General features: G+C 46.0%; 7 protein-coding genes across 11 annotated transcripts; 3 read left to right on the top strand and 4 right to left on the bottom strand.

The window, feature by feature from the left end:
* Window positions 1–2,283: 2,283 nt before the first annotated feature.
* Window positions 2,284–9,946, bottom strand: HOPX (HOP homeobox). 5 transcript variants are annotated; one of them, XM_032186708.1, is made up of 3 exons: window positions 9,651–9,946; window positions 5,540–5,709; window positions 2,284–2,906 (listed from the first exon to the last, which is right to left on the bottom strand). In XM_032186708.1, the coding sequence occupies exons 2-3, from the start codon at window positions 5,681–5,683 to the stop codon at window positions 2,829–2,831; spliced, it is 222 nt and encodes a 73-aa protein (XP_032042599.1). In that variant the 5' UTR covers window positions 5,684–5,709; window positions 9,651–9,946; the 3' UTR covers window positions 2,284–2,828. The 5 variants fall into 5 exon arrangements, with proteins under 5 accessions (XP_032042599.1, XP_032042596.1, XP_032042600.1 ...); XM_032186705.1 differs by lacking the exon at window positions 9,651–9,946 and adding an exon at window positions 5,893–6,040; XM_032186709.1 differs by lacking the exon at window positions 9,651–9,946 and adding an exon at window positions 5,945–6,036.
* An 11,361-nt stretch (window positions 9,947–21,307) lies between these two features.
* Window positions 21,308–25,885, bottom strand: SPINK2 (serine peptidase inhibitor Kazal type 2). The gene is made up of 4 exons (XM_032187135.1): window positions 25,827–25,885; window positions 25,478–25,515; window positions 24,574–24,683; window positions 21,308–21,562 (listed from the first exon to the last, which is right to left on the bottom strand). Exons 1-4 carry the CDS (start codon window positions 25,873–25,875, stop codon window positions 21,517–21,519), a joined length of 243 nt encoding a protein of 80 aa, XP_032043026.1. The 5' UTR covers window positions 25,876–25,885; the 3' UTR covers window positions 21,308–21,516.
* A 72,991-nt stretch (window positions 25,886–98,876) lies between these two features.
* On the top strand, window positions 98,877–103,780 carry DUSP4 (dual specificity phosphatase 4). Its single transcript, XM_032187065.1, has 4 exons — window positions 98,877–99,324; window positions 102,313–102,449; window positions 102,600–102,819; window positions 102,936–103,780. The coding sequence occupies exons 1-4, from the start codon at window positions 98,877–98,879 to the stop codon at window positions 103,319–103,321; spliced, it is 1,191 nt and encodes a 396-aa protein (XP_032042956.1). The 3' UTR covers window positions 103,322–103,780.
* A 5,414-nt stretch (window positions 103,781–109,194) lies between these two features.
* TNKS (tankyrase) lies at window positions 109,195–207,091 on the bottom strand. Its single transcript, XM_032187242.1, has 27 exons — window positions 206,563–207,091; window positions 201,597–201,821; window positions 189,511–189,606; window positions 158,076–158,112; window positions 157,119–157,194; window positions 138,947–139,041; window positions 136,640–136,706; window positions 135,978–136,164; window positions 134,328–134,449; window positions 133,346–133,437; window positions 133,181–133,259; window positions 129,752–129,923; window positions 128,616–128,695; window positions 127,446–127,591; window positions 126,612–126,777; window positions 123,663–123,882; window positions 123,335–123,444; window positions 120,712–120,900; window positions 119,076–119,313; window positions 118,320–118,402; window positions 116,201–116,321; window positions 115,469–115,566; window positions 113,964–114,038; window positions 112,626–112,731; window positions 111,595–111,781; window positions 110,740–110,896; window positions 109,195–109,687 (listed from the first exon to the last, which is right to left on the bottom strand). Exons 1-27 carry the CDS (start codon window positions 207,089–207,091, stop codon window positions 109,601–109,603), a joined length of 3,840 nt encoding a protein of 1,279 aa, XP_032043133.1. The 3' UTR covers window positions 109,195–109,600.
* Window positions 207,092–208,230: 1,139 nt separating this feature from the next.
* Window positions 208,231–227,935, top strand: MFHAS1 (malignant fibrous histiocytoma amplified sequence 1). Its single transcript, XM_032186213.1, has 4 exons — window positions 208,231–211,351; window positions 224,792–224,918; window positions 226,043–226,475; window positions 227,111–227,935. The coding sequence occupies exons 1-3, from the start codon at window positions 208,231–208,233 to the stop codon at window positions 226,044–226,046; spliced, it is 3,252 nt and encodes a 1,083-aa protein (XP_032042104.1). The 3' UTR covers window positions 226,047–226,475; window positions 227,111–227,935.
* A 2,476-nt stretch (window positions 227,936–230,411) lies between these two features.
* On the top strand, window positions 230,412–238,302 carry ERI1 (exoribonuclease 1). Its single transcript, XM_032187287.1, has 7 exons — window positions 230,412–230,517; window positions 230,801–230,976; window positions 233,278–233,488; window positions 234,594–234,677; window positions 235,419–235,528; window positions 236,665–236,779; window positions 237,929–238,302. The coding sequence occupies exons 1-7, from the start codon at window positions 230,428–230,430 to the stop codon at window positions 238,169–238,171; spliced, it is 1,029 nt and encodes a 342-aa protein (XP_032043178.1). The 5' UTR covers window positions 230,412–230,427; the 3' UTR covers window positions 238,172–238,302.
* A 31,029-nt stretch (window positions 238,303–269,331) lies between these two features.
* PPP1R3B (protein phosphatase 1 regulatory subunit 3B) lies at window positions 269,332–270,213 on the bottom strand. Its single transcript, XM_032187237.1, has one exon. It carries the CDS (start codon window positions 270,190–270,192, stop codon window positions 269,332–269,334), a length of 861 nt encoding a protein of 286 aa, XP_032043128.1. The 5' UTR covers window positions 270,193–270,213.
* Between the last annotated feature and the right edge of the window lie 15,811 nt (window positions 270,214–286,024).

Below are 286,024 nucleotides of genomic sequence, written 5' to 3'. Positions count from 1 at the left end.
CGCTGTGCTGGCAATTGGAGCAGGGGCTGTCTGCAGCAGGGAAGAAAGTGCTACGGGAACATAGCCACCCTGAGTGCTCGACTTCCAAAATGAAGAGGCACTGAAGAGTTGCTAAGTTTTGGTGCCCTTATTATTTCCTCTTCCTGGTTGAGGAAAGGGCTTCTGCAGCATGGGGTGGTTGCTGGTTTGACTAGAGCTGGGGGTTTGGGTGGGCTGTACCAGTAGTGAGCCTTGAGCTCAGTTTCCAAGCATGTGGGGGCATTTTCCGCTGCTGTAACCCACTCCCCCCAAAAAACAAAAACACCTCTGTGGGGCACGAGCCAGTAGCTCTCTTCATAGCAGCCCTGGATGTTTTGCTGTCTGTGGGGCTGATGTAGTCACTTCTTGGGCAGCAGAGTGGGACAGGAGGACAGGTTGGGGGACTGCTTAGGCAGTAGGTTCTTCTTCTGCAGCTTGTCTGGTGTCAGATAGCTGTGGATGGGACCATGTCCCACCTGTGCGTGACCAGTCGCTGTGAACCCGGGTACACTGAGCTGCAGGTTGGTTGTTCTTGGATGCTAGAAGTACCTGTGAGGTGCTTCCTGGGGAAGCTGTGAGGACCTTCCTCCCCATTCTCCCACAGGTTTCCAAGTTCGCTCTGCAGGCCGTTGCGAGCCCTCGGACCCTAGAGCTGGCTCGGGCAAAAAGACTGCACCCTGACTACATGCCCCCATGGGATGCTCAGTGGCCAGTGTCAAAGGCTGCGAAACAGGCAGTGGCCACACCAAGGCTTGTAGAACTGGCCCAGCCTCGTAAAAGGTAGGCACTGCTCCCCTGCCGTGGGCAAGGCTCGGTTGTCAGCCCCTTTAGTGCTGTGGCGCCTTGTTGGGTTGGGTTTGACACACGTAATTGAGCCCCGTTTGTCAGCTCCCCAAAGGCCTGGGTTTTACATGGTTGGATGTGTCAGTGCTGCAGGAATTCTAGTTTCAAAAGCATCTTTGAGGTTGAAGGAGAACTAAAAAAGAAGGAATAAGAACTTCACAATACTAGTAGGAATTACCGGTTGTAACATCTCAATTATTAATTGCAATTAAAAAAAAAAAAAATCAACCATCTGACACACGGTGAAGTGCAGCACCTTCCTTTTGCCCAGCATGGTGTAGCTGGCCTCAGCCCAGGCCGTAGGAAATCCTGGGTGGGATGTTTCACAGAGGGTGAGGGCACGCTTGGCAGCTGTGATAGCTTCAGTGGGAAAAGGGGTTCCTTCTCTCACTAGTGTCCTGATGACAGCAGTGGAGGCAACGCTGCTTTTTTCCTCCTTTGATAGGGACAGGCAAGACCTGGGTGGAGATGTCAGCAGGAAGCTCTGAGAGCCTGGTGTGACCTGCTCTCTCCTCACTCCCTCAGGCCTCCTATGGACTTGACTCATTTCAACCCCGATGCGTTCACGGTGAAGGAGAGTGCGAAGAAGGCAACTTGTTCTGCTCGGATCCAAGAGCTGGCTCGTCCCATTAAGCGCTAAGCTTCCTCAGAAACACGCTGCTGCTCTTGCTGCCTGCCCCCACCACCCCTTGGAAGATCACCTGCTTTGGGTTTTGCTGCAGCTGGAAAACCTCACGGACATGCAGTGCAGAGGCAGCACCCAGCAAGAGTGCTTTCTGACAAGCAGCTCCCTTTTACCGGGGTAACTTGGGCAGTTAAATAAAATAATCGTGCCTTAAGAATAAAATGCTTACTGGGGAAAAGAGCAGAATTTGACCTAATGTGGGAAGCCTCTTCCCTTAGGGAGGATTGTGTCTGGGGTTTATCACTCTCGTTTTGCCCTAAAAGTCAAAGAAGTAATGAAATAATGGTTGGGGGAGGCCAGCATAGGAACTGTTCCTTCCCATAAGTGTAGCAAACTAAGGCTGACGCTGTGCAGGGTGATGCAACGCAGCTCCTGACCTTGGGTTTCAGAATGTTTGCTAAAGTTTACAGATCTTAGTGGCACTCAAAGTTATGTGATTGTGACAGAAACAGGGTCACTGGGTAATGGTGTGAGTTATTTTTTCGCCCATGTACTGTCCTGCACTACTCATTATCACCAGCCTCTGCCCCCCAGGGCCTGGGCTGTGTGTGGAACTGTGTGGGCTGCTGTGGGTGCCCTAGAAGAGGAGCTTGCCCGCCTCTTCAGGCTCTCCCTGTGGCAACAGGGAAAACCCAGGGTGGCTGCTTGAGGCTGCCCTAGCGAAGTGTTGTCATCCCAGCTGGGTTTGTCTTCTATTACTGGGGCAGGGAGCACAGACATGGACATAACACAGCTCCTTTCACCAAAAGTCTTTGGTTTTTATTTACACATTGGACAAAGAAAAGACCAGTTCTCTCCCTTTGGTGTCCTGTAACAAAAATACATTCATTGTGTCTTGATCTGATTATGATGTGGATACTTGGTTTGGCAATATCCAAACATCTTGGGCATCTTAAGCTCACCAAGACCCCACAAACAACACATCACATTTTCCAATTGCCCTCCTCTCAGGATGTTCTGTACACTAAATCATAAAGAAAATAAATCTGTCTTCCTGCCTCCTGTACTTGAACCTTTCATAGCAGCTGACAAGGGCATGAGATGGCCTGGCCTGTGCAGCTCTGTTAATGGATAAGAATCATTGAACTGGTTATGCAACCACCAGAAGCTGTATACACATATACATATATATTTTATATATATAGCTTTTTTTTTCTATAAATAAACATTACGTTAAATACCAGGGCATTATTTTGCATCTCAAAACTTTCTGCAACAGGAAACCCACTCTGAACATTGTCTCCATCATTTACAGCAGGCACGGAGACCGGAGCAGCATCCTCTAGTCCCTGACAGAGCCACTTTCTGAGGGCAGCCCTTCAGACTTCCTCCACTGTGCCAGGCGCTGCTTGAACCATTTCTGGAGGGAAAAAAAAGAACAAAATGCAACTGAGAGCACTGGGCTGAGTGCTCCTGGGTGGGTCAGAGGCAGCAGGACAGCCCTGTGCTCTGCTCTGGTGAGGCCGCACCTCGAGCACTGTGTTCAGCTTTGGGCCCCTCACTACCAGAAGGACATCGAGGCCCTGGAGCATGTCCAGAGCAGGGCTACGAAGCTGGTGAAGGGCCTGGAGCACAAGGCCTGTGAGGAGCAGCTGAGGGAGCTGGGGGTGTTCGGTCTGGAGAAGGGGAGGCTCAGGGGAGACCTTATTGCTCCCTTCCTGAAAGGAAGGTGTGGGGAGCTGGGGGTCTGCCTCTTCTCACAGGTAACTAGTGATAGGACTAGAGGGAAGGGCCTCAAGTTACCCCAGAGGAAGTTCAGGTTGGAAATGAGGAGACATTTCTTCTCAGAAAGAGCAGTCAGGCATTGGGACGGGTTGCCCAGGGAGGTGGTGGAGTCACCGTCCCTGGGGGTGTTCAAGGAAAGGTTGGATGTGGTGCTTGGGGACACGGTTTAGTGGGTGACAGTGGTGGTAGGGGGATGGTTGGAACAGATGATCTTGTAGGTCTTTTCCAACCTTTATGATTCTATGATTCTCTCCTGACCAAATGGTCTATCACCTATGTGTGCACTTCTTTTAAGCCTTGCTCATTCCAGACCTTGGCAACCTGGATGAGTTCTCATTTTATTGCTGTGAGTCCAGATTTTTCTTGCAAACAGAGTAAGAGATTGGCTAAGCAGGATGGCATCTGTTTAAGTGGCTGGAACATTGAAGCAATCACCACAGGTCCAAAAATGACAGAACCAGAAGGTAACCTGCTTCAGAAAGGATGAGAGGGAAACATAGTGGCTCTCTGCAGACTTAAGGACAAATAGATTTTTTAAATGGGCTAAAAGTTATCTTATTCTTCAAGTAATATGAATGGTTATGTTATTCTATAGTGACTTGGCATCCCTAAGCCAAGATCTGCTGATGCCACTTCGACACAGCTGCAATTTGAAATGCTCGATGCAATGGGGGTAGATAAAGAAAGCCACGCTAGCTCCATAAGAAGAGAGGCATAACTCGCGTGTGCTGGAAGCACAGCTTGGGCTTGTCACTGGGATTGTGCCTATGACTTCTACAACTTGCTTTGTTGCTGCTCGTTTTGTTGCTATATTTGTTCATGGCTATTTCTGAAGCTGTTACAGTCACTAATGATACAACTGTGGTGCACGGGAGAAGTGTCCCTCTTGCACTGGTGCTGCCTTGGACCACATCCAGCTAGATGATTGCCCATCTGATCTCCTCCCAAGAATTTCACTTCCTGCCCTAAACCACCGTGTCCTGTTGACTCCGTACCTCTCTGCATTTCATTTTTACTGGTATTAAAGTGGTTGCTATATCTGGCTGGCAAAGCACTCCAGATGCCAGGAGGGGTGATTCTGTGTCATACGCAATGCAGGCACTTTGCAGCTCACCACCCCGGTCTTCATCCTGTCCCTACCATGACCTTTATCTCCAGATATCCAGGGGCACTCTGGATTTATGGAAGAAGAAAGGCTGATTTTAAGATATCTTCAGAGGGGTTCTGGGCATATGTGGCCTGAGTTTACAACCTGCTCTAGGGGGAATAAAATGCAATGACATTTCTAAGGTGTTTCAGGGCTGCTGCCTCGAAACATCTGTACACCTGGTGCTAGACAAAAATATCTGCCAGTAGAGGAAGGTATCTCCTTTTTCATTCCACCTGGGATGATCAGTTACACCTAGCATCTTTCCCAGCAACAGATTAAATGCTGGCATTGTCTGCTTGACTCTCATATTCATGGGCTTTGCTAAGGGAGAGCCAGACTTGGCAGCTTGCTCCAAAATGCTGCGAACATTTTTTTCTGTTTGATTTCTTTTCGATAACCCTGAAACACACCATGGGGCTAGGAATTTATTCAACATCTGCATCAAAACCAGAGCTGCACTGCAATCTGCAGGCTGCAAGGAGCTGTTCTCCTTTGGCTCCCAGCACAGCCTGCAGGTAGCCAGATGCAAGTCCCCGGCAGTGGCAGCCTGTCTGTGTGAATGAACACTTCAAGGCCTCTGTGTCTCCTGGAGAGGCTGACAGACCTGCCCAAGATGTGTGCTCAGGGATGATGAACTAATGAATGATGGGAAGCGTGCACAGCCTGAGTGTGTCCCACAGCACATCCTGCAGGCGTTGCATCTCTCCTGCACCTGTTTTAAAACGAGTGTAGTTTCTTCCAGCTATGAAGCCAGTCGTGTGGGCACTTGGGACTGTCAGAAACGGGCTGGATGGAAAGGACAACATGCACAGGTGTAAATTAACGGCCCTAGAGGCAGTGACACACGACAGATGACCTTACTCTGGCTACAGGGAGCACTAGCTTGGCCTCCTGGTCCGGGCTGGCGCTGGGGCTCGGGGGCAAAGGGACCACAAGGAACCCAGTGGGGCACCAGGCTGCTATGTGGAAAGCCGTGGCTGTGGGCCAAAGGGGCTGTAATTACAGGGGAAGGGGCTTTGGAGATGCAGGGGCAGAGTAGGCAGGAGGTTTGTGGGGCACAGAGACATGCAAGGGAAGCAGAACCGGTGTTAAGGTGGGGGCGAGGGGTGCACACTCACCAGGGTCTGCTCCTCGGAAAGCCCAGTTTCAGCTGCAATGAGGCACAGCGTGGTGGGGTCAGGATGCTTGTTCACCTTGCAGAAGTTGTACTCCAGGATCTCCAGCTGCTCCTCGGTGGGAGTCACCGGCTTTTCGGCGTCCATTTCCTTCTGGGCTATGGGGCCAGGCACTGTAGAGAGAGGCCAGGATTACTGCCAAGACCAAGTGGACACGAGGTCTGTACTCGCTGAGCTCCAGGCATCCCAGTCACCACCAGCTCCCTCTTCCCCAGCGGCCTCTGGCTGTGGCAGGGCACAACTCCCTTCCCAAAGGTGGAAGCAGGGCTGGGAGCCCTGTCCCCTGCCAGCAGCACCTGCCTCACTTTCCTGGCTGTGGCAGCAACACTCCCAGCCGAGCCGCCTCACCATCCCTAGCTGGCAGGAACTGCAGCCTCTCCTCTGCCGAGCAACCTCTGCTGGCTGCTGTATTTATAGCCCGCCTGACTCCCGCGGAGATGATTCCTGTTTACGGCCGTATTTAGGCTTGGGCGTCACTCGGGGCTGATGTCACAGCAGCGAGCATGTTGGGGGTGTGTGTGTGTTACTTTCAAGTCAGTAGTTTAAAAAAAAAAAAACAAACACCAAAGAACCCTTATTTATCTTTTTATCTTTTGGGACGGTGTCTGGCATCCAGCCCAGCGATTTTGTTTTTTCTTTTCTCCCCAGCCAGCAGGCAAAATTGTGCAGGGGAAACACAAGGCAAAGGATGCAGGACCTGTTAGGAGCACGGGCACAGCAATCACTCTGTTTTACCTCCCATTCCTCTTCCCAGCAGCATGGCCAGACAAAACTGGAGACGAGCTGCTTTGTTTTTACTAATATTTAATGCTATCGTGCATGGGGATATACAGTTAGTCCCGTTGTTCCTCAGTATCACCAGACTGTTTGTTTTTCAGTATTCAAGTAAGGGGTCAGTCTTTGGAGTCACACAATTTGCCAAGCTTTGCACAAATTTCTGGCAGGCTGGGCACAAAAGCACAAGCAAATGAGTCATGTCCCGGGTAAGTCTCACACCCCTCTTCTGCAGGCCTCCAGGTTTGCTCCCAGGTGGCAGAGGGTCAAGCCTGCCAATTCGGTCAACTAAAACGAGAGGACAGATAAGCCTCTTGACAGTGAACTGCCTCGGTGTTTCCGAAACCAAACCATGGGTGGTGGCAGGGGAGGAGCTGGATTCAGAAATGTGGCTTTTCTTGATCTGTTCTGCTTCCTGAGCCACTCAGCCTGTGTTTGTCGGGTGGGCTGGCTGGTGTCGCTGGCTCCCCACTGCTGCCAGGAGCCCTTGGCTTGCTGTGGGTCTCCTCTGGACCACCCGCCTCTATGTCACAATCCAGCTTCTCCTTCTCTTTCTCCCTGGGGATGTAGCCTAAATGCCTCCACTGTCCTGCACCCCTACTGTGCAGCATTGCACCTGCCTGTTACCCCAGCTGACGGGTTGCCATAACCCACCCTGTAGCCTGGGGTGTACCGAATGCCTCAGGGCTCTCACCTTCTGGCAGCACCACTGGGATAGGGCTAAGGTCCAAAACTGCTTTGCAGCTTGCAGGGAGCCAGCTGTCCTGTTCACAAGGGGCTGGGGAGATCCCTGAGCTTTACCCCGAAAACTAAATGCTCTGCTGAGCCTTATCTGCAAGAAGTTGCATTGACTAATAACAGGATCTGCTGGCATTCACACAGGGTTAAAAAGACCAGAGCTGCTCATGAAACAGCCCACTCTTCTTCTCAAGTCGCTTGGTAAATACTGACTGTAACACAGTGGTTGCATAAGGTCAGAGCTCCTTTCAGGGCGATGGAGAGTGATGGAAAACAGCATCGTTCACCACCAGGAAGAGACCAGGACAAGATCACCCCCAGCACCCAGGCACCACAGGCTGAGCTCTGTGGGGTACTGCAGCCACTGGACACGGTTCAGAGGTGTCCGCACGGGGAGAGGTCAGGCCTCAGGCACCGAGCCTGGGCTCCCAGCAGCAGCAGGGCCCGGTGGTTCACAAATCATCGTCTGCAGCCTGCTCAGTTAGTGTGCATTAATGCGTCTGCATGGATTTGCATAGGAAACGCGTGCCTCGTAACTCTCCTGTTTCATCTTTGTGGCTGCTTCTGTTTCTGATAATCCCCAATTTCCTGAGGCGTTTTCCCATAGGGCACAGATCTTCCACCTGCTGGCAGCTTGGGGTGCCCTGGCATACGGAATAGGATACCTGATTTTTTTTTTTTCTTATCCTCTCTCTACCCTTGCTCTGGAGGGAGAACGTTTGCTGCTTCTTGAGGCTGTGAGATGGCTTTCAGGACCAGGTCAACCTCCTGCATGTCCTGGAGGGCTCTGCGGGTCTTCTCACATGGCTCCCCTGGGGCCCAGAGGTTTTCAGAGGCCACATGCCACATGTGGCACCCTGCACAGCACCTTTTAGTTGCTAAAAACAGGCAGTATGTGACAAGACTGGAGTACACTAAGAGTTCCTAAATATCCTTGTTGGCCTCACCTGGACCCCTAAACCCATTTAAGCCCAGGCCCTGGCTTGAAGCCTAGCCTTCAGGCTGTACAGGACCATTCCCTTGTTCAGGAAAGATGTTTTTCTTGCTTACATTTCTTAAAACCTGGCAGAAATATGGAGAATTGAGACTGTTTTGCTCATCTGCTGAAAAGCACCATGCTAGCTTTTTTTTTTTTTTTTTTTTTTTTTTTTCTGCCTAATTTTTTACAGGCGTTGGAAAAAAATTGCTTTTTCTAGCATGAAGCATGCAAGCTACGTATGCAGCTCTCAGAAAAGCTGGGGTGCTGTGGTGTTTGCTGAGCTCTGTGAACAGCCCCATGCCTAACATTGCCTTTCCTCAGCAGCACAGGCTTGAGTTTGGTGGCGGGGGGTGACACACCCAGGCAGAAGTGGTGGTTCCAGAAGCGCAGTGAAACCACAGCACCAGAGCAAAAAGTGTCTGCAGCTACAGAACCCTGGGGAAGTCACACTTCATTCTGATCATCTCGGTTTTAGGAAGGGCAGTGTGACAGCAGCCACCAGCTGAAGCTTGCAAGGGTTCTGCGGTTGCAGATGGCTATAACCAGCACTGCTGTGTGCATTGGGACCGTGCAGGGAGCACCTGGTTGTCTTAGCATGGCTGGTGGGTTATTTGAACGTCCCTCCACATCCACCTGGGAACTGACAACAAGCAATGGCCACAGGTTGCAGCAGGGGAAAATGTTAGTACACCCTGGGGGTACTGGCTGGGAACCCAGCTCTGGCCTGAGATAGGGGAGGGCATCAACCCTCTGCCTCCCAGGGGGGCAGCTCAACACTGCTGGTGCTTCTCAGCACCTACTGTCCTGGCAGAAAGCAGCTGTTTTTCCAGAAAAGAGATGATCTCTGTTTGCTCAGCTTTGCTTTTTTTTTTGGAAAGACATACACAATAGCTGCCTGGCTGCACAGATTTCCAACCATTTACTGCTCCTGAAGCCCCTGGAAAACTCTCTGGTCAGAAGCTCCTGCACAGCTGATGGGCCCCCGTGGCCCCTTCCCCAGCGCCCTCCCCACCGTTAGGGCTGAGAAGGGACTGGAAGCATCTGTTTTTAGCTTGTGACTATTTCCTGCCACTGCAGGGATCAAAACAGCGAGCCGTCCTCAACGCAAACAGGCTGTCCTGTCCTCCCTCGCTCTGCAAAGCTGTGTCCTGTCCTGAGCTTTGCTCTGCCTCCTGCTGAGCCGGGGCACGGTGGTGGATAACATCAGCCAGCACGGCACACAGGATGAGGTGGGGCTGAGGCTTTAAAAATAAACCAGACCCCACCATAAGGAAAAAAACACCTGTCATGCATCCTGTAAGCCTCCCATGCAGCCTTGTCGAAGATAATATCGGATAGGAACAGCACGAACAGTGCAGCAGCTGCTGTAGCTGAAAGAAGTCCCCGTGGTACATCTAGCTTGGGCTCTCTGTCTGCCTGCGTGCCCGTCCGGTGCCCCAGCCACAGGGCTTTCCCGTTACAGCCCTCTGGGTGCTGCTCCAACCTCCCCAGCAAGTTGCTCACCCCGTCCCCCAGCCCGTCCCCGAGTCGCCCCAGCACCCTCAGCTCAAAGCTCACACTTACCTGGAGCTGGCAGGCACCAAAAGCGCGTGAAAGAAAAATAAAATAAAATAAAAATAAAGCCCGCAAGTCCTTGGGTGACTGCTTAAGTAGCTGCGTGTGCGTGTGACAGGCGGGGGCCTGAAAAACCTGCCGCAAATCGCAGGAGCTCCTAGGATCCGCAGCTACTCTCTGGGCTGGTAATTCAGGTTTGGCATCTGCTCTCCTTGGCAGAGCTCAACGCGTGGTTATGTGTGCTCCGGGGCTCTGGGGATGGGTGGCACAGGGAGGCGTCCAGGCTTGTCACCGCCGTGCTGGGGGACTGTGCCCTGCAGCGGCTGCTGGGACCTCGTGCCCAGGGGCTGCTTCCTGCGGGGTTCGGGGAAGGGTGAACGCACGCTGCAGCAGCGGAAACGGTGCTCAGAAGTTCATCTGTTTCAGCTGCTCCTGCTTGCCTCCGCGGGTCCTGCACGACTGTACCCTTGGGCAGGCTGTGCCCAGCTCCCCGCTGTGGGCAGCCCCGCTTCTGGCTTTGCTGATGGAGCATGGCAGCAGAGTCACTGCCACGCAGGGTTTTATTCTCATCTTACTTTAGTTCCCCGCAAATGGTTTGTCCAGGCTTGATGTTCCTGGCTGTAGTATGTGCTGTGATTCTGCCAGGCTGGGGAGGGGCTGGATCAGGTCCTGCATCAGGTCCTGGGTCAGATCCTGGATCTAAGCTGCTGCCGCAGCCCAGGTGCCCCTGTGGGCACAGGGCAGGGGTCTGGCTGGGGATGGGAAGGGACAGGGCACCCCCTTGTCCCAGGGAACTGTCCTTTTCCTGATGGAAGGTCAGGGGGGAAAAGAAAAATCTTGGTGCTTGGGGAGGAGTTGATTTTCTCTCAGCTCACAGACAGCTGGAAGTGGATGCTGGAAAATCAGAGAGGAGGGAGAAAGGACTGACAAGAATCCCAGTGAAACACAAATATGTGTTTCAGTGGCTGAGCTTATCTGACAGAGCAAAGGAAGACTGGCACTGCATGCAGAAAGCTGTCTGTCTGTCTGGAGCCTGGGGCAGAGCGGCAGGGCTATTTTGGACAAACCCAGGCAAAACCACCACCAACAACAAAGCAACTGTCATATGTTTAGCAATGAGTCAAAACTGTCCTGAACTTTGAGTGGTTTTGTAGTGTGAGGGGACACGTGGGCCACGGCATGGGTATTGCAAAGGCATGGGTATTGCAGAGAGATCTGTGCCAAAGGGCAGGAAGACCAGCGCCAGTTTTCCTAGTGGGATGATGCTGACCAAGCAAGAGTGCTTTTGCTGCAGTTACACTGTCTGATAAACCAAGCGATGCTGTTCGGTTGCTGCTAGAGGAGGTTTTGGGGAGAAGACTTGATCCTGCATGCCTTGGGCAGGCACCCAGCCAAGGGGATGTGTGGTGTGTGTCTGTGGTGCTAAGCAACAGCAGCACGGCTTGCGATGGGTGGAGGCAAGCAGGTTGGAAGAAATGTCTGGTGTGACACCTGGGTGGCTGGAGGAATGGGGATGTGGTCAGGTTGCAGGCCCCTGCTGCAAGGTACAGCCCTAAAGTTTGGCCCCAGTGTGCGAGGTGCAGGCAGAGACCTCACAAGGTGTGATGCCACGTGCTTGCAGCAGCTGTGGTGGGTATCGCTACCTGCCTCTGCTCGGCCCTGCCACCTGCTCTTGGGCACTTTTGGCAACAGGACAGCTGGGAAGATAGCCCAACCCAGAGAGGTTTGCTCATGTTTTTATGCTGTCTGTTATTTTCTTCCACACATGTGCCTCAAACATTGCCAAATAGGAGTACCTGGTCCTTGGGAACAGGAAGGACTCCTCTCTTCCCTCGTTTATTACTGTCAACAGAGAGAATATCTCTAATGTGGAAAAAGAACCCACAACAACAACAAACAAACAAACAAACAAAAAACCCACACCATTTTACTTAGCCTCTGAATCCAGCCCGGACTTGCACAAGGAGTGCTGGTAGCAAAGTGTTTCAGGCTGAGACAAGCTGCCGAAATGCTGGGAGTCCTGCAGCGACAGCGTGAAAGTCACATCCCGATTCTGTCTGTGTCCGAATGGCAAATGCTAATGCCTTTCTGATCCTGAAATCTTTAAGGATTTCTCTTCCTGGCAGGAGATCAGAGTTCTGCTGGGGATTGTGCCTGACCTGTTAAGAAGATATCTTGGCTCCAGAGGAAGTCCCTTTGGCAGGAGAGTAAGAGGAACAATATGCAGGGTGCCTCTAGGCCCATGGTGGAGTCTCCCTTCCTTCAGGGGAAAAAGGCAGCTAGTGCGATGCACACTTGACAATTGTGCATGACGCTGTGGCATTGCAGGGAGGATTTGGCATTTGCAGCATATGTTTGGCATCCCACTCATCTGGACTCAGCTCACAGAGGCTTGGGTATCAGCCAGGCACTCGCACTACGGCAGCACGTTGGCTGGAGACACTTTGTTGGGGCAATTATACACGTAGCTCATGGCTGTCCTGGCCCAAATGTCCCTCTAAAGTAGTGAGGAGGCAGGATGGAAAGAAGATTAAGAGGAGAGAGGAGAAGTGACCTGTCAATCCGTCAGGAGAAGAAAGGGGTATAATTCAGGTTTCCTGAATGTCTGACTTGCCTCTTTGGCATGCACATGTCTTTCCTGAATTTTGTCACGTTTTCTTTCTTGCAAATGAGGGTTAGTACCAGTATCTCTTTTCTGGGCATTGAGCAGAGATTTTTTTTTTTCTTTTTTTCTAAGCATACAGGTTAAAAAATGTGTGCTTTCTAGAAACTCCCTCCACCCCCCTGAAAACCAACCATAAGAAAAAGACCAAAACCTTCCCTTTTCCCTGTAACATACCAATGCCCAGGGAAGCTGCAAAAGGCATCTTCTGTTTTCTTTTCCTCTTGTTTTGTTTTGTTATTATTGTGTTGAGGTTTTCTGGCTACACAGCTTTACAGACTTTGTTTGCTTCCCTTCAGTTATAGCAGAATTTCCTAACCAGCCAGTTCTGACTCAAAGGATACCTCTTGCAGTTGGTGAGCTGCTCTGTAGGGAGCTGCTAACAATTGCCTTTGCTCAAAACACAAGAACTTCACTGAATCATTGATCTTTTGATCACAAAGCTGGCAAAACAGCAGCAAGAGAAGCACAGAATGACCGTACTGAAAAAACCTTTCCCAAGAGAAAGGATGTTTATAAGGCAATGCTGTGTCCCTGCGGCTGTGCCTTCCAGGCTGTCTCCTTGCTATAGCTCTGAAGTACACTGGTCAGCTCACTGTACAATTCCACCCCGACCAAAGAGGGGCTTCGCAGGAGCTTTTGGCTCAGATGTAAAGTGCTCAAAGCTGAGCTGGCTTGCCTCTTTAGTGCATTTTCCTTTTTGTTTTAGTAGGCAAGGTTCAGCCCTTCTCTCCTCAGCATCAGAACTGATTCAGGCCAGACAGACACAAATCAGGTGTGACTTCCAGTGGAATCAGTGCCTTTTCTTTGTCCACTGGCTACAGCCACGCAGATGGAAACTGGGATGTTTTATTGTTCCTCTAGTTGAGCCAATAATTCTCAGAGAACAGTGTCATCTCATTGGCATTTCCATCTGCAATCTCTGCCTGGGGTACAGTCTTTCTCCATCCTGTCCTCCCTCTTACTAACCAGATTGTTTTGAAGTGACTAAAATAGGCTCTGATACTTGCAGTTCCTTGCCAGGAGGCTTTTCAACAGCCCTGCCATTGCTTGTAGGCAGAGCATGCCCTAGCATGCAGAGAGCCAGCTGGGCATCACATGTGTGAGCTGTCTCTTGTACCCAGCCCAGGAAAACACTGGCTACAGTACTGGTGATTATAAAAGCAGGGAAGAGGCAGGAGGAGACAAGCAGATCTGCTCTTTACTCCTGGAGTGCCAGAGGAATGTGAAGAGTAGCGAGCACCCTTCCAGAGGTTCAGATGGCTGTACATTTTTTAGGAAAGAAGTCAGGGAACTGGGAGGCCTGCAGAAACCTGTCCTAGTCAGAACCTCAAGGCCAAAGCTGTCAGGTTTCCAAAGTCCCAACTCACTTAAATACAGGACGATGAAAGGACTTTATTTCTCACTGGAGCAGGGTCATGAAGGGCTGGAGGAGTGCCCCTCACTATGGGTGTTTGCTTCAGGGCTGTGGCAGCTGCCTGGCCTCCTTGTTCTCCTTGTGATGCCAGTGACAAGGATGGCCCTGCTCTCAGGGTCCCACAGTCCCACTGTCCCCTTCCCTTCTGCCAGGGCACTTGCGTGGTGTCAGCTCAGGCTCTGCCCAGCCAGGCCTCAAGGAGAGACTGCTCCATCTGCTCACTTGTGGGCTGGGGACTCTGTGGGGCCAAAATGATGGTGTGTCCAACCCCAGCACCAGCTCTGTGGAGCTGCAGAGAAACAAGAACTTTGGTGAAAAAGAGGATATGTCCCTGCTGGGGACACTGAGCTGTTTTTCTTTCCCTGCTCTGGAGGGCCACCTCAGACACAGGTGAGCAGCTGCTGAGAGCTGCTTGCTGCCTCTCCCTGCTCTGCACCTCAAGGCTGAATGTGCAGGTATTAACTCCACGCAGCTTTCTCTCCAACAAACACATTTCTAGAGGGCAGTTCTTGGGAGCCATGGCTCAAGGCTCAGCTCCCCACTGCAGTGGTCAGGCACAGCTCTCCTGGTCTTGGCCACTGCCCTGCCTCAGCTTCAGTGATGTCTCTGAAGGTGGATCCCACCTCCTAAACCCTCTTCAGCTAGTGCCAACGTGCTGTAATCTATGAAAAAGCAACATTATTCATGCACCTCGTCAGCAGCAGCTTCTTTATGCTTCCTCAGCTACAAAGTGTAGGACATACAAGAGCTTCTCACTATTCATGCCTCTAACCTCTATTTTTAACCATTACTTCCAAGGGCTAATGCTTTTTAAAAACAATGACAGAGTAAATCTCAGGCCAAAGATCCTAATTTTGTCCATTTTTCCTTTATATCTGTGCTGATTTTAGAGACTGGAATGTGGTCCTACCAAAAAAAAAAAAAAAAAAAATTTTTTTTTTTTTCTGAATCTGTTCAGTCTCTTTTAAGTCCTGAGCAACTTTTCACCAGTATCTTTTCAGCTGGGGGCTGCGGAGTTAGTTTCACCTTCACAGGTGCTCCACTGACCCCGCTGCCCAGGCCTCTCACTGCCATCTGCTGTACAGCACTGTGTATGTCCCACAGTTTCTCCATCAAGTGACCAAAGACACGCTTAAGGGACTTCCTTTTCTTTACTGCTGGGTTTTTGTTAGCTACAATAAAGCAAAATGTCCATTAGCGTGAGGATATACACCAGTCCCAATACAGCATTTCAACAGCAACATGCTTAGACTCCAGATAAGAATATGGGGCTTATTGCAGTTTCTCCCAATGAGATCATATCCCATGTCACCTGTGTAAACCAGGAGTCCTTATGGAAGAATTTAGGCACACATATAACACAGCAGGATTCATTTGCCTCGCATCACCATGTTTATTTAACAAGAAGTTTATGCTACTGCCAAAAGTGCTGATGGCTACAGAGGACAGACTTTGTCACCCTGCCTCTGTCCTTAAGGTCTGTAGCTCTGAACTGTAAGTCTACATGAATGAAACGGTCTGAAAGGAAATCAGCAAGTGGTTCTGCTGCCTTGGGCATTAGCATCAATTAGTGGAAAATGACTCCTCTACATGAGAAACATCCTTCCCCTCAGCACTCTGTGCACTCTGTATCAGCAAGAGTGCAACCACAGAAATAAAGGAGAAGATTCTTCCCATCTATTGGGCCTGGGTGAGACCAAATCTGGGTATGTGTCCAATTTAGGCTCCTCAGAAAGACATTAACAATGGAGTGAGTTCAGTGCAGGGCCTCTGAGATGCTTGAGGTACCAAAGCACAGGATAAACAAGGTAAGGCTGAGCGACCTGGATGTAACAGTGTACTGGGTCTGGCTGGGATGTTAACTTTCCCTGCAGCAGCCCATACAGTGCTGTGCTCTGCACTTGTAGCTAGAACAGCAGTGTTATCACACCAGTGCTGTGTCTGTTGCTGAGCAGTGCTGGCACAGCATCAGGACTCTCTCTAACCCTCCTAGGGGGTGGGCAAAAAAGTGAGAAAAGAAACATCACCAGGGCAGCTGACCTAAACCAACTAAAGGGATATTCTGTACCAAATGATGTCACACTCAGCAATAAAAGGTGGAAACAGGAAGAACACCTATGTGAAAGAAGGTGGTAGCAAGGTGGGTGTTGTACTCTTTTCTCAGGTGACAAGTGGTAGGATGCAAGGAAATGGCTTCAAGCTGTGCCAAGGGGAAGTTTAGATCAGATATTAGGAATAATTTCTTCATGTTGGTTAAGCATTGGATCAGGCTGCACAGGGAAGTGGTGGATTCTCCATCCCTGAAAGTATTTAAAAGACACGTGGACATGGCATTTAGGGACATGGTTTAGTGGTAGAATTAGTAGTGTTATGTTTTTGGTTGTAATTGATCTTAAGGGTCTTTTCCAACCTAAACAGTTCTATGATTCTATGACTGCCATCTGAAATGACTGTCTTCAGTCGCAGAGGCACAGGAAAGGCTCTAGATCAGAAACCGCAGGCCTGAAACTGAGCTGACAGAACCCACCCAGGATGCTGTGAGCAGTCTGTGACTCACACAGGGTTTCTCCAGGCAAGGCACATGGCCACCTGTGTGTGCCCACCCTCAGGTCACACAGACTGATAGGGTGACATAAGGCAGGGCACGGATAGCAGAGATGGTCCCTTAGTCCTGAGCGCCCCAAATGGCCTCCTCCTGTTAGGTCTCCTCACAGAGAGCACTGGTCTTTCCATGTACCTCCTCCCAAGACTTGGACTCCTAGGGAGGATTGCCAGCCAGCATGTGCATAAGGGACATGCTGCTGGACACTTACTGTCACTAGTTGAGAGGGTAGCAAACAAGGATCAATATATAAACAAATAAAAATATGAATTTCCCTGTCTTTCCTAAAGCTGTGAGGCAGCGATAGGACAAGAGGGAATGGACTCAAATTGCACCAGGTTGGAAATTAGGAAATTGCACCAGGTTGGAAATTAGGAGAAATTATGAACAGAAAAAAAAAATCTGTAATTTACAGGTGACTCAAACACATCTTGCTGTAGGAGTTAGACATATGCCTGGGCAGCACACATATTTTGCCCTAGGATTTTATGGCTTGTCCCTTTCCCTGATCCCAAGTCAGCAATTGATCAGATATGTCCTGGGGAAGCCTGTGGCCATGCTTCAAACCAGCAAGCAGTTAAAACGCAGAATCCAGTATTGCAACCTATATTATCCTTCCCTCATTGCCTTTCCTCCACAGCGTTGCTGCGTTTCATTGTCATCACTACGAAGCAGTAAATACACCAGTGACGTTACGCGAATAATGCAACCTTTGGCTGCTGTGCAGTGCGTGTGGCAAGCCAGCATTCCTCAAGAAAGCAAGTCCTCCTCCCTGTGTCTTGTCTTGTTTCTTACCCTACTTGGCCAACAAAAGGCCTCGTGTGACCTCGCAGACAACTGAAGGAGGGAATTGATTACTCTTAAAAAAGACCCAGATCTTTTCCCTTAGCTGCGCTATCCCAGGGAAAGACCCATTCACCCAGCTGGCTCACTAGACAGCTGACAGATGCTGGCACTAGCACGTGGAGGTTGGGGTAAATGCTTTAGGGCTAAATGTGATTCAGTTGGCTTGGGACTTCTGTTTTTCAGCTGGGTATTTTTAAAGCTTCTGTCACAGCCTAGCTAGCTACAGCATGAGTGATCCCGGGTACTTCTTCTGCATAAAGTGAACCACTTCACTGCAGAGCAAAGAGGACAACAAAATGAAACAATGCTGAACTCTTCATTTGGCATGTAGGCAAAAATCCTGGCCGGGCCAAAGTACAAGTTCCTACCCTTTCATTATTGCCTTTGGTTCAGTGTCTATCTACCTCCACTCTTACATCCTCATGGCCCACAAAAAAAATAAATAATCAAATCGAGTGTCTGTATGTCAGAATTGGCAGATTCTCTGCTAACAGCTGCACAGTGCATCAGCAGAGCAGTGGCGGTGGGAAAAAATCTCAGGAATGTGCTTAAGACTATTTTTCATTGCTTCTTTCAGTGCCCGGAGATCAAACATACTCAGAGTAGCAGAATGGAGAGGAGCCCAGAGCTGTGAGAATGCACATTCACTGGATTGTTGAGTGGACAAAAAAAAATCAGTGTTCCTGAAAGACTGAGATCATCCCCTCTCCGTGTTTTTCTTCTGCATCACTGAGTATCTCTTTGGTTTTCTATTTCGATCCTTTCAACCTTAACAGGACAAGAGAATGAAATATGCACATATGTATGGATTTCCTGCTTTTTTTTTTTTTATTTTATTTTAACTATATTTTCAGTTTTGGACCACTTTTCTTCCAACTGTTCATTTGCACTACCTGACAGTAAACCTTCAGTGAGAGAGATTTCTAGATCAGGGAATTAACACATGGTGAAAAGGAGGAAGGAAATCCCTTCTTTCTCACAGCCCAAAGACTGACTGCCAGCTAATTACCAGAAAAGCAACTCTGGTAACAGTCCCCTGGCTACTTGATACAGGAACATCTCATCTGCTTGTAAGGTAAAAATCAATTCTTTTCATGACTGAAATTGTATACAAGAACCACAAGAACCGTGTTCTGGCACATTATTCCATAAATGTGTCTTCTGGCTCACTGGTGCATTGCAGAGTCTAAAAGCAGTGTCAAGAGATGATGTAACTTAATATAGTTAAATGTGAAGAGTAGGCAAATATTTGTTTCCCTCCTCATGAGCCCAAACACCTGGTTTTAATTTCAGAGTTAAAAAAAAAAACCTTTTTTTTTTTTTTTTTTTTTTTTTTTTTTTTTTTTTTTTTTTTTAAGGACACCTTAAGGGTATCCTTCTTCCTCTGTGTAGAAACGAAGGCATTCCCAACATGATGCAGCTTTTCCCCCCTTTGGGCTCAACCAGATCATCATAAAAGAAAAGATGCTACTAAGAGTTTACAGACCCTTATAGTACAAACTTAGGAAATCTTTACCTTGGCTAACCCAGACAGATGAGTTGCTTTGCTGTCTTCTCCTATTTGACTCTGACATGAGTATTATCTAGCTCTCAACTGATGACAATACATGTAGTTGTTTTAAACTTTGATTACAGTTGCAAAGCTACCTAACTTCCAAACACAGAAATTGTCATATTGTCCCGAGAGCTCTTAGATAAACTTAGCCACTGAACTGACTCCCCATTCACAATCATATCACTACCACTTCATATTTTCTAGCTGTGTTTATGTCTCCTAGCTTAAGCTTAGGGAAGGCAGGCACATTGTAGGGCAAGCATATTGATAAATTTACAGAACACCAACTTTTGCATTTAAAAAATCCCCAGGAGAGTTCTGACGCCCATGTAAGTTCAAAGCTGATTTTCCTTTATTCACAAAGAGAAAAAAAAAAAAAAAGATATTTGGAATTTCCCAAAGATTACTGGAAGATAAGACAGTGCATGCGGATAGCTATCACAGAGCAGCCCCAAAGGTTTATAAAGGATCCACTCCTCACTTGGACAGATGACTTCCAATTACAGATGAAGGGTGAAGGCTCAGTTCCGCTTCCCCTTTAAGGACATCTGCAGCTTCCCAAGTATCCAAAATATCTGAAGCTAGGAATAGAAGATAAGATAAAGGATTTCCAGGAAAGCCAGACCCTTCCAGGGCACAGTTTGAGGCTTGCTGGAATATTCCACAGGACCCATAAGGACACCAGACAATTACAAGACAAGTTTAACATCTCAGTCTGCTCTAGAAAGCATCACAGGAGGATTTTTCAGTACCTTTGCCTCTCTTACTGGTAAACAGGAACAGATTAAAGTAAGTAGGTACAGTTTTGGGTCAACTTTAAACGCTTCTGTATATAACATCAAGGAAAAAAAAAAACAACAAACAAACATCTGTGTAAATGTTAAAATAAAACAAGTGTACCAGAATCTTACAAAATTTATAACCAATAGATAAAAAAGCACTTCAAAAAGAGTAATTTTTTCTTAATGTAAAGGTGAGACAGTTTCAGAGCAAAATGACTTTTTCTAAGGTTATCTAATTAAGAATGCTTTAACCAGAAACCTACGCTGCTTCCATAAATGTTTTGAAAATGCAACTTTCAAAAATTGCTATGTGACCAGCAACAAAAGTCATGAAGCTAAGACAGAACTCAGTGCAATCATAACCATGTCAGTGAATGCCACTGTTATCTGCCCACCGAATAGCGTTATTACAAAATACTACACTGTAGTCTCTTGCAGCAAACATCCTTGGATTCGATGATCAGGAAAAAAAAACACAACACAAGTTTATTCTGCCAAGTACAATGAGTTTGACTACTTACCAGGACTGTAATGACACTAATAATACAGATGAAAATAAACAGCTCCTAACAAAATATTTATGTGTACAAACGAAAGTCATTAACAGACTCCTGCTACACCTCTACCAAGAACGTAAAATAAAATGAGATTTGAAAGAAAAAAAAATGCTGCCACCTAGTGAGCAATATCAAAACCCACAAGTTCATGCCTTTCACTGACTAGTTTCCCACGGGATTCAGGCTGTGGTTCTCGCCCTTCAGCTCTTGTTCATCGTCCAGTGCAACCGAGGACAAACATAATGAATATTTAGTAGTACAGGCTAACAAAATACTGGTAACGAGAGGGAAAAGAGACTATCTGACATTTCTCTGGAGTCAGGCATGTTCCTTCATGGTCTACTTCCATCAGGCTTTGAATCAGATCACTGATCTGAGGAAAAAAATCAAGATACTCAAACACTTTATTAAAATATTTTATTTTAACGTGCAGAATATGAAAAACAGATGTCAGGGGCAGATTTGGTGAGTTCACATACTCTTGCACTGCTGAATTATCTCTTTTAATGCAGAAAATTAGGAAGATTTAAAAACACCTCTAAGGTTTTATCTTGAAGCATTCCTATGCTGGAAGCAGTGCTCTAATGTAATTATAACTGTCAGCCTAACATGCTATTTTTTGTTTGGATTTGTTGTGTTTTGTGGTGTTTGTTTTTGTCTGAGTTTTGCCAAAAAAATGCAATGCTATACACGTTTTCTTCAAATACTGAAGGGACATTTCTACAGCTAAGAGGATTGGGGTTGTTAAAGTTCCTTTGCAAGCACAGTTATTTATCAAATAACCGTCACACCATGAGTGAGATCACTCTGACAGCGACTGTTTTTTGCACTGACGGAATGAAGACAGGCATGTGCTGTCATGTAAGGCTGGGTCTGGCCCTTCGAAAGGAATGCAGGACGATAGCATTGCTGTTGTCAAAGCACAAGTCACCAGGCTGTGACCCCTCAGCAGGCAGGAGGCACGCCGTGCACCTCTGCCCCGTGAAGTCTGACAAAGGCCTTGGCTGGAAGCAGGACAACAGCAGGCCTTGAGCAGAGGTAGAGGGACTGCTGAACAACCCAAATGCCATCTGCTCAGCTTCGGAGGTGCATAGCAGAGAGGCAGGGAGCTCCATGTGCTCGTTTGCACGACAAGGGGTCTGTGGCTGAACTGAACCCTAGCGTCTGTCCTGCAGGCAGCGGGAGGCCTGCCAGACCCGCTTCATGCCGCACCCTTTTACACCAGTCTTCATGTTCCCCTGCAATTTTCGCTGTCACTTCTACTGCAGGAAGTGACTCCAGTTCAGGCTATAAACACACTGTGTCTATGAGGTTTAAATACACTAACAGTACTTTGTTTGAACAGGCAAAGTTATTTATTAAGACAGACTACATAGGAGGTACATTCAAAGTATTGTTTCTATTTGAACTGGCTTTGTCCCTCCCATTTTCTTCATGAGGTGCCATCTGACATATCAGCATGGTCCCCTCTTGTAAATTTGGACGTCCTTTTTATTTTCACTGCAAGCAAAACAAAATTATTTTAGAGGAGAAGCACTGTAACAGAGACATTTTATAGACTCTCCCATATGCCCAGTTAAATGTAGTGATGGTTTTAATTGAATCACTTATAGCAAACCTTACTGCAGAGTAACTGATGAAAAGATTTATGAATCAGACACACAGAACAAATAACTTACCAGAGACAGCCTCACTTCAGGCTAATAAGAAGGCCTATAAGAACATAGTAAATCCAACTTCAAGTCTGAGATGCATCAAACCACCTGACAAAGCTTGCCATGAGGTCTGAAGTGTCCATTAAAAAGCAGTAATGCAAGTCAAATTCACAGTGCTCGAAGTGGGAACCAGGTCTATTACTGACAGAAGGTATCCCTTGCATTTGGGAGTTCAGTGCACACCCTGGTGCATTTCTGCAGCCCACACTCACTAAATGTTGCATGTCTGGTTCTTGGAATGATGGAACCTTCTTAAAGGAAATTTTAGCAAAGTCTCTGTTAGTCTGGGAACATTTTTTATTTATTTTTAACAAGTCCAATAAATGGTAGTTTGCAGTGCTCCAATTTCAAATCTCAGTTTACCAAGTAAGTGTGGATGCAAGAAGAAAGTAATATAATGCAGACTGCCCTAGATCTTCAGTTTGTCTCTCTATCTTAATAGAATCAAGCTATTTTACTCCTCTTGAAATTCAAGCGGTTGTGATTACCCAAAGGTCAGGAAAATCTGTACTAATTAGAGATCTTTTAACCAGAAGGTAGAGGAGCAACTTGGGAATATAAAAGAAAAAAAAAAAAATCAAGCCCAGGAGATGCTAAACCTCTCCTGCAGTACTGTAATGCTTTTCAGGACCTGGGGCTCTCCAGGTGCTCACATAGTCTTGCTAAAAAAGCCCATGGGTGGCACTGCCTTGGCCATCAGGGAAGTAACTCCTTCAATGGACTTGAACAGGGGCTGGAAATCACCTGCCAGATGACTGCTAAGAATTACCTAAGTTAATTTAGAGCTGAGTGTTTGTAAGTCACTATGCGATATGCCCATGTATCTATTTCTACATCACCAGATTATTCTATTTATCTTGGCAGCTACTGGTCATGCCACTTGCTCAGAAGAGCAGAAAGACCTCTTTGTTCTCCCCTCTTGAGTTACGGACTGTACTCTACACTCCTTGAAGTGAAATGACCATTGCTTATGACCAAGAACCATTTTTCAAAGCTGAAATAATTCCAGTAAGACAAAGTGTTCTCTCCTTGTGCTCATGCCACGTAAAACACTTCAAAACAAAGCTCTCCAGGCTGCACTAGAAAGACAATGAGTAGGCCAACTACTGAATTATTGAAGAAAAAAAAAAATCAAGATAGTATCTGACCACCTTGTGTCCCTTTAGATGAAAATACTTTTCTGAATAAGCCAGCCAAAGAGATGGCTAAGACAAAACCCATGTTGTGTAAGCATCTGAAATCCTATGTTGCATATTTCACACAAAACATGTGCATTTGTTGTAAGACATAAGCCCCATCAACAACTACTTAAGGAATGGAGTGGAAACAAGTAGCAAATTTGCCTAGAGATCCCTTTGTGCTGTGTGCAGCGCTGTATTCAGGAATTCAGCATGCACCCCCCTGGAGCTGAGGGATCATGCCTAAAAAAAACAGTATCCTAGAAATGGATAAAAAAAGACTGGATTTCAAAATCCATCATTCTATTCTGAAAAAGGATCGAATATGCTTTATCAGCTCAGATAGCTGCTTTTCTGACATGCTCTTAAAAATGTCCTGCAAAGGACTGCAAAGTTTATTAATAAATATGCTCGACAACTTAAATTTTCCTTATGTCTAGACTTCCTTTCCATCTACTTAACTGTTTTGCAAATTAACTCAGTAACAACCCATCCCAGCACGTGGTGACCACCACACAGTGGTCAGCTGCAATTGGTCTCCTTGCCAGCCTTGTGGGCTCTGTTTTCATTTGTCCATGGCATGCTGTTCTTCCTTATGTATTGAATTTTTGGCATTTCTGATGCTTTCCTCCTGACCCCTGGGAATTCTGATACTGCCCTGCACAGTTTATTGTATCCCATCTAATTTTGAAAATTTTTATTGTCTTTATTTTATTTTCCAATTCATTATTAAACACATATTGTGTACTGCAGCTAAAGGAAATCCCATTTAATAGCACTTTCCAGCTTGATTACTGCTGTTAAACTCCAGCATTTCAAACTGCTCTCTCTTCATCCTTTAATTTTGGTTGAAAAACTATTTGTCTTCTTATGTGAATGTCAAGTGGAGCTATGTAAAATGCCTTGTTAATGTCAAGGAGTAGCACTTCTGGTTTCTTCTACTCTGCTAGGCCAGTTATCTTGCCAAAAATCCTAAATCTTATGGATTTGATTGGATTATTTCTGACAAATCTGTATCAGATTTGCTTACACTTTTTTTTTTTTTTTTTTTTTTTTTTTTCCCTCTGACTATCTACATGTCAATCACTTATTAACTTACTCCGTTATCATTTTAGGTAGCAACGATGAGCAGGTTCTTAACAATGTGACATGACAGCACCTTTTTTCTCCCCTTTTCACAGGTAACACTATGTCTGCCCTTTGATTTGCTGGGGTTTCCAAACTTCTCCCAAATTGTAGGTTTAACAACTGGTTTGCCAATTTTCTTTCAATTTTGCCATTTGCTTGGGTAGTGTGTGAAGTACCCTAGTGAAAATGTTACTGACATAAACATGGTATTTAATGGCAATGTTGCACTGGGTGAATGCTACAGGCAACATCCCTCCCCATCTCCCCCTCTCCCATGATGCCCCTCCTTAAGAATTACAAAAAACAATATTCAGTACTCCCAGATGATGCAATCCAAGCATTTCATGGTTACTGACATTTGAGAAAATGCTAAAATTGCAATTAACAGACAGTGAATGACTCAAAGCCACTAACTGTTCAGTTAATTGGGATGTGAGGGTGCATGTTTTACTTGTAAAGGAAGCCGATGTGAAAGGAAGGTTGGAATTACCTGTTTGAAAGGCAGAGCACACACTCATTTGAGTAGGTCTCTCCATCGGTCCCACAAACCGGATTGTAGTCCTTTGGACATCCAGGCACACCATACACGTCGCATACAGGCTGGAGAATACAGATACACAGCAAGTCATACACCAGCTGAAATGAGTTTCTCCAGTCCTCCCAGTTTAGCAGGAGAACTTCTGAGAGCTTCCAAAGGATACTGGCATATTCACGCACAGAAACGAGAGCTCAACAAGGGGTGGCACAGCGTTATAAAGTGCCACATTATCTGTTGTGCTTGCATGGGAAATTATCACTTGGCTTCTGCTGCCTAGTACAGATTGATCTGCAGCAGCGTGTGGCTGTGTCAGGACATGTTGACAAGTCGGTGGTGTGCTACAAAATGCAGCTCCTTTCGATGTCTTGTGTCAGAAGCGGGCAGTGGACATCCCAGGAAGGATGTCTACAGACCTAGCTGATAGGAGATGGGAATTAAGGAGTGATCTCCCCATGGCAGGCGTGCTGCAGTCCTGCAACAGGCAGACTGGCTGGTGCAGGTGCCTCGGGGTGCTCTGCGGAGCATCTCCTGCGGTCACAGCCCCTGACAGGCACAGCCCCTCTGCAAGGAGGTCCTGAGTGGGGGTGCGGGAGGGGTGGCCTGGCTTGGCAGGGTGCTGAGGCTTCCCCCTCAGTGCCTGGGATTTAGGGGGAGCGGCTGCAGTGCCCCAGCAGGCACACGGAGGTCTGCGGGGTCTCCCTTCCCAGCGGTTAGGGTTTAGGGTTTAGGGTTAGGGTTAGGGTTTAGGGTTTAGGGTTAGGGTTTAGGATTGGGGTTAGGGTTAGGGTTATGGGGACCGGGGGGGGGTCTCTGGGTCCTCGCCCGCGGTGCCCAGCACGGAGCAGGCTGCACCCACCGGCACACTCGCAGCGGCACCGGGACGCGACAGGAGCCCTGCGGAGAGAGAAGCCGCCGTTAACGGCGCCCGGGTCCCGCCGAGATTCCTCCCGTCCCGGATCCCCCCCCAGAGGCTGGGACAAGCCGGTCCGTTCCCCAAACCCCCGGACCAGCCGCTGCCTGCCCCACACCCAGCCCGGTACCGCCCGGTTCCACCCGCAGCATCCCCCCGGTACCGGCTTCTGCCCGCTGCCCGCTGCCCGGTACCGGCTCGGGCTTTCCCTTTCCCTGCCTCCGGTCATCGTGCGGGTCCCTCCCCTCTCCCACGTCCCCGAAACCCAGAGCTCGCCGCCGGCCCGTGTCGGTACCGGCGAGGAGAGCCGGCAGCAGGACGAGCACGGGCAGCGCCGCCGCCATCTCCGCCAACGCCAACGCCAACGGCAACGGAACGGAACGGGGGCGCGGCGGGGCGGGGACGCGCTGCGGGGCACCCGCAGGGACCGGGGGGGCACTGGGGAACAGACGGGGCCGGGGGAGCACGGGGTGTCGCGGCAGGGCCGGGAGTATCGTGGGGCAGGTGGGGATAACGTGGACGGGCTCTGCCAAACCCAATGGTTGCCGCCACGTAGCATCAAGGGCTCCGGTAGCGTAAAGGTGGGTGGTGTGCGGTTTCTGAAGGGCTGGGCTGCTTGTGAAAGGGGCTGTGAGGGTGTGTGTACGAGCTGGGGCACGGAACCCAGTGGTAGTTCATGAGCCCGATCATATTTGGTTTATAGAGAACCCAATAACCCAATAATACTTGATGAACCCAATAATATTTGACGAACCTGATACTATTTGATTTATACAGAACCCAATAATATTTGATGAACTCGATAACGTGATGAACTTAATAATATCTGACTCATATAGAACCCCAATAATATCTGATGAACCCGGTAATATTTGATTTATATAGAACCCAGTAATATTTGATGAACTCAATAATATTTGATGAATCCTATAATATTTGATTTATGTAGAACCCAATAATATTTGATGAACCCAATAATATTTGATTTATATAGAACCCAATAATATTTGATGAACCCAATAATATTTGATTTATATAGAACCCAATAATATTTGATGAACCCAATAATATTTGATTTATATAGAACCCAATGATATTTGATGAACCCAATAATATTTGATGACCCAATAATATTTGATTTATATAGAACCCAATAATATTTGATGAACCCAATAGTATTTGATGAACCCAATAGTATTTGGTTTATATAGAATCCAATAATATTTGATGAACGCAATAATATTTGATGAACCCAATAATATTTAATTTATATATAACCCAATAATATTCTCTGTGTCTCATATGGGTACATACCACGCTTCACACATCCTTCCCGTCCCTGTGTTGGCCTCCAAGATATCCCAACCATGGCTTTTCTTTACCTGTGTGCCCCCACAGGGCATCATAGTGAGATTATGTTGTTATCTGACGAATATGTTGTTATTCCTGCAGGTGACTTCTGCAAGCTGATTGAGGTATGTGATTTGTCAGAACACACCTTTGGCATTCATACCTGACACAAGGGATGTTTGTTGCCAAATCAACTTTTAGCTTGGCTATTTTAAGCAAGATGCCTAACCAGAATGTTTCACAGCTGGTGGAGCATTTAATGGGGTATTTCTCTATGCTTGTCTCCTTCCCCAGCCCTGCCCAAGCTTTTGCCCCAGCTTTGCCTGCTAAGCTGTTTGAGAAGGGAGCATCATTCTGTTACTGTTTTATTTTCTGGATAGTTGCTGAATTTGCCTTCCCTGGGGAATCTTTAACTCCTGGAAAGGTTTTACGTGGGAGAAGTGTAGTCCCAAAGCTGGGAAAAAATATGAGCATCAGGGAGTTTAATACCAGAAAGTTTAGGCTTGGGTGGGTTGCCTTGCTTCTTGAAGGTGTGTTTTTAAAGGAAAAGGTACTAGCAGAATGAAATAAAAACAAGGGGATTGTCTAGGTAGGAGTCCATTAATATCTTAAGATATTAATTTCTTAGGTGTGTGTCACTGAACAGGTAAGTACAAAATTCTTGGGGAGAAATGTTTTTGGGACAAGATCCTACTGAAAGCATTCAAGTTAGTGTATTAACATCTACTTTGGGCATCTCCCAGTGCCTCCAGAGAGTACGACCGTTGAGCCTACTAAGAAGATACATTATTTCATGAATGTGGGACAAGTGGAGAGCTATTTTGGACCCTTGTTTAGTGAAATCAGGTCTCTGCTCACAGGGAGTCAGTCTGCCCGAGGACATGATTATCGACTTTGCTCGAGGGTGTGAGCAGCATGGGCTTAGGTGTCAGTGCAAGGTAAGTAGTGGCTAGGTGGCACCAGTTCTCAGTGTAAAATTATTTCACAATTTTGAAATAAGCAAATCTACCGCCCCATCCACTTAAAACAGATATAGGGAGAGGTCTTAGCCTGCTATGGTTCCAGAAGGGCTGGGACTAAGGCATCAGGTTTCCTGCTACCTTAGACTGGAAAATTCAGCTCTGTGGTGTGGAATATGCTCTTTGCCACAAGTGGTGGTAAATGGTAAAAATGGTAAATGGTAAAAAACGGTATGTGAGTCTCTTGCCACAAGTACAGGAGCATGCCTATCCCTCTGAGTAAATACAGGGGTAAAAACAAACAACAACCTTGAAGTAGCATAGCACAACACAAGGGAAAGTGCTGAAAGCCTCTTCCCTGAGTCACTAGAGGGCCCATGCTCTTGGTGAGATTAGGAACACCCTGGAAATAACTTGGTGCTGGTTAGTTGACCATTTCTGCCAGCTTAAACCTGGCACAGAAGCAGGACGGAGAAGAACACAGGGGTGAGAGCTGAGTTTTCTGACCATTTTAGTCTCCCTGACAAGCGTTCTGATAACCTTTTGGTGTAAGCCTGTGTTTGTGGTGCAGAGGGGACTAATGCCAGCTGACAAGCTAACTCCCTGCTTAGGTCCAGAGTGCTAGCTGTGGCATCATGTCTAATTTTGGCAGATTGTTCCAGGCTGTTCTCTTAAGGGCTGTGCTCAAAGATTTACAGAAGGATGTAGATGAAGCCCCTCATCTCATCAAATTCCCTCACCATACTGTTAGTGGCATTCCTACCTCCAAGCTCATAAAATATTGCTCTGGGGGTCCTGTCTGTCATGCGCACACCATGAATCATTCAGTTCAGCTGTGCTTCTGCATTCGCAGTCCCATGTAGCTTGAAAACAGGATCCAGGCCTCAGGGATTCAATTATGTGCTTGCCACTCAGTCTCTCATTCCTTGATCCCTCTATGCCCATTCATTTCACTCTGTCCTGTGCTGCTCTTTGCTGTATCAGTCCCAGATGGGCAATTTATTCTCTCCTTTTTCCCATGTGAACCCCATCTATCACCTGCCTGCCTTTGAAATTAATTTACTGGCTGGCCAGCTGCCCACGTTGTGTCCCTGGCTCCCTCTCATCTGTGTGTAACATGGTGGGATGCTGCCCAGAGGGGAGTGAGCTCCTTGTGGTGTCTGCATTTACTGCCTCACACCACGGCCCCAAGGAGTGTTTCCCTCCTGGGGGCAGTGCTGCTGGATAAGAGCTCTGCAGATGTTGCAGGATGGGAGGGAAGGACCAAATTAATTGATCAGGCAGAGACATCAAGATTTGGCTACAGCTGTCTAAAGAGGCCAGGGCTGTTTGGAGGTGTGAGGTCGGTTTTCCCCACTCCTGTTCTGGATTTGTCCTTGTACCATGTGGTGGCAGTCTTGCCCACAGTACATCCTCCTGCTTGCACGATTGTTTCTGTTTGCAGCAGGGAAAAGCTCAATGGACCATATATGCTATCAGCTGGATAATATCCTACTGTAATGTACTGTGTTCATCCCCACAGCATCAGCAATGCACAACTGCTTCCTTTCCTTGCCATGCTGTAGACATTTATAATTCAGTAGGAAAAAACCCATTCCACTGGCCTGGGTGCTCCAACATATATAGTCAGGGCAGCACAAGTGACAGAGGGGAGGATGTGACAATGGGGCACGTGGCACATCACCTGGCCTTTCAGACCTCTTCCTGGCAATCTCAGGGGTGCTAGAAGGTGTGAGAGGGGCTTGGTGGCAGGTAGCAAGTGGCATTGCTTGCAGATTCCCTCCTCTTTCCCCCCTCTAATTCATGCAGGGCTTATTTATGTGCCTCTCTCTGAGCCCCATTTTGAAGATCTGGGATCTCTTCTTCTCTGGTTACGGGTTTTACTGTGCTGGTGGTGGTGTGGAGGAAGGAGATAGGCAGTGTTTATTTTGATGAAGCTGCAGTGTTGTGTTTGGTGGGGCTTTCCAGCAGCAATGGCTTAGCAGGTTGTGTGCAGTGAGTCACCAAGCACCAGTAACAGCAGGAAATAGGGGCAGAGAAATGCTCCAGAGATTGTTCAGCTTCTCCTGTTGGGAACCAGGCACAGGGATATGGTTTACTGTAGTGGTAGGAAGTATCTAAACTGGAAGGTTACCTGACACGGTCTGGGGACATGGCTCATTTATGGTTTCTGTCTTGAATCCTCAAGCATTGCTGTCGCCAGCTGAGGTGGAGACTTCATGACAGATGCATATGATGCTGAAAGGAGAACTTTTTACTTGTCAATTTGTCTATTCAGCAAGAATAAAGCTTGAATTTCTTGCTGGTAAGTGAGACCATGCAAGCTCTTTACCCTGCTACATCCATCCATGGGAGATGCTCACTGTTTTCCTGTGGTTCCCGATCATTTCACAGAATCACAGAATCACAGAATTTCTAGGTTGGAAGAGACCTCAAGATCATCGAGTCCAACCTCTGACCTAACACTAACAAGTCCTCTTGCACATTTCTTGCACATTGCTTTGGTTATCCACCAGACCCTGGAATTTAACCCTAATTTTGAGGGAGAAACAGGACATGGCCAAGGGTTACCTCTGAAAGTGGCAATGAAAAGGCATCAGGGACACATTCCAACCAACTCAGCTCTGCTTTCCTCTGATTGCTCCTAGCTCTAAGCCTGAGCAAGTGGTGACCAGGGGCTGCAAGGTCTCATACACCATGTGAAGGGAGCCGAGAAGGTCTGGGGACATCTTCAAGCTCTGCGATCCTCCCAGGACTGTTTGGGAAAGAAATACTTCCTGTAATCAGAGTAATCTGACTACAAGAAAGTTGAAATGATGCAATGTAAGCACAGTGGGAATTTGGGCCTAGGACTGCTGTTCAGAGCAGCTTAGACACTGATTTGAGTAACTCAAAATGCAGTGAGAGCTAGAAGGGCTCTTGCTCTATGCTCTTTCACCTCCAGATCTGGAGCACCCAACTAACCCAGAGCACTGCTGAGAATTAGAGCTTTGTCTAGAAGTTTTGGAGAAATTCAAAATTTCGTCTCTGAGACAAAGTGAAGCTGCAGCTTTGTGTCATTCCGGTGTAGCAGGACAGTAGATACCTACTCAGTTGCAGGTCTGCTCAACCTGGGGAACATGAAGAAAGGTAGGGTTCGTATCAAAATACATTCTCCCCAAGGAAATAAAGTGATGTGAGTCAACTGTGTCTGCTCCTTGGTTATATTATCCTCTTAGAAAAATGAGTAAGCAAATCATGAATGTTTGCAGCAGTGGATGAAACAGATTCTGTATGGTGTGGGCAGGGAGGTGGACAGGAAGGCCAAGCAGCAGATAATTTGTCTAAGGGGCAAGGAGAAACAAGGGAGTTACTCACTATTTATACAGTCACTGCAAGCTAATTAATAGATTGAAGTAATTCTGCAAACTTCTGAATACTTCATGGAAAAGCAGCTAATTAATTAACAGTGCAAATCATAATCATTAAGGAATTAATCTTTCATGAACTTAATTGGGAATGGTGAGTGTACATGGGAGGATGACTTGTGGAGTATGAATTACAGTTGTTTCTTTCCAACTCACTGCTAGTTAATGACGAAAGAGAGCAATATTCTGAGCAAACAATGCAGAGGGGAACACGGGCTGTGTAACGATCACAGCTACGAGTGGTAATTGATTTGTGTGTTGGTGAGGCTCACAAATTGGAGTGGTATTTGCTGTGATGGTTAATGAAGGGTTACATTGTCCTTGAGCTGGACCACGAGACTTCCCTATCTGGGACTACCCTAAGGGGCATGTTCTTGCTAAATCTAGATTTTAAAACTCCAAGTGATGTTTCCCAGGGTTTTTGGATACACTTGTGGCTTTCCAGACTATTACAAGCGTATCTTTCATTTTATGCCTGTGTTTGGAATCCAGTTCCCACTGGCTGACCCCCTTCTCCTCCCCTTTGCCATACAGAGGTCGTTTCTGCACCAGGACAGTGTGAGTGTGTCAGGGTGCTCCCAGGACAGAAATCCCTGGTTGTGCTTTGGAGAGCTTTATGCCTTAGATAATCGTCTCTCTTTCATCTAAATTCTAGCTTGGGGGTCTTGCCTTTAGACTGTGTGCTGCTGATAATTGTTCTTAAACCAGGCAGTCACACAGACTGCGAATTGGGTAAGCCTAAAGACGTGTTCAGGGCGGGGGGAGAGGCAGATCTTACTGAGATTTACCCTGGGTAGCACATGCCAGTGGAGTCACACTAATGAGAAAATGTGGGAACATTTTTTATATATAAAAATATATTTTTATTATATATAAGAATATATATTATCATATAAAATTATACTACTATATAAAAATATATTTTTTTATTTCTGGCTAGGGAGTCTGACATAAGGGTCCTCCACAGGCCAGGAAGCTACAAATTGGAGCAAAAGCTATTTAACAACCTCCCTTATTGAAACATGACTTAAACTGTATAGCTAGATACCCATTGCTATGATAACACAGCTCTTCTAGGAGCAACTGGTAGATTCATTGCTCATTAAAGTCTTTAACAATCTTATTCTCCTTGATTATTTATTTTTTAGTGAATTTAAAGTGTTTTATTTATTTTTATTTTTATTTTTATTTTTATTTTTATTTTTATTTTTATTTTTATTTTTATTTTTATTTTTATTTTTATTTTTATTTTTATTTTTATTTTTATTTTTATGTTCTGGACATAGATAACAGCCTATATCAGAAGCTAACACAGTCTAAGAATAAAGGATGCTTGCAAATATCACTCTCCCCTGAAAACATTTCCTTCCTGGTGCTATGCACCTGGAGTTAGGCTGTACGTCTGCACAGACATCTGTTTGCATTCTCCCCTTCCAGCAGAGTAGGCAGTGTGTCTTTCAGGTGGAATTGCTAGGAGGCACAAGATATTTTCACACTTTGCTCTTCCAGGCTTTCTTTGACATTCCCAGTCCCTTCTGTGAGTTCCAGTAAACAACAGCCTAGCCAGTCCTCTTTGCTATGCAGGCACGTGGTTCTTGCACAGTGCAGTAAGGAAGGCAGCAGTGGAGGCGGTGGAATCAACCTTTTGTACAACGGGTGGCAAAATGGAAAGAAAACAAGCTAGTCATGGACCTTGCTTACCAGATTTGGTGCAGAATGTCCAGCACAAACCAAAGGATGTGGTCTTAGGAATTATGAATTAGAGTCCTTTCAGACTGAGTGTTTTACTTTGCTTTGATAAAGGGCACATCTATAAAGTTCAGACTTCCTTCTGGCATGAGTGCTTGGACTGTTTCAATGTTTCCCCACAAAACTTGTGCCTTTTTTAGGGTTCCATGTGACTGTGGAAAGCATGCCCTGCATGATGACTGGGAACCAGACAAATGCCAACTCAACTGTTCTTCAAGCAGGAGACCCATGCAGAATGAAGCCAAGTAGCTTTAAAATAAATAAATAAATCTCCTATATACATATTTCATACTATATACATATATACATATATATTCATATATATACACATACACATCTCATATTTCTCATACATGAGAGCAGGTTTTATTAATATGGGCTTTAGGCTCCAAAATGCCTTTGTGAATTTGGGCTTCAGACATTAGGGAGAACCAAATGTTCATGGCTTGATGGAGTAAACCAGTCCCATGCATTCTTTATGGATTTTACTGAAAGAAATAAGTGAGCAAGTATGTGCTTATCAAGAACATTGCTAGGCTAATTTATTACAGCTTCATGAAACTAATTAAAGAGGAACAAGACAAGGATGAAAATGAGGTCACAATTAAGGCTGAAACAATAAATCACTGCATTCAGCAATGTAATATAGAAAAAACACTCACACACACACACACACAAACACACTGAGCTGAATTATGAGTCTGGCACCAGAAAGAACTAAATCTTTGTGTAAATTCTGTTCAGAAGAACATAACATAGATTAAGCTCTGTTTGAGCCAAAAAGTACAACTCATTTCCTTGTGGATTAGTGCATTGGGCTTCGCTGATGCATCATGAGCACAAGTCTCCGTAGGATCCAGGCACCAGGTCTGGTTTTAGCCCGTTGCTGGTTGGTGTTGCTTGGTGTAGCATCTCTCTGCCCAGTGTTCTTCCCATAATGAAGGAAACAACATGACTGCTCAGAGCTGCTCCCTTTTAACATGCTCTCCTTGAGCATCTCTGTGCTTACATGGTTTAAGTTGGTCCTTATTTCCCTCTTTCAGGTATGTACAAATATGAAAAGTTTATTATTTTTTCCTTTTCTTTTTTTTTTTTTTTTTTTCCACCACACCCTTCAAACAAAGGCAATTGCCAAACCAAGCTAAACAGAAGTTTTAAGTAATAGTCTTTTTAATAGCCTACATTTACTGACAAGCTGGGATATGCACATGCTCAAGAATAAGAAATCGGACCTGCCAGGGTCTTTTCATTAAAGCAAAGGAGAAGATAGACATGCTTTATCTCTGGGGTTCCTTCCCCTGTGCTGTGATCAGATGGAGAAGCTCTGAACTAGGGCAGTCCTAGGACAACTTCTCCAAACGAAACAAACCTTTCTTTTCTCTTTCTCTGAACAGCTTGCCTGAGGAAGGGAGAGACATGCAAATTCAGATGTTGACCGAGCTTTTGCCTTTGCATAGTTTCACATTTACCTGGCAGCCTCCAAATTTAGTCATATATGAACAGCTAATGAAATTGCAATGTTTTAATCCTGCCTTTTCTCCATCATGTGTAGAATTTACCTTTATTTCTGCTGTAAATTCTATTTACATTTTAAATAGGCAGTGAGAAGGTGGACAATGGAGCAAAGGAGCAGACCACAAAAATTAGAAGGAAATGAAAGAGAAAAGTGATCCTGCATGGTGTGGAAGAGCAGATTTTTTTACTATTCGGTGTACTGCCTGCTGCATAATAACAAACCAGGTCACCACTCTTGTGAAGCAAAATTGACTTTTCACATAGAACAACACATGGAGGGATGACTTCTGTGCTGAATGCAAAGGCTACCTTCAGAGAGCTTTCTCCAGCCTCCCCATACCACTTCCTGCTCTCCTCTAATCAAAAATTTATTGCACTACTTAGAAAAACAAATAAGCAACAACAACAAAACTCTTAAACAGTGTAGAAATAAAGATGTCTCTGTGGTACACATGATTGCACCCTACTGTAGGCAAGGCAGAGACGTTACTTAAAGCACTGCAGCCCATGCTGTTATGGTGGAGTGTTGCACTGAATTCTGCTACATCCTTTTCTATTTTTTTGGGCTCTGTTAAGGCTCCTCCAGCCCCTGGGGATGTGCCTCTTCCAGGCATGCATAGATCTGGCTTGACCAAGTAGAGTTGGCTTGGACCCTTCTGATTCAATTGTTTTCCTAGGCTTTGAGTCGACTTGCTGGGATTGCTCCAGCTCCATTGTGATCCTGGGAGCCTCCCATACAAACCTACTTCTGAATGTCCCCATGAAGAACTGATGGAGGAGCAGACTTCTTCCCTCCCTTTCACAGCTGGTATTTTTTGCTGAGGGGTGTCTGCATGTGTTTGCGTGTGGTGGCTGCCTCATCTCCTGAAATAGAATAATAAATGTGTCAGTCCATAGATGGAGACAAGCAGGGAATAGCCCTGCTGCCGTCTCTTTGTCCTATTTAATTAATGCTCGCTGCATTAATTAAACTTCATGCAGGAAAAATAACGTGTTAACAGTACTAAAACAGCACTAATAGATGATCTGGCCAATTCCTTAAATAGCAAAGTATAAATTTTAAGTGTTTCTCTTCATTAAGAGATCTTTAAGACTGCAATGCTGTAGATTGCTGTTCCAGGACACTTGAGATTATGCCCTAACAGCAGATTTCACACTGAAATGAGTGACAATTTAGTACTTACATGAACTTGCAACTTTAAATGGTTATGTACTACATATAGTGACTAGCTACTGCTCTTGCTTCATCATTCCCAGGCTGACACTATAATGGCAGGCTGTCATTTTCCCGGCTGTTGGCAGCAGGATAGAGTGCTTAGGAGTGTGCCTTTGTGGTGCTGACAGCTGTGAAGCACAGGAAAAAGGCTAAAAACAAACCACATTTGAACTGTAACCATGCTGTACCTAACAGAACTGGAAACTTGGTTTTCTTCAGCAATGTTTGCAGCTGACTCACCTTCAAATGTGATTTTTGTTCAGCCAGAAACCCAGCTATTTCCTGAATTTTAAGCTGAAATATCTACATGGTATCATAGAAGAGAATTAGTCTGACATCACTAAATTCCAAACCCAAGCACACCTTTAAAGATGTGAAATTGCCGGAGAAAATGCAAAACTTTTTCTAAAACATTTGCAGTTAATTGTCTCTTACTGTTGGAACATCTCAGACTTTTTTTCTAATGCTCTTGAGATTGAAATGGGGGAAAAAAAAAAAAAAAGAAACAAATGAAAATGAAAGCTCCAAGGTTTGGTGCTTTAAGAAAAATGTCACTCTTGGGTGAAATTGCAAGTGTCAGCAAAACTGTCAAGGACTGGTGGAATCCATAACATCCATAATTAGTGTTGCATTAAGTGGATGCTGATCTCAGCTCCAGTCCTTAAAGTGAAAGTAACTCCTTTGATTTCAGTAGAGTTACTGAAGATAATATTAACTATAAATGAGATCATACTCATGGAGAAGCAGTAATATTTGTCACTTATATATCTTATTAGAATGAGAGAGATCTCTGAAATAACATTGCCCAGAAGAAAAACCATCCAGGCGTTTGTTCCCATTTATTCATCCTCTGAAGGCAAATGTACAGACAAGACAGAAACAAAGACAGTGAATGAACTGCAAGAAAGCATCAGAGCATAATCTCAGGAATTTTTATCCTAGGGGATTCCCAAATAGAGGTACATCTTAAAGAGCTGTGATTCTTGCAGTTCTTGCAGCTGGCATGATTTTTAAACTACTTCTCTTGCTCTGCTGGCCGCTCATCTAATGTAGGCCAGGAGGGGGTTTGCTTTATTTGCAATGAAAGCACACTGCCAATTTATCACCCCGGGGCCTTTCCAGTCAGGGCTGCTGGTGGTAGGAGAGCTCAAAGCTTCTAGTTCACTGCTCTAACCCCTCCACTGGGCTCAGCTGCCCTGGACTTTTGGCCAACAGCTTTCCAAGGAGATCTCTGCTGATTTGCATGGGGCTCATCTTGTCAGCTCATCAGCATTAAGCTGATCTCCACACTCAAACCCTTGCCCTGTGGGAATCACCCTGAAGATCACAGACATCAGGGAAAGTGATGTCTTCTTTTTTTTTATTTTTTTTTTCTAAAAAGAAAATTGACCTTTTCTAAGGGAAAATTTTGAGGCTTCTTTTTAAAACTGTATATAGAATAAGCCTTGGAGCTGGAAAAATGTTTCTCTTGCCTTTTTTTTTTTTATTTCTTTTTTCTTTTTTCTTTCACTGCAGATATTAAGACTGATTCAGTGGTGTCAGAATAGGGCCAGGGTCACTGAGTTGTTTGCAACACATACTAAAATCTAAGGTAGTTGAATTTAATTTTTAATGTATCCGAGCAATGTTGTAATGAGACTCCCATGTAAGAAATGTCAGCGTGCAACATTAAAAGGTGAGAAAAACCCTGGTATACACACTTTTAGCATTCTTCTCTACCCAGACCTTTCAGGACATCAACTAGAAGAGTACCTTGTGTTCAGGTGTGGATCTCATCTTGAATGCTCAGATTTGGCAGCAGTAGGGCAATCAGGCTGTGTTTGCAGTTGAGTTAAATGCCAGTGTGGTGAGATTTTGGATGCTGAGGGTAGATATATAGCACTTTGTTTCCACCTAAGCATTGCAGTAGATGCCTAAATCCATTGTTCAGGGTAACTGTTACTGTCTTTTGCAGGGTTCATCTGTCCAGATCGAGATTTGTGGTACCATGGTGTTTCTGTGCTGGCAGGAGCTGAGAGCACATCACAGTGCAGAGCAGTGGTGTGACATGTTTTCAGCACTTGCATTATCACGCAGCATCTTCTTGTCTGAGGAGGACAGGTAATTCAGGTGACCTGATGCTCACCTCTAGCTGCAATTTTACTTTATGTATCTCACCTATGGCATCTTCTATTTATCTTCCTTACAGACGGAATAACCCTTGGAGCACATGGCACATACCCACCTCCCTAAGACCTCTTTGTGCTTATCAGGAACTCTCTTTCCCCTTGAGATCCCCACACAGCTGTTACACTGCTGTCTTCTGGTGTGAAAAGAGAAATCCTCCAGGAGGAGAAGCAAATCACCTGCTCACTTGCTTCTTTTCTGTATCATCTCCTGGAGGCTGAAGGCGTAGCAGGGAGGAGGGCAACTAGCTCTGCAGGCTGCTTATGAGTGCTGCCTGTTCTTGTGGCACGAGGCCAGCTGGGCTGCCCTTTGGTGGTGTGGGACTGCAAAATGGATCGGATGGCGTGTGGTCTCCATGCTCGAGTGCTCAGGGTGCTGGCTCAGAAGAGTAATGGAGCACTCTCTGAGACACGTGCTGTCCTCCCATTGATTCAGCAGGCTGTTCTCTTCTGTCTGCCTGAGCTTGCGGGCTTTTTGAGGCCAAGGCAGGATGAATGAACCTCTGGTAATTACTACAACATGAATTCAGGAGGATCCTATTGGTAGGGTTCATCAGCAACTCATTAATTAAACTGTTGCCATGGTGCCAGTTGCCCTGGTAGCATGAAATCCTTTCTCCTCCCTTTCCCCTCCTCCTCTGCAGTTCACGGGCTTCTCATTCATATTCTTGTGCTTAACATGAATGAAGCCAGAGAGCACGGGGCTAGGGAAAGAGCTACTAGAGGAGAGAAGATGCCTTTTCCCCCACTGTGACTACCCCCTCATGGGCCTGAATAAGCACTCAGCTCTTCCTCTGTGTTTTTCTTTCCTTGGAAACACGAATTCTGCCTCATACACGTCCTGTCTTTTTTTTTTTTTTTCTCCTATGGTTGCTTACAGCTCAAATCCCAATTACCCTGAGCACCTGTGTTATTCTGGGTTCTTGGAATGAGTTCCTATGATTGACAGTGATGCAAGCAAAGGGCTGGGCACTTTATCTGCAGCCTAATTGCAGAGGCTTGGCAGTTTTCTAGAGGTAAGCCTTTGCCTGTGTAGGTTTTCTCTGCCTGATTAAATCACAATATTTCCTCTGTCTCTGAAGCCAGAAAGGACCATTAACTCTTCCAGGCTGTCCACCTTTGTAGGACACAGCAGTGACTCCCCCCATGTCTTCTGCTTTGTGCCTGAAAGCTTCTGGCTGAGCTGTGATTTCCTTGCTAGAAGATGCCTCATCTTTGTATAAATGTTGATAATGATGGAGAACACTGCGCCCTGTGGCAACCTGTCCATCTAGGTGTCTAACCACTCCTTGTTGCCAAGAATCAGCCCCCTCCCCCCCCCCAGCATGCACGGTAGGTCTTGTATGACATTACTTTTCTTTTTCACGTTTTTTTTTTTTTCTTCTTTTTTTTTTTTTTTTTAATTATTATTATTATTTTTATTTTATTTATTCATTTTTTTTTTCCTGCGGGTGCTTTCTCACAGAATCTAGCAGCTCCCTTCTTCAGAGATGAAATCCCATCTCACCCTTGTGGATGTAGATGGATGGTTGATGATTTGCCCTCAGCCCACCATTCTGGCCATGTCTGGCTGTAAATATTTGCAGAAGAAATGCATCCATAGGAAGAATCGGTTGTATTCATTTTGTAAGGGTGTTTTTCTGGTTCCAAGTGTTTGAAGTAATAATGATAGGGCTGTGTTTCAGCATCTAAGAGCAATGTTTTCATAGCACAAAGCTGAGAGGGTATGGTACGTATGAGTGTGAGGAAGTACAGCCAGCTGGGATGGTGTCAGAGGAACACACATGGTGAAAGAGTCAAACCTGACCTTGTCCTTATAGCTGCTGGGAGTGATCACTGGTGTGTGCTGTCCTTTGAGCTCTGTTCTGGGGAAAGACGCAGTTGTTATGGGCCAAAATCACACCTGTTGTGCAAGAACAACTAGGTATTTTGGACGACTAGGGCTCTGAGGTCCATCTTTCTCCCTGGCTCTGTTTTATTTAACAGTCTAGACATTGCATTAGAAGTAGGGATGAAATTTATCCCATGGGCTAGATTATTCCCTGTCTGACTGCTACGAGGTGTCACCCAGCTTCGTCCAAAGTCTCTGGCAATGGCAATGCTTCGAAGGAGGGCAGTGGAGCAGGTGGGGCTAGGGTCTAAGCAAAAATGAAAATTCAAAGGTCCCTGATTTGGCCCTACCTAGAAATGTGAAAAAGTGCTAAGTCTGTAATATCAGCTCTGCTTTCTCCAGGCATTGTATGTTCTGCTTCGCTCCCTGCCCATTCAGATGAATGTAAAACCCTTGTGAAAGTGCCATGAAAGCTGGAACCCCTGGCAGAGGACAGCACCTTCTTCCCTGGTAGCTCAGAGCCAGCACGTGTGACTGCACTGGTGTTACTGTGGAGCTTCTTCATCACAAATACACAGCCAAATAGAGACAGACCAACTGCCCGTTGCGGTCTGTTGCCAAAATAATTCCAGCCCATCTGAGAATAAAGCAAGAAGGATCCCACTTGTCTCATTGCCTCTAAATTACTATGTGAGTAAGAAATGCTTGTATCTGTGGGGAAGAGCTGCCTGTCCTAGAGATGAGAAACCTGGTACAGCCTGGCCTACCTCTTTGTGGGCTGTTACTTGGTTTCTCACTGTGGTTTTCCTTCCCCTCAAGTTTTCTGCACTAATTTTGTAATAACAGTTAGTGCTGGGTTTCATAAACAGACATGCAACATGCAATTAGAGTTTGCTTTGTGTGAAATAAAGTAGCTGTGAGTCATATCCAGACAAGTGAATTATCTGTGATTATTCAGCCAAGAAGGGAGACAGTGGTGTGCAGAGGAATGTGCTATGTATCCTTATTAACATTTTGCTATATACCATGGCAGGGCTGGCTCCTTGGGATGCCTGCATACAAACACCAACACGACTGATTCCTCACAGGCCATACTCCTCTGCTACTAAGACTTGTGCATCATGGCATTAACATTGCTTGGTCTTTCTCTGTTCCTAAAAAGAATAAAAGGGGAGTTACCTGGTAGACACAAGCGTCTTTAGGAGTCTGAAGTTAAATGAAGCAAATCGTGTATGTGGGGAGGAGCATGTAGGAAAGAAGTCCCTTGAGGGAAGATAGCAAAAAATAGGTTTTCAGCAGTGCCCTCGGTTGATGTGCCTGATGAATCTATTCCTTTTTGTCCTCTGGGAAGGAAAAGATGTCCCAGGAAGAGGCCTCGGGGTGCAGAAGGAACTGGGAAGCCTTTTGGGGTGAGAAGTTGCAAGCTCAGTGAACCAAGGTGTTTTCTGCAGGGACATCACAGCACATTTCTTATTTATTGCCAGGTAGAAAACATACAGGCTGTGACTCTGCAGTGAGGGAAGCACAGACACACAAGCCGTTTCCTGATGGCAGCCGGGGAGAGAGAGTGACGAGGTGTGGGCAGTGTGGGCAGGGAGCATGCAGGCTGCCTGCTTCACACAGTTGCATACTTGTGACAGGAGGGGTGATTTTGAAACCAAAATGTGCTTCTTCAAGGCCAGGGTCACTTACAGGGAGGGGGGAGATAGGAGTTGCTAAACAGCATCTTCCCAGTCCCCAGCGCGTAGCTTCAGCTGCCCAAGGAAGCTTCTTTGCCATCCATTTCAGGAATCTGTTGACCCTTCCTCATCCAGTTGCAAACGCCTTCATCTATACAATGACAAGGAGAAATGCTTAATCCTCCACGATGAATCTAACAGCTGCTTCTCCCAGGAAATGAACTAAAGGTTGCAGCTTTGCTTGAGTGATTGTGAGTCAGGTATGAGTCATTCCTCCCTTGAAGGGCATATGGATGTGCTTTGCTGATAAACACACAAAGAGCACAGAGCCTGGGGTGAAAGGTTATCACAGGAAGAAGGAACTAAAACCAAAAAGAAACACAAACAAATACATAAAAAAACAAAACAACACAAAAACTCCCCTCTGAGATCGTATCAGTATACTCCGAACTGTCTGTTGACAGCACAGTGCATTAGCTGGGGGTTTTAAAGATATTGCCTCTTCCCTCTGCACTTCCACTGCGTAGTGACTTGTAAAAAGTGGACAGGAACTTTCTGTTTGAATGGTATTTGGATATTTCTACCTTACAGATAGTTTATATTGAATCTGATCACTGCAAGATGCCTTGAGCCCAGGGAAGTGGCAGTTGTGGATAAAGGACATCTGCAGCTGTTTTTGCACGCCAGAGCCAGGTGGTCTGAGTATAGATTAACAAACCACTGAATGTGACAGCACAGAGTACTTGAAACCCCGGTAATTAATCTGTGTTAAAAAAAAAAAAAAAAAAGTCATTTGCAGGGGATAACTTTGTATTGGATGGCTTTCCAATTAGCAGTGAGCATAAATGAATGAAATCAGTACAGAAATTGTTGGCCAAAATTACCTAGCTTTGTGCTATGCCAATAAGAAGAAGGGTTTGCAATAGTTGTGTTGGGTGTAAAACTGGTTCCTGGAGCAGACTGCAACTGTTTTCAGATGATCCCGTTAGCTCAGTGATAATCCCTGATCCCACAGGACATCAGAGGCTGGAAAGCTGGCTGCAGCAGCAACAAATTAGCATTAATTGTGCTTCATCTGATGGAGCAAATCCTACCCGAGTGCATCCAGACACCAATTTTCATATGCAGCCATTCTGACCATTTTACTGTCAAGCTGTTTCTTAATGATGTACATTTATTTATGGCAAAGTGCCTATGAAAAGCAGTCTAGCATGCTACCTTAGGAGGCCAGTGGAGTGTGATCTGTAGGAACAGCTCAAATCTTTTACTAGGCTGACTGCAAGGAGAGGACAGATGTGCTTGTAAGCACACAAGTCCATTCCCAGGCTACAAATGGAAGCTGCTGCTTCCAGATAGAAGCAGCTCAGGACCAATTCCTCTGGGTTCAACTTAATTATGCTAATTATGCAAGCAATTAGAGGGATAAGAGTGAGTGACTCGAAGGACTGAAGAAATAGCTACCCTTTTTGGGAAAGAAAGAGTAACTTGTAATTAATGTGAATGGAAAACTGAGAGTTTAATTTGGGCAGAGAGAGGACAAGGTGGTGGGGAAGATTAAAACTAAAATCTCTGACTCAAGTCTGTGGTGTTAGATGTCTGGGAAAGTTATGATTTTTCAATTTTGGGCTCATAAAGAGCTTACACTTTGCCATGTGGTAGGAAAATCCAAGGAGATGCTGTTTCTCCTGGCTGCTGACTGTTCCAAACTGTTGCTGGTGGATGCTTGGAGTACCAGTGTTCCTTTCATGTATGTATTTGTATTGCAGGAGACCCCCTCCTTGTCCCAAGTCTGAGATACAAAAGTCTGGGACCAGCCAGACTGTATTATTTTTGCATGGATATGTAAAACAGAGCTAATTTTTTCACATTTGTCGTCACAACAATCAGGGGAATGACAGATTTGGACCATCTCATAGCCAAAGTGTTGGGCGCACCCTTGGCTTACACAATTCCTCCTGTATCAGCGGTTCAGAAAGTGCCTTTCACCCACTTAACAGCATTTTGTGCCTAGCATAGCTAATGGGTCCAAACCTCCAGAAAATGAGAGTCAGCTCAGAAAGTTACCACTGCTGGAAGGTTAGCCCTGTTGTCCTGCTCCGTGGAGGAGGTGGGAGATGCTTTTGGGGGTTTCAAATCTGCATGGCCATGACATTGGTATGAAGGAATAACACAGAGAAGAACCTGTTCTGGCTCAAGTATCTCTTCCAGGAATGGTGGCTCTGTTGGATAAGTCTTAACTCGAAGAGCCGAACCATTTACTGTGTCCCTTGAAAGTCATCTTACTATGTCAATGACCTTGGCTGGTTTTTCCTAAAGGGCAGGGGAGAGCACATCCTTCTTAGAGCAATGGCTGTTGCTGGATAAATGACATGGTTTTGGTTCTTCCTCAGGTCTGCAATAGAATCAGCAGACTTTAAAGGTAAGTCCTTTAAAGTAAATTAAAATCCACTTAATGTTTAATTACTTTTGTATCAGTGAGGTCATCTCTGAAAGAAAAAGGTATTTGATATCTGTGAAATAGAGGATGGAAGAAAGAGTGGAATGAGGTATTTCTGAAGGGAGCAAGACTTCAGCGTGTCCTTCTGATGAAGAGGGCTTTAGTGACTGCAGCTTTCCCTGCCTGGGAGGGAAAAACGTCAGTAGGCCAGGACCGGAGGCATAATGTGTTGGCCTGCTTTGCTTTCTCCTCCAAACTTTGCTGTCATGGAATGGCTTTGACAAAACGGCAGCAAGGCATACTGGAAATCTTCCTCAGCAATAGAAGAGTCAAGTTGCATTCCAGTCAAAAAACAGCTTCCCAAGGCTGGTGACGTACTTCAAGATAGTGAATAAGTGACCCAACAACAAGATCTGCTTTTCCCTCTGGCAGGCTTCAGCACCTTGGGAGATGGCTCTGCTGAGTCATTCAGAAAGCAGTTTTCAAAATGTGGCTTCTTGGCTTGGATCTAGACAACTTCTTTGTGAATTTTGGCCCAGTTTCACTGATCAACAAAGGCAGGGTAGGAAACCTGCCCTTCTCCTGCTGCACTGCTCTCACCTGGAAGCCAGCTCAGATCTCTTGGCAAAGGCATCCCCTGCTCCTTAGTGTCCAATTAATTCTGAAAAGTCCAACAATTGCTAAAAAAAAAAAAAAAAAAAAAAAAAAGGATCTGATTTTTGCAAGTCTCTCTAATGGGATCTTCATCTCCTGTGCTCTACAGTAGCAAGCCATGTAAGATAGTTAATAAATACAAACATGAAACAGAGATTGCTGGTTTAGGTCTTTTCCATTAAATATTTTGTTTTCAATATATGAAGGTTGGAGCACAGTGCAATGCAAATACAGCATCATGTTTTAAATATGAAAGTTCTGTCCTAGGATGGGCCCTAAGTTACCTGGCAAGACGTGACAGGTAAGAGGTGTCTCTGTGCTTGTCTGGTTATAGGGAGGCAAGGTGCTGGCAGCATGGCACCTTGCATGACCTTTTTTGTGCAGGTGAAGTAGGAGTCCTATATCTAATTTCAAGCCAGAAGATATTCTAGTATCTTTCTTGCAGGTGCTAAGATTTTTTTATTATTTATTTATTTATTTTTTTTTTTCTTGAGCATAGCTCAGGCAAAGCCACTGGGGATGTTAGAGCAGTGAGAGGACTGTCAGAGGACAGCCAGAGCAGGACCACCTTTCCTCTGAGAGCTCACTTTGGAGCCAGGACTCTCAGTCTGTGTGAGACGTTTAGTACTGGCACCACTGCAATCTCCCCCACAACCTGTGATGGGGAAAAAAACACCTGAGTGGGGGAAAAAAAAAGAGAATTTTATTTGCACAGCTCTGGGCAGGGCTTGCTCTGCCCTGAAGTAGAGATCTGTGCTGGAGGGAGCATCCAGCTCCTTGAGGTTGTCCCCATGAATTGCTATCACTTTGGCATGGTTGGTGAAGCAGAGAGGAAACAGGAGAGCCCCTGTGGGAGCTGTTGAGGTTGAAAGGGGTGTACTGCTACTGCTTCCCATCTGATCTGTAGTGGCAGAAGCAGGCTCTTGAGCCTCAGTATGAACCAATATGTGAAGCATTTCATTCATTGCCAGCTTCCCAGGAAGTCAATTGTTCTTCCTCCCTTTACATGCAGCCTTTACAACCAAGGGACTGGGGAGCAGATAGGAGTTGGGGCCTGGGCACCTGTTTCACAGGACATTGGGTCAGATCTGCGAGGCTGGCTACTGGCTCATCTCTGCTCCTGGCTGATGACAGCTGACAGCTGTGGAAGACAGAGTGAGAAAGGAGGAGACAGGCTTGATGTGAAAAAAAAAAAAAAAAAAAGGAATTGGGACTGTAAAAACACACTGATGATGTTCTGCTAGTAAAATTCCAATTCCAAACCCACATGCGATGAATCGGTGTTTAGCAAACCCCACTTGCCAGGCCAAATTAGCAGCCTCATTTGTTGCTAGTAGCGGCTCTTTAAAACTCTTAAAGAGGGGCTCCTTTTAAAATGTGGCATAAATAGGATGTTTTTTCAACAGTAGCATTTCCTTGCTTGAGTGCTGCAGTAATTTTTTTACCCTTTGGTCTCCCACAGCTGGTATACCAAAAGAAAATGATAGCACGAAACCCAGCCAAGCTCCTTGGAAATGTAAATAGACCGGAAACACTGATGTCCTCTTAACACAGCATCAATCACTGCTGGGTGCTGGAAGTGGCAGCACATTCATTATGGTCTACGTAACCAACACAGGCAGCAGATGGAGCAGGTTTAAGACCTAACAGTGGAGTTTTGGAGGTATGCATGATTCTCTGCAGAAAATGGAGCACAGATGGAATCTGTCTTGACCTACTCACTCAGTAACTGCAAATTCCTTATGTTTTCAGAGCAGCTCTCTATTTATCAACAGGCTTTGTGATGAGGTTTGGACACCATGCATGTACTCCCTACTCATGCTGGTCTCTATCGACTGTTAGCTGAGTGTCCTGTGCATTTGCAGTGAAGTAGCAGACAGTAAACTAAGGCAGGCTGTTAACTTCCGCTGTTTTTTTTTTTCAAGAAAAATTAACCCATTTCCCTTATTTAATCAGGCTGTTTCAAAAAATAGCAGGCTTTGGAGACACTTCTGTAGGTAAACGATTGCTTCTGGTGCTCAGCACCACATTCTTCAGCCACAAGAAAAGAATCAGATCAATCCACACTGGAAAATTCCTATACCACAGAGCTTTCTCCCAGAATATAGAGGAAACTTAGAAAGCATGATGGGCAGTGCTAGGGCCTCTGTTTGAATGATGGTGGTGTGAGATGCTTTGACCTGGTGATGATGTGTAGGGTGGCTTTTAGCTATTGTATGTTCTGACCAATAAATACTGTCCCCACCAACGAAAGAGTAAGATGAACTCTGCTTCTAGCTGCAAGGCAAAGGGAGCAATTGTTTTAAAGAAAAAGCTGACAAATAGAAGGAATATAATAAATATTGTGCTGTACTGCTTGTTTCAGTTATGGGCTTTGCAGTGTGGTTCTTATTAGGAGACATTTGCAGATGTAATTTTTTGGGTGTGCCATCTTTGTCTGAAGGGAACAAGCAACAGTCACTCTCCAGTGGATGGACCTTTTTCAGAGGTCTCCCTCTTGAGGAGCTGTCTCTTACCACCTCCTCTTCCCCACTGACTATCACGGCAGCCTGTGAGAACACGTAAAAGAAATGCCTGTGTTGTAGCTGTCTAAAGGAATGCAAGATAAATCCCACTTGCAGAGTTCTGATGGGACCTTGTCATGTATCCAAGCCTAGTGGGCTTCGTGTGTCTTCAGCTCTAAATAAATGAGAACAAAACGAGCCACTTCTTTCATTTCTCCTTGTGTACTCGGACTTCAGTGAGGTCTCTGGTGGACGTGTACCAGAAAGACATGATCAATAGAGGCCATTAACTCAATCAACACATTGATTCATACATCAGCAAATCTCTTTTTTTTTTTTTTTTTTTTCCCAGTAGTGCATCACCAGTCTATATAGACATTTGGGCAGAACATCTTTCTTCATTCTTCTTGAGTCCTGATTGTTATGTCTGTATGGGCAGCTCTGGTAAGTATTTCCCGGGAGACACCAAGATCTTTAATTCTGGGTTTGTCTTGTCCATGTCTACATGGCACATGCCTGACTGCATTTCTCTGTTGATCAGTGATGTAATATGTGATCCTAATGGACACAGGAGGCCAGAAGACTGTGTTGAAGGTTATATTACGGCTGTAGTCATACCAGCAACACTGTTTTCAGAGCTTGTTTTGCTGAACAACTCTAGGGATGAAGTTCAGCCTATGCTCAGAGGAATTTAACACATTGTTATATTATCCTGACTGCCTGATGTAGGAACATGCCAATTCTTTGATGGCCTTGTGGGATGTTTGTTTCTCGGCCAATTGCTATGGGAAAGGACTTGCTTTTTCCAAGTACACCAGGTGGTTATGCGAGTCATTGCTTTTCAGGTTACTGTCTTTTCCATGCAAAGGGGTATGCGATACAGCTGCCCAGAGGAACTGCCAAGGAGTCACTGTCACTGAGGGTTCTTACATGGTAGAATTGATTAATAGCTGTGCTGGCAGTAAAACGACTGAAGAATCAATCCAGCCTGTGTAGAACCACAGCGTAGAGTAGTGAAAGACATCTTGCCAGCGTAGGAGGATATTCATGCCACCTTTGTCTTTTAAGATACGTATCCCACCCAGGAAGGGTGGTTAGGAGCTGTTATCTATCCTTTTCTTCTTTTACAGAGCTGAGGGGTCTCTAACTTAGGGAATAGTTTGACAAGTCTTGCCACCAGAAACGTTATTGGCTTCTTTTCCCCTGAGAATGTCCTCCTCTTCCTCTCTATCTCCCTTCAAATCACTGTAGTCTGGGAAACTGATTCCACTTAAAATTAACCTTTTTTCCTCCCCTGCTATTTCACTTCCCTGAACCTGCTCTTTGAATGATCACACAAATATCAGGGTAGGTGCAATGAAAGTGGTCATCAGAACTAGGTGGCAGAGCAGTGGCCTCAGTTCCCCCCAAAAAACAGGAGTTGAGCTAGGCCATAAAACCCCAAATGTTACAAGATGAGACAGGTTAGAAAGGATGGAGACAAGGAGACCCTTGCCCCCAAAATGAAGAAGGATGATAGGAAAAAGAAGGGCATGCCTGCAGTATTCAGTGTTGGGTGGAAGTGCAAAAGGATCTTCAGCCAAGTACGTAGTCAAGGATGGCAGTTGCTCTACACCAGCATGTGGCATCACATTAACAGCAGGCTGATGTGAGCCCTGTGGGGTTCTGGCATGTCTTATGCAGCTTTACAACTTTCCTACCATCACCAGCATGCACACATGGGGTGAATGCTTCTTGTGCAAGGATAAATAACCTCCACCCCAACTAAGAAACAATCTCAGTTGAAATTTAGACGAGGTGAGAGCATTCCCCACTTTGTGTTGTGCAAGATGGTCCCCAGGGAGACATGCCTTCAGTGTCCATCCTATGGCTCCTGTGTGTGGGAATCTGGCTGCACTGGCAGGCATCCAACAGCACTGGGGAGGCTGTTTACTTCCATCCGGCCTAGTTTCTGTGTAAAATCCAGTGACAATTTAGGAAAAAACAAGACATCCTTTATGATAGATAATGTAATTCCATGAGCACAGTGTAGGAGGGAAGTTAACAGCTGTGTTCAGGACTCCATACCTGCAATTGAGTTAGTAGGACAAAGGGTGACACCACCACCAAGGGAAACAGACACGTCTTTATGGATTTTCCTGTCACATGGACTAATCCATCCTACCTTGGATGTAGATACAATTAGTTACAGAGGTTGTAAAACAAGCAGCACTATTCAGTTTCTGTCCAGAGTGGAAAATACACCCTCTAAACTTCACCTTTCCACGCAGTGTTGCAGTCAAGGCTATTGTATTTGTTATTATTATTTTCCTCCTGGTTGTTAGAAGACATGATTTCATTGTTGTTATATTTAATCTGCTAGTTCTGAAGCTTTAGGATGCTACCTGCCGACCCTCTATTTCAATTCAAATCATACATTTTTCCTGGTATCATTCATATCACAGCAAGAAGCCTGCTTCTGAGAACAACAATGGTGTATTATGCATACTTTGACTTCTTGGCTGATGCGAGATAAAAAAGAGGGGAAGGTGAATCATCTTCTCTGAAGCACTGATGAATACACACGAGGTTTTCAGATCACAGCTCTGTGTGGTACGATGAGTGAGCAGGGAAAGGGAAATAATAAGAGATTCAGGCAAATCAAGAAAAGCAAAGTGACTGTATATGCTGGTAAAAGGGTGTCTTTTTCCACTCTCTTGCTGGACTGTCCTGGTAGTACTGGAGCATTGTCATAGTGTTTTTTTCTTTTTTTTTTTTTTTTCCTTTCTTTTTCTTTTCGTCTTTTTTTTTTTTTAAATTTATTTTTTAATCCTGTCTCATAGTGGATTCAGTGAAAAAAGGGGATTGGTGTGGTGCAAAGACGGAGGCCCTTGTCTAACCAAGTGGTCACTCACTGAGGTTGTGCTCACTGCACAACAAAATGGGTGAATGCATGGAGAGGATCAAGAAAGAACTTTGAGAAAAGAGTTCCTGAATATACCACAGCATTTACAGCTTGGGGGACAGCTTGAAATATCAGTTTCATATTGTTATTTTAAAATACATAAGAATTTTCTTTCCTTAAATGTTAAAGAAACGGGGAAGATCCTCTTTTATTTAGTTAGTTTTTTCTTTATCCACTCTTTACTTTGCTTTTCTCACCTCAAACCTCAGGGAAATGTGCTTGGAGACTTTTACTAAGCCCAAAAAACTGAGAGGGTGGAAAACTCTCTATTTCTTTATTTTCCTTCATTTGTAGGGCCCATAAAGACAAAAGAAGGTAGTGCTTCAATTTATTTATTTATTTTATTTATTTTTAATGTTGCTGTCCTGCAAGACATTTTCTTCAAGCCTGAGAGAAAGCTTATTTGAAATTTTATGGAGGAAATAGAGCATTCAGAAAACAAATCTACACTTCTCTGAGTGCCAGACCATATGTCTGAGGCAAGAATCCTGAAAGACATGAGGAACGTCTTTAGCACTAATATGGTGCCAAATCTGCCCATTTTAGTGAGAAATCCAGAAACTGACACGAGCATGGTGTCTCCATGTGCTGTCAGGGTGAGACAATACATGCCAGAAAGTTTCTTCAGCTAACAGGGGCATGTCCAATGAAAAACAGACATTGAAAAATTATGATAGGAAATAAAGTCTGCATGCTATATAATAATGTGGGTAGTGAACCACTGCCATGAGAAGAGAGGGAGACATCTTTCTGGTCTAATTTGTCTCATCTCAGCTTCCTCAGATTTTTATTACACAGTATGAAGCAGGTTATTTTTAGGGAGAGGGGGAATGGCCAATGACTTTATATGACATCAGATTTCACTGCATGGCTGTTGAAGCACTTGCTGTGGAAGAAATGTAACAGGTCCTCAGCCAATGTGGAGACTAAACTATTTGTTTATGCGTACATAAATAAAACATTGTGAAAGCACTGGATGCACCAGAATAAATTCTTCTGTCATTTGCAGCACTGTAAAGACAATGGACGTGAGTGATCTTTCTCCCGACATAAAAAGCGCGGAAGAAGGTGTGAAGCTCTTACCCTCGCCACTGAAACAAGTCCCAGAAGAACTGATCTCATTTTATTTGGAACAGCTGCTATCTGCCCGTGCTGTGTGGAGAGCCATATTTCGGCTGAGTCACCAAGGCCCACCACACCCTGCTCTCGAGCACTTGCTCTCCATAGCGATTTAATAACTCACATTTACTGCAGAACTGTTATTCATATCTCATTAGATTTTGTGGGAGCTTCAGCAGTAAGCAACGTACATTGTCATGGTTCACAAAGCTGTTGTGATACTTGCCAACCAAGAGGAAATTGCATTTTCCCCTGCTGTAAAGCAGCTACGGAGATGGAAGCTATGAAATTAGTCAGCCTCAACATGCATTAATCAAGGAAGGGAAGCTGAAGATGCCCTTGGAGAAAGATGGGCTGAGGGGCTGGGCCTAGATACTGGGCCTGTCTTGGGTATGAGCAGTAGGCAAGAGACTAAGTGGGCAGTCTGGAGAGACTATGTTGTCATGAGAGCAGATGAAACCAGGAGAATGATGAGGACAGCACCATTAGGAGCAGCAGGAGAGGGAAATTTGGAAATAGCAGGTCTAACAGAGGCTGTCCTGAGCCACCTGGGATTTCAGACTTTGTCTTGTGCTCTGTGGGACAGGTAGAATATGAGTGCTGGAAGGGACACATCTGGCTCTGCACATTCACTGCTCCAACTTTGTCCCTGTAAATGTGGCAGGTGACTGGTCTGCATGGCTTGTGCTCCCTTTAAGTGTGGGTCTGCAGGTGCCAGGCTACAGGCAAACCTCCTTTGCACAGGAAGATGCTACAGCCTCCTTCTGTGCAAGTAATGTTGTGCTTTCTTATGGGGTAGCTCTGACACTAAGACACAGAGACTTTCTACATCTGTCATTGTGCTGGAAGAAAGAAGAACCAGGAGAGAAAAGCTTGTGTATGCTTCCTCTGGGAAAAGGCCAGACTGGCCTGAGGTTTAGTACTGCTGTGTTTGGAAGAAGAGGCACACAAAGGAATCACAAGCCAGCATGTGGACTGCCAGGAGCACTGGACTCCAAGCGTGGCAAGAAAGAAGTTATTTCCTGTAACTTTCCTGTAAAAAAACAAACAAACAAAACAACAAAAACACACCACCACCACCAAAAAATGAAACAAAACAAAACACAACAATAAAAAAACAGCTTCATCCTTTCCAGCTTTTTTTGTTCAATTTGTTATTCAGCCCTTACCCCCCTAATCCTCACTCCAGCTTATAGTTAGAGTTGTGATATTTCTTCTCCTGTGTATTAAGATCCCTGTGTGGAAGATGATTGTCTCTGGTGCTGCATACAGCTTCTGGGGGTTGATACAAGACTGATTCCATTCACGAAACTTGAAGTGACTTTGCTCTAGCAATATGAAATGGGAGTACAGCTCACCTTGCAGATGGTTGCCTAAAATATTAAACAGTGATTCACCATTACTCACTGTCTCATCAGCTCATAAATTTAAAATAACTCGCCTTTCCTTTCTTTTTATTTAAGGAAAAATAAAAGAAGTAAAGGTGTATTATGCATAACTCTGCAAAATTGATCCTACAGAAAGGACTGCTTGATAAACTTTTTACTGACTTCTGCCTCTTGACATTAGTTGAGAACTGAAGCAGTGGGAGGGGAAAGATTTAAACACGTTTATCTATTTATAGAGAAAATAAGGATGGTGACATCTCTGACAAAATAAGGGAGTGGAAATGTCCAGTGGAATTGTCCATTATACTACTTTGGAGGATAAAAATAACAGCTGGACACTGTAATCATAGGCAAAAGAAAATAAGGAAGTGCTGTTTCTTTTCTTCCTTTTTTTTTTTCTTTCTTTCTTTCTTTCTTTCTTTTTTTTTTTTCTTTTTTTTTCCTCAGGGGTCCCTATTAGCTATCATTACACATTGCCCAGGTAACAATTCATAACTACTAGAATACTCACAGACTTCTGCCTGTAAGCCAAGCAGGTTCTTTTTTCCTACAGCAAGCCTCTTTCCCCTAGGGTGGACACTACTTACTACCTCTCTGGGCAACACGAGAGCTCCAGCCTGTAGGCACTAGTCCCACAAGTTTCCTCCCCCTTTTCTTTCCTTTGAATGTTCAGTATTCTGCTTGCAAGCCCTGTTTCTTAAGTAGGCTGGGCTCTGAGTGGGAAAGTAGGGGTGACTCAGGATGCACAGTCTTGGTCCCTTCTTTCTTCTTATATTGATTTAACTAACTCTGAAGGCTTGTCCTCCTTAGGGAAATGGTGAATTTGATCCAAAAACTCTGGAGAGACAAAGCCAAAAGGAAAGAGAGCCCCCAGCTTGTGCCCACTTTAGTGTCTTCATGATGCTGGTTTCTGTCTCGTGTAGGAATGAAGCCAGAGCTCATTCGGAGAACACGCTCTGGTCCACTAGGCTTCTCATGAGTAAAGAAATTATGCCACTATGTAGTTGTCTTCGTCACATTATGTTTCAGTTGCTGTCTTGTGGCTTGCCAGTAAATCAAGTCTTTAATGATAGAGTCTCAAATTCGACTGCTATATCATCATACCAGCAAGCTCATTCTTCAGCAGGGGGTGGGCTTGTCAGGTGCCTTGGCAAAGGAGGGAGGAAACTGGTCCCCTGGAAGCCCTGTGAGCAGGATTTGACTCACACTGCAGAGTCTTCGTTGTGCAGCCTGGGCCTCACAAATAAACATGATGTGTAGGCATTGAAGAGCTAGAAAAACACCACAGTGCCAAAGCTCAGACTCTCCAGGGCCTCTTTTCTAGCTTTGCAGCTGGCTGTGGTCTTTAATATCACTTGTCTCTACCCCTAGCTCCTCTCTGCAAGCCATTACTGTGCTGTGTTGGGCTTGTTTGGGTGAGTAAGCACTGCCATAAATTTCCAGAGGAGCTGTCATGCTGTTGTGCTCACATTAGCTGAATCTTTCCTGTGGTGCCTCTCACTGGTTGAGGTGCTGGTGACTTGCAAGGTGCCTAAGCTTGTCACAATCACACAGCCAAGGAGTTTAGGCACAGATCAGGGGCAGAAGAAGGCAGCCAGTGGTAGCACAAAGCTGCCTACTTCTGCCTTGCCCCTGGTTCTTGCTACCTGTAATTTGGCATGGATACAAATTTGGGAACCACTGTAGGAGTTGCCTGAGGAAAAACTGCCTGGAGAGTGGTGTATTTGTATTTGGGTGGTTGATGCTGAGTATGGCAGGAAAGGCAGATGGTCCTTCCCTTCTTTGTGCTCTCACCTCTGCCCTTAGACACTGTGGCAGCGCCAGAACAGCCTGTCTTTATTTTGGTGACTTGGCCTCTGTTGTCCTGATGAAGATTGAGTCCTGTTTGATTCTTTCTGTCCCTTCAGGGTTCCTGTGAAGATTTCCTGCTTTGTCCCATTAAGGGGGCCAAAATGCTTAAGGATATGGCTGTTTCCCAGACAACTGCACTCAACGATTTCATCAATTAATCAAGAGGAAACTAAGGAAGAGAATGAGAAGCAGATGCTCTGAACAGGACAGGGCTATGAATGATTGATGCCATTTAAGAGACAGGGAGGATTTACTCCAAGAGAGACCCCAGCCTGGGGCTGAAGTGATTTCCTGTGTGAGAGCTGGTTACTGCAAAATGATGGCAGGGAGCCAGGAACGGCTCCCAAATGGATGTCCAGTCCAGCCTTTAGAAAATCACAAGACATGTTGCAAAAGTATAACCAGGTTGACTAACAAGGGCACAGAAAGACTCAAGGAGAGGTGGAGCAGGATTAATATGCTGGTTTGCCCTACCACATGTGGCAGTTCTCCCATTGAACCAAAGAAAAATAGATTTCTGATGCTCCCCAGCCAAAGTTAAGGGTAGGTGTGATCTTTTCAAGATGTTCATTTCCTTCTGCATTTATGTCATGACTCTTCATATGCCTATATCTTGCAGTCCAAGCAGATACATCAAAAAACCAGTATTGCTTTAAAGTACTGTCTGCATGTGCAACCCAGCAAAGGGAGAGACTAGAATTCTTCTGCAGATTCATAGTCAAATTAAAGGCTATAGAGATATTAAAGTATATCAGTGCTTTGTTCATCATTGAATCATTTGGGTTGGAAATGACCTTCATCAAGTCCAACCATCAACCTGACCTTCTGAGTCCCATAACTAAACCATGTCCCTTAGTGCCACATCCACACATCTCTTAAATACCTTCAGGGACTCCACCACTTCCCTTGCAGCCTGTTCCAATGCTTGACCACCATCTCTGTGAAGAAATTCTTCCTAATATCCGATCTAAACCTTCCCTGGCACAATGTAAAGAAGAGGAAATCAAGTAAAGATTCTCCAGGTGTAAGCATTTTCTCACAACTCAATTAGAATAAAAATGAAAAAATCCTGCAGAATCTCTCCAGACAGCAAAGTCAAAACTGTCTTGGCTTGATAGAAGTTTGTTTTAGTAACTTTGAATCCATTTTTTTTCCTTTGCTTTTAAAACAATTTTGTATTTCAGTTTTTTTTTTTTTTTTTTTCTTCATGGATTTTTTCTTTATAACTTTTTATTTCTTCCATTTCCCTTCACATTTAATAATCCACCTTTTGTCTCTGGTAGGTGCAATTAACTGGAAGACAGCAGTATAAGAATCCTTTTTTCTCTCTATATATATATATTTATTTTTTTTTCTGTATGTATTCAAATGAAACTCTATTCTTCCCTTGGCACTTTTATTTAAGTGAGTGCTGCAACAGTTTATTTATAAATCAGCAAGGGAAAAAAAATCTCTTACTGTAATAATTAGTTTCTTTTACCTTGATAATATATTCTTCCTGGGTATGACTAGCTGATGTAATTTTTCTGTAGCTCCTTGTAATGAACATTGAGGTAATACATTTCACGTCTGGAGTACATCTTTTGGTTAGAACAGACCTCAGGTGCCTGTTTGTAAAAGCAAATGAAAAGATTCTCTCAATAGCAAAGCTGAAATGGGTATTAATTGCATTAGAAAAATCAGTAAGTAAAAGAACAAGAATCAGACAAAGTGTTCATAAGGAGAAAAGCTAATCAGAACTGTCAGAGCCAGATGACATCTGTCGTCTTTACTGGGATGGATTTGCTGGCTGAATGATATCAGCCACTCTTCCTTTCTGGCTTCTTCCTTTCTGAAGTACTCAAAAAACATCGAATGCACTTTCCAGCTTGCGTTATGGGTACCTGAAATATAAGACGTTTCAGTCTCAGCTTTCTTACAGTTAATTCATTTTAGGCATTTCCTTTCTTAAGGAGTGGGAAATGGTATTTCGCACCAAACAAATTGGATTTAACAGCCCTTCCAAAACAAAGGAAGACCTGTTGGTCCTTCCAGATGCAATTTTCCCTTGAACTTGCTCAGAAGACACATAAGTGATTATTCCAGGTTTCTAGGATTAGCAGGGAACGCATACTTCTCCATCTGTTGTGTCAAGGTGGTGGTCCATGATGGTTGAACATTGCAGGTGTCTCAAGTCCCACGAATTCCCACCTCTGCTGCAGCTGTACAAAGAAACATTTTTCCTAGTTGCAAAATTATCATTGTCCCTTTTGCAGGAAATAAAATGTTTCTGTATTTATTTATTTATTTGTTTGTTTGTTTGTTTGTTTATTTTGGGCCTAATATGAAAAACTCATGAGAAACTAGTAGCTGGAGCAATGGAAATGGGCCCAAAGTCTGCAATTCTGTGCTAAGAAGAAAAAAAAAAAAAAAAAAAAAAAAAGAAGAAGAATCTAAGCACTCAATTTACCCATCCCAAAGCAAATGTAAACCGGAGTCCCCCAGGGATGAGAATGAAACAGGGTCCAAGTGCCTTCCTTGGAGGAACATTGCATGGAGGGACACTGCAGAAAATTGGCGTGCGTACTTTTGCTCTGTGATGCTTAACATGATTAGATTGTCAGAGGAAACTCTTGTCATCTCAGCATAAATCTGAAGCACCTCCCAGCCAGCAGTGGACTCGCTTGGATTAATCCTGGTATAATCAAGGTCAGAAATAGATCAGAGGAATGTGTCTGTGAACACACAGGTACCTACCATTCGTATGACTAGAAATACTTCCAGAAAGCTGCCAAATTGCTGAATTAAATAAACTTCAAGATATCTTTGATTTCCCAATAAAAGTGATGTGATGTCTCTTATTTTATTATTTTATTTTATTTTATTTTATTTTATTTTATTTTATTTTATTTTATTTTATTTTATTTTATTTTATTTATTTATTTTTCTTTACTATGTGTTCCTTAAAAATATGGATCCGGTTGTTGTTGTCAGACACTAAATGGCTTTTTAATTTTTTTAATCACAGGGCCTTGCCCTTGAGGTATGCTAGGTGGTACTTGTGAAAAGCCAGGAAGAGCAAGGCTGAGGGAGTGATTACAGAGGCTGCATTTTGAACACTTGGGTGTGCACTGTCACCTGGGGAAGCCTTTTGCTGTGGTTCTGCACAGTGCTGATGAGCTGGGTAGCAGTGTTTCTTCCCCCTGAAAGAGTGGTAGTAGCCCAGGTGCAGAAAGGTGCACAGAGATTTCTTTGACACTTTAATTTAAAGGACCTTGTCTGCAGGATTAAGCTAAAAGCAAAGCATTATTCACTCATGCAACAATGTCCTTGGTGTCTGCATGGCTCAGGCTTTACCTTTTGTGGAAAGCTGCAGCTCAGGTGAGTTGCCTTTTTGCAGGAAGAGGTGAGGCAAATGTTGCTTTAAAAAAAATTCTGACATCTTCAGGACTGCTCCTGTTTTTAAGCAGAATCTGACAATTGGTAGAAGGAAGTCAGCCCAGGGGCTGGCTTTCCTAGCTCTAGCTAGAGGTTGCATTGACCAAAGCTTTATTTTTTGTAGTCAAAACCTCCTGCTGTAAATACATCAAGTTAGTCTGAAAGCAAGGAACTCCTCTGCTTAGCTCAGGTTCCAGTTGCCCCTATGTTTTGGTAGAAAGAGCATCTTGATTTTAAATGTTTCAGGAAAAGTAAGGAACAAGAGGAACTGAAGCACTGCTAGTGGTCATGGACACACAATTGGTCTTGGAACTGCTGTCACTAGTTCGGAGGAGCAATTTTCCCCTGACTCATGCTGAAAGGGAGTGACAGCTGGGGCAGATACTTCACCAGTCATGGTCTACATTTTTTCCTTTCCAGGCACTGGTGGGCAGAGAGGTGGGCTAAGCCTGTTTCGCTGCCTGACACCAGTTTGAGTAGGCAGTTATCTGCTAGTATGATTATGCTTCAGGGACAGAAAAGGGAAATCCCTGTTCTCTGGTACTTAGGTCCTGGTAATGAAGGTCTGCTGCTGTCTTCTTGGGAAATGTGCCTGTTTATATTTTGCAAGCTTTCTCTTCTTTTCCATGGAGAATCCTCTCATTCAGCTGTGCCTTCAGCAAGTAGAAAAGTAGAGTGATTTTGTCTGTGTAGGAGATACTTGTTAGGTGGGCAATTGGTGCTTACAAGAGTGGGACCGGCTTAGGAAGGTAGTTCAATATCAGTGCTTTTCAGCTTGGCTTTCCTAGTTAGATCTGCTCCACATTGTGTGCTCAGTTGTGAGACAATCCCCATCCTGGCTGTGGTTCTGACTGCCCCATCCTGCAGCAGTGCTTAGCCATGGTTCACGTGAAACAACAGAGCAGGGAGCTCTCCCAGGATGTATTGAAAGAGTAGAGAGTTTAGTTATATGGATATAAGCTCTACTGTGCTGCTTGCCCTCTAGGCCTGACAGTGAGCCTTTGCACAGGTTATCCAGCAGCCTGGATAAAGCTCCTGGGACTTCAGCCCACTGTTGGGACCTGTTGGAGATGAGATGCCTTTGAGTCACACCGCAGAGTCAGCACAGCATCGCCTCCTCCATCACGAGAGCACAAGCGACATTTCCAGCATGCTGCAGGTTTTGTGGAGGGATCTCTTTCAGCTGGCAAGTGGAGAGTTGTGAGTGCTAGTGAGAAGGGTCCCTCCCATGTGCTGTCCTCCAGCAGCCCACCTTGGTGTTTGAGTCAGAATGACTTTTCTCTTTTTCTTTCTGAGTCACTGCCACAGCCTATTTCTGGTGTCTGCTTTAGAAGGAGAGTGGGTTGATGGGTGTGCATTAGGGAGGCCATAGCTGACACTGAGGGGTACACACCAGGATGCTTTCTGTAACTGGATTAGTTCCACTGAGCTGTAGGTGGTGACACTTTTGTATACTTTGCTCAGAATCAGGCTGAAGCCAAAGTCCAACACTGCTTAGATTCACTGGGCCCAGAGAGTCGGGTGGGAGCTGAGATTGCCACCAGTGGTAATGGGGTTTCAGGTCCTTGGTGGGATGAGTTCTTCCCTCCTGCAGGTGCCTGGCTGTATTGAGCTTACATGGCAAGGTTTTGGTAGTGAGGGATTGCAGGGGTGACCTCTGTGAGAAGATTCCAGGAGCTGCCCCATGTTAGATAAGGGTTAGTTTCATTCAGCTCTGAAGGGACCCTCTGCTGCCCAGAGCTGAGCCAATAAGTGATGTTGGTTTGTGCATGTGTTAAAGCAGATTTAAGAATGGGGAAAAAAAAAAAAAAAAAAAAAAAGCTATGCATTTTTTTTTAGGAGGGACCCAACACTGAAGCAAGGGCAGAGAGTGACCACGAAGGAGCGGCAGAGATGAAGTGCTGTGGACTGACCGCAGCCCCCATTCCCTTGAGCCGCTTGGGTGGGAGGACATAGAAGACGATGGGTGGGGGGAAGTGGTTTTTAGATTGTCTTTAGTTTCTCACTGTTCTAGTCTGTTAGTGATAGGCAATAAATTATATTAATCTCCCTATGGTGAGTCTGCTTTGCCCATGACGATAATTGGTGAGTAAGCTTCCTGTCCTTATCTCAACCCTTGAGCCCTTTCCATCATATTTTCTCCCCTTTTTTCTTTGAGGAGGGGGGGTGAGAGAGCAGTGTGGTGGAGTTCAGCTGTACAGCAGGGTAAAAAACACCCTCAGCTCCCCCTTCGTGAGGAAGCTGTAGACCACAATGAGGTCTCGCCTCAGTCTCCTCTTCTGTTGGCTGAAAAAAAAAAAGGACTTTGGCCACTCCTCATACATCTTGCCCCCTTCACTATCTTTGTAGCCCTCCTTTGGACACATTCTAATAATTTAATGTCCTTCTTATATTGTGGCACCCAAAACTTCACATGGTACTTGAGGTGACGCTGTACCAGCCCTGACTAGAGCGGGACAATCCCTTCCCTTGACCAATTAGCAACACTGTGCTTAATGCACCCCAGGGTACAGTTGGCCCATTTGACTGCCAAGGTACACTGTTGACCCATCTTTGTCTTCCCATCAACCAAAACCATGGCCACCAGTCTGATATACCTCCATGTACTATAACCCTTTGAGCTCCCCCCATCAGCCAATTGTTCACCCATTGTAGTTGATAGGACAAGGAGTAATGGTTTTAAGCTAAATGAGGGTAGGTTTAGATTAGATATTAGGAAGAAATTCTTCACTATGAGGGTGTTGAGGCCCTGGCACAGGTTGCCCAGAGAAGCTGTGGCTGCCCCATCCCTGGAAGTGTTCAAGGCCAGGCTGGATGGGGCTTTGAGCAACCTGGTCTGGTGGGAGGTGTCCCTGCCCATGTGAGGGGGGTTGTCATTAGATAATCTTTAAAGACCCTTTCAACCCAAACCACTTTATGATTCTATGATTCTACGCATTTGTCCAGAGGGGTACTGTGAGAGAAAGTATTGAAAGCTTTGCTAAAATCCAAAATAATTGGGCCATAAGGAAGAAGGAAATCATGCATGTTCAATGTCAAAGGCATGCAATAGAAATGCAGCATGCCACAGTAAAAGCTCCATCCCCCTGTGCAAAATATTTCCCCTCATAATTAAATCTCCTGCAGCCTACAAGCTCCATATAGTCCCAGCAGTTAGCTTCAGATGATGTATGAGATGAGCCATACCAACCCACATCTCTGCTTGCTCTGTGCTGGTGGGCTGCTCCAGATAATAGCACAGCCAGATGCAGTGAGAAAAACAAGGAATTGGTCCTACCACTGTTAAATTAATTATTTACACAATTATTTTTTGACATCTGCTCCCTCTCTTTCCCTTTGTGTTTCGTAAATGTGGGAAAGATTTCTCAGTCCACCTGGGTACTACTGTGTTGGAAAATGGTGCCTTGAAGAAGATGTGTGTCTCACAACTCATTCCAGGAAAGGAGAGCCAGGTCATGAGCTAAGGGTCTGGAAATGGTGTCTGAACCAGCCATTCACCTTCCCTTTCAGAGCTTCTTATCTTTGCAAGAGACCAAGGCCTTCACCTGCCAGTTACCTTGCATTTTGGAGCACCAAATGCATACCACAGTGCATGCAAGGCCAGATAATCTGTCCTGACTTTGGGAAGCAAGTAAAAAGTTTCAAGAGGACAAAAAGAGTATCCTAAGGGGAAAGAGGTACTGCATGCTGCTCTCAGTGTTAGGAAAACAGTACTGAGTCACACAAATAGTTTTAGATGCTTCTAAAAACACTGTGTTCTCTGCTTTCAGTCTTTCCAGATATAATCTTGCCTGCTGCCCCTAATTCTGTGCACGTGGTATACTTCATTTCCTTCCTTGTTACTAAGAGAAACTCTGTCACTCACATGAGACGCACATGTAAGTGAGCGATATCACCTTGATAATGCACAAAACCATTCCAACACAGAGGCTTCAACTGCAGGCACTTTTCAGAAAATAAAAACTAAAGAGTACATTCATTTTTACAATATTAACTAAAGAGAGTGGAGGGGGACAGAGTTGTTTCTAGTCCTGTTCTGTGAGCTGGTCTTTTCCTTTTTCTGCTTGATTCAGGGAGCTCTAGGAAGCTGTTGCATGCTGGTAATTAAAAAGAAAGTAATTTCTACTTGATTGAATCTGATGCACAAGTCTCAAAGAGAAGGAAGAAGCTGTAATGCACAGGGAGCTTCCTGTAGAATGCCCTTCTTCTAAGTGTTGCAGGAATCATTGTCATATATTGTCACAGCACAGACGAGACTCTTGTTAAAGATAAACGTGTCAAAAAATAAAAATAAAAAGAGAGAGAGAGAGAAGAAAGAGGGTAGTTATCAGTGGTTTGCTGTCAAATGATAAGGGCTTTACAGATACACCTGCAGGAAATGCATCCCAGTACAGTTGCCATTTGACATTTCTGTTAATGATCTGAATAAAGGACTGGGAGGAATGCTATTTAATTTGCAGTGGCAGAACACTAATGCTGTGACAGGAAGGATTAGAAGTTTGGCATGATCTGACAAACTGTAGAGAAGGTCTGAAATCAACAGGATAAAATCTGATAAAAGACAGGTGTAGCACTTTTCACTACAGAAAAATAAGTCAAATTCTCAATGCCAAGCTAGGTGGATGGATTTAAAGACCTTGTGAGAGTGCTGTCTACGATTTTTTAAATGGAAAATAATTGTCTGAACAGTACTGCAGAAACGCATCTGGGGGTTGTAGAGGAAAAAAGACCAAATATAAGCTGTCAGAGTGATCTTACAAAAATCAAGGCAGGACTTGGAAATGCACTGACAGCATTGCTGACTGTCTTATAGCTGGTGTTTCTGAACAGGCAGAAGAAGAAGAAACAGTGATTCAGGAGGAAGAATTTTCTCCTCCTGAGATTATAGGATGATGGGATTTCTTTGGCTAACAGGGGTTGGACTAAATAAAATCAGGATGTCGTCATGTCTCCAATCCTGTGAAATAAAATCTTATAAAATCCAATGAAGTAAATCTATATTTCTGTGAGTTATTAGAAAATAAATGCAAACCTGCATCTTTGACAGCACATGTAATTAATTATTCACAGGAACTACATGCCAGTATATTTTGAAGGAGTCTTTCCAGTGGACTGTTTGAGTCAAGACCAAGCAGTCCTTATCAGAGGAAGTGTTCCAGCTCAAGATTCTAGTCCACTTGCAGGAATTTATGTCCCATGCAAAAGTTCATGCTAACTGAATTAAAGTGCACCCTCTTCTAATCAGAACCTAGAGCAGGGGTAAAAACTGCATTCACCTTTCTTGGCAGACCAAACTCTTCTGTTGAGAAGAAAGACAGTTTCGTGGTACTTGAGCTGCAAGGGTGTTTTTTTTTTTTTTGATCATGTAGCCTTTTCCTGTATCATTGTGCTAAAGAAAATGTTTCCAAACAAACACCATTAGCTGTTGGCATTGCACAGATAGAACGATGAGAAGGATCAGGAATTGCTGTAACATCCTGATTTGTGCATTTTGTGCAAAAGATGTATTACAAACCTGCTACTTTCTGATTTATTTACCTGGCCATGGAGAACTTGCCATTTCTGATGGCAGTGTTAAACATTGAAAAAAATAAAATAAAAACAACATAAAGCCCCACAAACTTCCTTTGCATAAGCTGCAAAACAGCAAGATGAAAACCCTATGTTCTGCAGAGGCTGAGCACTATGAACTGACACCTTCCTTGAGAGTCAGATCTGAGAGGCCTTTAGGGGTAGTGTAGGAGCAGTAAGATGAGATTAGAGACACCAGCTCTTCCACTGTTTGTTTGTTTGTTTGTTTGTTTTAATTATTAGTTTTTTTTGAAAGCAAGTTTCTAGAAGCCAAGTGACTAAGAAAGCACATACTTACTTTAGGGCTCTCCTTGCCTGTTCTAAGATGTGATTGTATTGAGCTAGTGACACTGATATTTTTCAAGAAATGGTGTCTTGTTTAAATTAGAAACTCTATATTGAAATGCCACCATTTTTCATTAAGGTCTTGTCATCAAAAACATTGCAGCATTGTCCTAACAAGACCACCTTTCAGAAGTGTAGAGAAATGCTGTGGAGTCCATCCCTGTGTTTCTTTGGTGGTTTGGTATAAGCCAGTTTCTTTGGTGGTGTAAATTCCTTCCCACTGAGACATTCCCACAAAGTATCCTGATATTGAAAAGCCCTTTGGACAAGGTCCTGGGAAAGTGGCTGTAAGCAGTGCTGCTTGAGCAGGGGTTTGGACAAGAAAAATCCCAGAGATCCCTTCCTACTTCAACCATTCTGTGACTCTGTGATCCTAAAGAGATCTTAACAAGTGCCACATGGCTTGATTTAAGGTATGGTTTTGAGGGTCTGATGAGGCCTTTATGCATATGTACTTACCCCCTTACATCTTTGGATTTTCCCTTTTGGTGCTGGTACTATCTTGAGATTAATTTTGCCAGATTTTTGGCGTAGTTTAAATAGCTGGTTTTATATCTGAACTACACAGGCCAGCTCTAAATTCAGTCCTTGGTGTGCTATTGCGGCAAGGCAAAACCCATACGGGGCACCTCCCATCTTCCTCTTGCATTTCAGGGAGGTGAGGGCATTTTATGTGGCTCTCCCTGATTGCCACAAGAGGGCTCTGGGAGAGCAGCCCAGCTGCCCTCAAGAATTAGACGTGCCCTCCAGTTTGGACCTTTAAGTCAGACCTTTCAGTTACACAATCACAAAACTCTGTAGAAAGGCAGCTGGGACTAGGCTGGCCTGGACCAATATGTTGTTAAGGGTCTTGAACAGCTCACCAGTTCTAAACCTGCTACATGTCCCCACAGATGTTGGTTTTTAAGACAGTAGTAGAATTAGAATTGAGATGTATGGGGAGTTCAACAGCATTGTTAGTGTCTGCAAGCACACAAAACCTAGCAGAGACCACCCAGAATGAATACTGCCTTTCTAGGGCTTACGCTTTTTGTTCTACAGCAGTTTCCATGCAGATCCTCATTTCCATACTTTGGGCATGGATTGGGAATTTTCTTGAAGTTCACAACCTGGACAGCAACACCACTGCTGGATTTTGAATGTTTTGATGTATTTTCTGCTTGAAGCTGATTTCACAGAACAGCCAGGAACTTAAGCAAATGGCTGGGAAATTACGTGCTCTTTGCTGCACACCATGTTGTGATGAATTCATTCAGCATTTTCTTAAATGTGACAGATGGTTGCAAACGCGGGCCCAGAATGAGGCATACTCAGTACCGATGTAGGCTGGAGGGGAGATTCCCCTCACAGTGGAAGTTTCTCTTTGCTCTGTGGACTTAAATTATTCTTGGACCTTTTAAACAGATGTATTTGGGGGAAATACCAATCAAATAGGATGTGGATGCACAGTTGCATAATAAAAGCTCTACTGTCATGTCATATGTGTAAAGCTATGAGGTAGAAAAAGGGAACAAGTCTTGCACACAAGACATACTATAGTTTGGATCTGGGTTTTCAGATATCAGCGGAGGTACATATCATGTCTTAGGAAAGACTGGCATCTCAACAAGATCAGCAACAGAAAGAAGCCTGTTTTAGTTGCCGCAGAAGGCTGATGGGAGGCTTTCCGTTGAGTAACCCTGCTTGTTTTTGTTGCCTATTGATTAAAACTTGAAAGATGGAAGGGAGCCAGATTCATGACTCAGAAAACTAACCACAAAAACACCATCTCTCCTGGAGCTGGGACCTTCCTCTTCAGAGGGATGGCCTCTGGAATGCCTTGTTAAGGCACAGGTTGATGAGAAGAAGGGACAGGTTTGACTCTTCAGCATTTCAGTATCCTGTGTCATTCTGAATGCTGTGTTAAATTGCTCCCTTCTCTCTCTTCAGAGGTTTTCCTGTGGCTAATTAATTACAGAGAGCATTCAGAGGTCTTTGTGGGTAGTTTGTCAACTCTGCTCTATGAGTCAAGAGGAGCACAACTAAGCGAGGCCTGGAATTTGGGCTGGGCTCCGTGAGGCATTCCCAAATTTGGTAGCTTAGCTGGGTTTGTCCAGGATATCTTTCATTCTCTCTGTATGGCTAGTCTATTTTGCTTTCAAGGCAGTGCATGGCATGGAGCGTGCAGGAAGCAAAGAGAGTGGTAACAGCCATCATAGAGTCCCAGAGACTTTGAGTTGTTTCCATATGCAACGAATGGATGCAATATTGCTATATTTTTCCTCTGATTTGCTCTTGATGAGGTAGAGAGGAGCAATGCACAGAGAGAGGAAGATGTACGAGGAGCAGCTGAGGTCCCTGGGTTTGTTCAGCCCCGAGCAGAGCAGGATGAGGGGAGGCCTCATGGTGGCCTGCAGCTCCCTCACGAGGGGAGCGGAGGGGCAGGCGCTGAGCTCTGCTCTCTGGGGACAGCGACAGGACCTGAGGGGACGGCATGGAGCTGCGTCCACTTCAGAGCCCACTTCTCCAAGGAGGGTTTCTTCCTGCTTCTGTATACTATCCTGGTTCAGGCTCATGGCATTACTAATGTGGAAATTCAAAACAGTGTTTGGCTTGCTGAGGTTTGTTCATAGCTTGCCAAGTGTCCCCTGGGGACAGGTTGTCTTATGTGGAGAGCCTCGGGTCTGTCGGCAGGCGCAGGTAGTTTCAACAGAAACCGGTCTTATTTGTGGTTTGTTATTATGCAGTGAGCTGGAAGAAATGATGGGTGACTTTGGTGACCAGTCAAACAGCCTAAATAAGAAATGCACCAACACTCAGATGAAGCTGAGGGTCCACTGGCTGATACACACATAGCAAATACTGAGCTGGACACAAAGGTTTGTAAGCAATTTACAAGCAGTAAATTGGTGAAATTATGCCAGAACGAATTCAACAAACCCCATTCTATGTCTCCCTGATTACTTGAACTGTACAGGCTGTTATGTGGAATTGTTTTCTAACCCTGCTTATACTACTGTGTAAATCCACCAATGTAAAATAGTTTTAAAAAAGGAAAGGTAAAGATTCATAAGAAATCCAGAAGAAATAGCCCATCTATGAAGGCAGAAGGACTTCTACCTTGAGAATGCAAATGTAGTGGTCACAAGGGGAAGATGAGCATGAGACTTAACAGCAAGGGCTGGTGGCACTGGTTCACATGGGTTGGTGGCTGTTATTTGACTGTACAACAACAGAAGCTCATGTCTGAACCATGAACCTGCCACCGAATTTCCTTTCAAGGGTGATTTTCAAAAGCCTTTGTATTGAATGACATTGTCACATTGTCAGAGGGATATTCCATCAATGGCCTCATACTTTTAGATGCTTTTCCTAAGCTGACAAGAACACTGAATGGCAACTTCAACTTCGAAAACCCATATGTTAAGGGAAGGTTGTGAACAAGTGTTGGGCTTACTTTTCCTGGGGCATAATTATTACAGATACTTAAGTAGCAGAGTGGTTGCACAATAGCTTAATTATTATGTTTGGATGAAGCTCGTTCATTGTAAGAGTCATATTCTGTGGCTCTACTTTCTCTTCAAGGTGTAATTTGAACAGTCATTGCTGAGATGCATGGGGGGGGGTCAACATGCATTAATGTTTCCTATCTGGTCCAAGTGGTTTATAAACAGATATTATTCACCCTCCCTTTCAAGGTAGAGTGCTTTGTGAACTCCGGGCCTATGGAAACAGTCTGTTGTGTAAAAAGTGTCAATTCTTTGAAGTAGAAAGAATGCAGACTAAGGTACATGTGCAGTGGAGATGTGGTGATTCCTCTTACAGGCACTTTTTTTTTTTTGCTTCCTCTTTGGATCTGAAACATACGTGCATCTGCACTACCAAAGCTGATTGGCATCAAAATTGTTAGGGGGTCAAGAGGAAATTTTCAGACGATTCTGAGCAAGATTTTGTGACAGTGTGCTGCATGTGGTACCCAGTGGTACCCCTGAGTCCACAAAGTCCTTTTTTAATTTTTTTTCCTTTTCTTTGAAAGCCTGAAAGAAAATGATGGAAAGATAAAAATAAGAGAGCGAGAGAGAAAGAAAAGAGGTGGCTTCAGTTTCACATAAACCCCATGATGCAGATATAGGAGTCATTCTATCTGGCTTCAGAGGTCTGCTGTCTAAGGCTGTTGCTTGTCACCAACATAACTAATGGTGAGAAGGGGGCATTGTAGGAAGTGGTGTCTAAGATTAACTCCCTCTGTCAGTGGGCTTGCCTCACCCCAAGGGCAAACCAGAGAGGGGAGATCAAGGGGACCCCATCAAGGGGAGGATCTTTACAGTCCTTGTCCTTTCTCATCATGGTGTTTGGTAAAATGAAATATATAAACCAAGGATCCTCACTCCCTTTTCAATCCCTGAAGTGAGCACTAGGGGTGAAGCAGCATCTGAGGATTCTGGAAGAGGATATCTGAAAAAAAGAAGACTGTCAGGAGGTTTCTCATTCAACCATTCATTTGTGGAGAGCAACTAGCCAGAAATATGTCATGGGAGATAAAAAATTTGGGGAAAGAGAAAAGAGAATGCAAATGAGTTGTGGCCAACGCTGCCTAATACAGGTACCCATGGCTGGGATGCTTATATTGGACCTCAGGGACTTATTCCAGGTTCCCTCAGTCACGTCAGTTCTGTCAGCCATAAACAGACTCCTTCAGCCATCTCCACGGATCATTCAAAATAGTTTTATACCTACAGGTTTTGTTGTTTCCTCTGGAGTCTACCCATGCTTAGTATCCCAAAATGGTCCATTTCTTAAGACTAGAGATAGGAGTGCTTCCTTCTGGGGTCCCCTCACTGGTAACATGTTTTCTGGATTCTTCTGCATGGCATAGGCCTGAATCAAATGTTATTGTCTCACCTCCTCATCTCATTCTGTAAGCTTGGCTGGCTCTTCTCCAGATATTTTTTTTTTCTGGCTCAATGAATAAACAAAGCCACCCAGTTTAAATGGCAGTGTTACAATTTTTATCTGAGCAAGAGAACATTTCCCAGTAGGTACAGCCACGTGCACAAGAATAAGGACCAGTGGAGATTAACAAGTGCGAGGAGAGAATACTGGGTCATGTTGAGGCAGGTTTTTCATTAATTGTATAGGGGTAACAATTAGAAGAGGCAGGAGACTCATTAGGTACACTAATCCCCCAGAGTAGGCAGTGGATTGCAGAACAGCCATCCAGTCCAAATGATTGCTCATAGCTCATGGTGTGCCTGAAATACAGGTGAAAAGACCTCACCCTCCTCTGAGTGGCAGTTCATACGGGTGAATGTCAGCAATGGGACGGGGAGAAGCACTGTGGGTTCTCCACCTCTTCCAGTCATAACCCTTAGCTTCTGCAAAGCGAAGGGATCCTGATGCAGACTGCTCTCAGTGCTTTGGTGGTGATTCGTTTCCCTTCCCTCTTCTCCTAGACCCCAGCTCTTTGTTCTGTGGTGGCATGCACAAATGCAGGGCTAGCAAATCTCACAAGCACAGCACATGCAGTCAGCTGAGGAGAAGCACAAAATGTAGCAGGAGATGCTGTGGGATTTGGGTGTGCTTAACATGGGGACAAGAAAGGTGTGTGTAGGGGTTGAATCCAGCTGCTGTCTGCCTTTACTAAACAGGGGAGTTACAATGAAGATAGCCTGACTCTCCTCCACAATGAACAAGCATCGTTCCTTCAGCCTCTATCCTCATAAGCCATGTGCCCTTGACCTTCTTGGTGTCCTCTGATGGACTTGTTCCAGGTTACTGATACCTCTCTGCACTGGATGATCTCAAAACTGGACACAGCCCTCCTGATGCACCCTTCTCAATGTGAAGCAGAGAGGCATAACCATTTCTCTCATTCTGCTGGCTGTGCTTTTGCTAATCCAAGCCATGATATGCTTGGGCTTCATCATCTTGAAGGCACAGTGCCAACTGCTGTCCAACTTGTCTACCAGGGCCCTCACATCTTTTTCTGCAGAGCTGCTCCCAGTCAGCCAGCCTCCAATCAGTCTGCCCTGGTACGTGGGATTGCTTCATCCCAGCTGCAAGGAGTCTGCACTTGGTGAAACTTCTTGAGACTCCTCCTGGCACAGCACCCCAGCCCACTGCAGTCCCTATAAATAACAGCCCTGCCAGCCAGTGTACCTGCTGCTTCCCCCGGTTTGGTGCAAACCGTGACATTGGTGAGGATGTGCTCTGTTTCATAACCTAGCTGACGAACCACGTGGCTCATGTATTTCCAGCCTTCACAAGATCTAGAAGAGTTAATAAATGCCTTTAGAACAGACAAGGTTTTCCACATAGAAGGAAATAACTTTCTATCTTCTGGAGGTATTTTAAATAAAATAATAGCTTTTCTCAGAGCCACAGAATCCTGGGACCTCAGTGTTTCAGGGGTTAAAGTGAATACCTTGAGACCTCATTACATGTTAATACTTAGGCTTATGGTTTAACAACATGCTTTTTGGTGTTTTTTAACTTTGTAGTCACTTGTTCTTTGTGGGATCACTATATATCCCTAATACATTGAGCATAGGCTACAGGCACGTGCAGTAGGGTTACAGGAAGGTGAAAGCTGTTTACTGTGACTCTGCCCTTCCCAGAACTGGTTCCTGTAATTTTCACAGGACAATCTGTTTTTTTGTTCTTCATGGAAGAGCTCTCTGGGAAGTCAGTGCGCTGTTTTGAAGCTTCAGTTGTCTGGAATCTTCGATCTATTTTTGTCCTGAATGGAGGCTGATACCCCAAACGGGCATGTTCATATCCCGTAAGGTGTTCATATCTTGCAAGAGCAAGAGGTTGGCTCATCATGTAGCCAGTGAGGTGTGTGCCCCTCATTGCCCCTACCAAGGACAATCTGAAAGGAAACACTTTTGCATGTATTGAGATAGACTATCAGTGGCTGAGGCAGTGGCTGTGATTAGGATTGACACATGAAAAAGGTAAACAGAACTAGTGCTTTAAAGAAACTTGTGAAACACCATGCTTGAATGTTGGATTGACCACAGCTAAGTATGGAGGATGGTGCTGTACTTATAGGTGTTAGCAAACTCTCCAAGTACCTAACTGGTATGTCTTGCCCTGATTTAGACCATCACATCTGGAGTCAGGAAAGAACTTCAAATCAAATTGGCTAACAAAATCAAGGTTGGGCTAGTTGCTGTTTTGCCTTCTATAGTAGGAATGTGATCTCTTTTCTAGGCACACATGGAAATTTCTCTCACTGAATCCATTTCCTTTGCAGGCACCAAGGACATCGGTAACAACCTCGAGCTCTCTTGCTGTCTTCCTAGAGCAATTTTTTTGTTGTTTTGCAATAATACCAATTATTATTGGTAGAACTGCCTATGTTAAGCTGACTATAGAACATTAGGGTGCTATAGAACATGGAGTGCACAGCTCATGTCCCTCTCAGGACTGAACACCTACTGGATGGCTGCATCTGACTGCAGGAGGCTGGACTAGGCGACCTGAGAGCTCCTGCTGCATGTTATACATCAACCAAGCAGAGCATGTAATTGTAATGGATGAGTGCTGCTCTTCTGAACAGTTTCATCAGGAAAAGTGTCTTAGGGAGTCCTCAGGACCAAGCTACCAAGATCCACTGACCAGTCCTTGCTGAGCTGCTGTAATAGGAACAAGAAGTGCAGTTTGTCCTCTTTTTATAAACACATAACCTGTTAGCAAAGTTTTGTCTTAGGCTCTAGGCTGTTTCCTGGCTGTTTGCTGCCGTGATGACTGGAATGAAAACATGAATGGCCGTCAGAACAGATTTTCTCACAGATTTGATCCAGTTGGAAAAATAAATAAATAAAATGCTGGCACGTGTGTAAGTTCCCTGTGCATCAGAAACAGAAACACCACCAAGCTCTGAGACCAACTTCTCCCAGGCTGTCTGCACATTCTCACTGCCACAGAAAAAGCATGGATGCTTCTCTGAAAGGTAAGCAGGCATACAGCAGACTCTTTGTGTAATACCTAATAGAAAGTCTGAGCCACCTCCCAAAGCATGAGTGTCATGTCTCCCCACCTTTGATAAAACACTGTTGACAAATAGCAGGTTTGCCATAATTAGAAGCATAATAACTAGGAAGTGCAACTCAGAACCAATTCAGACATCTAACTCTCTCCAGCTGCTATTATAGCTGATGTCTCAGGCAATCAGTTGCAAACAGGTATTATTTTCTAATTGAATCCACAGCTCCCTACATGTGAGATATGAATGAATGAGGTAAACACACGTGCAGCCAGCAAAACACAGCTGGCTGTCATCCCTTCAGTGCCTCTAACACAGCCCTCATTCATCCTGGAAGCTGTGAGGACCTTGCTACAGTTTTCCAGAGGCCTCAGGGTCCAACACAGATAGAGAAATTGCATCTGCTTTGCTTGTGACATTTTGATTAAGGGCCTACTTAATGCTGCTTAGATATTGTGCAGGTGCAGGGGACTTTCTAACATACACCCAGAGAGATTTACTGGGGCAATATCTGCAAGCTATGCAAAAGAGCCAAGCTAGAAAATATGAAATAGCTATTCCAGCAAAATAAATCACTCTATCTGCTTTATCTGGTCTTGTCTGCAGCTGTGATTCTGGTGGAGGCTGCCCTGTCTTGCCAGACCCTGTCCAAAAGGAGCTTGCATGAGACGTGACAGTGTGAGAGTCTGAGACCAACTCCTTTGGAGAGATTGGGAGCACCAGACTGACCTTTCTCAGAGTGCCCTGGATGTATCCCACAGGATTATGGCAGTGCATTCTGTGCATGTGAACAGATAGAAGTGATTTATTAGATCCTGGTAGACTTGTGATGCTTGTATGGAGGCAGGGCTGTAGGGTTAGTGTTCCCTGACCCTCAAGTAGCTCATCCCTTCTGGGAGTGGTTCAGAGCAAAGGTGCTATGTCCCTGGTACCCATCTGCAGAATACAGTGATGTCTGACCACAACAGAAGGAAGGACTGGCCAGAAGATGGGGAAGGATGGAGATTACATTGGAAGCACATGGTAGGGCTGCTCCTTAGAATATTTCATGTATCATGTGCTTTTCTTCTGACAAGTACTTTGAGATATTAAATGATGGAGGGCTCTCCATACTCCCCAGCTATTCCACTACCTTGTTTAGAAAAAGTTTAACTTTGCTTATAGTCTACATTTCTCTGGTGTCCATATCCAACCTCTAGATCCTGTTTTGTGTTTGCCTACAAATCAGAAAACTGTCAGGAGCCTTCTGTCCATATGGATGCAGGTAGAAGCATGAGGTCTTTTTCTAAGGTAAACAGAAGAGACTCCTCCACCTCCCAGTGGGAGACAGGCTATCCAGAATGCATCCCACTGCTCTTGCCACTTTCCACCTGAATGCCTTCTGTGAGTCAGCAAGCAGTCTGACTCAATGTAAGTATACACAGGGCGAAGCAGCCATGAACTAAATTCAGTGCTTGCTAAAGAATGTGCAGGTGTTATTCTGGGGATCAACAAACCTTCTAATGATGATAGGGGATGGATTCTGTCCAGAAAGGTGTGCTGTGCTGAAGGGGCGTGGGAGGAGGGCTTGGGAGCAGTGCAGCAGGATTTTCAAAGAAGTGATGCCATGGAGGGACAACTTCACAGGACTGAGAGCAGAGGAAGAGATAGCTACTAGAGGAGGATGTGAGCCCGTGGGGAACACTAACTGGAATAGCTGCGTGCTGTGGAGGCAACAAGCAGTACAGTAACTTGCCCCTCCGAGCTGTCCTCTCCAGTTCAGATGCGAGGTGCTGCCATTGCTCTGAAACAGTCAGAGACACCTAGAGGCAGACCAGCTCCCATGGTAGGATAGGGCCTGGCAGGGTATTTTGTTTGTTTGTTTTTTGAAGTCAGAGCACAAGGTCCCCCATGAACAGGAAGCAGGGCCAGACAAATCCAAAGGAGAGCCCTCTTCGTTTTAAGAGAAGCAGTTCAGGGTAGAGAAAGATGTACTGAAATGTCTGGGACGGTGAGATACTGATGCGAAGGGCCTGATGCAATCACTTCAGCACAGTTCCTGTTCCTTCTGGCTTGTGCAAGTGTTTCCTCAATGCATGAGACACTCATTCAGAGGGCGACACCACTCCTTTCTCTACCCTTCCCATGCCCAGGAGCACTTCTGACCGTGAGAAAGTTCTGACATGCAAAGGCTCCTGTAGCAACGCCTTGCTTGCTGTCAGCTGAAAGCAAGTGACACCCTTTCTAATGACTAGTTTCAGAAAGAAAGCAAATACACATGGATGCGTTCACCTGTCCCAGGTGATCATTGCTGTCTTCCACAGGTGGTATTACTGGGGCTATTCAGCATATGCTTTATCACCAAGATGACCCCAACCGGGAAATCAGATGGGTCTTAGGATCACTTATTCTGGCAGGTGCTGTTCTGGATATTGTGCATCCGGGTACTGCTTGCCCGGTTAGGAGTGCAGGAGTACTTCCTGGAGACTTTCTGCTCATGGGTACTTCACACACACATTTAGGTGCACAGTCCCTCCAAGATCCAGTGGGGATTCATTCACCAAAAGGGTGAAGCAAAAGTAGTTCCAAACTTTCCTTTGTTCATACTTTTGTAGGTTGTTGCCCCACAAACGAGAACCAACGCACTGGCTGAAGACACTATTGCTGCCTTTGTTTCCTCTCTCCTGCTATAAATGCTCTCTCCATGGTAGACTTTGCCTGGCAGGAGGTTACAGGGAGACGTGTTGAACACCTGAAGGTGGTTTGGGAGCCTGGCTTGCAGCACTCAGAGGGAGTGTCTGCCACCACTGATAGCATTTCCAAACAAGGGAGCAAAAAGCCACCCACATGGGTCACGGAGACTACACCGCATACCCTCCCTTTTGCCCAGCCCTAGCAGGGCCCTGTGGTTCCTCACATGTCACCCTTCGTGCTGAGAAGGCTGACAGGACCTGCCAGGCTATGAGGACCAAGCAACACTTGCCAGATCTCCTAAAGGATCTCCTTCCTCCTCTCCAGGCCTCTCTGCTTACTCAGTCCCTGCCAGCAAGACCACCAGCCTCAGGGCCGGGGTGGGGAGGTGTGTGTGGGGGGCAAGCAAGTCTCCATTTCATCCCATCACTTCATTTCCATCCCGAGGGGCTTGGGCATGTCTGAATGGACTGCCACGGTGCCAGACACTGTGACAGCAGAGACCACCACAAGGATATTTGGCATAGCCACAGCTGGGCCAGCTTAGGCCCTCCTACTGCTTAGGAGCTGGTTGCTAGTGGGCTGGCAGCGTGGGCAGCTGTTGGACAGGACTTTGTCTTTTGGGCTCTTGTAGGGCTGGGCTCTTGGCTTCCTTGGCATGGGGGATATTGCTGGCCCAGCTGCATCAAGAGCTTGGCTAACAGCGACCCTTGGAAGCTTGTCTCACAGGTGACAGGCAGGAATAGAGGAGGATAACAGCAGGGTGAACAGCTGAGGGTGTGAAGAGGATTGGAGAGAGCATTTCCTCGGTCTTTTTCATCCAGGGAAAGCCAAGTGCCTGGCTCTGCTGCTTCCCCCATTTCCAGTGCCATGCTGTCATGTTAACCGGGAGTGGTTTCTGAAGGCTGGGAGACAGCAAGTGCCACTCCTGTCTTCGGGAAGAGCAAGAAGGAAGATATGGGGAGCGACAGGCTGGGCAGCCTCACCTCAATTAATCCTAAACTAAAAATGGAAATCGACACAATAGACACATGGACAGGAGGGTGATTGTAAGTAGTCACCGTGGATTTCTGAAGGGGAAATCATGTTTAACTGACTCAAGAGGCTTCTAATGAAGTGCAGGCACAGCACGGTGCCATACCAGCCATGCCATACGATTTATGCATCCTTGGGTGGCAGGCTGGACCCACCAGGGTCTGTAGTGCTAGGAGATCAAGGGATGAAGTCTGAGAAGATGGGATCCCGTGGATCCAGCCTCCTTGATCACAAGAGGTTGAGCCTTTCTGGTGTCCTGGGCGTCTGTAAAATCCTGCCATGTGCATGAAGAGTTCGGGGGAAATTTACAGGAAAACTTTTAGGAGCCAAATTGCTGGCTCTGTGCTGCCCTGCCAACAGCATGGTGACACCGACTACTGCTTGCCTGCAGATCCAAGGGATGTAAATGGCATAGTTTTTGATTTTCTGGCTTTCAGTGCCTGAATCTAGTCAGAACAAGGATACTGTCACCCATCCTGAATATTGCACTGGCAAGGCGTGATAGCCACACAGACATGTTACCTCTCTGCTTCCTCCAGAGAACGTGCACATCACCCCAAGGGCAGAGATGTGGCCGTGACTGCCAAGGAGTACGATCATGTGGTAGCCCATTTTGGAGATTTGACGAAACTTCCGTGAACTAAAAATATTTCAGATTTCTCAGTGAATACACGTTTTTCAAAGAAAATGAGTTGTCCTCTACAGATACCTGTGGTGTCGTCAGCACACACAAACACAGCCATGCACACAGGTAGTGAATGGGTATTCATCAGAGAGACACAATTTTAGACTCACAGGGGTATATTTAAGCACTGGAAAATAAAATAAATGACTATTAAGAGCAACTTCCTATAGCCCTATTAACTCTGCAGGAAATATCTGTCCTTTCTGACAGAATTATGCTTTTATTTTAGTGCTCAAACCAGCTTGCTAACACAATCATTTTGTTTCCACTGCTCATTTCCATGATAATTTTAGGGCTGGAGGTTTGCTGCTTAGAGTTAATCTTCCGTCCCATTCAAGTGGAAGCTTCCTCATCCTTTGGGGAAGGAGATACTACCATATCTCTGGATCCTGATTCAGGGCTGCCCTGCTCTCCTGGGGCAGATTTTTTTCCTCCTATCCCACCAGCGTGTGCCTTACTTCTTGCCTCTGCCCAGTTCTCAGCTGACTTTTTTTTCTGGAAAAAGGAGAGACAAGCAAGAGCAGGCAGACCACCACTGAAATCTGGTCAGCAGTGTGAAGAGCTGAACCTCAGACACATTAAATCCTGTGCTTGTATCTGGGCATGCTGCATTTTTCCCATTTGGACAGCTCTGTATGTAGGCTGATTTTTCTAATATGTGAATCATCTAGGCATGCTCATTAAAAATGAGGTCATTTAATTGAAATGCTAAATACGGCCTCAGATTCATTTTCTATTTTTACCGCATCTGTGTTTAGGACAAATAGCATTTTTCGCTCTCTTGAAAGTGAGCAGAAGGCTGCTCAGGGCAGGTACTGCATGGGAATTTTTCTATCACTTAACAGAGTGAGTGCTGATGGAAAATTCATCACTCAGGTTTTGTGTAACCTCTCCACTATATAGTGCTCTTTTTTTTTCAACACTTCAAGTCTGGGTTTCACTTTTGGCTGTAGAAAAAAACAAATTATATTAAAACAAACAAACAAACAAAGAGGAGAGCATCTCAAGCCACCTACAATTTTGTACACTCGAGCCTGCCTGTTCCAGTGGCCAGGACATATCTGGCACTTACACCAGAGGAAATGGCAACCAAGGAGTCTGCAAAACTCATGTCAGGAAAGGAAGTTGGGGACTGAAAACACAGTGTCTTCTGTGTGTAGAGAATCTGCTCTGCCATCAGAAATGGGTGTACGCTGCTCATGTTGTACTCTAGGCACAGCAGAAGGTGCCGTGGACCCCAGAGGTGCTGTCCAGCTGGGCAGATGGGCTCTGCTCCCAGGCAGCTTCTCTGGAGGAGTGGATCAAAGCTACATCAGACTCAGGCATGCTTGTTGGCTGGGTGGGACGAGTGTCTGTTGACTCTGGAGAAAGAACAAAGAGAAGACTGATAAAAGCAATGGGCATCTAATCCAGTGTGAGATTAATGGGGATAAAAGCATCCTGTTGGACTGAAAATTTGAAGACCAGATCCTCAGCATTTCATTTAGACCTCTTAGAGGCTCTGTCTAGGTCACTGTCGGGATCAAGACTCTCTCATATCAGCTACTGAGCAGGAAAGACCAAAACTACTCTCTGGGAGAAGATGGTAAAGTGGGTCTTGATGTCTTCAAATATAAAGAGACCTTGCCTCCAACAGCAGGAGAGCCTGGAAGATCAAACCCAGACAGCTCACCTGGGCAATGATATTGGAGGAATCACAAGCCAAATGTTGAAGGTGTTCTTGCATGCGACTTAGTGCCCAGAGCAGGTACAACTTTCTCCTCCTTCTGAAACCAAACCAAGCTCTGTTGCTCAGATGAAACCTGAGCATCTCATCAATATGCTTCTGTGTGACAGAGTGCAGATGGGAAATGGAGGGGGATGAGGGAATGTGCACTTCTTTCTGGGCCTGCAGGTTTCTTCCCTTTAACAAGGCTAGTTCCTTCTGCTCCTCTCAACAGAGATCTCTTGGACAAAGGTGTTTAAGAGAAGAAGTTAAGTAAAGAGCTCCCTTGAACAGGTAGAAATGCCAAAGTGTTGTAGGTGTCTTTCCAGGTCTTAGAAGCAATGTATGGACAAAAGCCTTTGTCATACCATACCTGAAATCTTGTGCAGAGGCCACGATGAGCCTTCTTTTTTGAAAAGAAGAGCCACTAAAACTTTAGATCCTGATGCATGTCTTTTCCTTGTCCCCTGCTCTATGCATATTTGCCTTATATGTGTGTACCCTATATATAAATCCTGCTGCTGTGATCACAAGTGTCTGCAAGTGTGCAGTTGCAGATGAACAGCAAATCCAGCCCTGCTGCAGGTAACAAGGATTTCCACCCCAGCAACAGCAGCGTTATTAATTCCTCAGATCAGATTGGCTCAGGATTAATTACACAACCATGATAACATGCACAGCTCTATAAAATTGTTAGTGATTCATTTGCATTTTAGCTTCTGGGGAGAAAACGTCAACAGGAGGTAGGGATGGTGTCTTCAAATCAGAGGGGCAGTTCAGGCAAAGCGGCATACATCTCTTCTCTGCCTCCTCACATTAGCAATAGATGTTGCTGCTGAGGACTCTTCTGTAGGGCTCACAGATACGCCCCAAGATAAAAAGTGTTTTTTTTTTTTTTTTTTCTTTCTTGATTCTCTTCTGGATCCAATCTTACATTTCTATGTCTGGGAAGAACAATATATTTTCAAGGCAATTGATCAGTTTGGGTGGTTTGGAGCTGAACATCCCTGTGGGCCTGATTCAGACAAATGCTATGAGTGTGCATAGCTCTGTTTCTAAAAGGTTTCCTTTTGTGGTCCTATTGTCTAAGTCAGATTTTGCGGCAGCAATTAGCTTGTGGAATGAGGGTATCCAGCATTTGATCACCAAAATATTTGTAGATATAAGAAGGGACAGTCTTTGAGCTATGAAGCCAATCAAATAACTATGAAACGCTTTATCAAGAGTGATCTATTTGGAGGGAAGCCTGACTGCTGGACCACATGTCTGGGACCATACAGAGGATCTTAGTAGGCCACTACACTTGCAGCCTCTTTAGCCGTAGCCATAACATCAGTCAAAGTCCTCACATCCAATGTTTTCTGATGGCAGATTGAAAAGATGCATGGTAAGTGGTCTGAAATCAGTGGCAAAGATTATTACTAAATCTTCTTTTTGAAGGCTAAACCTCACACCTTGTTGGTGCCATCAGCTATAAACAAACCCTGGACAGTGACTGCAATGCACTGCATGGTGTTAATGTGCTAAGTGCAAGGCTGAGCTGCTGCAATACTTTGTCCTGTTCTGATGAGGTTACGAGTAGTATGAGGTAAAGAAACATCTACCTCAGAAGAAGGTTTGTCAATACGACTAAATGCCTACCCACCTTGGAAAGGTGTTTTTTTGGTGTATCTTTTTAAGATCAGCCTGGCTGAAGGTGTTCTCTTTCTCTCTCTTAGTGGTAATGGTTTAGTGGAGGACTGGTTAGTGTTAGGTCAGAGATTAGACTAGGTGATCTTGGAGGTCTCTTCCAACCTAGATGATTCCTTCCTTCCTTCCTTCCTTCCTTCCTTCCTTCCTTCCTTCCTTCCTTCCTTCCTTCCTTCCTTCCTTCCTTCCTTCCTTCCTTCCTTCCTTCCTTCCTTCCTTCCTTCCTTCCTTCCTCCCTCCCTCTCTTTCTCTCTTTCTCTCTCTTTCTTTCTTTCTTTCTTTCTTTCTTTCTTTCTTTCTTTCTTTCTTTCTTTCTTTCTTTCTTTCTTTCTTTCTTTCTTTCTTTCTTTCTTTCTTTCTTTCTTTCTTTCTTTCTTTCTTTCTTTCTTTCTTTCTTTCTTTCTTTCTTTCTTTCTTTTTGGTTTTAATGATTCAGTTGTTTACCCAGTCAGTTTGCAAATGTCATGCTGACTAAGCTGTGTCACAGGTGGGATGAGCTATGCAAAGGAGAATGGGAGAAGTTTAATTTTGGTATTTTCTCTTCCTGTTCCCTGGCTAGGTCAGTGTGCTCATCTTGTCCTGAACTCCCACTTATCTTTTACAGAAGTTTAAAAGCAGAGCTTTGGAAAGTGCTCTCACTCATTGGAGTGAGAGTGAGTGAAAATTCTCACATGAGAACAACCCTCAGCCTCTACCTTTCCTGAGGCTGGAGCAGTTACTGGAGAGATGAGGAAAGTCAGGTGAAAAGAAACAGTCTGACTTACCTGAAACCACCCAGCAAGCCAGAGAGCTTGTCCTCAAACAAGCCAGGTCTTATCATTTCATCCAGCCCTGGTTATTTGTATTGGTGTCTGAGCCAGAGTAATGTAGGCCAGTGGTAAAGATAGCCCAGGTGCAGCGAGGGAGGCCAATTTAATTGCATTAATAAGAAACCTTCAAATAAATGCTTTCTATTGGTCTGTAGAATGCTAAATTAGCCATCTTGGCTCATCTTCCCTGGCAGGTCAATGGAGCTTGTCACTTGAGTAACGCTTCCAGCCTGGGTTGTGTCCATATACTCTGACTGCATTGTGGTGGTGCTTAATTGTGATGTGCTAAAGGCTGTCCTCCTCCATCATCAAAAGTCCTTGTCCCAGCCTCAAAGGCTCAAATACCTTACACTGATGTGAAGTTCTCTGGGAAACATCAAGTCCCAGTGGCTCCATGGATGCTCATCAAATCTCAACCTGATCTAAAAGTCTAGATTTGCTACAGCTCTCACATCAGATGGGTAATACCAAACATTCAATGTCTCAAAGCAGGACAGCTGGGCTCCTGTTGTGGCTGATGTAGGGGAGCAGATATCTCCACCAGAAGGGATGATGGTGATTCATCTGAACTGTCTTAGAGAGGAGGAATCACTGTCTGGCAGTGGCTGGGTCTCTTCACCCACTCCTGCCACTGGTCTCCTGGGACAGAGGCTGAACTGTGTGCTTTGCTGCCCTGGGAGACAGCAGCAGCCTGCATCTCCCAGCCCTGACTTATTTACGAGTGCTACCTAGAGATCTCTGACCTTGCTGAGTTTTCAATCTTAGAATATAGGATAGCACATCCCAGGGTTTGAAGTGGAGGCAGGATAAAATCAGAGAGGAACTGATCCCTACATCAGCTGCTCATGAGATGGAGTCTCTATCATGCAGAACCCTTACCAGAGCCTGAACATCTCTACACAGGTCTAGCTGTCCCTCCATCACATGTCAGTGATTTCTCTGCCTCACTGGGGAACAGGAGGGGTCCTGAGCTCTCTGAACAAAGGACATCCTTCTCAAAATACTGGTTATTTGCCAGTGATAGGTATTGTCTAGCAACATTTGACATTTAATGTCAAGGTTGAGCCACTGCCTGCTTAGGGAGCAAGGAGCTGAGCCACCTGCCCCACTATCTCATCATGAGGTTCTTTTGTGGTCTTTTATAGCCTCAACCAGATTAAAGAGAAACAGCCCCATCATTTTGATGAACAATGTTCCAGTGACTGGCATGCCAAATACATCTATCACTACCATTTGATTATTTTCCCTTGGGCAGGAATAAATCTGGCAGCAAAGACCTCTGAAAGGTTGGTTTCCTCATTTCCGTGCATACAGGCACACCAGAGCCCAGCAGTCTGCATATAGGCCTGGCACTGGTGTGTTCAAAGAGTTGTGGGTATATACCCACAGCCATGTGTGCTGCAATGTCTCAGAGTGGCTGAAATCTCCGGTGCTTTCTGAAGGCCACGATGAGGCAAAGCCAAAGGAAAATTAAACTTTGATATCATACAGAGGGTCAGCAGCACGGGGAGAAGGAACACAAGGAAAAAGAGAGTCTAGATTGCTGACAGAAAACAAACTAAATGTTATGGCATTCAGAAAAGAGTGCTTATTTCATATATTAGGTGACTCTTTAATAACATTACCAGCAAACCAACGCAATAAGAAAACTAGAAGCCACATCCAAGGACTGGTGATGTGTTTGTATCATCTCTTGATTGTGGTGCGGAGCAGGGTGCTGCAGCTTTCTGTAAGCCCAGGTTCCCTCCAACTTTCTCTTGATTTACCTCTGCTCCATTGCCTTGGGGTGAATTCTTTGGAAGGACAATTTGACCTGCACTATTTTTCTGCATGCAAAAAGTACATCTATCTCCTCAGGTCAGAACAGACCCTTGCATGTCAAGGAGTAAGATTTTGAGGTTACAAAGACACCTCGTGCATTGAGATTAAAATAGTGCAGGATGGTTCTGTCAGGCTTCAAATTAGGGTTTGCTTTTAAAGGGAGGAGTTTACACGGGATACTTCATCCTTTGAGGAGTGCAGTACACAAGGCCACAGCATCATGCAGGAGTATGAGTGCCATTTAGATCTTCTCAATTCTCCCCTCTTCCCAGAACCTTTAAATTGCTTGCACATATCAATTAAGTACACCTCACACACCCTGTGAGGCAACTAAGAGCTATTTTACTTATTTTATTATGGATGGGGAAACAAGCATGTAGAAAGGCCTAAAGACACGTGGCTTCAAAGCCTGTTGCAGAACACAGGGTTCACCTGTAATTTTGGTGTTCTCTGAATCGCATTACTCAGCTGTTGCTTCTCCGGGTGAGATCGCTCATTCCAGGACCTTCCTACTGCAAAACTGGCTGTCTCCGGGGAGTGCTCTAGGTCTTTTTTACTTGGCTTTGGCTGAGCTAAGAAAGAGCTCTGCAGGGTCTCGGTCACCCACACAGCGTCTGCTTTTCTCTTTCAGACTGCAAACACTGGCCAAGCTTTCTCTTTCAAGGGGGTCGAATGAACCAGTGTTGTAAGTAGGGGCAGAATAATCAATGATACCGATTAATTCTGGGTCTAGAGGGGGTTGCGTATTAGCAATAAACTGGAAATGCCAATTAGGCTGTGTTCTAGCTCGGTTGATGTGGAATGATTTAATTAACCCAGGCCTACAGTTGAGCATTGACCATTAGCATCTAGTATTAAAAACTCTCTGGACTGTATGGGCTCTAGCAGCCACCTTAAGGAAGTAATTCAGTGTCTGTTCAGGAGATTTAATTGTGCCATTATTGTGCCTGTGTATGGGGTTGAGTGCCATTTAACCATTGACCATGCTAGTTATTAATTGCTAGGCCCAAGTGAATAAGTGTGAAAGCTCACTACCTTGCTCCCCATGGCTGAATACCACATTGAAGCCCAATGCAAACCTGATTAAGGCATGCAATGGATAAGCTGGGATCTGCAGGCAAAACTTGTTTTTTTACTGGAGAGGCAGAAAGTATTAAGAACTGGCATGAGCCAGACAGGAGCGGTGCATGAGGTAACCCAAGAAGCTTTCCAGCCCAAGGGCATTTTGGAGAAAGAGGCTAGCACTTAAAATAGCTAATGCATATGAATTTCAACACCAACACAGACTATCCACAGGGAGAGGGCAGCAGCCAGAGCACCCCTGCTGAATAAAGTGGTGAAGCTCAGGTTGTGGCATGGGCTGGGGGTAACAGGGGGGAAAGGGGTGCATCTCCTTGGGGCTGCTGGAGATGCTGGGTTGTGGAGGGGCAGTGGTGACTGAGAGCCTCCCAGCTTGGGGCTCTGACCCAGCAGGTAATGGAGAAGCACGAGCTGGAGCAGGTTTGTATATGAGAGAAGGCTTGTGCTTAGCAGGCTCCTGCAAAAACAGGTATATTCACATGTGCTCCTGCAAAAACAGGTATATTCACATATGCCTCTGCTGGCCTGGACATCTTCCACATGAATACAAGGTTCTTCCCCAGATAATGTTACCTCTCTTTTGATTTTGCTGGAAGGAAGCAGATGGCGACTTGGCAGTTCTCTCTCTGAGCCCCAGCAACCTGTTTCCAGCTGTGTTTTGGTCAGGTTTTTATATTCGTTACCGTGTTTCCTGGGGGAGGGCAGTTCTTGTGCATGCAGGCACACCACTCACATCTCACTCACAGGATGCTCACTGCACTGCCAGCAACTCAGGGCTGCTAAATCTCTCTTTAAAAAAAGTCTTGGGTCTCCCTTAGGCTTGTGTTTGTGATCACATCCTTGCTGCAATCAGGGTCACAGTGAGTGGAGGGTTTCAGCCTGAACTACTAAAGTATAAAGGGAGAGAAATGTGGGAAGCAGGGAAATAAGGCACAGTGAAAAATTATGACCATATTTTCAGGTGAACCTTATTGTCTCATGGCAGATCCATATATCACTGAATGCACTGATTCCCTTTCATTGCAATTCCAGCAGTGATATTTATTGGTGGAGCTAAAAGTCATCTCTAAAGGGAGATTCAGGGGCTTGACGTGATACCCAAAATGAAGACCAGGTAAAAGCATACTGCTTGCTCACTTAATTGACTTTTGGTAGAAATTTTCATTCCTCACCACTGAAAAAAACACACACAATCTTTCTTTAACACCTATTACATTTGTGTAGGATTTCCTTGACTCCTTTCTTGTTTTAAAGCCTGAATTTTGTTCTCCTTCATGCTGATGTAAATCCAGACCAGCTTCATTAATGCTCTTAGACTTGGCCGAATGCAGCACCTTGTATGTCCCTGACTCTGGACATGCCTGCACTCTCCTGCAAATACTTTGCTACGTACTTTCAGGGTCTGAAGTGAGGAACAGGTTTTATCTTTGCAGGTTGCCTGAGGAGTACACTTGTTTCCTAGATGCAAACCTCAGCAGCAGGGTACGGTGTTAGTCTGCAGCTGGAAGGGAGACCCAGTCAGCAGCTTGGATGTCCTACTCTGGAGCACAAGGAAGCTTAATAGGATGGCTGTGACCTGACTCTGCAACAGACTGCTCTTGGGAAGAGAAAAGGACCTGAAAAGACCTGGCGCTGCTTATTTTACTAGGCTATGAGTAGCTGCAATGTGTGCTCAGATGACCAAATGAAGGTGTATGTGAGAAAAAATGTGTTTGAAGCTGTAGCTCCCATTAAAAAAAATAATAATAAAAAAAAAAAAAAGAAGAAGAAGAAAAACTGCACTAAACAGCTTGCAACTTGTCAGGAGAGCTCATGGGAAGAGCTGAATAAACAAGCCCCCGACTTCCACACAAACACCATCTCCCACTTTTTTCCAGGGTGGACCGAATAGCTGTCACGCCGCCCCAAATCGTGGCGCAGGGCCAGGGCCCTGGCAAGTGCCAAATATTGTAAGCATTTGTGGAGGAGTGAGGGCAGCGTGGCTGGGAGAATCACCTCCTTGCATGGGAGCCGGGGTGCGGCCGATGCTGGCATGGCCGCAGCCAGGAGGGACAGGCCTCTGCCCTCCCTCACTCAGCGTGAGACCCTCCCAGGTGAAGCTCCTGCACCCGAAATGTGCCCAAAAGCCAGGAGGTGACCCTTGGGAGGGTTCCCCAGCTCCTTGCTGTGTTGGGTGGTGCTCACGGCAGAGGCTGGGTGCCTGTCACGTGTGGGACACGGGCACCCCAACCTCCAGCCGCCCCCTGCCAGCACTGGGCTGGGCACCCAGCCTCACCTCCCGGCCTGCCTGCAGAGCACGGATTAGCGCACAGGCACCAGTAATTAGGGCCATGTGCACCGAGAACACAAACAGGCCGTTTCATCAGCTCCCAGCACCTAGCCCCCAGCCTGCGCCGCGGCCAGATGCCCTGCAAGCTGTTTACGGAGGCGCCTGGCCTCCTTCTGCCACATTTCGCAGCCTGTGGGCAGGAGCTGTGTGGCTTGTTTGCTGCTGCTGATCGCTCCCAGTGTCTGTCAGGCACGGAGGAAGGCAGAAAGGCAGTGGCACTGTCCTGCTGCAGGGGGCTGTGTGTGTATTTGGGGTGCACAACCAGCTGGGTGTGTACATGGATCTCCTGCAGTCATCAGCACCCGATGAGGGGAGGTTTTAAAGCACACCACCAAATCGCCTCCGTTTAGCACAAGTGGAGCTGGAGCTCTAAATAATCCTCGCACCCTTAGGATCTGAATAAGCCCAGCCTTCCCCTTTAGCTGCAGTTACTGCCCTCAGGGAAAGATGCCCTGAGAGGAAGCTGCAAAACGAGGCTGGAGGCTGAGATAGCTGGGCCCAGCGGGGAGTGCAGAGGGCCCTTGGGCATAGCCCGTGTCAGGACCAGCCTGAGGAAGGAGCTGAAAGACCTCTGGGACTCAAACACCGGAGACACAGCTGGTCTTGTAGCCTCAGACTGGCCCTTGTGGGAACTGCCCCACTTCAGTGAGTTTCTCCTAAGGATTCCTCTGTGCCTTCAACCAGGGACTGGCTGTGGCTGGCAGAGCCAAGGCTTGGGCTTTTTTGGCAACTGAGATACTGCACCAGGAGCCAAACAGAGCCAGACAGTTATAGTGGGAGGTAGAAGAGCCACCCCTGCCTTACGGAGCAGAAATCAGAGGTGAAAGCAAGTCCTGATCTGGTTTCAAGGCAAGTCCCCTGCTTTTGCATCCCCCCTTTGAGATGTAATAGCTAGGAAAATAGGAAATACAATGCCTTGGACATGGAAAGTGCAAACTGGATGGACAGTTAACTGCCAGGAATTTTTCTTGGGTGGTGGAAAAAGATCCCTACACCACCATGCACAAAGCAGAGCGAGCACAAGTCTATTTATGCTGCTGCCCAGGGCTGTTTCTGTGCCTGGGATGCCATTTCTGCTTTCTGCCACTATTCTGTGTTTCTCAGCTCCTTGGTTTGGAAAAGGAGAGGCTGTATTGGACAGAGCAGCGAGGAGGTGAGCAGACAGCCGGTGGGCACGGCCCTCTGAGCATCTCTGAGATATGCTTGTCCTTCAGGCTGCACAAATGTCCTGACTCACGACAGCACCTTGCCACGGACAGGAGCGATGCAAATTAGGAGCAGCCTGCTGAAACCCATTAGCAGGCAAGCAGAAGAGGCAGCCCCATCTGCTGTTTATTCCTTTCGACTTCCCGGGGGGGAAACCTAACCGTGGAGTAACAGTTTCACAGCCCCAGACCTCGGGCTTATCTCGGAGCTGCTGGGTGTCCAACCTCTCTGCGGCAGCGAGGAGATGGGGCAGGGGCCCCCAGGACCTCCTCACTGCAGCCTGGAGAGGGCTGATGTTGATGGTGGCCCAGGCACTGACGTTGTTTTCTGCCTTCAAGGGAAGCCCAGGGCTGAAAAGCTGCTTCCCTCTTCCCAGGTTATTCCAAGCAGGTGGAGCCCAAAGCATTGCAGCTCCACGGCTCTGCATCCGCGTATCCTAGAATCAGCAGCTCTGCAGTCAGCCCTGGCAAGACAAAAGTGGGTCAGGTGGAAATGCAGGAGACCAGTGACTCATCCTTTGGTTGACTGAGCGATTTGTGGGGGGAAAATATTTTTCCGCCTCTAGGAAATGTGGCCGCCTCCAGGAAATGGAGAACATTTCCAGCCCTTTCTTTTCTCTGACCCTAGCCTTAACATCTCTTCCACCGACAAAATGGTAATGGAAGAGACCCACCCCTCAATGCCAAAGAGAAGCAGCCCTTGGAGCATCAGAGGGTCCAAATAAACCAGCACGGCTGAATGTTTGTTTGAGCTGACACTGGACTCTGTGAGCAGGTGTCTGGGCTTAAGTACATGTGTGTCTGCACCATCTCCCTGCTTGGGACACTGGGGGACTGAAGAGGCCATGCAACAGGGACAATAAATGGCTTGTCCTGGAGGTCTCAGGGCTAAGAGAAGGCAGAGAGGGGTCACGCTGGGCTGGCACTGCCCTGGAGAGCATTTCATGAGCTGCAGGCACGCAGGGCATCGGAGGGAGATGCTGCTCTGACACCCTGACATCTGCCTCTGTGCATGGAGAGGGGGAGGGCCCAAAGCCAAGAGACTGCAGCCTCTTGTTAATGATATTTGCTCGTTACGTTGTGCAATTCATGAGCCTGGGCAGCCTTCCCTGCCGGGGCTTTGTTTCTCCCAGCCGGTGACCACAGCAGCTAGCCAGCATCCCCACCAGCACCTGTTATCAGCACAAAACTTCCTGCTGAGTGACGGGTGATGCAAGGTGGCACAGCTTCAAGGAAAAAAAAAAAAAAAATAAGGACAAAGGAGATTTTCCTGCTAAGGTTTAAGCTAAGGCAGGGATCCCCTCAGAAGGCAGGACTGCAGCCGGCATTGCTGGGCAGTGAAGAAGCAGGAAGGTGTTGTGGTGCTTAGGTGAGGCTGAAGAGGGTTTGCTGCAGGCAGCACTGCCCCTTGGCTTTGTGATGGTGGTTGAAAGACAAGTCTGACGTGCTTCAAACAGAGGCAGTGCTGTAGTGGGCCTCCTCTGCTCCCCCCTATCAGCCCTGGGCCCCCCCTTTGCTGGGGGGCAGCCTTCAGAGAAAGGGATGTGGCCACCACCCACTTCTTCCTTTCTAAGTGGGTAGGAAATAGCACTAATGCAAGATGCATTTCTTCTGTGTCAGAGAAAGGGAAATGGGCTAACACGAAGCCCATCTGTGCTGGCTGAGCGTGCCTTCGCTCACCAGCCACCAGCGATGCTGAGACGTGTGTGCCCCAAAACACCCTCACCACAAATCAGTGAGACTGTCACGCACACACACAAAAATATAAAAATCATGTGCATTACCAATTCATACATATAACTAAAAATTCGTGTAAAATAGCAATACCAGTTCCTTTTCCCACGAGAGCACAGCCATGCACACACGTCCATCAGTGTTTGCTGTATGCCCTGGCTGCACTTCCCCGGAGAGGAAGGATACTCTTCCCTGATAGTATTGTTGTTTCCAGGCTCCTCGCAGTCCCTAGTTCTTTCTCATAGCTATTTTTTTTCCCCTACAGGCTCTATCAAGGCAATTCAGAAAAACAGAGAGTGCTTTAAGTGGACTCTTCCTCCGTTGCACATTCGTGATGGACAGGACAGGACAGGACAAGGCGGGACTCAGTGACACAGGGTGGGTTTCCTTAGCTGACAGGGACGTGTGTAACACCCAGGGAAGGGGAAAAAATCATCACAGTGGATTTAATGAGAATTGGAAAGCTCAGCTTTTCCCTCAGACCTGTGTTGTTTTTCACAAGCATACGGAAACGGGGCAGCCAGCACCCACATCAGGAAGCAAAAACATGTTCTTGCCAATTATTTACTCTCCAAATAAAAGGCAGGCAGGTTGTCCCGTGGCCCAGCAGGTCTGCAGGAGGTGCATGTGGATCTCAACATTATTCTGTAAAGCTGTCACATGGCCACATTTACAGAAACCTTCCCTGGGGGTGAAGTGACCTGCTGCAAACCCAAACAAATGCCACCTCTGCCAGGATGGACAGCTCTGAACAGCCCTTCCGCCAGGGATTTCCCTTTCCTCTTTTATCTTATACCATGCTCCTAACCCCAGGAGGAGTCTCGAGTGGAACAGAAGCCAGCACACCACATGGGGAGGGCGCAGGGACCCACAGTGGGTTGCAGTCACCCTGATGGCTTTGCCATCAGTGGGGGATCCCAAGGACTAATCCTGATTAATGAGGTTCCCTTAGCGTGGCGGTAACTCAGCTGAGGTCCCTGCTTCTGGGTAAATTGTTTCGGCTTCCCTTCTTCAAACGAAGCCTCCTGGTGGCATCACTGATGCTGGCAGATGGCCCTGCCCCTCCCTCGGGAAGATCCTGCGAGCCCCTGTTTCCATCGTGGTGGTCTCAGGGCTACCTCTGTGAAAAATTGCTGGGCCGTTGTCTTAAGGCATCGTTTGAGAGCAGCGCTGCTGTGGCTTAACCCTGCAGGCAGCTCAGCACCACGCAGCACACCCCAATCCCCTTTGGATGAGGGAAAGAATTGGAGAGAAAATTCCTGTCCTGGCTCTGTCCCCTCCCAGCTCCTCACCGGCAGGGTGGTACGAAAGGCAGAAAAGTCCTCGGCTTAGTGTAAGCACTGCTCTGCAGCAACTAAACATCAGCATTGTCCTCATCCCAAACCCAAAACACAGCACCACACCAGCTGCTGGGAGGGAAACTAACTCCATCTCAGCCAACACCAGGACAAATGCACTGAGGATGTGGTTTTCCACACCTTTCCCGGGGGGCTGGTGGTTCCTCCTTTCTTTTCCTTCCTCTTTCCTGCACTTTGCCACCATTGCCCTGACCTTTGGCGAGCCCCTAGGGCCCTGCTGTTGGCCTCCCTTCCTCTTCCCCTTCGCATTTCCCCGTGTTAGGGTTTCCTTGTGCTCAGCATCACTGCTCACTGCGCTTTCCCTCAGCCACTGAGTAGTAGTTGCACCAAGGATGCTGAAAGAGTTAGAGGAAATGTTTCATTTTTTAAAATAAAACAAGAAAAAAAAATATCCTACCCAGGGAAAGTCCCCCCAGGAGGACCAGGTTGGACAGCTCTCCTGTAGCTTCTCCCTGCTGAAATGAAAATGTGGGGTGAAAGTGGATGTTTCTGAGGATTTCTCCTGCCCTGGGACCACGCTGCCTGGCAGCAGAGAAGGGTTTTGGTGTAGGGCTGGGGGAGCGTGGTGCCTTGGTGCCCACCCTCGCAGTGCCTCCTCCTGGCTTTCATCTGGCGTGGCTGAAGTCGCCTTCCCGAGTAAGTCTGGCAGGACCTGGTGCCGAGGGAGGCAGGCTGCTCGCGCTGGCCTCTGCTATCTGCCAGCTGTCCTGGCTAAACAGATGGCTGGGGCTGCGTCGCCGGAGCCGTGCGCTGGGGGTGTGTGGCAGTGATGCTGAAAACAGGCAAGAACACACCCAAGGACTGACATTTGCAATGCATACACGTCTGTGTGTGCACATGGCTTGACTCACACGTTTATTTTGCTTCATGTAAGCTTGAAATGATACGTAAAGCTTGCTAGAGACCTCCTATTCATTCCTTTTTCCATTTGGAGGTGATCATTTTGTCACTTCTCCCTTTACTACCATCATCCACCAGCGAATGTGTGTTGGCAGCACACATCCACCAGCACAGACGTGCACAGGTTATGTCTTAGGTCTTACAAGCCATGAGCTCACCAGGCTGGAGCTCAGAATGGCAGGGTTTGAAGAATTATCAACCTGGAGAGTGCTCACACATCACGGGAGGACTTCCAGAAATTGCTTCCATCCCTTGAGAAGAGAGTGGTGCTACCCAGCGTCTTTCTCAGAAGATGATGTGCCGACAGAATTATTAGGTGATATTTTACATTAATTAGTGAGCAGCACTCTCTGGAAGCTGAGTAGAGACCTGTTTATGCATCCTTTGTGTGATAACGCAAACAGGCTGCAAAAAAAGGGGCAATATTTTTCTGAACCAACTTGGCAAAATTAACCCTTGTTCTGGTCAGTTAATTCAGGGCAAGTTTCCCAAAGAAAGCAGCAAGCAAAATGCTATTTTTCTGCTCCCACGGCTGGAGGGAGGGAGGCACGAAATGCCCTTCTCTTCCAGGCCAGAAGCACGGAGGAGCAGCAAAGCAAGGAAGTGGTGAGTTCAAAGCCAGCCCGAGGAGGTGGCTCTTGCCCCAGGAAGCGGAGGAACTCCTTGCTGCAGGATGCTGCGGACGCCGAGCATTTGCATGAGTTCAAAAAGCACCTCGGTCTACTCATGGAGGAAACATCTACGGAAGGTTGCTGGGGACAGAGATCCCAGTGCCGGCTCAGGAAGTCCCCTGGGCACAAATTGCCTGAGACCAGAGGAGTCACCTGGGAAGCGCTGGCTCGCCTGCCCTGGTCTGTGCTGTTTGCAAGGCGCATTTGCAACCAGGTCATCAGTGTAGGTGGACGTTTTGTACCCCTACATTATGGTTGGAGCTCAAGCATCCCTTCAGGGCTCCCAGTGCTGTTGGGTTGGCCAGGACATGTACTGAAGCCACCTGATTAGCAGAAAATCCTACTGTATCTGCCGTTCCTGTTCCAAAACAAGGGGCGGAAGGAGAATGCTTCTCAAGGAGATTTTTGGGGTCTTAAGCTCTTGCCAGCCACGCTTTGGCAGGAGATGCAAATCACAGGAGTCTGAGAGAGCTGTCGAGCCTGGCTTTACATTCCTCTGCAGGGACAGACCCTTGCCAGCAAAGGTTTCCCATCCCCGTGCCCTCCTGGAGAAGGCCCAGCTTCGACGTCCAGCGGGGGTGCTGGGGGCAAAGCCCGTGAAGCCCTCCGCAGACAGGAGGATCTGACGCATTTTGTGGGTGACTCAGTGCCTGATGTGCTCCGACAGGAGGTGAATCAGCCACGGGGCTCTGCTGGGGGCGCAGAGGAAATCTCCACAGCAGCTGCGGTCACATCTGAGCCCCCGGGCCATCCGTGCTTGACCCTACGGCTGCTTCATCTCTGGTGGGGACCAGCGGGGCATGACAGGCCAGGGCCACGTGTCCCCTCTGGATTTCTGTGGAAAGCTCAGCGGGAGCTGAAAGCATCTGTGAGGCAGGGAAGGGAGATGAGCCAAGAGCACAAAGGAGGCCCACAGAGTTTCTCCTCTTGCCATGGCCTCCCATGAATGGCTGGGATGCTCAGGTGTCCGTGGGTGCCAGCAGAGCTGCCCTGAGGGATCTTGGCAGAAGCAGTGGTCTCCAATTGCTTGCAGAGCCGAGGCTGGAAGGTGATGGAGAAAATAAACAACCTGCCTTTAAACTGGAACCTGATTTGGGATTTTGTCTGGTCGCAATTATAATGACTGCTTCTTTGTGCCTCAGGAGTCATTTCTGGGTTTGAAACCACTTTTTATATATGGCTGTAATTATCTCGAGGGGGATCCCAGGCAAGGATCGGGCCATGCCCACCAGGTGAGACCCACACAGACATGTCTATGCTAGCTTTGCTTTGGCCATTTTGACCCAAGACAACTTGACAGCAACTTGACAATTAATTGAGCATTAATATTAGGGAGGAACATACAGAAACAGGGCCAGTGCATGCCATTTGGATTCGGGGTGCTCTTGCATCCTCTGAACATTTCTGGCTCGGCAGTCTCCCTGTGTCTAACAACACTTAATCAGCTTTGCTTCAAGGCATTTATCCTACTGGTGTTGAACCTCTCTAGGCATGCACGGGATCCTGCAGCCAGGCATTCCTCTGGTGAACGCCGTGCATGATCTGGCACTTTGGGGATCAGAAGTGGGTGCAAGGGATGAGCCACGTGCACCCAGTGTGCCTCTATGAGGCACAAAAATCACCCGTCCCTCAGTATAGTTTGAAGGGGAGTCCCACCTGCTGCTGACATACAACGATGTGCCTTTTCACTGCTGCTCCAAAGCTCAGCTCTGGTCCACTGTTATATTCGTAGGAATTAGTGCGAGATTTGTCATTCATGGTCTGCCTGTACGAGTCTGACACGATGTATAAATAGGCTGCAGCCACGCTTATATAACAGCGTCTTATTTCTGATCCTAAGCCAACGGGAAAAAATGTCTCTTCTCCAACTCCTTCTTCCCAGCAACAAGCATTACCCAAAGCCCAGCTTCAGCCCTGTCGTAGAGGCCCAAATCTCACCCAAACACCGGGAGATTTAAGGGAGGTGTTTCTCTTGCCATTTGCAAACAGTGATGGCCCTAAAGGAGGCCTCTGCTGGGATCTGCAGGCCTGTGATTGAACACTGAACTGGGGCCAGCCAGCTTTCGGGAGTGAGCTCTGGCTTCACACGTGATCGATCCAACGGGCGTTAGAGGCAGAAAGTCACAGGTTGTGTTAAAGATTAAGTGCTGCCACATGCCTTACTGGTTTCCACCACAATAATTTCCAAGGCTGGTCCCTTGCACTGAATCTGTCTTGCAGCACACCGAGAGGAGGGGATCAGCTTGCTCTTCTGTGGCTCTGCTGCGATGCCAAATTCTGCGGCCGAAAATATCGGTTTAATCCCCGAGGGAAGCCCTTGAAATTTTGGGATTTTCCCTTATGCTTGTTTTATACACCTCGCTTCTCCAGCTGTTTGATAACCCATGGGCATCATACCATGAATACAGACCGTGTGCAGCCTGATGTCAGGAACGTGACCGGCGTCGGGGCTTTTGGAGAAGGCAGGAGAGCAGAAGGAGGTGGGCACAGGGCACTGATGGGTCCTGGCAGCTGGCACAGCACGAAGGATGCATCAGAAAATGACTAAAAGTCAAGGCCAGCTTGTGCCAGCTCCTGTGTCAGGAGGTAGCTTACTGGTGTGGATTGGCCTTGTCCACCAGGACTGTAGAAATGTTCAGCAGTGAGCATTATTTCATTTCCAGCAGTGAACATTTTGTTTCCAGCCCAACCAGAGCTGGAGTGACATGTTAGATCCGCCGGCCCTCACCCACTGCCTGGTCCTTGGAAATGCCCCCAGCAGCCAGCCCCTAAACACCGCAGCGTGTGTCCCCCTGCACCTTTCCACCAAACTAAGCAGACCCTAAACAAAGGGCATGGGCATTTTGAGGAGGCAATTACAGCAATTAAGCCTGATGTGGAGCTCCCCACCCCCATGCAGCCCGAATTAAGAGCCTCAGCTAATCACCTAGCAGTAGCTATATCCTCCTAAAATCCTACTCCTGTTCATTGACTCTGCTGGATTAGAGCTCTTATTTTTCACCCGATGTGGTTTGAGTCGCTTTGACTTTTGCAGGAAGGGAGGAGGCGGTGGCAAAAGACAAGGTAGAGGGGGAGTGATCCAAACCAGAAGCAGAAGGTGGTTTGGACCACTTTGCATCTGGCTAATTTGAGTGTCCTGCCCCAATCAGCTTTGCATAGGCAAAAACCAGCTGCAGCCATGTGAGCGTACGGAGCACCCATGGCTCTTCTGAGAAAGGGCTCCTTTGCCTTCAGCAGCTCCTTTGCCTTCCTTTTCCATCCCCTCACCTATACAGATTAGGAGCCCAGTTATTAGTCTCCTGCCTGGCTGATTTACAGCTGATTTCTCCACGAATATAAACCCTCACTCTTTCACCTACTGCAGGGCAGGAGCAAGAACACTGCTTCGTGAGATAAAATCTGTAGGGCGGTTCACCGGAGGAGGGATTATGAACACAGGCAGAGAGCAGAGAAAGCAGACTTGGCAGGGCTTCTTGCATTTTTTGCGTGCTGTCAGAGGCTTTTGGGTTGTTGTTCAGGGCTTTGCAGTTTAAGTTTTCCTCCTAATATCTAACCTAAATCTCCCCTCCTTCAATTTAAAACCACTCCGCCTTGTCCTGTCATTATCTGCCCGAGCAAAAAGTTGCACTCCATCCTTTTTATAAGCCCCCTTTAAGTACTGAAAAGCTGCAATGGGGTCACCCTGGAGCCTTCTCTTCCTCAGGCTGGACATCCCCAGATCTCCCAGCCTTTCTGCTTTGTGGCATTGGGTTTAAAATAAAAGCATGTCCAGGGTGACTTGAAGCATGCATGTCACGGGCTTAGCAAGCCCACGGGAAGGCAGTGCAGGTGGGGCCAAGTCACGACCTGCGTCCAGGTACTCCCCTCACTTCCAGGTTGTCTCATGCTCGGCCAGAGGGAGCTGAGGGAGAGGAGAACCCTGGAAGTGAGCACGATCCCCTCCTCCACCATCTCATCCGACATTGCATAATTTTCCCTTTAGCCTCCCTAGACAGGTTCATTGCAATTCCCCTGCATTAATATGCAAGCATGCCCTAAAGAAAAAGAGAGCATGAATGTATTAACGTGACTCTGTTAACTCTTCCACTGCTGCACTGCCCTTCACGGAGGGGGAGATGCAAAAATAGTGAGAGAGATGCCGAGAAGAGCACAGCGAGGTGCTGCACGGGGACAAAAGGGAGCAATGACCCCGCTGCACTCCAGCAGGGCTAGGTGTTGTGGGTGAGCACAGCCCTGCGAGCTGTAGGACCTCAATTCCTCCTTTCTTTTGTGGCACAGACTTTCTGGGCACAACGGGACGAATCACGCAGCCCTTCAGCTAACAGCTGGGAGCTGCTGAGGGGCGATGGCAGCTTCCTTACGCTGCAGCTTCTGCCACACGCCTGTGCCGCGAAGCAGGCGCACAGCTCCGTGCTTCCTCCATACAGCTGGCAGATTGTCTGACCAGGAGGAAGGAGGGAGCCAGGCTCTCGGGAAAACTGCATCTTGACGAAATACCAGCCTGTCTTCAAGCCCAGGTGGCTCCAAGGCAGGCGCATCTGCTGGGGAGCTGAGACACAGGGAGTGGAGCAGCGTGCCAGCACCCCACACGTGTGCAGTGGGGCCAGGAGCCAGGGGAGGAGAGCCAGGAAAGCCAGGAGGAGCCCAGGGGGCTTGCTGGACTCAGCAGCTGCCCCCAGCAGCCCTTGGCCACCTGGGGGAATCGTGTTTCAACGTTTCCCTGGGCATTTAGATAGCCAAGCAAATTGGTATCTATTGGCTGGCAAATTTACAGCCTGGCTCTAATTTGGTTTTCACTTCCACAGTGAGACGAAGTGTAAATTCCTTTTCCTTAATTCAAGGTACACGCTGACATTTAATCATCCAAATATGTGCCTCTCTGACAATTCATTTCCCTCCAGCCTCCTTCCACAATTGCCTCTCCTGGCCAGGGCACTATAAAAGATGATTCTTTGAATCCGTTGTGAAGGAAATGAATGCCTCTCGTGCTCCCTCCTCGTCCCTCTCCCTCCTCCCCCACCCCACCCCTTCTCTCTTGTTGTTTGTTTTCCAGCAGGATATATTTCAGGTTGCATTACAGAGATGCCATTTGCCAGGAACTTTAACTTTCGCACTTCCCCAAGACTGCAAAGTCAGGAAATGAAGCTGTGTGGCCTTCTCTCTCCCCCAACACCTCCCTTTCCTCACGTAATCGCATTGCCTCTTTTGCCTTGTGGTTTCTGCCGTGCAAGCTTTTCTGATGGCTCGTGGTTGTCCCGTTGAGCCGATTGTGGCAAGGGAGAGCCCTACAGAGGTAGATCCTGGCTGGGTGACATCAGCTTGGTATGGTTTTGACGCTCTACCTTTGGGTGCACTACCATAGCATCAGTGCCATACATGGCCAACAAGGAGAACGGCTGTGAGGACGCCTGGTGTAGGTGCACGATGGCATTCCCAGCAGCCTGGCCGGGTGCATTTTATCTTCCACTAAGTCCAAGCTGGAAACCCGCCACCTCCTTAAAGACATAAAGAGATGAACAGCTGGGAGTGGAACAAAAACACGTGGAAGCACTTGGAAGTCATCAGAGGCATGGGCACATGCATGTATATCCACACTCCATCCTGAAATAATATCTTCCATCAGTGCTCATGAAAACAGCCAGGGACAGGTAGCCAAATTTCTTCCTTCTTCTTCTACCAATGTCAGTGTTCGCTCCCTTTCCCACCTCAGACCAGTTTGGTCCACATAGGAAAAACTAGGATGTCAGGCCCTGGCTTCAAGGACATATTGCCGGCCCTTGGTCAGGCAATTTTAGTATCAAAGCAGGAGCTAATAGTGCAGAAGGCACTGAAGACAGCAGTCTAGCTTATCGCATGGGGGTGGTTGACATCTCCCCAAGAGGAACAAAGAAAAAGGCACATCTGGGCATTAGCTCTCGAGTAAAATGTCCTGAGACACATTCACCAGTCCAACTTGAGTTCAGGTCACATTGGTATGAGAGTGTGATTTTGAATTAGGTTGAAATCACATTCTCATTTTGAGCGTTTTGATCTTATTGATAGCTGTACTTGAAGGAAGAAAGCATATCCCTGGCCTCTCGCTGGCAAGTCAGTGTCTGGCTTACATCAGTAGAAACGGGTTTCTTCTTTCCTTGTGTCTGATTCATGTCGGAGTAGAGCAAACCAAGCTTCCATCCCTGCTGTGTTAGGCAACAGGTTCAAATACGTTCATGGAGGGGGTGTATCACATAAAGGGCACCTATGCGTGCCCCACAGCCAGCCTGGTTTGGCTCTCCTGGAGAAGGGTTGGCACGGCACAGGAAAGCCACGAGTGCAAGGAGCAGGCTGACACATGCAGGGGAGAACCTGGCAGCGGTCAGAGAACAGGCTGTAAGGGAGAGGCAGATCCAGGCCACAGGACTGGCACCAGCTTTAGGTCTTCAACGCGCACGGTAGGCTGGATCCCTCCCAGGAAGGCACACACAGCAAGGTGTTGCCTCTCCTTACCCAAATAAAGAGCTAATGTGCGCGCAGAGGAGGGGAATTGAGCCCGCCTGTTCAAATGCTGCCCTCTGTGGAAAGCAATGACTGGGGCAGATGGGCTTGGATAAACCCTTAACCTTTCTGTCGCTATGTCCAGGTCCATGTAGTGGTAGACGGGCACCTTCTGGCGCTCTCTGAAGCAGACATTAGGGACTGGTAGTGCCTGTTTTCAGGAAATGACCCAGGCACTGCTACTGACATTTTTTTGCAGGGTTTTGCAGCAAAGCTTTGCTTTGAAAGCAGCCCCACAGAGGAATTCAGGATTAAATGACCGGCGGTGTTTGGGTGCTGGTTACGGGAAGGTCCTCCGGGCAGCACTTCGGGGCTGCGAATTCACTTCTGTATTTTAGCCTGGTATGGGGCTCCTCCGCGTAGGGAATGGAAACAGAGAGCCTTCCAGGGGGCCGAGGGCTTTGGTGTTGTGCTCTGACAAAGGAAAAGCGTGGCGGCGGCGGGCGTTTTGTCAGAGGGACTAAACTCCTGCGGAGCTTTGGGGAAGGGTTGGTGCCGCCTGCATTGCAGGCTGGTCAGGCATGAAGGAGAGCCACGGGACAAAGAAGCGTGTGCGTGTGTGTACATGTGTGTACATGTGTGTGCATGTGTGTGTGTGCGTGTGTGTGTGTGCGTGTGTGTGCTGTGTGCGCGCACGTGTGAGCCCACGTGCCCGCGGGGTGTGCGCGTAAAGGGGGGGGCACAAAGCAGGGGGCGAGCCCCCTGGGGGGTCCCCACGGGGGATGGCGGTGTCCACGCGGGGCTCCCGTGGAGCCGCCCCCTGCCCTCTCCCCTCCCGCCGCCCTTCCCCATTCACAAAAAAAGCCCCCGGGCGGGAAGATGGCCGGCGCGCGGAGCCGCCTTGTCGTGGGTTTCTTTTTTTTTATGAATGGAGGCGGTGACGTCAGCACCTCCCGCCCCTTCCCGCGCGCCCCGTCCATTCATGCGGCCGGCGCCGCACGGCGGGGCGGGGCGGGCAGGGGGGGTAGTAAAGGGACGGAGGCGCCGGGGGGGCGCGGGGACGGGGATAGGGACGGGGACAGGGACAGGGACAGGGCCACCGCCGCCAGCATGGTGGCCACCGAGGGGCTGCGGGAGATGGAGGGCAGCGCGCTGCGGCGCCTGGTGGGCCGCGACGAGGCGAGCCCCGGGCCCGGCGGAGGTGGCCCCGGGGGCTCCTCCGGTGGCCCCGGGGGCTCCTCCGGTGGCCCCGGGCGGTGCCTGGTGCTGGACTGCCGCCCCTTCCTGGCGCACAGCGCCGGCCACATCCGCGGGGCGCTCAACGTGCGCTGCAACACGATCGTGCGGCGGAGGGCCAAGGGGGCCGTGAGCCTGGAGCAGATCCTGCCGGCCGAGGGCGAGGTGCGGGCGCGGCTGCGGGCCGGGCTGTACGCCGCCGTGGTGGTCTACGACGAGCGCAGCCCCCGCGCCGAGGCCCTGCGCGACGACAGCACCGTGGCGCTGGTGGTGCGCGCCCTCCGTCGCGACTCGGCGCGCGCCGACATCCGCCTGCTCGCAGGTACCGGGGGAAGGGGGGAGAAAGGGGGGGTCCCGCCGCTCAGCCCCCCCGAGCTTCTCAGCCTCCTGACCCCCGCCTGTCCCCGGGGCGAGCCCCCGCTCCCCGAGGTGCCCGGACCGCGGGGGTGGCGGCTGGGGGGCACAGCCGTGGGGTGGGGGGCTCCCGGGGGGCGCAGGGGGAGGCAGCAGGGCTGAGCGAGCCCCTCGGCGCTGCCCAGGGCTGATTGCTCTCGGTCCTGGGGGCGAGGGGCAAAATCCGTGGGCCCAAGGTGCAGCAAGTGGAAGAGGGAGGATCGCCCCCTCTTTGTGCGAGTTCATCCCCGGCTTGGTGGTACAGAGAAGGGACTTGCGCCTACACGCACAAAAACCCACCCAAAATCATAACCCTGCTGGCATGCCAGTGCCCCCCTGCAGTGGGGAGACCCCCGGTATCGCCTCTGTGCTCCTTTCACCACTACAGCAGCAACCGGGGCTTCTCCCCCCTCTTCCTCAATGCTCTCAGCATCAGCATGTGTTAAACGAGGCGCTGCAAACAGTTGGAGTTGCTGGTCCTGAGGGTTGCCATAAGATTATTTAGGGGAGGAGGGTGCTCAGCTGGGTTCCTGGATGAGCTCTGTGTTTTTTTATTTTATTTTATTTTATTTTATTTTATTTTATTTTATTTTATTTTATTTTATTTTATTTTATTTTATTTTATTTTATTTTATTTTATTTTATTTTATTTTATTTTATTTATCACAACCTGAGAGTGAGTTTATTCCCCGGTTTACTTACAGCAGGGGTGAGCACGGAGCAGCAGATCCATTAAGGGGGTTGATGATAGATGGAGGAGCTAACGCTTCTGTCGTGCCAGCTACAGTAAAAACAGCAGGAGCTGTGCTGAGGCTGCGATACGGTGCCCTGCTGAGGGAGGGCTCGCACAGCGAGTGCTCGCGGGGGGAAAGCACTGCTGGGTGCTCTGCCGTGAGCTGTCACAGCGCTGGGAGCTGTGCGTGTGGCAGGAAATGCCGTTCTTCACCAATGGCCTGGGTCAGTTGAGGGCTTCTGATGCTTCCATTGTTCTCGAGTGAGGTTGTTTGGGGTTACTGATCCTGTATTTCTAAGGAAAAAGCAAACAAAAATGTTGTTTTGAGGAACAGGCTCTTAGAAGCTGTCCCAGCACTTGAAACCTCTTGCTCGTGTGGAACTACTCGAATGATCCAGCTTGCTCTGCTTTTGTATTACCCATGTTAACCTAGCACTGTGTGTGTCTAAATGCAAATTTATTGGGTTCAGGGCACAGAAGACCCAGACCTGTTGTATTTAAGCCAGGTTTCTGCTGGGCTCCCTGTTAAACAGCCCAGCCAGGTGTTTGATGATGGACACGTGTACAGTGTGGTCCCTGGGCAAGGAATCCTGCAGGGGCCTGCAGACCCTTTTGCATGTACAGCCGGGCATCTCGTGGTCAGAGGTGATAACGGGGAACAGCCCAAAGGGAACTGCACAGCGCTGGATGGAGCTGCTGAACGTGGTGCCTCACTAATCGGGCTTTAGGTCCGATGAGAAACGTTCAGGAGAAACCCTTGACTTGTTGAAGGGGTCACGTTGCCTATCCAAGGAGGAAACTCATTTTCCCACACAACCACCTTGGGATGGTGTGATGGCCACGAGAGGGGGATCTGGTAGATCCAGGAGAAGGTGTCTGTAATGGACACTTGTTTTTTGGGTGCTCCTCCAAGTCTGACCAACAGGACTGCCAAGCACTGTCAGTTTCTGGAAAGGCAGCCACCACAAACTGCCCTGCTCACAGGAGTGGGTCAGTGCACGTTTAGTGGTGTATATGCATTTTGCTGCTTTAAGGGACCAAAATCCTTCCTGGTGGAGGGGAAGGAAGCCACAAAGGACACCGAGGTGCTGGACTGGTCTCTAGCTGCCAGAGGATTCCTGGGTGGCTTTGCTGGATCCGCTTGCATCCAGCTGGGAGCTCATATTCTCGTTCCTGCTGGTCTTTGGAGCACCCAGCCTTGCTCAGTGCAGTCTTAGAGCGAAGGTGTGGCAGGGACTATGTGTCCTGCTACGCGTGCTCTGACAGGCTCAAATCTGCAAGCCCAGACCCCACAGCTGGGGGTGTCTGCAGCATCCATCCTGGAGCACGGGGCTTTGTCCAGCTAGATCCCTGCGGTGACAGTACAACACCCAATTTCTTGTTTTTTAGGCTCAAGATCAGACTCTCCAAGGATGTCAGGGTTGTTGATCTGATTTGAATGAACGCAGGATATTTCCCCCGAGGTGTTTATCTGCGGCCACTACCGCAGTTTCCCTGTCCCAGGAAGCCCACAGGTGGCAGCTCTGGTTTGCCTGCCCATTAGGGAGAGATCAGGGGTCACCCCTGCTCATCTCCCTGGCGGTGGGTCGGGGCAGCAAGCTGTCCTTTCACTGGCACTCCTCAGGAGGCAGTGGACATCTCTCTCTGGAGAGCAGCTGTGCTGTGGTGGTAGCGCTGCCATACCCAGACAGTGCCCGTGATCCCCTAGCCTGTTGCTCTGCTGGCTCTGGGATGGAGGGTTCGGCTGGGACAGCGGAAAACCTTGATTTTGGGAGGGTTTTGTGGCAGAACTACCACGTCTGAGAAAGCCGAAAATTGAACGGTCTGTGGTGTGGAAAGCCACTGAGGTCGGGATGCTGGCAGCAAGTCCTCTCTCCATTGCCTTCGAGAGCACTGTCCCTGGTGAGAGGATTAGGATGCCTGTCTGTAGGGGGCTAAACCCTATAAACCCTAATTTGGGCAGCCAGGAGCGTTGAAGAGCCATGGCCCAGGGGAATAGCTGGGCTTCAGGGATTCCCCCCTACCTGCCAGGAGCCCGGCTGCCCACCCTGGGGCAGGAGGCCACGATTCATTGCTGCAGCATCATCTGGTGGCGAGGGGAGCGCTGAGGTGCCTCAGCTCCAGCTCTGCCGCTCTGCCCTGCTGTGAGCGCGGCTCTAACACCTCTGGTCTCTCTTCCTGCAGGGGGTTATGAGCGCTTCGCCTCGGAGTATCCTGAGTTCTGTGCCAAAACCAAGACCCTGAGCAGTATTTCACCCCTCAGCAGCGCCGAGCCCCTGGATTTGGGCTTCAGTTCCTGCGGGACTCCCCTTCACGACCAGGTGGGTCCAGAAACCCCACGTGCAGCGGGTTTGCCCGCTCCCTGCTTGCCTTCCCTCATTGCAGTCGGGTCCTGCTTCAGCCTCCCGGCCCTTCCCCAGCCGGCGTTGTGTCCTGCCCCGTGCTCACCAGCCGTTTTTCCTCTCCACCAGGGTGGCCCCGTGGAAATCCTTCCCTTCCTCTACCTGGGCAGCGCCCACCACGCCGCGCGGCGGGACACGCTGGACGCGCTGGGCATCACGGCGCTGCTCAACGTCTCCTCCGACTGCCCCAACCACTTCGAGGGGCACTACCAGTACAAGTGCATCCCCGTGGAGGACAACCACAAAGCCGACATCAGCTCCTGGTTCATGGAGGCCATCGAGTACATCGGTGAGTGCCTGCTCGGAGCTGCTGCGCCCGTGTTTTCCGTGTTTTTTCACCTATTTGGGTCAGGGGCTGGGCTCGTTGGAGGGGTGCCCGCCTCACGTCTCCCTCTTGCCCTGCAGACTCGGTGAAGGAGTGCTGCGGCCGGGTCCTCGTCCACTGCCAGGCTGGCATCTCCCGCTCGGCCACCATCTGCCTGGCCTACCTGATGATGAAGAAGCGCGTCAAGCTGGAGGAGGCCTTCGAATTCGTCAAGCAGCGCCGCAGCATCATCTCCCCCAACTTCAGCTTCATGGGGCAGCTGCTGCAGTTCGAGTCTCAGGTGTTGGCCACCTCCTGCGCCGTGGAAGCCGCCAGCCCCTCGGGGACATTGCGGGAGCGGGGCAAGGCCGCCTCCACCCCCAACTCCCAGTTTGTCTTCAGCTTCCCCGTCTCCGTGGGCGTCCACGCCGCCCCCAGCAGCCTCCCGTACCTGCACAGCCCCATCACGATGTCCCCCAGCTGTTAGCTCAGGGTCCGAGGCCAGCCAGGCAGATGGGGGCGGCGTGGGGAGGGCGGGCGAGCAGGGAGCCCTGTAAGGTTAAGCAATAGTGCTGGACACTGCCACTCACCCCGGACTCGATGTCTTTTTTTTTCATAGAGAAATTTCTTACCTCATCTCATCTTTTATTGCTTTTTATGTCCTGAAAGCATGGAAGTCGTGAGAGCCACAAACCCTGACATTGGCCAGGCGCGGTTTTGGGGGAGGAAAAAAAAAAAAAAAGTACACTGGGTTTCCTGAAGTGCCTGGTCTTCATCTCTTTCCATCCCGATTCTGCTGTATTACAAACACACCTCCCTTCCCATCCCATTGCTACCCCTACCTTATTTGGCTTTTCCCTCTGGGTTGAAAAGGGAGCACAGATTATTTTTATTGCCCGGGACTCTTCTTGCATGGAGACGCAGGTGCATGGGGTAGGTGCTGCTTACCTGAGCTGGAGCAACAGGCGCTGCTGCTGCAGGCAGGGCTTCGGGGCCAGCAGGAGCAGTGAGAGCAGAGTGCCTGCGGTCAGCCTCACCTCTGACAGCGCCTGAAGAGGCACTGCAAGAGCTAGCAGGCAACCCGAGTCGTTGTCTGAGCCCATTCCTGGGGGAAGAGCAGCCTCTGCGGCCAGGAGTCCAGAGTCTTCCGAGAGAGCATGGAAGGGGAGATGCAGTGCTAAGTGATGCGTGGTTTTTGTTTTTTTTTTTTTTTGGCCACTGTGGGTCTCTGGTTCCCATACAAATTCTGCCAAGCCTCCTGTAGTTTAAACAAGAGAAAGAAGGGGTAAGGGCAGCAACCCAGGCTGTTGATTCCTCTGACTGCTGTCCTCCAGCTGTTGTTTTCGAGATTTTCCCACTCCGTGACCAGTGCATGCCACAGGCCAGGCTCCTTGCACAGCACTCATCCACCTGAGCTGGGCTGTAGGGTCTCAGTCACCCGTGCACCTCTGCTTGTGGCCCAAGCCCAGAAAATGCCTCGTCTTCAACCCACATGTGTAGCCTTACCTCTTTCCCCCTCAGCCCAATCCAACGTAAGCTGCCTGTGTGGCTGGTGTACATATGTATGGTTTTGTTCCTTTTATTTTGTAATTATTATTTTTTTTTTGTAGAAATCAACTTTTTATTTATTGCCTGAGGGAGGGAGAAAACAAAACTGTTTGGAGAAAATAATAAAATGGTTTTCAACAGCTGTGTCCGGAGCGGGTTTGTCTGAAGGCCACGGGGAGCGTCTCCTCCCTGAGCAGCAGTTTGTGCAAACACTCAGCTTTTACAGAGCAACTGTTAAAAATGTATTTATTGAGTTTTAAACTATTACAAGTATTGCAGATCAGACATTTAGCCAAGCACATTTATAATTCAAACTCAGTTGTTACAACGATGTTACCTACGGTCCACCATGTAGATAGGCTGAGAACCTGCCCGTTGTCTTCTTTTAGAGAGGGTAAAGGAGGAAATAAATAAATGATATCCCAGCTCCAGGTAATTGGCAACCAAGAGAGGAAAAAAAAAAAAAAAAAGGCTAGTTATGAAGACAAGTTATATAAAAAAGTCTAAAAGCTCAACCCCCAGGTACACTGCCGTTGGGGTTGGCAGAAGGAGCGATGAAGATGCGTAAGCTCACAGGACTGGCAAGGGAAGAACAAAGAAAACACTTCAATTTCCCAAGCTGAAGCACGTAGTGTGGCTGTTAAGAAGAAACAGTGTCAAAATTACCTTGTAATAGAGATCTCTAATCAAGCTACATGAGTAACCACCTCAATGGAAGCAGCACTAGGAATTGCCACCAAGAGGTCCAGTGAGACAAGGAGATCTGTCCCAGCCAGTTGGGTAATATGCCACCAGGGTCTGCGTTAACAGGACTACCGGTGTTTCTTGTTTCCTGCCAACTCGAGGGCTCATTTACCTGCCTCCAGGAGTTTCAAGCAGCATATGCTGTCCTCTGATTCTCTAGGTTTTGTATCTGGTATGTGTTCAGGTTGGTGGGGACACTGCCACGCTGTGCTCTGAAAGATGAGGAGAGCATGCTCCTAACTACCCAAAGACCATCAGAGGGTTCAAGTCTACCGAGGTTCCCGAGTCCCTCGCCACCTGGGAGTGAACTGAATTCACACTTTGCCATCTCTTACCCAGGAGGGTTGCAGCATAACCTAAAATGACCAAAACATGCCTGGGATACACATCCTTCTAGATATCTGAGCTAGTTTTTCTGAGCAGCTTGGAAAGGGAGAATCATAGAATCCCACTGAAAATAAATTCACACACTTCCTGACCTGCAGCTGCTGAGAATGATTAACAATGTTAAAACTAATTGGCCTATTTTGAGGTTGGGACCCATCCTTTTTTCACATCTTTTGGAAAAATCTGTCCCTGGGTAATTTCTCTTTGTAGGCCCTCATGGCAATTCTAGGTGGTGCACGTACAGGAGGTGCTCCTTCACGGCAGGGATGCAGGAGACTTTCTGAGAGGATTTGGTGCTATCTAAGCAGCCAGGCTGTGCGGTGGCACAGCGTGTCAGCATCCCTCAGCACTTCACATGTTCACGGGGAGCAGGCATCTCCTCTGCTTATGGCTTCAACAAGCAGTTAGAGCAGGCTGGTTTCCAGAGCCAAAGCGCCCTTCTCGAGAAGCTGTTCAGATTCACACACAACACCTATCCTGTGCCCACTGCCCACCAAAGGCAGCAACGCAGAACATTTTGGGAGGCTCTCCTATTGTTTCAGTGTAAAACTTTGCTTTGGGGTATGCCATTACCAAAGTACAGAATTGTGCAGGCAACAGAAATTCCTGCTGCATAACGGAGTGGAATTTGATCACGTCACACGCAAACATTCAAAACACAAGAGGTCAAAAAAAAAACCAAAACAATTCTCATTCCTTGGACTAGAGAACAATAGTGGCTGCAAAACTATGACACTAGTACAATAGAGATTCACGGAGCTGGGATCACAATAAGATTGGCATATGGATGGGAGGATGAGAAAATAAGATACCATTTACTAAGGTATGATATTCTGTTTTTAATTCCAACAGCCTTTTTATCGACAGCATTCAGACTGCAATGTCCCTGCACCAGGTACCCAATGCCTCTGTCTCATGGAAACAGTTTCAGCAATGGAGAGCAAGAACCTCCTGTCCTCGCTACATGGTGAAGTGTTTTTCTGTTTTGCCTACAGAAGTCCTGCCACAAACTGCACAGACGTCTCAAAGCATTTCCCCAGCAGGACATGGACAGATCAACTGGACAACTGTCTCCTTCCCTAGCATACACCAGGCGATGTCCCATGGGTAACAGCTCCTCCTGGAGTCAGAGGGAGGTGCCCAGCCTCCCAAGCCTACGAGATGGCTCAGCCCAGTGTGTTCTTGCATCCTCAGTTCCTACTCTGACCCTCCACTGGTGAGCCGGTGCTGCAAAGGAGCATCCCTGTTATCAGTGGACTGCCCTTCCCAGGAAGGGACGGGGCAACCTGCCACATCCCATTCTCTAGAAGAAGGAGGCTTCAAGTTAATTCCCTTGGCTAAAGCAGCAGCAGCAACATCTGCACTGTAGAAGTCTGCCAGCTGCAGCTCTACCATCAAAACCACAATCAGGTTTTTCATGGGGAACTCTAATACCGACAGGCAGATCCTCACTGTGTTTGGAACTACAAGGAGGTACACGTACACCAGCAGAGGCACACGCTGCTCCTGCGCAGTCTTCTATGACACACAGTCTCATCAGGCCTGGTTTTCCTCTGTGTCTGGCCACAAACAGAAAGGAGATCACGCCATTACAAAACAAAAGCCACTGCAAAATGATTTCCTCACGCAGCACCTTTACTCTGCACAGAACACCAGATACGTAACACTGGCAGTTCAAAAATACTGAACAGCATATTTGTATCCTCTAGAAGCTGAAGGCTCCTGAAGAAACCCAGATGAAGTTCAATTAGCACACAGGAAGCAACAAACAAGAACAAAGTCCGGGACGAGCACGGTGGGTTTTTTGTTTCCAGGTTTGTTCTTGTTTTTCAAAGATGTAAAGCTTTGAACTTCCACACCCACATTAACTGTTTTGCTCACTTAAGCAGCACAATTTTTTTACCATTTAAACCTATGTCTAATGGGGATGGTGAGCAACACGCACTCACACCACTATCTGAAACCCTAGCGTAGATAGGCACATCCCCCCACTCCATTATTAACTAAATTAAAAACAAACCCCAAACTTAAATGATGAATACAAATCTTCAAAGCCTAGTGGTGATCTTTCCAACCCTAACACTATTAAACAAGTAGCCAAAATACAAGCATCCGATTTTACCAATGATATTTGATTTAAAAGGACATCTAGGCTAGAGCCTGGCTTGGACTTCAAAGCTACATATTTCATCAGGTCACAAAATGAAGTGGAAACCATAAATCCAGTGCCAGCTCAAGAAAAATAAAATCCAAAGCTCAAGATCTGCTAGTGTATTGCTATTTCTAAGGTTTTCTTTATAGATATTACAAACAGACAATGTGCAGGTAGCCAGACTGCATCTGATGACTAATTTTACAGTGGGTGAAATTCCTCTATGAGGATAACTTGCTGCAACATTAATGTCTTAATGCTAAAAATGAAAACTTTGTGTCTTAAAGCTGAAAGTGAAAAGCTCTTCAGGTTTAAGTCTGTTTTGTCCGAACACGTCAGCAAATCCCACTTGCAGGGAGCACGTTTTTGTAAACTAAAAGCACACGATTCTGTCATTTCCTTGCTTAAGGGGCGATAAAGCCTGGATGCATGAACTGGATCATCAGTTATTCAGCAGTGCTGGTTGACAGGGAAATGTACAGCCTGTTCACAGGAACATTTTATCTCCAGTCCTTATGTGCTCAACACTGAAACACATGACATTGGTTGTTTAAAACAACAACAACAAAACAACCAAAAAACAAACGAACATGGCTTGATTTTCAACCTTCTCTGAAGTTGTAAAAACAACTCAAAAAAAGAAATTGATCTCCACTTTTGGTAAATCTATATCCTTCACGAGGGAGACTTACGAAGTTTTTTGGTGTTCTGCTATGATTAAAAATAACTTTCTCCTACCCAACAAAATAAACCTGGGAACTTGCATGGAAGGGGATTAGGGTGAATACATCCTAGCTTTGCTCTCTGGTACACCTGTAAACAAATCCACTTGCTAACTTATTATTATTATTATTTTTTAAGTACGTTCTCATCAAAATGTAAAAGCCATGTTTTAAAAAAAATGTAAATCACTTGAGCTGTTCAACTCTGATGTCACCCAGATGTGACACTAAACTGCTGTAATGCTCTCCCTTACTAGTCTGAAACCCAGTTACTAGGTCTCAGTAAAGAGAGGAATGAGACCCAGACCCGTTCTTGTACATGCAACCTTCTGACTTTTCACCCGTCTTCCAGCGACACCATATGCCACTGTAACTGGGGAACATTTCACAAACCGCACGTACTTAATAGCAGCCTTGTGAAATGTTCTTTTAGAGATACCAGGGGAGGGCACTGACCCGCTACATGAAGTTCTTTCAAGTACAAGAGCTGTTTTTTTACACTTCCAAACACTTCCTATGGGTCGCCCCAGGAAATTTACACAAAGCAGCAAATTGACACGATTTGTTTCCATTCCAAAGTTCCACTCACTCATTAGTACTGTTTGCTCAGAGATGTGCAAAAAACCCCTATATTGAAGAACTGGACCTAGCCCCTTCTCAGATGAAATTCATATTACATTTTTAATGGTTTTCGTCAACTTGACTTTGTGCAAAATATCTTTAAGAAGGTTCTGGCTCAACTTCAGAATACAAAAGGAAAATAAATAGTTGACTAACATCTCTTGAAAACATAAAATGAGTGCTGCATGCTGAAAAGAAAATTACGGGCTTAATGCAACTTATCTGCAAATAAAATAACCCAAACAGTAGTGTCTGAAATTTTAACATGTGAGATGGCTGTGAAAAAGATTTCTGTTTGCACAATGTTTCCAAAGTCTAGATCAAAACAACGTTATTTTACACGTGGTAACTGCAGAGACTAGGAGCCTGAGATATATTATTAAAAGGCAGTCTCTTGTAAACCTTCCTCAAAAGGAACAGTAGCAGTCGAGTATGCAAGAGTTACTCATACCATATTCATCAAGACAGCAATGCTTTATAAAAGACATACAGCTTATTTGCAGGTTAAGAATTCTATGATACTGATATTGTGAAACACACATCCACCCAGTCCAAGATTGAACTCATATCCTTCTTCAGCGATCTGTAGCTACTAGGTCTTTTGCTCTGCTGCTGTTGCTGTCTGTGAGGGAGCTTCTGGTTTCACAATCTGGTACGTAATAAGATATTCCGGGTATGCCTGAAAATAAGTCAAGAAAAAAAATATTGTTTATGCAAGGGTACACTCAGCAGCTTCACATTTTGGATTTCATTAAACAATGACCTACGTGGAAGAACAATGCAAGGATCAGCTCTATGTTCAAAGAGCACAAAAGAAAAAGGTGATTTCACAGCCAGACAGCACTTAGTGCTGAGAACAGTGGGAACTGCTTGATGCAGTTAACACCATAGTTAATGTGCTACTAGAAATAAAGATTTAAATATTTCAGAAGCTTCATGAAATGCAGCAAGGGCAAATGTGAAGTCTTGGACCTGGGATGGACTGAGCTCAGGGAGCACCTTCAGTTGCTTGTGAAAAAAATAAACGTTATTATAAAATAAAATAAAGCCCAGAGAGGGGGCTGGGATTGCCTTAACTCTGTCCTTCAGGATTCTCTCTACTGGTAATGGCTTTAAACTAAAAGAGGGTAGATCTAGATAAGATATAAGGAAGCAATTCTTTACTCTGAGGGTGATGAGATCGCCCAGAGAAGTTATGGATGTTCCACCCCTGGAAGTGTTTAAGGCCAGGCTGGATGGGGCTTTGAGCAATCTGGTCTAGTGGAAGGTGTCCCTGCCCATGGCAGGAGGGTTGGAATGATATGATCTTTAAGGTCCTTTCAAACAAACCACTCTATGATTCTATGATCTTATGATCTACAGGTAACAAGCCCAGAATACTCACTATCTGTAAGAGCCCCAGAAACGCACATGTTCTTGCTACTGCATAAAATGCCAGTTTAATACAATGGAAGACTCAGTGCCCACTGAAGAAAATTCTCTCTCTTAACAGAATCTATCAGTGCTGCAGAGGAGGAATTAGGCCATTCTACCAGATGTAAATCGGAGCAGCTCAGTGGAAAGGCGTAGCAACTGCTTCGATGCAGTTCACCGCTTACTTTTTGCATTTAAGTGAAAAAATCCAATCAATCAAATTAACACAACTCATCCAGCATAGAAATAAATCACATCCCTTCTCCAACCTGAAGATCTTTGCGCTTTCACAAACCCAGTCCTTGCTAACTCACCTACCTGTTCTCCTCTATAGATAACGTATTCAGCATATGCAAGTCCATTCACACTTGGCCTGCCAATAACAGAATGGTGCCCTGGAGGGGCATGAGCCATCTTCATCGTACTGAACTGAAGGAAGGATTTCCCAAGGGTCACTCTACAGAAGAGCATTTGTCTAAAAAGAAACAAGAAAACACTGCGTTAAAATATCTTCCTGCGAGATGTATGCTTCCAGAGTGATTTCAGACTTTTATTTTGTTGCAATTAATTTCTCAAGTGCTTTTGTAGAAACTATTTCAGAAGCCAGTTCTAAGGCTGTACCATAAACATTATTTCTTGACATGCAGAAAGGAAAACACACACTTTGTCTAATCGCTGTATGAGGCTTGCTCTCGTTCATTTTCTATACAGCTGTAGCAAGAAGCTGAAATTCTGTGTTCAAAGCAGTAGGATGAGGACAAGTGTGTCAAAGAGCATATTGATCTACTTCAGTACAAAATAAAACAAAGCTGTGATTAAGTCCTGGTCACCACCTCCAAAATTATCTGATCCACTTTGCACTGCTTTTTTCTTCTGAGAGTGCCTGGACTTTAATTGCTCTTTTTGCCTGAGTCTTCATTTCCAAAATTGATATTTCAAGCCTCTTTCCTGAGCCGCAATTCACTTTGATTTACACTCACTTTGACCTTTCTGTGGGACTTGCTGCATTTACATCTTTCTTTTCTTTCCCTGGCCTTGACAAATGGAAAGCTGTATTTTTCCTGCCATGACCTAGCTCAAGTAGCTATTTTTTTCCTGCAAATCATCCTGTGTCAGGATCATAAAGAACAGGACAGCCAGAGTTACCTATAGGGAACCCTGCTGGAGACATACCTGTGGCAGATGTAACAGGACCTGTCTTTGTGTGTGGGACAGCCTGTGCCTCCCCCTATCCCGTACACGTATTGGTTGCTTTTTGAGGAGTTCTCTGCAAAGTAAATCCCAGCTCCAAACATTCCTCCGATGTATGCATGTCTTTCATCAAATCCTTTGTGAATTATTGCATTAATAAAAGGAGACCCTAGAATACACAAAAGGATGTGTTATCACTCAATATTTGTTAAGTAGTAATACTGGACTCTATGTCAAGAGGAGCTTTTTCTGCCTCAAATAGACCATTAAATACCGGAAAGTGTACCCAGTCAGCTGGAAGGAGGCGATACCCAGCAGGATGCAGTGATGTGTGGGATTTACTGTTATATACCAAAATACCACGTGTGACTCATGTCTTACTCATTTTACAGACCTCATTAAGTGACTTCCCCCCCCACCTCAAATTTCAGCACCATTTATCTTGCCAGTGCACATCTTCTCCATCAGTCAGTACTCACTAAGATGGGGCAGGTTTATCAGGACAATCACACACAAAAACAGTTTCCTGCACAGAATTAGAGAAGGATCTAGGGCAGGAGGACTCTCAGGCAGCTGTCATTTGCAGGCACTCTAGATGGTTCTAGAGAACACATTGCTCAAACTCATGGTTAGTTTTGATTCCTTTCCCAAACAACGGCCTGAAATGCCAGGGTAAAATGTATTTTACTGTGTGGTGCTTCTCTCTTTTAGATGATACTGTCTTTCTCCCAGCAATGTATCATCCTCCCAGTAGTTACCAGCAGCTTTAATGGAAATGACTGAGATACTGCTTTTGAATTATTTTTTTTGTGTGTGTGTGTGTGCCTTTTGGGATTGCAGTAATCACACAGACTGCCTCTACCACCCCTCACCCTTGCATTATGAATGTAGCAATACAATTACTGTACAGGATGGTGAACAGCTGCATCAACATTGCCAGTTGGTTCTTGTATGGTTCTACCTTTTTTTTTTCTTTTAATACCAGCACGTACAAATAGATATCACTTCATTACCATGAAACAACATGCGCTCGTTGTGGTGGTTGTGATTCTCTTCTGAGACCTCCTTCTGTCTGTGACAGAATCTCTCCCGCAGCTTCTTGTTCACGACTTTTTGAATCTGCAGTGGTACAACAGGTCTAAGCATACGATTGAAATGAAACGAAGTACAGTTTCACAGAGTTTGCAGAAATTCTACAGGGAAACTCTCAGTAAGATACATAAACGGTATGAAAAAAAAACAACATCTGTTCTGCATATAAGGCTAAAATTTTAAAACCAAGTCAGCAACGCATGCTCGGATGTTCAATCTATTGTGAATTGCAGCTTAAGTTGTCAGGTTTAAGGAAGGCTTTCGGGCTTCACCCCTCAGAGCATGTAATACCACCAAGAACTACAGAACGCCTGCAATTCTTCCCTCCCTGCGTTAGCCTCTGTTGAACTGAGATAGCTTTTTGAGGCTGGCTGGCTGGTTTAGGTTTAATGTTCATGAAATGACAACTCTTGAGGAAAGGAGAAGTGTGAATATTGGAAACTATATTTCAAGATGTTCAATTTATCTTGAAATATAGTTTCAGCCATATGCTCTAATATCACTGTGTTTTTTGTAAAGGACTGGGAGCAGGGTGGACAGAGCTTGTTTCAAAGTCAGGATGTATGATCTCCTGTGCTAAGTTGCAAAAGCTCTGTACAAGCTCACTTTTCAAACAGCTATGTAGCAAGGATTTCCTGGAGCTTGGGAGCTTTCTGTTCTGATTTCCCCTCACTTCCCCCCAGAGCACAGCAAAAAGGAAAAAAAAAAAAAAAGAAAAAAGGAATCCAAGAGTGTACTTTCCCCTTCGAACGCTTACACTCCGTTTTCTGAGATACCAGTGCTTGCAAACAGGTATTTTTCTAGTTGGAAGGGGCAAGGAAGGATGTGCTGAGATCCAAAGTAACACAAGGGTGATAGGAACTCTTAGTAAAAAGTCATATTCATCCTTTCTCCCTACCCCAAAACATACTTTAAAAAGGAAGTAAAAGATAGCCTGGGAAAAGATCCGTGCTGCAAAGTCAAATACAGGAGTGATAGACTAAAATTAAATCGGGCTGTGAAACGTAAGTTAGGTTCTTCAGCGTTTTTATCTTCAATATCATTTCGTCAGGCTCCTTTAACAGCACGAGGACGCTTCTTCCTCACTCCATGTGCCAAGCACACAATCAGTCATTTAAGTACTTGGTGCTTGCTTTAGCTCTTTATCTGAATATTATATTAACAAAGAACTTCAAATATAAAAGGCTGATCCGATTCTGTGTGCCTGCATAAGTTCCAACTTATTTTACTAAATAGAATTAGGAGGCTTCCAAACTTACCCTGATGACATTGTACCTGTTGAAGATCCCGCCAGCATTTCCACCATCCCTGTGCTCCCGGATTGTGCTTTGCATCTACATAAATAAGCATAACTGAATGTTTGGCACACAACGCTTGCCAGCAAGGCAAGATATTCATGCAGTAACTTAATATGTTACTGGCAGCAACAGACTATCTTGGTTGAAAATGAGATAAATGGTGTCAAAAAAAGACATCAATTCTAAACTGAGATACTCCCTTATTTCTCAGGCAGTCAACACACTACACAATTCCACAATATTGTCTGAGAAGTTGGATGTTTCTGTTAAAAAGATTGTATAATTGTAATCTAGATAGGAAAGAGAAGAATATTGGCACTTCCTATCAAAATCAGATACAAATGGAAACCTAATCTAAACCTCCTTTAGATTAGAAGAAAATTAGAAAGTAATGCACATACAAGATGATCATTTTGAAGTAATATCAAATGTTTCTACTGCACAGTGTCTAGTGTTTATGTTCTAGGGTTAATATTCATTGCTACTAGCGTAGTCTCTATTTCTTAGTGGTAGGAAAAGGCTTGCACTGTAAATTTTCTGATGTCAATAGCAGCTCCCGAGAATTTCAACAGTTTTAATTTTTTTTTTTCCAGAAGTATTTATAGTTACAGCAACAACCTTTAGTAACAACTCAAATAAACATCGCAATTTACTCTGGTAAACACATGACACTTTCTGTCAGACACGTTTACACTGAAAATCTGCACAGACTCCAGACTGCAGAGTTACTAATGAAAAATATCCCATGGTAAGATGGTAGCAACCCTGAGCATCCAGACTTTTTAAAAAAACTCCAAACGTTTCCATGTTACAATGTAGGAACACTACACATAAACAATGAATGTACAATAAAACGTTTCCTTCAAACACAACTCTTCAGAAATTCTCTTTTCTGTTATGCTTTTTCTTTCAAAATGGTAGCTGCTTTTACTTAAATAAAAGTGTGCAGGGGGGTGGATAAAATTATAGTCAACTCTCAATTACCCAAGAGATGTTTATCTGTGTTACAGGTTAAGTAAACCACTGAGACCAGAAAAAAAAAAAGCTTGTTCAGTCTGTCTGCAGACAGAGCCTGAGCACAGAGAATTCCTAGAAGCTTGTGAAGCCTTCATCTCCCACAGTCTTCACCCACAGCCTGCCTTTCTCTGGTGAACTGTGGACACCTTAGCTATGAGATGACACCCAAAACACAACATGAACAAAGCAAAATTATGATAGCAGTAAGTGAGCAACCACACCGCTTATTAAAAAAAAAATAAAGAAAGAAAGAAAAAGGCAAGAAACAGCAAAAAAAAAAATCCACAATCGGTATAAATTAAAACAAACAAACAAAAATGCTCTAAACTCCATGCCAGATCTATGCAATTCACCAAAACATATTTTATCACTTTCAACATGTGTTGCATGCTTTAGCTCTAAGGATTAGGTGAAGAGAAAAATGCCACTAAGAAAGATATTTGCAATACCTCCTCTTCAACGGACTGATACTCCTTATCATCAGGAGCAAGGTCAAGGAGAATGGTCCCCTGACTCACGCAGTGGAAAGTTAAATAAGGATTGGTGCCTACAAAGAGAAGAAATTAAAGGAGTAAAAATCATCAGGAGAAAACAATACTAGACTTTTTTCTATCCAGCATCATCATTTTTCTGCTTATATAACCCCAATATAGCAGGAAATGCAAAATAAGCACAAAGCAGAAACATAACCCTGAAAAGATAAAGCACTTTTGCTAGCAGCAAAAAAAAAAAGTCTTAAAACAGAGAAGAAAAATGCATGTCTGACAACTGGATTTTCCTCTGTGCTTTCGAGAGAAGCATCTGAGAAGTATGGGGCAGCAAAGAAATCCATCAAGCCCGTGCTTCAGGATACAGCCAGTCTGTGGGTAGGTATGTAGGGCAATTCAACCCAAAAGTTCCCTCCTTGGTCAAACAGGGTCCCTGCAAATGGTCACAGCTTCCACAGCTCCCTCAGGGGTGTCCATTCTCTGGGAAGGCAAGCAGTCACTCCATCCTTTATCAACTCAATATACTCTTTATCTGTCACAAGCCACCAAACCATCAGGCTTATCAGCAAGTATATTTTTCCCAAACCCAGATTCTTTCAGTTCCTGGTACTGAAGCCTCCATTTACAGAAGATGACTGCTGGAAGCCTGTTCTATGCTACAACTAGACTAACAAGTGAAAGCATCATATTTACCTTGCTGGCCTCCTAGAAGTCTCTCCACACCTTTAATCAATTTGTGGCGGTGTCCATAGGCATTAATCCCTATTTCTTTAAGCTCCTCGTGTCCCATGTCTGCCAACACATCCAGGGTTATCTGAAAAGGTGAAAGACCACAAAAATCACAAATCACCTGCCTGATTCCCAAGGCTAAAGATACATCATTTCAGAAAACAGAGTGTATACATGCTTCAACCAAGACAGTGTGTATATACATGTATATATATATATATATATATATATGTATATATATATATATTATGTTTTACTGCTCTCCTTATTGCTGCCACCTTCTGGCAAGCCTCTCCCTATCACAAGACCATACAAAGCAGCTACAGCCCAAATTTTTGTAGAACTTTTATTTCTCTTACAGCAATTAACAGGAGATAGTTTTCACAGGAACTTGTTAAAAGAATTTTTGCTTATGTAGAAACAGGATGCATGGAGGTGCTAGGACAAGTCAAATCACGAGAATATTTCTGAAGCATTCAAGGTCTCACCTTCTCGTGTAGTTCAAAATTTTCACTACACAAACAGAAACAAGTATTCTATATGTTTACTGATAAATGTTAAACGTGTTTCACATCAGTGTGCTATGGTGTACGCTGTTACTGTGTGTATGTATACCCACATGTGCATTAAGCCAGAGAGTCAGCCATGCCAAGTCATGCTCAAGTATTCCACTACTCTGGGAAGTAGTGTTGTGAGGACAGGCATGACTATTCTGTTGTAATATACACGGTGTTAAAGGTCAAGGTCATGGAGATTACTGATGGAAGCAGAAAGGTAATAAAATGTGCTGTCAGATAAACTTTTTTTTTTTTAAGTCAAAAAGAGCAGGAAATAATCACTAGGTGAAATACACGTTTTTATTGCTAAAAAGCAATTCTGTGCCAAGGTGATTCTGTGAAACATGAAAAGATTTAACGTGAAGGAGATAACTGTATAAAGTCTACTTCCAAATTTACACATTAAACTGGGATTGGAAGCTCAGCAGATAATGGGAACCCATACAACTTGGTTCAAAAGCAGGTAGATTGTTAGCACAACTGGACTTGCAGACATCAACACTACAAACTGAGTATCACTAATCCAAAGGAAAGCAATTCAAGCAAGGAATTACAGCTACCCTAAGCATCTGTCCAACTGAGCAGAAACACCTCTAATGAGATTGCTGTGGAAAAGCCTCTGAAGACATTCATCACATGCAGAACATTAAAAAAAATACAGAAAACACACAGGTGTTAGACAGCACCAGCACAGACACAATATGGATGTTAGGCTAGAGCCAAGTTGAGGTGTACATGAAGGTAGTGCAGTGCTTGGGATGATAAGCTTACTTTCACCAGAAAGAAAAACCTACAAGAGGAGCTAAACAGTTTCAAAATGATGAATCTGATTGCATTATTAAATCTTACTAGCAGGGCAAGATCTTAAAAACAGGTTAGGAGTAAAGGAAACAAAAGTAGGACAAAAGCAGCATGGCAAGAGAAATGTGTGAAAAATAACAAAACGAGTAGAATACAGTTGTTTTGAGGTTGGTTTGTTTCTTAAAATATGCAGTTCTAAGTTGCAGCGTAGGTCCTTTTATTTAAGTATAAGAAAAAAGTATTATAACAACACGTTCACTTAGGGGAGATACCTCTGTAAGATCTCATGGGAACATTTGGAGATTTTTCTGTAAGCAACACATTACATTTCAAATATTTGTTTCCTGACCCATCATGAAAGATTAGCAGCAGAGGCCTGAGAAAAAACACACCATCAAATCCAGTCTGCTGCACTTGTACCTTTCACTTCCACCAGTGTCCGTCCATCTTGTTCACACAAAAAATCTACTGAACTGTAACACATCAAATCTAAGAAACAGCACATAAGAATAGGCCTCAAATACCTTAAAGCAATGTAACCTTGAGAAACTGGCAGTCATCTTTTTTTTAAGAAAGTGAAAACCGCTGATACCTGAATCAAACAGCCTCAGAGATTTTCATCTCTACTTCATTGAAAAGCATTTGCCAATTCTTTTTAAATTAGGGATAAGGTTTATTTATTAGCTTAGTCTATCTTTAAAACACAAAAAACACTCGCCACTTACCTGTTCTGTCTCAAAGATGTCCCGAAGGTGTTCAAGACCCAGGCTTTTCAGGAACTGGGTGATGTTCATGTCAAGACCAGAAACTGTAATAAGAAAAACAAGTCATTTTATCCCAACCGCCTGAATTCAAATAAACAAACAAATAAACCATCACTTTTTCTTAAAATTCCAGTCTGATTTTTTGTGCAATTAACTTTTCTGTGTCAGTAAGAAATAGATCGCTTCCACTGGGTGAAACATCTGGGCAAAGCTCATCACTATTCCCTCCCTCAGAATGAAATATTAAAAAGCACAAATGATCTGTGGCAGAGGTACATATTGCAAGGAGAAGGAAAGGAAGACTGGGTGTATTTTTGCTATATGTAATCAGCCAGATCACGTATTCTAGATTACTAATCAGAAGGTTTAAAAAAGCCCTAATGAAATCCCCCAGCTTTCACAATCATAATTCTGTCATTAAATTAATTTTCCTTGGATTTTCTGGATGAAATCAACAACATACATCTGGGGACCTAATAAGACCTGCCTTTGTACTCAGACCTAACCACCAATAGCAAACAGATGAATAGCCAACAACGTTCCTGACAGAGCACACGAAAACAGAACAAGCATCAGACACTTTACAACGTGGACAACAGTTCAGGCGGTGAAGTATTTTCTGGCTAATCAGAAATACTTTTCAGATAGAGCAAGAGCTGTTGTGAATCTAAACTACTGTACTTCTGGCAATGCAAAGTTGTCCAGCAGCAAATGCACCTTCTCCCTCCTTCCTTTCAGTTCCTGCCGCTCCATCGCCAGCATTTGATGGCCCTCCTACTGCTAGTTCTGCCAGTGGCCCAGTGAGGTTATCTATACTGCTGGCAGCAGAGAGGCAGGATGGTGTAGATGCCGGTGAGATCAGGGAGGCACTAACAACAGTAGCTTGAGGCTTAAAGCACGTAGGCAAAGCTTCTGGAGGCATCGCATCTATCAGCAAAGCTCGGATATCATCAGCCTGAAAAACACAAAATCATTCAACGTGAGGTGCTGTTATACCACAGGTCACTGACCTCTGCAAAGAGTTTTTTCTTCTTCTTCTTTTTTTTTTTTTATTTTTTTTAAATTGATCACTCTGTTCCCCCAGTTAAAAATAAAATTGCCAATTTTTGTAACATGCGAATTGATGGCTGCAAGAACATTCTGATTCATTGCTCAGACATGTGAATTGCGTTCTCCATTTCTAAATCTGAGTAAGAAAGTTCATCTAATTTCCCTTCTGGCAGAGTGACTTCACAGGTGTTAAAGCCAGGAATAGCAATGCAGCAACTTCATCGGAAATCCTCTGCAACCTAGGCCGTGCAACGCCACCTCAATTTCTCTGTTGGTCTCAATTACTGGTCGAGCATTTTGCACTGGCTCAAAATTTCCATGGAAAAACTCCACTGCTCCCATAGAATATTATAGCAATGTATTATTTGCTACAATAACCTCTTCCAGTGTTTAAACAAACAAACAAACAAAAAAAGACAGGGGCTACAGGACAAGTATAAACTTGGCTAAAATTGGATTGCAGAATGTCTTTGTTGACTACATTAAGCCGGACCCTCATTCTTCAGGAATTTCCTCTCTGCAGGTCCTCACAGCACATGATTAAGAATACCTTCACTTTCCCACAGAGAAATCAAATAGGTTTCCTGTATCTCTCATCACAAAGCAAATTTCCCAGAGCTCAGATTATTCTGGAGGATTTACCTTGAACTCCACCTAAATGAATCAACATCCTTTAAAAGATTCTTGCACATGAACTGGCCACAGCATCCAATTTGGTTGCAGCATCGATTCCATTAATAATGTTTATGCTGGGACATACAAATTCACACAACCTTACTAGGCTTTCTAACCAGCTGCCACTGCCACCACTAACAAGAAAATTTTGGGTGCCAGTTTTAGGAAAGGTTTGACAGCCACCCACAAATCTTAGGATGTTGTTTTGGAGTTCTTTAAAAAAAAAGAACGGAGGTAATATGCAGGCACTGAACATAATCATCCTCTAAATGACCCCAGTCTGCCTCATCTCATTTTCCTTCTGGGTTCAAAGAAATTATTACAAACAGTACACAGACTGACTATCACTGGGGACATTTCAGATAGCTTTACTTCTAGCAACGAGAAAAGAGATCCCAGGAGTGAACCTTAAGTCTCAAACCATGTTAAAGGCTCAGCTAAAGAAAACAGACTGGACCTGTGGGTAAAAGAAATCACAAACACACACATCCTGGCAATGTTCATTCCCTTCTACCTCAACACAGTGAAAACTGAGGAGCACTGATGCCGTGGAGGCACAGAAATCCATTTAATCTGCAGAGCAAATCAGCCAGAGTAGTCTGCAGCCAGCACTCCAAGGAGAACTTACTGTAGCCAGGTCTAGTGGTGTCTGACCCTCTTGGTTCTTCATGGTTGGATCTGCTCCATGAGCTAACAGCAGAGCACAGAGCTGCGTCCTTCCTTTTTGGGCTGCTTCATGCAGTGGTGTGAACGCCCACTTATCTGTTGCATTTACACACGTATTGTATTTGATCAACAACGCTGCAATATCCACATGCTAGAAAACACAAGAGCACCTTAATCAACACGACACTGATAAAACATACGGGATCAAGCAGAGGCACAGAATTACATTTGTGCTGAATCACCCAAAGTACATGCTAAGCAGGACGTGCCAGCTGCAGGATCAGACCCGATACATTACCCAGCATAACAACTATAGACTTAGCTTTCAAAACGTTTGTAGAGATTTGAACTGGAAACACAAATTTATGGTGCTGCAACATTTGTGATACAACTCTAGAAGCTCTAAACACCAATGTGGGATACTGCTGAGCCACCACTTAGATGTTTGCATGCAGAGCTTTATTGAACTGTCTTTCTTGCAGGACCTTGAACCCATCCAAGGCAACACAAACTTGTCATTTCTCAAATCATATTTTGTGAGAGAAATGTAATTGATAAAACTCAGTATGTTGTAAGGGGACAGCTGTTTTACAGAGGCTATAAAAGTAATGATCTTACAACCTCACTCTTCCTTCAATATCCATCTCTGAAGTTTCCTGTGTTGGAATAAGTAAACAGAAAAATGAAGAATATTGTTTTTCTCTCTTTGACCACTAAAATTACTTGTGGAATATAGCTTAGAAAAAAAAAAAAAAAGCAGGTAGTCAGAGCGAGTGGGTAGGAGCATGAAACATGCAACTTGTATGCAGAAGCACAAATACTTTTGCCAATGGATTTAATTCTCCCTCTCAACAGCAATTAAGTGACTCTCAGCAGCTCCAGGAAAAAGCTTGCTCTCTGAATAACTGTGGTTTGAAAAGACTGCTGACGTTATTTTTCCTGTCTTCCAGACTTTTAAAGCAATCGCCGTTCCTGTGTCTTCTCTGCCACATGACATGAAACCCTATTGAAGGACGTGCTGAATGAAGCACCAGGTGGGAGAACTGAAGAGAAAATACTTGATGAGGAAAAGGTTTAGTCTGTGAAACCTGCCAGCAACGAACGTCTGAAACCAGCACTCTTCTCCTCTCTACCTCCCATGAAAGAGATCTGAATGGGCTGATGACAGCTCAGAAGTGTGGGGCACCACAGGAAAATCACACAGAAGAGCATCAAAACAGCCTCATTCGCTTTTCCTACAAAAAGCAAGGCAACCAAATGAGATGGGCATTATGGTTTTTTGTATGATTGTCAGCTTGAATCAATCTAATATTGCCATGTGCCAGTAAGGAACATTTTGCCTTCACTTAGGACATGTGCTTTGGTTTGCTGTGCCCTAAAAGAGCACCATCTTCGCATCAGAATGTATCTCTACATCTAAGCAATGTCCTGGGCATTTAGTACTAAGGGTAGATGCTGATGTACAATATTGCTTGGTTTTAGGTCCCGGAAGTATAAAAGCATTCTGTATGGCATTTCTAAACCAGTATTTGGAACTTTTTGTTTTTTAGGACACTGGAAGCCCAGACTGACATAGAGAATCAATGCAAATGATGCAGGCTGTATTTTATTGATACATTATCTGCTTAGAAACAAGGTGAACACTGCACTTCTTTTTCTTTTTTCCATGTGGCTCTCCAAAGAAAGTGAATTGTGGATCCATTAACATCACCTCTACAACATTTTGCTCTTCTTGTGCCACAGTCATGAAGAAATGGACAAAGCATATCATCAGACCATCAAAACCACTGGTTTTTGAGCTTCGTGTCCTCTCTCTAACCGTAAGCATGCTCCTGGGATCTTCTCATGCACCATCTCTGTACAACTGCTCACAATATGTTTCTTTCTCACCTCACCACAATTAACATATGTTTACAAGCAATCTATCAGGCACCTGTGCAAGTGGTAGATGCACAGATGGAGAAAAGGGGGCCTGCCTCATCCAGAATGGTTTAAATCACCTATTGCAGCCCCACTGTAGCAGATATGTCCCAGGGCAACACTAATACTGCAAACTTGGTAGCATTAACATTGTCTATTTTGGAAGCTGACCCTCCTTCTACCATAGATTGATAGCACCCTTGGGTTGTGCTACACGGCAGCTTCCAAGCCATAGACTCCTAGCCTGTCCTGCTTGGCAGCAGCTCCCTGCCAGAGCCCAGCTGTAACAGACTTTTACTTCCTTGCCATCACCTGGATATGATCCTCTCTTCCTTTCATACAAGTCTTTCAGCACCAACTTGAGATCTTGCCTGTTTCAGCAGTCACCCCAAATTTAATACTTTTCAATGCTTTACATCCGCTTGCTTGCATAAAGGTTACCTTCTAGTGATCTTTCCAAACTGCTAAACCTGAATCTGTACTGTTTAGTTCGATCTATAGGATTGCAAACAGGGTTCGCAATAGCAGCTTAGCCCAACAAGTATTTGATGCCATCAGAGGCTGAATTTGTTCACAGCAAAACAACTGCAAAATAACCAGCTTTGAATATGTTTTTTTATGAGTTCTCTGGTGGTCTGCTCACAAGCAAGAGTACCTGTACCTACCCCATAGGATGCTGCATTATGTAGGGGTATTAATCCTCCTTTGTCCTGGGCATTAACGTCAGCACCGTGCTCAAGAAGGTATTCAGCTACTTCCAAATTGTTGTAACCAGCTGTAGAAAGGGCACAAGAAAAGAAACTGAGTATTAGGAGAGCTAAACCAAACTAAAATCTCCCTCCTTGGAGATCTTCAAAAGCCACCTGGACATGCTCCTGGACAACCTGCTGTAGGTGTTCCTGATTAAACAGGGGGGGTTGAGCAGATCACTTCCAGAGGTCCCTTCCAATCTTAATCATTCTCTGATGCTGTGAAAGCTGGTAAGTCACCCACCTGCAAGATGTAGCGGAGTTGAATTTCTTCCCTGGGTGTCTCTGCAATTGATATTTTCCTGAGTACACAGCTTCTGCACTCGTGCCAGGCACCCTTTCTTGGCAGCGTCGAGCAAAGCAGCATCTCCTCGCAGTAAGTCCTGGATATCTGTGTCTCCTTCTTTCACCAAATCTAGAGGAGTGTTCCCGTCTCGATTCTTTTTGGTTGGATCAGCTCCATGCTGCAAAGAGCAAAGTGGAATACTACTGTCACAGCCATGAGCAGGACATGTAAGCGTATCGTTATTTTGTGGCACCGGATAGGAAGTGAAGGATTTTGCCAATCTGTCATCATAAAGTAGCAACTGCTTATGTTCGGATGTATACAGTTGTATACAATAAATTCAGGAGCTAAAGCCTAATGTGTTGGTCTGCAGCACACCTGTATGAATCTTGGGTCCACAGGCAGGAACGGGAGTGCTCTGTGAGAGCTGCCAACGTCCTTCTTGCAACTGAAGCAGCTTCAGGAACACACCCTGCATATAGTCGTATCCCAATGCCACGGAAGATGCTAAAGAAAAGCTTCACATTGCAAATACCCGTTGGTATTCGCCCTGCTGGTAATACCTGCTGGTATTTTGCCTGTTGGTATCAGCCCTACCCTACTCCTTCAAACTGGTTTGCACACCTGTTTCCTCAGTGGGCCATCCTCAGCTTGTGAAGTCAGGCCATGTCACTAAACACCACGCTGCTATCAAAAGGCACTTGTTTGAGATAGTAAATAGAAAAATACTCATTTCTACACTTTCTGTTATGTAACAGCAAGGTCTTAAGCAGTTTACAGGTCCTGCAAAGCAGTAGAGAAAGTGGATTTGGAAGACTGTTGCAGCATACCTGTGCTAGTAAAATATGCAGACCAGTCACTGATAGTCACACAGTATTGGGACATGGGGTAAGGAGGGGAACAAACATCTACAGCATATGGTGTGAGTCATGTCTACGTGCAATTTTGTGGGAGGACAGCTCTCTTCTCTTTCACTGCCAGCAGCAGTGGGAAAAACAAATACAGCTAAGGCACAGGCAGCTGCTGGTGTTGTAGTTCTCTGGCTGGCTCCTTCAGAATAATCAAGCACCGTGGTCTAACCCCCACCAGCAAGTCTACCCTGTCATTTCTCACTGGTGATGCTGGCAAAGACGTGCTAATACGGCCCACAGAGAATGACTGTGGATGGGGAGAGCAGAAGGAATTAACTGCCTTGTACTTACAAGGATTACAGCAACGTTCAGGGTGAAAAGGGTAAGCAGCAAGGGACAGAAAGAGACAGTACTGATTATGCACAACTCCACATTTCTAGTGCTTTTGGCAAATGAACTTTTTTTTTTTGCACAAAGCCTTTAAAAAATTGCTATAACTTCTCCCAAATTCAAACTTAGATCCCTTAATTTTAAATATATAAAGAATGAAAGTATTCAGATACTTCCCAGAATAAATACCTAAGTGAAGAGGTAATATCTTCTCAGACTCCTTCAAAGACAAGGATGCAAACAAAGGCATCATTTTAAAGCAAGGTGTTGAAAAGAAAGTCTCTCCAGAAATGTCTGTATGTTACTGTTTCATTTTTTAAGCAGAACAGGACAGAAAGAGCACAAGTCAGGAGAAGTCGGCCTGAACATCCACAGCTCAGCAGAACTGCCAGCACCGCCAGCTGGCCTGAGACACACAGCAGTAGGAGCCCTGAGTAAACTGCAGTGTAAGCATGTATCCATGAACACCCAGGGCCTTTACAAAACGGTGTCATCTTAAGGGCACATTAGTTCTCGTGAGTGATTTCTAAAAGAAAGATTTCATCATTTCTGTATTTCCTGTGGTACATCCATTCAAGACCCTTCAAGTTGAACATAAAAGATGGCCATGTTCCCAATGAAATGGTAAGAAAGCTCCAGAGACCTCCAGTGCCTATGAAGCAACACTATGCTTGGCAGGTTATGAATGCTCCTATAGCTTGAGCTGACTTTGGTGTTCAGGTGGTACTACCAGGGCCATCACTGTGCCTACTCCACAGGTATTTCTGAATACCGTCTGGTTTCCACTGCAGATGTGTTTCACGCTGATATGCTATCCCTCCAAATGCTTTTTGGGTAATCAAATGAAATAGTTGATGAGATAGGTGAGAAACAGTGGGGCTTTGCAGCAGTAAAAGAAAAAGCAGTGCAAGGGGAAGAACCTTTTAGGACTTTATATTCTTATTCATATTTTAAATGCTGAACTTCTGAGAGACATGAAATCACAGGGCTAAACCAGGTAAGAGCATTGGTAAGAAAACCCACTCTAGAACCCTCTTTTACCATCCCAAGATAGGTTACGACCGTATGTTAAAAAATTTCTCAAATTCATGGAAACATGTTGGCATTATCTCATGTGTTTTACAGCTTCTGCTGATTACAACAAATCCACAGTACATTAATCTTCATTTCCTCCAGAAGCTTGACAGATTATACATTAACAATTTAAAATCTTTTATATGTCAAGGACCATGTAAAACCCACCTTCATTTATTGCTACGTAACACACTCTTGCATAACTATTTACAAAATTTCAATTAACTGCACAAACTGTCCCAGAAAGGGATGAATAGGGTAAGGGTTTGTGTATTTTTTTTAAACAAATTCATTTTTTCCAGTTTGAGAGTCTCGTCACACTTTGTTAATAGTAGCAGCTAGCCATGCCAGAGCAAGTTAACAAATCTACTAGAAAAAGTAACTATGCTGATGATTCTTTGTAAGTGAACAGACAGTGCACAAACTATCTGACAACTGTACAATGAAAATACTGAAAGAACCATAAGGAACTCACTGGATGCAATTAACTTTGATTCTGATCTCCAGAAAAAACAAACAAACAAACAAAAAAAAAACAACAACAAAATACACACACATTTGAAGACATACTTGAGAACTCTGGATCACATACTTTTAATAGCAGTTTGCAGATTTCATATTTTCCTTTTGCAGCTGCTTCATGTAGAGGAGTGAATTTCCACAGGTCTGCTACATTGACAGAAGCACCATGCCTCACTAAGAGTTCAGCCACTTCGTAGTGTCCATAAGAACAGGCATTATGCAGGGGTACTAAGCCACTAATCAAAGAGAAAGTTTTTTTAAGAGCTACAGACAATAAAATGCAACATGCAATCATACAGAATTCCAATAGATAAAATACCCACTCCCACTGGACAGCAATCTGCATCTTTCAGTCTCCAATTTTCATGGCTTTATTTCCTTGTTATTAAAATATCAATGAAATGAACATAATCATCCTTCTTCACATCCCATACAGGAGACTTCTAAATGCTTAACAAGCACCGATGTTGCTAGCGTTACAAGCAACTTCAATGCAAAAATAACCAGTTAATAATAAAAGCTAACTAACAGAATTAGAGAAACAACACTGGTATTTTATCTCAGGCAATTCAAAACTAATTTATCGCCTGAAATAACTGAGAGGCTGCTTTTAAGCACAGCAGAAGTCTCTGAAATGGACAAAAGGGGGAAGAGAAGGATCAAGGATTACATTGGCCACATACGTGCTTGACTGTGGCTTTGCCAGAAAGTTAAATGGAACTTTAATAGTCTACGGTCTCCCTATAACGAACATCAGGAACAATGAAGAATAAGAAGAAAAAAAGAAAACTTCTCAAGAGAAAAAAATATGATGGTTGCTGAAATCTGAACCCAAATGAACAGAGCGGGTAGAAATCTCACACTAACAGAAAACACTGGAGCACATAATGGAATGAAAATGTACCCTTTATCTTTGGCATGCACATCTGCCCCATGGTGCAACAGATACTCCACCACTGATACACGGTTATATCCTGCAGCAAAGTGCAGTGGTGTCGAATGACGGCCTTCCAAATCTCTACAATTCACATTCTGAGGGCTGCAAAGTTGCTGGAAGACAAAAGAAGAAACCAACATCTACTACTGAACTAAAAATGAAACAAAACCAAAAAAACAAAAACAAACAAACAAACAAAAAAACAAAACACACACACAAAAAAACCCACAAAGTAACTAGAAAATACACAAAAAGAACTAGCCCCTATCAAATACCCTAACAGAAAATTTGGTCCATTTATTTGCATATACCATTTTTTAGAAGTTAAGTTTTGGGAAATTTCTTTCCATATGAACAGAATCAAAAATAGAGCTTCTCTAAATGTATGGCTGAAAGTACTTTTCTAACAAATAGGTCTTAAACGATGGAAGCAGTATGAAGACATTCATAACATATTAAAAGGGTAAAAATGAATTATCAAGCGCCAGGTAGGTTTCTCCAGACAAGCCATGTAAGCCCATGTAAGTTTCTCCAGACAAGTGACCATTTCCATCTCATGCTGTCTTCATAAAACTAGAAATATTGAATTTGGCAGTCAAAAGAGCTGCTGGTGCACAAAACAGGTGCAGTTTGGATATTAATGTGTATTAATATTGATGTGTTGAAGTTCAAGGTGAGACGGTGTGCAGAATGGTCTATCTGCAGGCTGTTTTGCCCACTGATCAAGTATGAAAGATAAGATCAAACCTTCCTGTGACGCTGGCGTCCCATAGCATGACTGTTAATTTTCTTCTGATATGGATGGCTTAAAACATTAAGTCTGTTACCTGCTAACTTGTTTGCTTGCCTCCTGATTGAATCACACACCTAAGGCTTGTTTCTACTAATCCGTGATTCTCAGGCTCACAGGAGTTATGCCTGTATGAGCGGTAATTCTCAGAGAATTCACAAGTCAGAGAAACACCTCAGCACATCTCAATGCCCAGCTTATCAGAAAAAAATATTAAGAGATCTTCCTTCACATTTTTTATGATTTATCATCCACTGGGCATTACGTCCACAACCCTTGTAGCAGAGGCTTTGATGAGCCTTGCACAACAATAAAATGAAAAATTAATAGGAGTTGCTCAAACCTACCTTCACAGTTTCCAAATCTCCAGCTTTGGATGCTTCTAACAACCGATAATCCACATCAGAAGTACGCACAGGTGTACTTTCTACATACAGAAAAAGATGTTTTAGGGTTATTAAGTTATATTAACTCGTGCTCAATTTGTTCCAAACTAGGAAGACGTCTGCTGGCATTTGTAAAAATACCACAGGAGTAGTGAAGTTCAAGTTCATATTGCCAAAATAGCTGCATAAGGAGCCTTAGTTTCAGTGTAAACCAGTCAGATTTAGGCTCTAGAGCTGACATCATTCTGCCGTATGGAATTTCAATGTGTTGCTAATCCCACATATGGTAAGAATGACATTTATGCATTCAAAAAACCTGCGTGTTCATTTGGACGGATTCAAAGTTTTGATGAAGTTCAAAAGCAGCTTCTCATCTACTTCAGCAAACTGCAAGAGGCCCCACTGCACACCCAGCATTAAACACACTAATTTCAGCACCTGAATTAATACCTTTGCACTCTGTACTTGCTACAAAGCTGGTGAGGGGCCTGGAACCAACGACCTGAAATTCTCTTTAGGAAGTGGTTACGCTGCTAGAAAAAATCCCCAAACTGTTAACCCTGGGATCTTTTATAAGAGAACCATAAGCATCATACCCTCTAAATACTGAATGCATAAATACTTAGGTTATTTTTATATCTGATGCAAGTGCCTTTATCTCACAGGACTCTGTTGCCACTCTGTAGAACACAAATAACAGTCTGCTTTTGACTGCTAAAGTATGGAGTACCCAAAGGGTAGCTGATGAGAGGAAAAAGGATTCTCATGTTTGTCAATATTTTAGTTTTCTTGGAACTTGTTATTAAAAAAAAAAAAAAAAAGGCCTGACTTCCTTTAATATTCCCCTAGAGCAGCATGATATAAATCTACAAGATATTTTATCTCCATTTTGCACAAAATCTCTGAATTGAGCAGCTGTGAGTTTGTTTCCTAAAAAAGCATCACACAGAGCAATGTAGATGTGTGCCCATAATGGCAGAAGGGAGGGATGAACAAACTATATTAAGTCTCTTGCGTTGAAAAAGAAATAAGATCCTCAGCTTTAAAAGAAAGGGAGAAGCTGAAGTTCAAATACCCAAGCCTTAATTTTTACCTACCGCTTAGTATCTGTTGCACTGCTTCATTTCCCATCTGTGCTGCTGTGAAGCCTTGTAAAGAGATGATGGAGGGATCAGAGCCATAATTCAGCAGGAGCCGGCAGGTTTGCAAGTGACCTGCTAAAGCAGCCCTGTGCAATGCTGTTTGACCAAGTGTGTCCAGTGCATTCATCTGAAAAATCAGCAGCAATATCAAACATTATTAGAATTAAAAGCCTGCACCTGTCCATGCCCTTAATAAGAACAGTAACAGGAACTTCTTGGCATACAAGTTTATCTGTGCTGCAACTAAATGCAACCAAATGACAAAATATATGAACACTCCAATGCAAAAACAATTTTCTGCAGATGCTTTCTTGTCTTAAAAAAAACAGGTTATTTGTTTGCACGGCTATTACAAAACACAGGATACCCAAAACCATACCTGAAATAGCGATCAAGCTCTTGACAAATTTGACAAAGATTAACCTTGTGCAAAAACAACTCTCACAGAAGAAGAGAAAGAGGTAAATAATTAAGTAAACAATTCAGAGATCTTCTACCTTTAAAGATATTATCCTCTGTCATCCTCAGAAGAGGAATTAACACTCACTACCAAGAATTAAAACAAAGATGTCAAATTAAGAATTCTAAGGGTGTGGGGGAGAGGGGTGGTGAAAGAAGATGTATACACAGTCAATGGTTTGTAATTTTACAGAAATATTAAGTTAAAGTGGATAGAAATCTATCCAAGATAGGAGTATATAAGCAGACAAAATGGAGTAATAATAATGGAAACCTATCTATCAAGATCTAACAGAGAATCTTAATAACTGGCAGCATTGCCATGGGCTCAGTATCAGAGAAAGGAAGAGAATAATAATTTTAAGAAAAAGGGGAAAAAATATAGAAAACCTTTCAAGAAGATACTTTGTACCTAGCAACCATTCATGACAAACTTAAATGCAGATGTCCAGCAGCTTTTTTTTCCTTTTTTTTTTTTTTTTTAATGGCTATGAAATATAGAACTACTCTGTATTCTCTGCAGTAACTGAGAACCTGTTATCTGTTTCCAAGCCTACAGACTGCAGGCTGTGAACTGCATGCATAATAGACTCTGTTACTGTAAAAAACAATGTTTTTACCTTTTACCTTCTCAAAATCTTTGTGATGGCAGCAGTCAAAGGTTTTTCTAGGTTTTCTCACCTAAAATGCAGCCTGCAAATTCTACTACATTCCATGAAAACCAGTGAAAAAACATTCTGGCTAAGACTGTATTTCCATGAAATTAAATCTGGAGGGAGGTAACTACATAGCCAGTATCTATTACCTGAGAGGGTTAACAATATATAAATACCTGCAATACAGCAATATCAAGCCACAGGAAATAACAAAGAGCTACCACATAAATAAAGTGGACTGTGATTTGATATTGTCTGAAAATCTTTTATACCTCTGAACAATTCTACAGGCTGGTGAGGTAGGAGTTTCTTGGATCACAAACCCCTCTGACAGTGAGATTGATTAGGAGAACAGTTCTGCTTTCTTCTGCCCGTGCTCAGCTCATGACACTCTCATGGGATTCCCCTAAAAGTTTTGTTTTAAATAACTCTTTGCTTTCATAAGTATTAAATGGATGCTGAATGTCCCAAATTCACATTTTGTTCAGATGATGACACTCATCTGTTTTAGGACACCAGATACCTTTCATTACTGGTAAGGGCACGGAGAAGAGCAGGGCAGGATGAAATGAGAATTGTGAATTGTGGAAGTAGATCATAGCATAGACCAAGAAAGAGAAACATAATTAAAATTTTATGTGATGCTGTATTCCTGCATTAAAAATTCCCATGCTGAACAAACTGTTGAAGAACAGCAGCAAGACACCCACACCATACCAACTGTGACCTGGGAAACTGTTAATATTGTCTTACGCAGGTCTCCTTTCACCTCCAAATAATTATCTTTGCCAACAATCAACTCTTGGGGCAGAAAAACTGCAGCCATTTGAAGACATGCCTGTTCACTTCTGGGACAAAGAGGGCTGCAGCTGACCAAGAGGAAGGCAGACACCAAACGAAGCTGTTCTTTCCCTGAGGAAAGAGAATTAGACTTTGCAGGGCAATTTCAATGGTAGCACCTCCACTTTGAAGCAGATCTGCTCTCACCAATCATGCAGCACTTGTCTAAAATGAACCCAAGAATGTATTGCACTAAGGCTGAATGCAGCAGGATTTATTTCCAAATGAAAATCACTTTGCATATTTAAGGCAACCTGACAATGAGAAGATGCCAATATAAATCTAATTCCTGAAAGAAATACAAATAGAGATCAAACTCTCCTTCCAAACTGAATAGAACCAGTGCTGTTTAATACTTCTGTCAATGACATAGACAGTGGGATTGAATGCACCCTCAGCAAGTTTGAAATCTTGTAAGGAAATCATGGAATAATTTACATTGGAAGAGACCCTTAAGACCATCAGGTCCAACCACCAAATTAATACTACCAAGTCTACCACTGAACTACGTCCCTGAGCAGCACGTTCACAATTATATTATACAGTGATATTATTCAAAAGCATTTGATTCTGTTGCACGGGTCTACGTAGAGGACAAGTATTTCCAGAGTCAGGGTCTGGAAATTTGCTACTCCAACACACAGAAATAATCATATTATGTAAAGATCCATAAAGCTAGATCCTTCTAGCAGAGCAGAACGAAGCCATTTCTGCTACCAACATGAAGACAGACTCTACCTTCTGTCATGCAAACATAACTTTGGAGCAGCTTGTTCTCCTTTGCAGTAGAATGGTTTCAACGGTATCCTTTAGAAATACAATAAACCAAATAGCATCCATGACATTTCTACATTTGCCCAAGATACTAATGAACTTGCATTATTGCAGGTCCTTTTTTTTAATATTATTTTTTATTTTTACAACAATCATTCTGGTTTAGAAGACTTTAATCCTTGTTTTCTGTACCACTAGAAAGCCCAATGTCTTTCTGAACATATTAATTTTCCCATGTATCTGTAAGTTCAGGCAAGGAGCTAGCTATAAGATATACTCAACCATCCAGCAATACAACAAAACAGGATGGAAGCCACTTTTTCATTAGTTTGCCACCTTAAATCTTTTTTTTTTTTTTTAAACAAAACACCACCTTCAAAGATACTGTCATGGCACTTGAAGAGTCATTAAAAATGAGTAATCTAAACACCTAAAGCCTATATTCAGTTACTTGGAGAGAAGAGTTAATTTTTAAATGGGGTTCCTGAATATCCTGTACTGATTTAGGATAAACACCCTTCATGGTTAACATGGGAAGCATGAGACATACAAGAAGAAAACGCAACAACTATCACAAAAACTAGAACTGTATTTAACCGATATAACATTCCCTCTTGCCTTCTGCCATAAATTACATGCATTTAAGCATATTTACCTTTGCTCCATGTTTATGCAGAACTTCCATGACATCGTTATGGGCTTTCTCAGCTGCAACATGCAAAGGTGTCATGAAACTAGACAAAAAAAAAAAAAGATATTAGTTTTTTGCTCCTAGTATGACTGAGTCTTTTGGAAAAAGTTGAAAATTTCAGAAACTTACTCTTTGTTTTTCTCATTAACATTCGCTCCTTTCCTGAGCAATAATTCTGTAACTTGCTTCCGCTTGGGATGCACAGCAGCCACAGCACAGTGCTGCAAAAAAAGTAAATAAAAAGTACTATTTCAACTACACAGATGAAAAAGAGCTTTGAGATCAAAGACTTCATCTCTTAATTATTCTGCTAAACATCAGACTACAGAATTTACAAACAAAACACATCATATTTCTTCCTGAACATTTAACATACCAAATAAAATATGAGCAAGTGAATAATGCTAAATTATTCCCATCAGAAAAAAAAAAAAAAAAAAAAAAAAAAAACAATTTTCATTTTACTGCTATTTGTCACCAAAAAAGCAGTAAATTCCCAAATGCATTAACAAGATATCAGGACAAGTATAGCATGCAATGCCCAAAGGAGGTTAAGGGAAAGGGCTTTAAACATCGTAGCCTTCTTCAGAGGGATACCAAAGGGTTCCATTAAGATTCTATTGCTTTATTTTATCAAGCCTATGAAAATTGTTTCTTCTTCCATTTCAGCGTGTACTGAAAATACTCAACCTAAGAGCAAGACTGTTATGCAGCCAGTTACAAATTATGTAACAAATATGCAATAAAGCTCTTGGAATAGTTTTTTTTCCCCTGCTACAAGAAAGATGTATGTTCCATATAGAGCTTTTCAACCCCAGCAAAATAGACTAATGGGGGGAAAAAAGCAGAAGAGAAGTGAAACATCTGGCCAGAAGGTTTGCTCTGGCCAGAAGGTTTCTGTGATCTACTAGGAAAAAAAAAAAAAAAAAGTGCTAAAAATTATATGGTGTTATTTCTGTAATGGTGAAATATTTTTAATATATAAAGTGTTTGATGGCAAATCCTCCATCTCAGATGATGAATACATTTTCATAATGTAGAAATAAACCCACTCAACTAGCACTACCATCACATTTATCATAAAAGACTAGGATTGTCTCTGTAATCTCACCAGTGCAGTCTCATGTGACTGTGGCTGCTTAAAATTGATGATCTCCAAAGCAAGTGTCTTTTTCACTTTGGCTAGATCTGCCTCTCTTGCTGCTTGCAGTAAAGAATGTCCTTTGAATTCATCTATTGGGGAAAGAGATGAATTGAATATTCAGTAACAGGTTACCTTTACAGATGTTACTTGAGAAAGAAACCCAAAGCCAATTAAGAGGTAATAAGAATATTTCTGTACATCTTCAGATAGTGACTTACCTGGCATGCATAGTAACATGAAAAGAACATGGTTTCCTGAAACCAAAAGGGTATTCCAAAGAAGCAGTGCAGTGATTCCCTGAGTAAAATTCTTAGTTTGTCTCCCTCTTATCCCCCACCCACTTCATATTAAATGTATATGTGACCTCTCAATTATCTATGTATGTGTTCAAGCAAGTGCACAGCTACTGCAGGCTTTTTTTCTGCAGAAAAAAATAAAAGCATTACAGTTGGTTTTCCAAAATGTTACTGTATCTACAATTATAAGTAAGTCAAGGTAAAGACTGAACGTATTGTTTCAATACAACCGTTAAACTACTGGTGTTAAAGAAAGTTAGCCAGCTAAGCATTTGAAGCCAGTCTGCTCCGAAGATTTTGATAGTAGTTATAGCTTTGCAAATGCAGAGAGGTAATTTTGTTATTTTCTGTGCCACACCTTAATCATTTCAGGAACTACTCCATTTTAGTTAAAAAGCATTTTCAACTTGAAAAAGATGAAAAGTGTTTACCATAAAATGTACAAAGGTGAGATAGGCTATCAAGGATGAGGTCTGAACTTGGGAATGAGAAACAAGATGGATAAGCCCACCCCCATCCAGAAACTAAAAATACAGAAATAAAACAAAGTTTAAATATATTTTTGCTTTTTAGTTTAAAAATGGTAAATTAACTTGCTTAAAGCCAGAAGCACAATGTCCTAAGCCAGCCTGGAACAGAGTAGAGAAGTAGCTGGAAAATATTAACCCCTTCCTCTTCTGTCCTAGAGGAAAGCTTTCTGCTGCACGTTTTCATTTCTGTGTTACCACCTTCACAGAATAGTGCCAAACAACAACCTGTGATTTTGAGCAGTGCAAGATCACATTCTTAGTCTGCCAGGGGATTCTGCTATATTCAACAGACAAAACCAAAAGCATACAATTGAAGCGATGTATAATCGAGTTCAGAATTTATACTTTGGGAAGACGTTTTCTGCAACTTCATTATGTTTTGTTTCTGTACTTGTCTCATTGAATTATCTTTACAGTTTATAACAACGAGAAAACAAACCCCCAAAAGAGGGCAAATAAAGGCAGACAAATTTCAATTGGATCTGAAGCATTTTTTTTGTACACAGCATTAGGATTGCAAACACTACAAAAAAATGGTGCTGGAATTTCCATCTCTTCAATCTTGCACATCAAAGCTATATGTCTCCTAGAAGTCACTCTAACTGTTCACAGATTCCTATAAGCCTGTTCACGTAGAGGCTCCTATGTGACTTGATTAGACTTTTAGCATAAAAATCAGCCACAGTTACTGATTCAGCAGCGCCTCCTTGCCTTACACATTTTAAATCTGAAAAAAAAAAAGTAGACATCATCATGAATGGCCTAAGTCTTTTAAGTCTGAAAACACTCACAGGTCAGCCTCTCCCTCAGTTCAGGTGTTGGAGCCATGTCGACTGCACTCTTGCCGTGGCAGTTGACTAATGTGGGATCCGCACCATGACTCAGCAAGAGGGAACAGACTTCTACACGGTTCTTGGAAGCAGCCTCATGCAAGGGTGTGAATTGCCAGAGGTCCATAGCATTAACACAGGCACCATGCTAGAACAGGAAAAAAAAAGCCTTTTATTAGTAGGAAATCACCCTCAACAACAACAAAAAAGCACATGAATCGTCATTTCATTATAAAAACCAGTTTTGTTCTTTCACATATGAATGCACACACAAAAAAGAATTATAAAAATACCTATACGTATTTAAAAAAAAAAAAAGAAACATGAATCCTCAACAAAATGAGAATTTCTATACCAACTAATTTTTAAGTACAGCGGATTTTTCCGGGGGGGGGGGAATAAATTAAAAAAAAAAAAAAAAAAAAAAAAGAAACTCTTCTATCTCTCTAAAGAAATTAGGTAGGGAAATAACACATCGATCTGAAGTCGTAGGCTTCTGAAATTACATACAGGATGTTTGAAATCTGATACTAAAGAAAAGAGTCTTCCTTTTCAACTCTGGTATGAACAGTCCACCTAACACATCTGAATTTAAAGTAATTACTTTCCATCCTTCTGCTTACCTTAAGTAGCAGCTCTGTAACCTCGTAGTGTCCATATGAGCATGCATTGTGAAGAGGCACAAGACCACTGTATGAAAGAAGGCAAGTGACAAATTTATTCAAGCAGCATTGCTGATTATTTTTGCTTTACTGGGAGGTGAACAGAAAACAAAAGAAAACCTAATCATTAACATCTTTAAAAATTAAGATTCAAAAACTACCAGAAAAATCTTGCATTCCCAAACAACACATTATTTGTGAGTCGCATTAAAGCATTTTTTCCTAGCAGGCCACAGATGTTTAATCTAGCAATAAGATTAGCATTAATTGCCTTTGAAATGATCTTTCTTGAAGCCACTAAGGGGGGAAAAACTCCCATTCCACATTCAATTTGCTTAGTGGAAGTCAGTGCTCTATTTCTGCCTAAATGTGCACTCCTGTTTATATAAAATGCTGTGTGGAAGTCAGAACCCTTCAGATAATACTAACCTAACTCCTGGGTATATTATGAAAATGTACAAATATCTGTAGACAGCAGACAAATTGCTGCTCCAAACTGTGCGATGACCTGATTTCACTGCATTTTTTCCAGTCAAATTATAAGATGATCTATGTATTTTTTATAGTTACACTGCAGGAGGTCATACTCAAAAATGATACTAGTGAAGAAAATGACAAGGATGACGTTACAAGCACAAGATATATAATAAAAGAGACACATACTTGAAACGAAGATGCAAAGGGGACAATTATTACAGAGAACTAAATAATTTTAATTCAAGCCAAATGAGCTAGGCTAGTTACGGCTTAAAAAATCAGAATGTTTAATACACTGAAAACAATAATTAACCCTCCACCATTTATGAAAAATGTTGTGTATGTTCCCCAGAATGGCAAAATTAGCAAAAAGAGCAGTGGAAAAGCGCGTACTAGACTAATTTGCTTACTTATAAATTTTGAAAGCAAAAAAATGAGCTAAACCAAACCAAACCAACAACCAAAAAAAAAAAAAAAAGAAAAAAACACCAAATCATGTGATGCCACTGAAAAGGAGAAAGAGCGAGCTCACTGGGCTGTTACACAAACCTTAGAGTGTTTGAATTGTTTACACGTTCAATACAAAGTACGTGTACAGTTTTTCTTTTCTTTCCCTTTATTCCTCTCCCCTACTTGAGCTCTACCTATTTTTCACACAGCAATACTTTCCAAGTAGATCATTCCAACCACATTAAAACACCTACACTGGAATTTTCTACCAAGTGACACTTAGATTTCTTAACGTGTGAAATGCCTAAAACTCGCTGAACAATTTTGGATTGTATTCCATGCAGCTTTGCTGTGGTTTTGTGACTTACGTAATGTGTTATGATGTATGTCACAATTCTGATCAAAAAAAGCCACTAAGGGTGAATGTACAGTCAACAGTGCTACAATCAGTACTTCAGTCTTCAAGAGTTTAAGTATGCTTATCACTGACTGGTTTGGGGAAAAAAAAAAAAGGAAAAAAAAAAAAGCTAAGATCTTAATTTAAAATATCCTTTAAAACTAGAAAACTAGAAAAGGAAAAGCCTCAAGTCTGTTGATGGCTAGAGAGCACTGCCATTAATATCTCACCTCTATAAACTCTGATATGCATATCTTTAACCAGGAGCCCGATGTCTACAAGGTTAGAAGCTTTCCTATGAGACCATTTTAAGAATTCACCTTAGAATACAGAAATGTGCAGCTAACAATGTGTAACACATAGTTTGAGATTTCTGAATGCTGCACAATTTTTGTTGTAATCTACTTAACTAACGTGCTGGCTGCAAAAAAATGCAATAGTTTAGCTTCTACTATATCTTTTTTTTTTTTTTTGGCTATGTCAATCAAGGCAGGTCTCCAAGGGCCTCTAGTTGTGAGCCTCTGAGCTTGATGTTATTGCAATTACATCCATACACATGCACTAAGGTAACAAGATTATAGAGAAATTTTACAATGCACTTTTCATTAACCTCATGCATCTTTTCCCTACCCCCTCTCCTAAAATAATGGTGGAATTCCATGATTTCACAGGGAAGACTGTGCATGGAAACAACGAAAGGATTGGAAAAAAATTAAAGGTGTAGAAGAAAACTTAAAACAAGTGCAGTCATGATTAAGCTGTTACTGGGACTGTAACAAAAGTTTACTTATCATTAAACACATTCATATTATTGATGCAGATGTCACATTCTTAACCAACTATTTGAGATTATGCTGCAACATCGAGCAAAGAAATAATTTCTCATCTTGATTAACAGAAAAGCAGTGCTGCAAACAGATAATAAATCAATTCATTTTACATACCCTTTGTCCTTTGCATGAACATCTGCACCGTGCTGAAGCAGCAGTTGGACTATTCGTACTCTGTTGTAGCCTGCTGCTAGGTGTAAAGGCGTCGACTGCAAAGGAAAACAAAACAAGATGAAGAATGGGAGACACAAATATTTCTGCACTTCACTTCCTACCATTTCATATTCTGTTTCTCTTACATATTTGATCAGGGTTGGTTACACTTTCCTTTTGCAATTAGCCATGTCAAGAAATACAAAGCACACGCACACTCCTCCTGTTGTCAAACCAAACCCCTTCCTGGAGGTGGGGAAGAATCTATGGATTGCTTAAGACAATAGCAAATTTACCAGATGAAGTTATTTAAAATGACTGCCCAGCTTTGCTTTTTTTTTTTTTTTTCTTTAATCCTATGTGTTTGGTTTCTATTATTTTTCAATGCTATAAGTTATTTATACATTTTTTTCAAACAGTTTCACAAACAAATTTATGCAGTTCAGGCTGCATCCTCACAGGTTACAAAACCGCCTGTATGCAAGTCTTGTTGCAGTAAGCGCACAAGAATCAGACTGCAGAACAAAACTAATGCCCTTACGCCCTAGCAGGAATGTTTGTCTTCAGCTCTGCACCACGCAAGTGTTGGTACATTGTTGGTGTTCTGTGCTATGCCATAATAAGACACACACAGAGCAAACTGCATGCAGTTTGCAGTTTCCTGCAGAACACATCCTCAGCGGTAATGCCCTAATGGCAGACCTAGTGACAAAAGAATAATAAATAGCGCCTTTCTCCATAGCTAATTAGTATTAGCAACAGTAATAAAAATGACAAGGAAATTTCCCCTCAAAGTTCAGTTATTTTAAAAACGAAGAAAATTATATATTTATAACGAAGAAAATTTTGTGTGCTGTCTCCCTCTGAAGGAACTTATTTCTTCCATGAATGGCTGATAGTTTGCTCCTTCCCAGGGCTGAGAAGCAGAGGAGTTTCAAGGGATCTGTGTTGCTATTTATTCTGTGCCACACAACAAACCATGCGCTGCTATCCCAGTAAAACCCCGTACCTAAAAAAGCTTGAACACACAGCAAGACTTATGTACCTCACAGTATCAAGCCAAGTACAGCTTTACTGCAGTCATTAGGACCTCATTATACAGTACTGCAGGTGAGACATCACATTCTTGCTATTATTAAGGTTAAAAAAAAATAATCAAGACAAACAGTCTCATCTGTAAGCAGTAAGTGTTATATATTCATAAATGGAATAGATTTCCAGAAATTAATACCCATTTATTAAGGCCATTACTAGGAATAGACTGAATCATGTTTCACTGGAGTCTCAACACCCAGTTTATTATTATAGTCTGGAGCTACTTTGCCCCAGAAACACTACCTACGTGGGCACCTACCAGCTGTCCTGCGTGCAAAGCGATGACACGGGCTGCACTGTCAGCAAGGACTGCACAGGGTGTCTCCAAGAAAGATGTCCAGGTAACTCAGCTTATTTGAGAAAGCAGGTCTGCGATTTCCTATGAGACCCCCCTTCCGAATTGCCCACACCCTCTGCTTGCTACAAATGGACATCAGAATAAGCAGCTCTAACGTTCTTCACCTCTTTGAAGTGTCTCCACAGTTTAAAAAGCCACCCCCAGCCAAACTAGCCAAATCTTTAAGTCAATTTGTATTTGTTAGGATCTATTATTCTCTTCCAGAAAGGCTTCTATTACTGCATTAACAATTTGGGATGGTCCAAAAGGTATTAAATTCTTTCAAATCTGCCCCTGTTATAAAACAGCTGGCTCCTGCACATCATAAATACCAATGAAAACGTGGATAAAGGTTACGCCACTGTCGACATTAGAAAAATACTTCAGGTGTTATTTATTTTGACAATTGCCTTGGTTTGGCTACTAAGTCTGGTTTGTCAACTGAATTAATAACTCAGAAAATCTGAAAACGATCTGAAATGGACTGCTGAGAAGTCAGTCTCTTGAAAGGTCTGATTGCCAAAAGAAACCAGAGAAAATGCTAAATCTTGGAACGAGATGCAGACCACTGCAGGATCTTTTAACTTCACCAGGATTAAAGTAGCTGCATCCAGTCTTATCTGCACACTACTTCTGAAACAACGCTGGCAGACCTGCAAGATGCTGCGTTACTCGTATTGAGCGTTATTAACAAGGATGTTCTCAATGAGGATGCGTCAGCCCCGGTATCTTGTTGAGTGATTAAAATTTAAAGATAAAACATGACTGAAGCTGGAAGCGTGCATTTTGTATTTCTAGGATCATTAGACCTACTTTTGCAAAATAACTTCCTTAGAGAAAAACACCAGAACATTTTTAGCTTGTAGCTGTAAGACTAACAACGCAAGCAAAGCAAAGCAATGACATCCCAAATCTTCTGACAGCTTACACCCCTGCCTTTCCGAAACGCAAGCTACTTCCTTCTCCCCGAGCAACGTCACACAGGCACCACGGTCTCATCAATAAACCATGTCTCCCCCAGCACACCAGGAATGATTTAGCTGCAGCCAAACTCCTGGTGTTTGGCTTGCTTGCCTTCCATGAAGCCGTGTGCCATGCTGCAGCCGCCTCTACAACAAAGAGCTAACTACCACTCCCTTCACTCTTAACCGGAGGTGGGGCTGAAATCTCTTCCAGTCAATTTAAGAAACACTGTTGAAGTCAGCGCTGTAGTCAGGTCTAGCAGATCAAAATCCACAAGCCTCTCTTGACAGTTGCTCTTTAGGTTGGTTTGCAGGCTCGTAAAAACGTTGCACTTCCATAGGCTTCAGGAAGGAGGATGCACCTACCTTAGTCATTTTTAAGGACTTTTCCTTTCTCATGAGAAAGAACATTCATTGATATCACATTTAATATATATTATGTTTAATAAAGATTTAGTAATTTAAAATACGAATCCAGTGCTACCAGCTTGCTTATTTAACCACGGGAATTGAGTACCTAAAACCTACCATCATGCTATGTGAACTAGGCATCAGACGGGGATCACTCGTCCTCCCCACCCCAAAAGTGAATGACGTTCATAAAGAGACTGCTGTTTAAAAGCAGTGCACTTTTTCTAGAGCACTAGAAAAGTAGGAACTAGTTATCACTACCAGTATTACTGTATACTGCCCCTGTAAGGTGTATCAACCCAATCATTTAATATTAAGGAAAGAGATTTAATTGAGCTATCAATTAACCCCTCCTCCCATGCCTTGCAGTGCTTGGCAAGAGACTTCCCAACAAGAATCCCTAGCGGGCATTTACCTTCTAAGACTCATGTTCACAATTACCAAGCCAATCACATTGTCTTGTAATTAAAAAGAGAGCAAATCTACTTTTATCAAGCAAAATAAGACTCTCATGTAAGATGCTCACATTATTTGAATTTTTTATGGCATCTGTAATTGAGTGCAGGTACTGTGCATTTCAAATAAGATCCCTGTACGCAAAATAGCAAACACAGTCAGCCTGTATACCTACAACTTATATTAAAGCTTTTTTTTTTTTTTTTTTTTTTTTTTTTTTTCCCTGCAGGCTTTTTGAACACGTGTTGTAAAGGCACTTTTAGATTTGAGCAACGTACATACAACAGTTTGCTATTCTCATTGAGCCTTCGGTGTTTTCACACCGTTTTGTTGCCAACAGCCGATTTAAGGGCCTTATGTTCAAGGTCAGCTGCCTTTGGACTTGTTGTCCCCCCTGTATCAAACAAAAGGGACACCAAGTGACTGTCAGATCTGCAGGCTGCTGAGTTATTTCTACTACAATCAGGACGTTGGTTTCAACAAATCATCCGCAGGCAACCTGGGAGCGCTGGCTCTAAGCCACCCATATCCCTACCTGTCATGCTAAGGAGTCTTCAGGAGCTCTTAGAGATGGCAACGTGCCCACAGCCTCAGAACAAAACACGCATTTTCAGCTTCAGAGTAATTTTGGATTGCCAATTTTATGGGTAACTTAAAGCTGAAGGATTTTACGTAAGGTTCTTACATCATGTATTACCTGCTTGTTCAATAACAGCTGCCAGAGCTGCTGTAAGAGCTCATAATGCCTGTTCCTGCTCTCTGCCACTGGAATCTCTACATTACGTTACCTGATAACAATCTTAATTAGTGTGTTCCTCTCATTCCCAAGTTGTCATCCTGAAGGCTATTAAAATCAACAAACAAGAATCTGCTTACATACGTCTCGCCCTGCATCTGATTTCCAATAAGATGGAGTGATTTAAAATTATCATCGCTTAATTTCATCTTCTATGAGAAAAGCGTTTTCACTATAAAAAGGCAATACCATCTATCAGATGTCCCCAAGACCAGCTCTGCTCTTGGCATATAATGGCTGTACCCATGTTCAGAAGGTCCCCAAATGGGTGTTCACCAGTAAGGGTGGTTCTGGACAGACAAACAAGCATAACTTTGGTGATATACCCTCCGATTAGATACCTAAGGACAACCATGTGTTTACTGACAACTCTTTTATAACACCCTCCTGATGAAAGGCATCCAAAAAAAAAAGAGAAGAGGGGGAAGGAGGAATCAAATAGTGATCACCATAAGCTTTATAGGACTTTCTTACCTTGTCTCTAATCTACCTTCAGGTTTAGTAACTTGGAAAAGGCAGGCGTGTAGCAAATCCCCATTTCACTTCTATCAAACACAACGCCGCTATTCAGATCAGACTGCGTGGCCAGCAGAGAAGAGTAGCAATACAAATAATATTTCTAGCTTTTGCAGTTTGTCTTACGAGCTCCCTCAAAATGGTGCTTCACCTCCTCTGAACTGGGAGATGGGTAGAAAGGTTTCTAATCGCAGGCTGCACCTTTGTTTCACAGTCTGCATAAAGCTGACTGCTCTGAAAGATGCCCCGAGGCCTGGCAGGATGACTGCCTGAATCAGGCACACTTAAGCAAAAACCTTCGTGGCAGGCAAACAAGTCTCTCTCTTCGCTGGGTTAGAATTTACCATGCATCCTTTCTTTAAAGTCACCACAGTCGGCATCTGCTTCATGCTAGTATCTCAGAGACTTCTCTGAAATGAACTGCATCAATCACGGGTGTGCATCAGGAACATATTCTGGATGCAAGCGAAATACCGCCTGTCACTAATTTACAATCTGATTAATGGGATGAGAAAACAAGTTGCAACAACATCACACTCTAGAAGAGACGTTCCTGAGCTTTTCCAGGATGGCAATGATCGGGGTTTTCCCTCCCTGCTTAGATACCCCCTTGCAAAGTATGTCCTCCATTTTAATATTGCACAGTGTGCCCATCTGCAGTCATTTTATGCAGCTGGACTACACCACCACTGCTTTTTCCCCCTCTTTCTTAGATCTGCTCCCACAGAGGCACAAACTTCACCACTCACTGGCTCGGCTCTGGGCAGCAGCAGGTCCCTTATCTGAAACTGGCCTTTATCTAACATGGGGCAGCTTCGGGGCTTTTCTCACTGAGGCCACCCCAGCAGCCCCCTGCTACCAAACCCTTGCCACGTTAACCCAACACATCATCTTAGCCTTTCATTTTCAGGCTTGGTTGTAAGCTTTCTTGTGAAAATATCTCACTGATGTTTGTTTGTGTGGCATGGAAACTGGAATTATTATCACATACAAACAAGTCCCTCCCTTCTACAAACACGTATTTTGAAACAACTATTTAATATTTATGTTAAAACGCTCTTCCACACTAGGTACTATGGGAATAAAAAGTCCTTAACCTCAGCAAGAGAACGATGCTCTTGTTGAGCAAGGAAGGATGTGTGCTTCTGTTTACCAGCCACGTGGCATGTGAGCTTCAGCCATCCAACGTGTCAAATTGTGCAGCTTCCCTGGTCGTTTTACGGTGGTACCATGTTCCTCAACGTCGTGGCTGACAGTTAAGTCCTTAAGGACATACATAGAGATGCTGCTCTGGGAAAACAAGTTATGTCAGCCTGCCAACTACAGATAAGCTAGCTACAATGAGTTTAAACTCTGGAGATAAGAAAGCACAAAAATGAAGAAATTAAACTACTTTTATGGTTGTTTTTTTTTTTTTTTTTTTTTTTTAAAGGATTAAGGAAGACATTTCTCACTCAACTGTGTTTCCAGTGGTAATTTAACTGCTTCATCTTCACAACACAAACACTAGTACTAGACTGTTGAACAGAACGGATTTCATAGAGTAAAATTCAGAATACCATTATGTTGAAAATTGTACAAGACCACACGAAAATGAACTGAATGGCTCATCAGTTCAGAACCTGCAAGTCCCATACTATCTTAATTTAACTCTCCCTTTCTGGCATCTAATTTTCTCTTTGAAAAACAGTGATCCACCACTTTGAGCCGACAGAGGAAGAACAAAGAAAGACGTCCACATTATAAAGAGCTTATTTTCTGAAACAATACCTTCAGAAACGTATTCAGGTATGTACCACTTGGGCTGGGGTACAAAGCCCAGAGGAGGACAGGTATGATGAATGGCATGCCTTGTACAGTGCGTATCAGCTACAAAGCACTGCTTTGTGGATCACAGATTCAGAAAACATTCCTCTACATACTCCGGAATGTTATTTTCAGATTAGTGCTGGACACTTCCAGGCCACGTAAGTATTGATAAAGTGGATTAAGAAATAACACGCAACAAAAGTGCAACAGAAATATTTTTTATTAATCTCTAGTGAGTATTTAAGTATGCTCCTATTTAACTATGTTCCTTCTCAGAGGGCTGTAACCTCCAAACTACCAATTCCTAAATGTTTCTGTAGTAGATCTGACCTTGGAGGGACAATACAACAAGTTTCTGTCCGTATCTCTGAACTTTGTGGCTTTGTGACAAGACTTGGCATTAGTTCTATGCAGTAACATGGAGGCACTGTTGTACTGCAGGTTTGGAAAAGTACTGACAAGTAAGGGGCATATTTAAGAGCTTTTTCAATCACAGATTCCTGGGGCTGAGAAGAACCGAAAAGATGAGAAGCGTCATAGTGCACAGGGGTAAACACAAGAAATAACAAGAGTTTCTCTGCCTCTTAGAGGTCGACAGAAAGAAGAAATGGATGCTTTCACCTCACTGGTAAGGAACTCCAGCTAGCATTGAAACAGCACCACCAAAGAGAAGGCTGGAAGTTGAGGCAAGCGAGGTATTACTTCAGAGAAAAACAATCAAAATCAAACCTCAAAGAGCATCATTACCTACACGAAAGATACCAGGACTAAATGAGAGGCCAGAAGAAAATGAGATAGCATGAGACACAAGGCAGCAATCATGTTCAGAATGAACTTAAAAGCTTACTCAGATCCACAAGTAGCCATAAAGACATGGATCTCAGCTTCCCAAAGTTTAATTAAGAATCTTCCCTAACACCTCCATACTAAGCTGGTGCCACTACTTTCAGAGTGAGCATTCAAAGATCTGACCTAAAAGCAGAGAGCAAGCGGGTAATGGTAAAGGGCTGGGAAAAACACTTAAATCTTTGCATGGGATCTACCACCCCGACCTCTGATCATCTGGTTTCACAAACAGCAGGTCCCATAAAAGGTGCACTAGTGATCCTCATATCATCATGAATAAGAATTAAAAAGCAAAAGCCCGCAGCTCCTGAAACTGTCCTGTATTTCCATGTATCTGAACCAACCATGCATTTGCTAAACCAGGATGTGTCAGAAAAGCTGAGCAACATTCATCATAAACCCGCAGCATTCTCAGAAAACTGTTCCTTAGGAGAATCTGTTCTGTTTCTACATGCAAATGAAGGTTTAGCTGGGAACGGAACTGCATTACAAAAAATAAATTCAGAAGCATCTACAGTGAATCAGCATTTGCAGTTTTCCCAGATCCAGAAGCTCAGCATATATCTCTGGCAGCACCCAGTGACAAAAAACAGCAAAACATGCAGAGAGGATTTTGCAACGGATTATCCCAGAAGTAGAGGAGCATACAGCATACATTTTTTTCTTCTGTGGTAGATGCTGGTAGCTGAGGAAATAGTGGCTTGCTGAGCTACAGAAGGATGAAACAACAGTAAAGAACCACTCTCTTCTCCTAAAGGAACACTGCTAATGTTATTTAAGGCTGAAGAGAGATGTAAACTCCCAAAGACATGGCAGAATTCTGCCTGGGAATTACTTAAAGCATCACTGTATCCAGGATGGCCATTTTTGTTGCTTCTTTTCATCATATAGAATCTGTTAGAAATGTAAGTCAAAAAGGGATAACTCTGAGGTGATGTGCTGAGGCGTGACTGGCTACTGCCAAGGTAGAGATAAAAAGAAACTGCCCCTGCAATGTTACTGACTGGAGTCTTTAGAGATTATTCAGACATCTAGTACTCGAAGGAGCAGCTAGGGAACAAACTCATCCGGGTTGGTGGACCAAACACAAAGGCATGAAGAATTCTGTCATGGCAACAGCTGGAACTTTCTTGTAAATCACACCCTGGAAGATGTGATTTAAGTTTAGTGCACAGGGAAGAACAGGTGCTATTACTTCTGGCCTGAGTTACAGGGCAAGGAGAGCCAAGTTTCTGCGGAGATTTTGGAAGTCTCCCAGTGCCAGTCAGCACAGTTCACAGCCTCAGTCTTCCGCTGGTTTTACTTGGGTGGGCAGCCAAGCTCCACCACAACCGCTCTCTCACTCCACCTCCTCAAATAGAAAGGGGGAGAAAATATGATGAAAAGGGCTCAAGGGCTGAGATAAGGATGGGGAGATCATCATGACGGGCAAAACAGACTCAGGGTAGGGAGATCAGAGAAATTTATTGCCTATCACTAACAAGCTAGAGAAGTGAGAAACACAGGAAAGAAACCAAAAACACCTTTCCCCCATCCACCCTCTTCCACCTTGTGATTACAAACATTTTAGCCTTAAGTTTAAAATATTTTCTGGATTACTAAGAAAGAAAAAACTCTCTGAATGTTACCTTGACTGCTCTCTCTGCTAACATGACATTCAAGCCAGCACTTTGCTCATCTTTATTGAATGTGGGGCGAGAACAAACTCTGTTAAGAACAATACATGCAAGTTAATTGCATTTCACTTCCACTTCTCAGAGTTTGAAAAAAACCCTCACATTTTGGAATCAAATTAAAATAAGAAGTCTAAAATAATTCACAAAATTAGGTACAAAAAATGTTCTTTTTTTTTGCATTAGTGATTATTCACAAGTTTTTATAATCCAGTCAAGTAGATTTCATTTTTCCTTTGCAGAACTAATACAGCCTTCCAAAATACAGAAAAAAGAGAATATCTTGTACTTCCTAATATGCTTTGAAATTGAGAAGTTATGGCTATTAGAAATAGAATATTCGAAAGAATTCCATCTGTAAGAAGTATCTTTTATAAGTAGAAGTACATTACATTAATTAGAGGAGACTAAGCAAATAACCTCAATTTTCTTGTCCATCACTGACACATTCCCCATAAATTACAGTGCCTTATTTTGGCATATTTCTTCCCTTTTATTGTTCATCTCCTACCTGCTTCATCAACTGACATAACCATTTCTAAAACCACTGTGTAAATACAACTCTCCTTGCACGTCCGTGTTTGAAGTTCTGTTCATTTAGCATTAAACCCATCACTCTAAATCCATTTAACCTGTGAAGTCAGTGATGGGGTTGTATTAGCTACTGAGAACTGATGTGCTGAGAGAAAACAGTGAGGCAGCAAGAGCAGCCAACACAAGGGCTTCGGGTAACTTCAATTAGTGCCATGTAGATCAGGCCAGTATCACACATAAATATGCAACAGAGATGAAATGTTTGCAGGTTATCAGTGACTGCTTTACCAAGGTGGCTGTTTCACTCAGATGGCTAGGACAGCCATCATACAGGGGAAAGGATTGATAAAAATAATGGAGCATGACCACACTAACCTTCAGAAAGGGAAGCTATGAAAAATTAGGAAGTTTGGTAAATATCAACTAAAAGCCATCACTAAGAGAATCAAGTCTTTACAAACAGCAAGAAGACCACTCACAGAAACCATACCAGAAACGGTGCTAATGCAGCTTCTGTTGGGAAGTGCTTGACAAAGCGAAAGAAGCCAGTGTGATTAAACAGCAAATCAAAAGAGATTACTAGAATTAAGAAGGCATTATTCAAAAAGCTGAATTCAGAAGCTAAAGAAAAATCAGAAGGATCACAAAATCCAGCAGATTATAGGTAAAAATACAATTAGGCAGGCAAAGATGATTTGAGCAACAACTAGTGAAAGGAATTCAAACTATTGTTAGTTTGAATTCTTCTTCGAAAAAAACTTCTTCCGACCCACCAGAAGCACAAAAACCTCCAGACAGTCCGGTGGGGGCAAGATGATACTAGGCTGAGAAATGAGAGATCCTACAGGCAGGTTATTGTGGAGGAACTAAAGGAATTCTGCATGGCATATGTCTTAGAAGAAACATAGGCGACTGTCACACCAGAGCCCTGGTGAGTAAGCAAGTGCGTATTTGGGAGCATGGTGAAGCTTGGAAAAGGATTGATCTGAAACTGAATTAAGGATAAAAGAGGTAACAATACCCATGATGAAAAAAAAAATCAACAAATTGCTCGGATGGGACTGCATTCACCCAGGAGAGCACTGAAGAATTAAATGGGTGAATTACTAGTGGCACACAACCTTCACTTAAAATTGTCTTGGTACATAAAGTTGTAAAAAAGTTGTAAAAAAAGTTGTAAAGTTTTTGGGGAACTACAGCCTGTAACAACACTGGCACCTGTACCACAAAAAATATAGTAACAGCTAGAATTAGTGGACAGATGGATAGACATGATAAAAAGAGTCAACACAAAAACTGTTAATGGAAGTTCTACCTGATAGATCTCTCTGGAGTTTTCTGAAGTGGTCAATAAGCGTCTGCATGCAGATAAACAAACCGATACAGCCCACTTGGGCACTCAACAGGGTTTTAACACAATCCTCACTGATGGTTTTAAGGAAGATGGTGACAGGCCCTGGGACAGATGCCTGACAACGTGCAGAGATGGGAAACGAGGATAAAAGTAAGTGGTAGGTCTGACAACAGAGGAAGACACAACGTATTGCAATATCATGTTCAAAAGAGAACAATGAGAAAGCAGAATGATTTACTTCTCAGTAACTCTCAAGATCAAGTACCTCTCAAGAGGGAATTGACACCAAGAATAGAAATGGCATCTACAGCATTCACTACAGTCAACCACATACAGAAATCAAATGCATACAGTCCACAGACCGAACCTCCAAATTTCAACTCAAACATTACCTTCAGCAGGCTCTTGGAAGGGAAGGACTCAACTCTCAAACTCCTAACAGAAGAAACATGATCGCTATGCAATTTCTGGATGCTTGTGAGCAGACAGAGCCAAATCCAGATTGAAGCATTTAGTTAAGGCACATAAAATATTAAATGGCTCTTTCCAAATCTGCCTATCCGACTTGTTTTCTCTAAACAGTAGGAGAATAATAGCAGAAGGCAAGAAGCTGTCCCTTGTGGGAAGCTAATCATCAAGGGGAAATAGTTCAGGAATAAAAAAGAGCACAGCTAATAAATTTGGAGGTTTCCTGAAGAGCACATTGGTTAAGACCTAACAAATGAGATTTCCTGGTTTACAGAGACCAATACATGGAGAATGACTATGGAGTAAGCATTCTCCTTCCAGTTGTCCAGTGTGGAAGTTCTCTTCCTGGACATGATGGACTATACTTTTGATAATATCTGAAGAACACAAGAAGGGATACTCACTGAAATATCTAAAATAATTAAGAAAATATTTAAGATCTTGTAACAGCAACTTCGAGTAGATAAATCAGTTTTACATGTTACGCAGAAGATATCATCTTAGGCTAAGCAGGGTATTAAGCAGCACCAGGGATAGAAATGAAGCCAAGTCATTTCTACTTTTACAAATTTAGGGGAGGGATTCTTGTGCTATCCACTTTGAGCATACTTGACTGATTAAGTAATCTGGGATCACACATAAAAGAGGGTATAGGAGCATGTGAATATTTCTGACATACATGGCATTTTTCTTCAACCCCCCAGCTCCTAGAGACAACTTCATTACAAGAGAATCTCAACTGCTGTTAAAGTTTCTGGGCGTAATAACTACAAAGTAAAAGCATGTGAAAACATAGACTGACTGACTTAGAATCGGAAAGCAAACTAATTTGCTTTTGAACTGCAGATTTTTTCCTGAAAAAGGTTGAGAACAGGACGAACTCTGAAACATGGGTTGGCAAATCCACTCACCAACAGCAGATTGGAGATCCCCTGGTAAGAGGAGAGGTAACTCACCTAGTTTTCATATAATTCATTTTCTGTCTTTAATCAGCCTTTAGTTTACAGGCTGATCAAGCTGACTGTACATACAGAGCAGGAAGCAGAGGAGGCAAGAGAAGGAACCTGTTCCTCCATCCAACAGAGAGTTAGCCCTTACCAGAGAGGTCCCACGGCAGGATCTGAGGGGACATTGTGCTCAATCCTCTCCACTAAATGCACACACACAGGGTCTTGAGCAGGGGATGCTTCAGACCAAGGCTGCTGGTGCACAGCTCTGCACTGCACACTTCCTTACAGGTGGATTTCTTACATCTGCTACTCCTTATCCATAAACATGGACAGGGCAGTGCATACAAAACCTGAAATCCTTTATGACATGAAGGAAAGGGCTAAAGCCTCCAACGTACAAAAAAAAAGTCTTCTATGCATCAAAAGCACTCATGCAAAGCCCTGCTACTGGTGTTCTGTGTAGGGCCACATACACTTTAAAAACAATTTTTATTAAATAAATGCAGATGTTGTTTCCCCATGGGCTCATTGTCCATAGGCTCCCTCACTCACTTGGAGAAATTTCTGAAATTCTAGTTTCAAAGGAATTGGGCAGGGAGAGAAGCTGCAGGAATTAAAACGATGTAGGTGGGGGGGACTTACGTTCTGTGCTGCTTTTTGGTAATGATTTCTGCCTCACGCCCAACAAGTTTGTGAGACAAGCTGTTCACACGTAACACCATGGTAGTCTCTTTTTTTTCAAGTGGTTCATACCAAATGTAAACACGAAAAGTCGCTGCAGAGATCAATGCAAATAATACTTTTAAAACATGAAGGATATAGCCTATTTTACAGGAAAATATTTGTCTTGTGCTCAAAAGAGCACAAAATCTCAGATATATGCCCTAGTTGTAAAACAGATGAGCTTTCAGATAAAGAGCAAGACTGACTGCTTTTAGAGCAACTCCTGAGCACATGAGTTGGGTTCCCCTATGTGAAGAAGTTTTTATTTAACTTTGATTACAAAATATGAGCATGTATAAGGTTACGAAGAGGCATGTTCTGAAGGCAGCAATACACAATGAAGCAACATTAGTCAGAGCTGCATACTCAGATCCACGTGGAGGAGGATGGATCACCAAGCAGAACGTTTAGGGCATGTGGACAGCTCCTACATGATCATGAATCACAGCCACCACCACAACAAACTGACATCAAGCCGAGGGTAGGAACACCAGCACTTATTCCTCAAACTCTACATTCAAGCGTTCTCCTTGACCTTACAGCAGTGTACTTAGAGGAAAACACAAAGGTACCAAGGCACAGGAAAACCACATATTCAAATTGCAGACGTATTTGTGGAAACAAGCCCTAGTGACTGACACACAGGTATTTTAGTGCCAGTGTGACCGCAGTATGCATAATGGAGAACAGGAGCAGGGCATTACATGCCAGCAAAAATCCAGCTTAAAATAAATAAATCTATCCTTCCGTTACTAATAGCTACCGTGTCAGCTGGATACAGTTCATGTTGGGAAGCTGTTAAGAAATGATGTGAGAAGTCTGCACTGTAGAGAAAATTTCTAATCTGAATTGCTAAAACCAGTGTGCCTTTACTAGCTCAGACAGTTCGGTATTATTTTTTTTAAAAAGGATGCAATATCAATTTCTTCATGAGACATCTTTCAAGGGTTCACAACAGCTTCCCAAAGGAAACGAGCAGTCTGAGAGATAGCTTAATTCAACACAACAACCATGATACATTTCATTTTAAGCCTTTCTCTTGACACTACCTATGAGTTCAGGTATGCTGCGACTGTTGTAACATATCAGAAATATTGCTCGCATGGCAAAAAAACATAGCTTCAGCTTCCAGTAGCAGGTAGGAACCTGTTGTTTTAAAATATTCAATATTTAACATTTCTGGAAAATTCACCACAAGGTTGGATCAATGGGCAGAGGCCAATGGGATGAGGTTCAACAAGGCCAAGTGTCAGGGCCTGCACTTTGGCCACAACAACCCCATGCAGCACTACAGGCTTGGGGCAGAGTGGCTAGGAGGCTGTGAAGAGAAAAGGGACCTGGGAGAGGCAATGGCCTCAAGTTGTGCCAGGGGAGGTTCTGGTTGGCAATGAGGAGACATTTCTTCTCAGAAAGAGCAGTCAGGCACTGGGACGGGTTGACCAGGGAGGTGGTGGAGTCACCGTCCCTGGGGGTGCTCAAGGAAAGGTTGGACGTGGTGCTTGGGGACATGGTTTAGTGGGTGACAGTGGTGGTAGGGGGATGGTTGGACCAGATGATCTTGGAGGGCTTTTCCATGAAGTTCAATACTTCAGATGGTCTTCTACAAGTCTTTACATCTACATACCACACAAACAAAGTTTAGCAGAGCTCAGAGGAGGGACACAGAAAAATTTCAGACCCATCAGGAATATGCATGTGCTCATGAGAATTTTGTGTGAACAAGTTCCATTTTGACAGAGCAAATACTTTACAAAACACTGTAAATAGAAATGATGTAAAATGCAAATTTTACGTTAAACATAACACTCCACCCTAACATTTTTTCCCACTCTCCTCTTGAAAAACTCAAAACAAGACTAAATGATGTAAAATAACTATTTTAACTAAAATTAACTATTGTAATTTAGCTCAAGCACTGCTTTTTAAAAAGCAAATTGGACTGGTTGAAAGAAAACAAACATTTCTTTTGACATTTCACCCTTGCATAACACTTTCATTTGCATACACTGCACTGTATAGCTCAAAAAAGGGCAGTATTATTTGTGCCCTCATTCACCATGTACACAAGCCAATACTTACTCAAAATCAGTTTCCTAGCTCAATTAAATAATTGCTTCTCTGAGATATTATTGGTTATTTTTCTTGGTCATCAAATCAAAACAAAACTCCATAAATTACATTGATCCTTGGTATGCAGTAATGTTTTAGCTGACACATAAAAATTGCTCTCTCTTTGCACACACTCCTCCTTCATTTTTCACTCCAGAAAATAATTGCAAGAGTAGCAACAGAGTGAATTCTCTCTTCAGACAACAGATGAAGAGCTTCAGTAATGTGAGCATCTCCACAGTGCTCATGTCATCTGTCCAAACTTCCTCTTGGAGGGGAAGAAGAAACATTGGATTCCACTCCTAATCCAGTATTGACCTCTGTGCTAAATTAACGGATGGATCAATGGCTATCAGCACCAGCTGTAACTGTTTTAGCAGCACGGACTCCTGTCCACTAGGAATCACTCTGCCTATCAATACATTTCAATAAGGCTGCAAGAAGCACACACGATGCAATAAATCTTTGTTACTTTTAACCCAAGCTGGTTTCAGACCAGCAAGCTACAGTCCTGGTTTTCCACTCCTTTCATCTGTTCTACGAAGCATGCTATCCCAGCAGACGTGGAGTTTAGGAAATTCAGTTGCTGAACTTCCTAAAATGCAGACAGCAATAAAGTAGACAATACCATGACCAACAATTTACTGACCGTGCTGCTATTTTGTCAGCAGTTGCAGCTGTTGGACAACAACTTCTAGAAATTCAAGCCTTCAAGTCTGAATAATGCTGCCAGGTTCTCTTATACAGAAAAAAAATCACAACTGGGACTCAATTTTCTCACCTACAAAACTAAAGTGGTCCCTTAGCAAAATAGTGCTGGATGTCTCAGAAATGTGCAAGCCTGAGGAACGTAAAAGTAGAAGAAACAAACAGGAGTTTCTGTGTATGTCTACACTGCAGAGTAAACATGGTGTAGAGATGTTCAGACCACTTCATGGAGGCTGCGCTTCCTCACTCTGACACTGTGCTACATCTGTGGTAAGTCTGAGGCTTGAAACCAAGGGATCTGCAAAAAATAACTATGAAAAACAATCATATTTGGAATGGAGGGCTCTGTGTCTCCATCAGAAAAAATCATGTTATGTGAGTTTAAAAAATAATAATATTGAATCACATCAAGGAATACAAAAAACAACTTCCAAAACAGACATATTCTCAGCAAGTGCAAATCAGGGTCAGTTGGAGGCAGCTACATCAGCAGACCTTCATTGACAAGAATGTCGAGATGTAGGCTGCAAAGGGCCCTGCTTCTTAGGACATGGCCAAACATCACTTACTGATGGGAAGTAGAGAATTTTCTTTCCTCTGTGCTTCTGTGCAGTCTTTGCTGGTTTCGACATCCCCCCTCCCCCCTCCTTTCTTTTCTCTTTAATTAAATTATCCTTACCTCAGCCTATGAGCTTTTTTTTTTCTTTTTCTTTTTTTTTTTTTTAATTCTTCTTCTTTCCAGCGTGCTTTCTTCTCCCCCTCTTCTTTTGAGGAGGGAGAGCAAGAAAGAGGTTGTGATGGAGTTTGGCTACCCAGGTGGCTAAACTCACCAGCACAACCAAACACACAAATTATTGAAGTGCCTACATTGATTAGCTTTAACAGCAATACGCTTGCTGAGCTTTGGGCATAAATTTTGAAACTAATTCAGAGGCCACAATAATACACATATAATTTCCCCTAGCTTAATAAGATTTTTTAAGGCCTTTTGTTTTCTTTTTAGAGTGAATTATTCTTGATGACATATCGGCAAGGCCTGCTTCCTCTCCCTATCAACAGAAGTCACAACTCTGCCTTTGGCCTTAGATCAGAAATTATAGGGGCTCAATTACACAGCAATCCATTGCTGTATACCACAGTGCTTAATTATTCTAGCACAGTGCACTATTAATAACCAAATGCATTCTCATTTGAACAGAAAATTCTTTTAAAAAGAAAAAGGAAGCCAAGAACTATAGGCAATATGTTTAATCTTAAAATATTGGAAGTATTCCATCAGCTCCAACACAGATACACTAAATAAAGCCCTTCTTCATTTGATTGCCCCCACACATGAAAAAATTAATTGCTTTAAAAACCTGGAAGATTCAGAAACTTTTGATCAGCCATTAACATAAACAAGTTAAAAACTGATGAGGTTTTCTTCCACATAGTGGGTATTACAGGTATCGCACCTGATAAAACATTTCATATTACAAGTCAGACTATTTTCACAAATACATCCTTACAATCTGCAACGTGTCTTTTAATGAAAAGGCAGCATCAACTGGTTTCAGCTCCCCTCATCAGTGGCACTGTGCTATTCCCCAACAGCTCCAAAATGGGCAGAGGTTCATACTATGCTCCAACACCCTTCACAGAAAATAAAAAGCTGTGCAGGAAAACACTCCCATTTCTCTCTGAGAGTGAGGTGTATTGTTATGCATGAGAGACCTTTTTAACAGACACCGATTAGGAACATTCTGGCACACTTAGAAATAAATAATAAATAAATAAAAACAACGTCTGTAAATTTACCAGTCTAGACAGTCCAGCATATTGATGTCTCAAACATCACAAATCATAGGATCTACTTCATACTGCATGTGTTCTTTCCTCCTCCAGTTTCAGCCTAATTCTTAATTTAACTCATTTAAATGTCCCTGACAGAGAAAGTCAAAACAATAATGTAAAATTTAAGAAAATGCAGAAGGTGTTAACCATATCGACACACTGCTAGTCTATGTGCCAGCACATTAGGTGCTAAGCTGAATAAGAATCACCTCACCCAGACAATATTCGAACACAAATAACTTCCCTCTTTTAGCTATTTTATTCATCTGCAACCGCAGATATTGGTTTTGTTACAAAAGATCCTGTGGTTGCACTTTACATGTAAGCTGGGGTCTGACATTTAGAAGAAAAGACACACTTAAAATCCATGTCTGCTGACTGTTGGTTTGTCACAGCTGCCAATGTCTAGTACACCAGCATTTAATTTCATGGTGAAAAGACAGCACTTAGGGTTCACCCACCTACACAGTCTGGGTTTATACATCTCTGTTTCCCAATATGGTTAAATTGGCGTTTCTCAAAAAATGGAAATAAAAAACAGGAATTAACTTACCTTGCGCCCATCACTCGCATGGCAGTTCACATTTAAAGGTGTCAATAAAGCCATCAGTTTTTCTTCATTACCACTCCTGTAAATGGAGAGGAGGGAATTAGGAAAAGGGGAGAAGAGACAGTGTTCTGCAAAATATTTGCTAAAGAGCTGGACATCAGAGTATCATATACTGAAATCTGTACTCTGCCAGGGAGAATGTCAAATGGATTTTCTGCACCTTTCAAGACCCAGCATAATTATAGGAAATAGTACTGTAATAGATTATAAAAAAAAAAAAAACAACTCTTATTTTATTTCCTTAATCTCATCCTATATTTCCTTCATCTAATTTTACAGATCCTCTGAAAGCCATTTGCTGAACTGCTTGTTCTGAATTAAATACATTCTCATTGTATGCAACCCATAACGTTCCAAATAACTATAAGCCAATATCCTGATTTTTTTTTTATAAGGGTAAACAGCCTGTAAATATGGTCTTGTGCTGTCAGAAGGAAGCTTGAAAGCATCTTTGGAATATAAGGCTGAACTTTACACCTTTTGTATAGGCTTCCGTATGTTCTGTTCTGGTAAAGCTTATTTTCAAAATATATCCTAAGGTAGCAGTAAAAAAAAAAAAAAAAAAAAAAAAAAACACACAGAAGAAAAGATAATGGCTAATTTTATTTAATTTGCCCCTAAAAAGAACAGTCACAAAATGATAGAGAGGAGTATTTAAACAGCTTACAGCAAAAACTCAGTATTAACCTTATAACCACCATGGGGGGGGGATTTCAATTACATAAACGGGCTTTTCCATTTGTAGCAGACTATAAAGTCCAAAGAGATTTCTGCTAATGAGGTGGCTTATTTGCATCATTCCATGGGAAAGCAGTGACAAAACATCACTGTTTCAAAAAATCTCGTTTCCTTTCCTGCTTCTACCCCCAAAATATGCTCTGTATTGTAAGCAGCACTCACCTAGCAGCTTCCAGGAGTTCGTCCTTCTTGTATTCACCTAAATGATTGCAAAATATCATGCTGTTAGCATTTGGCGGAAGACAGATTAAGAAATGCAGTAGGAAGCAAATACAGAATTAAAACAGAGGAGAGGAGAAAAAAAGCCCACACCCCGCTGGGTGATGGAGCTGTGACGTTAGCCAGCTTGTGGAGGCAGCATCACCAGTACCTTGGAGACGGGCAGCAAACTGACGCATCTTCTGGTCCAATCCTCAAATGGAAAGGCTTTCTTCGGACAACCAATGACTGCAAAATCTTACGTCCAGGAACACGGTCCCGCTGATAGCAGTGTGTCAGCTGAAGACAATGTCCCCACCCCCTGCCCTATTCAGTCTGTCACATTCTACTTGGGAAGCATAATAAATTCTGAGACAAAAGCAAGGCGGCGCGGCTGGCTAAAAGGTACAAATTACCCGTCTCCGAACCTCCCGTTCGAACGGCGATATTCAACTTCACCAACTTCTTCCGGAGAGCAACGATTATTTAGAAAAATCACCAATATCGCATCGGCTGCCGCTTCCCACGAAAGCGTGCATTAGAAATAAAAGGCGCAGACAAAAGGGGATGAACTCTCCAAGAGGCTGTTACGTGACTCTGAGATGAGAGATAACCACGAGCAATACCAAAAGCAACGTTTGCATGTGAAATTTTGAGCTACAACAGACAGCTCAGGAAGGTTGCTGCTCCCACAACAAGAATTAAATATCTTAAAAAGGTTTCTTAAACGTAAATAGCTTGAAAAGAGCATGTGGAAATGAACCTGTGGAAATAATTCAGTATTTGACCAAGCTGAAATATGATGGCACGCAATAAGAATTGAAATTTAAGAATTTAAATTTGGGATTTGGAAAAACAGCTCCTGAAAAAGTAGCTTCATAAAATCACAGAGCAGAGGCTGTCCTAGTAGCCAAAACATGGAGGGCTTGAGAAGCATACCCTATTAACACCTGCCAGAGAACTGAAGCTGCTAATCACAATGCTGTAAGAACAACAGGAAGATGAGGCTGTCCTGTAAGAAAGGTGATAAAATAAACCCTTTGTGTTGCCTCTTATGTGTATTTGTAATAAGAATCCAGTGTGGCATGCGTTACAGGCAGGGAAGGCAGTCAGGCCATGGGACTCTAGGTAACCAGGAAAGCCCCTCTGATAAAATATTCCTCAGTAAAGCTTTGTAGGCTGCAGGAGGAGGGTCAGAGCCTTCCTTCATTGGGACTCCCCCCAGCACAGCTCCAGTTATCACCAGGAGAGAAAACCCACACCGAAAGCAGCCCTCCTGAGGGCCTCGAGCAGCCCTGTTTCGTTCAGCATCCTGCCTTCACCCCAGGGTAAGGGGAACGGGTGTGTGCACCCGGTGATGCACCTCCCAGCCCCTCTGCCCCTGAGGAGTTCTCAGACAAAGGCAGTGCCTGCAGCCAGCAGCACCGATGGATTGTACCATTTAATTGCTTTCTGCAGCAAATTCAGCGCTGGGAATTCAGGACGACACGCAGCAAGGAGTTCCACCCTGCCAGGCTGCGTGCGAGGGCTGTCTTCACGGAGCGGTTACACGCTGCTGAACCCCAGCAGCGCAGCACACGAAGGTGAAAAACTGGAGCTGGCACTGCAAGTGCAGGCCGTGATGAGCTTTTGGAAGAATTTATATGTATTTCTGAGGGAAGGCTGGATGATGCAAGAGGTCAAATTACCCCAAAATGTGTCAGGTGTTAGTCTTAGCGCTTCTCTCCAGCTTCCTCAGGGGGGTTCCTGCCCACCACAGGTAGCTGCCTGTTCGAGCCCCTCTGTGTGTGTTCCTCTTTTTTATTTTAATGAAGATAAAATACAGGGCACAGCTGTGTATGTTTCAAATCAATGCTGAATGAAAAGCTCCGGCCAGCATGCGACTAAGGGAAAAAAAAAAAGACGTTTTATTACTACTGCATTACTCGTGCAACAATCTTAAACAGCTGGATTTCCTGCAGGAGAGTTATTGGCCTATATTATATCAACACTTCAGGGACCTAATCGGATTAAAAGGGCTGTTTACAGATTCGGGTTTGGCAGTGCATTTAGCAGTTCTAACCAGGCTTTTGAATACTACTGTATTAGACAAGTATAATACCATTTTTCCTCCCTGCTCAATAAGGTGCTACACAAAAGCCCTTTCCTCAAAGACCCTGCTTGTTGAAAGCGTTACTGACCGAAAGAAATGGAAGGCTGTGCTTCTTGGCTCCAAAACGTCCCGCTGCATGCCTAAGTAAATCGGTCACTTTTACTTCGAGGTGGAAAAAGAAGTATTTACAGATACTATTGAAATTCATACAAATGGATGCTGAAATCCATCAGAGCTCTCCTACACTGATCCGGATTAGGAAAACATTATCTTGTAATTGGCCAACTTTGTTACCCTCTAAGAGCTGTCAGCATTTTGCAGAGCAACACCTAAAATGATACAGGCACTCGTACCTCAGGTTGCACCACCAATTTGATAAAAAATCCGCAGGGCTCTGCATTTCTGAAGCTGCTGGCCAGGAGCTGGATGAAGGGGAAGCCCCTGGCCACTTTGCAAACAGCTGGTGGGATGCCACCAAGCAGAGAGAAGGCTGGTTAGTGGCATTTGGGAGATGTGGGTGGCTCTGCCTGCAAAACCAGCTTCTCCTGGCACAGGCTGTGCTCCCACCAGAGGGCTCTGCCAACACGGCTACAGTCACTTAGCGATGAAGCCTATCAAAGGCCATCCTGCAGCATTTGGCCACAGCTACCTAATAAAACATTCATTTTCAAAGCATTTGAAAACAAACCATGCGTGGTTATGGCTGAGATGAATTTCTAAGTTGGAGCTAAGTACACGAATACAGACTATCATCCTCAAGCAGTACTTCTGCTCAAAGAATGTCAAACTGCTTGACTCGAACCGAAGTAATAACATCTCTTACCGAGCTCCTTTCTGCAGGTTAGGGTTTGTCGATTTGTTAAAGGGCATCTTCAGAACAAAGCGCAGGTACCAGCCTGAACTCCGCTTTCAAATCTCTTAGTAATTGCTAACTTGATTGAGAGAGTAACAGAGAGAAAAACATCCCCGCAGTCACAGCGTTAATACAGAGGATTTTGGGCAGCGGTATTTGGGATGGCACAAATATTGTCTGCCAGAGGTGTGAAAGTTAATGTTGTTTAGACCCTGCCATAGAAAACCAAAACCGCAATTCATCAAATACAATGCAAACAATTCTCACCTATTTCCTATCTGGCCCTTCCACCACAGCACAAATCAGCGTTTCCTTTATGTGTGTGGTGGTAAGCCCAAGGACATCCTGCCAAACATGTACTCCATATGCCATGCTGTGCAGGTGAGAAGTTGCCTGGCCTGCCTTCCCTCTGGGTCTGAAAGAACCCAGAGCAGAAATCCAGAAGGGTTGCGGCTTAGCCTGGCAGCCCACAAGAAGAGCGCTGGTCCTGTTCACCTCCTCTCGCTGGGTAGCCCACAGATGGTCGCTCTGTCAGTCTCTGAAGGGGCATAAAATGGGGAGCAGACAGAGCTGCTCATCGTCTTCACAGAATCACACAATGGCCAAGGTTGGAAGGGACCTCTGAAGATCATCAAGTCCAACCTCCCTGCCAAGCAGGGTCACCTTGAGCACACTGCGTAGCATGGCATCCAGGTGGGTCTTGAATATCTCCAGAGAAGGAGACTCCACAACCTCTCTGGGCAACAATCTCATCAGGCAAAAGCTGGTAAATCCTCACTGTCTGCTGTTCACAGCACCTGATCGAGCTCATTCCTTACAGCTTGCTCAGCATCCTTTAAACCCAGGAGCAAGTCATCAGCTTGCTCCTAGCTCCAGATCGAACCACGGCTCTGCTGATGCTGGAACCAGGAGGCCACCGCAGGTAACCACAGCCAGCCAGTTGTGGTGGTTTCACTCAGCTGGGCAGCTCCGATGTGGGTTCCCCATGGGCGGCAGATCCCAACAGATCCCCTGCTCCACCAGGGGCTCCTCCACCCATGGGGGGGCTGCAGCGTGGAGATCTGCTCCATGTGGGACCCATGGGCTGCAGGGGGACAGCCTGCTCCACCAGGGGCCTCTCCCTGCACAGCCCGCAGGGGAACTGCTGCTGCCTGCCTGCAGCACCTCGTCCCTCCTGCTGCATTCACCTGGGGGCTGCAGGGCTGCTGCTCACTCCTCGCTCTCCCAGCTGCTGCTGTGCCACATTTTTTCCCCGTTCTTAAATATACTCTCTCAGAACAGTGTTGCTCATTGGCTCAGCCCTGGCCAGCAGTGGATCCCTTTGCAGCAGTCTGAAACCAGCCCTTACCTAACATGAGGTAGCTTCTAGACTCTTCTCTAGACAGCCGTGTATCAACAGTGACAGGCTGAAAGCTTTATGGGCTCCTTAGATATTTCCTCAGGTATTTCTTTTGTGTTTGTCAGTTTAGTGATAGCAGTTGCAGCCAGGGAAGCACAAGCAGCCTTTTGCAGCTAGACTCCACGAGCCCTCCTCTGCTACCAACCTGCTCCTCCTGCCTCCCATCTTAGAGATCACATCTTCCTGCCTAACCATGTGGCAACTGGTGCCACTCGGTCATCACAGCTGGGCCACACTGACAATCTCGATACAGCACAAACGACTTCAGTGCTGAAGAGCTGCAAGGAATAAGCTACTCCCAGCTTTAATTCTCTAGAAGCCTTTACAATTTAAACTTACCAGATGAGTCTGAGATGTCACAGTCATGTATGCACATTTGAGAAAGGCAAATCCCGAATTCTGGAAAAGCCTAACATAGCAGATCAGTCCTGAAGCAGACTAGAGACTCTGCTTTAACTCTCTGCCAGAAGTGCTGAAATTTCACCTGATTACTGCAAACTGCAGAAGCAATCCGAATGGCACTCACTGCCAGTGCTTTTCACAACGCTCCTACGCCAAGGAACAAGGTAAGGGAGCTCTCTCTGTTCCTCCCCTCCAACACGTCAGCTAACACAGAAACCAACAGGAGCTGAAACAGCCTGGACAAAGCAGCTTTTGCTTTATCATGCTACCGTGTGTTTTCCACAGTGAGGACGACTCCCTAAAAATGAATGTCACACGTTAAATAAAGCCACCAGTATCCAACACTACACCAAAAAAAACAACAGTGAGAAATCGATGAAAAGATTTTTAATCAAACTGAAAAACTAGATAGGATAAACAATTTGCATGCAATATAGAATCACAATTGCACGCGTAAATCCTCAGGGTACTGGTAAACAGTGAAAACACCAGCTAATGGCACCCTGCCTTTGAGACCTGTGCCAGAAGGACCTGGGACAGATGAATGTGCAACTGGCCACAGCCTGCATAAAGATGATCTGTGAATACTACAGAGTTGCAGAATGGTTGAGATTGGGAGGGACTTTTGGAGGTCTTCTGGTCAACCTCTGTTACTTCCCATTTGCTTAGGGTTAATGTTTGTACTGTGTTTCCTTAGCAAGGTCTTGGTACCAGGGGGCTGCAGGGGTGGTCTCTGTGAGAAGAGTCCCGAAGCTGCCCCCCATTAGAGAAGGGCCAGTTTCAGCTGGCTCCAAAGGGACCTGCTGCTGGCCAGAGCTGAGCCAAAAAGTGATGTTGTTTGTACCTCTGTGAGAACATATTTAAGACAGAGAAAAAAACTGATGCACAACAACAGCTGGAAGAATAAGGAGCGAGAAGCAGCCCTGCAGCCCCCAGGTGAGTGCAGCAGGAGGGCAGGAGGTGCTGCAGGCAGGCAGCAGCAGTTCCCCTGCGGGCTGTGCAGGGAGAGGCCCCTGGTGGAGCAGGCTGTCCCCCTGCAGCCCATGGGTCCCACATGGAGCAGATCTCCACGCTGCAGCCCCCCCATGGGTGGAGGAGCCCCCGGTGGAGCTCCTTAAGGAGGGGGACTGAGAGAGCAGCTATGGTGCAGTTCAGCTGCCCAGCAGGGTAAAACCAGCACAGCATTGCAACTTCTCATAGGTTTTATCTGCAAATGCTGAAGATAATTATTTTAAGAGTTTGTTTTCAAATGTTGCAGTATCTTCAGGGAATTAGATGAGAACTCTCCTGAGTGTTCTGGAAATTGTTGGTCTAATTAGTCAGTAAATCTTGTCTTTTCCTGGATCTTTTTTTCTCTTGAAATCATGTTGAGCTTTGCAGGAAAACCCATTCCTGATCATTGGCAGGAAAAAGGTAGTTTTGTCTCAAGAGTTCTCCTGCTTTTGTGCGTCCCCACAACAAGATGGTAGATGAATGTTTCCCTCTTGAAGAGCTAGCAGGTCAGGGGGAAAAAATAATTTCTGGCTTACGTACATTATGTGCATTGTCATTCCTTACCATACGTGGCCTTACCTTACCACTCTGTCTTTGCTTTTTCTCTCTTTGCTAGGGTTAGGAGCAGTATCTTGCAGGTGAGAAAAAAGGGAAGGAAAGGACAGGTATGACTTTGCTGAGCCCCTGCTACTTAATTGTTGGCCAGGCATCCCTCCCTAAAACCTGGAAGCACCGTATGTCCGAGGGTGGTTCAGGTTGTCAGATGTCACCACTGATACTTAGAGGGGAATTTTATCGTGCAGCACCATCTGTGCATCCAGGGATGCTGAGTACTTCCACACCTAAGCACAGTCTTCTATTTGGGCCAAAATGGCAAATGGAAGAACTGCATCAACAAAAACAAAGTCCAACTGCCTTTACGCTGCTTGATGACTCCTACACAGTCCCCTGCCAGGGCTGACAACTATCGGTATGATTGTTACACAGAGGAAGGGAAAACAAAACCTGCTAGTACTCACTCCCTTTGAATATTTCCTTGCCTTGCTTGTGTCCTTTACCCAAATGCAGAAACATTTCAAGTGTACTAAAGCCTCTTATGCTAGAAGCATATGCTAGAACTGTTGCAATGGCACGATTTTATGTTTGAACACGGGCTGCGATCCAACGACAATGACCTCTCTCTGGCAGTTTCCATTGCCGAAACCTGTGAAGATAGACACAGTTCTTTTATAACCTGTCTTTGCTCTGCTTTGCTGAGATATGCTCAGAGGATGGGAAAAAAAAAAAAGGAAATTTCTCAGTTACTACATAAGCAAGAGACCTAAGCTGGTGGTGGTGAAGATATAATGTTATTTCTTCTTGATGGTGAATGCTCTCTGGAAGGAGTAGGAATGCTGAGTTAGCTCTTACTAAAAAAATACACTAGGCCACAACAGAGAAAACCTGCGTTAACTCTTGCATGGATTTTTTTATATATATATATTTTATATATTTTACAGTCCAAGAGCAATTGGTGGATTGCTCTTCCCCTATCCACCCATGCTGTAACTGTGTCGTAGTCTTCCAGCCACTGCAAATTTCACTGGACTGCCATGACTTCTCAAATGTGATGGATGGTGGCTTGGCAACTTCATCCACCAGTTCCTTCAGGACCTGTGGATGTGTTTCATCGTGTCCTGTGGACTTGTGCACCTTCAGGTTAGATGGTCTTAAACCTGATCTTCTCATCCAGTGGATGGTTCTTCATTCTCCTAGTCCCTGCCTTTGGATTTTGCAACTCGATTGGTATGGCTAGAGCACTTGCTAGTGAATACTGAGGGACAAAAAGTCACCAAGTACCTTCTCCATGTCAGTTGTAGCCAGGTCTCCTCTTTCACACATTTCGGGAGTACAGATACTTTTATCTTCCTTTGTTGTCCTACATACTTACACAAAACTTCTGCTATTTTTTTTTTTTTTTTAATATCCGAAGCCAAGTTTGAGTTCCTTGGCCTTCCTGATCCCCTCCCTGCAGTCATGGGTCATGTCCCTATAACCTTCTCAGGAGGAATACTCCTGTCTTCACTGCATGTGCATTTTGGTTTTGTGCCTTAGTTTGCCTGAAAGGTCTCAACTTAGCCAAGCTGGTCTTCTGCTTCCCCTGCCCAACTTCTTGCGTGTCAACCGATCCCATATCCCAGGTCCTATTCTGCAAACACTATTCCAGTCCCTCCAGAAGAGTTTGCACCCACCAGCTGCAGCTCTCCAGTTGGTGACCCATCCCACCAGGTTTCTGCATTGGCGATCAGCTCATGGTTTTGCAGCTGGACGGCGATTACAGGTTTCTCGTGTTTGTGCTGCTTCCTCCTCTCTCCTCCAAACTGTACCTGGCTGTCCCTTATTTTCCAACTGTCTTTTGGCTCAAATTAGGAAATAATAGCATGTTAACACAGGGAAAATTTTTATTTTGGAGAATATGCATATTTTTTAAAAAATTTGAAATGAACTGTTGGCACGTTACTTTCCTGTTCGGTATGACAAAATTGTTCTCCGTAGCAAACTCTGTTATTTCTGTCTCAACATTCTTTTGGTAAGAATTTACTTGCTGTACTTTGCTGAAATATAACATAAAAGTAAGTTGACTTTTTTTTTTCTCCTTTTAATGATACCTGTGTGCTTTTGGTAATGAAGATAACATTGTACTGTAGTTTTCTTTAGCTTCCCAAATACAGATGAGTTCATTGCTGTGTGAGAGACTGGTTTGCCTTGTGTTTCCTCTATTTACAAAGAATTACGTCTTTCTAGAGTTCGACTAGGTTGCCACTGAAATTTTTCTCTGGAGAGTTGAAGATGCACAAGTGGGGTTGGTGGTGACTGCAGAGATGCACAAGAGAGACCGGGCTGAGGAGTCTCTGGCAGAAGCAGCTGGCACAGAGGCAGCAGAGCGATCGTGGTCATCGGTTTGTTGGGGGTTGTGCTGATTCACTTGCTGCTTATCCTTGGTAACGCTGCCAGCAGAGGTGGCACAGCTCCTCTCACTTGTCTTTTTCCTGCCTTCTGCTTGCTACTCTGTGGGCTAGAGATGCTGGAAGTGCTTTGTGTTTTTCTCTGGGAGGTACAGAAAAGATTTAACTAGGACTGAATTCCCTCCAGAGTAAATGCCACAGGACAAGTGTGGTGACAGAAGTGAATTTGTAGGAGGTGGAAGGTTTTGTTTTCTCAAGCTTGTCATATACGTTTAGGTATGAGGTTACAGAGGAATGACTGCATTGTTCAGACATTTAAAATTAATAAAAACACAGGTTGGCACATACATGCCACATGTCTTGTATTAATGTACTAGGAAAAAGAAGTACCTTTAAAGCTGTGCAAAATTCATTATGTTTTCTGTATATGAGCACATAGATTTCTTTTTTTTTTTTGTTAAGATAAATGCTCATGTTTTGAATCAATCTATAGATTTTCAGGTGCCGTACCCCCAGGTAGCTGGCATGTTTTACTTACCATGGGAAAATCAGAGTTTGCAAAATGTAGTCTGCTCATGTTGACTGCAGAGTTCTCCTCAAAGAACGACTGGATGGTGAAGCATGTATTTTTGGAGCTTGCTTTCATACAACATAGTTTTGCTGAGGTTATGTATTCTTCTTGCTAGTTTTCTCTCATGGTTTGTGTCAATAGTAAACAGGCATTTATATGATTTTTCTTTAAAGACTCTTAGGGGGGAATCAAATAATTTCCCTGTTTGAGGTTGTTTGGAAGGACAGGGGAGAGAGCTAGCTCTTGAACAAGATGCACTATGAAAACAGCTTATTTCTTCTGCTGCGTTCTCTTCAAGCACTGCTCCCACACTTCTCTGTACCACAGGGTCCATCCCCCAGGAACAAACTGCTCCAGCACGGGTCCCCCACAGGTGGGCGGCAGCTCCCCCCAGACCCCTGCTCCTGCGTGGGCTCCTCTCCACGGGCTGCAGCTCCAGCCTGGGGGCTCTCCATGGGCCGCAGCCTCCTCCAGGCCACATCCACCTGCTCCACCGGGGGCTCCTCCACCCATGGGGGGGCTGCAGCGTGGAGATCTGCTCCATGAGGGACCCATGGGCTGCAGGGGGACAGCCTGCTCCACCAGGGGCCTCTCCCTGCACAGCCCGCAGGGGAACTGCTGCTGCCTGCCTGGAGCACCTCATCCCTCCTGCTGCACTCACCTGGGGGCTGCAGGGCTGCTGCTCACCCCTCACTCTTTCAGCAGCTGTTGCTCAGCAATTTTTTCCCTTTTTTCCCTTCTGGTCTGACCATCCCCATACTACCACTGTCACCCACTAACCCATGTCCCCAAGCACCACGTCCAACCTTTCCTTGAACACCCCCAGGGACGGTGACTCCACCACCTCCCTGGGCAACCCGTCCCAGTGCCTGACTGCTCTTTCTGAGAGGAAATGTCTCCTCTTTTCTAAGGACAAGGGACTAACATTAAAGCCTATAGGAAATAGTATATCACTGAGAAAATAACATCTTGCTGGGGCTGTTTTGAGCCGTAGTATTTCAAATGCATAGCTACTACGAAAAACTAAGTTTCTCTACCACTTCAAAACAGACACACATTTTTTTTGTGTGGTTCAGCTAACCAGCAGTCTCTCAGCACCAGATTACCCATTCAATTTCAGCACAGACTTGTCTTCACTAGGTGCAATTTATCCTTCAGGCAAAGGAAAGCTGAAATCCTGACTCCTTGCACTCATTTCTGCAATAGCCTGGCCACGGAAGGAAGTCCGTCCCAAAAGAGGTCAACTCAAAGTGGCCATGCTTTGAAACGAGGCCGCTCCTGCCTGGTCTGTGGAACAGCAGATGTCAAACTGAGATGCCACGGCAGCCTATACAGTGCCTTACATCTGGGACAAAACACTACAGATCCTAAAATTAGCAAGAGGAGTTGGGAGCAGAATGCACGCCAATCTGCATATGACTTTGGGCATGTCATTGACTGCAGAAGAAAGTAGTATTTAACTGGAGGAGTGATGGTGCTTAATCCTCTAAGCAGCGTCTGTTAGAGTAGTAATTACTGTTATTACTACAATGAAGTAGCAGGAGTAATATGGCCATCAAGAAATGGCTTTTATAAAAATATTATTATAGGCTGGAATTTATTAAAAAAGAATAGATTGAAACAGAATCAGCTCTCGGCTGTTCGCTGGGGAGGTCTCAAGACTCTGCCTCCCTTCTCTCCTGCTGGCAGGAACTGAACTAAAGCAAAGTGTGTGTTTGACGGAGTCCAGCTCTCTGCATAAATCCCTCCAAAAGCTTGTCAGAAGCAAATAGCCTGATTTCCCCAGATTTAATGCCATCCTGTGTTTGGATTTTGTTACTTACTCCCCCTCCCACATTACTGTACCACCAGCAAAAGCAGACTGTCCATAGAAATTGGAGAATTTGGCACCGAGTCAGCCATTTGTCATGGAAGCAGCTGTTTCATGGCTGACGGTGGCAGACATGAGGATCCAAGAGGCATTCAAAAGTACTGATACGCATCGTAGGTTTTTACTGCTCTCTTTACAACACTCATATTGACAAGCTTCCCTATCTACAGTCAGAGTAGGCACATCCACAGAACAGCTGGCAGCCTCGTCGGCCACTTGTGTCAGCTGGCTTGGCTTACGTAAAACACACAAGCACAGAAGGAGGCGATGATTTTGTTGAAGACAGCAGTCAGTTAAAAGCTGCTAGCGATGCTAGAACACCCCGAGTCCGCTCCTTGTGTAAGGGCAGAGCTGCTTCCCTGCCCAAATTGAAAACCAAATAAACTGAGTTCTGAATGTCTGCCAAAACATTCTTGCAATTGCGCAAAATAAAAGTTCAAACAAATAGTAAGAAGATTGTACTCTTAAAAGAGAAGCGAAAAGAAACTTGCAGAGCACAGGAGGAGGTGAACCATGATGCTCTATTGCCAATAAATATCCAAATGAGCTCAAAGGCTGTAAATGTTACTGAAACAGCAAAAAATACAGAAGGTTTAATTTCAAAACAGAAGGGAATGCCCTCAAAAGAATAAATGCTCACTTCTTAAGTGACCAGAGGAAAATACAGATCTTTAGAAAGGAAATTGGCCATCCAAAAACCTCCGCCCTTATAGAATAGGTCACTATTTCAAAATACATTAGTAGGAAAACCTTTCAAAATGTATGCTTGAAAATGCTCCAGCTTCAGCCTTGTCCTCTCACTGCAGTGCAGTACTGGGTTTTATGTAACTTCTATTCACAGAACAGATACCTGGCAAAAAGAAACAGTACCCATGAACAACAACCTCCTGGATTTATCTTTTAAAAGCATTTGCAAATGCTTTTAAATGGTCCTTAAATATTGAGGCACTTTGTTACCAGTCCCTCTTCCCCCCAGCATCCAGAAAGCCTCGAAGCACTGCTTGTACTCAGAGTAAAATTCCAGGATTGTTTTTCCCCAACACCTGAAAAAACAACGCTGCTCTCTCTGGAGTACGGCAGCTTTCTCCAAAGAAGGAAGTCATCAAACACCAGTTGTCTTTTTCAGCTTCCCTTGGCTCATTCAGCTACTCTAGATTGGCACCTCATAATGTTAATTCTGCTTCTGAAAGATGCTTCATCTGCGATGTACTGCAGACATTTCATTGCTAAAGACAACTAACTTCCTTTTAAGAAAGGGGAGATTGATTCAAACGACTTTAGATGCACACGCTTGACCTCAACATCAAGTGCAGGTTGAAAACAATTCTCAAGGAAAGATGACAGACACGCTAGGTGACAACATCAGAAAGGTAAATTACCCCCAAACCAATCTTTGATGCAGTTACTGATGGTTAAAAGAAGGAAAGCACCACATCCATGGAGATACATGGGGAAATCTTAGTTCAGATGGCGATCAGTACAGGTGTTGTAGCAACAGTAAAGAGCCTGAAGGGAAAATAAAACAAGTTGTCCTTGAAAGGTAAACCACGAGGCTCAAAAGAGGGAATCAACTGATTTATTCCTAACACCTTCAGTTCAGTGGAATAAACTTCAGTTCAAACAGTGACCTGTCATTACCGTAGCCACAGTAGTGCCTATAGTGCCAAAGCTACCACTACATCGTTCATTTTTCCTCCAACAGTGCAGCATTTCCTCCAACCACAGCGTTGCCCAGGCAGCTTCAATTCTGACATTTCTAAGCATTTTCATGCCTTCCTGTTCAGCTTTCAGGTGTTTCACGACCCCCATCCCCATATGCACTTCCCTAAGATTTTGAGTTTGGTTTAATTAAGCCAAAGGTACGTGCAAACAAGCAAATTGTGAATCGTGTCCTTTCTAACTAGCAGTTCACCCATTTTGCAGAGCGCAGGTATAACAAGAACCAGCAGTCTTGGGTAAGTATTACTAAATCCTATGATTGACCAAATGTTATTTGCAACAACTGGTGTGTTTCTTGATGACTGGAGAAACCAAGAAACAGCAAGAATTTCTCAGATACAGTATTTTAAGGGCAAAGCCCTAGCTGATGTGAGAGAAGAAATGCAAAGCAAATGCAACTAAAACCCCGAGCCTACACAGAACGTGAAACAGTAATTTCAAGTTAATTGCTTCCTTTATTTCAATTGAATGCAATTCTATAAAAATCATCCTTGTTAATTCTTTTATTGCTCCAAGCACTTCACTAAAGATTGCTTAACTCTGGATATCGTGTTTACAATGAGTGACTGCTTGTGTTGAATCGGTCTTTAACAACTCACAGCCGGGCTGAAGCATTCCAATGTCACCCGCTTTCAAAATTTTGTTAAATACTATTTACATTTATACTATTTAGACTTCGAGCTTGTGGGTATGTGCTTGTATGGTGTCCTCAATCTACCACCATTCCCCTGCCCGGTAGCATATTCTGGTGCATGAGCAGGATGCTTCCTTAAGGTAGCATGCTGGAACAAATACTTCCTACAGCAATGAAGTAGCCAATTTTCAGCAGTAAAGCGATAATAGAACCAACAGAAGCAATTTGAAGGTTCTGCAAATGGAAATTTTCCAGAAACGTATAATTTAGTCCAGCTGGGGTGGACTACCGTAGGGACAGCTGAAAGCACACCTCTGAATGCAGCGTGAACATGTGCCAGATTTGAGGAGTCTGCTCTGACAACTCTAATACCAAAACAACTCGACAAAAATACATGGTTTCAGACACTGAGAAAACAGCTTGTTCTTACCCTGTCCTTGCTACATCTTTTCCACTGCAACTTGGGAAAAAAAAAGAAAATTGAAAAAAAATCCCCCTGCAGCAGAATGTAATCTGGGAATTTTAGTGGGAGCTAAAGCTAACAGCGTCAAAGCTGCAGCAATCAGGAGTTTTGCTTTAGTTTCTTCAGAAAACCATTAGTGCACCTCAACAATCTTTTCATGTTTTTCAGAGCTCCTTACCTTGCAATCAGCAGAAGAAAATCGCATTGTACAAACCTCCCCTCTGCCCCAAATGCAGATTTCTTCTTACTGCTTGATTTTGTAGCGATCTAACATTAATTTGTGTACCCAGACTGCCATTAAGAACAGGGCAATCCCTTCAGAAACTAAAGGTACAATCAGAGCGTCCATCAACGAGACACCATTGGGCGGCATTTCATTTTGGAAGGCCACAGTCTCTTTCCCCCCTGTCTCCCTAGCAGAGTACTTAGGAGAGGCTCCTGTCAAGTAGAGAAAGCAATTACCAACTCCCCCTTCAAAAAAGAAAGAAAGAAGACCCAGGGAACTGTAGACCAGTGACCCTCACTCCCGTCCTGTGGAAAGGTATTTAGCAAATAACTCTGGAAGCAATTTCTAGACACGTGAAAGACGAGAAGGTGATCAGGAGTTGTCAGCATGGAGTTACGAGAATCACGCCTGAGGCAGCCGATAACCTTTTACAATAAGATGATTGGCTTTATGGATGACAGGACAGCATCGCATACTGTTTATCTTGACTTCAGTAAGGCTTCTGACCCTGTCTCCCACAACATCCTCACAAATTGATTAAGTACAGGCTAGACAAGTGGATAGTGAGATGGACTGAAAATTGGATAAAATGCTAGACTCAAAGAGCTGCGATCAACAGCTTGAAACCCACAGGCATGTCAGTCACTACTGGATTACCCTGGGAGTCAGTATTAGGATCCATATTATTTAATATCTTCATTTATGACCTAGGCAATAGGGCAGAGGGCAAGTTTGTAGACGATACAAAATCATGAGGAATGGTTGATAAACCACGTGGTTGTGCCATCATTCAGATCCTGGATCTGGAAAAGAATCCGTTTTCAGCAGTCAGTAGTCTTGATCGTACCTGAACTTTAGAGTAAAACTTGCTTCTGCAGTCAGGATGCTACGTGGTACTCTGCTAACTGCAGGAACTGTTCCCATTTCAACTGCAAATACTGTCTCCTGCAATGGGATTGTCTTCTTGCACCAGAAGCAGCCACATCTGCTTGCTTTCTCCACATGTTATTAAGGGAAATGATCTGTGGAAGGCAAGTTCCAATTTTTGGAAGCACCTTGTCTGGAAACGAGGTGCGCAAAGTAGAAATGCAAAAGGGAATAAGAAGAAATGTAGGGAACAGCCTGCCATTTCTAAGAAACTTAAATCCGTGAAAAAAATAAATATAAAAAGGCACCGTGAGGAGAATGCAGACGTGGTGACATGAGCTTTGCTACTTACACAGAGCCAACCACCTCTGCCTTCTAAGGTACGAGCTCTGCTATTATGAACAAATGCTGGCAAGTTTAATTACTATGGGTGTAACCTTTTAGTAACTACTGACAAAGGAGAGCTTCGTAGAAACTTGTTCAAAATATTGAATTAATAAAATGTAATAGATGGTGACTGACTTCAGGTTTTAATGAGGAAATACACTGATTTGTTCAGGTGGACCATTACACCTCTGGGTTAACTAAATCCCAATGGCATTTTATTTTTACTTCTAAAGACTTCATCTAGACTTAATACAAATTAGTTGTGCTACGTTCTGGAAAGCTTAGGATATCTCTTTTCATGCACCCAAGTTATCCTAAATATCTCAGCCACAGCCGGTTTTCCTTTTGACACAGAAAATTGTGGGTTTTTTTTTTCCTTTTTTTTTTTTTTTCCAAAGGCATAAGCCTGAGAATATGAAAACACTTCCCCAGTGAACTGCTAAAAAGAGGTAGTTAAAAACAGCCTAATCATTTGCTTGATTGTTGCTTGGTTTGTTTTATCTTAAAAAAATACCAGAACCCACCAAAAACCACCTTTCTTTTCCCCTGAGATGGCTTGCTTTCCACTGCTAATCTACGCCCTACAACTAACTGCCAGTGATCAACCCTCAAAGACCAACCCTAGCTGACCTTGTCACAGCACTTCCACTGCAGCAAATCCTCCCCCAAGTTAATTAAAAGGACTAACACATACAACAACGAAAAGAACATGAGTCATATAGGCCCTAATAAGATCTTAAAATTAGGAAAGTGCTTTTATTACCCAACGTAGCAGGATCTGTGGAGTCTGGAGCAGAGCAGCAGAGAACTAAGCTTATTATCTGTAAAGAGGAAAGCCTAATCTTACCGTATTTCAGATGAATGTGTTATCAGCACAGAGCCTGCTTCTATCAAGAAAACGAAATGATTAGACTATGTCGATCACAGAGAATATAGCCTCTTTTGTCTAAATTTTGGGTCTGTAAGCACTTCCAGGGAAAACTAAAATGACAGCAGCATCTACACATTATATCTACACATCTAGAGACAAGGCTCTAAGTCACCACTGAAAGCTCTTGTTCTATTTGAACAAAAATACAGCTAGCCCTGTGGGGCAAGAATAAAAAAGCATCACAGAAAACAAAGGTTTCTGATACAAAGACAATCAACAGCAAAATGAACATATATTCATATGTCATGGTTTACTGTTTTTTGTTGTTGTTGTTTGGTTTTTTATTTTATTTTATTATTTTTTTTAATTCTAGTTCTCTAAGAGTTGCAACATAATTGAGTATGATTTTGGAAATGCATTTCCAAAGTACCAAACGTGTTGCTTAATTTTTTTTAAATCTTGCCAGATGCATGAAAATTTTCCATTAATAATGTGGTAACAATTTAAAATTCTGTTCCCTGGTGTAAGACCAACAGCAGATTAACTATTACATTAAAATTAGAAACTGCTCAACATGTCACACCAAGGAAAGCACTTAATTATATCGTTCTTTTAAGCACAGGAGCAGCCCCATCACACTACAAGAAAGAATTATGTATTTGTACCACATTAGGTACAAATCACATAGTAAGCCTTAATTTCAAAAAAAACAAAAACAAAAAACAATCCCTAAAGCACACTGAAAACAAGCAGGTCTGTGAAACACAGAAAGATGAATCTGTATTGCCAGAGCTTCTTCTTCATGTATGAAAGAAGTAATGATAAAGAAAATCCTCAGCTAACGCATTTTCAAAGGCATGGATGATTTCTTACCTCCCAATGAAAGCATACCTTTTAAAATTACCTGCCAAATGAACACACAGCCTAAGTCTTAACATAAAGTTAACATTGGCTGTATTATGGATTGAACTTTCATGGCAGTTTGATGAGGAGCCATGTACAAATTATAAATTCAATCTAATTTCAGGGAAAATCATAGTTCTTTAAGGGTATCAACATAGAAAATGCACAAGAGGTTGATAGCAGCCCTAATACACAGTATCTTTTTCCTCCCCTACCCTCAGAAGAGCAGTTGAGAACAGACGAAAACAAGCAGCAATCACCCTCACCAGCTGGGCTTTGGGTGAACAGAGAACATGGGAAGAAAGAGTCCACCACCTAGAGGAACCAACTGTAGCCATGAGATCAGAAGAAAAAAGCTGTCAAACTGTGGAAAAAAAAAAAAGCCAATATAAACATAAAACAAATTATGTGTTTAAAGCATATTTTATAAAATCTGGGAAAAGGTTTTTATCTCTTCACAAGATGCAGACGACAGCCACTGCCCTCAGAAGTTACCTGCAGCACCCCGCGAGACCTTCATTGTGATGACCCCAGCTTTGTCCCAAGAGAGGGCAAACTCTGTAGCAGTGCTCCCATAAGCAACCTTGAACTGCCTAAATAAAGCCCCCATTCAACCCCAGATCTTTCCTGGATCACAACTGGAGTGCTCAGCATCTGGCAGGACAGAGCCCTAAGGACAAACGCAAGGAGAAATTAGGAATTTCAATTTATATGCTAATACTTGCTCTTACAGGAAAAATTGAAGTATAACAAGTGATTTCTCGTTGCACAGAAACAGCCTTGATTGTTATTTAATGATCACAACGGATAGCAAGAAAGCATGAAATGAAGCTAATAAATCTGTTGAGCCTGAAATGTTCAACAAATACAACTAGTCAAAGTTTTCCAAGACTACTAGAAGCCTCATTTGCACATCCGACTCCTAAGAGGTCTGCAATCCAGTAGCTCTTATCAGCTACTCCAGAAACAAACATCTCTCCAACTCAAATATAAATCTTACTTCATCTTAAAGCTTTAAATATTCTGCAAATTTATTTTCTTGACTCAAGGACGTTGAACTGTATCAAAATACATCGAACTTTCTCCACTCAGTGGAAAGCACTAAAACTATTCTACAGGGTAATACAACACATCAATTTGGGAGCTTTTTAATATCTTTAAATTAAGTTTGGAAAGTACGCTCTAAATTTTTTCAAGAAAATGCAGCTTAATTGTCATACTTCAAAAGAGAACATTAGGAAGGACTTTACCGAAAGGGTTGTGAGGCATTGGGATGGGCTGCCCAGGGAAGTGGTTGAGTCACCATCCCTGGAGGTCTTTAAAATACGTTTAGATGTAGAGCGGAGTGATATGGTTTAGTGGAGGACTGGCTAGTGTTAGGTCAGAGGTTGGACTCTGTGATCTTAGAGGTCTCTTCCAACCTAGATGATTCTGTGATTTGAAAGGCAAACTTCAGTAGAACATTTTCACAGGAGTTCTTGACCATATTCATTCAGATATTGGATAATTTTAGGTGACAAGACATAAAACAAAATCATAATGAAAAGGTAATGATAAGGAGGCCTTTTCACAGCATATGTGATTCACATCTATGTGAATTCCTATTTATATTTATTAATTACATAGATGTGAAATATCGTATTACACTTCTATGTAATTAAAAAGATTGTCTTTATTCTAATTTAATTCAGGATTTAAATAAAAGCTATAATCACTGGAATTGAAGAAAAAGATTGCAAGTTGACAGACTATGTATTACTATATGGACATACATTTAAGAACTATTAAGAACACAATTTTCACTGAAAAAAACAACCTTGAAACCCAATGCAAACATAGTAAGGATTGCAGATCTCTTGTATTATCATGAAAAAAGTATCTGTACAATGCCAGTTATGTCTACTGCATGGCTTACTCTGTAGTACTCATCTTTATTGAACCTGTACCCTTAATAAATAGTAAGACTACAAGCACTGGTTTACTAACCCAATCAAGATTACAACTGAAAGCAGCAGGTAATTTTATATTAATTAGAATTTTACACTGACTTAAAGATGAATCACAATACCAAAATGTTTAAATAATTGACCATCATTACAGAAACAAACAAAACAAATCAAGAACAGCAACAAGGTAACTTCATAGCCCTAAAATTATTAATTTAAGATTATTAAATTAATAATCTACTCCAGATTTTTTTCAAATCAATAAAGGAATTTCAGTCATCTAGAAGTACGCTATTGTTCTATGCTATTAAAAGATCAAGAAGGCTTGCTCCTTGCTCACTTGCTTTAGTTTTGAGACTTGAGTCTCTTGGCCCTGAGACAGTAATCCTTATTGTAAATTTTTAACTGAAGTTTACGCAGTACTGCCGTATGATTACAACTGCAATGTGGTACCAAAGCTTAACACACAAAAAAAATCAGCTACATGCCTCTAGCGGTTTACATAGCACTACTACATAGGAATATTTTGTCCGAAGAAGCCTACTCCAAACATTAGTATACATAATAATGTAAATAGAAGCCAACAAAAAAAAAATAATCATAGCCTTTCGTTTTCATTGACCCAGTGCTGAGATGTCTCCACCTGCAGCTCTGACAAACTCCTCAAGTTCCTAGAGAACTTACGGCCTCAGTTAACTGCTTCAATTTGTAGTCCCTCCACTGTTAGGATGGCACAGGATACATAACTGTCTGAGAAAACAGATGGTTTTAGAAGACTGACTGGGTCACAAATCAAGTGCAAGAAAGCTTTTCCATCATGGTCAACTGAAAGTGTATTGGAGTCTCAGCAAGGCTCCAAAAACTCACCACTTCTTTCAAACTCTCATGCTTCGAAACCAACATACAAATAGCACCTGCAAAATTCTGTGAGTTCTGTAAAATTCCTCCACGTTTGCTCTCTCATACTGAACACCCATGGCGGTACAAAGGGCAGAAATATCCATTTTCATTGCCATGTTCTTCTTGTCATGCACACACCTCAAATCAGATATTGCAAAGGCACGTAAGAGTACTATCACAATTACATAAAATTTCAGAGATATGAAAGGAGGTTGAGAGGCCACAAAATGATTTTAGCATTTGTTTATCTGTCACCAGAACAATTTGATGAGTAACAGGACCGCTGCACGATGAAAAACTGGATCCTGCCAGATCAAGTTGAGACAAAGATCTTCCAGTGAGTATCAAGTACTGAGTAACAACTTCCAGGCACAAAGCTCAACTTAGACTGAAAATGTAAGCAAGTCTCCAGTCTCCATAGGCTAGTAAAAATCTTCAGAAAGAAGCAGGAGTTCAGACCAATTGTTCTTCATCTTAAACTAAATTTTCCATATTCTTCAACCACAGATCAGCATACTGGCACCACATGGCAAATGCAAGATAAACTGAAATGCCTAGTAACTTCAGAGTTCTTCAATAAGGTATTTAAGTTCTACCTAGACTAGCTAAAATATACCATTTTCTATGAAATTCACGTTTGTGCATAAGGTGTTCGTCACACCAGCCTGCTTTTAAGTGATAAATTAAGAAATAAGGCAAACATTACATGAGTAGTTTTTCTCCTTTCTTATTTCAGCCTTCTGGGAGGATAAAAGGATGGCCTTTTTAAATGAAAAATTAAAATCACACACACAAAGAAAATGGTATCAAAGTTGTGTTTTTTTTTTTTTTTTTTTCCTCCCTGGAAAAGGCAAAACAAACACAAGCTCATGAGACTAAAACCTGGAGCTTCTGAATCTTGGTTAATCATAGTAAATACTTTTGGTATTTGTGATAGTTTAAATGAATTTTCCTTACTCAATCCATTTTTTTAAGCAAATTATCGTTCCATTACAAAATATTCAGTAAATCCACTACTCCCAGCTGCGTGACTTGACAGGAGGCTTTCAATTACACCTTATATTACTGAGCAATGTAATTGTATTGCATCCAGTGTGAATAGTATTGCAAAGTTGACTTGTAAGATGTTCTTACTACAGTGTTTTAATACACCTAATTAGTCACCACTGAGATGGCTACTGGATTAGTTTACTTCAGTAAACTAAAACAGTAAAACGTTCATTCACTGAGAAGCATCAATTCTGGAAGTCACCTCTTAAACTAACAGAAAAAATGCTTCTGACAAGCCTTGGCTACGTAACAAATATGCTGTTGTTACTTAGTACGTAAAAGAATTATTATTTTTTTTAAAATGTAATGTAAAAGTGTGTGTGTGTGTACTTCAGAATTAAAATGCTCCCCACACCACACCGGCCCGGAGTTAAGGCATGAAAGATACCAATTCTGGTAGCTCCCACAAAACTTAAGGTTACTTAACATTTGTGATTTAAGAACTGGTTTCCATTGTAATTCTGCCAAGTTTGAAACCTTCAGGCTGAAATTCTAATTGCACCTCTCAATCTAAATTTTAAAATTACAGAAGAAGAATTGCACCACATCTACAGGACAAAGAATGCTTGTGCTGTCCACACAACTCACACACATTTTGTATTTTAACAAAATGGAAAACTTCCTTAAATCCCTTTGAAAAGAAACGTTAACATCTGGATATCTCAGAATAGGAACCTTAAAAAAGGATAGAACATTTGGGTCATCCAAAGTTAGAAGAAACATCTACCGTGCTCAACTTGAAAAGTCCAATCTCATTTGTCTGAACTGTACGTTGCTGAAAACCACAGCTTGGATTTGACAGGTCAGGGGAAAGGGAGAAGACAGCCAGACAAATTATGGTCAAGATTAAAGAAGAATTTTGAACAAAGTCTGAAAAATGTGCTAATACTCGCTGGGGTCTATTTACAGCAAAATGTGCTCCCCTCTGATGTCTGGAGGACTTCTTGTGCACATTGAATTGAACTTGCACATACATGCTAGGATCATACCACGCTTTCCTGCCTACAAGATCCCTGACTCACTCACTCTGCAAAGGATGGCCAGCATTCAGTATATGAATGAGGAAATGTGCAACAAACTAAATCTTACTGCTGGACACCTGCCTTATTTACTCTATAAACCAGAAAGCACATCAAGAACTGGTGGAAGCAGCAAATGCTTCAGCATAGTCCAGTTCAGTTTACGATCCAGCACCCCATGGTGAAATGGGCTACCTGAGACAGATGCGTATATACTGTGCTTCAAACCCTGCCCAGAGAATGGCAGCATCAGCAAAAGGGCAGGAGCACTGAAGTTTCAAAGAGCTGCAGATAAACCTAAAGAAGCCTGTCACAGCCGTAAGTAGAAACTGTCTGATCTAAGGCAGAATTCTCAATCATATTGTTAAAAGTGGATTTCCTACTACGTGAGAGCAACTACAATCTCAAATCCTAGGTTAATGAAGCCACGGCGACTTGAGTTGGCACAATAGTTTGCAGAGAGAAGAGTCACACAAGCAGTAGGTGAAGACATTTTAAAATAAATTTGAACAGAAGTTATTTTAGACATTTAAAGCCTCATAAGAAAACAATGGAATCAAAAAGCAATTTTCTCTCTCCTTTGCACTAAAAACACTTGATCTTTTACATTAAAAAAAAAAATGTAACTCAGGAGCCCAATTCCCTTTAAATGTCAGGAGTATTAACTACCTTTTGAAGGTCTTCTCCTTGAATTTAAATCATTTCTACCATACTTAGAGTAAAATTAAAAGGAAAAAATATTCTAAGCAAGCCAGGTGCCCCACCATGGACAGGAACTGGAGCACAACCCCATGCTCTGTGAGCCAGGCAGCCGGAGCACTTCACAGCTAGCAAGAACGAGCACACTGGTCAGAACAAAAACTGTACAAAAAGAGCCCAGCACAGCCCCAGTGCTGAGCAGCAATGTGACCAGACCAAGAGCTTTTGTAAGGACCTACTTTCATCTCTTTCACTTTCAAAGAACTGGAAGAAACACATTCGTCTAGGTTGTCCATCTCCCTACCAACCAGAACAATTTATGGATTTATTTTTAGTGGAATTATTAAATTAGGTATCTATTCATAGCAAATCTTCCTTAAACGTATATTTCTGAGTTTGACAAAGCTTCTTACCAGAAGACCTCAGCTGACTACAGGCTTGGAAGTAGGACATCAGAACAATGCTTCCTACGGAGATTATTCTAACAGGACCTTTCCAGGCACAGCCAGCCTACATGGGTTAATTGCTTTCAAAGAGAAAGGAATTATTTTAATGGATTTAAGTTTGCATTCTCCTCCAAATTCAAACAACTCTCGTGAAAGCGGAATATGGAAAGCTAAAAAGTGACTGGCATAGAAGAGGGAGGTTGGACAGCTACAACTAAGCAGTCTGAAACATGACAATATCTATACAGTATGAAATCATTTTAGTATCTCGCCACTTATTCAACACTTGTAAAGGAGTTATTTTGCTAGCTCAAAAAAAGAAGAATGAAGTCATACCAAAAACTGGGAACAAGTAGGTGAGGAGAAAGAGAGAAGAAAGGGATAAAGAGTCAGAAGGCTAGCTGGACAGAGAAGCTGAAGAGATCACACAGATCACAAAGTTTATAAGGCAACCAGGATTAGAGGAAGATTCAGGAAAGACACAACAGGCCTAGTGAGAGGCATAGTAAAGGAGGGAGACCCCAAGTACGAGATGCACGTGTTTGCAGGGAAGTGGGGACCAAGACAAGAAGCTTAAGGAGAACAACTATGGGTCCTGGAACTGGTACCAGAGGTTGGTTAGGATATGATAAAGGCTGAAGAGCTAGATAAAGACTACTCTGAAAACCAGCCACGTAAGCAGATACCGCTAAGTTTAGGAAGAACCGCTGCTGCCATGTTCTACCTTTTCTACCAGCACCTGCTTGGCTGGAAGGCAGCTAAACAACACACGATTCACTTCAAAGTTAGATGCTTTAAAGCAGGATGAAATTAATCTTTAAATCTGTTGAGAAGAGATGAACTAGAACAACAAACAGTTTGTTCTTCAGCACATCGGAAGGAAATTTCAAATCACAAAGAAATATTGGTCAGTGACGCTGACACAAAATTACCTAGGAACCTTCGCAGCACAATCAAAAAGAAAACCCTAAATCCAACGAAAATATTGAGCTGCTTTAACCATATATTCAAGAACTTTTTCCCCCGTCTTGCACCATTCACTCGTGCTTTCAACTTCTGCAGCAAATGAAACAGAAGCCATATGGACAACATTTTGCTTCTCCGTGAAGTCCTGATTCCTCCCCAGAGCACAGCCATCCTTATCCTTCCTGGAGAATGAGGCATTGGGGAACAGTAAGCAGTCCTGTAAGCAAAGTCTGTGTCCTAATAAGTGTATAAAAGGTAAAATTAGATCGTCTGCCTCTCCCACTTCCTAGTCAGAATATTTTCCTTACACAACATTACCGTTCTTTCAGATTCACCCGTCCAGCCTAGAAAAAAAAAAGGTCTAAATGTTATACACATTCAGACTCCACGACTGCAGTTGTGAGTGCTCAGCACTTTCCAAGTTTTAATGTGGCTCTACTTTCAGAGAAAAAGTACAAATACACGACTGCTGTTGAAGTTACAACAGGAAAAACAAAAGTGGTGGGAGCATCTGTTTGTAGGAATAATACAGTTAGCTCAAAAACCCACTGTGATACTTCCATGATTGCTTAAAGCAATCAGAGGCAACACAAAAAAATCCATCAAAAGAGTTGGAACTACAGGATGGCCATCCTGCTTATGAGCAGAACTAGACAACATAAGTCCTACCATACAACCTCCTTCACCAATTCATGTTTTAACACTGTACTCTGGCATATTATCCCATACAGTACGTTATACAGTGTAAAAAGGCCACTTTGAGACAACAATCCTAAGAGTTATTCATGGACAATGGAAAAGTGTAGTAGACAAAGCAGTATGTGGTTTGAGGATTGCTGGAAGGCACTACTAACAAGCTGAAATGCACAACATTGACTGTGCTAAAAACCAACAAACATCTGACTCAAAAGGAACAAAAAGGAACCTAGACTGAACAAATGAAATTATCCAATCAATATTTACTGAAATTTCTTTCTTCTCCTCTAACATGCAAGATTGGTCATTGCTCAAGGCAAAACAAAACAAAACAAGCCAATGCTCTGATATACTACAGAAACTGAAACGCTCTTTATACATTTCTGCAATTATCTTCCCTAGGGTATGGAAAATACATTTGGGGCTCTTTATTTACAAGTTTTAGAGATCTTACTTGTTATTCTGTCCATCTGAGTAACAACAAATTTGAGGAAGGAAAGCTTCTTTTGAGGTTGATATTGTTAAGATTTACTATGTACAGTGGACCACATAAATTTGCATACATCAGATTTCTGAAAGCTTTCAAAGCATCCAAAGTCTGTGCAAACTGCAGGGCTAAGAGTCAGGTAACTGAAAGACTGCACTCAGGTGCTTCATAAAAGCTGTGAAAGGATAATTTGTTTATTTGACATGGGAAGAGTTTAACTCCACGTAAAGAGCGCTTGTTAAAATAATCCCAAATTAAGGGAAAAAAGAAAGCTGAAAGAGTAAAAAGTCTGGAAAAGGGAATGGTGTCAATCAAAACCATGCTTTTCAGAGAAGTATAAAATCCCAAATTCTGCAATGCATCTTATTGGACCACCTACAAAACACACTCCACAGACTTTCGACTCATCATCTAAATTAAGGACAGACAATAAAAGTTGTCTGACCCAGTCGGACAGCCACACTCCAAGGAAGTCATTTCAAGACAAACAACTAGATTTGAACAGAAGGTGAAGATGATAGTGCTCACCTCTAACATGGGGAAGGAGGAGACAGAAGGGAGTTCTAGAATAATGACGGGTTCTAGGTACTATAAAAGTGATCATGCAGAGATATACTAGAAAGAAAGCCAAGCACATTAGGGCATGGAAACAGAAAATGTAGGCAGCAGAACATATGCAGCAGCTCTTCTTGAAGAGGAAAAAACACAAGTGCACAAAGTACTGCATGGCATCTAGAACAGAAAGATAAGCATTCATTCTTCTCTTCTTAAGGTGAAAGAAATGTAAGATGAAATTGAGTTGTGGCCACGTCAGAACTGAGAAAGGCAGCTATTTTCCTCCTGACCTCCTCAAAGACCTGTGTATTTCTCTCAAAGGGGAAAGTGGGAACTAAGCCATATGCTGAATGAGATTATTTCAATTTTGACTATTTTGTTGTATTTGTAAAAATATAAATTAAAAAAAATATATCTCTAAGAACAGGAGACTGCACATTGATTCACAGATTTATATACCCATGCAGTTAGAACTTTTAAATGAGGGCTGCTTGTATAGCAGCCTTCAGGCTAGGTCTGTGTTACATTTTCCTTCAGTCATTCCAAAGACTGGATAAACAATGTCCCCTGCATTCCTGAAGGGAAGCTAATAGTTCTCATAAATCTCCAGAAAGTAGATGTAAAGTATCACCAAGGACTCCAAACATAAAAGCATCATATGGCACCTGTACCAGCGAACTTGAGCAGATGGCATCTTTCATTCCAAGGTTGTCCTGGTAAAAGTGAAGACAGCAGGCCTGCCTGAAGGCTACACGTATAATCAAAAAGATACACTCAAAGCCTTTTCCAGTACTTGTGTAATACCTCTTGCTTTTAAGATGTACGCCAACAGCTTATCTAAAAGTAAGGTGAAAGTTTTCTGCAGGGCAAAGATATTAATTCCTCAGCTGATGGGTTTCTTGCGCTTTTCTCTAAGGCTGTGGATCCTGGTCACCGTCAGAAAGGATAATAATCCAGACAAATGGAGAGCTAAAAGTATTCGAGCAGTTTCTGCCCTTCTTACCTTAACAAACATTTCTCTTTCTGTAAGTGCTGCTTATGATATTTTTAAAGACAGAAGCTCCACGTTGTCTAAATGATTTGATCGCAGAGTACACTACAAAAGAACTAGATCAACAAAAGCAAAGGTGGAGGAGGTTTGCAGGTGAAAAACTACTTTCATGAAACCAAAAGGAAGAGCTAGTGGCTATCCGATCCAGAATGCTTTCAGAATCATAAGAACACCTGAATGGAAATATTACCAACCCAGAAGGAAGGCATTTGGGATTCAAGACAGTCAAACAGTAAAAATTAAACTAACCCAAGTTAAAATCCTCACTTCTCATCCTGGTAATTCTAAAACGGATTAGGTGTGCCTAGCGCCCATTTTCCATTCTAAAAATTATCAGTAAACTTCTGTAGTGAAATACCAGATTTTTCCCTTCCTGGCAGGCAAATCGTACGTAAGTGGCAGCTCACTTCAAAAATCTGTGCGACCATACTTCAATAAATGGACTATGCTCCCCATTTAAACTTGAAAGTTGACAAATAGATGAAAACATGAATCCTCATTAGCACTTTGATAACCTTAGCCCAGCCGTACTTCAACTCATCAAGCGGTCCTTCACATCCAAAAGACGTAAGCGAAGAAAGCTCAACAGGACCTAAGTAATTTGTTTATAAAAAACATTTCCTTAGCGAGTAGGAAGATCAGAGTCTTAACTTCAGAAATTTATTATTTTTACAAACAAGACATTATTTCCTCCCCCCAGAAATTCTTTCTTTAATCTGGAGTGACAGCAGTTTCCAAACTTCCTTCATTTTGACCTCTTTCAAGGATTTAATGCTTGAAGCCAGTAAAAAGCAGCCTTGCAAAAGAGTGATGTGGAACAGTCTAGAATACATTATCCAACCTTAGCTCCTGCTAACAGCTTTGGAAACTGCTCGAGAAAAACCATCCACAGAGAGAAAGCATTTCCAAATAGCAGAAAATAAACAGAAGTGACAAAAAGCATAATTGTGTGAAATTTAAAAATAAATCATTCACATTAACCATACTGTTGGTTCTTCATATACTGTACAGGAAAGACAAAGGGATGTGAATATTTAAAGGGGCAATAAGCAGATTGAGAGAATAATGAAGAGTAACATGACCTGCACTGCAATAGCTCCCAAATGCTCTGTTCTGGCTGGGAGTCCCACGGTGCTATGTACAGAACCAAAGATGAGCCCCCATCTCAGAAACCACACATCCCAAACATATTTAAATTAACAAAAAAAATAATTAGGATATTAATCTGATGCAACACATCTGTTTATCAGATGGGATATATTTTTGGAGACTTTGGTCTAGAGAAAAAGATTATCATAATCCTTTTCTGACAACCTGATTGAAGAAAGTAACTATGAAAGGAGACAAAAAATCATTGCCCTCTCAGTCATGAAGTGCTTGGCTCACACAAATGGTGTTTATCCTGCAGAAGGGGAAAAAGACAGCTTTCCCATTTCAGCAGTAAAATGCAGGTTCTCCATTTCTATAAGTTTGTTTTTATTTATTTTTTTTAAACTTTCTTTTATTAGCAGCTGGAACGTGTCGTCTGATTTGCATAAAATTCACTGCAGTTTAGAAAGAAATTTTCTAAGTTCATTTCCATTAAAATATTAGCCTTTCATTTGCATTGCATAACATTTATAAAACACGTGTTTTAGAAGAGAACGTTATAAGGAAATTGCTGGAAGTCATCCCAGAAACCACTGCATTACATATCCTTTCTGTAATTCAGGAGAAAGAGATCCTATACATTATTCTAGACTGGGAGACAGAAAAGAACAAATCATTGTGGATTCAGCATTTGCTGCCAGAACACCTAGAAATGTTTTTTATGCAGAGGGAGCATCCTTTCTAAATCCCATGCAGAATCCTTTGTCAAATTGAAAAGACTGCATTAGTTATCAACAATGTCTCTGTTCGCTTATTTCTGGACTGTAAGTCAAAGAGAGAATACTAACACAGACCATTTGCAAAATGATTAACATCTAAGCGTGATCTTAATCCAAAAAAATAGTGATAAGAGGAACTCTGCCCTCCAACAATCAATAGAGCAGCAGTGTGGGGAAAAAAGTTTATTATTGTCACAGACCCTGATGGAAAAATGCACCAAAAATAACGTCATGAAAACAGCAGTGCCACATATGCTGCTTAAAGACACAGTAACTATTACAGATTGTACTTTCAGAAGTACTTCACTTTTAAAAGCCCTAAAAATCCCCGCTTTCAACACTAAATACCGAAAATTAAGTTAATATATCCCACTCATTCTCAATCCAGTAATACCTTTAAAGTCTGCATGCGCCTAATTAAAAAGCATTGCTGTAGCTAAAGATTATCACAATCCAGATGTAGCCTAAGAAATCCCTTAAGCCTCCTTCTTTCAAAGAGATGAGGGCAGACCTGAAGATGATAGCATATGGAAAAGGAATGAGAAAGTAGCGGCCTAACAGAGATACTAGAGAGAAGGGCAGCATCCAGAACAACTAAACGGGAAAAAAGCTTCAATTTAAATGGCATCCAGCGTGCCATTTAAGCTTTTTCAGTATATTGTGAGGCCTGCAGCAGCTTAAGCCAGATTCAAACCCTGTTTACACAGCTTGGAGCTCGGGTGCGCAGCACGGAGAGCCCAGCGTAGCCCAGAGCCACCTTGAGGACAAAGCTGATAAAACTGAAAATTGATTTTTCTTGCTAGGGAGAATAAAACACACCCCAAAATTACCTCTTCTTATTAACAATAAAACACCTAAGTAGCATAAGTGTCTCTGTCATCCATTCATTTCAGGGGCTTAGACAGTGAATGCTCTTGCATGGGGCATTTGGGACGAGGCCGGGGCAAAGCGCTTGCTGCATCAGACGTTCCCAGAGGGCTGCTTCTCAGCCACCTCACTGGTTTGCGATGACACATCGCCCTCTCCTTGGCCTAAAGCACATGGTACTGATCCAGAGCCATGAAAAGTCAATGGGGAAGGCATGCAACGTTGTCAACACAGCATCATCACAGACCTTAAGTCTCTTTTGCTATGCCCTGGATTTCATCTTTGAGCACAGTCTGAAGAGCATATCCGAGCCAGGCCCCTCCATAATGTACATATTCCAAGTTCCCACAACTGAATGTCCCTTAACACCTTTTACCTTTGGTTACTTTGGCTCCCTTGTGCCCTTTCCATCCTCAACATCTGTATAACAGCGAAAATTATCAGCCAAAAATTGTATTAACCTGCTCAGCACGCCTACCGTTAGTGTTAACACTGGAGAAACGTGCTTAAATTTGACACTGAGTAATTAAACTAAATCGTATGTATTTAAAAAGCATTGTTCTAAAGGTACTCTCAAATCACTGCGGAGATGTAGGTAATTACGTATAGCAGTCAATGTGCTGGAAAGAGAAGAGGAGGAAGTGTTCTTGACAAAGTAAAAGGAGCTGGTGTGCATTGATCATCATCTGAAGAAAGAATACGGGTGCTGTAAAGCACGTAACCTGTAAGTTATGCTGTCAACAAAAAGAGAAAATAGGGGAAATAAAGACAAGAAAAGGGAAACAGCTATTTCTTTAAATGAAGCTCAGCTGCTGAATTCCTTTCTATAAATCTACTTGTATTTGTTTTTAAATCCAAGATTACTCTGTTCTAAACAGTATTTCCTACATATCAAAACCTGCACAGAGGAGCACGTATTTCTCAATATTGATTTGACAGGCTACTAAATTAAAATTGTAATGCTTACTCGTATGCTACAACAGTTAATTTGTAAAAACAAGCAAGCAAACAAAACTAACAAAAAAAACAAAGCTGTGTTAAAACAAAGTTGTATCTGTAGAATATTTTCATGAAAAGCAATATTTGGCAATTAATAGTCCCTCAAAAGAAAAAAATATTCAGTGGGTGACAAAGACTTCTACATAAAATGACTCATGAAGAGGAAGAAGGCAAGGGTGGCACACAGATCTGCATGCAAAATATAAGGTAACTGCTAGTCTCTGCAGTCGGTAGAGCAGGTTGTCTTTCAGACCACAGGTACTCGTGTAGTTATACAAACGTCCTTGCTTGTTCAACACTGAAGGTCTTAAAAAGCTGACCTGAATTTCTTCCTTTTTATTTTTTTTTGTAAGGGCTGGGGACTCTTATTCAATTCACATATTGGTTAGCAATTAAAAAAAATAACACAGAAATGCATTGAATAATGAATGATGTTATGACAATTACATCTTTGCCAGCAGTAGAATAAGCAAACCCACAGCAGCACAGCAGATTAAGGACAGTTACATCAAAACGAAACCTGGTAAAAGACACAGGTTTAAAATTCTCTTACACAGAAGAAAATCCAAAAAGGCAGAAGGCTTTTTAAGACGCTGAACTTAACACACACGCAATGAAGTACAGGGAACACCACTGCAAGACGTATGCATCTTACCTGTGAGCACAGCTTTTGCTGAAGGGTCTGCCAGATCCAGCGCAGATTTCCCGTCGGTGTTCCGAATGTTTGGATCAGCTCCGTGCTGCAGCAGTACTGTGCAGGGAAAGCAGAAACAGTATCTTACCTCAGGGATACACAGGTTATTTACTGTTAAGTGTCTCCTCGGCATGATGTAGGCATAAACACACATTGCACAGTTTTCTTTATTTTTCCCTTTTTTTTTTTTTTTTCCCCTCTAAGCACTGCAGCAAAGGATGTTCTCCAGAGTAGAGCTAAGTTGGCAAGTTAAGGTGTAGTAGGATCATATGACTTCTTTTGATAAACATGAGCCCTGAATCTCTTGCAACACTCAGTTTTGGGTCCCCCTCCTGCCTGCTGGCTGGGAAGCTGTGCCTTCACTGACTCGCACTGGGCAATCTGCTAACGGTGGAACCTGCTCCTGGCTTTTACTATCACTGCTGCTGCTTGTTACCACTCCTGTTCCTCTTCCTGGTGAGCATCCGAGGCCATCAATGCCATACTGTAAAGCAGCAATGCTCCAGTTTGTTAGTGGCTCACCACTCACACAAAGAATTTTAACCACAGCACAACAGCTTGCCTTCAAAAACCATATCAAATAGTTAAGATGTGTCCCTTACAGCCTGTATGTTCAGAGACTATTACTCTCATTTTTCTCCCCCTACACACACTAAATTGATTAACCCCTACAAATATTTGGAGTATAACATGCAACCATTCATCTAGGAAGGCATTAATACCGTGAATTACCATCTACAGAAGCTCATCCCAAAAAATGGAAATGACAGTTTCGGCTATAAACCCTTCTGACCAGAAATAACAACAATGCAATTTAGCCTTGCAAGATAAAGGTGTTTTTTTTTTTTTTTTCTTCTTTTTACAGAATTTGATAACAAAGTCCACAACAACAAGAGAGATCCGGCAAGCAAGGCCCCAACTTTCTATTTCCCCAAATGTCATGCAAAATAGACACAGCATGTTACCACAACACAACAACAAAAATCCAGAACAAGAGAAAATAATAAAATTATATTACATACATCACTTCAGTCAGCACAAGGCTTTTCATAAGTTTATTCTTAAATTCAAGTCTTAAATGACAGTAGTGTTGTTTTCAGTCAAACCTCTCTTCTTATACAATCCCGGCTTTAAATGCTTATAACATTGCCAAATTTCAGGTATTTCAGTTTAATGGGTCCTATGCTAGATGCTTGCCTTAGGCTGATTTTTTGCAGAAGTTCGGTGCTTTAATGAAGTAAATTGACTTGTTCATGCTTCGTCAAGAAGCTGCAGTCCTTTTCCAAAACACGGAAGAAGATTCAAATGGGCAGACTGGGCTTTTCCAAGGAAGGACAGAAGTGGTGGTTTGTTGATGGTGGTTTGTTTGTGTTACTTCCTTTTTTTTTTCCCTCTTAAGTTTGCCATGTCAAGAGGCAAAAAATCAAATAAAAAATGAAAAAAAAATATATAAAAGGTTCTAGCACATGTTTAAAGGTTAAAAACCTGGCACCCATATTTCTTGAAGATGCCATCTGTGTCATACGTGCAACCACCTCCTTAGCGATGTTACTCACAGGCAAACATGACTGAGCCAGCGTCACCAGCCAGTCAGGCACACTCCAGCAGGAGGTGGTGACCAGGCCCTTCTCCAGATTTTTTCTAAACAGTGTGAAACAGAGAAAGTAAGTATGGAGGGATGTACTCAGCGTGTTTTGCCTCTATTCTCTTGGATCACGAGGTGAGGAAAATTATTCGTCCCAGAAGGCATCAGGGTAAGAGTGAAACCATAAAGGAGCAAACCAGCAACTAGCTGCCTTTTAAGAGAGTGACTAATAGAAAATAATGAACACAACACAGCCTGGATGAGAAGACAGTGGATGAATCTTTTGGAAAAGAGCCTGCCACAAGAAGTGATGCAAGAGAAGAACCGAACGAGGTGTTGCTAAGCCACTAGCCATCTGAGAGGTCACGGCAGCCTAGTGAAATTCAGCGGCTGCAAAGGGGGAAACATAACCCCCCTTTTTAAAAAGGGAAAAAAGCAAGACCTGGGGAACTACAGGCCAGTCAGTCTCACCTCTGTGCCTGGCAAGATCATGGAGCAGATCCTCCTGGAAATTAGACTAAGGCACATGGAAAATAAGGAGGTGAGTGGTGACAGCCAACATGGCTTCACTGAGGGCAGATCATGCTTGACAAACCTGGTGGCTTTCTACAATGGGGTTACAGCACTGGTGGGTAGGGGAAGAGCAACTGACACCATCTACCGGGACATGCACAAAGCCTCTGACACTGTCCCCCGTGGCATCCTCGTCTCCAAGTTGGAGAGAGATGGATTTGATGGATGGATCACTTGGTGGGTGAGAATTTGGCTGGATCACAGAGTGGCTGAGGTTGGAAGGGACCTCTGAAGATCATCTCCACCCAACAGACCACATCTAGAGCACCATGCTCAGCTCTGGGGTCCCCAGCATAAGGGCATGGACCTCTCAGAGTAGGTCCAAAGGAGGGCGAGACCATCTCTCCTGTGAAAACAGTCTGAGGGAGGTGGGATCGTTCAGCCTGGAGAAGAGAAGGCTCTGGGGAGACCTTACAGCAGCCTTCCAGTACCTAAAGCGGGCCTACAGGAGAGCTGGGGAGGGACTCTGTCAGGGGTTGTAGGGACAGGACAAAGGGGAATGGCTTTAAACTGAAAGAGAAGAAGTTGAGATTAAGTATAAGGAAGAAATTCTTTATTCTGAGGGTGGTGAGGCACCCTCACAGTTGTTGGTATGACATACAACATATAATTTTCATATCAGGTTTTTAAAAACCTTGACAAATACATTAAAATTGGCTAAAGGTGCTTAAGCTGGATGCCTACACAAACTCCAAATAACAACTACCTGTGGAGCAAGCACTTGAAGTGGCCACACTGGGTTCAAAACCAGAACCGTCAGAACTCGCCTGCAGTAACCATGAGACTTCTCCTTTCTCCTGGGGTCACTGATCCCAGCGGTCACAGCCCTTCCAGCCTCTCCAGTAGCCAAGGGAACGGTTCCACCAACACATCTACCCTGGGAAATGTATGAAGTGGCATCTCCGGATGAAAAATCAATTATGTTAACCTGCATACTGATTCAGCCCTCATTTATACAGAGAGCAAATTCAGGCTAAAGGCAACCTTGTTTCGTACACTTCCTGTAGCGACTGCCTGATTTTATCCTTTCCACACCTCTCCAAAATCTCTTACACACAGAAAAAAAAATAATCCAAGTGAGCAATGTTGTCATCAGCATGAAGTAACAGCAGAAATACAGCAGAAATTTGGGCTGTTCTGTAATGCAGCTCCACTTTAATACCTGGGAAACCACAGGTGGCTTCTAATTGAATGTTCTTCTGCTTGTTCAAAACCTTCAGCACTTTAGCACACAAAGTCTCTTCTAACCACAGGGTATTCGAGATCTAGACACTGTGTCTAGAAATTTCCTTTTCAGTGCACCAGGGACATATAAAAATATCAGGCCGGATCTCCTGTTGGAGAAAAATATTCCCTTTATAACGAACCACAGCAGAATAAGCCGTCCCAGCTAACTGTATCTATTTTGGCTTTCAAACACCGCACGCTGATTTTAGAGGATGTTTTCTGAGTAGCCTGAACAGGAGATGTGGCAATAGCTTCAATCAAAAGCCTGCTGTTAACAGGCAAATGTAAGGAGTGCAAGCACACAAATTCATTCCCGGAACCTTGTTAATGAACGTATTTTGTAATGCTGATTTATTGGCTTTGGACAGTGAAGACATTGGGGTTGTTTTTCTGCATTGCAGGCAGAGCCCTTAATCTAGAAGCAGCACCTGGCTATCCTTGCATTTCCTACAAACCACGCACAAACAACGTAAAGAAGCTCTTCTTTTAACTGAATCTTCACGTTGTATACAGATATCAATTCCTGCAAGCTTAACTATAGAATAAACACATAATTGTGAACAAAGCTCTTGTACAACCTATTTTTATCCTCATTACGACTGCTGCAATACATTTTCTGATCTTCCCATCCCGTCTGAACTCCTTTATTTAATTACACCATTATACCAGATCAGTACCAGCGATAACAGACAGTCTTCACACCAAAGAAAAAAAATCTCTATTACTGCACGGATCATGAACTACAGCCACGAATCATCTCAGATTACTGCCAACTTGCTAGAGCAGGATGAATCCTAAAATTAAACTCTTGGCCCAAGTCCTCCTGGCACAGCTATTTCCAGCTGTGAAGCTAACCAACGCTATCTCGTTTGGCTCTCAAATTATAAGACCACCACCAACAAAAATTTCTACTTTCAGGCAGTTTCAACCCTCCTATTTTCAGCAGCAAGGAATGCCAAAAGCTTCCACTATAGCTATACAGCCAGAAGGAAGAAGTGGGTTTTAGGGGGAGCGGAGGGGAAATGGGAGGTTGTCTAAATCAAGATACTAATGACCTAAGTGCTTAGCCCTTCCTCCTTCATCCTGCCTCAGTTAAAAGCGCACCAAAAGAAAACATTTCTGATTGAAAGTAGAGACATGAACACAACAGGAGTAGAATGGGAATAAAAATCCAAAGACAGGCGTGATCAAAGGTCAGACTTACAGTTTGTTTAGTGCCATCATCCACAAGCTTCTTTAGCATACTTGCAGAAATGATGATGGAAAAGTTCACATTTGGTTTCTAATCAGATGCACATAAGTAAAAAAAGAAACATCCAAACCTTTGACTGTTGAAAGTAGAAACAAAAAAAGAAAATCCCAAACCAGGCAGACCTTCCAGAAGTGCCTGTACTTAAAGCTGCCTAGTGTTTTCAATTGCATTGCCAGAGTCTTCAGTCCCTCACAGCACTGCTAAACGAAACCTTTTTCGTGCTCACACTGTCCCTTCGCTCCCCACCAGCTACTTTACCGTTCTGCCACACTGCGTTGTGCTCACAGGCCCTTCCAGCTACCCCAGCTCTAACGCGTATCTTTTCTTCCTCCTTTTTAATTTTGCTTTCTGTAGGAGACCTCCAAAGGTCCTTTCCGAACCAAACTGCTGTAGTTTTTATCTACTTACTCCCAAAGTATCAAGGTACAGAGAAAACAGCTTAAGGAAAAGTCCTCCTTTTGTCTTACAACACACGCACTACCTCCCATCTCTCTAAAACAAAAAGCTACCTTCAGAGCTGGGCAGCCTTCCACTAACCCTGGTGAGCACCCAGACCTATCTCAGTACCCGTGCCATACAGGACACGTCTCCAAATTGTATGTAAGAAATTGATTCATTTATCTCCACGCTCCAAAGGCATCCAGGTAATACTTTGGAATCCAAACTGTTATTGTTTTTTTTTTTCAACCAAGAAAGAGTTTCCTCCTCTAATAAAAACAGAGCACGCAGAAGCTAAAAGGAAGAATAAAGATGTAATGAGCAATTAACTCTCCACGGGAATTCACAAAGAAATATGACAGACACTACGGGTGCAGGTAGGAGAAATAACAAAAAGCTGCAGAAGACCGCATCTCCAGCAACAGAGGAGCTTGCAAGCAGTAACTGCTGAAGATTCAAAGACCTGTATTAGCACAGCTGCTCTGAAGGGTGGTGGTGCTCAGCTGGCAGACTGGAATGGACTCTGCCATGCCAGGATGAGAAACGATGCCCAGCTAACCTCAGCAACCCCCAGACAAAGGGGCTGCGCAGAACAGCTCGAGAGGGCAAAGGGAGGGTTCCCGTGTCATCCCCAGCCCTGTGCTGCCCGCCCTCCTTTGGACGGCTGCAAACATTTGGTCCCAGTCAGTTCATCGTGCGGCGATGGACACAGGCCAGAGCCAGGAGCTGACAGCGATCATTTTGCTGTTGGCAGCAGTTTCCTTAACAGTACATCAAACACCACCAGGCAAACACCCAGCTAGCCAATGCTGCCTCCCAGAGCTTCCCATCTTACCGCCTTCCCTGCTCCCCTCGCTCGGGGCATGGACTGCAGGAACGGTTCTGACAACAGAAAGCACCGAGTAATCCTCCAAGCCAGTCCCTAGAGATGTGCAGCTTTAAAATACCTATAACACACATGGTCTTAAGTGGTTGGTTTTAAGCAACGTTTGTTTTCTAGTGAAGAAAGTACAGATTTCGTACAGCACTGGATGGTACTTTGGCCAGATGCAACACAATCCAGGTAAAATCACAGCACCTTGGATTGGGCTGATGTGCCAAGGGTTTGGGAGCAGGGGGACCCATTCTGGAGCAGACCTTGAAGAGCTGCTGCCTGTGGGCAGCCCCCACAGGATCAGTTCAGGAAGGATGGCATCCCGTGGGAGGGACCCCGTGTTGGAGAAAAATCTATTTCTAACAGCAAAATCTATTTCTGAAGTAAACCTGAGGAAGCTAAGAATATATCGAGTTGGACCAGGCTGAGTGGGCTCCTCTTCCAGGTGCTCCTGCGTCCTGCAGCACCCTGGTAGCGCCCCAACCGAAGGGATAGCTTTCTCTAAGAAACACGGTGCATCTGGATACGCATGGAAAAGTACAATCCCTGTACTCCAGGAAATCATACGTTCATCACGAGTCTCAGCTGCACGCAAGACTAAGAGCAAAGACCACAGACCAAGAGGCAAGCACTCTGTACTTCCAGTAGGCTTCGATCACCCACCGTTCATTTTCTGCACTTGCTGTATCTTGTGGTAAAAGGAAATCGTTAGAGGCACCTGCCTTTGTTTATTAAATGACAAGTATTTAACTGCTTGCACATTTTATGAGCAAAACCTTTTCTGTCCCATAGTCATACTTTAATCAATGCTTTCCACTAGAAAAAATAGGAAAATAGCCAGGAGCTCTGCTAGAATTGGCCCCATTTTATGCCTTAAGAGCTACACATTTATCTACAGATTGTTTTTAAACCGCATACGAACTGCATTAAGAACACGTGGTTCCTCCCAGAAGCTAAAAGCAGATATTGCTACAGTAACCAGCAGGATAATCCCATAAAACAAAGTATTTCTGCACAACATACAGAAAATCATGACAAAGTGATATCAGATACCTAAAAGCAAACAGTTTCAGTGCCTGGAAGAGCACTATCTGCTTCATTACTCTGTTCTGGATACCACGAAGCTTCCTCTTCCTTCCTCCCACTCTCCCTTTCTGCTAACAGCTAGCATCAGTACTTTTGAAGACCTTACTTCCCACGAACACGTTACAGAAAGTTTTCCAGCAGTGCTTTGCACATTATTGTACTGCCTCCTTTGCTGCAAGTAGGCAGATTGCAATTCAATCAACATTTGTCAAGAAGCATCACAAAATAGAAGACTCCTCTTGTTCCGTGTAGATTGTCCTGTACCAAGGAGCCAAATGAGGCAGAGAGACTATTTTGCTTGATAGATGAATTTTAGGAATGAGAAAAAAGAAAAAAAAGGGTAATGTTAGGTTGCAAGAGATAGGTTGCAACACATGAGCTGCTAATACAGTTCAGAGCTAACAGAAAGCCAGACAGATTCTGAAATATAGTGTGTATGAGAAAGCAGGCAACCCTTCTCAACCTGTTTACATGAAGCTGATTTTAAATAATTTTTCCTAATCCAAACAGCATAATCTAAACAATAGCCTTCAGCATACTAACATGACAGGTTTTACCAGCCTTCAGCACCACTGGTTCCAGACAGGAAAGCAAGAAGTCATTTTACTGGCATAATCAAGGAGCCTTCCTCATCAGAAGCAAGGCTCCCTCTCACTTCATTTGTGCAAAGTGCCATCCTCTCTACTAGCAAGCACACTGCCCATTTTTCATTTCGGAAGAGGATTTAATCTAGGCTTTAATCGAGCTGAAGGCTTGGCCCTCTCACAGAAACTACACTACAGCCTTGCTGCCCAAGAGCTATTCGTTTTGAGGCTCCTTGTGCTCCAAGCCCTTTGCCATGCAGATCTGGGTACCTGATACGGAGATTTTCTTCACAGCGCATCTATCACAACTCTTGGCCCTGATAACCAGTGACAGGATGTGTGGGAATGGCACAACGCTGCACATGGGGAGGTTTGGACTAGATAGGAGGAAAAATTTCTTGGTTAGTGACCCCAATGCTACGCTTTAACTTCTGGTTAGCCCCGAAGCGCTGAGACAGGTGGACTCTATGATCTTTGTAGGCAGTCTCCAACTGAACTACTCTCTTCTCAAAGTAATTTTAAGAAACTTTTAGAATTTTGTAGTGTTAACTGGAGCTTTTCAGTAGCTAGTATTTTTGATTCCCCTAAAATTACCCAAGTACCCTGTATGTTCAGGGACATCAATCACGGCATGATCACAGAAGATACTCGTGGGTTGGATATTTGTGAAGGACGACTTTAAATCTAGGTAGGTGGATGATGTTTCAAGATCACTTTTAGGCTAACAGTCCCATAGTTCTCAACGTTTAACTGGAGATCTGCCTTGCAGAAACAACCTGATCAGACTGCACGGGCAGTTTTCCTAAGGTTATTTTTAGCCTGCTTTGTTTTAACTACACAAACACACGCAGCTTTAAAAGAGCTGTTACCACTCAGGAAATGCATTGCAAAACTCTGAATGGGAAGTAGCACCAACCAGAAAACCCAACTTAAAGAACTAAGTTATCCTGTAAATATACTACACATGGTTTTGTTGTCTGTGCCACTCACACCAACTCCTTGCCCTTCAAAAAAATAATAATCATATATAAAAAAATATAAAAATACAAGAACGTTCGACAGGATAACAGGCAGTGAGAACAAATTTTTCAGCTTGGACAAAGAGGCATGAGGGAAAAATACATGAAGGCCTATAAAATCATGAAGGACATGCAGAGGGCAAATAGAAATGACTGTTCTTTATTTCTTGAAAGTCTTGAATGGCTTGCAATGAACATCAATCAATGTTTCAAGGAAAAGGGAGGTGTTTATTTTTTCCTGCAACACAATTAAGCTGTAAAACTCCATTGCGACAGAACAGCTTCCAAACCAAAAGCACAGCAGTGTTTAGGAAGAGATTAGATCCACCTTTCCAGAATTTTGTCTGCAAACATCATCTGGATGCAGCCTCCTCTTTATTAAGTTCCTAAACTGCTAATTGCCATGAGAAAGAAGCGTACGCTCAGCCAGATTCCCTAAGTATCTGCTGCACATCACTGTCAAAGAAAGTGAGCTACACAGATCTGTGGCTTGGCTCCCAGTAGACTTTCAGATAAAGAAATACGTGACCCCTCCTCCCTCAAGCCTGACCTGCAGACCAGTCACTACCCTGACTTTGCAGCATTCCTCCAAGCATACTTCCCAGAGCTCGCCATTCATTCGTTATTCCATGAGAAAATGTGACACTGAAAAGCAAAAACACTTTTTAATTAGCTCGAGGAGTCCACAGACATCGAGAATACAAATTCTAGACAGATGAAGCAACCCTAGAGTTCTGCAGTATTCACGGCTTCCACCTTAATGATTGTTTCCAATGTTTCGATACATTTATTCTAAAAATTGATTACACATAGCAAAAAGTAACTAAAGTAACTAAACAAACTGCATTGACTAGATACATATTGTATATATACAGTGCTCCCCAGCAGATGAGCTGAGTGAGCACTGCTTACCACCCTACAAGACATCCTATACGCGCAGGCCCAGGACACAAAAGCAACTACCACACAGTGACAGCCTACATTCCTCCGAAAGTCAGCAGATTTACATTCTCTCCCTTTAAGTCCCTGCACTACCCTGAGATTGTGGACGTGGCACTTAGGGACGTGGTTCAGTGGTGGACTTGATGGCATTAGTTTGATGCTTGGACTTGATGACCTTAAGAGTCTTTTCCAATCTTAACAATGCTATAATTCAAATATGTAATCAGTCACAGAAGCATAAGAAACCACATATCACTGCTATTTGCTCTCTTTGAGGTATTTTGGAGAAATTTGTACATACTCTGAGTTTTCACCAATTTATGACAAAATTTTCACATAAGCTTCCTAGTGGCAGCGTTTGAAGGCAGTGGTGTAAGCTCAGCTGTACAGCCGACCACTAATAGTGTAACACTTTTAGCATCTGGAAGATGCTAAGAACAGAGAGTCACAAAAATGAGGGTGGATGAATAATTCCTACATAGTCTGCTGCTTTTCAGGTAGCTTAAGTTCAGCAGTAAATTCCACATTATGCTGGGATTTCCAGAGACTATTCTTCGGTTAATTGTTTCAAAAATTATACCTCACTTGTTGAAAAAAGGACCACTAAGAATGGGAAGAAATTGGCCTGTTAAAATCCATCGTATCTACTGTAACAGTCCACACTTAAGATGTAAATACTAATACTGTACAATATATTTCAGAAAGCTATTCAAGTATTCAAGCTATTCCTAATCAGAACGAATGCCCTAAGCAATCTGTGTTCCATTATCCCTGGTTATACTACGTTCCTTTCCAGGGCCCTTTGAAGACAAAGGCTGAAAATCTTAATATAAAAATTATACATAAAGCCATTAAGGAGAAACAGAATCATGCCAGCTATCTAGCCAGCTATAAATAAATTGTAAACAACCCCCCCTGCAAACAAGAAATGGTAGACTTCTTTGTCTATACTCATGCCCTAGGAGTTTTGTGACATCAACTAAATTCCAAAGCAGCATCAGTAAATAATAGAGCTAGTGACTGGTGGCACTGCCTTCAGCAGCAACGCTCATGCTGATGGTCAAACATCTGACTGTGCTAACATGCACAGAGCAGTAACCAAACAGAGCACAGCACAGCTTCATGCTTGCTTTCAGCAGGAGGAAGTAAAAAAAGAAGTCGACCGACTCCAAGCTGTCTGCGTGTAGCTCTGTAAGGAGAACTGCAAATAGTCCCACAGCTCTGCTCCATGCTTCAAAGGAAGCCTACAACTGCAGTGGACAGCAGAAGAGCTGCTGATGCCTAATTAACTATGCTCATTAACTTCTGCATGTAATTTCTCAGCACAGAATCTCTCTTACTGTATACCTCATACACAAGATCAAACGAATGAATTCCAGCACATCTCTTGTAGAGTTTTTTTTTTTAAAAAAAAAAAAGAAAGTTCCTGTTTTGGTGTTCCTCAGTTTGTTGGTTTTTTGTTTTCTCCTTTTCTTTTCCCTTTTAAGTAATGAACTAAGTATTACAACAAAACTAACGCAAGAACGTGCCACGTAAGTTTTGTAGCTTTCTCTGCAGGAATTTTATGTAAGCCGTCTTTAGACAAACACACGTTATCTGACTTGTGAAAAAGTGTATTTTGTTATCTGGGTAATGGGTAGCACAAATCTCACGTTCATAATGTTAACTGTGATTACTAAGAATCAAGGTTTTCTTTTTCATGATTGAGAAAACAAACACGGCAATCTGATCATTGTGTTCCGTGTTAGTAGACATGAGAAGAACCAGCACTGATAAGTTTAAGAAATTTATCTGAGAGTAAAAAAATAACAGAAACTCCTATTTAGAAAAAAAAAATATTAATTACACCGAGAAAAACAAAATCAAAAAGGTAACAAAATCCTGACTGAAAAGCTCTTTATATGGTCTAGATACATTTAAAATGATTGAAGTATTCAATTTTATTTGAAATTGCTTTGGCTCCAGGGTACAGCACACACCAAAGATAAACAACCACTGCGAACAATGGTGTCCTGTAGCTTGTATTTGAAAGCTTCAAAGGGCTGTTTCTCCATACTGTACTGAATGCAGGGTTAACCATCTTTCTAGCCGCTAAGATGACACACGGAACAGCTTGAAAAGCAAAGACATCACCCAGCGAAGCCAGTTTTCTTGTGTGAGGAGAGAGAGGGAGAGAGAGAGAGAGAGACTTCCACATTGGCTTTCTGAAAACTGACTTAGGAGATGAAGAGACCTGACCCACGTCTCTGTGTAAAGTTTTCAACAAGTTCAACAAATGTTGAATAAGACATCACGAAAAAGTTAATCTTAAATGACCATCACTATACCCACCTTGTGGTTTAAAATGAGCTAGGTTTTAAAAGCAAGCTGCATCTTCCATCTCGAGTCCCACACATTAACAGTAACAATTACAACTGCATGGGACACATCTGGTGCAGTTTCAATGTCAGAAGTGACGGATACTTACCAATACACACATCTATCTTCCCCTTGATGGCAGCTTCGTGCAAAGGAGTGTAGTTCCAATTGTCTCTAGCGTTTGGGTCTGCCCCTTGACACAGCAACAGACTAACCACCTCAGCGTGCCCAAAAGAGCAGGCGTTGTGAAGGGGGATCAGCCCTCCATCGTCACGAGCGTGAACGCTGGCTCCTGTCTGCAGCAAGTGCTCTACGACATCCTTCCTTCCAAATCCTGTAAGAGAACAAATTGCTGTTCAATTGCCATGCAAAAAGAAACGTGTTTTAATATTTAAAGCTAGCTGCTCACTCTTACTCCGGCGCACAGACACAAAATGGTATTACTGATGTCCCTCCTCTACCTTTTACTTCGTTTCACCATAAGGAGAGACTAGGTTCGCCTGCTCAAGCAACAGCTGGAAGATCCACTCACATTTACGACAGGGTGAACGCTGATGTATTATAATAAAGCCTTGGTGTCACTACTTCAAGTTCTACAATAGGCTCGCCAGTCCTTTTCAAGGTAAGCTTCTCATAAATTTTACAGCTTTAGTATAATCTGTATGTAGCAGAAGCAAGTGTCTTACATACTACCTCCCAATATACATTTCCATCTTGGAGAAGATCTCATATTAATAAAACCTAATGAAACTGTTAGTATTCAAGCAGAACCTTACCTGAAATCAAACTACATTCCTTCTCTCCTACAGAATCTGAGAACTTCTAGCTGACAGATAAGCTAGGAAGTTACACACGTGCAGAACTGAGACCTCGGCTAGTAAATAATGCCTCAAGAAGGCCCCAGCCTGGGGACAAAGCCTGGAAGAATTCCAAAACCATGGAAGGATTCCAGAGTCAAGCCCCGTAATTCACAAACTCATCTTTTTAAATGAACGAATCCTCATTTTGCAGGCTCTGAGCCTCTCAGACTGCCAGAAAATTTCTTAGTCAACTACACGATCCCTACTGCTCAGGGCTATCTGCAGGAATCCAGCTGAGAGCTGTTGTTAGCCCTACTTTAGGTTGCACAGGGCAGAACTAATCAGTGACTTCGCTTCCCAAACACCTGCTTGAGTCAGGTCAGACAGCTCCTCTATGGCAGGTATATTCCAGGCAGCTGCAACAAAATGAGCATGAGTAGTTTAGGAAGATACCCCAAAAGCAAGGCTTTCCAGGGGAAATTAAGCTACTCCCTTTTCCCTTGTGCCATAGGCACAGCAGGCAGTTCAGGTGTCTCTGCACAGAGTGGAGGTACATAATAAATGACTGTTTCTTGCCATTTTCCATCTCTCGAGCACCACTCAGTAGATCAAACGGATCATCTCCTTTCTTAAATTCCATCCACTGGTTTCCAGCCCACGTAAGATCCTGCAGTATCGGTTGTTTATTCCAGAATTTCTCCAAAGAGCAGTTACATCTGTTAGCCTCCATTAAAAGCTTTGACTTCTGTTATTACAGTAGGATCAAAAGCGTGCTCAGAGAAAACTTCTTTTCCCCCCACACAGCTTTTGCTCATTACTCCAGGCAGATGCAGAAAGAAAACAGGGAGTATCACTGCTGACACTCCTTGTCAAGTGATCTGGGCCTCCCAGAACAGGTTTCTCTGAGCCGAGTTCAGGCTGATATCCCAAAGAGCACTTTACTCTGCGCTCCCAATTCCACACTTGCCAAAATGACACTGGTCTTACGCTCCTGCACGCCCTCCCCTCCACCAGGACAGGCAAGAGGCAAGAATTGCTCCAACCTCGGAAGGCTGAACCTTCTTTCAAACGGGAAGAAGCAATTTCTTTACCAAGCAGGTTCCTACACATCCTTGCTGGCTCTGGGAAAAAGCTGGGATTTGCCATGAATCCTGTGGTCTCCAAACCATCCCTAAAGCTAGGGCAAGCTGGTCTTTTATTACCTTACAAGACAGGGCCTTTGTCAAATTAAGAAATACACTGTTTATGCAGGGGGAAAAAAAAAATAAAAGGCTAGGTTTTCTCAGTATTTAATGGGTTTCGAGGCAAGTAAGAAACAGATGGCAGCATGCCTTAAGCAGAACGGTGGGGATGTATCTGGTGAGTGAAATCTAAGAGCACACGAAATGCAGACCGGAGTCTGACCGGCTACCTTAGCCACAGCTTTAAGATCAGATCAGAACAAACTATCTCTTAAGACACCGAGAGGCACTCGGATGCAATTTGGCAGTGCCAGCTGGAGAAGAAGAGCTGTAGCTCGCAGGTTTCCCTTTATTAAAGGGAGCCTCAGAGCTCTCAGGCAACTTCTACACCTCAGAGGTGCAGGCAGACAGGTGACAGACCCCAGCACCCCCCTGCTTCTGACACTGAGCCTGCACAAGTTTATCACCAGCCCCATTCTTCTGTGCGAGTTCCCATACGCACAATACATCTCAGCGGTACCAGAGACCCAAATCTCTTGCACCCCACACCACAGTCAAATATTATCGAGTCTTCCTCCCTCCGAGCACATGGACTTCTACGGAAGAGTCCCTCAGACTGCTTGCAAATGTAAAGCAGAACACCAAATCTCTGAGAGCCATTCAGGAATCTCAGGAGAGGCTGCGCTCCAGACAGCTGGAAGATGAAAAGAAAAGGAACCTTTTTTCAGCCTCTTTCTGACTGCTAAGAGATCTCAGGTACATCGCCCTGATACGGCCTCCACATGAAGTCCGAAGCACAGGCAGATGACTCCAACTTCGCAAAACAGATTTAGATCTATCACTAGCTTTTTTTTTTTTTTTTTTTTTAATAATTATCCTGAATATTCTCAAAGTCACCCTTTTTTTTTCTTCCTTCTGCTACGTGGAACAAGGTAAACGTAGTTTTGAAACTAGAAGCTTCAGAAAGCGTCAGGTTTCCTTAACTCAATGCTTTTTACAATAAACTAGAACTAAAGTTGCCCTTCTCTTAAAAGGGAGAAAGTACCAACTGCTTGAAATTGTTGCCAAAATAGTAACAAGAAAACAAAACCGAGCTAGGGAGAAGTCAAGTTCACGGGAAAAATAATCTAGCTGCCCCAAATATAGGAAGAAGGAAAGGTTACCAAAGTTTTCCAGCTACTAAAATAATTCCTCTGCCATAAACCATAAAACAAAATTGGAACTCTCTGCTGTTGCCTTAAGAGTTTAGTTTCAAAAATTTGGGGAGAAGCCATTTAAAAGAACGCTTATTGCACTGTTCCCCTCACACTCCCCTTATGCAGTCCATAAAATTCATATTTATGGATGTCTCATAAACCAGGAGCTATTATTTACAACGTAGCTTAATATACAGGCTTCTGCACTCCTAAGACGTGTGGGCAAAAGGAGAAACACAACCCATCAAGGCAGGGAGATGAAATCCACACAGCCCATCGCCAGCAGATGCACGCTGCCTGAGACAAGCTGCGCTCAACAACACCCTCACAAGCCTTTGCAAATTACAGGGCCCCAGGATCCCTGTAACCAGGTATTAGCTGGATGCTGTTACGTATCAAGCCCATTTGGAGCAGACAGGCAGAGCGCAGTGATTTGAGAGTGAATACGTATGGCAGCCTAGGAAGGTCTTGAAATCTAGAAAAATAGACAACAGAAATTTGTCAGAAATGAGGACTTCACCCACTGTTTTCCTCATGTTGCAAGGAAGCATCTTTACTGCTACTACACCAACATATTACGGACACTGGCACCTGTCAAAGCCTTACTACCCCAAGTTAGTTTTGTCCACTACTTCTCAAAGTAGGAGCTGTCACTGCAGCTCCAGCACTACCATTTGTACCAACGCTGAAGTTACAACTTGAGACCTCAGAGTTTAAGGGGAAGCATCGATGTCTAATTTTAAGCTTAGATCCAAAGCGAGAAGTGACTCAAGGTGAGGCTTCAAAACATGAGGCACTTTACCTGCACGCACACAGTTATACCAGCATTATGTTCCAGTATTCCTGAAATTAATTAATTCCCGCACTTGAGGAGATCTTCATCCTCAACTCAGCTTGCATAAAGTTGTGCTTTACTCGTAGATTTCAGGGATTAGAGAAGAACGCAAAGGAAACAGCTCAGGACCACAAGTTCCCTTAGGGGCATCACGAAATGCCACTTGTACTTTTAAAGTGACAAGAAACTTACAAAAGCTCAGAGAGCACTATTCAGAGTTCCAAGTAACGCTGTGCCTGAACGCGTTGATTTTTGTTAACAATTTTAACATGGTGTTTTAGAGCCATACACCACCTTTTAGGTATAGACCCCTCAACACAGTCTCGTTAATTACTTTGATTGATACGTAACAGCATCACTTAAAGCTCAAACAAGCTCTGTGCCCCCTGCCATATAAGTTCCAGTCCAGCAGCACCCTGGCACATGTCAGAAATGACCACAGCCCCAGCTATCGTGCAGGTCCTGAGTTAGGCCTGATGATTTAAGACATCTCCCTGTTTTATCATGAGCTTAGCTCACCCCGTGCCCCCACTGAAGAGCAGTCCCTACACGAAAAGTGCTCATTATAAACTAATCCCACACTAACCCACGACAGGAACACTTGCTAGGAAGCCACGCTTCCTTCCAGTTGAGGTGACCTGCGGAACCTCACCGCTGGCTTCTTTTATGATGCTATTAATGTTACCACCGGGTTCGGCCGTCCCACTTCACCTCACCCAGCTCCGAGCGGGTGAGATCGGCCAGCAGGGCCACCCAGACCAAGCCAAACGTTGGAAATCACGAGGCGTGGAGCACGACTCCTGCCAAACCCAGCTGAACTGCGGCAGCCCTTAAGTTTTAAGCCAGACGGGACCCGTGACTCCAAGCCAGCTGCGCCCTGCGCCCGCTCCCCACTCCCTGAGCGAGGAAGCGACACTTTGGAGCCCGTGTGACAAGCAGAGAGGAAAACACGCCTGATCCCAGCCCACGCACCCCCCGGGAGGGCGCTGGGGGAGGCTGAGGGAGGCAGTGCAGGCGGCTGCCCGCTCCCTGCCCCAGCAGCAGGGCGGCGCTGGGCACCCACCGGCGGCGAAGTGGAGCGGGGTGGACTTGCGGCCGGCCATGTCCTTGGCGTTGACGTTGCCGGTGTCCACCAGGCGCTTGACTCGCGTCACGTCCCCATTGCGGCAGGCCTCCAGCAGCTCGCGGAAGGCCCCGCTCGCCGCCTCGGGGCTCTCCGCCGCCGGGCTGGACGCCACGGAGGAGGAGGAGGACGAGGAGGAGGATGAGGAGGATGAAGATGAGGAGGATGAAGCCGAGCCGGCCGAGCCGGCCGCTCCCTCAGGGCCCTCGGGCGCCGGAGGCCGCTCGGCGTCCAGCGGGGCCTCGCCCTCGGGGCCCGCCAGGCTGTGCCGCTGCACGGCGGCCGCCGCCAGCTCGGCGGGCGCCAGGCTGGGGCTGCGGGGCGGCGAGGCGGCGAGCTGGGGCTGCGGCTGCGGCTGGGGCTGCGGCTGCGGCGGTGGAGGCGGCGAGGCCGGCCCGGGCGGCGGCGGCAGCGGCGGGTGGTGGTGGTGGTGGTGGTGGTGCTGCGAGCGCCGCGGCGCCGCCGCCATCTTCGGGCCTCGGCCGCCCCGCCCCGCCCCGCCCCGCCCCGCCCCGCCCGGCGCCGCGGCAACGGAGCCGCCTCCCGCCTGCGCCACGGCCATGGCGGACGGGAGCCGAGGCCTGAGGGGGACTGGTGGTGGGCTTGGTGGCGGTCACAGCCCTCAGAGGGGTCGATCTCCTCGCCCGGTCTGTCCCCAAAGTGTTGCCGTGTGGAGGCTGCCCTCAGCGCTGCCGCTGGTGGCGCCCACTGACTTGCCCGGAGCCCCTCAGTGGTGTTGAAGAATGAGGGGAAAAACACATTAAACATAATCATGGAGTCACGGCTCTGCTTTGTCCGTGTCACTGTGTGCACAGCGTTGTCTCTGCTCCTCCTTTTCCTGCTGATATACTCCTAAAAGCCCTTTTTATTGTCCCTCGCGCTGCTGGCCATAACCGTGCGAATTCTGCCCCTACAAAGGCAAGCAGCGTCCCTGCAGTCCCCCCACCTCCCATGTCACCCAACCTTCCTTCCAGTGACCATACACTTCCTTTTACTTCCTAAATTCTTGAAGAAGATCTGGTAATTTAGTGCAGTGACCGTGGCAGTTCAGCCCTCTGACTCTTAAGGGCAAGGTCACACCGCTCAGGAGCCCACAGCCTCCGAGCCTGCCCCACTCCAAAATGCCTTTGTGAGCTTCCCGGGTGTATTTCTCTGGGCCACAGAGGCAAAGCTCAGCTGAGGAGGTGGAAGCAGCGTTTAGGGTCTGGCCTGATGTGTGCACCAAAGGAAACAAAGCCTGGCAGGAACGTGGCAGAGCTGCCCTGAATAGCTAAGGGGTCGCAGGCTTCCAATATAGAAAGACGCTTTAATGGGAAGGAAGGTTAACTGTGGCTGCTGCTGGTGATGGTTTTCAAGCCCCCCCCACCCCGCATCCCTCCACGCCCGGCTCCCCGGGGCCCATCCCGGCGGCGGGGCGGTCCGTGGCCGCCTCCCCGCCTCCCCGGCCCGGCTACGTGCAGGGGCGGCGCCGGGGCAGTGCCGGCGCGGAGCCGCGGGGAGCCCGGGGGAGCCCCGAGCCCGCTGCGGCGGTGGGGCCGCGCCCATGGCGAGCAGCAGCGGCGGCGGCTGCAGGTAGGGCGGGCGGGCGGGGGGCCCGCTCCCGGTGCCATGGCGCAGACGGAGCCCCCGAAGGCGGCGCGGCTGTGGCGTGAGGCCGCCCTGCGCGCACGGAAGCTGCGGGACGAGCCCGAGCTGGAGCCGGAGCCGGAGCCCGAGCCCGAGCCCGAGGACTCGGGACCGCCTGGGGGCCCCCCGCAGCCCCCCAGCGTCGCCCCCGGAGCCCGGCGGGCGGCGCTGGGCGAGCTGGAGGCGCTGAACCTGAGCGGGCGGGGGCTGCAGGAGCTGCCCGAGGAGGTGGGCGCCGCCCTGAGCGGGCTGCGGGTGCTGAGCCTGCGGCGCAACCGGCTGTGCCGCCTGCCCCACGCCGCCCTGCGCCACCTGGGCCGCCTGGCAGAGCTCGACCTGAGCCACAACCGCCTGCGGGGCCTGGGCGACGGCGGGGCGCTGGGGGGGCTGCGGGGCCTGCGCAAGCTGAGCCTGAGCCACAACGAGCTGGGGGCCGAGGGCGCCGGAGCCCTGGGCGAGCTGGGCCGCCTGGAGGAGCTGGACCTCAGCTTCAACCGCCTGCGCCGCCTGCCCGAGGGGCTGGGGCGCCTGCGGCACCTCCGCGCCCTGGATGTGGACCACAACCAGCTGGCCGCCTTCCCCGCCGCGCTGCTGGAGCTGGGTGCCTTGGAGGAGCTGGACTGCTCCGGGAACCGGCATCTGGGGGTCCTGCCCGAGGGCATCGCCGCCCTGCGCCGCCTCAAGATCCTCTGGCTGAGCGGCACGGGGCTGGCGGCGCTGCCCGAGGGTCTGTGCCAGCTGGGCGGCCTGGAGAGCCTGATGCTGGACGGCAACCAGCTGCGGGCGCTGCCCGCCGGTTTCGGCAGCCTGCAGCGGCTCAAGATGCTGAACCTCTCCTCCAACCTGCTGGCCGAGTTCCCCGCCGCCGTCCTGGCGCTGCCGGGGCTGGAGGAGCTGTACCTGAGCCGCAACCAGCTGACCGTGCTGCCCCCTCGCCTCTGCCAGCTCCGCCAGCTGCGCACCCTCTGGCTGGACAACAACCGCATCCGCTACCTGCCTGACTCCGTCGTGCTCCTGCACAGCCTGGAGGAGCTGGTCCTGCAAGGCAACCAGATCGCCATCCTGCCCGAGGGCTTCGGGCAGCTCTCCCGCGTCACCCTGTGGAAAATCAAAGACAACCCCCTCATCCAGCCTCCCTACGAGGTCTGCATGAAGGGCATCCCCTACATCGCGGCCTACCAGCAGGAGCTGGCCCACTCCCAGCCCGCCCTCAAGCCCCGCCTCAAGCTGGTCCTCATGGGCCCGAAGGATGCGGGCAAGACCCTGCTGAGGCGATGCCTGATGGAGGAGGACGGGCAGAAGGAGGACTTGGGGAGCCTGGATGCGGGCAGCACCCAGCCCAGAGGCTGCCCTGGGCAGCAGCAGGACGCTGGGAGAGCGCCGGCTGCGTGCTGCCCCTTCCCGGAGGACGCGTCCCAGCAGGACCTTCCTTCTCACGTGCCCTCCCACCGAGGGAAAGGAGAAGCGCCGTGCCCTGCACCACCGACGGATGCCCCCCAGGTGCCATCGGGACCGGGGCTGTCAGGCAGCAAGGGCATCGAGGTGATGGACTGGACGGCGGACGCGGAGCGGGGCCTGACGTTCATCGTGTACGAGCTGGCGGGGGACCCGAGCTACGATGTGATCCAGTCTTTCTTCCTCTCCCCTGGAGCCTTGTACGTGCTGGTGGTGAATTTGAGTGCCTACGTCCCCCAGCACTTCTACCCCTCGGTGGGCTATTTCTTGCACTGGCTGGGTTCCAAGGTGCCCCACGCTGTGGTGTGTATGGTGGGAACCCATGCCGACCTCTGTGCCGAGCGGGAGCTGGAGGAGAAGTGCCTGGACATCCACCAGCAGATCGCTCAGCAGGAGAAGAGGGATGCCGAGGGCCTCCAGAGCCTGGTCCAGCAGGTGGATGAGGCTCTGGGGCAGGACTTTGACCTGCGCTGCTCCAGTCCTCACGCTGCCTTTTATGGGGTCTCGGACAAGAACTTGAGGCGAAAAAAAGCTCAGTTCCAGTACCTCCTCAACCACCGCCCGCAGATCCTCTCCCCGGTGCTGCCGTTCAGCTGCCGGGACCGCTGCCAGGTGCGTCGCCTGCGGGACAAGCTCCTCTCGGTGGCCGAGCACCGCGACATCTTCCCCAACCTGCACCGGGTCCTGCCCAAGTCCTGGCAGGTGCTGGAGGAGCTGCACTTCCAGCCGCGAGCCCAGCAGCTCTGGCTTAGCTGGTGGGACTCTGCCCGGCTGGGCTTGCAGGCGGGCCTGACAGAGGATCGGCTGCAGAGCGCCCTGTCCTACCTGCACGAGAGCGGGAAGCTGCTCTACTTCGAGGAGCACCTCACGCTGCGGGAGTACGTGTTCCACAACCTGCCGCGGCTGATCGACATCCTCAACGTCTTCTGCCAGCAGGACGCCGCCGTGCTGCTCCAGAAGCTGCTCGGCGACGGCCACACGGACGAGCTGAGGGCCGCCCAGCTCCATCACTACGTGGAGGGCTTCTTGCTGCACGGCCTCCTCCCCGCCCACGTTATCCGCCTGCTCCTCAAGCCCCACGTGCAGAGCCGGGAGGACCTGCAGCTCATCCTGGAGCTGCTGGAGAAGATGGGGCTGTGTTACTGCGTCAACAAGCCCAAGTGCAAGCCCTTAAACGGCGCCGCTGCTTGGTACAAGTTCCCCTGCTACGTGAAAAACGAGGTGCCCCACGCGGAGGCCTGGATCCACGGCGCCAACCTGAGCGGGCAGTCGTTCGTGGTGGAGCAGCTGCAGATCGAGTACAGCTTCCCTTTCATTTTCCCCCCCGGCTTGTTCGCGCGCTACAGCGTCCAGATCAACAGCCACGTGGTGCAGCGCTCGGACGGCAAGTACCAGATCTACGCCTACCGGGGAAAGGTGCCGGTGGTGGTGAGCTACCGGCCGGCCAGGGGGGCTCTGCAGCCGGACACGCTGTCGATCGCTAGCCACGCGTCCCTCCCGAATATCTGGACGGCCTGGCAAGCCATCACCCCCCTGGTGGAAGAACTGAATGTCTTGCTCCAGGAGTGGCCGGGCCTGTACTACACTGTGCACGTCCTCTGTTCAAAGTGCCTTAAAAGAGGGTCGCCGAACCCGCACACTTTTCCAGGTAAGGCGAAACGCCGCTTCCCTGTCCCCTCTCCTGGTTCTTTGTGCCTTCTTCAAGGGGTTTTTGTGCTGTTAATCTCAGCTTGCTTTAATTTTATTATTTATTTTTTTTAACCTCCTCTGCTCTAGCTCCCTTTCCTGGTGACTCGAGTCATGAGAGAAAATATTAGGGTAGCTCCAAGGAGACAGGCTTAAAATAACCCTGTTCTGAGATGAGGGGGGTGCTACGTCCCCCTTTGGCCAGGTCTTTTCTCTCTGATTTTGGGGCTCTGTCCCCGAGCATTGACCGTGCCATTGCTGAGAAGGCCCTGTCCTGTCCTGATTTGGGTTTCCTGGAGTGGCTTGGTGTTTTTTTTCCAAACTCCCTTTACCCTCAAGCTTCCCCTTCTTCCAAGCCATTTGTAAACACGCAGAGATGCCTAAAAGTCCCTCGGTGTCCTCCCTCCTGTCCCCAAAACGTGGCCTGCAGTGCAGGAAACCTCCAGCTGGTAGACAAGGGCTGTGTAGCCCTGGACAAAAAGCCCTGTCTTGGCTGAGAGCGCTTTTTGGCTGGTTTTCTTAAAAATTCTTCTCCTTCCTCTCTCTCCTAACAAAAAAATGCCTTCTAACCTGTGTCCTCCTGGGAGGCAGCATCCCTCAGCCTGGGGGCACAGGGTGGCACGCCAGGCCTCCAACCCCCCCTTGGTGCCCGTCTCTGCTCTGCGAACAGAAGGCTGGCCGGGAGCTCTCCATGGGAATCGTGGAGCTGAGGAGTTTTTTCTCCTCGTTTTGCCGAGCAGGAGGTGTGTGTAAGTTACAGTCGTGCTGCACAGCTCGCTCTTCCCTGCCTGAGGCACGGCTGGTGCCACTTGTGACGGCGCGTAGGTGGTCCAACGGTACGAAAACGCGTGGTGCTGGAGGTGTCTGCTTCCTCCCAAGCTCTGCCGGTGGAAATCCCTGGTGGGCACGGTGCTGGTAGCTCTTAAACAGGGCCGTGGGCTTTTTTTAGGGCTGCGTTAAGGAGCTGCTTCGCAGCCCGTTGACCTTAATAAGGGAAATATTTCTGTGGCGGCACTGCCAGATTTGTGCTCAAAAATGGAAGTTGGCCCCGGCTGCGCGTCTGGTTGTGCAATCTGTGCTGTCCTCCACGCAACTGATGGCGCGTGGTGTGGGCATCCAAAATTCTCCCTGGAATCCGTTTCCAGGAGGGGACTTTGGGTGTTGGAGAGCTGTGGGGTGATCCTTGCTTTTCCTCTGCCTCCCTGCCCTCTCGAGCCTGTGTGCACATGGTGATTTCGTTGCTGAACACCTAGAAATTCTCTGAGAACGAGACAGTGTCTGCTCAGTGATGGTTAATGAGGATTGAGATTCTGGATTCAGCCTCCTGAGCGTTTATTGCAAAAAAACTGCGAAATAAAGCTTGGCTTAAAGTGACTTGGCAGGGTCCTTTTAAGGAAGTCTTCCCGTTTGAAACGGTTTTGTGGCTGGGTGAATCAGTAACTGAACTGGCATCCGAGCTGGAATCTGTGTGCTTGGAGGCTGCAGTCATCTGCTTGTCCAGTAAGTGCTGCGTTGAATGTTGGTGCTTTTTTTTTTTTTTTTTCCCTTTTATTTTATGTCCACTCTGTGTGTAAATACAAGGATGCCTTCCAGGCTAAGAAAGACCCATCCCTGTGTGGAGCGACCCACGAGAATTGTTTCCAAGACAGTGAGACCTCGGCTTCACTGGGAAGTGCTGCATTTCTGTGTGTTGTGGTCTTTTAGCTTCTGGACTGAAGGCTTTTTACGTTAATGCTTCATGATCTATGAAGTGACCTAGGGAGGGTTTCCTCCCGTCTGGTAGTAGACACGTGGGCTTTGTTTGGGCGGACAAAGCATGAGTTTTCGAAGCTTGGCTTGTTTGTGCCTGCAAGCTCATGCTGCTGCTGCAGGGGTCTTTGAAGAGGCTGCAGGGCGGTGGATTTCTAGCTGGCCTGTCCGTGGAGTTAGCCAAAACACGTGTGCACACCTACTGCAAGGTGAAAGATCCAAGAGCAGCGTAGCAACTGGCTACCAGGGAGCTGGCTAACTTCTGTGCGGTGGTTTGGGGTGAATTCTGCTAACTTGGGTTGGGCCAGAGATTTGTAAAAGCTCACCTGCTTCGCTGAGAGGTGCCCCAGGAGTGTGTGAGGAGGTGGCGGGTGATGTTGGATAAAAAGATGGGCGGGGGGGACCTTGTTTTGCACCGGGCTGCTGCAGGTTCTTGTGAGCTGTGCTGTGCACAAGGCGTGTTCGTGTCTGATGTCCATTTGGGGTGGGAGGGCAGTCGTGTTTGACCAGGGCCTTTTTTTTTATTCCTGCCTCTGAAGTTGCCTGGATGAACGCAGATACAAGAAAGCCAAGGGCTGTGTCTGCTGCAGAAGGATGGCAAAATGCTGTAACGAGCAAGACAAGCTGAGCGTTAGCAGGAGCTCTCCTGTGGGAGGGAAGTGCCGTCTGCCTTCTGACCCTTTTGTGAGTTATCAGCACGGAGAGGACATCAGAGCTGCAGAACGGTTGAAGTGGGGTGTCACCGAGCCCAGCCTCCCTGCTCAGGCAGGCTCACCTCTATCAGGTGGCCCAGGACCACATCCAGGTGGCTTTTGAAGATCTCCAAGGAGGATTGTGGAGGTCTCCACAGCTTCTCTGGGCAAGGTGTTGCAGTGCACCGTCACCCACCCATCACAGAAATCCTTCCTGACGTTCAGACAGAGCCGCCTGTCTTCCAGTTCGTGCCCATCAGCTCTTGTCCTGGCACTGAAAAGAGCCCCGCTCTGTCCTCTTTGAGCCTTCCCTTCGGGTGTTGACCCAGAGGGAACCATGCCTGACATCCCTGCAGCAGGATCAGAAGCATGAGCTCCCTCGGTGGCTGGGCTGGAGTCACGAGACGGTGAGGCAGGGCCGGCACGATGTGTCATGCTCTCCAGGCCTGTGCGAAGCCAGGAGGGAGCAGGTGGGACTGGTTTTCTCAGAAAGGTTCAGAAGACGCTCCAGAATTGGAGCTGCTTAATGAAGGGCTCATGTCGGGTGTCTAATTGTTCTTTTAATTAAATTACAAGCAGCTGGGCTTTTGTACCAACAATTGTAGAGCAGTACCTGCTGGTTACAGAGCATGGTGGTAGAGCATGATGGTAACATTTGGCAGCCTTTCCTTGTCCCCATTTGAGGGTGGAGTCTCTTTTTGCCTTATTTCCAAAGTGGATGCTACATCTGTTTGGGCTGTTACGCTTCTCTGAAGGGCACAGCACAACTGAACCAGGGGCAGGTCTTGCCCGCAGCATAAGCATCAGGCGTTATCACTTGTATGATCAGGATAAAGCTGAGTGGGACCCGTAACGTGCCTCTCCTTGGTTGTGGGACATGCCCTTGCCTTGCAGATGTGGCTGACTGAGGGAGGGAGCAGGGCTGGCTGGTGCCAGATGCGGTCAGCTCTTCACGGATGCAAGACCCGTGATGTGCCCGTGGGCTGGTTGGCTTTGGGAGAAGCCAGGACACGTGGTAGCTGAATTTCACCCGAGGTGTTCAGCTGCAGTGTCTCTGAGGGTTTTTGGCCGTGCCCGAGCAGGCTGAAGCCGTGTTGTACTTGTGGTGTTTTCGTGGCTGTGGCTCGGTGCTGATGGGGTTGCCGAAGCGGTCAGCGGCATCTCGCAGGCGCTGTGGTTAGGGCCAGCCTGCCTGTGGCCAGTGCATGGAGCTGTCAGTGCTCTGAGCTGCCTGTGTTGGTTGTGGTTTGGTACGTAACCCTAATTTCATGTGTAGGTTTTGGTTTTGCCCCCTCTTTTCTTTTTTTTTCCCACCAGTGGTTGTTTTCAAGAGCTCTCCCCCCGGAGGCGTACACAGTGCACCCATTTAGCGGTGTCAGCTGGGGCCTGGGCTCCTTGGGGTGGGCACGACACCGGGCTGGGACCTCCAGGCTTCACAAGGTGACGTTGGTTTCTTTGAAGTGACCGTTCTGCGTGAACCAGGCAACAGCTTTGGGATGAGGCACTTCTGCGAGGAAGTGGGCCTTAGCACTGCATGAAGATCAGAGGATCAGATTCAACTCAATTGTAGAGGCGGGTAACCTTCAGAACAAACCGAGGCTGAATCTCACACCCTGACCCTATTTGTCTGCTTTTCCCACCTGGTGACTTGGAGGTGATGCTTGTGTAGCCCAGGAAGAGTCATTTTTATGATCAAACCAGTATTGTAGGGTTTTGTCCTAATGGCGTGCAAGATCCTGTCACACTTTGCTCAAGACTTCTCTCTTGAATGAACCCTACAATTTCTGTGTGCTGAATGCCTCACAGGGCACGTCCTCTACATATTTTCCTCTGCAGCACTACGGAGTGAGCAGTGCCCTACGATAAGGGGCACATCCTGCCCTGTGCCAGGGCTGGGTTGTTGATGAGCTCCCTGGAAAAACGAATCCGGCGTGGTTCCTACAGCACCCAAATCTGCAGAGGTTGGCTCGGGATGGAGCTGTTTGACTAATTTGCCTCCCTCTTCATCTTCGTGGGTGACAGCAGCCCGCACCACCACATCACCGAGCAGGCAGCGAAACTGGGACGGCCAGCGTGGCTCCAGGCAGTCCCCAAAAAGCCCTTTGACAGGTTGGCTTTCCTGGGGAAGCCTCATCTCGGCCTTATCTTCAGGAAGCCAGCGTGCTCCGTCCCCACAGAGCAGCAAGCCGGCTGTGCCAGGGCATCCCCGCTGGAGGAGTTTCCTGCAGATAACTTTGTGCTGTGGCCAGAGGGTCGTGTGTGTGCTTCCCCCGCCGTCCGAGCCGTGCTTCGTGCCCTCTGGCCGGGTGCAGCTGGGTTTTTCCAGCAGGACTGCTGGGTGCCTGGTGGCAGGCTTCCAGGGCAGGCAGCCTGCACAGACACCTTACGTAACCGGAGGAATTTTTAGCTCCCTGTTTCTCTGCATCTTTGAACAGCCCCTTTCCTTGTCTGAGCGAGATTTTGACATATCCTTATTGAAGATACCAATGTGCGCGCTGGGTGTGGAGAACTCGTGTCCAAACGAGTTTTTTAGCCATCAAAGCGGCTAAATTTAGGAAATCTACCCAGAGGAGCTTCCCTTCCTTGTCAGCTGACACAACATTTCTTGGTCGCTGTTATTTTTACCACGGAACAGCTTAAATCTATTCGGGGTGGGTTTCTGTGAGGCGGTGCTCATGTGCTGCAGTGCCGGGCCTCTGAGGGTGGCTGCAAAGGTGGTGAAGGGCCTAGAGGGGAAGACGTAGGAGGAGCGGCTGAGGGCACTGGGCCTGCTCAGCCTGGAAAGAGGAGGCTGAGGGGAGGCCTCATGGCGGCCTACAGCTTCCTCACGAGGGGCAGTGGAGGGGCAGGCGCCGATCTGTTCTCTGTAGTGCTATCCAGTGACAGGACCCGAGGGCATGGGGTCAGGCTGTGACAGGGGAGGGTCAGGCTGGACAGCAGGAAGAGGTTCTTCACTGAGAGGGCTGTCGCGCACTGCAACAGGCTCCCCAGGGACGCAGTCACGGCACCGAGCCTGTGGGAGTTTAAGGAGCGTTGGGACTGTGCTCTTAGTCATAGCTCTGAATTTTGGGGTAGACCTGTGTGGAGCCAGGGGTTGGACTTGATTGTCCTTGTGGGTCCCTTCCAACTCAGGGTGTTCTGTGATTCTCTAAGAGATGCTGTCACTTGCTGGCTGCAGTACCCCAGAGTTTTGCTGAGCAAGAAACTACTTCATACCTTTTTAAAGCTTTCAGTGGACAGACGTGACAGAAAATGGAGCTGATAGGAGCCTCACTTTGGAAGTTGAGGCATCCCCAGATACTTTTGTTCAGCTCGGTGACAGTGCCTGAGGGCTGCATGGGGCATGAAACCTGTGTGTGCTTTGACCTCACCAACAGGTCCAGTCAGGTCTTTGTACAGGAATTTGTGCTGCAGGAGCTCGGGGCAGGGAGCCTCGCTCACTGGAGAAGGGGAAGGCTGTGATCTTGCCCTGGTGACATTTTCACGCCAACCTCAGTAAGCGAGCAGCCTGTAATTTCCCCGAGGAACACGCGTGTGCCCAGAGGGAGTCCTTCCGACACATGATGTTCATACGCACAGGCATGTTCTGGAGTGCCTGCAGTGAAGCAGAACATGATGTTAGGAAAATGTTGCCAAACAAGGTGAGACAGCGCTCAAATTAGTGGTTCGCATTGGGATCTGATTTAAAAAATAAATAAAAATCCACCTTTGTGCTGAGGTGGGCAGGGCGATGCTGGGGTTTGGGTAACACAGTCTGGCTCAGCATGTGTGGTGTGAGTTGTTGGCACTGCAGTTCTCAGGTGCTGAAAGGTGCCTCCTTTTAAAAGCCAACAGCTGAGAGTGGCTGGGTGTGCTTGGTAGGAGGGAGCTGAGCCTCCCCTGGGGGCAGGCTGGGTGCTTGGGTGGAGGCACTTGGAGTTTGGTTGGTGCCCAGCCTCCAGCTTGCTGCAGGTAATGGCACAACGCTTTGTCTGTCGAGTGTTCCCTGCCAGGGTCCAGGTCAGAGCTTTGCCAGCCTTACCTGCCTTTTGGATGGTGCGTGACTGAAGTATTACACCGCAACAGCGCCTCTGGCTGAAAGCTGGGTCACAAAAACACCTTCTACTCAAGAATTCAATTCTATTCTGCGTCACGCAAGGCTGGCACGCGATTCTGCTCCCATGGGGTGCCTGCAGCAAGCCCCGTCCCTACGAGTGCTGCAGGTGAATGCTGGGGCTGCAGAGTCGTGGCCCCTTGGGGACGATGGCACGCTGTGCTGCTGGCTGCCCTGTCCCCTGTTGTGTAACGCTGCGAGATGCAGTTAATCCGGTCATCACTACAAAAAGGATTGAAAACTCATTTTGAATCAGCAGTCATTTTTAATAAAGCTTCGCCTTGCTTGGAGGGCTGGCCTCCTGGCTTGCGTGTTTAAGAAAAATGCGGGAGGCTGAGAGGTGTGGGGGAGCAACAAGGCCACAGCCAGCCTCTGGCCTAGTCAGGCCAGTGCTCCCTCCCTTTAAATGCTCTTTTGTGGGAAAGTCCAAGGAGGGGTGGTCTTTGCTTTTCTTTGTGTGAGTTGGTGTGGTTGCTCTTACTTCTTTGGCTGTGGCTCTGCCATTGCCCCATGGAAAGTGGCCTAAGCCAACACAAGTCTTCTGAGCAGCTCTGAACCTTGCCATCTCTTACTCCCGTGTGCCAGTGCTTTGTCTGGCTACCTGCAGAGGCTTTATCTTGAGCTGCTCTACATGTATCTGCTTCACCTCCCCTCTGAGCCAGCCTGGTTAGAGTCTGAACTCGAGCCCTGGACAGCGTTTCAGAGCAAGTGTCCCACCTTTCCAGTCCTGCTCGTCCTCTCTTCTGAGGTCTCTGGCAGAGTGAAATGTTTTCCTGGCAATGCTGTTGCTTCCCTGGGAGGTCGGCGAGTTCTTCGCAGCCCCCAGAGCTCCCTCCTGTTTCAGTAGCAAACGTGACCGCCATGGGAGAAACATTTTTTTTAACAGCAGAGGGAGGAGGATGCTGCAGTTTATTTTGGGGCACTGAGAACCCAAGACCAGATGGTGTTTAGCAGGCAATGAGTGAAGCAGCAAAGCCAGTGTTCCTGAACTCGCACGACTTATCTTTTTGGAAGCTGTTCCAACGGCAGAATAAAAACTGCCAGGAATTGCTTTCAGCAGAGGTAGTAAAACAATCTGTAATGTTAGGTCCATAAATAAGCAAAAGCAATACGCAGAAGTCCATAAATAGGCAATTTCACTTGGGAAAATGTGTTTTTAAGCAAAAGCCAGTTACTGCCTTGATATATACCTGTTAGTTGTCACCTGCTTGAATGTTAGGAAGCAAGAGGGTTCAGGTGGTTAAATGATTGGAAATGTTGGGGTTTTCCCGGGGAAAACAAAAAGTAAACGATTAGTTCTCGGTCTCTGGAAAAGGGAACAAGTAGAAAAAGGTTTCGTAAAGCTCTTGATAGTAAAAGGACAGACGACGCTTTGTTCCTGACCACTGAGCAGTGCAAATCCAGCAGCTCGCTGAGACTTCAAAGGCAGTGGTTTGGGTAATAACAGAAATACTTGGAATCGAGTGGATGGGGAAGATTTATTTATTTATTTATTTTTTAATAGATCTGCTCTCTGCTTCCTTTGGCCTAGCGAAATCTAGGCTCTGATGTCTTTTAGAGTGCTGCTTTGGGCACTGCCACGCGCACCAGCAGAGCTTTATAGCCAACACCAGCCCTAACCTGTGAGGCCAAAAGGAGAGCTGGCCGCTGGTCCTGGTGCTCTGATTTCAGCCGCGTAGCTTCAAGCATACAGCCAAATCCACACCGTGTTGTGTCTCACCAGGAAGAAACACTGCACCCAAGGACATACTGAAGAAACTGTGTTGGAGCCCGCAGAGAAACATCAGCCATTTCTGGGGGCTGTTTCCAAAGCATTGCAAGGAAAAATGTCCCGTGGCGTCACCTAATTCTCCTCTAAATTTAGGAGACGATCAGGCTGCGACCTGCTCCTGCCTTACCAGCTGCTGGCAGCTCACAGAGCTGGGTCTGGGAAGCCTCCCACCACCCAGGTCTCTTCCAGGCTTTTCACATTGCCAGTTTTTAACGTTTTGTGACCCAAACACAGAGAGCCAGAGTTAGCAGAAGGCTGAGCAGTGTTGGTAACTCCCTACCAACCTCGGAGAACCGTGCCTGTTAGCTATTTTTTACCCCAGGAGCGGCTTTGAGAGCTCTTTCAGGCTCTTTTCTCCCCTTCCTCTTCCCCTTTTTTCCCCTTGAGTGGGACCTGTGGTGTGCTAGTTGTCTGGTTGAGAGAGAAAGTTCAGCAGCCAAAAGGTAGATTCTGGACGTGGTCACTCAGTGACAGACCTCTTTCTGTTCCAGGCTGAGGATAATTCGTGCCGAGCTCGTTGCACTGTGACTTGCCCTTAAAATGCCTTGACAATCAATTTCGTTCCAGCTAATAAGGCCCTAAAACGTTAATGAGGCAAATCAATTTTTCATGACTTCATATTGCAGTCAGCTGAGAAAATGCTGTGCTGCAGCCTGCTGATTCCAAGAGGCTTTTTAGGGCAGATAGCAGAAGGGCAGCAAAATTTGGCAGATTCCTTATTTTCTGTTCCAGCTTTCACCCTGCTTTTGTTTTCCCGAGCTTTTGATGCTGTCCTGTTCACTTGTCACCTCTGGCCACTTCCTCGTGGCTACCACCAGCCCCGCTGCACTGGGAAATCACAGAGCTGCAGGGGTTGGAAGGGATCTCCAGAGACCATCGGGTCCAACCCGCTGCCAGAGCAGGTTCCTTAGGGCAAATTGCCCAGGTAGGCGTCCAAACGCAAGGGCTGAGTGCCTGGCAGGACAGGTAAGGATGAAGCTGGGCGAGGAAGGCTACTCCTGCTGCAGTACTCTTTGAAACAGCTTGGCAGGCTGGCGCAGAGAAACGTCGTCATGTTCACATCACAAATCACAGCCTCCTCTCCTCGCGGCCCATCTGCTGCTGAGGTGGCAGTGGTACTTGGCCGAAATGCTCCCTGTGAGCACTGGTTTGTGAGGTGCAGGAAGAGCAGAGAGGTTTCTTGTGCCTGGTGGGTGGCTCGGCTACCCGTGTGGACTCAGGTAGGTGCCAGCCATCCTTCGTTTCCCTCAGCTGCTGGTTTTGTACCATCAGAAGGAGGTGGGAAGGCTCACGCCCTCCTGGCTGTTCCTGATGGCTATTTTGATGGAGTTATTTGGATGATTTACTGCTGCTGTCTCCATTCTGGTTTGTGAGTATGGTGGTAAGAAACACTGAATAGTCTGGGTTTGGGAAATGTGTTTTGTGTTTCATTTTTTTATTGAATTTCAGCTCTAACTACAATTAATTGCTGCGGGCCTGAGGAAAAGATTACTAAATGATGTTTGGGGACAAACACAATATTTTCTAAGTTTTGCACTTGGAAACTTTGCGCTTTGCTTGGAAGCATTAGCAGGGGATGAGTTCAAATAACTCATGCCAGGGAAATTACTGCGATGTAAACGGGATGCAGACTGGCATTCTGAATGATGACTTTCGTTTACCTGCCGAGTGAAGCATCTGAAACGCATCCACCCAAGCTCTCCGCCCAAGGTGCGCTCGGTCCGGTGCCAAAGGCTTCCCCAGAGCTTTTGCAACCACGGGGCTGTGTCAGCATCCTCTGCTGCTGTGACAGCACTGGCTGACGGCCACTAAATGGGAAAGGAGGAAGGTGTTTACCCCTCTTAAGTCAGCCTTCTCCTCTCTAGCTGGTGTCTGTTGACCTCTTGTCTCTTCTGAATGGCTAAAATTGGGGGTGGTGAGTTAGGAGCCTTGGTCTGGCACCTTCCTGTGCAGCCAGCTGCAGGAAGAGTTCAAGGTGAACTGTGTGTCCATAGCCAGAGCCGTGATGCCTACAGGTACACTTTTGGCTGTGAGGCCCATGGTTGCATCTTTTTCTTAAAGCTTAACCTTCTTCCTTGTTCCCCGTGCCCTTTTCTCTGTGCTCTCAGCCTCTGGGCTGGGGGATGTCTTTGCGTGTTGCCCCTTTGCGTTTGCAGAGCAAGCCTTGCTTTTTGTTTCCCAGCCCTCCCTTTCTTCCTTTAAACACATTTGATCCCAGGCTGGCTGTTCCCGAGCGCGTGCCTCACCTGATGGGTGGCTCTGCTCCCCAGCCAGCTGCTGGGACCGGCGCTTACGACAGAGCTTGCTTCTCGCTTGGTTTTCCCACAGTGCTCTCTCTGTCGGGGCACCTTCACGTGCTGGGATTGGTTCTGGTTTCGTTTTAAGCTCCTACAAACAAGGCTGCAGCGTGAGGCTCACGGAGCTTTCCATTCATGCTATGGACTTTGCTCTTCATGAGCCCCTGTCATGAGGCACGGCTGGTGTATCTAGGTCCCAGGCAGGCTGGAGAGCAAGAGGGATGTGAGCAGCACCACGCCGCCAGGATCCTGTGCATCCATTACTTGCCTGTCCCTGTGGAGCCCAGATCCTGACTTGAAATGCATGAAAATGAGAAATGCCACCAGGATGGCGCTGGGAGCTGTGTGGAAAGTGCAGCAGAGGCAAGCGGCCTTCGTGGGATTTTCCTCCCCTGTACGCAAAGCCCTTCTGCCTGTTAGGCAGCCGAGTATCCTGACAGCCCGGCTGCTCTGGCTGCCAGCACGGGGTAACCGAACACCCTTGCTTGCTTTTCGTACCCTCAGCCTGCCTCCTAACCCCGATTCGTCAGGGCTATCTGGCATTTCACGGCGATTTCCTGAAGGCCTGAAGTGTGCTCTGCGGCACGCGTGGCCTGATTGCTGGCAGGGGCTCTGAGGGAGGCATCCCTCTGCAAACCCCGGCCAAGCAAGGATGGGCCTGACTTTGTATCCAACCAAAATTGTGCCTGAGAACACAGAAAAGCACATATGACAGCAGAAGTGCCTCCTCTGTGTCCTGTAGAGAGCTCTTCCTGGCACAAAATACCGGGAGGGTGACCATGGGACAGATGCAACTCCTCTGAGCCGTGCAGAAGCCTTAGCTTTTTCTCCTGTGGCAGCGCAGGGCTTCCTTTAATTCGTTCTTTTCCTCCCTGCCGCAACCCTGGAGACTCCTGTTCCTCCCCTTCTGCAGTTCAACCCTGAAGTAATCTCTCCTGCTTGAGAAATCTCCCTCTGAGGATCCCCGAAATGGGGAGATGGAAAGTGGGGCGAAAGCTCAAGCAGCCAGACCGGTCTCACTTCGCTGGCCTGGCGTAAGCTCCGGCGGGTGTTCGCCCTGCCTTTACTGCACGTGGTGCTGCCTGATGCCCTGACTCACCTTTCGGAGCCGGTGTTTTCAGTAACGCAGCTTCTGGGCTGTCAGCCCGGGCTGGGACACGGAGCCCTGTGCTTGCCGTGCTCGGCGGCCCCAGCGCCACTCGCGGTGTGTGACAGCTCGCCTAATTGAGGACGCAGCCGTGCAGATTTGGTTTTGAATTGCAAATCCTGTCACGATTCTGTGCCGGGAGACGTGTCTGGGTGGCTTCAAACCTGCTCTCCCGCTTCGGGCTGGAGCGTGGGCGTGAGGTGAGGCACACCAAGTGGGAATTCAGGCTGCAGACGTGGGGGTGAGCCCGAACTGAGGAGCCGTGCGTGTTTGTTTGCTGCCAAACCCTCCTCTCTGCGTGACAATACCAAGTGGTGCTTTCTGAAAAGCAAGGAGGGTCCGAGCTGCTTCGTCTGTAGTGGGGACAGCTCGCGGTAGCTGCTCAGCTGGTGGGTACGGACAGTCCCGTGCGGGCTTACTTACGGTTTAGAGGAGGAGCGGGAAGGAAATGTGAGCATATTGGAGCATTTCTCGGAGCTGGGCACATCTCGGCACCTGGCTTTCCCGTCTCACTGCCCTGGGCTGCGTGCCGTCAGCGTGCCAGCAGCAGGGAGCTGCCAGCTCGGCGATATCTCCAGGAACAGCCGAGGCAGCTCAGTTGGCAGGGGAAGAGCGCCTGCTGCGAGGGCCCCCCCGCTGCTACGGGCACACAGAGCTGGGGTAACGTTACAGGGCACGGCTGGGAGCTGGGGCTTGCACGCTCAGCAGGGTATAGGGTGGCCCCGAGCCCCGATGGGAGGTAACAGCAATCCCACAGCAGCTGGTGTGAGCGTGCCCAGCGAGAGGGGAATCCTCTGGTGTATTTTTACCTGCTTTTAGACACTGCTCGGGCAGCTGAAAGATGCACGCTGGCTGCTCAGCTGCAGCAGGACAGCTCCTAGGAATTGCAGTGCTGGAGTCAGCAGCTAACAGCCACGATGGTTGGGGTTGGCTGGGGCTAAAACAAGAGATAAAGTGAGGGGTTTTAGAAGGCATGCTTGTCTGTGGCTGCTTTGAGGTCTTCCTAGACTTCCTTAAAGGAAGAGCATTGAAAGTGTTGCAAAAATAACACCTACCAGTGCTTCCTGGCATGTACCAAAGGCGGTCATGGCAGGGTCTGTGCAGCAGCCCTCTGCTCGAGCTGCAGGGCAGCTGGTTTTCGGGTAGCTTCGTGGCCGTGCGTGGCTGTAGGACGCAGAGCTGAACAATAAGGCGTGTATCTGTAGCTTCAGCTGCCTGCTAATTACTCTGCCGATGCTACAGGCCGGTGTCTTCTCTCGCACGCAGCTTGAAGGTAGGCTTCTGGATCCCATCTGCCTAAAGCCTAATTAAAACGCCCACTGCTCTAAACCACCACCTCGTTAGGCTCTGTCTAGATGCTGTGAATCCCTGGGGAGCTCTCCCGTCCGCGTGAGGCGATTCAAAGCAGAGGCAGGGAAGGAGGCAGATGTTCAGATGTTCCTTTTCTGGGGAGCAGCACGTCTCCAAGCCGTAAGCACCGGCACGTGGATGAGACCTGCTTGGGTTACAGCAGCACTTAACCCTCGTACAGCGCCCACTTGCACTGATCGGGGGCGTTTATTTGGTGGGGGGAAGGGGAGGGCGTGCAGCAGGGATGTCTGGCAAGCACTGCCTTGCCAGCCCTTATGTGTTTTCATTCTCTTTTGTTCGCAGGAGAGCTGCTGAGTCAGCCAAGACCAGAGGGACTGACGGAGATCATCTGTCCCAAGAACGGCAGCGAGCGAGTTAATGTTGCCTTGGTTTACCCCCCCACTCCTACTGTGATCAGCCCTTGTTCCAAGTGAGCCTTGAAAGTAGCCCCCCACTCCCTGTCAGTGCACGCTGGAAAGCCTAAAACGTGGCCTCACTAAGGGGTTTTTTTTTGGGAAGGTGACAGCTCCACAGCCCAGGGACGGTTCTAATGATTTGTGGGTGCAGACAGCTCGCTTAAAGGGTCAGAGGAAAGTGGGCTGAGGTTCCCTGAGCTGTGCTGTGGCAGATGCAAGACATCTGTAAGGAGATAAGTCATGGGTGAGTTGAGGTAGGAAGGAATATTTGGAGGTCTCGATCCAGTCCCTGCTCCACGCAGGGCTACCCCCACAGCTGGGTCAGGTTGCTTGGGACCTTGTATGGGTGAGGGCTGCTGATTGCCAGGGATGGAAGTGCCACCACCTCTCCGGGCTCTGAAGTTAAGCTGTTCTCCTTGGGCTGAGCTTTTTTACTTATGTGCAGCCTGAGTTGCCTTTAATTCAGGCTGGCCTTCACCACCACAATGTGCGCAGCTAGCTTCAGCACATTCTCCTCTAGGTCCCTAGCCAGTTGGCCCTAAGCCCGTGGTGGTCTGTGGGGTTGCCCTGCCCTAGATGTAGGGCTACGCGCTTGTCCTTGCTGAACAAGACTGCTCGTTGACCGAGCACGGCTCTTGGCTCAGTCTCACAACATTGTGGTGTCCCTCTGGGCAGAGGCCCCGTCCTCCTTGTACCGTGGGTGAGGAAGGATTGTTGAACTCTGCCTTACGGCGCCCCTGAAGTGCCCGCTTGGGTCAGGAGAGAAGGTGACTGCCTCGATTGGCAGCTCCCAAGCCCCAGGCCACAACCGCCCAGGCTTCTGGTCCTCGTGTGTGTGTGTGTGTGCCTGACACAGCATGTTTCCCACCCCAGCTTGCGGTGTTGCAGTCTCGTGTCAGCGTCACGTCTGTGGCTTGTCCTCCTGTCCTCCCTCCTCACCTCCCCAGTCTCTAAAGCTGCGTCCCAGTTCCGCCGTTTGCTGGCGAGGGAACTCGTGTTCTCAAAAAGGCCCATCTTACTTTCAAACATCTCACCCTCCGTATTTAGCAGCCTAAAAAAAAATTGTGTCTCGAGTTATTCGTCACAAGCATTACGAACCCTTGCCTCATTGCTGTTTCTCCGTCCTTCACTTCTCCAGATAAACCATCAGTACTGGTGCCAAAGGTTTTCCACTGGGCAGAAGGTGGCTGATGCTCTACGGTGTTCCCGTCTCTCCGGTTGTGGAGTTGCATGCCGATGGGGAACAATGGGACTTGGGACTCCGAGATGCTGCGGGGCTGGGGCAGCTCCCTGCTGGGGACCTCGTGGCTGGAGCGGGCACAATCACCTGGGAGCTGGGGACGACGAGGAGACACGAAGCAAAAGGATTGCTGCGGATGGCAGGGCCGCTGGCCCAAGGGAAAGCTCTGGGGATAGGATTCTGTGGACCCACTGATTGTGTGTTGAAAAACCATTTGGATCTCATGATGAATGTAAAAAAATGTTCTTGATACCATTTAACTCAGACCTGCTTGGAGGAAAGCCTCTTGAAACGAGCTGTAGCAGGATTCCCTGGATTTGTTCCTGGACAAGTGAGTTCCGGGGCAGCTGGCCAAGGCTTTTTGGAGGGAGGGGGGTCAGTTTTGCAAAGACTTTAACGTTGGGATCTGCAGCTCTTGCACAGGTGACGTTTCCCTGGCTTCTGGTCCTTAAAATATCAGCGTTGCGTGCAAGGCTGCTGAAAGTCCCTGCCCGAGGGGCTAAATGTGGGGAAACGCAGGGCAGAATCCGTGCCAGTGGGAGACGCGGGAGCAGGGTAGTAAAAAAAAAACAAAAAAAAACAAAGGCATTGTTCCTAACTTCAGGGTGGAAAGCTGCCAAGTAGGAGTTTGCAGCTCAGTCACCTTCGTGCCTTTTCTGGGCGTAGTTCCAGCTAGGCAGGGAGCCGGGGCTGGGGTTTGATGTGCTGACCTGCCCCGTCTGGCAACGGGCATCTGAAGCTTGGTGGCAGCAAAACCCACCCCGAACTGCCTGTGGTGGCCGGGTGGGGTGGCAGACAAGGGAGATCTCTCCGAGTGGTGCTCAGAATCCTGCTAGCAAACTTTCTGCTCCTGTTTTGCTGCCGTTGGGCCCAGTGCAGTCAGAGCACCGCATGCTGTCGCTTCCCGTGCCGGGAGGTCGTCGCCTGCTCTTTGCCACAACTCACCTCTCTTTCTGTCCTCCCTAGGAAGAAATCAGGAACTTGTTGCTGTGCTGTTGCATGGAATCCACGTTGCAAAGAAATCACCAACTGGAAGCCTTCTCCAGCCGGAGGCCCGTTTCCCAGCGGGGTGCGCAAGTGCCGGAGGAGCCAGGGGACGGAGCAGACGCCACCTCGCCTGGTGGCAGTGCCACCTCGGCAGGAGCACGGCACCGCCCGGCCCTTGGCAAGGGCTCGGCCCTCCGTGCGCTGGAGCCGTGACGCCGGGAGCAGGGCAGTACGGAGAGCAGTCGAGTAGGGTCTGCTTCATGTGAAACCATCATCGCCCATCCGCCCGCCGTTCAGTAACTGGCGTGACCGTGTTTTCGTTTCTATTTGTTTGTTTTGTTGTTGTTTTGTTTTTTTAAATACGCAAAAGCCATTTAATTTTCTATGCAGCTCAGAAATGTCTCCCGTTTGCAGCTGTCAGGTAAGAGGTCGGTGCGGGGGAACCGTGCCGAGTGGCTGCTGGCCCTCTGGGTTCTGCCGTTTGCTCTCTTTTTAAGGATGCGTCCTGGGATCCTTTGCACACAGTGTCCCTTCGCTGAGCTCCTCTCTCTTAGACCCCACGTAACAGCCCTGAGCCCCAGGGATGCGTGCCCTGTATGTTCGAAGGATCTGTCATTTTTCATGAGTCAAACCACAAGGAAAGAGGGCTTAAAGGTGCTGCCCTAAGAGCAGAGACGCGCAGCTCAGAGCACTCTTCATTCCTACTCTGTTCTTGTCCCTGCTCGGAGAGTTACTGAACTGTTAGCAGTGGGGTACACAACATACCTGGGGTATGAGTTGTCTCTCTGTGGAGCTGACAGTGACTTTTGACCCCTTTGGAGTAGGAGGGGAATCTCCTGGTACCAGACGCTCACTTGACTTGAGAGGACTTGCTGGTTTTGCTCGTTGGTTTGCAGATCTCTTGCTTGCTGACCAGTTGGTTTCCTCCTCAGACTGGTCTGTACAGGTCTGGGAGCAGAGCTGTGCGACTGTCAGCAGCTGGAGCACGTCCTGGAGTGCCTCGTGTTACACTTTGAGGCAAGATGTGGGATTCAAGCCTTCATCCGTCCACGTGAAACTCCCACTTTGCCTTCTGCTGGGTCCACGTAACACAGGAGAAAAGGCATGTCCCTAAGCAGCACACAGATATGGTGAGGTGGAGCCCAAAGGGTGCTGCGTACCGAGCTCTTCTTAGGGCTTGCAGGAGTACCTGGAGGCCTCTGACAACTGCAGAAGATCCCGGATGGTGGCTTACCTCTGCTTTAGCCGTGCTGAAGGCAGAAAGGTCATAGATGTAAGATTGGTCCCAACCTGCCACTCAGCTGGCATGGGTTTGACGAATTTCCTCTCTGCATTCTGTCTCTGCTCTGACTTTGGGGGATTCAGTGTTAAAGCAAAACAGAAAGAGAGACCAAATCAGGATTTAACCTACCTTGCAGTCTCTGAAATCAAACTGAAGAGGCTGGGGGCTATGGAAACACGCCATCTCCCTTGCAGCATCCTGAGAAGCATTTAGCTGTGCTGTAGCACTGGACGTGACACGGGGTCCCCGTCCTGTTCCCGTCCCTTTGTTCCTCTGACCTGGTTCAAGTTTGTCAGAGTAGTAGGGGTCCCTCGCTGCAAAGGGACAGAATTGGCTCCGTTAAAAGGAACCGGTGATGGTATGGACACACTAAGTGAGGCGAGGGAATCCTGGAGCTCAGCTCGCCTCCCCCAGCAGCCTTTGGTTGGGATCTTGGGCTGCCATCCTTGGAAGGGCAGTGGGGGGGAGATGGAGATGCTGCACTGCAATAAGCACAAGAAGAGGCGAGCGAACAGGCCTCAGTGTAGCACTCATCACATGCTTCATGGCTCAGTTCATGAACTATAATTGCAGGTATTCACATGATTTACATGACTGGGCAGGACTCTGCACACACACACACATGCATGCCCAGACGTACATGCACCACGCCCACACATCCTCACCAAAATGACTGAAAATAAAAGTGATGTAAATCTCAAGGAGAGGTCAGCTGTTTGATTTGTCGTCTTCTCTTCCAGTGCCTCGTTGGGCCCTGCCTCTGGAAGGGTCTGGGATTAATTGTAGCTCTCTTCTCTTCATCTTCATCTTCACATGGAAGGGAGCTACTATCAGTGGTCAAGCAGGCATTACAGGGAGTAAGGAGCTGTCACTAGCTGCTATTCTCATTATTTATTGCCTTAGGGGTGCAGCCCAGTGAGAGGGAAGCATAAACCCATTTGTTGTAAGCTCCTGTCCAGAATTGTCTGTGGCCCCTGCGGTGAATAAAGAACCAGAAGTGTCTTTCCCTTCTGTGGCAGAGCTGACGGCGCTGGCCAACTGCGGGGAGGTTCGGGGGCTATAGAAGGTGAGGTGGCTTCTTGGCTGGATTAAGCCATGAGAAGCATTAGGAGCCACGGTGCCTGGTGGGCCAGGCAGCTTGATTTGGGATATTTAGACGAGAGCAAGCGTGTATGGTGCAGCATCAGGCGTGGAGGTGCTGCGCTGCAGAAGGAGCTCCCATAGAAGGTAGGGATCTGAAAAGGACTTTGGGGCTCGTGTGTCACTGCCAAGCCCCCAGGAGCCTTTGTTACGCTCTCCTGCAGGCTTCTGGCTGTAGGTTTGACTGCAAAGCCTCAAAAACATTTTTTGGCTTCATCAGTGAATGTGCCCAGGCCTGCCTGGAGGTGGGGCCTGGCTGATGCTGTTACCTCTGCTGGTGGCTAATGCAGCAAAACCTTTTGGGTGGGCTTTCTGTCTGGGTGGCTTTCCTGAGAGCCGTAGGTTATAAGTGCGTTTTACTCTTTTTTTTTTTTGGGTTCTTCTGTAGGTTTTAGTTGTTTCCACTCACATGTGTGCTCTTGTAATCACCAAGATCTGTGTGCCCAGGGGGGCTGGCCGGGATCAGAGTGGATGAGGGATGCTGGCCACCGTCAGTCCCCATCAGATTGATGCCTAACTTCTGCTCTGGGTGGATTTCCTTGGGATTTCTCCTGTCTGCTGCAGGTTCAGGGATTTTGGCTTTCACCACAAGGGACCGGGGCACGTCTGTGGGGGAGGGTGTGTGGGTGGCAGTGCACGGCGACACCCAGGGGCCCCTCAGCCACTCGCTGCTTATGTGAAGAAACTTGTGGGGAAACTTTTAACCTCGGGACATGCCGCGAGGTTAAAACTCGGAGCCCTGAGGCGAGGAGCCGCCCCGCTCCCCTCAGGAGCCGGCGGGCGGCGTGGCCGCGCCTCACCCGCTCTCCCCGCCCCGGGGGCGGCCCCGCCGCTCCTCCCGCCTCTCCCGGTCACCACCACCACCGCCACCGCCATGGAGGGGCAGCAGGAGGAGCATGAGGAGCAGAAGGAGAACCGCCCGCAGCCCGCCCGCCCGCCGCCGCCGCCCGCCGCCCGCCCTCCGGTGAGCCCGGGGCCGGGGGGACGGGGCCGGGGATGGCGGCGGGGCCGGGGCCGCTGCCGCCGCCCAACATGGCGCATGCGCAGAGCCCGCCCCGCCGCTGTGGGGGTTGAGGCGCCCGGCCGGCAGGCCTCAGCGTTAATAACTTTTTAACCTGGTTATAAGCTAATTAAGCGCTCGGTTGGGTCATGAGCGGAACGGTGCGGGGTGTTGGTGTGTTTAGATGCCAAAATATGCGTGAAATCCCCCATCCGTTTTGACTTTGAGGTGTTTTTTGTCCTCCTAGGGCAAGCAGCACGGCGGGGCTGGTGACCAGGGAACTGAGGGGAAGAGCCCCGGCTCGGGTCAGAGCGCCTTCAGCGACCCGGTGTACAAGGAGATCGCCGTCACCAATGGCTACATCAACAGGATGAGCCGAGAAGAGCTCAGAAGTAAACTCGCAGAGTTCAAGCTTGAAACCAGGTCAGGCCCAGTCGCAGCCCTTCTGGTTTGCACGGTTGTTTTAAGCACACGCCACAAAGTGAAAAGGAGACACGCCGCAAACCCCTAGGTGCTCTGTGTGCCAACATAATGGGGCTTTTCTTGTAGGGCCAGCGGGTGTGATACCCCTTAATGTGGTCTTAAGTGTGTGCTGCCTCAGCTGGCAATGCAGATGTGAAAACAGAGTGACTGAGGCACACCTTGCCATGCCCTTGTGCCAGGGGGAAAGGCAGGGGTCCTCAGACAGCACTGCAAACCTGGGGTGGTGAGGAGCCTGCTTCAAAACAAATCTTATTTACTAGTATGGCCGCGATGGTGGCTAAAACCTCTGTGGTGGTAGGTCTGGGAATAATGTCCTCTGCACTGATAACAGTTAGCTGTAGGTGGGCTGCTTGTTAATCTGGCCAGGTGTGAGAGAATACTAGGGGTAGGTGAGTATACAGTAAGCTGAGCTTGTGCTCAGGGACGAGGAAGAGGAAGGGGCTAGGCTTAAGGAGAGTGGTTCCTGCTGCGTAGGAAATGAGGAAGTCAGCTGGGAACAACAAAGCGTGCTGTTTCTGTTGGCAACAGTAATACGGGAGTAGCGGTGGCGTTGGGGAGTTAGCAAAGTCAGAAGTTGGAGCGAGGATGCTCCAGAGGCTGGAGGAGTACAAAGGATGCAATGGAATAAGGCTGGAGGGAATAGTTGAGCTTTCCAGAGAAGACAAAAACTAGGAGTATAATGTCCAGACAAAAAAGAAGGAGCAGAGATTTGATTGGAAAGAAAAAAGGCAGGGAAGTAGCTGTGCACGGGAAGTGCAGCCTGCCACCTCCACCCCGTCTGTCGGCCAATGTTCTGGCTGCATGAGTTTGTTTAATTCCTCCTTTGATTAAATGAATTTGGCTTCTCAGGAGGAAATTATTTACCGTTATGTGATAAAATTTATAGTGAAGCAGACTGGATTCGTATGGCTATTCAGCATTTATTCTGATCTAAAATTACCCAGCAGAAATCAAACAGCAAATGACATGTTTGTGGTTCCCTCCTAGGTTATTAACTTTCTATTTGTGTTTTTTTTTTTTTTTTTTTTTTTTTATTCAGTTGTAAATGCAGAAAGATTTAAATGTGTTTTTTGTTTTGTTGAGTTAAGACTTAGTGGTTTCTTAGTCAATTAATTCAACTACGTTGATCAGAATATGTCTTGCATGTAAACAAATGGAGCATCACCCCTAACACAGAGAGTTGAGCAGGTGGCCACGCATCATCCTTTCCTCTGAGGTTATTTTGCTGGTAGATCATCACCTCTTTCAACTTATTTTATTGTACGTTAAATGGGGAAAAAAAAAAAAAGTAATTTTGACTTCTGTCAGCTTAGATACTATTACTGAATTAAACTGGAAGAACAAACCAAAGCGGAAAAGACAGTTCAGTGCTTGCAGAGAGGCTGATGTTCTCAAACTCAGGTTTAAGAGTCTGATTCCAGCTTTTCATTACGGATCAGTGGACTGATTTTCTAACAATATCACTTGCTACAACGCTGCTGCTTCCATTTAATTTGCAATGTAAAACTTCAGAAATAACTTCTTCCAAGAGTAAATGGACCTGGTTTGTTCTGCTCTGGTTTGGTGTGTGGCATTTCTGGCACCTGTGCTTGTATATTGCAGTGTCTGTGTTAAAAAGTAGCAGTAAGCAGACTTATTCATTTGCTACAGTGAGTGTTAGTCACAAATACGAAGCCAGCAAGTTTTTCTGACAACTGAATTCTGGAGTACTCTATTTTAATCAAGTCAGTCAAGGTCAATTTTAAAATTTAAACTAACACAAAATTAAAAAGTGGGCATTTTAGCTGGATTCTGAAATTAACCGTGCTGCTGATGCGCGATGCCTCAAGTGCCAGTTGCTTCAGGGAGGGGACACAGGGAAAGATGGGGGAAGCAGTACTGCTCCCAGTGTCAGAGATCATCTGTGAGCAATTTATGAAGGCCTGGGCTGTGGAAAAGCAGGGGCTGCTGAGGCTTGCTGAAGTGGAGCTTGCTCTGCAGAGCTACTGCATGTCTCTGCACTGGGCTTCTGAGCCTCTTCCAAAATACTGATGTTATCTGGTCCTGTTGGTTGTCCGGGACATCGCAGCCTCTGCAGTGTCCCAGATAATGGAGTGTTAACTGCGTGACAGAGTGGAATTCAGGCTTCAGGTTATAGACAGCAAGCTTTTGAACGTTGCATATAGCTTCAGTGCTACAACAGTGAAGTAAGTAATTAAACAAAAGTGTAATTAATCTTAGTTACTCTCGTCCTCTCTTTAGAGGAGTAAAAGATGTGCTGAAGAAGAGACTGAAGAACTATTACAAGAAACAGAAGCTGATGCAGAAGGAAGTTCTTAATTCAGACGGCTACTATGACTACATCTGCGTTGTTGACTTTGAAGCAACCTGTGAAGAAGGAAACCCACCTGAATTCGTACATGAAATAATTGAGTTTCCCATTGTCTTATTGAACACACATACCCTGGAAATAGTAAGTGATCTAATTGCTGTGTCAGTATGCTGTTCTTTGATGTCACTTCTTTGCTTCGGAAAGTCTGGAGTAGTTTTTAGGTAGATTTTGAGCTTCATTAAAAATAACACTTTTTTTCTTAAAGACCTATCCTCTGAGCCTCTTACAAGCAAAGCTAACTTTTCTAAAAGAAGCTGGAAAAGATCAACCCTCTACTGTTCCCTCTACTGATATGAGGGTACTTTCAGTTTCTCAGTCCTTCAGTCCTTTTTTTTTTTTCTTTTTTTTTTTTCCCCTCTCCTTGTCTCCGTGCTTGAAGATCCACAAAGCTATTTTTACAACTTTGGAGAGGCATCATAAACAAGAATTAGGACAGTCTGTGGTCTCCTCTGAGACAACGAGGAGACTAATGCAGAATTCTAGAAAGGAGGGTTCAGTGAGCTCACTTCTCAGCAAGTTAGACTATTCCTGCAGCCTGCCTCATAGATTGGCAGCTGCCTAACCCAGAATTAAAAATACTCTGTAGAAATTTTGTAGCCTCATAAGTGCTGTATTCCTGTACATCTCTCTTTTAGGAGAAACTTAACGTGCTATCTGACTGTAACTATGACTCTGTGAAACTGAGAAACTGCAGATTCCTCTGATAAACATTTACCAGGAAGTTTTAAGAGGAGGAGCGTTTCCAGTAATGATTGTGATGCAACATGAGATTGTAGCTGCATGCATGCCTCTAACTGCGGAAAGAGGAGTGTGCAGATCTCCAAGAATGTTTCGCTACTTGTAAAGTAGTAGGAAGCAGCTTTTTTTTTTTTTTTTTTATTCATGCTCTCCTTTCCTCAAATCCTCCTCTACATTGAAGTCTGTCCTTTTCCCTTCCTGCATCCACATCCCTGCTCCATGGTGCCTACTGGCTGTTCCAGCTAACAAGCCGTCCGCCCATCCCACTGGGAATCTCAGGGTGCTCAGTCAGGATGCTCACACTCGCTGGGGAGGTGTGCAGTCCTTTTTGCCTCCAGCAGGGCAAGTAGCTGCTGTTGATTGCCTTTTGAGCTCTGGGCAAGCCAAAGAAGTTGCATTGTGGGCTACGTAGCGGGCTGCTGGTCACCATTTCACTCTCTTGTTACAGGAGGATACGTTTCAGCAGTACGTGAAGCCAGAGGTTAATCCCAAACTTTCAAATTTCTGTATTGGTCTGACAGGAATCACCCAGGTAATTTCTACTTCTTCTTTTCCTTGGGGGAAAAATGAAAAAAAGAGATGTGTTGATGTTTTCGAATTTGTGTGGTATCTTTCTGGAAGATCATTTATGTAATCCTTGTTTCTTTTGCCCTCTCCCTACTGTTACCCTGGAATTGACTTCACTTAGCTGGTCATTCACGCCTTTTAGGAGCTGTAGGGAAAAGCATTCATTTTGTAATCCATTTTGGCCAGTTGGGGTCAGCTGTCCTGGCTCTGTCCTCTTCCAGCTTCTGCTGCACCCCAGATTCCTCACTCACAGGGCAGTGTGAGAAGCTGAAAAGTCCTTGGCTTTGTGTAAGCCCTGCTCTACAACTAAAACATCAGTGTGTTATCAGCATTATTCTCATCCTAAATCCAAAACACGGCACCGTACCAGCTGCTAGGAGGAAAACTAACTCTATCTCAGCTGAAAACAAGAACATCTATTTACTTTTATAGATGACATTTAAGGTCTGGCTCTTTAGTGGTGCTTTTTTTTTTTCAGTTTAGAAAAATCTGTCCCCTTACCCACTTATTTTGATGTGTAGTCTGTTTCTAAGACTATTGTGAAGCCAATTTAGTGAGTTATTTAGTATAATACTGGTATACAGCCCATACACCAGTATCATTCTTACACTTCATGTTGTGAAGGTTTGTTGGTTGTTTTCTGTGGGTTTTTGTTGTTGTGTTGTTTTTTAAGTGTTTGTTGCTTTTGCTTTCTTTGCCTTATTAGGACATCATTGATAAAGCTGATGCATTTCCTCAAGTTCTACAGAACGTCATAGAGTGGATGAGACAGCGAGAACTGGGAACAAAGTACAGCTATTGCATGTTGACAGATGGGTATGTCCGTATGTAACCTTCAGCACACTCTAAAGCTGCAAAATCGTTAAAGCTGCACTATTGTTAAAAGTGGATCGTGACACTGCCGTCTTGCCATTTTTGTATTACAATCTTAGCTTTCGAGTAAGTCAGGAAAGCTGAAGGGAGCAGTTGGAAATGAAGCTTCAGTCCATTAGATGGCACTGTTTCTCTTCCAGGCTTCTGTATGCAGCTAAGTGACATTGAGTAGACTTTTTCTCCTTTCTTCTTGTAATTCGCTGTGGTTTGAAAAAGTCTTCGTAAGAGATGAATGGATACATGAGAAAACCTGTCATAAGTCCAATTTACCAAGTGAAAAAATTATTTTGACCACAGCCCCTCTTTTTCAGAACTCCTGAAGATCTGGACAATGGCCATCAATCACAGGCCTTTTTGGCTTCTCTGGAAGCAATAGTAAATTTTTAAAAAGACAACATTAAGGCAAAACTCGTATAAGACTAGTTAGATTAATGGCTTTAGAACGTGTCTGGAATTCTTAAGGGGAGTCCCCTTGAGAAAATAGGTGCAGTGAGATTGTGTAGATGGCTTCAAGAGAAGGGAAAAATGGCTTTACTCTAGCTTGAAGCTTACAGACTTGTTGGGGTGCTTCCTTGCAGGAAGGAAAGCTAGAAGCGTGTAGGGTTATAACTTCATCTTCTTTCCATAAAGGTCTGGTTCTTCTAAAAAGAATTCCGGTTTTATTTCAATATCATCAGTTAGGGAGATAAATCTATGCGTACCTGAGTGAGCAGGGAAATTTCAGTTGTAATATCCTTCTGCAAGGACTGTATAAGCCCCTGATATACTGGCTATTCTGGAGTTAATGTGGTAGCTGAGGCAGCTGGCATACTATTTTTTGTTACAATCATTCTGGGCCTGAAACCATTTAGTGAAAACGTTGCTCCTTTTGCTATTTGTTTTCCCTATCATTAAGAATTTCATACTGAAAGATTCCTTTCCATGACTACAGACAGCTTTCCCTAATCTATGCAGTTTTCCTTCTACTGACACCACAGAAAAGACATCTTTTGTGTTTCAGATGTGCAATAGGTGGAATAGAGAGTGTATGAGTTATTCATTATTAATGTCTTTCTCTTTTTTTCTTTTGATATGTTAAGATCTTGGGATATGAGTAAATTTCTGAATATCCAGTGCCGTGTTAGCCGTATTAAATACCCTTCGTTTGCCAAAAAGTGGATCAATATTCGCAAATCATACGGGAACTTCTATAAGGTTTGTACAGATAATTGTTTTCTCTTGCAGGAAATTTTTGTTTATCTTGAACGTCCTGTTGTACCTGTGACTGTTACGTGCGCGCTATAAAAATAGTGCAACTTAATCTAGTTGCCTGGAGCCTGATTTTCTAATGTCATTCATGCCCACATCTCATTTAACTAATTGAAAATGGTATCATCTACTGCATTTTAATTTTAATCTTGCTTTTAAGAATCAGCAGATGTGTTCATTGTTGCATGACGGATTGTCTAAAATGTCATATGGGTGCTCTTGGATCTTAAAGGAGCTGAAAATAGTCTGTATTGATTTTGCAATTATCGTTTCCTGTTTCCATGTAATACAAAACAAAGTTGCATCACTATGGCCAGATATCTCCACTTTTTTCACAGAGAAATGGGGACAGGAAGAGATTAGGACCCGTCTACAGTTGCATCAAGCTGTCAAGAGAAAAATAATGCTGGTTCGGTGCTGGATCTTATTGCTGCTTTCCTTCACTGTCAGATTGCCATGAAGTGGGTTATTGGAGCTTCTAGTGAATTACTAGTCAGTGTAGCTAAACCATTGCTCTGAATACGATTTGGACCTTGCTGGCAATCTTCTCTTGAAGGGATTCGTTATATTTAATATAACCTCAGGAAAAAGGAGGTTGACATTTGATAAGGGATTTGGTTCATCTGTGTAGACATGGGCAACTGTTGGCGTTGCCGATCTGTTCAGAAATCTGGGGTCAGTAAGAATCAGGACCTGATGCTTCTTAATCCCTTAGAATTGAAAAGAAAACAAGTCTGATTCCCTCTGCTACACCACTTTGGTAATTCCTTCTTTATAAGTCTCGTTAAACCTTGCTGGACCATGACTTCCACCATTGCCAGCGTTGGCACATCTTGAGCTGGTGCTTGTCATGGTGAGAAGCTCTTGAAATGGTTCTGAGTCTAGACAAGCTCCTGTTGACTACGTCTCCACTATAAAAATGAGTGTCTGTCTCAGCAAGGTGCTTTGAAGTGAAATCGTTAGTGATCTACCAACAGGCAACATGAAAGTAGTATGTGGTGCTTCACATCTGCATCTGTTTATTTTGCAGCGTGTCAGATTAAAAAGACTTGGTACAGAACCTAATTCTGAAATGTGGCTCGCTTGCTCCCTCAGGTTCCTAGGAACCAGACCAAGCTGACAATCATGCTTGAAAAGCTGGGGATGACCTACGACGGGAGACCCCACAGTGGACTTGACGACTCTAAAAACATTGCAAGGATAGCTATAAGGATGCTGCAGGATGGCTGCGAACTGCGAGTGAATGAGAAAATGCACGCGGGACAGCTCATGACAGTCTCCTCTTCAACCCCCTTAGAGGGAGCCCCTGCTCCACAGATGCCCCGTTACAGAAACTAACAGTTCAGGGCTTCTGCATTAGGAACTGCTCTCAGATACCCACTACAGATTGTTAATAGCTTGTCAAACGGCAACCTCTGCAAACCTCTCAGCAATTCAGAACCTGAAGGCACCTTAACTAATGGTCTTTGTTGGAAAAAAAAAGAGTGTGGAAGCTTTTTGAAGCCTGTGTTACAACGTTAGTTTTTTATACTGATGATTTTTTTGTTGTTGTAACTGGTTTTTGCACCTTTTCTAGCAGTAAGGCTGATATGCAAAATCCAGGCAAAGTGGTAAGCTTTTAAGGACATGGAATTTAAACACATGCAAAGATTGGTTAGGCCTGTGTGCTACTGTTCCACACCAGCTTGTGGGGAGTATTTATTCATTATTCCATACTATAATGATATCTAGCATATCATTATTAATTGCATCCAAACAAGATGTTGCTAGAAGAGCTGAAATAAAGATTGGCTGGGCTGGCATCTGCTGATAAGGCAATCTCATTAGGATTCCTGCTGATAATTGTTTTTCACGAAGCCTGAGAAATTGGAGGATCTTCATCAATTCTAAAGCAGTAGAGAAGTAGTGTGGGTTTCTTTCTTTCTTTTTTCTTTTTTTTTTTTTTTTTTTTTTTTTAATCTAAGGGATATGCTTGTCTTTGACCACATCAATTATACGAGCTGTGCGTTGAATAAAAAATCCATTCATGCAGTATGGCATTAATTTTCTTAACCCATATTTAAAAAGAGGAGGTGCTTTGGAACTTCACTTTGAGGATCAAATTTCCTATGCCTGCTACACTCAAGCTAAATCAAATGAAGGACAGCCTATTTGAACATTTGTCATCTATTTTGACTTAAAAATGAAATAAAAGTAAGTTCAAACCACGTTCAAAATTCTCTGTTACATGGTTGTTATTTAAAACAAAACAAGAAGCTTCTCATTCATAGTTAGAGACTTGCTTGGCTATTTTTGGTACCTTCTCCTACCTCTGTTATCATCAAACTATGCCTTTATCCGCAATCTAAGGTTGGAAGGTGTGTGTATATATATATACACCTATATATATATATATATATATAGATGTATGTGTATATATATATGTGTATGTGTGTGTGTATATATATATAACTATATATATGTAGTTTTATTAGTGAAGGTCACATCTAATTACTAACAACTTCCTCTGCTTTCCTCCTAGGCCCCAGATGATACTCAAATGTGGCCAAACCATTCATTTACTTTACCTCAGTGGGCTATGGCAAAGTACAGCTTCAATGTGATCAGCTTTGCATTAGAATGGCTTGTTCTGAAAAGCAGAATTTTGATTGCTCTCGGTCAAAAAAAAAAAAAAAAAAAAAGTTTGGTATCCCTGTATTATTTGGTATCCCTGTATTATTCATTCTTTCTTTCTGCTGCTTATTTTAAAGAAACAGAACTAATAATTCATGATAAAGCCTTGTTTGTTTAGGACATTTACTGCTTGGCTAGTCAAACTCCTCTTGGTTCCCCTTGTTCTTCAGTCTGTTAACTGTTTCAGTGGTAACCTGAAAACATTATTATAAATTCATGTGAGAGATAAATACTGGTCAATTCTCCAATGATTAGTAGGAATAAGGCAGTTTTCTTCCCACTCATAGCTACAGGCACTGCTGTGGGCACTTGGGGACAGCTACTCTAGAATGATCATTTTTTTCCTGTGAGTGAATATTTGTTTTACTTGTAGCCTTTTGTTGAACTTCACATTTTCCTCTTTCTGTAGAAATACTTGATGTATTTTCAGAAAGATAAAATCTCTGCTACACTGACTCTGACCACTTAATTCTAGTCCCCTATTCTCTACAAACTGTTACTTATATATTTGTTCTCTGTAGAGATAATATTCTCTTCTGGAATTGTGAAAAAACATAGTAACTTCTTCTGTCTCAGAATTTCCGTGGTAAAGGTTTTTTATGATAAAAATGAGTTTATCTCAGCAAAGCTCCGTTCAGGAGACTGGCAATGTCACAGACTTTATCACTAGTCTTATTTGCAGGTCTGTTACCACGCTCACAGTCCAAAGAAAGAATTACTTGCTACAGATTATACTACAGGTTTCATAAGTGAAGAGCTATTGTAATTTTGCATACAGTCCAGAATTGTTTATTTTTGTTAAATAACTTCAGAATGATATTTTGAAATAAGGGTTAAATATTAACTTGCTTTCTATTTATTGCTGGAGTATTTTTTTTTTTTAAGAGTTGCAGAAATCAGTAGAACAATTCCAGACATTTTTTTAAACCTAAACTATATTAATGTCTGACTGTAAACTAATTAAAAATTTTCATAGAATCGCAGAATGTTTGATTCTGTGATTTTTAAAATGAAGTTTATCAGTGTTTGTTTATTTGAAATGTAAACAGTTGTATTAAAATAAGTTGGTATATTTTAAAGCATAAGGTACTGAATTCATTCCATAAAATGTGATTTTAACCATCTTGGAGGTCTCAACATGGCCCATGATCAGTCTACTCTGGTGTACCAGCAACATTACCATGGTTAGGAGGCTCAAATTTCATGAATGCACCTAGTTCACAACACTTAGAGGATATGTTTTCCTGGATGCTTTTATACTAAAGGTGAAGGAGACATTTGAGTAAGTAATAATATTTAAAAAAAAAAAAAAAAAAGTGGTATGGTAATTTCAGTAGTGACTGTGTTGCAGACAAGCATTTTTTCAGGTTTCATTTGCTTGTGCAGAGGAGAATCTTGCTGGGCATATCTCTGCTGTACTGAATATTGATGTCTGTTAGAGGTGTCATCGAGTCAGAACAGCTCGAGTTGGAAGGGACCCCAGAGATGATCTAACTCCAACGCCCTGCCGTGGACAGGGATGCCACCTGCTAGGCCAGGCTGGCCAAGGCCCCATCCAGCCTGGCCTTGAACACTTCCAGGGATGGGGCATCCACAGCTTCTCTGGGCAGCCTGTGCCAGTCCTCACCACCCTTAAAGTGAAGAATTTCCTCCAAATGTCTAGTCTAAATCTATCCTCTTTTACTTTAAGGCCATTTTCCCTTATTCTACCTGAGTAAAGAGTCCTTCTCCAACTTTTATAAGACCCCTTTAAGTACTGAAAAGCTGCAATGAGGTCTCCCCAGAGCCTTCTCCAGGCTGAACAGCCCCAGCTCTCAGCCTTTCTTCATCGGAGAGGTGCTGCAGCCCTCTGACTATTCTTGTGGCCTCCTCTGGACCTGTTCTAACAGCCCCACACCCTTCTTGTGCTGGGGGCCCCAAACTGTATGCAGCACTCTAGGTGGGGCTTCATGAGGACAATTCCTTCCCTCCACCTGCTGCCCACCCCTCTGCTGATGCAGCCCAGGACGCAGTTATCCTTCTGGGCCGCAATCACACCCTGCTGGCTCCTGTTGAGCTTTTCATCCACCACAACCCCCAGGTCCTTCTCTGCAGGGCTGCTCTCAAGGAGTCACGTCATGCTGGAAAAATTCACTGACAACTGTGACTTACAATTTCCTTTTTATGCAGGGAAAAAGCAACAACAACAACAAAAACCACCATGCAGACGTTATCCTGCTGATAGTAGTAGTAGGCTTTTTTTTTTTTTTTTTTTTTTTTTTTTTTTTGTGTGTTTGGTTGTTGTTTAAATTTCACATTTCAGCAGCTGTTCTTGAGCAACTCCACTACTACTGGCAAACTGGTTACAGACGTTTCAACAGGAGTGTGCTTTCAGGTAGATTTCTTAATACACACGCGTGAACGTGAGAGGGATTCACAGAATCTTGGGGTTGTGTTAGAGGGGAAAAAGGGTTTCTCAGAAAGATTAAAGAGTAATAACCTCTGTCTCATTGCTGCTGTCTGAGTAAATATGACTAGCTGCATGGAGAAGAAGAGGTCACAATTGTTTGTAATCTCCTGTGAACCTGCCGGTGAGGTATGGCTGTGGGACAAGTCACAGCAGGTCAGTTGTCCATGGTGACTGCTCCTGCCTGTGCTTGTCCAACAAGGTAGCCATTGCCATTTCCATATTTTGTCAGAAATTAACATAGCAGTGAGGAGGGGGGCTGTTCCCAGCAGTGGAAATAGGTGAAAGCTTCAGCTGATCTCGAGCTGAGCCTCTCGCAGTACTCCTGGTGCTTCCTTGCTGTCTCGGCCTGTTCAGCATCTGTGTGGAAGCAGTGTCCTTTTCACCACAGCTTAAAGGTTTCACAGGAAAAATAGTCTCAATAAAAAGAAATTGGAGGTCTTAGCTGTGGGGGGCAGGCGTCAGGACACACAGGTAATAGCTGGAGCCTTTGGGAATGGGCTGGATGTGGGGAACACCACCCTGCTGCAGGAGGTGCCTTGGGCTTGGCTGTGGCCTAGCTGAAGAGTTGTAATAGGGAGCCAGCTGGTGCTTCTTTTTAGAAGTCCTTCCTGCTTCATGGGTTAATGATCTGCGAATAGAGACACTGCCAGGACTCTGGAGGATGAGAAGTTACTTCTCTGTTGGGCTCCTCCTGGTTTGGCCTGTGTATTTGCAGCCTCTGATGCTGGCTGACTGCTTTTGTCCTGGTGTTCTTCAAGCGAGGGATTTGTGCTTGGGGAGAAAAGCCTGAAGTAGCTTTGTGGAAGTGCTCCTTAAATTAGAGGAGCGTGATGGCATTGCACTTAGGAAAGGCTTTTCCAAATGAGTAAGGAGAGCCTCGGAAGCCTCTCTGTGGCAGAGGTGACCCGTGGGTGTGTTCTGCTTTCAGATGGGATGGCTGGGCCCAGGCAGCTCCTCTGCTGCCAGCTAGTTCGGGGGTGCACCGTGGGCAGTACTGCCCTGCTCCTGCTATCCTAACCCCTGCAAGTGGACAAGTATTCTCCCCCGTGTTCACATAAACCAGGCTTTCATCTTCTGCACAGCCTTGTCCTTCCCTTGCACCCACCTGTGCTGTGCTGTCCTGTGCAAGTGTTAGCGTGGGTCACTGAACAGCAGGGAAATATCCCTGTCACAGCACACCCCAGCAGGAGGAATCACTTGTTCAGACTGTATCTAGGAATCCCATTGCCAGCATAAATGCTGTTGCACAGATGAATAGTGATTTTTGCCTACTATCCTGTCTAAGTGCTTGCTATTTTTGTAATTATTATTTTTTTCCATTTGAAAAATTCGTGGTAGTAATGATCTTGCGCTGGTAAAATCCTCGCAGATGATTCTGACCTCCTTTACATTCCTGGTTGTAACTACATGGATTTTTAAAGAGTGCACCCAGCCAAGTGGACCTCTGTGAGCCAGAGATGTCCCAATAAACCGGGATTGCCTCACCAGCGCTTACATTCAGCTTCGGGATGGTGTGCTGGCTCCGGACAGCAGCCTGGCCAAGAAGTGTGACACACCTTTACAGGCAGCTAAACGTCTAGCAGACATGATGCTTGGGTGCTGCTTATTTTTACTGATGGCTGCAAACAGTATGTTTCAAAGTCTCCCTGCTGTGGAATGTCCTTTTTTTTATTTTTTATTTTATTTTTATTTTATTTATTTCACACTATTTCATAGTTTAAATTGGTAAGTAGTTGAACTGTGTGTGCTCTGACCAGGATAAAAACACTTCATATGGAATTTATGGTCCGGCACAGCAGCCAGCTTTCTGAGACTGGGAAAGCCACCTTCTCCTGACTTAAACACTACTGCACATCTTGTATTAATTTACGTTTATGCAGATATGGAAAAAGATGACAGGGACCTAAAAAGAGGGATGAAATTTGAGAACAGGCTTTTTGGGATGCCTGATGCCTTGTACAAGAGAGTGTTATAGCTTAACTATAACTCAGTTAAAAAGCAATTTTCCACACATTTCTGGCTGCAGATAAATTTGTTGGACCTGCTTTACTCTTCAGAGATCCTTGCTTCTCGATAATGACAGAGGGCTGTTCTTTCCTAATAACACAGTTTCTTGCTATGCATTAGTCTGGAAAGCCAGGCTGTGTTCTGCTGGGAATAAAACCACAAAGCAGGTCACCCACCACACTTGGCAGCCCTCAGTAAACAGCCAGCACTGCAGATAAGGGGAATTTGTTTGAGATGAGAATACCAGGTGGAGCGTGGCTGTAAAAGAAATCGAGCAACCTCTAGGGAATCGATCTGGTGCCTGCTGGCATGGCTGAGAACTTTGGAAATGTTTTCTTTCAGCTGTGCATTTGCTTCGTTTCCCCTGCTAATCTGCCAAGGCCACACTGGCATGTTTCTCCTTCAGACCTTCCTCAGTCTCTTGAGATCTGCTGCGTGGGGGCTAGTAGAGGAATGCTTTACGAGATTGAGTGAGTAAGCCCATTCACATGCCTTTTTTTCTGACAGATTGTCATTAGCCTTCAGGTATGGAAAACTTCTGTTCTTGCTTTGGCCTTGAAAGAGGGGAAAAATCATCTATAACTTTTTAAAAACATCTTGAAAGCTGGCTGTTTGAAGGACTGGGGAAAGAAGTGATGTACACATATAATTTCAGGGGGATTTGGAAACTGGAAATGCTGTAGAAGAAATTGAGGTACTGAGTATGTGTGCTTTGGTGCTGCTGAGTACAGCAGCGTGTGATAAATGACAGACTGAGTAAGGAGCAGGATGTTAGCATGGTAGTCGTGTACAAAGCAAAGTAACTTCAGCATTTCAGAGAGAGCACAGCAGAGCTCTGCAGAACCCATATTAGCCTTACTGGCTACCTTTGGGGAGCAATCCCAGCAGTGGTGCTGTTATTAGCACACAACAAGGTGGCACAGGTGGTGGTTTAGGCTGGGAGATGGTGTTCTTGCGAGTGTTGATTGGATCAAGGCTTCCAAAATGAGTGATCCTCAGAAGATGCTCTTTTAAGATGCAAATGGAATCACTGCCACAGCTTAAGATTTAGCTCCCTTTCAGGCAGCAAACAGAAATGGCTTCTTCCTGTCCTTTAACCAAGAGTCCTGTCCACTGTGGTGGATACTGATTGACATCGACATGGGAAATTCTTTTTTAATTGTTTAATGGAGCAATTTGGCTGAGAGTAAATGAACAACGCTGCGCTTGGTTGATTCTGTCTGCATGTGAAACATTTCCATAGAAAATATTTCTGCGAGGATGTGGCAGCAAGCAGAAAAGGTCAAGACTCGGAGGTAATGAGGAGGTGAGAGTAATGAGGAGGTGAGAGAAGGCTGAGATGGGAGATTGGAAAGGGAAACAGCACCACAAACAGACTGTACAGACTAAAGAAGTGTGAGCTGTCTCAGATAAATACTGAGTGATGCTGCTCCCTTTGCAACTGATTCAGTACGTGTTGTTTTCTTCTGTGCATCTCCTGTCCATGATATGTGGAATCTGGGATGCATTGCGTATGTGCAGTGTATGATCCTTTTGACCACTGGTTCTCAAGGGCTGCAGCTCTTCCCTGTTTCACTTCTACCTTTTTTGCTCACAACAGGATGCCCCTTCCACTTTTCAGTTCACTGCTTATGCCTTTGCTGAGGGTGATGATACGGAGGCACCTGCCTACTCAGATGGGAGAATTTCCTCACCTGCTGGAGCATCCTTTCTGTTTCTTTATTTTTCACATGCATTTAAAATAGATCTGACTCACATCAGTGCCAGGAAGCTTCCTGTCCAGTGACAAACTCCAGGTGTTGGGACTGTGAGATACCACTTCTGATGAATTGGCATAACCTCTGTGCTGTTAAAGAAAATGCCAGTCAGAGGAACTCTGCATTCCTGAGATGGAGATGCTGATCCAGGCCACCTATGGCAGATGGTGCTGTGAATTAGAGAAGCCTCTTTCTGTGTATTTACAGAGGCAGAGCAAGAAGAGTATTTTCCATAATGTACAGCTGATTTTGCAGAAGTCTAACTTATATTTTGTTCAGAGAAAGTCGTTCTCTTATAGGAAGTCAAGTTACTTTAAGCACTCCGCTACCAACAAAGAATTCCTTGAGGAACATCCAGAAAAAACTAGATCTCAGGTAAGGTTTGTGAGTATTGCAGGGGGATCTGGTGGGCAAGCATCATGTACAGATGGCCTGAAAAGTATCCAGCAAGAGCCATCCTTCCAGGCTCTACGAACACAACATCATGCTCAAAGGATTGCAGAGGTCTTCAGTGTCCTGGTACAAAACAGGTTTGGTGATCCACTCTGCAGGCTGCAACCTCAAATGACAGGTGTTGAAATAGAAAAGGAGTCTGTGATTCCTTCTAGACGTACTCTACAGAATCTCTCAAGGAAGCAAGATGAACTGTGTATTTTTGGGCAAATGAGGATCAAGTAGGAGGTTGTTTTGTCAAGGAAGAAGGATGCGTTTTGATTAGAAATGTTCCCTCCTTGCTGGGTTTTCCATAGATATCTAGTTTTCACTCCAGTCCTATCTCCAGTTCCACTTTATTTCTTCTTGCTCAGAAGTTAGCACAAACAACATACAATTCACCCTATCTTATGCTCCCTAAGTATGAGATCTGTAGGGCCTGCTATGGGAAAGATTTAGTTATCTAAACGTAGCTGTCTGGTCCTTACAGTACGTGAGCTGTCTGCACAACGCCTGCACATGCCGTGTGGGACCTGCAGGAGTCCTTCTGTGTCCCGAAGCAACACCCGGAGGCCAGACTGGAGACTCAAGATATCTCCAGTAGCACTATTGCTCAAATGTGTGCGGGCACTGGAACGGTGCCCCGAGAGAAACCCCACAGCCCAGTCAGCTGAACAGGAAGAGACAACAAGTACCTCCTGAGGATGAATTATCCTGTTGGCTTTTGCTGCAAGGGAGAAGCTGAGCTGCTCACCAGCACAGCACCCTAGCTTCCAGAAACCCTTTGCTGGAGAGATGGGTATTTTAAGTAGCCAGGAGGAGGATTGGGATTGTGATTGTGAGGCATCACCTCACAAACACCAAAGGCTTTGAGCAATGATGACATTAGTTTGCTTTGCTCGCTCAGAGCTGCTTAGCCTTCCCCAAAAACATGGGAGGAAGACAGCTAGACCTCGCTGTATTTTTTTTTTCCTTTCTTTTTTTATTCACTTAAGTGAAAATGAGTGGTGACAGCTGCTGTATCATTGTTAAGGTTGGGATCACCTCCTGCTATGCTTCCTGTTTGCACAGGAGTGGCGAAGGAGCTGGTATTTGTGGCAAATAAATTACTTGCCAAGAACTCAATTGCACATTAGGGTGGTTAGCCTTTGATGTTTAGTCTTGAACAGATTCAGAGCTGGGAAAAAATCTCTGAAGCACTTGATGAAGTGAAGAAAGAGTGATTTTTTGTTTGTTTTTTGATTTTGTTTTGTTTTGTAGTGGTGTGGTGCAAGTATTGAAGCTGGAACGAAGGAGTTACAGCTCTTCAGCTTTTTAGAGCAGAATGCTTAATTTCAGATTCTGCGTCTTGGTGCTTTCAGGGTTAGATGCTGTTGCCTCTCAGGACAACTTTTACCTGCTAAACCTGCTAAATTTCTGTGGTTTTCTGTGAAAGCTACAAAGCCTGAGACTGTTGTCTCCTTTCCCATAGTAGAATATGAAAAGGCACTTCTTGCAAGAGCAGGGCAGAGCTGCTTTCTGTCCCACTGTGTATGTGCAGGTGCTAGCGTGCTGGATCCTAAACCCAGCTTTGCAAGACACTGCTATATCTGAGTGTAGGTGAAAGGGGTTGGTATGAGAACTGGCCCTCTGTTGCAAAAAGAAAAATACCAAAAAAATAAAAATAAAGACTTGCTTTCCGTTGCCACCAAGTAGTTTTTCTGTGCTGACTGCTGTCCCTGATAACAGAGCTCTGCCTGTGAAAATAGCAGTACAAGGCTCCAAAGGGAGGCACCTGAAGCACTGATAGCAGGGCACCAGCCTCCTCCACAAGCTTTGGGTGTGCTTTGTTTTGATTTTTAGCCAGGAGAGCTGGAAATGGCTGTGAGATTGTTGAAGGCAGAGAGGAACAGAGCAGTGGCTGTGAGTAGGACGGTGAATTTCATCTAACAGTGAACTCGGGAGACAGTCTGCTGCTCCAGACAGGCCCCAAAAAATAAACAAAAATAAAAAATAAAGCACTGGAGAAACAGGATAACCTTCTGGAGGAAAACAAGCATGGAAAATGGATACAAGGAAATAAATGCAGAAGCATCTGCAAAAAAAAAAAAAAAGGACAGTGGCATCTACCCACACGATTCACAGGCAGGATCCTCCTCCTCCCTGGAGCTCTGCACCACTCTCTCCTCACAGGTGGGATGTGCTGGTACCCCGGGCAGCAGGGACACGTTGTCTTTGTGACACAGCACAGCTCAGGAGCAGGGAGCTGCGGAAGTAGAGGACTGGCAGACAGCTCCTGGGCTGAACCCTGCTATGCATGAAAAGCATTTTGCATGAGCAGCTCGCATGTTTCTGCATAACAAACAGATCGGTAAACACAAAGGCAGTTTGCCCACAGTCTGTTAACAGCTAGCGCAGCTACGGCTAAGGTTTGCCAGAGAGTTTGCTCGCAATGAATAATTCAACCAGTCCTGCTACCCTTAAATTTAGGTAATAATGCTGCAGCCAAAGGCTTTCTGAGTTAGGCAGCTAATGCTGTTGTGGCCTTGTCTCTGGGTTTGGCCTGGGGCCTGCGCTATTTCGCAGGTGACTCTGACCCCGTGTGACAGCATCGTGGCAAACTGATCCCCATTTACCTGGCATACCGGGAACAAATTTTGTGTCAATACCAAACTTGTAAAGTAGCCAATATTATTCCGGAGGAGACTGAAAATAGAGCTGGGGGTGGGGTGCTGGCTTCGGGCTGCCACCTGAGACACCTTCCCAAAGTTCAGCATGACAGCACGCTTATTCAACCATCTTAACCATTGGTACTGGTTTTCATTCAGGCTCCCTGGAGAGCTTGGTTGGCAGCCAGCTCTTGGACTCTGGATTCTATAGATGTGTCTGTGGGTAACGTCTCTGATGGCTGTAGGACACCTCCCTGCTCCTGCTGGCTGCACCATTCCTGACACAAGCCAGGATGCCGCTGGCCTTCTTGGCCACCTGGGCACACTGCTGGCTCGTGTTCAGCTGAGCATTGATCAACACTCCCAGGTCCCTTTCCTCTTCAATCTTCCAGACACTCTGCCCCTAGCCTGTAGAGCTTCGTGGGGTTGCTGTGGCCAAAGTGCAGGACCTGGCCCTTGGCCTGGTTGAACCTCATCCCATTCACCTCAGCCCTGTAAGCCCAGCCTATCCAGATCCCTCTGCAGGGCCACCCTGCCCTCAGGCACATCAGCACTACCTCCCAACTTGGTGTCATCTGCAAACTTACTGGGGGTACACTCAACCCCCTCATCCAAATCATCAGTAAAGACATTAAACAAGATAGGCCCCAGTACTGACCCCTGGGGTACACCACTTGTTATGGGATGCCAGCTGCACTTAACTCCATTAACCAGAACTGGGCACGGCACTGGCCAGGCCATGGGCAGGCAGTTTCCCCAGGAGAACAGATAGTGCTGGCAGTCTCAGTCAGAAAGGGACTCTCCAGGGAGTGAAGGGACTCAGAAAATAAGCTTTCACAAAATTGGAAAGAAAGGGACTTCTGAATAGATAATATGCAAATATAATTCTAGCAAAAACTAAAAACCCAGACTCACCTTTGCTACTGACCACACCCTGCGTGCAGGCCACAATCCCAGGGGTCCATGGCCTCTCAGAATAACTTCACCTCTAAGCACTTTCTAGATGGGGTTCATCTGGCTTCACTCCATTTTTTGGATGAGCCAAGATTATCCTTGTTATTATGGAGATTTGTGTCTTTAGTCCTCGGCTTGCACCCAGGTTATGGGAGCAGGGAAATGATTGATTCCCCTCTGCTTGATGTCTGTAGGGTTGTATCGGGAGCACTGTGTCCATTTTGGGGGCCTCCATAAGGAAGATGTCAAAAAGCAGGAGTGAGGGGTGAGCAGATATTACATATAAATAGGCCCTCAAAAATAATAAATTGACAAAAAAACAAAAACAAAAAAATACCTTTCTCCTGAGCCATGACTGTAGGCCATGACTGTAGAAGGGTGTGGGGAAATTATTACTCAAGGTGCTTATGAGATCTTGACACCAGGGAAAATGTCACATCAGGCAGGCAGAGTCTGAGTATGCTCTGAGAGAAGCAAAAACTGAGGAAAGGGTCAAGGCAAAGCACTGAACTTAACACTTTTGGTTGGTGTCTGTATTCAGACCCCTTTTTAGGGGTGCAAGGTGATCCCAAGTTCCATTTCCAGGGCCACGCAAGCGGTCAGAGATGAGAAGGACACATATTTGCCAAGTTAACCCAGTTGGAAGCCAGTTCTGGAAATAAACAAATAAACCCAGGAGGGTGTGCACAGCCATAAGTTCTACCTCATGAGATACTCAGGTCAGTTTTAATTTTCGGCTATTTCTGAGGCTCCTAAAAAAAAGCAAAAAAGCACCATACTTGTTTTCCCTAAGTTGTTAGTTTTTAGTTTTGTTTTTTTTTTTTTTTTTTTTTTTTTTTTTAGCCCCAGGTTCTTTTCTAAACTTGCCAATGTTTGGTGTAACAGACTCTCAATCTGTCTGGGTACTACCAAGATAGTGAATTATTGATTTATTCTTATATAGGAAGTTTTTTGTTCTCTAGCCAGAAAAAAAATATAAGAAGGTACCAAAGTAGGGTTTACTCAACATGTTATTCCAGTTTTCAGGTATTTGCAGTTCCCTGATATGGACTAGTTTTGCAGAGACATTGTGTTTTAGATTGTTTACTTTATAAGAATCGGCTGAGGATAGATTTCCACATTGTGCATGCTCAAACAAGAGAAGAGTCCCCTGTTCTTTGCTCTTTGTATTTTCCAATGACCTTTCTCAAGATGAGACCCTCCATCGTGCAGAGAATATTTTCAGATATCCTTTTTTTCCAGCTCAGACTGGAACAAACTGTTGGCCGGGTGAGTTTAGACAACTTCATGTGGAGTGGCAAGCACAGCTAGCAGTGGAGGATGAAAAATGCTAATACCTCCACAGCTGAGCACAGTAATGTTCAGAAAATAGGTTCCAATGGACACTTACACGACCGTAGGCATTTTCATAATGATTATCCATCACTTAAGCCAGCTGCAATAATTAATACACGCACTGCTGGAAGCACACCTAGTTTAAGGTTTGTGCTTAACAGAAAATAACAACCAAGAAGGAAGCTTTGAGTTTCAATGTTGTTGAGAAATTCAGGGCCAGTCCCTCTTCTGTGTTTGAAGAGGAAACTCAATCCTGGACAGAAAATCTTTTCCTTGTGTTGTCACCGAACACAAGGCTTTAAGGCTGTCTATATTTCTGAGCACTTCTGAGAGCCTTTCTTCGTGGGAGGGCCTTCCAGTTCCTGGTGAGTTGCTCTTGTTCTGGGTTCTGCTTTACATGGCTTGTCTCGAGCCACGTAGCTGACTCGAAGATGATCTGTACTTTGCTTGTCCTCCCAGCAACACAGAAGAGGTCTTTAGGTAGACAAAAGACAGCGAGACCACTTTGCTTAACTTGGCAAGAGTTGAGAGTGGCGAGCACCCGTTCTGCCAGTGACAAGTCACTGGCCTAATACCTTGGGCACACCATCATCTGCATGCGTAGCTGATTCCGCAGGGTCTTGTGCTGTGACAGAATCCAAGGAAAAGAGATGAGTTGTGTGATTCAGTGCCTTTCAGTGGGCCAAAGCAGGGCTACAACAGCCTCACCATATCCCATATTGGTATGCTTGAATATGGTGTTGCTGCCTGGTGTTCACCTCTGGTCACTGTGGGGCTGTGGCAGCAGGTCACATCATCTCCGACTTGGCACTGGGAGCTGAAGAACCTGTTTCCTCCTCCACCTCTGTCCTGGAAATGAGCTCAGAACTGCTGGGGTGGACTGCCTGGCCAGGTGGCATGGAGCAATATGAATGTCCTTGATCTCTCTACCTCCAGCCTGGCTTGTCCACTCTCAGGGGCCATCGGTGATAGGGAAGCTCTCATCATCAGTGGTCCTGCACCAGCAGGTGGACTGTGAAGTCCAGAGAGGAGGACTCCCTCTGTTGGCATGCTTAGCCTCAATTTCTTTGTTGGAGAAGTTGCAACGGGTGTTTTCTGCTGCAGCAGACTGAACGCCTACCGCACCAGCTTCCTCCTTCCTGCAGGTGTCTGACCTTCATAGGAGCTCCCTTTCACTGAGTTGGCTCTGGCTGATGGATAGACTGCCGATGACTTGTTCATCTGTCTTGATCTGGTCATGCAGTATCAGAGGCCAAGAAACTGCTCAGACCTGATGTCCCTGTGCTTCCGGAGGGAGAAGGGAAAGACAGCTCTGTGCAAGTGGCCGTCCTGCATACTTCTATTTTCTGTTGGTTGGTTGTGTAATTATAAATGCACCAGAGCCACTGCTTCTGCAGAAGCAGACGCTGTAATTTTTCTCATGAATTTTGCAAGTGCTGGCTCCGTTCCCATGTTTGCATACTTCTCTCTCTCCTGAAATGCACATAAGCCAAACACGCAAAGACCCAATCAAACACTGCCGGCTTTTGCTCTTTTGCATGGCGAAGATATTTTTGAAAGGAAATGTAGTATGTGCATAAAAAAAAAAAAAAAAAAAAAAAAAAAAAAAAAAAAAAAGTTAGGACTTCAGCTAACTTGTTACTAGTATACTTAATGACTTTGGGGGGGGGGCTGAATAATTAACAAGCGTTCATCTCCTCTGGCAGGCACCCGCTAAGGAAGTGAATCCTTTGAATTGCAGAGGGTTCCTTTTGCAGCCATTTTGACCTCTCCTGAGGTCACTGGCTTTCTGCACTCGTTTTACAGTCTTCGGGTATACACAACTCGTGGCAACACTGTTTTGGGTAGCAACTGTTCCTATGGTTTTCCCTAGGCTGAACTCAGAAACATCCTATTTTTAAACATTATTTTGAAATGTAGGGAGCAGGGGGAGTGGAACCACAGGAGGTTTAATTCCCTATATGGAAGATGGTGAGGTTCTGGCTCTGGACCTGGTCCGTCAGATGACTTCACGGGAAAACTGCATGTCTGGAAACCTTGCCAACAGGCTTAAAACCTGGTGATCATACCAAAATGTCCACTGTGGCCTTAATATATTGTGCGTGCTTCTGCTTCACAGCATTCCTCTGCAGTCACGGTCAGACCCATCAGTGTGGGCTAGACTAGGTGCTGTTTTCTCCATCCTGCATACACCTCACTGAAAGAACAAGTGCAGAGAAGCGGTGCTGGGCCTTAGAGCTTTGTGGGACTGATCTTTCCGTCGCATACCTGCTCCTCAGTAGCCTTGGGCAGGTACCCAAATTTCCCTCTTCTCTGTCACTGGCTTCTCTATTGTTCTGCTGGCATTCAGCCACTGAAGCCATTCACACAAAAGGCTGCACTGCCTGTTTCCCTTTCCAGACCCCTTGATCTGCTAACTACTTTCTTTCATCCCCAAATCCTTCGAGATCCTCTGGGATAGCTCAAAGGGGTTGCCAACCTCAGAGGGTTGCCAGTTTGCCAGCTCCTTTCGGTGTTGGGCTTTTGCTGTCTGTAGGAGCATTGGCTCCTTTGCACCAAGGTCCAGCTGCATGTATCTGTTTGTGCCTTCAGAAGCTGCTTTCTCAACCTCATGACCTTGCTTAAGAGAGATGCCATTTCTTCCTCACCTCGTGGGATGCCATTTCTTCCTCACCTTGGGGGAGACATCGCTTTCCCTGCCTTTCTAGGTTTCCCTGGTACCACCTCCACTCCTTGGCCTGCTTCCTCTCTCAGCATGGCCTTCGTACTTCATTGTTACATGGGGACATGAAATTAAAAGGTTTTCATTTTCTCCCTAAATAAGCAGTCCCAGGCTCTGTAAAAGCTGGCAGTCGGACAAGATGGTGGTGCTACCTAGTAGGCCGTGCATTACAGCTTGGGTTAGCGGCCTGCCTCACCTCTGGGGCCAGGAGGCCTCCCTCTGCTGTCCTCTCTCCATCTCCTCCTGGGAGAAACCAAGGAGATGTGGGATTCACACCAACGGGGAGGACAGATATCCTGCACGTTCTCGACTGACCCTGTCGGAAAGGTTAACAGCAGAGGAAAAGCTCTTGCAACAACTGGAAAAAATATGACTGCTCGAAACAGAGAAAATGTTTTGAGCCAACACACGGCAATAACCCTGTCCCAAGTTAGCAATGGGCAGCAGGCTCAGAGCCCAGCCGAGAGCCTTTCCAGACAGCATGGCTCAAACCTACTGGGATTTTAAGGTCTCCGTGGCCTGCGTCCAACTCTGAAGTCCAGCTCTGCCAATGCTGTGAGTCAAGGAAGCCCGTGACTCCAGTGCAGTAGAGCTGTTGTTTTCTGTACCAAGCCTTCTTTTTTCGTTAAAAGCCTCCTTGAAGAGCACGCAGAAGGCCTAAATCAAGTGTTTGGGTTTCAGCAGGGTGAAAAATATAGCTGTGCCTTCTACTGGCAGCATTCCCTGCAGGCACTCAGACCTCCTTCAAGGTAAATTCAAACACTGTGTCGGGAGCGATTTGCTTGTGCCAAGAAAACTACAGAGTCTGCATTTGTTCCTTACCTCAAAACAGTATGGAAAGTAAAAGTGAAAGTGAATCGAGGTCCAGACATCTGGAGAAAGAGCTGCATTACAAAATTTTGCTGCAGTGACTGGCCATTTGTGATGGTAACGCTCTCAGAAACACGGTTTGATTTTTGAGTGGTCTCATGTGGAGCCAGGAGCTGGACTCAATGATTTTTGTGTGTCCCTTCCAACTCAGGATATTGTATGATTCTGTGATCTTAGATGGTGTTATTAACCTATCCTGGAAGAAACTTGGACAGAGCTTTATAGCTGTCTTTAGGGGCGTTTCCCGTGGGCCTTCTGATTGGTGTTGCCTACGCTTTAGTAAATTATTTCCACAGGAACGAGGTATGGCTTGGCTGAACGACAGGGTTATTTTGCACTTTTATGGCCGATCTGGCTGGGAGCTGCTGGCCGGCTTCTGGTCAGGGCGTAGCACGCATTTGTCTCCTCCTTTCCTCAGGGGAATATGTGGGGCAGGGCTGCTTGCTGTGTGGGTGAGAAATGCACATCCTGCCTCAATCTGAGGTTCCTCTCCCGTTTTTGGCAGGGCAGTAAGCTCTCACCAGTTACTTGCTTTCCTCTAATGTGGAGCCCTGTGGTGGAGCAGGATGACCATGGTGGTCCAGGGGGATCCTGCTGTTAGGTCCTCAGATCCGTGAGGGCATGTGATACAAATGGAGAAGGCCCCAAACTATGGTTTCCTTCAGGCTGGGAAGTCTCGGTCTCCCACCATCCCCATTTAGTGTTGCTGGGACATCATCACCTGCATTTCTGGCCTTTGGGCTCTCCATCCTTCTCCAGATCCTCCAGCTGGCTGCTTTCCTGGTGGTTGTGTACTGGAAGTAGCAGGAGGGGCAAGCAAAGCCCCTGGAAAGGAAGAGGATTGGGTTTATCTACCTTTCCCTGTCAGCCTTCTCTCCCGGGCTGCCCTTCCTGACACTCTGCGTGGCTTCCAGGCCCTCCCAGATCACTGGCCTGTCTCCTCCCATCTCCTTTCGATACAGGGAGATGTGTTTAGCTGGGCCCTTGGGTGTCTGCCCTGTGTGGAGCATCTCGTCTCAGCAGTGAGCATTTGGGGTGACGTTTGGTGGTCTCACGCCCATCCCTGCTTTCACTCTGATGAGGGGATTTGGTTCGCACGTGCAGCTGGGGCTCTCGCAGCTCTCTGCCCCCTGGTCTGAGAGCCTGGTGCTCATGGGGAGGGAGCTTCTCTGGGAACTGGCCTGGTAGACGGTTCCCATGCCCGCAGTTTGGCTTTCCCAGGGGGCTACCCCATGGGGAGTGAGAGGCTGGCCTCAAGAGCTATTCTCATTGAGGTTGGTGTCCAGGAGGCACAGCAGGCTCTGTAGGCTGATGGATTTGGTCTTGAAAGCAGCCTGGCCACTGCTCTCGTTTAACTGTGTCAGGCTCTGCTCTTCTGCACTCCCAACACCTCCTCGAGGAGGCGAAACTCGAGCAGCGTCTTCCTCCCATTCCTGCTCATAAAGAAACCTGGGAAGGATTTTTTTTTGGGTAAATGCTATGGAATAATTTTATTTCCTAGTAAAACAGAGAAATACAGAGATCTGCTTCCATTGCTGTAAACTAGAAGCCAGCTGTGGTTTATAGAAAATGCTGCTGAGTAGGAACACGGCATTGTCTCTGCGTGGTGCTGGCAGGAGAGGGAGACGCTCAGACTCCGTGGAGGAATGGTTTGTGCTCAGTGTGGTATCACCAGAGGTCAGCGAGGTGGTAGCAGAGCGGATCCCTCAGAAAGATGACCTGTGGGCTGTATGCCACAGGGCTGTACATAAATAAGGGCTGTATAAAGGGGCGTTTTGGACAGCACATCTCAGTGGCAAGCAGAGACCCCATTGTAGCTCAAGCAATAACTTTCCATGATTTTTAGCCTGGCATGAAATAACAACCCAAATTGCCTTGCAAAAAAAAGCCTAGGAGGGTGGCCAGAAAACAAAGCAAGGAAAATTCTCGAGGTGCTACAAATAAATGCAGTATATTCAGGGGAAAAATATCTGTGTTGGCAGTCCCGAGGATGGAGGGACTTCCATGGCACCGAGCAGCTGCAGGGGCTGGGCAGGCACATTCCCAGCATAATGTATGTGATCACCAGGGATAGGATTCACATGTCCCAGCGGCAAGCACAGCTTGCTGTCTGATGGATTTACAGCCCGCTTTGGCTGGACACGGAGCCTCTGTATGCTCCTGTAGCACCCTCAGCACCGCCGCACGAGAGCTGCCAATGGGTTGTTTTGGGTAGCAATGGCCCAGAGAGAGCTAGAGGCTATTTTAGGCTGTTTCTAGGTATGGCAGCTCAGCTGAGGGAGGACTAAGGGTGATGCCTGCCTATTGTGGCATCCTTCACAGTTGTGGGGATGGGCACAGTGCAGAGTGAATGTCGTCGGTAAATGGGAGGAGCACTCCTGGGGTGTTTCCCAAGAACATCACCAAGCACCACAAGATTCAGCGTAGAGGTTGAGTAGCTGCAGGTCCCCACTCAGGCACATACCAGAGGCTGGCCTCACCGACAGGCCCTGTGACACGTCCTCGGTGTGGCCTGCAGGTTACGTCTCGCCTGTTATTAATAGCCCCGTCTTGATGGCTCTCCACGATACTCTTGCAAACAATTTTTTTTTCTTTTGTTTCCTTCTTCTTTGAGCCAATTGTCAGGCAAGAAGCCAGGCCCTTGCGCAGCGTAGCCGTCACGTTTCTCACGTCACAGCATGGCTTGCTGCTCAGCCTGCGCCGCCAGCAGGAGCACCCGGCTGCCCAGGTACCACGTGGACGTGAGAAATCTCAGGAGAAATTTGGGGCATGGATCAGCCCCTGAGAGAAGCGAGGGTGGTGTGATGGGTTCCTCTACCAGCAGTGGGTTTCCAGAGGGAAAGTGAGGCACTCTAGGGCGATGGGGCCCTTGAAATGTCTTGTCTTTCTCAGCCCCACAAATTAGTCTCCACCTTAGTGTCCTCTCAGCATTCAATTTCTTTTCCAGCATGTGCATTTTCAGTGCCAAACCGTATCAAAAAAAAAAAAAAACAAAAAACAAACAACACAGCAAATGCACACCCTTTCTGCCTCCCTTTCAGTTCATCCCTTTCCAAAAGACAGGGAGCAGTGGCCTTCACTCCCATGTCCATCTTTTCATGGAAGGGTGGTAATCCACGTGCTAAGCGTGTTGGCTTGAAAGTGTAAATAATGCTCAGGTGGGGGCTGGGGGGAAATTATAGAATCTAGGTCAGACAAAGGCAACTGAACTTGCCCTTGAAAGCAGGCGATTATTTCCAGGCTCCCCGTGATAAGGCGCTGGGTGGAACGCTGTTAATAATTCACAGCGTGGGCATTTAATAGTGGGGTCAGATTACCTTGGAAAGTCAGGTGCTGCTGGCTTTCTGTCCCTGCGCTGGTGGACTTTGACTCCAGCACAGACCGTGCAGCGCCTCGGCAGGTGCCGTGGGCCAGAAAGGGTTGTGGCTGGATCTTCTTTCTGCCGGGTGGGTTTGCTGAAATCCCGTGGTCGTTTTGGGAGAGAGGGAGCCTGTCTTAACTAGTTGGAAATGTTACCCTCCTGCAGCTTAGGTACTTCTGCCGGCATTGCCATGCCTGGTTTATTACAAGGTGCTGTGGACAACACGTAAGACCTTCGAGGGAGTTGGGTACCAAAAGGTGTCTGTGGGTTAAAAATCAGCTGCATATTAAAAGTCAGTCGGGAGACCAGACTCATGCTGCTTAGTTTAGAGAAGGTCTTCCTGCTGTACGTGCAGGTGGAGATCTGGATCTCCAATCTTTGTCTGCTAATCAGCGCGAGCTGGGTCAGGACCTGTGCTGGGCTCTGAGGCTCAAGCTCATCCTTTCTTTTTCACCTCTTGCTTGTACACCCAAACTTCCCAGCTACAGCCAGGCCTTGTGCTGCCAATGATACCCTGTTTGCTGCATCTCCAGGTGCTGTGGTTCGCGTGAGCACACCTGATAGGTAATTAGAAAATCACCCAGAATAAAGCACCTGCTCCCTCTGCTAGACTGGTTCTCCTTGCGTCCCGAGGAGTGACAACCAGCAAAGCCATGTGAGAGCCACCGAGCTCCGAAGATCTGGCTTGGATCTCACACAGGGAACAAATATCATGTGTAAGCACGTGTCATTTCACAAAGTTATTTCTCAGCACAGAGCTTTAACTTTATACTGCTTTAACTTTCAACCAGCAGAAAAGCAATCTAGGGGTAGGGAAGGGGAAGGGAAGCAAAGGGGAGGCTATGGAATAAAAGTGAAATTGCTTCTCGAAATTCACGTTGCTTTGAAGCACAAACAGCAGGATAATATACGTGCTGACAGTGCAGAAAGCAGCGTGATTAACTTATATTGTGTGAGGCTAGGGTTTGTATCGCTGCCTGAAGTTATTGGAAAGAGGCAGGCACTCAGGAAATCTGCTTCAGGTAACACATCAGCGTGAGATCAGTGTTTCTGATGAAAACGGAAGGAGTCAAAAAATAGTTCTTCCTCAAAATGTTTTGTCTTCAGTGACCTCACAGAGAGCCCCTCTCAAAAAATATGCTTTAACTTCAGTCGGTTTGGGCTTGTGTTCCAAACCAGGTGACAAGCACACTTCCTCGGATACCCTCCTTTAGCGCAGGGGAGGCCAAAAGCAGCGAGGCCCCCGGCTCCACCTTGCCACGAGCAGTGCCGATACGTGAGCACCTGGCTTTTGTGCTGCGGGTCTTTCCCTTGGCTCTTCCTCTCCTGTTTTCACGGAGATGATGCTGAGTTTGTTTTCCAGCAGAGCGAAGGAGGAGTAATAATTTCCATGTAGGCCACCGTGCCAAGAGGACGTGCTTCGCGCCGGCTTGCTGCGCTCATCTCTTCTGGGACGGCTCCAGGCTGGCTGAGCAGAATATGCTAAGAAAGCGATTCCAAGAAAATCACAGTCATCGTCAGAGGAAGGTGCCCACGAAACTACATCCTGGCATCTTATCTGGAGCAAGGAGGCTCACATGGCAGGCTGGCAATGCAGTGCTAAGAAGAGAACTGCAGCCTGGCCAAGCCCGCAGCCCAGGGGACCCGGGGCAGCCAAACAATGCAGCTTTTTCTCGCTCCGTGGTGTGGGTCTTGTGGCACCAAGCTGGGGAGAGCTCTGCAAGCCACAATGGAGAAAATAACAGGAACTGCCCCAAGTCTGCTGAATAGGGAAATGCCATCCCAATCATTCAGAAAAGAATTTAAAAAGAAAAAGAAAAAAAAGAATGAGATGAGAAATTGGAAGTGCTCTCAAAGCAGTACAGTGCCAAAGGAAGGCAGCCCAGAAAGGTCCCAGAGATCTAATTATAGTCTGCAATCAATGCTGCTCTTATCCGTGCTGCTAATGAACATACATGAGGCAAGCAGTTTTGCAGCTCCAGGGTTTCTTGCAGTCGAAATAACAGCTCGGTAATAACTAGCTGTCTTGCTTGATTAGGGCTCGCTCTGCCTTCTCCCAGCTTCCCAGCCTTTGGTGCGTGCCCTCGGGAGAAGTGGGAGCTGTAGCCAGGGCTGTTCAGGATGGGGTAAGCAGCCAAAGCTCCGGCACAAAAGCATTAATGGCACACAGAGAGACAGGCAACGAGGGACAGGCCTCCCAAGGGCTGGAAAATGCTAGCTGTCGGGATGGGAAAGGACCCAGACTTCCCAGAAACTGCACCGTGGGAGAAGATCTTCCCTCATGGAATAAAAAAGCGATGCTCACCCTGCTTTTTCAGGGAATGAAGCACAGAGAACAGGGGCTGGCACCTCTCTGCTCTCAGATCAGCTCTAAAATGGATAGCAGAGTGTCTTCGGTTAAGGGCTACGTGGTAATTCCAGGTGGCTGCTTCTTCCGACCCCAAGAAAATAGAGCCTGACTTGTGGCTCGGGCCCAGTCAGCACCTGCCAAGTGGAAGCAGATGCTGCTACCACGCAGGAGCTGTCTTCGCAGGCAGCTGGGGCAGGCCAGAGGCAGTTCTCCAGCATCTGCTCTTTCCAGCATTCTCCTTGTTCTGAAGAAGGGAGCTTGGGGAGTCCCTCGGGCCAGAGAAGGAGCTGCTGTGCTGGGAATCTGCGCTTCAGCTGCCTCCAGCTTCGTGAAGCACATGCCTTTCAAAGGGCATTCTAGAAACATATGGCCTCAATTTTTGCCTGGTTGGTGACATTTCTTCCCTGCATTGCCCGGAGGAAGCTGTTTGGGTGATTATTCATCCCCACAACTCAATAACCGCGCCAGTCTGGAGCGGTCTGCTTCCCCGGGGCTGCAGTTACAGCTTGATCTGCTCGGCCACAAAGTGATCTCTGCCTCCAATCGGTGGGAATGCTTGGTGCTGGGTGTCTCCCCGGGCTTCAGGTTGAGCAGTCTCCTTTTTTGTGGGGTCTGCACTGCATCTGGGAACCCTGCTTGGTCACTGTTCAACCGTTCCCCTTGCTGGGTTGTCTGTACCTTGGAAAATCCAGCTGCTGATGGAGGTTTGGATGGCTTTGAAGCTCCCAGTTGTTCTCGGTGCCCAGCTGGTGCAAGATACAATAAATTACATCTCCTTTTTTTTCCTTTTTTTTTTTTTTCCCTCTAAGGCCATATCCCAACTTCTTCCTTCTTCATATCGTTAAGGAAACAATGGCGATCCACTTGAGGAATTTGCAAAGGGAGACACAGCCAAGCAGGAACACAAGCAGAAGAGCTGAAAAACAACCCCAGACAAGCCAGCTTATGACCTCCGGTGCATTTCAGAAGAAAAGAGCCTTTCTTTGGTTTGGCTGCAGCTGGAGTTGGGTGGTGCCTCATTTGGAGTAAGTTATACAGGACTGGGTTACACGTCTCTCTGCTTGCAGCCTCTCCTGCAAGGGTGTTCTCTCGGGCAGGCAGACTGAGCATCAGAAATGCAAATCCCCTCAAGGTGGGGATGCTTTTTCCAGACTGGTGCAGCTCTCGTTTTGTTAGGGAGCTGAGCTGAGGCCTTCTTTCTCCTTGCTTTTCCTACCCGTGACGGGGGAAGCTGCCTGCCGAGGGTCAGTCAGGGCTGACCTGCAGCGTGGCTGTGCATCTGCGGTGTCTGGGCAGCCAAGCGGTGTTTTCATGCCGAGTGATCCGTGCTGCGTTTGGACAGAGGGAACCTGAGAGCCCACGGTGGCTCAGCTTGGCGCAGGGTGCAGGCTGGCTGCCACTCTCTCATCCCGAGGCAGGGATTTCTCAAGCTGACAAAGTGCAGCTGCCGTTTTTATGGACTTAACCCTCTGAGCACACAGGGGAGCGAGTGCTCACACAGCATTTTGGACGCCCAGCTGGGTAACACAGCCAGCACGAGGGTCTTGCCCCAGCCCCTTCAATGTGAGACCACTCCCTCCACCTCACAGGAGGATGGCCCGTGCAAGCTCCTGGTCTCCTCACAGCATTAATTAAGACAATTAAGTATTGTCTTAGCCACAGTAATCCGACAGCATCACTGTGGCTAAGATGAGGCCCTCAGAGACCTCTTTCTTCGCTAACATCTCGCTCTGTCTTCAGAGGGCCGCTTCTCTGCTTCCCTCCCTAGTTTCCTCTAAGCAGAAATGCCACTCAGAAGACAACTTGCTTGAACAAAAGCTGTGTTTCCTTTCAGTAATACCAGAACTAAAAAAGGGAAAAAACAATTCAAATGCTCACTCATCCTGGTATCAACCCCCACCAAGCACCTCCCTGCTGTCTTTGTGGCTCCCTGTTTACCAGCGCTGGGCTGCTACAGCAGGAGGTTTAGGAGCACCGAAGGATTTGCGTGCAGAGCCATTCGTTGTCTAAGAAATCTTGTTGACTTAAAAGTTAGTACATGCCTGCTGAATTGCCTGCACGGCCATAAAGCATTCAAGTGAGAATTGTTCTGGTCTCTGGAGCGAAGTTCTCCTGCAGAAGCTGCCTCGGAGGAGCGGAGGGTTCAACAGATTTATTTATTCTCAGCTTGCCTCCTGGTGGGAGCTAACTGCCTGGAGATGGCTTCATGGAGAAAGCAGTGCTGGGCTGTGGCTGCCCTCAGCCCAGGAAGGACACCCATTTCAACCCGTTTCAACCTCCTCCAACTCCAACCTCAGCGACCGAGCGTGCTGTTGAGCGAGGGATGGAAGGTGCCACGCGTTGTCCTTGTCACCACATCACCCAGAGCTGCGCTGGTGGTACCTGCAACACCACCAGGGAGACGTTCAGCTGAGTCTGTGGAGGGAGAAGCACTCTGACAGCCTCCCAGAGGCCAATTGATCACAGCAAGTAGAGAAACACAGACCCAACACCTGCCACGGTGTTGGCAATTGTCATAAAACCCTGCGTGGGGCTGGAGAGGGCTGTTGTATTTCTTGTGGTACAAAAAGGGCTGTCTCCATAGCGCTGGAGTGTCGCTGCACAAACACTGAGGAATAAAACTCCTGCTGGTAGTGCTCCTGCTTTGCTCTGCCAGGGACCATAAAGATGGCAAGCGCAGCAGATGAGGAGCTCCCTGCTGCCAGTCACTGGGTGCTAGGAAGGAAACCGGGGCGCAAGGGGATTGCTGTGAACATTGTGCTCACCAGCAAGGGGGTGTCGGGGTGTTGGTTGCTGCAAGGCAGCTGTCTTCACCCTGCTTCGGCCCTGTGGGCTCTGCTTTGCTCAGGTTGACCCTGATGGGTATCTTTGGAGGGTGAGCTGTCTTCAGCTGGACAGCAGAGGGTTTTCTAGCAGTTGTATGGAGAACGGGGCTCTGATCTGTGCTGCGGGATGCCTTGGGAAATGGTAAGGACCTTGCTGTATGGTCTGTCTTGGAGCAGACTATGGGGTGGTACTTCCCAGCTCTGAAATATTGTTTGCTCTGTGGCCACCTGCCTTGTCCTTTCACATTCACATGTCCTGAATCTGGTGGGAGGCTGGAACAAACAGGTGCTTTGACAAGACTGCAGTGTTGCCCAGGGTCCCCTTGATTTGAGAGGACTCTGTATTTTTCCCAGGGGAGCCGTGCAGGCCAGGGACAGGACACAGAGATTTGGTGGCATCTCCATTGTTGGGGTCATCAGCATCCACATGGCTGAGGCTTTCAGCAACCTGAACTATCTGCGAGCAGGAGACACCCCGAGATCTCTTCACGTCAGAATTCATTAAACATAAAGGCTTCACCATGGTCTCAAAAAGACCCCCACACCAGAAATAGCAGGGAGCTATGAAAACATTTATAGAAGATACCCTGAATATTTCACCATCTTCTTATGCTTTTTTGAGCATATTCCTCACGGGCCTTTTCTCCTCTGTACTTTTCTTTGTAGGTAGAAGACTACACAGCAGCAGCAGAGCAAGGAGGAGATGTGTGACTAATGCATCAGAGGAGGGCTTGTCTGCATCCCTGTTCCAGGAGCCCAAGCATTTAACTGCTCCTTGGTGAGTGCTTGGACTTAACTGTACCAGAGTAACGTGCCAGCTGCAATTCTTTCCCAACAAAGGCCCTCTATTCCTTTTTTTAAATGTCATGTAAATGTCAATAACAAGTCTATAAACACAGCTAACTGTCTGGCACGCCACCCCTCCAGAGGGGAGGACAGAGACGGGCTGGGCAGCCTCCCAGTGAGGCAGAACCTTGCTGGCCGGAGCACTCGGTCTGAAGCTCTATCAAAAAGCAACGTGGGCATAAATAGGTTTTACTGCATTAGAGCCGGCCAAATGTCCCAGTCAGAGCACGTCTGTGGAAACAAGGGGGTGGTTTGGGTGATCTACAGCCCAGCCCTGAGCTGCTGTCATGCTGGGAAAGCTCTGTGCTGCTCCCAGGGTGCGGGGTGCTCCCGGGAGCTGGGGCCTTAACGTGACCTCCCTCACTGCTCACAATTGCCCTTCCCGAGTCCAGACCACATTGGGGCTTGGGGAAGACACTGTAAAACCAACATTATCCCTTGTACTTGGTGTGGGATGCTTGTTCTGGAAAGAGCGTGACTGTAAGTGAGGGGGAACAGAGGGGAGCAGCACTGATGCCTGGTGCGCAGTCAGCAACACAGCCTCAGCTTCTGGTTAACTGGGTCCGCAGGCTAAGCTGAAACCTGAACTCAAGGACCTTCTTCAGCACACAAAGCCTCAAAAGGAGCTTTTTCAGCCTGTCACCAGCCCTGAGCAGCAAATGCAGTCATGCCCTTTGCTCGGACCTACTTTTGACAATCTTCTCAAACAGTTTTGACCACATTTTGCCAGGATGTGGTGCAGGGATCCCACGTCTTGCTGCTGTCACTACCTGTAGACGCTGCAATCTGACCTGCTGTAAATGGGGCTGCCCTGGGGGCAGTGGTTCAGCAGAGCTGTTCCCCTGTAGGACAGCATCCCTGGGCCAGGGGGAGAGCATGCTTGGCAAAGGGAGCTGGTTACGGACCTCTCTTTTATAGGCTGGCCCCCGGGGAGCAGATTCAGGCGACCTGGCCTTCCCAAGGCCACTACCAGCCAGGAGCAATGTGACTCAATTATCTCTGTTCAGAGGTGGCACAGAAAACCCTAAGGATGCAGGGGTTTGAGAGCCTCCGAGGACAGGCTGTGTGTGTGAGAGACGGGGCCCAGAAGCACTCTAAGAAATCTGCCTATGCTTTATGGATATGTTTTAACAGCAAGTACACAATCACACCTGCCACCAAGGGCCTTATAAACTCAGCAGTCCCCGTGTCTGTGTTCGCTAGCAAACACCACCTGGACAAGCTTTTTTTGGCCTTTCTAACACCCCCTCACCTCCCCCAGCTGTCAGCAGGGTTAGCTCGGACTTCCTTATCTCTGCAGCAGAAACTGTCACATGGGGGTTTCAGCCACAAAACGCACAGGAAGCGTCTGACTGTGGTCACCTCACTCCAAAGCTCGGGTTCACATTCAAACATGAAAGCAGCACTGACCTGAATCACCTGCGGACACAGTGGGGCAGGGCAAAAATATATTTAAGAGCTTTTTTCCCCCCTGAAACCAGGAAAAAAATGGATGGTCTTTTGAAAGGGAAACCCACGCTGTGCGCTTGATTAATAGGACAGTGCTAGTAAAAGAATATTTAAAACTTGAAGCACTTTTGATGATGCTTTTGATGGCAAGATAGGCAACACGACCAGCAGGAAGCAGTGTGCAATATCAGGGTGATGTCAATGTCAGGCAGATAGCTGAGCCATCGCCTTACACCCAGCTTCCTGGGTGCATGCAGGTTTCTTATTCCCCTGCAGCAGAGTGGCTTTAAAAGATTGATCAAACATCCTGTGCCTCACCTTGTCAGCATTTTTTTTTTGTGATGCAAAGACTGGGGGAGGAACCTGAGAAACCAAACGCTTTCCTTCACCCAGCTGCTGTAGAGGGCAAGGCACCCAGGAAAGACAGCTCTTCTTGTGAGAGCAGAGGGCTCCAAAATAGCCACAGACTGCTTCTGTGTAGAGCAAGGGCTAAGCTCACTGCAAGACTTTGTGGCAGGACAGGAAATACCGTCTGCCAGCCCACACAAAGGCCGTGCTGTGCTTTATTCCCTCCCCCCAGCTCTCTTTCTTACCTTATAGATAAACAGCAGAGGCCACCCAGAGCTTTGGAGTTGATTGCTGAAAATTCAGCACTTCAGGAAGCCACCAAGACCTGGCCAAAGACAGGTGAAACCTGGCCCTGTCTGGCATTACAGTACTTGTTCCCTTCCTGCAGAGGGGAAATTTCCTGCCAGTGCAGGATAACTGTGCATTACGGTGACAACAGGCAGAGCTAGTTCGGAGTTGAAGGGCCTCCATCCCTTCTGATCTTGGTCTAAGAGCAGAGCCTCCCAGCACGACACACACCCTAGCATCCCTCACACACCAGCAGCCAGGCAGAGAAATCCCAGATCAGGACAGGTGGAGGGGGGAGGACTGAGCTTCGGCAGAGGCTGACCCGAAATAAATGCAGAAAAACCTGAAAAGGCTGTTCCTGCTACTGCAAGCAGGGTAAAGAGCAGTTCAGGAACACCCTGGTTAGTGGAGAAACTCCACGGCGTATCTAAGATCAGTCATCTAAGATGAGAGGGAACCTCGAAACAGCCTCGGATCTGTTACTGTTAGCCTGAGCTGATCAATTTGGGAGTGCAGTTTCCCTTCCAGAAGGAGCGTCACGTCACCGCGCTGCCAGGCCTCCTCCAGCCACTGCCCCTGCAAAAAGTTTGGCTCCTTTCCTCAGCTGCAGAGCGTTCTCTGGAAGCGTTTGTGTTGGCAGGAAGGCTGCGTGAATGACCCAGCTCCTTCCTGCTGCAGGCGGCCGAGTCCATTGCGGACGTGTGCTCCTCCCTGCCAGCGCTGCTTGCAGGAAGCTGCCCTCGTGTCCAAACCCCCTCCCTAGCCCCACGGGTATTGAAATGAGACAGCAGGGCACGCAGCTCACATGGTTTCAACCTTTATTTTAAACAATCGGATAAAAACAGAACCGCGTTTTTTTTTTTAAAAGACTCATTACATCGCAATTATAAAGTGCATTTCTCCCCTTGAATGTTGTGTACAAAAATATCTTTTAAAAACAAAAACATGCACAAAACCCCACAAGGCACTTCCAGGCATAGGGTGAGGAGAGCAGCCCCTTACCTCTATGTTCACATTGGCAATGGAAAAAAAGGGAAGAGGGGGAAGGCCACAAGTAGTAACTTTGAACTCCTATTGGTCAAATAGTCAGTTCCCAGCCTAGCTTCTGCTTACGGGATTGCTCTTCTAGCTTATCCTCCATTCTGTTCCCCAAGCACACCGCTTCCACAGCCTGCGAGCACACAGGCCCCCAAGGAGACAGCACCATGCGCAGCACCCAGACATACATGCCTTGTTCCAGCCCACAAACTGCCCTCGGGAGGCACGCGAGCATGCCAGGAGAGCACGACTTCTCTACGGTGTCTTACAGCATTAGCATCGCACACTAAATCAAAAAAAAAAAAATTAATACATCAGTGTCGCTCAGACTTTTAAAAACAGGTTCGAACCAAGCTAGGCAACAGTCCCTCCGAGAGACACAGGCGAGAAGAGCTGACTCAGGAAGCTAGCTGAAGAGAGGAACCAGACCTGGCGAGCTCCGGGCTAGCAAGCAGATTTACCACCTGGAGTGAGCGATCAGAGCGATAACAGGCACTGATGTCAGGTTGGGAAGGCAGCAGTTGGAAGCCAGCTATTCTTCCTGCAAGCCCTTTTGTTCCTTCCAGCATCCGACAGCGATCACTGCATCCCTTCTGGGTTTGGGTAAAACAGCTGAAGGAATTCATGCAGTAGTCTCCTCAACTAAAAGCCAGGTTTGAAGAGCTAACAAGGAGTCTAGCCCCACTCTCCAGCCATCCGGAGGCTACTACAGACACCCCAAAGTCTTATAAAGCTTATGCACTAAGGTTCCCTTGACCTCTATGTCTACTAACTATTCAGCACCCTCCCTTTGAGATGAGGGATTAGGGTTTTTCCGCCCGACTAGTAACGCAAGCAGCTGTGTGAGGCTGTTAGCACCCCACAAACCCTCATCTCCCTACGGTGAGTGCAGCACAAAGCTTGGGCGCTCACGGGTTGAAGTGGCAGCAGCCACTACAGCAGGTTCGTGTCCTTCCTTGCGGGTGAGCCCCACCACCCCGTTAGCTACCAAGTAGTCCATGGCACGGAGTAACAAACCACTGGATCATAAAAAAGGCAACATCACTTCCAAAACTTGTTTATCTCAAACCCTTGCTGAGACCACGCGTGCCACCGCGCTCTCAGCCAAGGCACTTCCACCACAGTAGGCACATTTCAGTCTTTTTTTCTTAACGGGACGTGGCAGAGTAGCTGTGCTCTGTGTTCAGCTCCCACAGCACCTGAGCACAGCCCCCGGGCCCCAGCAAAACTCTGCCACACAGTTCACAGAAGGAAGTACTCGCATTCTCGGGGCCCAGCAAGGCCAGGAGCTGGCTTCAGACGTCCATCGAGGGGAAAAAGGCATCATTGGTCACTTGTGGTTGAAAGATGGGAAGGTTTTAAGGAAGGCAGTCAAAACTGTCAACCCGCTGCTGTGTTGAAGTGCCGCACAGCTACAGCCAATCTCTATTTTTGGTAACATCCAGCATATGATGAAAGCTTTTCAAGATCAGCTGATAAAACTGGTGACTAAGCATATCAGATTCTCTCCCACAGGCACATATGTCTCCTAATACAGCAGGCTGCAAGCTACACCTCTTACCATCAGTTGTATTTTCGCTTCCAAAAATACCCTTCTTGCCTCGAGCAGGAAGGACCTCGCACGAGGAAGTGCATGAGTAGATGACTGCTCCCCACAAGCTGACCACTTCCTAATTCCCTGACAGGCACAGGCCAGCTTTGCAAGGAGAACCCTGCAGCTGAAGTACAGCACGCTTTAAAAAAAAAATACTAGAACATATTATGGAAAAAAAAAAAATTAGCAAGCAACACGAGCCAGCCATCACTACGTAGCTTAGGCACACAATACAAGCACTGTAGTGTTTCCCTGGAGAGTAGCAGCTTTACAGAAGAGGAAGGAGTAGCAGCACTGAACAGACAGGCAAGCAACATCTCCTGTTCCTTTGAGCATCTGGAGAGCCAGTTAGCTGACTTCGGGCAGGGCAGGCAGCCCATTACACCGGGGGTGTCCCTGATTATAAGCCAGCCGCCAGCAGAGCGCTGCGCTTTTGCTGGGAGGCTGCTGCAGAGCTCCACGGAGCCTCGCTTCTTCCACCTTCCAGCTCACATTCAGATGGGCTCCCAGGCCTGCAGACACGCCAGCAACAGTCAGGACTTGGGCTTTAGGTCAATAGTAAGGCCCCAGCTTCTCGTAGCCCGAATAGCTCGGCCACTCAGGGAACAGCCCGTAGGAACAGCGAGGGCTCCCAAACTGGTCAAAGGCACTGCCAAAGTCAGGGCCACGCGGGGGGCAAATGGCTTCCTGGGCAGACTTCAGTTCCGACCGTATGATGCGGTAGTTCGTGCCTCTGTTGCTGTCCCAGTACACTTTGCCATTGCACTCAAAGGAGATGGCAAACTCGACTCTTTCATGGGATTGAATTCCCTCGGGCAAGCTGATGTCAAAGGAAAATGTGTCCCGATCTGACCCTCCGTATGTATCCTTGACGTACTGGCACGGGTAGTCTACAAAGTTTTTCCAGGTGTCGAATGTCATCCTGATCCTCACGCTCTTTTCAAAAGCCAGGTTCTTCACTTTCACTGTGCCCACCACAGACCGCTCCTTCAACATGCAGTTTTCGAGGCACACGCAGTCCGTCTGGAGACGGTTTCTGAAGTCCAGGTAGTCCGCAGAGGGCTGGACAAAATCCAGGACAAAGCTGTCCCTCTCCACCGTCGTCAGACCCACGATGTTGTCGATCAGCTCGGTGATGTTGAAAGGAATATCCAGGGGGTCATCGAACTCCGAGAACACCTTCACCATCGTCAGGGCAAAGCCTCTACTGTCTGCAAACGACACCTTCTTCTTCACTTTGTTGTGTGGGAAGGAGTCTGCTGCCTCTTCGGGTCCTGTCAGCAGTGCCTTGCTGTTCAGCTGGATGCACGGCCGCAATGGCTTGTTTGGCTTTGGGGCAATTTTGCAGGCACACCTCTCTCTTCGCAGGGGTGAAGAGCACAGGTACAGCTGCATCGCTACGTCCACAGCCATCGCTTGCTTGTGAGGAAAGTAGTCTAATACTCTGGAGGATGAGAAGAAGGGTCAGCTTATGTTAGAGAAGCATTTTGATGAGTTGTCAGACAGTTGCTACACCACTTTTCCCCATCCATCCCAAAGACTTAGTTTCTATCATCCCCACAAGTCCCTCAAGCTTTGTAAGAGCTGGGTATCTGCGCAGCATAATTTACAGGCACTTTAGGAAGTGTCCTGCAGCAGAACTGTCTGGACTTTAGTCTTTTGTACCCTTGAAGAACAAGTTCACCTCCAATTGCTAGAGCTACCACGTGAAGACACAGACAGACACTGCCCTACTAGGATTGCAATAGCAGGCTCTAGAACATTTTTGACCCAAAGCAAAACCCATGTCTCAGTCCTGCTTATGTCCACAAAACCCAGAGATTATCAAATTCCAGTGCCACATAAAGCAGTATTCCTGCTGCCCTCTCCTCCCTCCCCCCAAAACTCTCCCCATTGCATCTGACAACTTTGTAGGGGCAGGAGCTCGTGTGGTCACAGGCTGCTGTACGCAGCTCACCTTGGGTTTTATAGGACCCCAGATGTCACACGTGTTAAGAAGCTGAAAAGCACCCCTTGGATTGAGGTGCATACTTTGTTCATCACCACCTCCAAGAATTGCTCTAACTACTCCATAAAAGATGCCCACACGGTATTGCAAGGATGGCAAGAGCTGGATAAAGCAGAAGGGTGCAGACTTAGCTGACATTGCACCTATAGAGGAGGCAGCTTCCTTCCCTCTACAGAATTTTAAACCAGATGCCAGCTCAGACAGGCCGGGAGGTTTTCCTTTCATACCTTAAGCCTCCACAGCACTTGTGCTGAGCCCCAAGGAAACATCGGTATAACCACAGGGCTCAGCCACAACCAGCTTACCTACTCGAGGCTGAAGCAACCTTTGGAAACAAGTCCTTGGCCCCCAGCGGGGCAGACTGTGTGCCCTTCCACCACGCTATCTCCTCCTCTAGCATCCAGACTGTTCCCCCAGGGGTGCAGCACAGCTCACCCGTGCCTTAAAGTCAGAATATTCCCTTAGTGTACCTTCCCCATTTGGCTGGGGACCATCCTCCAGAGCTACTTCCACTGTGCAGACTGCGCCAGCAGCAGGAGCAGCGGCCGCTGGCCGCATGCTACACCAGAGCTCGTGCTGCCAAAACCAAGCACAACCAGCTCGAGTACTCGGTAGCTGTCCCTGGGCCAAGAAAAAGCAGCAGAGCCACTCTGCAGTTCGGTGCTTTAACTCCCCACCCCGTAACACCAACAGAGCGGCTCTGAGCCGTCCTTCACAGCATCCATGCAGCAAGTGCTCTGAGCAAGCCGATGCCCACGTGCGGGGCTGGCTTCCCAACACACCCACCAGCTATCCCCTTCTGCGTGTCCTCCTCCAGCCTCCTCTGAAGCTCAGGGGCAGCTGGATAGGACAGGCAGCCGATCCACCTGCCTGCCAGCACCATCCCGCTCGGCTCTGCCGAGTTTCTCACACGCACTTTATGTAGGTCACTTCCTCCTTCAAAATCAGGCAGCTCCCAATGCTTCCCTCTCACCTGCATTACTTAGCTGTGTCCTTTCAGTCAAGGAAATTCCCACAGCTGCTGAAAACTCGGGTAAAATCACAAGCATCATAAGCATCAGCAACTCCCTAACGCTCATAATGCGGAGGCAAGGAATACCCAGCCCGATTTGCATTACCTGGAGCTTTTTTCCAAGCTTAGGGACTGAAGTACAAGCCCTCTACCTACCTGCTGTTGGGTTGAGCTACCTATATTTACAAGCAGCCACTTCCAGCCTGTTTCATGCCCCAGACACCTTCCTGCCCTTCACTTGGAGCCCGCTGCTCCCCAGCTCACACTCACAACCCCTTGCTTTCAGGAGCAGCCCGGAGCTTACACATTGAAGCTGGGAGCATGGAAGCAGCTTGGGCAAAGCGGGCAAGCAGGGAGCAAGCAGCCAGGGGCAGGCAGCAGGGACTGACCCCCTTCCCCTCCAAAAATAAATAAATAAATAAAAAAAAGAAGGGGCAGGCTGAATCAGACCAAATCCTCTACCTCTGGAGGTGCCCTCCCAGCTCTGCCCTCCCCAGAAGATGCCCCTGCTCCCTCTCACCCCCTTCACTTTCATTCACACTCACATTTAACCCAGCCTGGCTGTCGGAACAACCCGAGCCGCCCCCAGCACACAGCCCAGCTCCCGCAAGCATCCCCCTGCGCGCCACCCGCCCCGCTCCCCCAACCCCAACCCCATCCCAATCCCAACCCGGGGCTGCTCCCCGCGCCAAGCCACACGGAGCCGAGATCCCCCCGTAGCCGTGCCCGTACCTGGCACCGTGCATGGGGCCGCTCCCCGCCGCCACCGCCGCTCCCCCCGGGCCGCCCCCAGCCCCGGCCCCGCTGCCTTAAGACGGCGGCGCCGCCCGGCCCCTGCCCGGCCCCCGCCCGGCCCCTCCCCGGCCCGCGCCGCGGCCAATGGCAGCGGGGCCGCGGCCATGGCGCTGAGGGGCCCGGCCCCAAGCAGCCCCCAGCGGGCACCCACACAGGGCTGGAGGTGCTGCTGGCACCGAGAAGGGTCCAGCGGGTGGTCTGCTGGCCTGACGGGCACCTGCTGGCTTTGCTCTGCCCTGATCCCCGTCACTAAGTTGGGGGCAAACAGCATTTCCCCCTCTCCACCCCCTATATCTGTCCTCTCCATGAACAGCTCTGAGCAATGTCGCTGTCTCTTGCCTCCTTTCCAGCCCATGAAAGTAGGATCGAAGTGTCGACATTTGGTTTGAATTAACTCATGGGAGCGCACACAGCTATTGTTACACCCAGGGACTGCCTGCCGCAAGCCGCCGCTTAATAAACTTATTACTCTGCAAGGAAAAAAGGGGGTTTTGTTGAGGGGGGGAAAGCATTGCTTTAGCCTCGCGGGTTTCTGCTGTTAGATAGAGGCAGTGGTAAGTTTTAAAGGAGCTGGGAGATGTATCCGTGTCCGTGGCAGGACTCTTGGAGGTGTGGATCAATATTTACAGTGCTACTTCGAGAGGGGTTGGCAGCAGGGATGAATCACAGAATCACAGAATTTTCTAGGTTGGAAGAGACCTCAAGATCATCGAGTCCAACCTCTGACCTAACACTAACAGTCCCCACTAAACCATATCCCTAAGCTCTACATCTAAACGTCTTTTGAAGACTTCCAGGGATGGTGACTCCACCACTTCCCTGGGCAGCCTGTTCCAATGCCTCACAACCCTTTCAGTGAAGAAGTTCTTCCTAACATCTAACCTAAAACTCCCCTGGCACAACTTAAGCCCATTCCCCCTCGTCCTGTCACCAGGCACGTGGGAGAACAGGCCAACCCCCACCTCGCTACAGCAAAGAGAGGCACCATGCCCAGATTTGCCCAGCAGCAATGGACAGAGACCCAAAAGGGCCCGTGGGTCTTCTCCACTGCTGCCTCAGGCAGAGTCAGCACAGCCCGGCTCAGCATTGCTGATCGTGGGATATTGAAAAGGGATTTCCCAGACAGATCCTGGTGGAAGTGTAATGGATGAGCCCAAAATCTGGGAAGCCCCCAGCCTGACTTGTGCGTATTGCTGTGCCCTGCTGTGAGCTGCCTATGCAAGCTGCTGGCTGCTTAGCACTGCAGAGGCGCTGGGAGAGGTGGTGGTCAGTGTTGGAGCTGTGCAGGCTTCGGAGGTATGCATGCGAGGTGACTGGGGTGTGTTTCTGGCCTGCGATAAAAGCTGTGTTTGCCTTGAGCAGGACACAGTGTTTCACAACTGCTGCCTGCAGTTTGCCTCCAAAGTAAAGGTAGGTGGAAGTCAGGGCAGGGCGTTGTGGCGGGCTGTGGACACAGGCTCTTATCTTTTGGGAGCAGAGATAAGGGCTATATTTAGCTCTGTGCTGAGCCCTTGCACAGTGGTCTTAATGATTTCCCCACAGCTTTCCACCCCTCCCGCCTCGTTGGGGGATGAGGAAGAGCAATCGTCTCCTTCCCTGTCAGCTCCATGGCGCAGGGAAGAGGCTTTGCAGATGTTTCTCCCTGAGGGTGACCAGGCCTAGGGAAGTCCCATCCTTGGTGGACATCTCTGGAAGGAGAGTCCCTGTCTCCTACCAGCTCCAACCTAGGGTTTGTTCACAGCGCAGGACCCCTGGGACAGGACCTTGTGGCTCCTGCACCCCTTGAATGTGGCTCTGCAGGCTGGTGGGAGGGAAGGACAAGCTGCTCACTCCCTCTTGCAGGGCAGCCCTCCTTCCCAGGGGCTCCTCCATGCCACGGCCACCATGGTGACATGAAATTGTGATGCAGAAGACAGACTGGCTGTGGGGAAGTGTAAGGCTCTTGTTGAAGAGGCTGCGTGCCCTCTGGGGAGCGGGAAGATGCCCCCCTGTGTTGTGTCCAAGCAGTCCCTCAGGAGCCACCTCTACCAGTAGGTACCTGGGGACACATCCTGGTCCTGCCGCCTCCTTGGGCTCCTCGCTGGAGGTAGGAGCAGTCGGAGTGTTGTCTCCTGGCCAGGAGCTCAGCCCCCAGCAGCCAGCCCCGGGGAGGGGAAGGGGAGCAGGACTGGGGGCGTTGTGCAACGTGTCCACACCACAGCGGGCTGCAGGGCCAAGGCTCAAGGGCGAGTGTTGTAAACCCATGGGGCGGCTGACGTAACAGCGCTGCCTGGGGCCGCTGCCACGGGACACCCTGTCTATGGCCTCCTGCCCCTTCCCAAACCAGCAGCCCCCTCCTGCTGCCTCAATTCCTCCCCACCCTCCCGGCTGTGGCCTCCCATTGCCCTACTGGGAGGCCCCAGCCCTTCCACACCCGATTTTGTCCCCAGCCTAATGAAAGCGACTGGCGGGGCATTTCGGGAAGGTCTCCGTCCCTGCCCCCTGGGGGTCCTTGGGCTGCTCCCTGTGCCCTCCACAGCCTGCAGACAATGCCTGTGGTGGCACAGTGGATGCTGTTGCAATATTGGTACTTGCCAACAATTTCCAAATCACAAGTGCCAAGAAAGTGCTGCTGCCTTTGAGCCAGGCCCCAGTGCTTGCACCAGGCAGAGGGTTCTTTTTTTTTTTTTGTTTAAGTTTGCCTGCCTGTGGCAAGGCCGAGGGGAGCTCTGAAGTAATTTTAACCAGGTGTTGCCTCATGTCAAAATACCGAGGGAGAAACTAATTTTGGAGTAATTTTTTGTCATCGAAGGCATGTGATTAGGGAGGAAACCCTGGCTGAAGCAGAAGAGGCTATTTTGGGCAACACCGGGGTGCTGCAGGAGAGCCGCCAGGGCAGCGCGGTGCCTCAGGAGCAGCAGCAGCCGGCCGCGTGGTTTGTGCTCCTCCAGAAAGCGTGTACCCATGGCCGAGCTGTGTGTCCGTCTGTCTGTCAGCCCTCCCTCGCCCCTTCTGGGTGTACAGACTGGTTAGAGCCACCCCCGGCAGGAGGGCAGGAAGTCTGCAGATCCCTTTTAGGTTTTGTGAGAACCAAAAGTGGTGGGGAGGGACCCGGTGAACCCATCCTCCTTGCTGGGGGGAGAGGGGCTTGGTTGTGGTGGCTGCTGGCCAGCCAGTGTGGGTGCTGACGGCTGTAGCACGCCGCGTGGGTCTGCTTGTGGGGTAGTGGAGAAAGCTGAGAGAATTAAAATGTCTTAGTCTTAGCTACAGACACATGATGTGAGTCTTCTGGCAGCTTCTTGTGTTACCAGGCCCCTGCTCAGCTCCTGTACCCTCAGAGCCAATGCAGCTCCACCAAAGAAACGCTGTGAGAAGTCCCCTCAGGCGGTGGGATTCTCCTCTTTTATCTCCATAGGTCTCCAACTTCTGTGGCCATCCCAGAAGTTGGAAATAAGGCAAAGAGCCTTCAATGTGCCAAAGGAAGCCCTGCTCTGGGTTCAGACTCCCTCCTGTGCTCCAAGGCAGGGGCCCCACTGCCACTCCTGTCCCTTCCCAAAAGAAAGGAGTTGCTTCAGTGCCTTGGCTGCAGGCCTGAGATGGAATATTTGCCTTGGCACAGCTCCATTTGGATCTCGTATGTGCTCAGATGGTCAAGCACCCCAAAGAACATGTACTCTGCCCTGCAGAAGACCGCGGCACCTTCCCTTCCAAGCTGGTGTGTGCAGAGAACACAGCGTGGGCCCAGGGGCAAAACCTAGCCTGGTATTGTGTGCTGTGGAAAAATACCAGGTAGTGTAGCAGTATTAGTTCCTAATAATAAAAATGCCCAGCACCAAGGAAATCCTTGCAAAAAGAGATGTTATGAGGGAGAAAGTTAAGGCAAATATGTTATTGCAAGCGCCCTAGGGAAAGCTGCTACCCACCGGGAAAAAGGAGATGGGCTTCCAGCAGAGGAAGAGCCGCACAAGGAAACAAAATCCCAGTAGGGCACCCAAATGACAGGCAGGCAGGAACAAGAAAGAGGAGAGTCCTTGGCCAGGCGTACAAGGTGCTTGTCAGAGATATTGTAGTGGTGCTGGGGTGAGGCACTGTAGGCAGAGTACCAGGCTAGAGCAACCTTTTCTCAGGGATTAAGACCACTTAGGCTCAGTGGGTTAGTCTCTCCCAGGAGAGAAGGGTAGCTCCTGTTCTCTCATCACCTATGATGTTCTCCTTAGAGGTGTGCTCCAAGACCTTGCCTACATGCAGTCCACAGCTTACATTCCCATCAGTGAAGTCATGGAAAAATCACAGCAAAAGAAAGGAGGCTGGTTGTCTGCTTCAGGACTGCATGAAGAAGTGCAACAAATGTGTATACATCTTTACTTTTTTTTTCTTCTTGTCAGTTTCCCTTCCCCTAATGAACACACACTGTAAAGATGCCTGGCTTGACATTCCAGAGACTTTTCTTTGTCTTTGCAGCTCTTCAGCTGATGCGAAGAAACACAGTGGCTTTCCTTCCCCTCTGCTGTTTGCTTGAACCCCGGAGTGCTTGGTTGTGCAGATACAACCTGTAAAATTTGTCTGTAATGGGTACGTGCCTTCCCATACAAGGGGAACAAGGGGCATAAGGACACAGTCTGGACCGGAACTTTAAATTCTCCAAATTTCCTTTGTGCTCTTGCAGGAGAGGAATGAGGGCCATGATGGAGTGGGGAGGGTATCGAAAGGAAGTGGTGGTATTTCCATCGGCACGCTGCTATGGCTGCAGAGAGAGCGGCTCCACTCAGGTATGCTGAATCAGTTCAGATGCATTCACAGCTTCGCTTGTTTATACCTGCAAGTGTCCGACTGGCTGGACTTGGATCTGTTCTGGATACACAGGTCACAGCGAAGCAATGTTCTAGGGCAACTTTAGTGACTGCGAGCTTTATTTGGTGGGGCAGACATCTTGGGAACTTGCACGTACTGGGCCTGGGGCCTCAGAGGACATAGCGTTGTACAAGAGGCTGTGCTTTGCTTGAAAGGCACATGCACTTCTTGTATGTTGATGAAGGCTGAGAGGGAAAAGGTCGGACTGAGGAATGCTTGCAGTTCTTGGTGATAAAGACAAACCCAACCTCTCCCCAAAGATTCATCAGCTCTCTGTGCTGCAGCAGACAATAGTCAGTCCCTCCAAGAATATTTTTTTCTCTTTTTCTCACCCTGAGATGAAGGACGGGACCCATTGCTTTTTGGACTTGCCTATCTCTGTCCATTCACTATAAAGGGAATCTGAAAACCAGGAGGAGTGAGATGCCTGACTTCTAAATGAGGAGGAAGATCAGCTAGAGCTGCTCCCATCATCAGCCCTTGTGTTCTTTGAAAATATTTTGCAAATATAACCTAGTCTTTTTATTTGGAAGTGTTACTTTAATCCCAGGGAAAAATGGAAATATTCATGTGTCATGTGTCAAATTAACCAGAAGTTTGAAGTTTTGCAGAAACTGATGGCAGCTAAGGAACTAAATGCAGCTAAGTAGGTCACTTGAGATGCCAGGTTTGGTGCATACAATTACCTCCGCTGTCTGTAGGAAGCTTGGCGTTGCCGACTGAGTGCTGAGGAGTCTGCAGAGATGTCTCCCTCCCTGTCCCATCGCCCAAGATGTAGCAAATCTCATTTGTGCCTAGCAGGAGCTGGTTATGCGCAGCATCCGTGTAGCAGAGCAAGTACCTCTAAGCTTGGATTGGTGAAATTTGGGGAATGTGCCTACCCTTTAGTAGGGGAGGAGGAAGTCAGGCCATTGGACAGTCCGTCAGGGTGTGCAGAATTAACTCATAGCTCAGTCAAATCAAACAATCAAATACTTCTTGACTTTTAAATCCCTAAACCTGAGCTAAGGCTGCTATGAATAGCAAACGGTAGCCCTTGGTTAACCCAGAGGTTCTGGTCGTGGAGCTGGCTCTGGGTTGCAGTGCCTGGCTGCTCTCACACCAGCTGGGTTCCCAGTTCCTCAGTACTCCTGGCTCACTGCTGCCTGCTGGACTGGGTAGTGGGGAGAACATGTTTCCACAGGCACCTGTAAATATGAAAATAGGTTTGTCCATTACATGGCAATAAATGTGTTTGCACATACCCATACAGGTCAATGTACTTTTTAATAGAAAACACTAATCATGAACTGCAAATTAAAAAGTGCATTAAAAATGCACATTAATGAAGTTAAATAACGTATTTAAAATAAATCTCTAAGTAAAGGGTTGGAGGCAGTTGCTTCGGGGCATAACTTGCCAGCTCTGTTGCAAACCGGGCTCCTTTCCCACCTGGTGTGGATGCTGCAGAGAGCTGCACACCGCAGGCCTGGCAGCTGCGTGTCACCTCGCCACTGTTCCCCAGCTGTCCTTATCTGCTCAGGCACGCATCCTGTCCATTAGGCAGACTTCCTTTGTTTCGCCGGTCACTCTCCCTTAGTGGCATATCGTTGCCATTGTTATTCTCACACGTGGACAGCGTGGTGTGACGTGCTGAAGTTCCCACACCACGCTGAAGGTTTAATTGCCTTCCTCGGGTCATTTTCAAAGCGTGGGCCCTCAGCTGAGGCTCTCAAATGGTTGTTGGGGCTGTGTTCCTGGAGTCTGACACTGCCACGACTGTCCTTGGGCCAAAAGTACAAGAGAAGTGGGGACGGGCTGCAGCCCAGCAGCAATCACTGAGTTGGCAAGAGCTTGGAGCACATGGCAGATGAAGAGATAAGGAGGGAGCTGGGCTTCTGCAGCCCAGAGGAGAGGTGGTCGGTGGGGATCTGACTGCATCTTCCACCGCCCTGCTCGTAGTGGGGAGGTGCGACATTGTCGTGATATAGAGAGCAAACACAGAACGATGAGGGGCAGATAAGGCATGGAGAACTCACTTATCAGTCTGGTATGAAATCCAATATTGTATGGCTAAGAGAGGTGAAAGAGAGACGAAGGAAGGAAGGAAGGAAGGAAGGAAGGAAGGAAGGAAGGAAGGAAGGAAGGAAGGCAGGCTCAAAATACTTAATAAAGGTCTCAGATAATTTGCAGATAGGATGTAATATATGAGCGTGAGTTCACTACAGTCTCAGAGGGAAGCCTTTCCTTTAATTAATTTATTACTAATATAAAATTTTACTAGTCTGTAGGGAGCAATAAAACATGCTAAAGCCAAGTGAACCCAATCTAAGGTAAACACATGCATCTATTACTATTAAAGGTACCTTATTCTGCATAAAGCAAATAAGTGTATCTATGGGCTGTGTGCAAGTAGTCTGTCTCACAGACCTTTGCCCACAGACTGCGATGTGACTCTTGCACCTCTGAAGATTTGTACTCGCTTTAGCTGCCATTGCAGACGAGATGGGCTTATGCTGGCTATAATTATTACCCATGACGTGCTCGGCTGCAGTCTAAGCTGCTGTCTTAAGTAATTTTGGCTGGTTTGTTTCACTTCTCACCCCGTCCTAAGACTTTTACTACGTGAACAAAGATTATATCAGAGCTCCTGTCATCCCATCAGCTGCCAGCATCAGACCCCTCTTTATTTTTCCATTTGTGAAGGAGGTGTATGGAAGCTGTGAAACTCCCCACTGCAGGGCCTTGTGGATGCTAAAAACTGACTGGAGTTCAAAAAGGGACCAGACACATTCACAGAAGGAAAACAATCCAGTTGCACACAAAGACACAGCCTCCTCTTCAGGAAATCCTTGATCTGCAAATTGAGCTGGCTGGGAAAGTAATCTGAAGGTGAATCACTACAGGCTTGTCCAGCTCTTCTCCTCAGACATCTGCCATGGCTCCCTACCAGATGCAGGGGAAGATGGAGCACGTTTGAGCTTGAGGACTCAGAAAAATGTTTGCTCGATGGCACAAATATGTTGGAATTTCTCCCTGGAAAACTTGACAGAAGGTGAAATCTTACTGGATAGCTGCAGAGAGAAGAGCAGCATTGCCCAATTCCTCCTCCCAGCCCCAGGGTTCCCATGGGGGAGTGCTCCTGGGGTTTGTACATGGATTGAAACCGCCTGCAGGGACAGGTAGGCACAGCCATGAGCTGAGACCCACTCATTAAAAAACCCAAAGGTGCCTGTGCAGGTGAGAGGAATCTCTGTGTGACAGTACACAAGGCCATTAAATGTAGCAGACTGAGAGCCTGTGGTTTCTGCGCTCCTCTGAGCAAAAAAAAAATAAAATAAAAATGAGTGAATCCTCCAAAAGCTGCCAATGCTGGTGCCCCAGCTTCTGTGCAGGGCGCTCAGAGCAAGGGCAGGGACCGGCCCAGATGTGACCGGTGGCATCTGAACTTGGGGGCTCGAGTATCTAGAGAAAGCCTGATAAGAGCCGGGAATTCAAGTGGTCCTGAAATAGTGGTAAGAGCAGCTGGGGAATGCCTCATATGGACACATGGGATGGAGCAGTGGGGCTTGGTATGCAAGGAGGTGACACCTGCCCCACGCACTCGGTGTCACGTTTCGGCCCCGAGAAGGTTTGCAGGGGGCGAGTGACACACAGCATGTCTCCAGCGTGCCGGGGAGGCTGTCCTTCGCCTGCCCTGCACCGAGCTGCAAGAGGAGGGAGGCCGCTCTCCCGTGCAGCCCCCAGGCTTTCACGCTGCTTCCTAGAGTGCCAGGCATCCCTCTGAACTCCGCAGCACGTGCTCTGGGCTTGCAGTACTGTCCGGGCTTGCATTCCTGTCAGAGGGTCAGCCAAGAAGCCACCGAGTTTGGCCACAGAGGTAGGATCCCAGAAAATCTGCAGCTCTCCCCAGCCTCCCGCGGAGATGCCCCAGGCCCTGTGGCAGGGCGCAGCTCTCCCCGTGCCCTTCTCAGCTACCTGAGAAGCTGTGGCCAGCATCGCTGCGAAGTCCCCTGCGTTGCTGAGAGGTGTTATTTGGAGCAGACAGGGCTGATGTCCAACAAGCTCAGTTTTCACTCCAGGCTTCAAACAGCTGCAGGGAGCACACAGCTTTCGGAGCAGGCCTCGGGCAAGCAGCGTGGCTCCCTGGCGCCTGGCCTCCCCGGGAGGTCGCTGCTCACCTGCCTCGGGCAGCCAAGTGCCTCTGTGCATCTTTGGGACCTCCTTGGAGCAGAGTTTAGTCTAACACAGCCTTCTCCTCCAGGCAGGCCTGCAGGGTGGCAGTGGGAGCCCGTATTTCCCTTCCTGTAAATTCAAGAGTCTCCCTGCTTTGCCTGGTGGCAGGAACGCGATGGGTTTGGAGCTCCCCTGGGGTACTTGGCACACGTTACAGGGCTCAGCGGGGCCTGGACTGGAGCATCCCCTGACCTTACTGCCTGGAGGGGCAGGAGGGCGGCTGTGGGGTCCTGTCACCTGCAGGCAACACGCTGTGAGAGCTGCCAGCTTCTGGCCTCCTGGGCCTCGTGCTCTGCCCCGGAGGCTGGCTGGGCCTGGGGCTCTGTGCCCAGGCTGGCAGGCTCAGACAGCCCCGGCTCCTGAGCGCGTAACCCCAGGGCTATCTCTGAGCAAGCACACAGCCTGGCGGGCTGTCAGCATGGGCTGTTAACGAGGGAAGAAGTTTCACAGTCCTCGAGCTTGGCCCAATTGCTTTTCATCCCCTACAGCCCTTCTTATCTCCCCGAAGGGCCTGGGACAGCTTTAATTGGAGTTAGGGCTGCGATGCCAGGTTAAATATGCAAGTTTTCCCCGAGAATAAGGCAATCTGCATCCCGGCCTACATTAGATATATGGATCAGCTTCTGCTCCACCCTTAGGAAGAGCTGAGAGTCATGGTCCTGACTCTGCCATGTCTTTGTTTCCCAGAAAAAAAAAGGCTCATGCTGGATGGCACACTGTGGCTGCCCCACGTTGCCTCGATGGGGAAATGAAGAGACCGATCCCCAGGGGGTGGACACCAGCACCCTGGGCACCTCCGAGGAGACTCCCTGTCTCCGAGACACTTGCACACCTTAAAAATCAGGGCCTTGGCAGCCTCCAGGCACCCTGCTTGAAAAGACAGGGCAAGCTGCAGAGATCTAAAAACCTTCCCTTGGGTTTTCCAGGCAGAGCTGGAGGCGCCTCTCACCAGCAACCACCCAGACGAGATAAAGCAAGCAGCAGTGAGCACGCAGGCAGCTTTCTGCATGTATTCATTTCCAGTTGATCAAAATCCCGGCAGTGAAATGAAAGCAAGAGCACACGCTGAAAATGGAAACCCTGCCCGGAGAAGGTAGACTGGCCTCCAGAGCAGTCTTTGGCATTTGAATACTTGTTATATTGAAAGGAGGCGGTGTCGGACCCGCAGTTACAGGGCTCTATCTATCCTCTGCTTGTCTCCCAGTCTCGCCCCAGTGAGTTTGCCGTGGCAGCGCTGCCCCAGATGCTGCTGCAGAGATGACATGCCAGCTGCAGGGCTTGCGGGAAGCTTAAGAGCATTTTAAATAATGCGGGCTGCTTGGTTAGCTGGGCGAGCCTCCCTCTGCCATGCACGCCCAACACACTCCGTTTTTTTTTGGCTTCAAGTGCACTTTGCGTGTCATCAATGTAAAAAATTAAGTGGGTGCAATATGTCATAAAGATAGACTCCCCTACCCCTCAAAACACACCCAAAAAAGAAAAAACAAACTCATTTTTTTAACATTAAAAGGAAGAGAGCATTTAATCTACCAGCCGCAATGATGATACTGATTTATCTTGGTTACTCTGAGCACTGGAAACTCGATACAGCAGGCTCCTCTGGGAGAAGGTGATTGTTTCTATTTCTGCAGGGACTGGAATCCGTGGGATTAAGCAAGATGTTCTGGATGCAGCTCCATCTCCCCGAAGCCCGTTTTGGGGCCATGTGGCCGCAGCAGTATTTTGCACGGAGGTAAAAGCCCGGTCAGCACAGAGAAGGGCGCAGTGCAGCTCCATCTGGCAGAGAGCAGAGCCCCCATGAGTCATGAAATGAAGGCGAAATGCGTGGGACTTCTGCAATCAGGAGGACGTAGGCAGTTTTATTTCAGGGCTATTTCAACCCCGTCCCCTGGGACTTCTCCCCTTTGCCTGAGTGTGGGGATTTCTCTGCCCGGTTCCAGGCTCGAGGCAAATAGACACGCGTTAGGGGAGACTAAATACGACAGATATCAAAGCCCATTGTAAAACGTGGGCCCTGCAACAGCAAACAGCTGTAGCTGGCTGTGCTGATGCCCTTCTTGTTCCAGTTGCCCACCTCCTTGATATCTGCGAGGAGGAGCAGCTGCTGCGTTATCTGGAGGCGATCGGCGTTGGAGGCAGGGACCGCATGGTGAGGCCAGCCTGCAAGGGGATGACCCCGTCCTCCTGCATTTCATCCCCTAATCTTGTGGTCAGAAGACCTAGCAGGACGGGGGAAGGTGACAAACACCCCCCCCAAGCAAAACACGTGCTTGGGAAAAGGTCTTTTAAATTGGGCTGGGTGCCCAGGGCTTGCCATTCGGGGTGCGCATTGAGAAGAGAAGCACTATCTCTCTCCGTGTGGCCAAGGTTTGAGCTGACATGGTTGGTTAGCTCGGTGTTAGCCACCTGTGGAGAGCTTTTGGAGGAGAATTAGCCTGAAAATACACGGCAACTCACAAAGGACTCCTCCTGCCTGAGGAGCAAGGGGTGGCCACACGCAGCCCAGCAGAGCTTATCAGGAGCTCGTGGACACATGAACTCCATGGGAGCAGGGATGCCATTTCACGGGCAGCTGGCTGCAGCTCGCAGCACGCCAAGGAAGGGATTAACCCCTTCCATTTCTGAAACAAACGAGGCCTGAGATGCTTTGCTGCGTGAGGAACAACCTAGGTGTTGTGAGAGCAGGCGAGGTACAGCTGTGAGCAGGCAAAGAGGAACTGCGTTTTCGCCAGGTGAAGCTCTTGAGTGGCCTATTAAAAGGGAGCTGGGGGAATTGGTTCCTTCTTGCAGTACAGAGCTGAGAGGAGGAAGTCCCTTCTGTGGTATAGCGAGGCTTACAGGAGTTCAAAAAGGGAAACCTTGAAGAACAAGCCAGCAAGGGCTATTAAATGGAGACACCTTGTCTGCTTCAACAAATGCTGATCAGCGGAGCCTGGGTGAGGTTTCAGGGAGCATAGCATGTTTTCCCAGTTCCCTCTCTTCCTTAAGCATCGTTTCTGCTTCTTCGCGTCCTTTTGCCTTAATTTTGTTGAAACTTCCTTGAGGAAAAAAAGAAAGGGAGGTGATGCGTGGAGCACAGGTTGTCCCAGGATTATAATGCTTTATTGTTCACTAGCCATAAATTAAATCTGCTGTGATAGTCTGAGAGGAGGGCAGATTGGCCTCTTTTATAGCCTTCTTTGTCTCCCTGCAGTCATCATTATTGCCTGGAGCGATGAAAGAGGTGGCCCTGGAAGGGTTGGCAGAGGGAAAGGCTGCTGCTGCTCCCCATGTGGGTGCCCTCATGGTGTGCTGCACTGGGGGCCCAGGCCTGGCACGATCAAAGTAAGTAAAATTTTAATGCAAGCACCGAGAGCAGACAAGCAGGGCATGTGTCTGTCATGCTAGGACAGTAAATGTACTGAGGCAAGGAGGATGTCCTACTGCAGGGCACCCAATGCAGCCTTGAATATGTAGAGAAGGGTGAAAACCATTCAAAATCAGAAAGCCAAATTCTCTTCTTTAAAAAAAAAAAAAAAAAAAAAAAAAAAGAAAGAAAGAAAAAAAAAAGAGAAATCTGCCCAAAACTGGGTAGGAAGGAGCTGTTCTTACGAGCAGCTTAAAGCCAATTTTCCAAGTAACTATGAATCAGACTTTTCTTCTGAAATTATGTGTATCTGGAGAGGAAATAACACTTATTTTTCCTGGCGTGCCTTATTAAGCAGCTAAAAGCAGTGATATGATGCTAGTGGGTGGGTGTTGGTGATGCTGGGGCAGTGCTGAATTCACTGCTTCGGGAAGAGAAAGAACTCGCATTTTTTAGCTTTCTCCTTGGTTAAATCATGGCCTCAGCTGAGGGATGGAGAGGTGAGGATCACGGAAATCTTCCAACCTCATGATCCCATGATCTGCACCAGGGGCTCTCAGCTGCTCATGGTAGGCTGTCCATCTACCCATGCTCTTGGCTGTAACGTGGAAAGGGAGCCCTGCTGCACGTAGCTTGCAATATCATGTCCAGGGTAAACTGAAACCGATCTCATGGGCACACCTGGCAGGAGACACCTCAGTGGAGCAAGGTGTCAGAGACCTGGAAACAATCCTTCATCGCCCGTGCAGGCGTGTGAACCTCCATATGGACACACCTATATGTGTGTGTAAGCAGGTCCAAATGTCCAACAGAGAAACCTTTGTGCCTGCGATGCTGGGGAGATATTTCTGCCCTGTAGGCGTGAGCTGGCAATGATTTTTCTTCCCTCTTCTGAGGTGAAAGGACTCCAAAAACTGGAAAGGAAGGGCAAGAACAATGTCCCCATAGTGAGTCAGAGCTATCAGGGCCAGAAGACTTCCCCCATCGTCCTATCCTAAGCCAAACCTTTGCCTGGACTCCTAGCCAAGTCGCCTTGTCC

This window comes from Aythya fuligula, chromosome 4 (assembly GCF_009819795.1).
Source record: "Aythya fuligula isolate bAytFul2 chromosome 4, bAytFul2.pri, whole genome shotgun sequence".
Lineage (NCBI taxonomy): Eukaryota > Metazoa > Chordata > Aves > Anseriformes > Anatidae > Aythya > Aythya fuligula.
Note: the sequence above shows the minus strand (reverse complement) of the source record. Positions and strands in the feature narration are given on the sequence as shown.

Bases quoted from the DNA above. Each gene is read 5' to 3' on its own strand.
- HOPX (XM_032186705.1), bottom strand. From the start codon at position 5,947: ATGGTGAGGCGGCTCGGCTGGGAGTGTTGCTGCCACAGCCAGGAAAGT. The intron at 5,710-5,892 runs GTGCTGCTGGCA...CTCTCTCTACAG, and splicing joins CAGCCAGGAAAGTGAGGCAG to TGCCTGGCCCCATAGCCCAG. The intron at 2,907-5,539 runs GTGAGTGTGCAC...TTTTCCCTCCAG, and splicing joins TTTCCGAGGAGCAGACCCTG to AAATGGTTCAAGCAGCGCCT.
- SPINK2 (XM_032187135.1), bottom strand. From the start codon at position 25,875: ATGGCGGCGGCGCTGCCCGTGCTCGTCCTGCTGCCGGCTCTCCTCGCC. The intron at 25,516-25,826 runs GTACCGACACGG...CTCTCTCCGCAG, and splicing joins GCTGCCGGCTCTCCTCGCCG to GGCTCCTGTCGCGTCCCGGT. The intron at 21,563-24,573 runs GTAATTCCAACC...TTTTGCTTGCAG, and splicing joins GTGCTCTGCCTTTCAAACAG to TGAAAATAAAAAGGACGTCC.
- DUSP4 (XM_032187065.1), top strand. From the start codon at position 98,877: ATGGTGGCCACCGAGGGGCTGCGGGAGATGGAGGGCAGCGCGCTGCGG. The intron at 99,325-102,312 runs GTACCGGGGGAA...CTCTTCCTGCAG, and splicing joins CGACATCCGCCTGCTCGCAG to GGGGTTATGAGCGCTTCGCC. The intron at 102,820-102,935 runs GTGAGTGCCTGC...CTTGCCCTGCAG, and splicing joins GGAGGCCATCGAGTACATCG to ACTCGGTGAAGGAGTGCTGC.
- TNKS (XM_032187242.1), bottom strand. From the start codon at position 207,091: ATGGCGGCGGCGCCGCGGCGCTCGCAGCACCACCACCACCACCACCAC. The intron at 133,260-133,345 runs GTAAGTTTCTGA...TTTTTTGTCTAG, and splicing joins GTTAATGAGAAAAACAAAGA to TTTCATGACACCTTTGCATG. The intron at 123,883-126,611 runs GTATGTGATCCA...TGCTCTTTGCAG, and splicing joins TCTGCAAACTGCTATTAAAA to CATGGAGCTGATCCAACCAA.
- MFHAS1 (XM_032186213.1), top strand. From the start codon at position 208,231: ATGGCGCAGACGGAGCCCCCGAAGGCGGCGCGGCTGTGGCGTGAGGCC. The intron at 211,352-224,791 runs GTAAGGCGAAAC...TTTTGTTCGCAG, and splicing joins GAACCCGCACACTTTTCCAG to GAGAGCTGCTGAGTCAGCCA.
- ERI1 (XM_032187287.1), top strand. From the start codon at position 230,428: ATGGAGGGGCAGCAGGAGGAGCATGAGGAGCAGAAGGAGAACCGCCCG. The intron at 233,489-234,593 runs GTAAGTGATCTA...CTCTTGTTACAG, and splicing joins ACACACATACCCTGGAAATA to GAGGATACGTTTCAGCAGTA. The intron at 234,678-235,418 runs GTAATTTCTACT...TTGCCTTATTAG, and splicing joins GTCTGACAGGAATCACCCAG to GACATCATTGATAAAGCTGA.
- PPP1R3B (XM_032187237.1), bottom strand. From the start codon at position 270,192: ATGGCTGTGGACGTAGCGATGCAGCTGTACCTGTGCTCTTCACCCCTG.